The sequence below is a fragment of the Abramis brama genome (assembly GCF_963993115.1).
Source record: "Abramis brama genome assembly, chromosome: 1".
Lineage (NCBI taxonomy): Eukaryota > Metazoa > Chordata > Actinopteri > Cypriniformes > Leuciscidae > Abramis > Abramis brama.
In genome coordinates this window covers 23,889,750-24,178,107 of record NC_139963.1, presented here as the reverse complement: position 1 = coordinate 24,178,107, position 288,358 = coordinate 23,889,750, and the positions used below count along the sequence as shown (strand labels likewise).

At 38.5% G+C, this 288,358-nt stretch overlaps 12 protein-coding genes, 1 long non-coding RNA gene and 1 pseudogene across 21 annotated transcripts; 5 read left to right on the top strand and 9 right to left on the bottom strand.

Moving 5' to 3' along the window:
* Nucleotides 1–36,122: 36,122 nt before the first annotated feature.
* Nucleotides 36,123–40,146, bottom strand: ndufa4a (NDUFA4 mitochondrial complex associated a). The gene is made up of 4 exons (XM_084131944.1): nt 39,745–40,146; nt 38,268–38,356; nt 37,696–37,756; nt 36,123–36,422 (listed from the first exon to the last, which is right to left on the bottom strand). Exons 1-4 carry the CDS (start codon nt 39,784–39,786, stop codon nt 36,366–36,368), a joined length of 249 nt encoding a protein of 82 aa, XP_083988070.1. The 5' UTR covers nt 39,787–40,146; the 3' UTR covers nt 36,123–36,365.
* Nucleotides 40,147–41,912: 1,766 nt separating this feature from the next.
* Nucleotides 41,913–51,759, bottom strand: slc35b1 (solute carrier family 35 member B1). Its single transcript, XM_084131935.1, has 9 exons — nt 50,717–51,759; nt 47,200–47,303; nt 46,936–47,066; nt 46,827–46,857; nt 46,379–46,539; nt 46,168–46,294; nt 44,696–44,802; nt 44,418–44,571; nt 41,913–42,790 (listed from the first exon to the last, which is right to left on the bottom strand). The coding sequence occupies exons 1-9, from the start codon at nt 50,836–50,838 to the stop codon at nt 42,738–42,740; spliced, it is 990 nt and encodes a 329-aa protein (XP_083988061.1). The 5' UTR covers nt 50,839–51,759; the 3' UTR covers nt 41,913–42,737.
* An 82-nt stretch (nt 51,760–51,841) lies between these two features.
* fam117aa (family with sequence similarity 117 member Aa) lies at nt 51,842–66,511 on the bottom strand. Its single transcript, XM_084131926.1, has 8 exons — nt 65,983–66,511; nt 62,187–62,335; nt 58,680–58,775; nt 58,053–58,172; nt 56,173–56,289; nt 55,967–56,093; nt 55,515–55,665; nt 51,842–53,828 (listed from the first exon to the last, which is right to left on the bottom strand). The coding sequence occupies exons 1-8, from the start codon at nt 66,104–66,106 to the stop codon at nt 53,561–53,563; spliced, it is 1,152 nt and encodes a 383-aa protein (XP_083988052.1). The 5' UTR covers nt 66,107–66,511; the 3' UTR covers nt 51,842–53,560.
* Nucleotides 66,512–68,301: 1,790 nt separating this feature from the next.
* On the bottom strand, nt 68,302–80,807 carry rundc3aa (RUN domain containing 3Aa). 2 transcript variants are annotated; one of them, XM_084123300.1, is made up of 12 exons: nt 80,700–80,807; nt 80,358–80,593; nt 72,193–72,308; nt 71,963–72,096; nt 71,004–71,089; nt 70,817–70,906; nt 70,626–70,706; nt 70,360–70,525; nt 69,963–70,120; nt 69,652–69,771; nt 69,474–69,574; nt 68,302–69,302 (listed from the first exon to the last, which is right to left on the bottom strand). In XM_084123300.1, exons 1-12 carry the CDS (start codon nt 80,778–80,780, stop codon nt 69,160–69,162), a joined length of 1,512 nt encoding a protein of 503 aa, XP_083979426.1. In that variant the 5' UTR covers nt 80,781–80,807; the 3' UTR covers nt 68,302–69,159. The 2 variants fall into 2 exon arrangements, with proteins under 2 accessions (XP_083979426.1, XP_083979425.1); XM_084123299.1 differs by having other exon boundaries at nt 71,963–72,308.
* Nucleotides 80,808–104,691: 23,884 nt separating this feature from the next.
* On the top strand, nt 104,692–115,091 carry LOC311083881 (trypsin-like). Its single transcript, XM_084115637.1, has 7 exons — nt 104,692–104,799; nt 107,067–107,257; nt 108,730–108,750; nt 108,856–109,024; nt 109,116–109,384; nt 109,460–109,596; nt 113,803–115,091. Exons 2-7 carry the CDS (start codon nt 107,209–107,211, stop codon nt 114,097–114,099), a joined length of 942 nt encoding a protein of 313 aa, XP_083971763.1. The 5' UTR covers nt 104,692–104,799; nt 107,067–107,208; the 3' UTR covers nt 114,100–115,091.
* An 8,133-nt stretch (nt 115,092–123,224) lies between these two features.
* On the top strand, nt 123,225–149,285 carry LOC311083890 (trypsin-like). The gene is made up of 6 exons (XM_084115649.1): nt 123,225–123,318; nt 143,530–143,550; nt 143,656–143,824; nt 143,915–144,174; nt 144,250–144,386; nt 147,200–149,285. The coding sequence occupies exons 1-6, from the start codon at nt 123,270–123,272 to the stop codon at nt 147,494–147,496; spliced, it is 933 nt and encodes a 310-aa protein (XP_083971775.1). The 5' UTR covers nt 123,225–123,269; the 3' UTR covers nt 147,497–149,285.
* A 2,994-nt stretch (nt 149,286–152,279) lies between these two features.
* tlcd3ba (TLC domain containing 3Ba) lies at nt 152,280–176,603 on the bottom strand. Of its 4 annotated transcripts, XM_084115684.1 has the most exons (9): nt 176,494–176,594; nt 175,614–175,783; nt 174,347–174,504; nt 172,882–173,041; nt 170,688–170,771; nt 159,678–159,900; nt 158,577–158,672; nt 157,067–157,176; nt 152,280–154,537 (listed from the first exon to the last, which is right to left on the bottom strand). In XM_084115684.1, exons 4-9 carry the CDS (start codon nt 173,004–173,006, stop codon nt 154,297–154,299), a joined length of 879 nt encoding a protein of 292 aa, XP_083971810.1. In that variant the 5' UTR covers nt 173,007–173,041; nt 174,347–174,504; nt 175,614–175,783; nt 176,494–176,594; the 3' UTR covers nt 152,280–154,296. The 4 variants fall into 4 exon arrangements, with proteins under 4 accessions (XP_083971810.1, XP_083971809.1, XP_083971812.1 ...); XM_084115683.1 differs by lacking the exon at nt 174,347–174,504 and having other exon boundaries at nt 176,494–176,603; XM_084115686.1 differs by lacking the exon at nt 174,347–174,504 and having other exon boundaries at nt 175,614–175,780; nt 176,494–176,583.
* Nucleotides 161,888–163,106, top strand: LOC311083953. The gene is made up of 4 exons (XR_014606399.1): nt 161,888–162,057; nt 162,166–162,257; nt 162,346–162,461; nt 162,563–163,106. It is a non-coding gene; the product is annotated as an uncharacterized lncRNA (long non-coding RNA).
* A 5,489-nt stretch (nt 176,604–182,092) lies between the features above and the next one.
* nlk1 (nemo-like kinase, type 1) lies at nt 182,093–197,611 on the bottom strand. The gene is made up of 12 exons (XM_084115613.1): nt 197,380–197,611; nt 194,302–194,610; nt 194,000–194,129; nt 193,818–193,873; nt 191,886–191,992; nt 189,069–189,154; nt 188,776–188,985; nt 188,026–188,127; nt 187,824–187,910; nt 186,062–186,260; nt 185,862–185,955; nt 182,093–184,410 (listed from the first exon to the last, which is right to left on the bottom strand). Exons 2-12 carry the CDS (start codon nt 194,607–194,609, stop codon nt 184,362–184,364), a joined length of 1,428 nt encoding a protein of 475 aa, XP_083971739.1. The 5' UTR covers nt 194,610; nt 197,380–197,611; the 3' UTR covers nt 182,093–184,361.
* A 1,195-nt stretch (nt 197,612–198,806) lies between these two features.
* Nucleotides 198,807–210,747, bottom strand: maza (MYC-associated zinc finger protein a (purine-binding transcription factor)). 3 transcript variants are annotated; one of them, XM_084115584.1, is made up of 8 exons: nt 209,716–210,747; nt 209,403–209,556; nt 207,089–207,462; nt 205,987–206,342; nt 204,532–204,595; nt 203,243–203,414; nt 201,014–201,443; nt 198,807–199,704 (listed from the first exon to the last, which is right to left on the bottom strand). In XM_084115584.1, exons 1-7 carry the CDS (start codon nt 209,749–209,751, stop codon nt 201,118–201,120), a joined length of 1,482 nt encoding a protein of 493 aa, XP_083971710.1. In that variant the 5' UTR covers nt 209,752–210,747; the 3' UTR covers nt 198,807–199,704; nt 201,014–201,117. The 3 variants fall into 3 exon arrangements, with proteins under 3 accessions (XP_083971710.1, XP_083971711.1, XP_083971709.1); XM_084115585.1 differs by having other exon boundaries at nt 198,807–199,699; nt 203,217–203,414; nt 209,716–210,739; XM_084115583.1 differs by having other exon boundaries at nt 198,807–199,699; nt 209,716–210,739.
* A 465-nt stretch (nt 210,748–211,212) lies between these two features.
* On the bottom strand, nt 211,213–215,891 carry cdipt (CDP-diacylglycerol--inositol 3-phosphatidyltransferase (phosphatidylinositol synthase)). Its single transcript, XM_084115714.1, has 6 exons — nt 215,730–215,891; nt 214,864–214,998; nt 214,625–214,778; nt 212,590–212,671; nt 212,368–212,449; nt 211,213–212,186 (listed from the first exon to the last, which is right to left on the bottom strand). The coding sequence occupies exons 1-6, from the start codon at nt 215,770–215,772 to the stop codon at nt 212,041–212,043; spliced, it is 642 nt and encodes a 213-aa protein (XP_083971840.1). The 5' UTR covers nt 215,773–215,891; the 3' UTR covers nt 211,213–212,040.
* Nucleotides 215,892–217,237: 1,346 nt separating this feature from the next.
* taok2a (TAO kinase 2a) lies at nt 217,238–246,046 on the bottom strand. 2 transcript variants are annotated; one of them, XM_084115569.1, is made up of 20 exons: nt 245,595–246,046; nt 235,218–235,358; nt 235,058–235,129; nt 234,850–234,951; nt 234,729–234,774; nt 234,401–234,497; nt 234,117–234,230; nt 232,698–232,789; nt 232,208–232,301; nt 231,235–231,316; nt 229,127–229,294; nt 228,774–228,980; nt 228,569–228,697; nt 228,235–228,471; nt 227,408–227,536; nt 225,656–225,859; nt 225,283–225,522; nt 222,708–222,929; nt 222,020–222,202; nt 217,238–221,348 (listed from the first exon to the last, which is right to left on the bottom strand). In XM_084115569.1, exons 2-20 carry the CDS (start codon nt 235,347–235,349, stop codon nt 220,443–220,445), a joined length of 3,456 nt encoding a protein of 1,151 aa, XP_083971695.1. In that variant the 5' UTR covers nt 235,350–235,358; nt 245,595–246,046; the 3' UTR covers nt 217,238–220,442. The 2 variants fall into 2 exon arrangements, with proteins under 2 accessions (XP_083971695.1, XP_083971696.1); XM_084115570.1 differs by having other exon boundaries at nt 222,717–222,929.
* Nucleotides 246,047–252,170: 6,124 nt separating this feature from the next.
* Nucleotides 252,171–254,940, top strand: LOC311081089 (trypsin-2-like; annotated as a pseudogene). Its single transcript has 6 exons — nt 252,171–252,204; nt 252,301–252,321; nt 252,425–252,593; nt 253,294–253,562; nt 253,659–253,804; nt 254,655–254,940. The product of its transcript is annotated as a trypsin-2-like (transcript).
* Nucleotides 254,941–257,432: 2,492 nt separating this feature from the next.
* LOC311083872 (trypsin-3-like) lies at nt 257,433–262,035 on the top strand. Its single transcript, XM_084115626.1, has 6 exons — nt 257,433–257,540; nt 259,827–259,847; nt 259,967–260,135; nt 260,209–260,477; nt 260,558–260,691; nt 260,774–262,035. Exons 1-6 carry the CDS (start codon nt 257,438–257,440, stop codon nt 261,050–261,052), a joined length of 975 nt encoding a protein of 324 aa, XP_083971752.1. The 5' UTR covers nt 257,433–257,437; the 3' UTR covers nt 261,053–262,035.
* Nucleotides 262,036–288,358: the final 26,323 nt, after the last annotated feature.

The window sequence follows — 288,358 nt, the reverse complement described above, 5'->3', positions numbered from 1 at the left end:
GAGAAGAAGAAGAAGAAGAAGAAGAAGAAGAAGAAGAAGAAGAATAAATGGAGCAAAAACAATAGGGTCCTCTCACCATCGGTGCTCGGGCACTAATAATGAGAAGCAAACTAAAAGTCCATGATAATGAAACTAAACGAGCAAATGACTGAATATCCTTGACAGTAGCCACGTATGTATCTGGAGTATTTTTATTTTATTTTGAATATAATTAATTATTATCAGTAGTTATTTCAAACATAACACGAATAAGAAGTTCCCCACAAAGCATAAATAAAAAATACTTCAATTAATATTCATTTTAGCATTAATGTTAATTTTATTCATTTTGGAATTAATATTAATTTAAGTATTTTATATTTATCCTTTTGGGGAGAAATTCTTGTGTTTACATTATAAGAAGAAATCTATAAATTAAAATAGAAAACGTATCTGAAATGTTTACAATTAAGATCCAATCCTTTTTTTTCAACCGTAAATGCCCTCCAAGATACATTGGACTAGTGAAAGTGTTTCTATTATGTTTACATTGAATGCTTTTATTTAAAAATTTGTATGATATGTCCCCTTTAAATGCAAATTAACTGCAGTTAATAAAACGTCTTCACCCTTTCAGGTCCTGGCATCAATCTCACCACCAGACTTGTGAATTAAAATCAAAGGTCAAGCATTCGGACTGACTTATCACAGTGTTTGATCTTCATGGACAGACAATAATCTCCAGTCACACGGCAGAAAGTAGCATTAGCTGGCAGGAGAAATGTAGGCTGATGAGCTTGGCCACTTGCGCATGTTGCTGTGGTAACTCTATTATAGGGAAGGTAATAGAGAGCGACATTTGTTTGTAAGCTTAGAATTTGTTTAATTACGGAACTGCGAGCAGAGCTGGCTCTCATTTGCATATGTAAATCCAAAGCAGGATTGGATGGAATTCTTTTGGCACAGATAGTATATCTCACAAAAATAAATATTTTATTTATTTATGGTAGGAATTTTTCAAAATATCTTCGTGGAACATGATCTGTATTAATATCCTAATGATTTTTGGCATAAAAGAAAAATTTATAATTTTGACCCAACAATGTATTGTTGGCTACTGCCACAAATATACCTGTGCGACTTGTAACTGGTTTTGTGATTCAGGGTCACATTATCACATATATATATATATATATATATATATATATATATATATATATATATATATATATACACATATATATATATATATATATATATATATATATATATATATATATATATATATATTTATTTATTTATTTATATATCTTTTTGATGTCACTAGTAGGCAGATGGATCAACACTTTCTTTCATGAGTTCACTTGCCCATTCAGTCTTAAAGGGTAACTCTCGCCAAAATGCAGCCTAGGGTCTTTTTGTTAATCTACCTGAGGCAAACTTTCGTTTAAAAGCATAATTAGAATGGAAACGCCACTTTTAAGTTTGACCGTATTTTCGTTTTCGGTCAAATTGCCTCTTGAATGGGAGTGCTAGGGGCACTACAGTGATAGCATCAAAAAACGCTATTTTTAAAACACTAAGAAGGCTCGACACAACATGAAACTTTGCTCGAAGTATCACCAGGGGCTTTTCACATGAACTCGAGCACTGAGAACATTGTTTGTGTACACAGAGTTTACTAAAAAGAAAGATTTTGAACAACTCACTGTAGCTGTGTCCGCCGGCATTTTGACAGTCAAAAATAGTCGATGCGAATGAACCATAGGAAAGAACTGACTCTGAATTTTAGTATTGCTTCTTATATGAGCATCCTTTTTCAAATACAAGGTCAATATTGATTTTCACTAACGACAAAACAACAAATTATCCGTGAATTTATATGGAACTAAAGCTTTAGGAGCTTTCCATCTTTACTCTCCTCCCTGTTACGTTGCATTCGGAGATCGACTATGTTTGACTGTCAAAATGCCGGCGGACACAGCTACAGTGAGTTGTTCAAAATCTTTCTTTTTAGTAAACTCTGTGTACACAAACAATGTTCTCAATTCTCGAATTCATGTGTAGAGCCTCTGGTGATACTTCGAGCAAAGTTTCATGTTGTGTCGAGCCTTCTTAGTGTTTTAAAATAGCGATTTTTGATGCTATCATAGAAGTGCCCCTAGCACTCCCATTCAAAAGGCAATTTGACCGAAAACGAAAGTACGGTCAAACTTTAAAGTGCCGTTTCCATTCTAATTATGCTTTAAAACAAAAGTTTGCAAAAGTTTTTACAAAAAGACCCTAGGTTGCATTTTGGCGAGAGTTACCCTTTAATAGTTAATGGTAAACAAACTTGGCTTTCTGTCCTCGAAGGAGGCTCGAACCCGAGCTAAACCCCCTGTAACAGTACTGTGCAGAGGAATAATAAGGGAAATAAAGAAGGACATGGGGAGGAGGAGGGATTCCGGAAGAATTGTTGCTGGGATGGTGCAGTGTCTGCTGCTTATATACGCTCGTAATGATGATTGAAAGGACTGAATGTTTAGGCTCCTCCCGAACCTACTTTTGAATCTTAATTTAAGTTGGCATGAAACCGAAGTTGCGATCGTCACTTCTTCCTTATAGTGACGTATATCCGAGTGAAACAGCATCTCGAACAAGAAAAAATGTAGTGCCAATAAACACGTCATCAGAGAGGAGTATGTTGGTGTAGAGATGTTGGTGAATGTGGGAGGGGAAGTTATTTGGATTAAAGAATATGAGGGCACATGAATTTAAAAAAGAAAATGAAGGGCACCGATAAATCATTTAAAGACTGCAATAGTCCATAAAAAATAGGAATCGCCAATTTTGATTTCAAAATGACTTTGAATGCACCTCAAAAAATGTTTTCATGATTTACAAACAACATATCCACAATCCCGCTGACAGTGGAGAAAACCCCAACCCTTTAATTGCATCTTGCACTTTGACTTCTTCACTCTTTCTCCATCTGTCTCTCTCTGTATGTGGTTTATATGGAGGATTCATCAACAGTAATTAGCCATCTTGAGAGGTTGACACTCAGCACTGTTCCTCAGGGAGGTTTTTCCGCACTAGGTTGAAGGGCCTAAATGTGTCAGCACGCAGGTGTGCACAGGCTTTACCCACGTGTGTTTTTGTGTGTGTATGTGTGTGTTTCTGATTAGTCACATTAGCAGCGCTGCATGTTACTAATTCACAAGGACAGACGAGATGCGACAGCAGTAGCTCCCTGAGGGCAGTGAGCAGGGTTCAGAACTCAGGTTGTGTTTGCGACATTTTAGGTTGTGAGGCAAAGCTCCACTCCTACTTCAGCGTTAACCACACCACTGACAGACGTGATCCATCTCTGCCAATATGCCCAGCGGCAGAACTAAACAAACAAGCACAGAAGCACAAGCATGAAAATGGTTAAGAATCTATTCTGAAAATAATGTTTACACAGTCTATAGATATTGAAATATTTCTGTATACCTGTTCTGGGGTGGAAATCAATGCAATACAAAACACTTGAAAGTGTAACAAACTGCAAAATAGGATTCTTACAAATAGGCCTTTAAATAACATGAGAATCAAGTCACTGACAAAACATGTCCCATAACTTTACCTGCCATTAGTTTTAAAAGACATATCCACTTTGAAATTCATCAGAGATAATGATCCCATAGAACTTGACTTGCACTTTTATTTTATCATATAGATCAAATTATATATTAAATATGTAAGACTGTCTGGACCAAGAGCTCCATAGAAACATAGAAACACTTTCACTAGTCCAATGTGTCTTCTTTTTATATGTAAACACAAGAATCTATCCCCAAAAGGATAAATATAAAACACTTAAATTAATATTAATTCCAAAATGAATAAAATTAACATTAATGCTGAAATTAATATTAATTGAGGTATTTTTTATTTATACTTTGCGGGGAACTTCTTATTTGTGTTATGTCTGTAATAACTATACTGATAATGGCTACTCTCTTTCTCTCTCTCTCTCTCAAAAAAAGAAAGAAATTAACATTTGAACTCTCTCTTGCAAAATTAGCATCCCCATCCGAGACGCAATCACCTCAGTTGATCACAGCTCAGTATCATCTTAATCTACATTTCTTTCACTTCACCCCCTCTTCCCCCATCACTTCTCACCAAATGCAGAGATCACCTGAAATTAACCCAAAAATCTGGTTTATTGTGAACAATTATCATACAACGCTATACTTGTTTGGTATCATTTGAAATGTCTCAGTGCGACTAATACAATGGTCCCATCCCCACAGAAGTAAACCAAAAGGTAACAAAGGTTTTAAGAGTTTGTAGATTGGCTTACTGTGGTTGGTGTGCCCTGTTCTAAGAATCTTTCATGCAAATTACCTTCTGTCCTCAGACAGTAAGGTGTAAACTACCCAAGTCTGGGACCTTGATTAATACAAATTCTCACTTTGGGGGATGTTTTTTCTTGGTCTGAGTATTGAAAGAAATGTTTCAAGAAACTCGGGTGCGATTCTGTAAGCAGATCAGCCCGTAATGCTGAGTGCACCTCCAGACACTCAGCATTATGTAGCCTATTTTTTCTAATGTCAGGTATGCATCTTTTACTCATTATTTCTGAGCATTTGATGTTATTGTATTGATTTTCTTTGAATTGATTATGTAATTGGCATGATACATTTACCTGACTGATAATAAATTGGGTAACGCTTTAGATTACAGCCCGCAAAGTACTGCGTAAATTTACAGCGTAACTTTCGGTAATTATAGTGTACCATGTAACGTGGAAATATAAGGGAACAATATGTAAAGTTTTGGGAATAGAGGGGTAACAACCAGGAAAATTAACAAATTATTTATGCTGTAAGTATTTTAGAACTAAAGGGTACTTATTCTGCTATTATGATAGGCAGCAATCTTACGTTTGGGAGCAATTTAGCAACAATTTAGCAATTTTTGCTTTTTATACAGCATTTATACAGTTTTTTTTTTTTTTTAACAAAAGTGCACTGATTAAGTTTGTTCTTCTGTGTTTAAAGGCAAGTAAAACTAAAACTATAGCAACTTTTGTTTAAATACTGGGGAACTATATACTCTTGTTTCATGTAGTTACAGGGTAAGTATGACATTGTGGGCTGTAAATTAAAGTGGTGCTTGTTACCCTTGTTCCATGTAGTTACAGGGTAGTGTGACATCTGTGGGCTGTAAATAGTTCTGTATTTTCTTTTAATACACAACACAGAATAGCAAGAGACAAGGATTCCTTCTTAAAGGTCTTAAAGGTTTTGCCTATTATGCAAAATTAACTTTTGCATGCTGTTTGGACATAAATGTGTGTTGGCAGTGTGTGTACACAATCAGCCAATAGTGATAAAAATCCACTCACTCCTTTTTTATTAATCCCCATAAATCATCAGCAGTGTCTCCCAACGTTTTCAGAATGCTGTTTTAATGACGTCACTACAGCACAGGCCCCGCCCACGAGTGTTGACAGACACTGCCGTTTCGACATAGACCCGCCCTGATCGAGTTCACAGCTGCTGCACTGACGAGAATGTCTCCCAAGAGTTGTAGGTGTTGTGTGGCTGGATGTTTTAATCCACATAGCACTCTCTATTTACTCCCGAAATCTGAGGCAGCCGCTGAAGATGAGATGGAATTATTTTTTTTAAAGAAAATGCTCCCTCAACTCCCTCAAATTCGTTTATGTACTTGCGCACTTCTTATAACTTACTGTGTTTACTCAGCTCTTACGGTGATTTTCTGAAGTAAAACTGACGCTTCATCTTTTGTGTGATGTACAATAAACTTTATTAAACTCATCAGTATATGTTTGATCATCATTCGGACCTGGTCCGAAACAGCAGACTTGTATATGGCAAGCCGTTTTAGCTTAAATTGTACCCAGCGTTACTCGTCGTAATTGCATTTTTACTAGTAAGAATTAAATTTGAGAGCTCTACAATTCAATTCTTACTAGTAGCAATTCCAATTAGAGAGCTCTACAAATGAATTTTTACTAGTCATATGTCTCCATTGACTTCCATTCATTTTTAATTACGGAGCTCTACAATTGAATTGTTACTAGTATAGTAAGTAAAAAAAATGAATTAAAGATATGTATAATTGCAGAGCTCTGTAATTGAATTAAAGAGCTCTGCAATTGCATTGTTACTAGTAACAACTGAATTAGAGAGCTCTCTAATTGGAATTCTTACTAGTAATAATTGTAAATTGTAGAGCTCCGTAATTAAAAATGAATGGAAGTCAATGGGGACATATGACTAGTAAAAATTCATTTGTAGAGCTCTCTAATTGTAATTGCTACTAGTAAGAATTGAATTGTAGAGCTCTCTAAGTGAATTCTTACTAGTAAAAATGCAATTACGACGAGTAACGCTGGGTACAATTTAAGCTAAAACGGCTTGCCATACTTGTAGGCTATTAATAATGGATACATACAAGCAGATGACAAATACGTTATAAGTTATAACCGTAATTAAACTACTAAACTATACCTGTTCCATCTCTATACAGCACTCTGACTCTGTAGGCATTATTGTCCGACTCGAAATGAACACCGTTACTGAGAGTTTCTGATATTATCATCATTCCGTGAGATGAAATTGTCCTGAGAGACTGAGCGCGAGCTCATGAAGCTCCGCCCCCTGTGCCGTGCAGCAGCAGCTTATTTGCATTTAAAGGGCACACACTAAAACAGCGCGTTTTTCTGAGCCCCAAAAAAATTATCATGCTGTAAAAAATTATCTGTTGGGTATTTTGAGCTAAAACTTCACATACACACTCTGGGGACATCAGAGACTTATTTTACATCTTGTGAAAAGGGGCATAATACGGGACCTTTAAAGATTCATCAGTGGAAAGAATGAAAAGGGAGAAGAGGAACAAGAGGAGGAAGAAGCCAAGCAAGAAAAACAAAAACGGGACAAAATGTACTACTTTCTGTCAAGTATTTGAAATAAAAAATTTACTTAAATTTTTTTTTTAGATGAATAAGAAGTGTAAATCTGTTTTGAAATAAGCTGTTTTTCAAATAAATTTTTCAGTGTCAGTGATATCATATTTTGTGTATGTATTGTTATTGTACTTACCCTGTAACTACATGAAACAAGAGGCTAACAAGCATAACGAGTATATTTCCCCAGTATTAAAAAAACAAAAAAGCAAAATTGCAATAGTTTTAGTTTTACTTGCCTTGAAACATGTAACCCAGAACTAAAACAGCTGCACTTTTGCTCTAAAAAATAAAATAAAAACCTGTATGAAAGGACAGATACAGTAAGTAAAAAAAAAGTCTAGGCCTATGTATTGGTACACTATTATTACAAAAAGGTAATACCCTTTTACGTATGTTCTCGCTATTTGGGTAACACTTTATTTTACAGTGTCCTTGATACATGTTACATGTAGTTACTGTAGTAATAACTATAAATGATGCATAATTACACGCAACTAACCCTGAAACAAGCCCTAATCCTAACCCTATTGTAAGTAGGCTACATGTAGTTAATTATTAATACCCAGTACTTAAATGCATAATTACATAATTTTTTTTGTGTACGGGGGTAGTTGGTAACAAGCCTATTTTTTTTTTTTAGTATGGAAGTGAATGTTGAGGCTTTTCTTGGTAATCCAACTGCTAAACAGCTAGATAAATTTAGAAAGAAAGATCTTTTACAGTTGGCAGATGTTTTAAAAATCAAAGTTGTGCCGAATGTAAAAAACAAGTAATTAAATCTGATCTTCTGTCTGAAATGATAGCTCTTGGCATTTTGCCAGAGGAACCCCCGGTCGCGATTGAAGTTGCGGAGGAGATGGAAGAACCGAGTGAAAGGTTAAAGTCTGTCTCCCCTGAACGGGAAAGTGACCCGATGGTTGCGTTAAAATTGAAAGAGTTAGAACTCCAAATTAAGCAGCAAGAGCATAAAAATCGTTTATTGCATTTAAGAGAGATGGAGTTGCACCGTGTTACGAAGCAGGAAGAGCGCGATGAGGGTGCTCATAATGTTCAACCTGTTGGTGCTGTTAACTCTGATCAATTTGATCCAAGTCGATATATTCGATTAGTTCCACCGTTTAGGGAAACGGAGGTCGACGCTTATTTCACAGCTTTTGAGCGTGTAGTTGGGAAATTAAGATGGCCGAGGGATATGTGGGCACTTATGTTGCAGAGTAATCTAGTCGGTAAAGCTCAAGAAGTCTGTGCAGCGATGCCTATCGAGGATTCTCTGAATTATGACCTAGTAAAAACTGTGGTACTCAGGGCTTATGAACTTGTGCCTGAGGCCTATAGGCAGAAATTTCGAGGTTATAGTAAATCTGACAAACACACTTTTCTCGAATTTGCCAGAGACAAGAGAAACATGTTAGAAAAATGGTGCGCTGCGTCAAAAGTGAATACTTTCGAGGGTCTGCAGGAATGAATTCTGCTGGAAGATTTTAAGAACTGTCTTCCCGAGAGTTTAGTAGTGCATCTGAACGAACAAAAGGTTACATCTTTGGCGGACGCAGCCGTTATGGCTGATGAGTATGTGCTAACTCATAAAAACATTTTTGTGACACGTTCGTATTCAAATGTAAAAGCGGTGCCAAATAAAACTCTAGTGTTCTCAAATATGCAAAAATCGGAGACGCAGACAAAAAGTGTTCCAAAAAGTCCAGAGAAAGGTATGGATAGAACGCGTTCTTGTTTCTATTGTCTTGAATCTGACCATCTTATAGCTGACTGTAAGTCGTAGAAACAAAAGAATGCGTCAAGAGTAAAAAAAGTAGCGCATGTGGTAGTTCTTCCGAGAGAAGAGAAGTTAGAAACTAAGTTGGAGTTGCCCGGATTTAACCCGTTTCTGACACGAGGAACGATATCTCTCTCGGAAAATGGAAGTAACTAGCACGTTTCCGTTCTTCGGGATACTGGCTTGGGGCAATCCCTTATTAGGAAGGGAGTTTTGCCACTCTCGGCTGATACGTACACTGGAATGGACGTTCTTGTTCGTGGTATAGAGTTAGGTTGTGTTAAACTTCCAATTCATTCTGTTTATTTGAAAACAGACTTGGTTACGGGTATGGTGAATGTGGGAGTTTGTGAAAAACTTGCGGTGGATGATGTTGATGTCATCCTCGGTAATGATCTAGCGGGAGGTAAAGTTTTTCCTTCCCCAATTGTGACTACAATTTCGGTGTGTGATTCGAAAATATCTTTGCAGTATCCGGACGTGTTTCCCGTCTGTGCTGTGACACGTTCTCAGACGCGTGGATATGAAGATCAGGTAGATTTGTCTGACTCATTTCTTGTACGTTCGAGTCCTACCGAATTTGCGTTATCCGTGGACAGTGCGGTTAAGCTGGATAAGGATGCTGATGCTGAAGTTCCGATAGTTCGGTTAGGTCGAGCAGAACTTGCGGCTGCTCAGAAAACTGACTCATCCTTAGCAATCTGGGTAGATGTAGCAGTATCTGACAAAAGTAAGTTAGATGGAGTCAGGACCGGTTATTATTGGGACGACGACGTTTTAATGCGCAAGTGGAATTCGGTGGCAAATGAAAAAGCTAATTTGGCCCCTATCAGATTGTATTACCTTCCGTAGTTCGAACGGCGGTTCTAAAGTTAGCTCATGATCATATAATGGGTGGTCATTTAGGAGTTAATAAAACTTTCCAACGTGTGTCTCAGTATTTTTACTGGCCTGGATTGCGAACAAGTGTTGCGAATTATTGTCGGTCGTGCCGTGAATGTCAGCTGGTAGGCAAACCTAACCAGGTCGTTCGACCGGTTCCCTTGTGCCCTATACCAGTAATGGGGGAACCGTTCGAAAGGTTAATTTTGGATTGTGTGGGTCCGTTGCCCAAATCACGGGAGGGGTATCAATATATTCTTTCCTTCATGTGTTCAGCGACGCGTTTTCCCGAGGCTGTGCCCTTACGCAATCTGAAGGCCAAAACAGTGCTCAAAGAACTTATAAAGTTCTGTTCTTATTTTGGATTGCCACGAGTGATACAAACAGATCGTGGAACTAATTTCACGTCAAAATTGTTCAACCAGGTAATGGACGATCTTGTAGTTAAACGTCACTTCGAGCGCTTTCCATCCTCAATCGCAAGGAGCGTTGGAGAGGTTTCATCAAACGCTCAAAACAATGTTAAAAACACATTGCTTGGATTCTGGACGAGACTGGGCAGAAAGCCTTCCTTTGCTTATGTTCGCTATTAGAGAGTCCGTGCAAGATTCTCTTGGGTTTAGTCCCGCGGAGCTGGTTTTTGGACATACCGTCCGTGGACCTTTAAAGCTCTTAAGTGAGCAACTGCTGGCTACTAAACCTATGGCAAGGTCTGTTTCCGAGTATGTCGATACTTTTCGCAAGCGCTTGAAACATGTACGTAATTTAGCCAGAGCAAATTTGACTTCGGCTCAGGCAGTAATGAAAGCTCAGTATGATCAACGAGCTGTTCAACGCTCTTTTAAGCCTGGAGAGTTGGTGTTGGCTTTGCTACCTGTCCCTGGTTCAGCACTGCAAAATAGATTCACCGGACCGTATGTTGTAGAGAGAAAGTTGAATGATACCACTTATGTGATTCGTACACCTGAGCGCAGAAGAGATCTGCGTACATGCCATATTAATATGTTAAAACAGTATCATGAAAGAGAGAAAGGAAATAAATCGGCTGTTGAAACTGAAACCGTGCCAGTTCCCGTAGCTGTAGTTTCAGCACTAAAGGAAAGTGAGGAGGATAGTGTGGAAACTGTCTCCGTTCCAACGGGAAGTCTGCAAAATTCTAATATTTTGCAGAATTTGGGTTCATATTTAAAATACATGTCCGAGCTACAACGTGCCGATGTTATAGCTTTGATTGAGAAATTTCCTACTATTTTCTCTGATGTTCCATCGCAAACCAATGTTTTATTTCATGATATTGATGTGGGGAACACAAGTCCGATTATGCAACATCCTTATCGAGTAAATCCTGTAAAAAGAGAGATCATGAAATCTGAAATCAAGTATATGTTACAGAATGGGTTGGCTACGTCGAGCCAGAGTGCTTGGAGTTCGCCTTGTGTGCTGGTACCAAAATCTGACGGGTCATTCCGTTTTTGTACAGATTATAGAAAGATCAATGCTGTTACAAAACCTGACTCGTTTCCACTCCCAAGGATTGACGATTGCATCGATAAGGTCGGGCCAGCGAAGTTTGTAACAAAACTCGATCTTCTAAAAGGATATTGGCAAGTGCCATTAACGCCGCGAGCTGCTGAAATATCTGCCTTTGTAACGCCTGACTTTTTTGGTCAATATTCTGTAATGGCGTTCGGCATGCGAAATGCCCCCTCAACTTTTCAACGCCTAATGCGTTTAGTGTTGCAGGATGTACCGGACTGTGAAGCATATTTAGATGACATTGTTATCTATTCCCCTACATGGGAGGAACGTATGAAGTCATTAGAGACCGTGTTTGCTCGTTTGGCCAATACAGTGTTGACTGTGAATTTGGCAAAATGCGAATTTGCTAAAGCCACTATTACATATCTTGGAAAACAAGTAGGTCAAGGGAAAGTGAAACCAGTTAACGCAAAGATAATTGCCATCACAGAGTTGCCCCGACCCTCTAATCGCCGAGAGTTACGCCGCTTCTTAGGAATGACGGGCTATTATCGTGGATTCTGTCGTAATTTTGACCATTGACAGATCTTTTAAAGTCGTGTCGAAAGTTTGTCTGGTCACCAGAATGTGAAAATGCTTTTAATGGGGCAAAAGATCTTCTGTGCAAAGCTCCGGTTTTGGCCGCGCCAGACTTTTCTAAAGCCTTTATGCTTGAGGTGGATGCAAGTGGGGTTGCTGCGGGAGCTGTATTATTACAGACATCAGAAACTAATCTGGAGTTACCAGTCTGTTACTTTTCAAAAAAATTCAGTGACAGTCAACGTCGATATAGTACAGTGGAAAAAGAGGCTCTAGCTTTGTTACACTTTGATGTTTATTTAAGTGCTAACCCTTTCCCTGTAAAAGTATATACAGACCATAACCCGTTGGTATTCCTGTCCCGTATGCAAAATTTAAATCAACGATTAATGCGCTGGTCCCTGGTCATTCAAGAATATAATCTTGAAATCGTTCACAAACGTGGCTCGGAGATGGTACTCTCTGATGCGCTGTCCAGAGCAGTTGGTCCTGAAAATGCCATTTGTAAATAGACGAGACAAAATAAATTTGTCTCTTTCTTTGGTGGGGAGAAATGTTACGTTGTTTAATTTAATGATTTTGATGAATGATGTTATTTTTCCGTTGTGTTTGTGCATGTGGTTGTGTTGTTGTTGTGGTTCTCTCTCTCTCTTTCTCTCCTAGCGGCGCTTGTTAGAGCGCGTACAGGTGCACGGCATTACGATGACGTCAGAAGTGGCATGGCGGCTTTGATTTAAGCATGTTTGGATGTTTCCTCCACGAGCTCTCCTCTCTCCCGGCTTCGTGGTTATTTTAAGTTTTCTTCTAAAGCCTTGTTGTACCATCGACGCTATTCGAAACCTTGCTTGTATTTATAATGTGAAAATTTGTTGAATCACCTGTGTAACAAAAGGAGACGAATGTAGGGAGGTGGGTGCCTTTTTTGTTTTTCCTCCGTTTTCTCCTGTTTTGAGGTTAGCAGGGAGGTAAGACTATGTTGTTTATTTTCTTCTTTATTTTTGAGAAGGAAAGAGGTGTAAGGCGGTAGATAGTTTGAGTTTTGTTTATTATTTTGGCTTTTCCCCCTCCTGAAGTTTTCAGCTTATCTTTTTTTTTGTCTCCTAAGTTTATGTAATTAATAAATACTTTTCTTATCATACTTCTTGGTTCCGATGGCTTATTATATCATTTAATTAATGAAGCGGGAGATGAGACTCCGGGCACCTTATTATGGCGGGGTTAAGGTGCTCTATGATTAAAATAAATCCCTGTGTGTTCAGTTAAATTGTGCGGGTCGAAAATTGGCTGTAGTGGTGCAGCTTGTGTCGGACCTCGTAACACTGTAACACAGACACCTAAAAATAAAGTGTGACCATAATTTATTAATTTTCCTGGTTGTTACCCCTTTTTTCCCAGACATATTGTTCCCTTATACAGTACTTAAATACATACTTTATAGGTAGACTATAATTGTACCCCCGCAATGCTTTGTATCCTGACTTCTAGCGTTTTTCATATGAATGTGAATCACACACGAATACACTCTAACCAAAATGGACGCAACAGACTGACCGCTTGTTTGATGTGAGCAGTAAAATCTCACTTGGTCAAGACCACACAAATACACTTACACACACAATCCATTACCAAGCATCCATTTGTGGCCCCAGGTCTTTTCCTCGTGCTTGTGTTCCTATCGTTCCTATCTCCCTAACAGATGTACTGATTCGCAGCATCACCAGAAGTACCCCCCACCTCTCCCATGTCTTTCCCTCCACACTGAACACTAGCACTGGGCTGAGACTACAGCTACACATCATCAATTAATCTCCACAGAGGACGTGTCCAAGACCAGATGGTCCTGTCTTGCTTATGTGAGAGTGTGTGCGGGTGTACGTGTACATGTTTTATTGCATTATTAACAGCTTTCCTATGACCTTGCTGCACTTTGCTATTTTTTCCCCCACCCCGTCTTCTCTATCTGATAGACTCGTGTATGTCTGTAAATCCTCTTGTGGGTGAGCTGCGTGTTCGCTTCTTGATGCTTGTGTTGAGTGACCTCAAATCACCAGGGTCAAAAAGCATCCTCCTTCGATTTCTCTCTATTTCTTGCTCTTGCTCATTCGCTCTCTTGATTTCTAAACCACGCAATGTTTGGAACGGAATAATGTAGAGCTAAAGTTTAAAAAATAGGAGGATGTAAATCACTTCGATTTGGGCACTGTGCTACAGTAAGAAAAAAAGAAGAAGAATATATCTAGGAATAAATCATTCAAAAAGAACATTTCTTTTCATCATTTATTCACCCTCATGTTGTTCCAAACTTGTTCCAGACTTTCTTTCGCTTTCTGTGTAATACAAAATAAGATATTTTGTAAAGTGTCTCCGTGTTTTTTGTCCATACAGTGAAAGTCAATGGGGTCCAATGTTGTGTGGACCTCATTGACTTTCATTAAATGGACAAAAACAGATGAAACATAGTTCAAAATATCTTATTTTGTGTTCTGCATAAGAACAAAGTTACATGGGTTTGGAACGACATGGGGGTGAGTAAATTATGAAAGAATTTTTCATTTTTGGGTGAACTAATCCTTTAAGCTATAAAGACTTGGTGTAAAGGATGACAGGTTACAGGAGAAGGTGATTTCAGAAAGCCCACTTTTTCTCTCTCCCCGTTTCCTTTTCTGACACATGGCACGGAGTGACACAATTCCTAAAATCAATGACCCAATATGTTCAGGCACAGATAACAGATGATCAGAAGATAGGCATAATGGTCCCCACGCAATCGGTGAATGTCCATCACCAGCGTGAATATTAGATGTGAATCAGATGGGGAAGGTGAGCAGGCTGAGAAGGAATCTCATGGGAATGTCAGATGCCGTTAAAGTAACGACAATGTGGAAGACAAATGAAGGCAATATCTGGAAATGGAATTAAACTTGTATAAAACGTGGATATGGGAGAATTTGAACATTTGTCACGACTATTGCGCCAGATGCGCCAAAGTTCTTATTGGAGAACACGAGGATAAAACTCCTAAAAATGGCACGCCTTGGATTCATTTAAGGGATAACTTCCTGATAGCAGGGGGAAACCCATTCAACAGCTTTTTTATTATAAGGTGCAATATTCCTTGAAATCTATGAGGCTACAAAATACTTAAATAATAATAAAACATGAATTAATATATAGTACACAAGCTAGAGCAAAAAAGAAGAGAAAGACACATACCCAGAAACACACACACACACACACATATACACATAAAAAAATTCTGCATTTCACCCCTGTTATAGGTTGTGTACTATTCATATGCTTTAAACCTGGCTATGTTTACTATGAATATTTTTGGCTCATATGGCAAATTACCTGTGATGTACATAATTTTTAGGCTGCTTTTGATAAAATTGTCTGCTAAATGTAAATGTAAACTTGCAGGTTAACCATCACTGTTGAAACAAATCAGCACTAACCAGCATGGGAAAAACAGAAAATTCACAATGGACAGCGCTGGTCTGTTCCATCAGTCATCAAAGAGCTCAGGGAACTGTATGATTTTAAAATAAGATCCTAAATCTTGTTTTCCGCTGATGTTTAAATGAAATCTCGCCTTGTTCGCCCCTGCGCTTGAGATGAATGATGAGGGATTCCTTCTAGCCACTAGAAAAGCTTGAAATAGCTTAGAACGGCTATTGATATTCAGACCACAACGTTTCACTACAAACCCTGAGTGGAAAATCAGAGGTTCTGTGGTAATCGCCTCGGTTACTGGGCCAGGGCCATTTCCAGGCTCTGATTGTGAGTTTAGTTCTTGTTCTCACAGGTATCTCCTATCCCATTACAAGCTGTCGAGGTGGAAAATGAACATTTTTCCCTCAACAATACCTTTTCCCACCTGCAACACTTTCTTAACGTATCTTTCAGCACAAAAACCCTTTACCTCAAATAATACAACAGCCTAAACCATTTACGTCTTCATTCCATTTCTGTGTTTTACGCATTCAGGAAGAAATCCATCTACCTGACCACATTTTCAAATGGCTACGAAACATGACTGGCATCATTAAACAATGAGGTCAGCGTAATGTTCACTTCTATTGAAAGTTTGATCTTATATCTAATCTTTTTAAAGATTAAGACCACATTAATGTGTCTGGTCCGTCACCATTTTTCTAATTGATTTGTAGCAAGGGATCTCTCATTCAACCATCATTAACATTACTTTATCGCTTTAACATAAGTAACACATGCTTTTTTTGCATTGCGGAGACAAGCAAGCAAAAGGCAAACGCTCAAACTCTGTATTCTCCTGGCGCCCACCCAGCATGCACCTCGACTCAGATGTCTTGGAAAATGTTGTGTATAAACACAGCGAGCCTGTAATTCCAATACGAAAGCGTGGGTAATTGCCAAGACTATCTAATATTTATCTTAACACGGATCCTCACCTCGGTGACAGAAAAACAGGAAAGAGAGAATTGCTAAGTTTTAATATGACACGATCGGGGGAGCTTTTAAAATGCTTGTTATTACTGCCTCAAAACTTGGGCTTAATGACTTGTCTGCTCCAATGCTAAGGTTTCACGTAATTGTCTCTTATACACAAATATGAACAGTGTCGTCTCATTATATCCGGCTGGTGTTCTTAAGTTTCAGGCCTGAATGAATTATTCCTCGCCTCTCATGACTGTCTTTCTGCACACCCCACACTGATAAGAAATTAGTACAAGCAATATTTCTTGTTTTTGTTTTTTTTAATGGAACAATATTTCTATTTGTTAAACCCACTGAAGACCAGAGATAGTAAGTAAAAAATGCACAATGAAAATGTACAACAATAAATGATATAGTTACTAAATTAAAATAGACAATTTCAGAATAGCTTTACAAATAGAATATTACCCTCTTAAATTAGCTATACACTATGCACCCAGTTTGTTGTCATAAAATATGCCTTTATATAAAAACAATGTACTTAAAGGCACAATATGTAACTTTTTTGCTTTAAAAATAGCAAAAATCACTATATCTATGTTATATATTTTTTTTAGTTGTTTACTTACATTATCCCGACTGTTTCCAACAACTTTCAAACCAGGAGAAATTTGAATTTAATTCGAAGACACGGCACGTTTCTTTATTTCCGTTTTGTCGCAGTCAATGGCGTCATATCCGCGTTGTCCCTGGTTTCCGCTTGTACTGCCATGGTAACCAGAGCTATGAACTAGAGCCCTCTGATAGTAACCAAGACGACAGACGTGGACCACTGTAGTTCGCAATGTCTATCTGCACGCTGTTGTTGTTTCGTTCAAACATTATGGACCATGGCAAGCAGACTTTGGATAAAAAAGGAGAACTAAAACGAGAATCAATATCAGCGCGGTGTTTTCGAGATGCCGAGAGCTCCCATATATAAACGAGAGCTCCACGTCCGAGACTTCGACCGCTCCTACATGTACTTTATTAAACAGGTGAGCACATTTACATAAAACTTATCAATGTTATATAGTTCAACAATGATAAAATGTTAGAATATGATCTGTATGTTATTCTCATGTTGATCTAGTTTACTGCTAGTCTCAGACAAACTAACACATACATTTCAACACATTCAAATGCAGTTTAGTGTGATAGTGTAATGTTAGACCAAGTGAAACAGCGCTGCGTTACCTCACAAGTTTAATTTGTCTAATAAACTGACCTGTGAGTAGTAATTCTGCACTCGCGTGTAGTTCGGTAGAATGAAATGTCCATATTCCTTTTATATCCGCGGGACTCGCGTCGCGTGTGGAGCTGATAGCTGTCTCTTAGCAATCCCAAACTGCTTCATATCACAGTCATGATAAAAACATTGATGTATTCAGTCATCCATAAACATTATTAGATCGGTCGGCTTGACGTTGACGACAAGATCCATAATTCTTAGCAAATGTTGCGTCATCAAACTACGCCTTTGTTATTGTAAATAGGTTAGCGACCCCTAGTGGCGAAAAAATTCTATACTGTACGTTTAAATACGTACAGTATATAATAAAAGTTGCTGCCTTAAATTTTAGTACAATCAACTTGGATGTTTAAGTCATTTAAACTTAAATTATAAATAAACTGACAAAAATGTATTTAATCTTGTATAACATAAAAAAATCGAAATTTGCGTAACTTATTTTGATGAGTTAAAGTAATGTAAAAACATATGTTGTCATAACTTATTAATCATAATTTTTTTTTACAGTGCACAATGTGCTGCTATAATTTTCTGGTAATATACTGTGTCTTTTGTTTGAACTACAGTCTGCATTGTCAAGTTCTTAAAATCATCCTTTCAATGCACAGTAAACCCTGTTTAAAATGAGGAGGGACAACTGAAGATTATCTCCAATACCCTTATCTAGAAACATGGTGCCTTGACCGCCATACAGACCATATTTCTACATGGGAATGAAGCAGTCAAGCCTCTGATGACTGTTTGCAACACAGAAGCAAGATTGTAATGGATAATTGGCAACACAAAGACTAATCAAGCATGGGTGATTGCCTGTTTTTTTAAATTCTCGTCCAGTCCTTGTATCAATTTACAACTAAATGGAAAAGGCCTGTTCATTGGAATCAGTAATGTGGGCTTTCTCTCCTTCTGCCTCTCTCTATCCCTCTCTCTCTCTCTCTTTCTGTCTTTCTCTATGGGTCAGTGGCAATCTCAGGTCCAGGGCTGGTTCCAGCGTGGAGACTGAGGGGGGTGGTAGTGTATAAAAATATAAAAGGCCTTTTGCTTTGATTCCTGCGAGGACCAGTCAAGAATAACAATGCATTACACCCCACAACCTTGCAAAAGACGCTGGAAGTAGCCTCAGTGTCCCATTGGAGGCCTTGAAGACTCCCTGCTCAGTGTAATAGCGCCCTCTATGGGTTTTAATATTAAATGCAATCAAATCCCAAACAATCCCATGAACTCTGACACCAGAAAAACAGTGGAACAGGTGATGATGGCGATATCCACACTCATTAAACAGACCTGAAGGACTGATGGAGTTGCAGAAAGAGATAAAGAAAGTTTGTCCACAGCATCAGCACAGGTGTTTGGTGTCACGGCAGCTGGTGGGGTGGGTCCACCTGTCTTCCACCCATCCCGTAAACCCCCACCCTCTCTGCTGTCTCCATGGTGACAGATGGAGTCCCGAGGTTCTGATGTATTCTCACCGCTCCTCCCCACGGTCTGTCCCTGCGGGCCATTCTGGCCTGCTCATTTGGACCCTTCACAGTAGCACAGGTTAACTGCTTACAGAGAGGGTCAAGACCGAATGAATGACAACAGAGATCCTCCCGTGAGCAATTAAGAAGCGTAAAATTGATTTGTAGTCACAAATAGCACAAGGAAGTGAAATCCTAAAAATTTAACGGCCTTAAAATGGAAAAGACGAACCCCAGAGGCAGCCAATAAAAATCATGGATAAACAGATTATTTAAAGGAATAGTTCACACAAAAATGAAAGCTAAACATTCGTCCAAACATGACTTTCTTTCTGGTGTGGAACCAAAAGGAGATGAGAAAGTAAATGATGTCTGAGGCTTTCATCTCCTTTTGTGTTACATGGAAGAATAGTACGTTGTTCAGGTTTGAAAAACATGAGGGTGAGTTAATGATGGCAAAAGTTTTAACTATCCCTTTAATATTTAAATGGCTTTTTAAACATTAAATGGAGAGTAAATGCTTCTCTTGAGGAAAATATACATTTGTCTCTTTGACTGTTTAATGTCTTAAACTGGGCTCAGATTTCCCAAGATACCAAAGTCAATCATAAGTCAGATTTTAATATAAACTCAAATATTTCTCATCAAATTTTTGATTTTTTTCATTGGTTTTTTATACATTCAAAAGTTTGTTAAGCAATATTTTTTACATGTTTTTGAAAGCCTCTAACGCTCATCAAGGCTGTATTTATTTGAATGATAATATAATAAAAACAGTAATATTGTGAAAAAGTATCACAATTTAAAATAACTGTTTTCTATTTGAATGTATTTTCAAATGTAATTTATTCCTATGATGTCAAAGCTGTATTTTCAGCATCTTTACTCCAGTCTTCAGTGTCACATGATCCTTCAGAAATCATTCTAATATGATGATTCGATGCTCAAGAAACATTTCTTATTATCAATGTTGAAAACAGTTGTGCTGCTTAAAATATTTGTGGAAACCATGATACATTTTTTTCAGGATTTTTTGATGAATAGAAAGTTCAAAATAACATTTATTTAAAACAAGAGATCATTTGTAACATTTCAAATGTCTTTACTGACACTTTTGATCAATTTAATGCATCCTTTCTGATAAAAAGTATTAATGACCCCAAACTTTATATAAAAGATTTTACATTAACATTCATTACCTTTGTTCACAACTATTGTACAACTACAACTAACTGTATTGTCAATATCCTGGAATGTGAAACTCTAGCTGGGTTTCCATCTAAACGTGAAGCAAATCATTTTCGCAAAAAAAAAAAGGAAAATGGGAGCTTTTCTATCAAGTTGTTCAAGCGGATTACGGTGGTATTGATAACCTTGAAACCAACAGTAAATAAAACACCATCAGCGGAAACAGCCGATTAGTCTCACAGGTTTAATGTTCGCTATACGTCAGAATTTATTCAATAAATGCGTTTCCATCTCCCATTATTCGCATTGGGCTAACTCTTTTTCGTCAAAAAGTCAAAAATCACCTCAAGTGAGTGTAAATGTTTTTTTTTTTTTCAAATTAAGGGATTTTATTTTTTATTTGGCCCTTTTCCATCACTTGTTTCGGATGCGATACTTCAAAATGCGCATAAAAACAGGGTGATGGAAACATAGCTAACGAGCAATTAAAAAATAGCAACCAATGAGCAATATTCCAACTGGACAAGAAAGAAAACAAATGTAATTTTCTCTGTGTTAGTATATATTTAAAAAAAAGCAGCCCAGACAGCAACATAGTGTCGGACCAGATCCGGCCCACATCTGGTACGCGTGGAACACTGTTCCTGTCTGGGAGCCATCATGTAATGCTCAATGTATCTAAGCTCGGTGCTCTGTGTGTGTTTTGCACTGCAGTAATTTCTACAACAACCACTACACTACACTACACAAGTTGATTAGATAGTGCCTGTATTGCTCATCATGTGGGTGACTGGTCCAATTCCAGTAAATGACTCTAATCCATAAGAATGGATCTGTCCTAGAGGACCTAATGATGTTAATTTGTTGAACTTACTGCAAACCAAACCGCATGTTGATTTTTACCGGTCGTGTTCATGTCGACTAATACCGCACATGTGAGGAAAGGCGTTCAACAGCAGCCAAATGAACATCAATGACTGCTGCCTCTATGGGGACAAAACAAGCACCCACACAGGAGGCAATATAAAGCCCTTAATAAACACGAAAAGAAATAAATAAATAACTAGGCAGCTCTAAAGGGTCCGTGAGACCTACATCTGTCTCATTTCCTGTCAGGGAGTATCTCAGTTCAGAACTGTTCCAGTTTTATTTTATCACACGTGTTCGTAAACACGCGCTCGTTACCAGTATGTCTGAGTTATTTCCGACTAAAGGTCGATCTTCTGCAACAGCCACAAAACTGCATCGTTTCGCCTCGCGTCCGTCAACATGGCTCCCACCGGATCCACAATGGCACATTAAGCAATCCTCACCCGTCCCATAAAATAGACAGACTGCAGTTCTAGCTGCAACAGTAGACACTTTCTTCATAAGCGCAGTGGGTTTGCAGCCAAGAGCAGAATACCCTCAACCCCTTTATGACGATAAAACCAGATAGTCAGCCATTTTGGATAAAATGGACTCACGATTCTCGAGCATGGACTGATTCAGCCAGCTCGAAGTCTCCCGCTGTGTGGAATGACAGACTGCGAGACTCAGATTGACCACTGGCTTCGGCAGTAGGGCCATATCACCATGACAACAGTCAAAGGAATTGCAAGGCATGATGGGAGGTCAGCACCAGACTTCTTCCCAGGGGTCCAGAGAAACAATTGGAGACCAGGCTTTCACGTACCACAGTGCAAAATTAATCCTGTAAAATCTAGATTTAAAAATGTATTTTCAGGGGGTTCTTTTGTTTTAAATTCACTACATATTGATTTGAAAACTGCAATGAACACTTACACCATAAGGCAAAAAGTAGACACATGAACATCCATTTGTGCTCGCTGAACATTTAATATGTCAAAATCTTTATTTTATTGTATTATTATTATTATGTTATTGTTATTATAATGAATAATTGAATGCATATTTTAGTTTTGTTTTTTTTGGCGTTAAGGATTAATGTGGAGGAGAAATGTATTAGGCGTTTTGTCATGCTTTGGAAAATAGGTTTTCATTTATTTTTTCAAATCAAAATCATGACGTTTCTCACCAACCCTTAAATACCATTCTCCTCATTTACCTTCAAATGTCAAACAGATCAGTCATCCTATTGACAAACCGTTCTCACAAACAATATCACACCAACCTATCTGATATAGAAAGAGAAAATGATGCCATAATTACAAAGCCTGCAAAGACATCTCTCTTTTTTCCTTCTTTCCTCTCTGTGGAATGAGTCGGGGGACTCTCCGTCATCAGTGAGTGTGTAATGAATCCATAGAGACACGTTTGGGCAAATAATTGAACCGTTATCATTCACAACTTAATTACACGCTCAGGGAGTAACTATGAAGTCGGCGTGAACGCCAGCCAGCACGGAGAGAGTAGAGGGACGCAGAAAGAACAGGAAAAGCAATATAGCGTCTTCAAGTTAAGGGATAAGTTCAGCCAATAAATTAAAATTCAGTCATCATTTACTCACACGCACATCATTCTAAACCTGTAAGACTTGATTTTTTTCTGTGGAACACAAAAAGTGCATTTTTGGAGAATATTCGCTGTTTTCAAAGTGAATGAGGGGTGAATGCGCTCCAAAAGAGCACCATAGGAGGCCATTCATGTTTCATAGAAAAAAACTGGAAAAGCAACGAAAAAAGAAATGGAAAAACGATGTGAACCACCCTTAACTGTATCATAAAGTGCCTTGTATGCTATATTCCAGGACTAGTAACTTTGTGTCATTTTATGCTCAGTTTAGCTTTAGTTTCATTTTCATTGACTTTTAGTTTGTTTGTCTTCAGTTACCTGTTTCTTTTGTTCTAGTTTCACGCCACTAATCAGTTGTCATGGACATTCATTTAACGAGCACACCTGTCTATATTTAGTTCATTATCTCTGTGTATTTAAGATCCTCTTTAGTTCATATTCATAGGCTGCATCCGAAAACTAAAAAATGCTGCCTTCGGACTCGGAGGACACATTCCAAGGTAGGAAGGCATCAAAGTACGTCCAAATCCAATGTTAGCTTCACTTCCTGTCTCCTGAGATACCTTCATCTGATCGAATTTTGAAGGCAGCATAGATGTATCCTTCGCTGCCTTGGATATCCTACAGTTCTTTGCGTTCCATTCGGTGACAGTTAAGCTAGAAAAAGAAAGTTGCGGTTTCTGGTCAGTTTGTGTGTAAATGTACATTCTGAACCAACATTTTCCACTTCTGATGTCACTTCTAGCGAGAAATTACTACTGTAGTAATTAAATATTTGTTTCTCACCAAAGCTCGTTCTATTTTGCTGTAGATCATTAAACTGTTACACAGAAGTCTGTCTGAAATCAGTTTTTTTGAGATTCCTTCATGCGCAAACGCTGCCTGCAGAGTCACTGCCTATAAGGCAGAGAGGCAACAAGTCAGCTGCCTATAGTTTCCGGATGCAGCCATTGTCCGGTATTGTTCGTGTGTTTGTGCTTGCACTAAGTGAAAATACAATTACAGATATCAAGAATGATAGTTTTTACTAGTTGAAATTCAATTGTTGATATCAAGAATTAGCATTTTAACTAGTGAAAATAGTATTACAGATATCTAGAAATGTAATTTTTACAGGTAAGAATAGCTATGGTAATGAGTTTATGAATATTAATGAGAACTGGATTTCCCATACTCCTCTTTTAGCGCCAGTATAGGCCAAAAATGGAGGAAGAACATCCAGTCAGAGAAACGCACCCTTGTTTATTTATTTATTAGTTTGTTTGTTTTTGTTTTGTCAGTTTCCACAAATCCCTTCACTCGATCGGGATGTTCTCTTTTATTTTGGACAGCAAGGGCAGTGACTGTAACATCAAGCGTATTTTGCAGTATTAAACACGTATCAAAAAGAATAGAAAGAATGGCCTTCTCAGCTGCCATAGTTGCAACTCTTGCGTCATCAGAACAGGGTGTTCAACGCACCACCGCTTCCGTTTAAAATACGTTTTGAAACTTTTTGTCAGGGCTGAACGCAGCTCAGGTCAGATAATTTGTGTTCTCGTTTTTGTCTTCAAAACGAAAATTTTTGTTTTCTTCACACTTTGTTCTAATGCATCAAATGAAAACGAAAAATAAAACATTTTTGTAAACATTATCTACCATTTGTACAGTTTTAAAAAAGGCTTTTAACATCCTTCTGTGTACCCCCTTTCTGCAGTCACACCTTTTTCAGTAAGGGGCAATATTTGCCCCCTTAAATCGATTTTTCCAGTGCATTTTTTTACCTTTACAAATTCCTTTCTAATATAAAAAATGCTTTAAAAAAAAAAAAGAAGTTCAATAGAGAAATATGCAATGATGGTAAAAAACGATCACTTTTAAATATTAAATTAAAACCGCCATTAGGTGGTGGCAAGTCACTGTCTTTATGAGTGAGTCATCGAGTCATTCATTCATTCAGGAACAAAGCAAGAGGCTGTAATTATGAATGAATCATTGAAGCATTGACTCTCACGATTTGTTCAAAGCCGCAGATTCATTCACAAACACTGCTGCTGTTCTGCTGTGGCTTTCGTGGAGCTATTATTTTACGCACACCAACGTCTCCGGCACGGACACCAACGTCTCCGTCACGGACACCACCCACCATCTCCAGCACGGACACCAACGTCTCCGGCATGGACACCACCGTCTCCGGCACGAACACCAAAGTCTCCGGAACGGACACCAACGTCTCCGGCACGGACAGCACCCACCATCTCCAGCACGGACACCAACGTCTCCGGCACGGACACCACCCACCGTCTCCGGAATGGACACCACCCACCGTCTCCAGAACGGACACCAATGTCTCCGTCAGGGACACCAACCACCATCTCCAGCACGGACACCAACGTCTCCGGAATGGACACCACCATCTCCGGCACGGACACCAGCATCTCCGGCACGGACACCACCCACCGTCTCCGGCACGGACACCACTGTCTCCGGCACAAACACCAAAGTCTCCGGAACGGACACCAACGTCTCCGGCACGGACACCACCCACCATCTCCAGCATGGACACCAACGTCTCCGGCACGGACACCACCCACCATCTCCAGCACGGACACCAACGTCTCCGGCATGGATACCAGCATCTCCAGCACGGACACCACCCACCGTCTCCGGAATGAACACCACCCACCGTCTCCAGAACGGACACCAATGTCTCCAGAATGGACACCAACGTCTCCGGCATGAACACCACCGTCTCCGGCAAGGACACCAACCTCTCCAGCACGGACACCACCGTCTCTGGCAAGGACACCAACGTCTCTGGGACGGACACCAACGACTCCGGCATGGATGTATTATTTAAAATTACTTTTAACATTTAAAAACAGACGTTTTCAAATTCCAAAGCTTGTAGAAGGTTCCTATTGGCAATGCTGACTTAGGCAACAGCTTTCCTGGTAGCCTTGAGTAAATTAACTTATCTAAGAAAATGATTCATGAAGCATATAAATATCAGTTGAGCCTATGTTTACTTTCTTCACTGACACAGATGAAAATAAAAAGACTTTCAGTCAAAGTTCAGCTTTAGGATGGGAAGAAATAGGGCAGGATAAGGAGACTGAGAGAAAAAGAAAGATGAAGATGAGGAGAGAACAGGTATTGACAAATAATCTAATGCCCACTGACATGGTTTTAAAGCCATTTCTTATCCTTTTTTTGGCCTTCAACAGTCTTAAATTGCACATATTTAGGTCAGAGAAATCCAAATTTTCCATTAATCTTCTTCATCTTTGGACTGTAAACGTGACACTTTGAACAAAGACGAGCAGAAAATTAAGTATTTATGTAGTAGTACATCTTGATATCTGTACGGAAAGACAGAGACGAATGATTCGTTCAAGAATCAAATTGATTCATTTCCCAAGTCAATGACTCAATGATAGTAAGCTAGAGTGAAACAGACTATCATGGTCAATAAATATAGCGTATGACACATGTTCAGGCCACCTTAACATCACAGATACGCTGCAATATCTATCTGAGATGAGCTGTGAGTTTGTTAGCATGCACCGTGTTCAGGTGAGCGCTAATCAGCTGCTGGCAGCACTGGCCAAACGGGTGGTCTGGGTCTGGCACGGCGGTACCACTGCTCGGTTTGAAGTTTAATGATGCCAGCTGCCGGCTCTGCCAGCCTGGAGGCACTAACGATCTGGCGCTGCCAGCACAGAGGCACCTGGACGCTCGGCACGCCGCAGCACGGACAGGGAGGTGGGGCTGCCACGAGCCCATGGTGGGGCCGTGTGCCGCGGAGGGGCTCGAGCTCTCTTTGAAGAGTAACCCCCCCATTTCCATATTTCATTACACACAGCTGAGCGACAGAGCCCCAGCCAGATGTTCTATTTTGAGCTATTTAAATTTTGACCTGCTTTTTCCTGCTTCTGTCTGTGAAGAAGAAGAAAAAGATGGAGGGGTTTCAATCAACAAAAACAGCACAGACGCCAACTTAGTTGGAAGGATGCTGGTGTGGATTATTGTACCTTTTGTCCACACAGTCAGTTGATTTTAATCTGGGAACAGACTGACAAAATGCAGAGAAATTTAACCCTGTTTAACTTGTCAGTCTGTCCAGATGTCTGTGGAGAGGTGTTTCCACACGCATACAAGCATCTTATTCCACAGAGCTATTCACAGAAATTGTTTGATAAATGTGTTTGTTCACTTATGCCCTATTATTTTAATTAGTTTATTGCGTTTTGTTTATTCATATTCAATTTTTAAACCTGTTTAGTTTGTTGCTTGCCCACACCTTCATGGATCATTGAACAGCATATTTCTTCAGTAATTAACATTATTTGCCCAGTAGTATTGCTCAGAGTTTGCTCTTTCATAGCTCCAGAGACTTAATGGAGCTCTAAATTAGGCATCAATTGTGTCTCAGATGTTTCTATTTAAATCCCGTAGGAGAAATAAGAATAAACAAGTTGTTGACAAAAAAAAAAACAAGAAAAAAGTAAGAGGTAGGAGTTATAAAATGAATGAGGATAGGGTAGCTCAGATAATTTGGAGAGTTTGATGAAAAAAGTTTGAGTTCATATTGAAATTAACATTTGCAGAGTCTTGACGAATCTGAGCAAAGTGTGAGACATCTTTTCTGAATCTCTAGACATAGACACATGAGAGATCACTGGGCTCTGATGCCACATTCTGTCAAGGAAAAACAATTGTAATATAATAAATCTAATTTGTGACCTTCAGTGGGACACAAGGATTAATTCTCCAATTAACATAAATATCAGTGTTAAATATTAAAAGATATTACTGTTCATTGGTTTGACCAACATTTTTGTCATGCATCTGCACTGAATTCTGCACCATTCAGAGTTGACTGAGAATGCTTTGAATCGAGGTCGCAAACAGGAAATAGAATTGAATTTTTAATATAAGGAAGTAAAATAAAAATAAAAATAACCCCAATAAATGTCATTTTTAACAATTAAAAAATGCATGCCAAGACTTGTTGACTTGTTTGAACTGCAAATAAATAATTCCTCTTCCTGTCATTCCAATTTACATTCCAACTCAACTTCCTGTGGAGTGTAATCAATTCATAAATCAAGTTCATGTTTCAGCCAATTAGTCAATTCTGAATTTTGCACAATGACATGATTTCTAATTTATGGAGCCCCTAAGAGAAAATTAAATTTCAACGCTTTTTCACTCGTTCACAAAATAATAATTTATTAACAATGTTTGGGAGGAACACGTTCATGTTCCCTGACAGTTTTAACCGATAAACTGCACGCCTCCACAGAACCATCTCCTCACTCTCAACAGGTTCCCAGCCAGGGATACGGGGGAAAACGCGGTGCGGGCCACTTCCCCTCGGATAGTATGCCAAATATACGCATACTCTTTTACTCTATCAGATTATTTGTAAGTGTAAACTCATGAAACTTTTGTGTTTGCAGAGAAACTTTGCATTCATCCCATCGACTGGTGATGGGAAAAATATGAGGTTGGAGAGAAAACTATATTTCATTGCTTTTGGGGCTGAAAGCAAAGTTTCTTGGGGAAATGCAATACTTTTGTGTGATGGCACAAAAGTATTGTGATTAAATGCAAAGTTTCTCGAAAAAATATACAAGTTTGGGAGCGAAGGCAAAATCATCTAAAATATAATTTTTCCTTCCATTTCCCTTCGTTTTCGGGAAACAGTCGTGACTAGCTAGTTAGTTTCTCCACTGATGCATCGGTGGTTAAGCAGCGAGTTATGGGAAATGTACCCCAGGTTTATATAACACGCCACCATTATCATTAAACCACTGTGAGTTCAACAGGAAACAATTGTGTTCACTAGTTCATTGATTAGGGGTTCAAACGTGCAGCGTTGAAACCCTATTGTTATTGTTGAAATTTCCAAGGCTCAGCATTGTCCCCTAAAAGTGATTGGTCAGACCAAACCGTAATTCGTAGAGACTTGAAACTTTGAGGCTGGTATACTCACACCATCTACAACGTCACCAAGGCTCGCCCCGGTCGGCCTGACGGGGGTGCTACAGAGGTGAACAGTATGAAATCGCCCATAACTCCTAAACCATTAGGCGTAGGCTCAAGTGTCTTATATCTTTGGAATCCGTGAAAAAAAAATGAACATGGCTTTTACCAATCAACTGTTAGTCCCACTAACAGCCTTGAAAACTGATTGAAGTTTGAGCACCTATTAGACAGGGTTAATGGAGGCCGATTGGAACAGTGGTCTGTAAGACGTTGTAAAGAAATCAGCCACTAAGTGTTGTTAATGAGTTTTACGCCTCTGTAATCACGTGGTGTTCCACATATCCACACAATATTAATATAATTTGATATATCTCCTCATACTGAACAACTTTGCCTCAAGAACCACTGCTGTCAATCAAATCGTTCATTAAATATTTGCGGTTATCTAAAAACCTACACTGTAAAAAAAATCTGTAAAAATTACAGTATTACTTGCAGCTGCTTGCCAGTAACTTAATGTAGATTTAAATTGATGTTATTTACTGGCAACAGTTTGTTAAAAGTTAAATGAACATTAAACATTAACAAGTCTTTATCTTTACAGAATAAAAAAAAACAGCCTCATGCAAAGCATTCTGGGAACCAAAATCTGAATGAAAAAAAAACAGAAAAAGGTTGATGAAGATTTCTGGTTCCCAGAATGCTTTGCATGAGGCTGTGTTTTTTTTATTCTGTAAAGATAAAGACTTGTTAATGTTTAATGTTCATTTAACTTTTAACAAACTGTTGCCAGTAAATAACATCAATTTAAATCTACAGTAAGTTACTGGCAAATAGCTGCATAACTACAGCAAATTTTTTACAGTGTACTTTTGCGAGCTAGTCCTAGGTTTTTTCGCTCAACCTCGATAAAACCACTGTTGAACAAAAGTTGAACTTTACCCTTTGGGTAGCTATAACAAGGTCATTTAGAAAATGGTCGTTGCCAAATGCATACAAAAGCCTGTAACTCCTAAACGAAAACTTGGAACTTCACGAAAATAGGTGAGCACATGCGACATATGATTCTAAACAAGCATGCAAACTTTTATGGAGATCGGACCATAGGTGGCACTATAACTTTCCTTAAGTTGCCAGTATTGGCTATAAATAGTATTTTTCATCTATAATCTAAGTGGTTACATGCTTGCTCAATAACACATAATACCTTTTTATGCACTGGCTTAAAGGCCTTAAAGCTCCTGAACCCTGATAATTGCTGCTCGCGGCTATATTTTAATATGTTGTTTCCCTATTTTTCATAACATTTAGTAATGCTTAGGTGAGATGTTACAGAAATGCTTGACATATGGCCCTATATAAACAATAATGATTATTATTAAAATATTCAAAATGATTTTCATTATAGTTTAATCATCATTTAGTTATCATTGAGTCAGTAAAAAAAATGGTCCTGCAAATCACTTATTAGACTCTTAAAACATTAAATCTGATAACAAAAACAATATTGTTCAATCTCTAGTTACAAAAACTCAGAATCTCTGTTTTGCGGTGTCCTGTTTTTACTCGCTCACAGTGCCTTCACACACACACTGAACTTTGATATCATTCTCAGGCTAATGTCTGCAGGCTAATGTACTGCACCACCTCACAGCTATTAATATGGATTTGATCCTGAGATCACGCAGCACCCAATACAGCTCTAAACTGCAGGGACACAGATGACCTTTGTAGGAGTGTATGTGAAAGATGGAGGGAGGGGGACAAAGAGAATCTCATTTCCATGAAATACTGTTGTCCACGTTCAGCAAAGAAGTACTGTCCCTCAAAATATCACATCAGACATGCCATCTTCTCATTTTCTAATATGTCTGACATCTGACGTTCTTTTCTACATGTGATCTAGACATGCACATAGGCAGAATACTTTGTGCCTGAAACAGAGATAGGTGCTGTCAACATTTTGAGGCCATCCATCACTGTAACCCAATCAACTTTAAGTGCTTGCTTTAATCCAATCTGTCACAAGCACACTCGGCTCATAATCCAATCAGAACAGGGCCATTCCCAGATGACAATCTACTCCACCTGTCAGCACCACTGAGCATGTGTCAGGCAGGCAAGGTATCTGATTGGCCTTAGTAGTATAAGGCTATTGGACAGCAGGTTTGGTCCTGAAAGGTCATGTCAAAAGCAATGACATAAAATTAAATTCAGACTCACAGTGACAAACTACAACAAGGGGAAAAGCATACATATCTTTTAACCAGCATGTGGCTAACTGTTATGTAAAAATACTGGCAATATTCTTTGGTATCTATACAAATCCTGTATTTGAATGTATGTCGGAAATAGATCTTTAAAGAAATATTTCAGGATTCCCACACCTATTTGACCAACGAATTTCCATGACTTGTCATTTGTGATTACTGAAAATATATATATTTTTAATATCGCACTCAGAAACAGGAAGTTCTAACTTAGTAATATTTTTAATATTTTAAATTTAAATTACTTTTTTTTTTTTCAAAACTATTCTGACTTTTATTGATTTCTATAAAGGCCTTGAAATCTAATTATTTTACATCCCCTGATATTTCCAAGTCTTCCATGATGAAAGGCTGATATTTTGCAAATGGTTCATGCAATAGTTTTTCTCTTGAAACACTGATGTGATGAGTCGAGTGTATAAATAAATCAATTTGTTCTTGTTAATTATAAATATGCTGCCAATCATCAGAACGTTGGAGAGGAACTTGCCCCAAGACTCTTTCGTGTTAAAATGACAAAACCCAATAAAATGTCTCTTTCAGGAACAGATGTTTTAACATCCTTTAACTAAAGGGAAATTGTGTTGATTATATAACTGTATATATTATTGTGGATTATCCAGCACAAGTATGCCTTAATTAAATGCACATCGAGAATGGATAAAAGATAATATCATCATTTCACAACTAATTATGGGTAGTAAACATAGTTGATGCTGATGTTTGTTTAATGAACTGTGCCTCACAAGCTTGAGGGCATTTGGTGGATACAAAGACTATTAAACCTGTCATTTGATCAATCAGATTTTAAAAATATATTAATAGCAACTTTAGCTACACTTATAGCTGATATTTGTTCTAAGATAACGTTCCAGGCAATATAATAAAAGTTCTTTTGTGAGTTGAGAAAGCGAAAGCAATTACACCACATTCTCTGAGATACAATATTTACCCATCAATCCTCCCTTCTCTCATCAAGACAATCAGAATCAACTCACCCTAAGCTCAATAAATATACAAGTACAGACTAAAATAAAAAGTTAAGGAAGACAATGGCATAAAACTTCCAGGTAAAATGGTAAGCAAACAGAGACATGAGACTGATGTGTTCCTTCTAAAAATGACAGTGTGCAGCTGATCACTGAATGTAATAGCTGTAGGCTTATTCTGAGAGTACAATTCGAAATGACTCAATATGAAAGGCACCAATTTCTTAAATACATGCTAATGTTGACATTTCTAGATTATTAAAATATGATTTAAAGTCTCAAGGTAAAGTCTTCAATTTTCACATAGGTAAATAATCATACCATATTCATTACTGGCTAACATTTTATAATATCACTGGTTATAACTGTCTGTCTAAGCAGTAAATAATAATTAGATTTTTACACTCTATGAAGAATATGTGAAGAATGCTTACCTGTGCAAAATGTGACTCATTAATACTACAGGGTGGTTGCCAGTGTGATGGTATGCCGTTGCTAGGGTATTCTGAAAGGGTGCTAGGTAGCCAGGTCAAAAGAGCTACATTATATGTGACATGTAATATTCTGGATTGTAGATATGGCTTAGGTTCCTTCCTCAGAGCAAGTCTATGATATTTTTTTCCCCATCTGATTCATCATCTGCAAAGCAAAAATGATAAGCCTGATTGCTTAGGCTACAAAAATACAAATGAAAAATACATATTGAATCATATACCAGACTTCACAAAGTATTTCTCAACAGTAAAAAATAAAATAAAATCTATATAGCCTATATATATATAATTAACTTCTTTTTTTTTCCGCTAACTAAATGGCTTGTCTCCCATTTAAGTTAAAGTATGGAAGTATACCGTATGAACACACCTTGGTTCCTCTAAATGCCTTCCATTTCTTCCATTTTCAGATATTGCAAATTGCAGACAGCACTTCTGTTGATAGAGGCTAGTGTGTGTGGCACCATGAAAGTCATTTAAGAGAAGTTTTGACAGAGAGCTAATATTTCTCTCTCATTGTGTGTGACTGTTTCTGTTGCAGACCACGCTGATCCCTCGTCTGACCTGCAGTGGATCTTCTTCAGCACTCGGACACTTTCTCCCCTCACACACTCATTATATTCTACCTGCAGTTTGATCTGACACAAAGGCCCACATCCACGGGGAGGTCAGAGGTCAGGAAGATGGATGACTGACTTGTGAGACTGACCCCTGGGGTGACGGACAGCCTGATCCACCAAACATCAGTCTGTTTTATAGTCATCGCTCCTGAATACAGCTCTGCTGTCACTCAAACATGACCAATCATGTCTCTGCAGGAAATAGGCACAGGAATAGCATGGAGAGAAGCTTCAATGATTTAAAATACTTTTGCAGACTGACTTCTTTTTCTCAAAATACAGTTTAAATCACTGTTAATTCTGTTACATTCAGGAGGGGTCACAATAAAATAAAATAAAAATTGACAAAGTTAGGCTACGTCTGAGTTTGAAGAAACTTTTAATGTTGCATCTCAACTAATCATCTCAAAAATTCACAATACAGCACAAAATGTGTCAAACCTTTTGCGCGATTGGGTCCGGTGGAAGATAGAAAAACAGCTGGACTAGCTTGGTGAATGTCATTTTACCAAGTATCACCAAGACCAACATCTTTGTTGCTCTTGGAACAACATTCCAATCAGATCTGAGGTACAAGTTTACAGTTTAAGTCAAGTTTAGGCTTACAACAAGGATTAGGTGCTTCTACATCAATGTTATTAACCAATTAACATTCCTTCTGATTTTAGGGATAAGTTATGGGTAGGGTTAGGTTTAGAGATAGGGTTAAGACTACATTTTCAGACAAGTAAGCCTATGTTGTTCCAGGATCAACAAAATATGTTGATCCAGGAACATGTCTTGGCAAAATCAAGGTGACCGAAATGGCTTAGGCCTACAGCTTTTTTAACTTTTCTGATTTTCAGCTCGTCTTTGAAATCAGTAGGTGGGAACACTCTCATATCTCAACAGCCATCGTAACAATTCTTTCATTATCAGCGAAAATGTGAAATAACCTTTGCAAAGGCGGGTGAAGTTTTAAAGCCGCTGGCACGCGAAGGTCTCCTTGACATTTTGCCGCTCATCTTCTTCAACGCTTCCTCCTGTCTGAGGGAAGAGATGTGCGCGCGCCACAGTGACATTTACCAAAGTCATCAAGCACCGAAAAAATCATATTAGCGAGAAAGAAACAGCTAAAAGCAGCTTGTTCCGTTCCGTTCAGGGTACCGGATTTATAAGAACAAACTGTATACAACTGAACAGCAAAGCTTGCATTTGAAACTAAAGATAGGCTACACCGGATGAGGTAGCCTAGGTGTGATGGAAATAATAGCTACTCTCGCTCTCTAGATAGGCTATATAGTCTAGGCTATATAGTGTGAAATTAAAATATATCCAAAAAGGACATAACTCACTATCTCAAAACTATAAACAAATACAGTAGCCTAAACATATGTTAAATTAACAATGTTGAAAGAAATAATTTAAAATGTAGGCTATCTATTGTTAAACATGTTTCCCAAATATTCAGCAATGCAAGAGGGGAAATCAGATCATTTAGGGCTAGCCTATACAGAATTTTAAATTAAGTTACATTTGTTCTGAATTTGCATCTTTCGCTTGTCGGGTCAGTCCATAAACATTAGATATAAGTAGGTTAAAGGTAGTGGCCCTGTATGCAGCTGTATACTATTGCACAATCACTTCAATAACTTCCTCCTCGCATGAAGGAAAACATGGCAAAATCATAGATCTCATCAGAGACTTTCTTTTACATGTACTCCACCTCTGACTGGAACATCCTTTTCAATCCAAAGCCATTCCAAAAATACTACCGGTAGTTAGCAGTTGTTGTCTTCCTTTCATCTGCTAGAGGGCACTACCGTGCAGATGCAATGTTTTGCCATCAGCCAGGAAAACAGAGGAGTGTTGATTACTCACCATCGCTCAAGCGTAGTGAAAAGAGGAGCAAGTCTTGATTTTCACTTGAAATCACACTTTTATCTATATGTGGAAGTGTCTCAGAATCACTGATACAAACAAACACCAACATAATCATGACACAAAGCAGCAACCAAGTTCATTCATGCAGGAAAGCAGTAGTGAGACTAGTTCTTTTTAAAGACATCATGAAATCAAAATAGACTATTCTTATTGTTGTATGGAATATTGCATTGCAATGTTTATTAGGCTATAAATTATTTATTATAAACCCTCATAATCTTTAATCGAAATAATTTTCATTTCATGCCAACTTTAAAAAAATGACTTTCCAGTCTTGCTTTAAGGGGGCTTAAACAACTGTCACCAATATGCACCATATAGTATACAACTGAAATTATTAGGTGAAGCACAATGTAATGAATTGTATTTTTGCCTGTTTGAACACTGTTATATCTGACTCAAAAAAAAAAAAAAATATCTGGCTCAAAGCAGTTTCATCATCTTAGTGCTGATGTATGCGCCTCATGAGGTTAGTAACACAACCTGATAACATGATGGACAAGGACAAAGGCAACATTTCTTCATGTTAACATCTCACTACTCTCAGCTGTGGAAGAAAACATCTTGTGCGCTACTAGAGCAAACACATACTAGTGGCTCCCTTGAAAGGTTGCCGAGGTGCCTTAGTGGGCCCCGGACCCCTGGATGAGAAACACTGTGCTAGATGGTTGCTCCAAGAAGTATTGATTTTATTTAAAGAATTATTGTTATATTGAAATAATCCAACCCGAGTAACATGCTTTAAAAAATGCTTTCTTCCTTTTTCCCCTCAATAACTATGAAGAGCACAGTACTCAAACCTTCTGGAATCACAAAATCAACCATGGTTAAAGTTGGCATGAAATGAAAATTCACCTAATTTCTTGCATTCATCTGCCACCAATTTTAAGTGCAACGGCCCATTTTAAAATCCAATCACCATCTGATGTATAGAACCAAATCCCCGCCCTACATTTATTCTTTTTCAGTAATCCGTTACACTCAGATGTACGTCACAAGGAGGAAGAAAAGCTGTTGCTATTCTAATCACTGATATAGTGGATATTGACTACAATGACTGAACAAACAGACTGGATTTAATCTCTTGCAAAATAGAAATATGGACAGCAAATCAAAGATCAGATGTGAAAGTTAAATCAGTTTTGGGTGCAGTGTGAACATAACCTTCTGGTGCGGTCACATTAGTGAAATTTCATGTGCAAAAAAAATGTCCATTACCCATTATCAACAGCGTAGAAATGTATGGAGCACAGCTCGGACAGAAGTCGGCTTCAAACCATGCAGCTTTCTGTAGGTCAGCACGGAAAAGCTTGTTCTAAATTTCATACAAGCACCAACATAATCATGACTCATCAACTGTTTTTTCAATGTATGTGGGAGAAAACCCTTTATTAATCGTTTCTGACTACAAAGAATGGGAAGAAAATACAAGAGACATCATAGACGTTAAAAAGGGATCCAGATAAGCAAAAACAACATTTGTGCCATTTAGTCTCTTTGCATAAATTAATATAGGAACAAGGGCCGTGGAGGAAAAGTGTGCGGACTTCTTCTTGTTCTTTAATTTGATTTTAAGCCTTTGGTTCAGCACTGGACATGTTTAGTAGTCAGGACGGTCCTTCTTCAGCTTGCTGTAGTCCATGTTCACTGCGTAGAACTTGAAATGGGAAAACAGAAAAGTGATGATACAAAATAAGCAGGTTAACATTATGCACTCAGCAAAATCCATTAACTCAGCTGCCTGTGTATGTATTGAACTTGAACTTGAACTCTACTCCACATCAAATACACATTAAGACACAAGCTTGATTAGATTTGTACTAACTAACAGCACACATAAAATGAGCTTATGAAGCGCTTAATGAATTAAACTCATTAAGATCTTAGATTAGGTTCTGATACGGTCCTTCAGTCACATCTTTTAATAGGATCCCCCTTAGGCGCTCCAACAACAATGGCGTGTTTAAGCGTTTTACTAACACCACATATGCTGGTCAGTTAGATTTCAAACTCAAAATTACTGTCGCTTACTGGATGCTAAACATCTCGAAAAGTGCTTTATCACCACATCAAAACAATTTTATCAATTACCACAGATTACAACTTAGACTTGTCCCATCAGCTCATTAAAACTAAGCTAAAATCGTGTTCAAGGTAATGCGGTTACAATGCAAGTCTATTCCAGAAGCTCTAAATGTAGAAATGCACAGTTCAATGTAATTATAATAATTCTTCAGAACAAAAATGTGCTGTTTGAGCTGTAAAGCTCCAAAACATATTTAGCAGGTTCACCCTTGTAAAAAGTTATCGTGATGCCAGTGTCATGTTAACATGGTTGAGTTCTAATGTTTATCCTAATGTAATGCAGGGCTCTACAGTGCGACCAAATGACGGTGTACGACTGTGAAAATATTTGGATGCAACGATGTGACCTAATCAAAGCTCATGAATGGTTGTATACTGGTTCCAAAATTAATACTCTGTAAGAACCAAATCCAAGTAAAAAGAGCAAAGGCTGTAATTTGATGTAATGTACTATATAATGTATATTTAATTTTTATATTATTATAGCATAGTAATATTGAATGGATTTTCATAAAAACAACAGTCATGGCTCACACTGTTACTGAATTGTCTTTATTAATAAGCTCAGTTTTCTCATGCCTACTTGTGAATGTTATATTGTGGCGCATAAACTAAATAAAATTATAAGTTGAGCCCTGCAGTGGCTCATTTCATTCAAAGTGCTTTACTGTGAATACAACCGTTTCAAACTGAAGTACAAATCCAAATTATTTTCTGTGGTATTCAAGAGAATTCCACACATGCTGTCGATAGAGCTTCGGTTGAACCCAGGACATTCCTTTAAAGTCATGGGGGGGGTGCATCCTGACAATTGAGTTTAAATGATCAATGCTCATGTATCATACCTTGTACTGATCAGTGGGCTCCATTTTATTCCAGGGCTCTGGGTTGTTCTTTCTGTCCCAGCTGTGGATATGAAGCAAATGAGTGCACAAATAAACAAGGCATGCATGATAAAACTAAACAAAAGAGTTGACATGAACATCTGATCAGCACTGTTGTTCTCTCACAATTGATTGTGTCAAGGTATGAAGAATCACACGTTTTTGTGGCATTGCACAGCATCAGCTTAAGGCTGTCTACACTCGACAAAGCAACTGTTGCAAATCCTTTTGTTCTTTGAGTCAGGAGTAGCGTGAGTGCTTGAAGTACGTCAGAAATAGATGGGGGCATCTGTTTATTGTCGAGAATCTGTCGTGACGCATCGAGTGTACAGACAGAATCACTTATTATAATGGGTTCTATTTGCTTTTGTTGTGTTGCGCCACTCACGTCTGGTGTAGACACGGTGTTTGATCTTAGCAGCAATTGCTCTTCAATTAAAAAAAAGGAATGAGGCCTTTCAGTTATGTTTTTGTATCCATTGTGAGAGACAGGTGATTAATGGACTTGTATCTTCTGTAGAACAGACGCTTACCAGACATCTGGGTTACGCAAGGCCAGGCGAGCCAGATATGTCAGAGACATGGTGCATCCACCGCCAATGAAAATGAAAAGTGGGATCAACTATGGTGGGAGATGAACAAAAACAAAACAAAAGATACATAAAGCAACTGTGACTTGAAGCCAAATGACTTGAAGGTGATGCATTAAACTTTGAAATTATGGATGATGATGGTGTCTCAACTGGGTTTGGCTTCAGGATGCCAATTTTACATTGTATAACAGTTAACAACCCTATAATTCACTTATTGTACAAAAGTAAAATGTACAGAACCATATTATAGACCTCCAGGTGAGAACCACAGATCTAGATAAGGCTATACAGTAATGACTGACATTACTGTTACATAAAATTGTTCACAAATGTAACAGTAATGACTGACATTACTGTTACATAAAATTGTTCACAAATGTTGCTTCATGGCAACACAAAGGCCTTAAATAACACAAATAATACATTAGAGTTTCTCTGCTTCAAACCTTTACAAGCAAATGCCTTCTCAGTCTTCAGAAACTGTAAGTGGTTAGGAGATCATTCCCAGCCAAGATTTAACAGCAGTCATTAAACTATAATATAGGGTTGACTAACAAAAAAATAATAATACAAACAATACGAAGTAAATGGCTCTAATAGTTTAAAAGTAAAAGTGTTTTTAGGCCACACTTGTCAGTCTGTCCTCAGTTTAACACGCTCGTCCTTGAGCGGTCATGTGACACGCAGGCCTCCTGTGACACATAAAACTAAACTCGCTTCAATGGCATTTAATTTCAAGCTAATTTAAGGTTCATCTAATTACTCGCATAAAGACTCGCAATAAACATGCGGCTAGTCCATTACAATAGGAAAGTGTGTTGTTTACTTGTGACGGTCGTGACTGTTTGACACGTTTGTGTAGTTGTTGCAACTCAACATGAACATTTTGTGAGCTTTACAATATATTTCTTTTATGTATATTTTATACCCGATTGAAAACTTATTCTGAACTTAATGTTATTAATTGAAAAATGCTCAATATCTGCAATTGTACGAAACTGCATGCACAATATTAATTCAATGAAAAAAAATAAAAACAAAAAAACTCATTGACCTTTTTGATCTCCATAGTTACTGACAGTCGTTTTTATGTATTTATCTTATTGAGATTGCACCAAAAAACGAAACATTTATATTCGATCAAATGTTTTAGACTGACATTTCCATGAACTTTTATTGTTTTAATCATTTCTATTACTTTTCCAGACCTGGGAACCACACTTTTTAAAATTCCTGATATTTCCAGGATTTATTTAAAACATATATAAGGATTAATTTGTGTGTATTCAGCGGTGTAAATATCTAAACTGGTGGCACGTCTAGCATTCCGCAGCAGGGACGCTAACAGGCTAGCGACAACGTTTGCACAACTCGCTCTTTAACAGAATAACTCGTCCTGAAATCATAATTCACTTACGGCAGGGTGGCTTCTGAGTTGCCGGCTGACCGTGCTCAGCATTATGACTGATGAGATGATTTAAATTCTCCCAAAAATGTACAGAAAAAAAGGAAGTGAACGTGGCCCGTTCGAGAGCTCTATCAGGACAGCTTCAACACTGAGAGAATAGGACACGGTCCGTGGGGGTCTTATTGAGTTTGCCTGATTTGTTATTTTATAGTTAGACAAACGTTGTCATCTCGTTTCAGTTAATAAATACGTATAACAGTGTAATAATTAAAATGTTAACCAAATAATGATAATAAAAATGATAAATAAATGATAATATGATTATATGCGGAGGTATTTTGTAAAGGCGATGCTGTGGATACCCATTCGAAGGCGCGGTACTGGGTTCTTACTGGTCGCTGAATCTGATCTGATCTAGGGTCAGTTTGAGAGTTCGCACGAACACTGTTGATTTTAGATATCTGATCCCACATCAGAAAGAACATTTAAGGACTTTAGACTAGAAGGTCGTTCTAGGTCGTAATTGTGTTTTACATTGTTACTAATGAGAAATATAATTTTAAATGGGCAAATATAAATCACGCATACATTTTTCTCTTTGTCATACAATAGATAGGATATTATCTGTAGTTTATAGCTTTATTATCTATAGTTTTTGACCTGGTTCTCTGAGCACTTTTAAATGATCTTTCACCCGAGTTGCTCTTTTAAGACAATAAATGAGTTGTGTCATATTTCACCTCAAAGATTAAAGATAATAATAATTAAAAAAAATAAAGTTATTGATGAAACGAGTTTAAATCAAATTTAAAATAAAGCTTATAGCCTATTTTGCGTTGTGGCATTATTATTTTCATGACAATTAAGCACATTCGTCCCTATTTTGCCTATTAATACTACTATTTTGCCTGTAAATATAATACACAGACAACATACTCTACTGACTGCAAATTATAGGCACTTACTAAATTGATTTTAACAAATATAGATTTGTAAACATAAATCCTCTATCTATCTATCTATCTATCTATCTATCTATCTATCTATCTATCTATCTATCTATCTATCTATCTATATATATATATACATATATAATGTTATGCTAATATGTTAAGTTTTTTTTATTTTAATGTAAAGTTTATTTATTGCATAAACCGAAATAGGTTTGTGTATTGCATTAACAAATATAATTATCTTACATTGCACAAAGCTATTTTAATTGCAATTCTAAACAAGTCAACGATAGATGCTGACCTTCCAAAATACTCTGTTAGTTTACATGATGGATACGTTTATGATAGCACACATCCATGGACTGGTAATAGACACTTTTCCTGAAAAGGCAGCACTGTGTCAGATTTCTGTAGCTTCCTCTGAACTAGCACAACTCTCAGAAGCATATCATCCTGCTTTCGCTTCTTTATATTCACGGCAAGCGTTAACAAAACCACCTTTAAAATCCCCATTTACATAGCCTTAAAGTGCTCATCTAAAAAACGAGCATGAGAGTAAAATAACAGAGGGAAAGAGAAAAAGGAGAAAAGCTCTTCATCATCGTTTTAGCCAGGACAGCCTCAGGGCAGCTTGTTCAAACGGTGAGTGTGGAAATGTAGTGTTGCTGCGCTGCCAGTTCTCCTCTGCGGGCTCTTTTAATCAGATTGCCTTCTTGACATCCGGCCGTGTTTGTTTCCCTCCAATTTCATTTTCTGCTTTGAATTGCACATTAACCTTTCCTCAGAGTTCCTGCTAAGCAAACGGCGACTGTTCTCCATTGCGATCACGATTATGAGAGGTGGATGGCTGACTCTCGTCAGGTACATTTCATCCAGTTTAACTGCATCTTCAGCTCCAGTCCATTCAAGTCAAAGCGTTCTCGACGCCACTGATGTGTTTTGCACCAACTATCAACCGCAACAAGACGTGCACTTTAAAAGGTGCGATTGAAAACACAACCCCGTTCACGTCCAGGGTGTGTGTTTAATGTCATTTGGATGTTTTTCTCTCCCCAAACAGAGCGAGAACATGATGCTGGCAGACACGAGCAGCATTTTTGGCAGACGTTCCCCTATGACAGCTGGTCAACAGCATCTTCTTTGCAACCTGATTGAGTTTCCCTTTTATTTAAACACCGTTATGATTACAAACAGATCCCTTCGTACCAGAGATGCAGAGTAGAATGAATCTATAAAATTCCATTTTTATTCTGACACGAGGATGCATTATAATGCAGATGATTGTTTTGTAAAAAATGTCAACTTTCTAAACATTTGCTTTGCTGACTTCAAAACAAGACATGAGACACATGAATATAAATATGACATCTGGTATGAAAAAGCCATGTTTTGACAAATAATTCATCTTTACAGGTGTTTGTTCGTTACATACACAAAGTAAAACACCACACACACACACACACACACACACACACACACACTTCCTGGGGAATGCAATGACAATAATCAGACGTTTAACAGAATTCACCACCTAAATTAAGGCAGAACCCACCTGTCTGAATCCACATTTCTCAAATGACTTGGAGATGTATATATAAATGTGTCAAAAGTACGAATCGGGGTAGCTAAAAAATTCTGTGGTTGCCCCGCTGGAGGAAGTCTTCCAGGAAGTACAATCAGCATGTGCATTTTTTTTAGACTACAGTTTTAAATGCCTTTAACCTTTCTCTTTTTGATTTCGCCCTATGAGCATGACAGATTATGATTAGGCACAGACAAATATTTGCACTGTACCTCTGTTACCATGGATTCCATTTTGAGAGATGATGGGTTAAATATATCCCATTATTAAATGTTCAGAACATCAACATTATTTTGAGTGCTAAAAACATCATCTCTGAAGTACACCAATCATGGAATTAGTATTGTAAAGTGTTTAGAGAATAAATGTCTATGTCTCAAGGGTTCAGATGCAGGCATACATGTGCGTGCGCGCACACTCACTCACTCACTCACACACACACACATACACGCACAAGGTTCCAGTCTTCAGTGTGTCGTCTTCTTAGGAGACTTTCCAAATTTGGCATCCAGTCCAAGGCCTGAAAGACAGAGCAGAGTCATGGTTGAGCTTATTATATATCTGCTCATTATGGCCATCCAGCTCTGGACTGATTATTAGCACTGTTAGCACAGAACTCAACTTTAACAAGCTTAGATGTACCCGACCAGTCAAAAAGTCTAGGCAACTGTGTTTGATCAAAAACGTTATGCTTAAATTCTTCAAATTAATTTTGTAAACAAATATAAAAATGTACCTATGTTTGAACTTAATTTTTATATATATTTTGTTTTTAATGAACTAAAATACATATTTTATATTTTTTAATTATATACACTACCGTTCAAAAGTTTGGGGTCAGTAAGATTAAAAAGAAATGAATACTTTTATTCAGCAAGGACGCATTAAACTGATCAAAAGTGACAGACTTTTGATCAAAGACTGTTACGTTGTTACAAAAGATTTCTATTTAAAACAAACGCTGTTCTTTTCAATTTTATATTCATCAAAAAATCCTGAAAAAATGTATGTTTCCACAAAAATTAAGCAGCCCAACTGTTTCCAACATTGATAAGAAATGTTTCTTGAGCATCAAATCATCATATTAAAATGATTTCTGAAGGATCATGTGACACTGAAGACTGGAGTAATGAAGCTGGAGTAAAAATGCAGCTTTACCATCACATGAATAAATTGCATTTTAAAATATAAAAATGTTCACAATATGACTGTTTTTACTTTATTTTTAAATAGTGCTGGGCAACGATTAATCGCATCCAAGATAAAAGTTTGTGTTTACATAATATATGTGTGTGTACTGTGCATAATTATTTTGTATATATATATATATATACAGTATTTACATGCAAATAATTATACACAGTACACACACAAATATTATGTAAACACAAACTTTTATTTTGAATGCGATTAATCGTTGCCCAGCACTATTTTTAATCAAATAAATGCAGTTAGATCCGCACAATTCTGGATAAATTAAGAATCACCATTTTTTTGTTTTCAAATAGAGATTGTGATTCTGAACAGATAACAAAATAACATGTAGGATCATTTACTAGAGTTTGACAAAATGTTAATTGCTGCAGTCTATTTAAAAATGTTTAATTAATTTGAACTCTGAGTTTTTAAACTCTGTTTAAATGAATGATTCAATGACTCAATCAAATAATTCACTTGTTTGATTACTGGATGAATCAAGGTTTTTGAAAGAATCTTGAATGATTGATTCAATGACAAATAAATGTAACAGTCACTTGTCGCCACATGGTGGCGCAACGATGTAATCAATACAATCGTTATTTGACATGCCAAATTCCTTTAAAAAGGTGATTTACTCTTTTGATCACTACCATAGACATCAGTGTTTATATCCGAACTATAAACTCTCATCCCAGTACAGAAATAATGATACTGTGTGGTTGAAAAGACTGTTTTTGAAGCGGTTTCATACCTATTCCTGACAACTGCTCTCTCTGTCATTAAGGAATAAGATTGCGTGGGTGTTTGAATCGTGCAGATTTAAAATGCAGCCAGTGAGCATTAGAGACTTCTTTCAAAAACAAACTTTTAAACGGTACTTGATTATTAATAATTTAATATAGTTTTATGTAAATAATCAATATAAGACAAATAAGAGTTTCACTCGCCAAGGAATACAAGGATGGTGCCAAACCACTGCAGAGTGCTGATGACGTTCCCAAAGAGCAGCACTGATCCCAGGATGGTGAAGAACTTCCGTGTCGTAGTGATGATGGAACATGTGAGCGGTCCAAAATACACCACAGTCATGAAGATGAATGTCTAGATGAAGAAAGAGGAGAATAAATGTTTAAACCCTGGATTATCAACTATTTACCATTACTAGTTTTGTGTGTGAATGAATGAATAAATGATGGTGCTGTTCTTTTGTATGTAAACCCCGCACCTGTCCAAGAGCGCTAGTGATACCGAACAGGAGGATATTATAGATGATGGCAGGATGGCGGTCAGTAAATGTCAAAAACTCCCACACTTCCCCGCTCCACAGCACAGCTATGCAGAAAGAAAGAGTGAGCAAGAGATGTTGTTTATTTAGTAGATTTTATGTATACATGTATGAGTGTGTGTGTGTGTATAGCCATAATGAGGTTGGCAAATAACTTTACTCTCCAAAAGCCCATTTTTACTTGCATTTGGGCTTGATGAGTGTTAATTCTGGACTCTGTATCATTTTGCATTTGCCTAGTTAAAAGAGAAACTTGACAATAACTTCAGAGAGCACCACAGGACAGCTCTGGATTCATAATGAGTGGTTTGGAAGGAAGGAAGTTTGCTGCATGTGTGATGAGATTAAAGATTAAAAGTGAGGAACAGATGCCTTTCAGAGCTGAGGCAGACCGACTGAACAGCTGCTGGAGATCAGCAGGGTTGCTTCTGTCAACCCTGAAATAATAACACCACACAGACTAATAGAGCCAGAGCTCCCCCTGCTGGAGGAAGATGTACTGACAATGAGCTCTGGTCTGATGGAAATACTAGTATACGATTTATAAACCATGAAGACATCCATACGGTCAAAAAAACATACCGAATACCATAATGATATTTAAATATAAATATATTTAATATGGGGGGGGGGGGTCAGTTAGTTTTTTTGTCTTTTATGCTCACCAAAGCTGCATTTGTTTGATCAGAAATGCAGTAAAAGAGTAATATTGTTATTACAATATTTTCGATTAATATATATTAAAATGTCATTTATTCCTGTGATGTCAAATCATTACTCCAGTCTTCAGTGTCACAGTGTCCTCCAGAATCATTAGCATGCTTAATATTTTTCCCAAGATTATCTGATAACAAACAGTTCAAAAGAACATCATTTATTAGAAATCTTTTGTAACATTACAAATGCCTTTACTGTCATTTTGATCAATTGAATACAATTAATACAAATATTAGTTTCATAAGAAATTCTTACTGACCCCAAACTTCCATAAACAATTTTGAGTGATGACACAAATTAATAGATAAATCCATTTTTTAAATTGATTCACTGAATCATGAATCAAATTTAGATGTTTAAACCTCATTAGCAAAAATGGATTATGGTCTTAAACTGATACAAACAAATTATGTGACATGGATAAATTCCTCTGACACAGTAAACCTAATGGCCAAAAATGACATGCATTAAAATCAGCGTAATATTCGTATTTTATTGCCAGCAAAACAATCACAATATATTGTGAACATTCAAATATATCCCCCAGACCGAGGGGTCAGTATTATTAACATGTTCCTATAAATCCAAGTGACAAATATTTATTCTATTGTCTTTTATCTTTAATAAGTAGTACCTTCACTAACAAAGTACCGATGTTCCTATAATTTATCAGGACCCTCTTTTTAACAACTCACCTACTCCCAGGATCAGTGTGGACCACATGTTAACATTCAGCATCATGTGATTGGCTCCCGTCTGGAAGCGCGCCCTCATGTGGTCCTGAGATACACCTGTCAGCCCATCCAGAGTCAGAGAGAGCAGCTACGACCAAAGAAACACGCATCAGATCATCTTCACACAGAGCACTAGAAATGCTATACAGAACAGATTAAAACAGAGCCCAACCAGCAGCATCTCTCCAAAGCCAAATGTGTGATCATCTGATGCGCTGGAGCCTTTGTTGGGTTTGTAGAGGAAGAGGGCGACCCCGGCGACGATTAGAAACACACACAGATACTTCGCCATGGGATATTTCTTCCTCAGGATTGTGACACCCAGAATCATCACTGTGGAACCAGAGGGACACAAGCACAATGAGTAGATGTGACCAATGCCATCAATCTGCAGAGGTTTCTATTGTGTGGTTAAGAAAAATGTGCATGAAACAAAGAGAATCGTTTGCCATATGGCCAACAAACATAAGCCAAAAAAATATGGCCATATGGGAATATATGCTTTCTTTGAACATGTGAGGCAAGCATAAATTGTGCACTCTAAACAAAAATACAACAAGATGAGATGAAAAACGACAGCTACCTTAGCCCAAAAAGTATTGGACACTGAAGTCTCTTACCTGGAATTGGTTTACAGGATTTTCCCAACACCTAGAAGGAAGAAAGACTCATGAGCATGATGTTGTGAGGGAGAGAGAGAGAGCGATACGAGAGTAAAGAGCTGCTGACCTGTGTGGGGTAGTTGACATACTGCAGGGCAGAGTTACTGGACACCATGGCGCTCAGGTAAGACAGAGAACACACGCCATAGAGCCAGCTTCTCGTGTGGTCCTGCTTTGAGCCCTCAAAAACCTGAATTACTACAACCATAACATAAAGAGAATCCAGAATTACTTGCAAGTGGAATTCAAACACAACCCATTTATTCCATAAAGCACTTCACACATGATCTCCAAAAACACTATCAGAAGAACATGCAAGGGTTTGACTCACAGAATCTGGCGAAAGCAGCGTTGATGATGCACTGGATGAAGACTAGGGTGGTGGCGTAACGAAACTTCTCCTTCTTCCCCGCGTGAGTGTAGTCCCCTCGCGTGCTGGACGAAAAAGAAGACAGAGGTATTGTGGGATTGAAGGGAACAGCTGTTTGGAACAAGGATACTTAATGATCACTGGCGGTATAAATAACCAACAGTGGCTGGGGAAGAAACTGTTGTTTATCGCATGCGACTAATTTAAGCACTTGATAAAAAAAAAGTTCTTAACCCTGGTTTCACAGACAAGGTTTAAGTCTAGTCCCAGACTAAAATGCATGTTTGAGATGTTTTAACTGAAAGTAACTTGCACTGACAGATCTTAATATGTCAGTGTCATTGCTGTGTCTCAAGATTCACAACAGTAATGTTTTTATTTCTAAGGCATGTTTATAAAAACCACTTGCCTCATCCTTCCCTTGGGTCATTTTGACCCGAAACTCATTTCTTTTAAAAATGTAAAAATTGAGTGTTCATGAGAGGGGTCCAAGACCCTAGGACGTTTGTCGCACTTGAACCACGAATACACCAAAAAAATAATTGAATGGATTCGAGGAGTTTTGTGGTTGAAATTTTAAAAAAGTAACAAATCCTTCCCTCGAGGGTCAGTTTTTATAAACCTGCTGCTGTGTTTTAATGTTAATCAAACAAAGGACAAATAAATTACTCACTGCTCTTGACTAAATAGGCTACCCTTTTCAACTTTACAAAAATATCCATCTATATTTAATTTATACGTTAATGAATATGCAGTGTTTTTTTCACATTTGATTACTTTATTCAGATTTCTGTATCTGTTAGATCTACCCGAAAAACTCTAAAAAAACTGTTTATTTCATTTGTAGCCTTTCTTTGTTCTATTGTATTTATTTGTGCTATTTGTAATTCTATTATTTGTTCCTATTTTATTACTGACTGCTTACTTGTCTTTAATAATGTTTTAAATTCACATTAATTAGGCTGGTAGTTTTTGTTGTAGTATGTAGATATATAAATATAATACATCTATGTTATTATATATTCCTATCAAAATTGGATTAAATAATTGATAATTCACTGGTGTCTAAACATTTGTACCACTGACCCAATCCTCAGCACTGAGCCCTGCTGGAGCTGCTCTAGTCTAAATATGTGCTGTACTGTTGAATGAAAGATAAAATATGATAGAGCAATAGAATGAACAGTGAAAGTAACAGAAGCTCATGCAATGCATTTTAGCAGGCTTAATTAAGCATGAAAATAACTGAAGGAAATATATATTTGATGAACAAATTAAGCCAACTAATATGATTTATATTCTTTTGGTTTCTCTACCAATACATTTAAAAATGACAAAAGCAGTGAAAATATAGGTATTGGCGAGTACCAAAAATGAAAGTATTGGTATCAGACTCGTTCTGAAAAAAGTGGTATCGGTGCATCCCTTCTTAAATTACTATTTATTTATTATTATTGATCAAATCTAGTAATTTAAAGGTATAAAATAAACATCTCCAAAAAATTGCAGTAAAAAATATTATTAAAATGAAATAAAATAAGCTTTCTGGACCTAAAAGAAAAGAAAAGAAAAAAAGCATAATTTTAGGGCTTCGGGTCTTTTTTTATATGTGTTAACTTATATGTAAATATGTGTTACAAAGTGCGAAGGAAGAATGAAGGTTAAATGTCCTAATTGAACGAAGGCCTAATCCTGGCTTAATCTAAGTCATGTCTGTGAAACCGGGTCTTAGGGTTGGGTTGTGTTACTTAGAGACACACAGGGGAAAACCTTCTGACCTGAAACTTAAAGGTAATGCAAGTGATTTTTTTATATATAAAACAAAAAGTATCCCTAGTACTACCTGACAGATATCACAGAATTTGCTATCTGTTGTTATATAGGTTCATAAGGACAGTTGTCGTCAGAAACACTCAATTATTTTGCTGACAATGGAACATCAATACTAAATAGACCAAGAATTTAAAATAAACCACTATTAAAAATTTACAAAACTAAGATCTAATTTCTCAAATCACATATCATTAGACTCTTAAATGAAAGAGGACTTTAGAATTTGTAGTTTTGTTATATATATCAGATCTTAATTATCTATATCTCGCAGTTTGACATCTTAAGATGGTCAATTTATAGAAAGGAGGCGGCCTGCACCCGTTTAGCCAATCAGAAACCCTATCGATCTGTCAATCAATTTGCACATTTGAGTTTGCTAACATTTTTTGGGCTGCGATATCGGTGGTTCAAACTAGTATATTCCAATTTTCTCTGATACGCATTTCAGTTTTACTAACCATTATGTACTAGTACCCTTAGTTACTTGTAACTTTTCAAATAGTTACATAAGCATCTAGTTTAGTTTTTCTACTACAAACTGAATAGACACCGGTGCAATACTTCTTACACACTACTCATTTTAGATCTTTATGGAAACTATTTTTTAGCTTATCTTATCTATGGCGGTTACACTTTATTTTAAGGTGTCAATGTTACAGTGTAATTATATATGTAAGTACTGAGTAATATTAATGAATATGTACTTCCTATAGAGTTAGGGTAGAATTAGAGTTTGGTTGAGGGTTAGTTGCATGTAATTATGCATAATTTACTGTTATTACTATGGTAAGTAAGAACATGAAACAATACATAATGTGTAAATGTTAGCGATTTGCCTAGTGAGTGTAACTACCGGTATATTAGTAGTTAAACTGGAATTAATTTGAGTATGAACTAGCAGCTAATGAATAATTACTAGCAACAACAGGAAAAACACACTAGTCAAAAGTTCCCGATAAAATTCAACCAGTGTCTTAGATTACATACTAGTAATTACTTTATTATATTATACTAATAGGCCTAGATACTAGTGAGTTTAAAGCAGTGGTTCTCAAGCTGAGACCAACTCTGGGGCCTCAGCAAACCCCAAGGTGGGACAAAATAAGGCCTGAAAGTAAATGAGTTACTTATAAATTAAAATGCTAAAAAGATGTAGGCTACAACATTAAACTGACATCATACTTTTGAGTTTATATGCTTTTATCCCAACAGATGCACCAGAAGCACATCAGCTTAGATTAGAAGAGCCTTCAAATATTGTCTCGGACAAAGGTGAGCCTTGGAGTCAAAAAGTTGAGAGCCAGTGGTTTAAAAAAAAAATCCATGTTGAAAGAGCTTGCCACAATAGAACAACTGTCTGCGATAAATCAGAGCTCCTTCTCTGAAAGAGGCTGACAAGAGAGCTGCCATCAGGCTTTACCATAGTATACTAATCTTTCATATACTGTAAGAATGCAGAGAGTTAAATAACATATGTTACAAGCAAGGTGAAATAGCTAAAGGGTCATTTCCACTCTCTACTTGCTCTTGCAACCACATGGACAGAGACTACTTGCAGTGCAATAACAGCAACTGATAACTGAAACGGTGTTATATCCTATATGTGATAGTAGGCTCTTCAAATGCAATGCTGTTTCATACTCACATTGTCTCCTGCAGTATTCCATAGTAAAAGTAGCACACGAACACCCCGCAGAAGCAGACGATGAACCGGAGCCGTTCGTTCTGAAAGAGAGACGGTTTGCTCGTCGCCTTCCCGGCGGCCATGCTATCGTCCAGCACTCTCGGTATGGACACGGACACCGCTCCGCTCCCCGTACCCCGTGCTCCTGCGTCCCGATCCACTCTACCGGCGATCGGTAGCCCGACTCTAGATCCCCCTCTTCTCTTCTCTGTACTGATGATGCGGCTCTCCTTCCTCTGATATTACATCTAACGTTACAGTCTTAAAGCCTCTTACAATAACAACGATATTACACTACCAGTCGTGCTGCTCAGTTTATTTAGGTTTCAGTTTATTTACAGATCAGTAATGTAACTGTCGCGCGCTAGCTGTGTCCAAACAACCGCATCCTGAAAATGACGAGTGAGTGAATGCGGTTAAAAATGCGGCTTTTGTTTCTAGATATTGCCGCAAAAGCTGAACTAATGTTGTACTCGAGGTGTTGAGTTAATGGTCTGTTTTTGACAAGAAGTGATAATTACAGCTAGGGCAGTCTCTAATAAATGTTTTCATTTGACGCGTCAAATGACTCTGCAGGAGAAGGACCCGAGGAAATTCGTGGAATCTGCTGATATGCCTGTAATTACAAATAATTAAAATAGCGTTTTAAGTCAAGTGCATGTCATTATTTGCTCAACCGCGGTGACTTCCCTCCCATCATGGGGCTTTCCGCTCAATCTCTCTTTTTGTTCATGATTGTACAAAACGTTGCCTGCTACTTTAATTTAGGCATTATAGACAACTCCCTATAAAAAATCTGTGGGGCCTTTCTTGAAAATAAACGGTTAGGATTTTACGTAGTGGTATGTGTATTACTTCAATTGGTCCAAATAAGCAAAAGCTGACGACATGCAGCGAATCACAGTGCTGGAATCTTTAAGAGGGCGGGGCATAGAGATAGTCTACAAGCATTTCGTGTACGTCTCATTCATGCAAATATTATATTATTAACTACAATTTTTATTCTAGGTTCATCTGGTATTACATTTTAATGCAAACATATAAATGTATATTAAAATGTAATAGTTGTAAAAAATTATGCTCAAGAATGCATAAAGTTTTTTATACAAAACAGTAAATACACTTATTTCTTTGAGTTTGTTTCTCATTTATGGCAGCCAAAACTGAGTAACATAAATGTACAATATATGCAACAAAAATATTTGTTGTACTGTACTCAACAAAATAACAATAACAGTAACAATCTGAGAACAATATTATTAAAACAGCACCCTTAAAGAACAAGGTAACGAGCGAGAACTTAAAAAACTGAATGGATGATGCCAAGACTGAGACACAATCCATGTAAAAAAAAGAAAAGAAAAAAAAAAGGGATAATAACAGTGCAGTGTCAGCAAACACTAATTTGCTGGAAGTTTCGTTCCTTATGATGTGCACAATCACATATTGAACCTGAATGCGGCAAATTTGCTTGTGTCTTGTGTAAAGTGTTTGTATAACCATCTTGGTGCTCAATGAACTGAACAATGTGACCACTGTGGTAAGAATAGTAGTCAAGTCTGAAGTGAAATTCAGTAAAACATACAGCACACTAATCAAGTGTGTAGCAAAATAAACCCTTAATTGGGTCCTGTCAGTATTCTTGTCTGAATTTAAGTGTGAACGGCCCACTATTCATGAAGACCTCTGAATAAACAACAGAATAATGGCCTCTGCCTTCTTTCCCTTATTAAATTACAACTGTAAACACAGTTACACAGGTTCTGTGAATCTCAAAGAATCCATAAAGAGAATATCCCCATCATATTTCAATCCAAACAAAATAGAAAAATAATTAAGTATATATTTTAGGACCTATTTTATATGTATATATATGCATTTTTTATTTTATTTTTTACTTTAATACAGTAACAAAAATTAAATTTTCCTTAAAAAATATGACACAATGCAAAAAAAAGAAAAAATAATACAAATAATTTCTTTTGATTGGAGGTAGTAACATATGACTGGGACATTTTCTTGAGAAGCTTTGTAAGATTCACCCTTTTACTCTCTCTGAACATTTGTTGACATTCATTGAACGCCTACAGTTCAGAGCTCATCTTAATGATGTCTAAATGCATACATTCTTAACTACTAAATAGACATGCTAAAGCATATTTAAAACAAACCCAGCCTTCAAAAACACCTGAAACATCAGTTGTCAAGATAAAATGCCACTACAATGAACAGCTGATGAGAGACTCTCTTAGTGTCTCTTTCGTGTTATCTGTAAATGCTGAATTAAGAAACTCATCCACAGCTCTGTAAAATCATCATGGAGTGGGTCAGGCTTGAAACACATGTTTGATAGTCTGTCTGATAGACAAAATATTATAATGAATGTTCAAAATGACAATTTTTTTGTTCTGACAGAGCTGAAAATATATTCTTATACATATGATGAATAGTCATCAATATAGTTTTATAGAAATTAGAGGAAACATACCAATAGGTAATTGCTATAACGTGAAACAAAATGATCACAAGTGCCAAGTGGAGTGTCCTCAGGTCAAAAGGTCGCCGGCAAATCACACTGGAGAGAGTCCACTGTAGTGGACAAAAAGTTGTCCATTTCATTCTTCCATCATGATTTTTTTAATCTCTGTGCCGATCAAAACAAATCATTTACCGGGTGGATGGCATGAGCTGTTTCTAGAAAAGCTACTTCTCTCTGAGACGCTTTAATGTCCAAGTCTCTGATGATAGGAACAAAGGCACAGCATTCTTTTGTTTTTCTTTCTTTTTGCCATGTATGTCCCCCATTCACAGAGAGGTGGCGGTAGGGTCTGGAAGGGCGCCGCTCAAATAACCACCCACACCATGTCCCGGTGTCTGGCAGGGGGCAGCACTTTGAGCCGAACAGCCAGTGACGGGTGAAACAGACAGGCCACGGAATAACAGGTCCATTGAAGGGAGGAGGGGCTTGAGGAGACTGACAGGGCAGAAGGCGGAGCCACCGTGAGGCGTGAAATTCACCTTGTTGGGGTCAGGGCAGGAAGGCTGAAGAGGGGCATTTCCATGACAGGCAAGGCTGAAAAGAATTGATGTTTTGAAAATGGTTAATATTAGGATCAATTGATCAAATGATTGGTTTAATGAAATTAACTGCATGATATGGAGATTGATTAACAGTGTATCTTCAGGGTTTTTAAAATCCAATTTAAGGCTTTTTAAGACCTTTTTTTAAAAACTATGCACAAACTTAATACCGTATGAACTGGGTAGAGCTAGATCTATAGTAACAACATGATTTAAACAACTACAGTTACAGGTAATAATACAGGCTTTGATGAAAGAAAAAAGTTTTATAAAATGATAGACCTCACATTTCAGCCTTTAAACTATTTTTTCAAATTATAAGTCAAATCATAAATCATTATATTTTAAATTAATATGCATTAAAATATAACTCTTATCGTAATTGTTTTGATTTTTGGAATCAGCACATTAGCTTCTTTTCGATCCACAGGCTGAATGACATTGCAAATTCACTCTCTGACAGTAGGTGGAGCTTATGGAACAGCAGAAATATAGCGGTAACCCCTGTATATGCAGCTGCTTCATAAATGTGACGAATTTGCATGTATGATATAAAACCAGAAGGTAAACAATGTTAATTCATCAACAGTAGATCAATAAGCAATCGCTTGTCATAAATGCGTGATATTCACTGATTGTGAACTGCTCTGAAAGCACAAGCCAGTAGAACGCACGACAGTGCCGCATTTTAAAAGATTAACACATTCGATTCATGTTTCTGTCACCAAATTTAAGACCTTAAAAGTAAATGATTACTTTTCTTTTACAGTTTAAAGTGTATTTATGACTTCTTATGGCATTAAATTTGATACAACTGAGTTTAAGAATTTAAGCACCCGCGATAAATGCATACTCAGAGAGCCCTCCACAAGATATGTTTGATTATACCATCTGGATGCTCAAAATTGATCACGTGAATTACACAGCTTATTGATTATTATTAATCGCTGTTCTAAACTGCTCTATTATGCACACACAGTCATTAGCGCGCATATCACGTGAAGATCGCACGCACACAGAATCATTCAGTGGTGCAGTGTATTATAAACTCTGTTCTTTGATTTATCAATAAAATAGCTTAGAAACTGAAAGGTTCTAGCATATATTTCTTAGTAACTAAAACCCACAGCTTCACTATTAGTAGAGAGACGCTGCCAGGTGCAATTCACACGCAATCGCTCCGTCTCACACTAATGCATTTAAATAAATGTAATGTTACTGTGTTACTTTATCTATACCTGATTTAGAATGAGCAGAAATCTGTGAGAAATATAATGACCCAAAGACAAAAGAACTGACAAAAATAAGCTGTTATGTAGGAGCGCTGTGTCATATGCCATAGCTGTGCACAAGGCAACCCGCGTTCGAGTCTCAGCTCGTGGTTCAGGTTTATTTGTTCATCAATGACGTGATCACCAACTATTCGACGTCGACTCGACTTTCATCACAAAAAATGTTGACTTTAAAAAAATCTGAAGTCGTTCAACCCCTAACCCAGATTATACACTTTTGCTGAGAAGAGCCCCTAAATCAAGATAATGTCATTTAAATTATTGTGGCAGACAGGAATATTGATTATCACTAACCCTATTAATAACACTATATTAATGTGTTCAATTGACATGCCTAGTTCATGTTTTTGAACACATACAGTAGTTTGTGTTTGCGCTGAACTTACATGGCCTCTTCAGACACACGTACTCTCTCGCAGCCCTCTGGAGGTTCTCTCTGGAACACGTACGTCTTGTTGGGACGAGGAGATGAGGATGGCGGCTCAGACATGCATGGAGGAGAGGAAGGCGGACAGAGCGGCCCGCACACAACCATATCTAAATACAACACACATAGACAGAGAAACAGAATCATCAGTCAAACACATATTACACAATTAACAATTTTACACAGACTTACTGTCATGTGTTGATAAAATATGAATGGCATCACTAAGAGCAAGTTTAGTTTGTGCTTTTTTTTTATTGTTAGTCTATGAACGCATACATCCTTGCCGTCTTTTCAATTTCAAATGGAACATTAAAATGGCAAAAATAGACCTATTTATATTGGATATAACATGTACTAAATTACTACTGGACACGTCGCTTGTTGAATCAACCATTAAGAGTGACTAACCCGCATCTGTGATGGTGCAGGGAGAGTGTGATGGGGACAGCTGGGCAGGAGAAGGGTCACTCTGTGAAGCGCTGCTGTACCTCTGAGCTGGGACGGGGGCTCTGTGACCATCTGGTACGTCGAGGATCTAAAAACACAGTGGTTACAGATGATTTTGAGATAAAATTGTAGGTCAGAAATACAAGTACATACAAACACACACTGACTTTGTGCTGTTCCTTTGCTGTTTCAGACACAAAGACTCCCTCCAGCTCCAGGTTCAGTCCTTCCACACTGCGTCTCAGTCTGGGGGCCAATCGGCTCAGTGGAATGAGAGGCATCGTCTGCACACACACACACACGACAATCAGAGAGACCTATAAACCAAAATGTCTACAAGTGACAAAGTTTACAGAAACTCTACAAATTTTAATGTGTTGGGGTTCTGATGTGAAAGAAAAATGTCTGGTCTTATTTCAACCCAAAATTAATTGTGCGATTCATTTTTTCATTTTTTTTTTTTATCTCTTTTGGTTTTATGGTTAAAGGGGTGGTTCAGGATTTTGGACATTGAACCTCATTTCCAAGTTAGCCTGGGTGTTATTTATCAGTGGAGACAGTTTTCAACATTTTTCATCCAGTCCATCCAGTTGCATAGTTCGCCGGTGCTAGGCTAGCGCGAGTCAACGGTATCTGCTAGCCTGCCATTAAAAACAGTTTTACCCACTCCACAGTAGACCAAAAGCAAATAAATTATAACACCAGACTATCGATGTAAATGTCTGTTGAGAGAATAATGTTAGAAATCAAACTACTCTTGCATCTCAATGATCGCATTACATTTACAGGAACTAGTTTCTCAGCAGCAGCGGAATTTTACTTTGCTCCGGTTAGTAGTACTGCGCCGAAAAGTAAACACAGAACAGAAGCGCACTACAGTCGGGACGTCTAGCTAGCTAGTAGTAACCTTGAGCAACGATATTGAAACATTCGATTGTAAACTAAGGAATTGGCAACATGGTGATTCGGTGTGCATTTCGAAATTGTAAAAATAAACCAAATAGATGGTCACCAAAAAGTTTCCACAAATTTCCATTGAGAGATCGAGAAAGGAACCAACTGTGGCTTCTTGCTGCTGGCTTGGACAACGAGACACCGGCAGAGACTCTACTAAAGTTGCAAATTTGTAGTCATCATTTTAGACCAGACGACTTTGAAAAACCCCGTAATCGAAACGATCACAAGTCACAATATACTCTGCTTCTGTAGTGATGAGTGTCAGCGGCAGGTAAATACACTTTATGGAATGGATTGTCATGTGGACCGACTCTCTCGGTTGCCTTGGTAACTTAATATCACTCCGCCGCTGCTGTAGACTGTGCTAATAAATACAGGGAACAAAGTATAACTATTGCAATGCGATGAAAGGGTAGTTTGATTTCTAACATTATTCTCTCAACAGACATTTACATCGATAGTCTGGCGTTATAATTTATTTGCTTTTGGTCTACTGTGGAGTGGGTAAAACTGTTTTTAATGGCAGGCTAGCAGATACCGTTGACTCGCGCTAGCCTAGCACCGGCGAACTATGCAACTGGAAGGACTGGATGAAAAATGTTGAAAACTGTCTCCACTGATAAATAACACCCAGGTAACTTGGAAATGAGGTCCGATGTCCAAAATCCTGAACCACCCCTTTTAGCGTAACCTGAACACATGAGATTAACCTGCATGTACGAGTAATGCAAACAGATTCATGCATATTCTCACCTCTATTTAAATATTCTACTGTACAAAGAGAGCCACTGCTACATAACATAACCAGCTGTGTGTGTTGTGTGTGTGTGTGTGTGTGTGTGTGTGTGTGTTTTCGCCATATCAATGGCTGTAGCTCACTGACACCATCTAAGTAAAGCTGCTCTGTTTTTAAATCTCTGTTGCTAGTGAGATGTGGGCCCATTTGAGAGGCTTAGCTCATAATCACAGCCCATAAACAAGCACAACATTTATAAATGCCCTTAACTCTTCCATTGATGTCACTACTGTGAACGAGCTGTACTAGATACATTCTGAAATTGTTCAGGTTTGTGTGTACATTCATGTTTACCTGTGTACTTCCAGGTGTGTGTGTTTGGCTGTTGTGTATGTGTTGGTGAGTGTGGTCACAGTCCATGGCAGGAGGTGCATGTCTGGAGCGTTTTTGTAAGGACTGTCGAAGTTTAGCAACCTGAGAGGAGAGAAACATGATGTATCAGATGTAAACGTATAACGTGCAGAAGAGAGGTGAAAGCTAACTGCTATGACTACTGCTAAAAATAAATAAATGCAGCCTTGGTGAGCATAAGAGACTTCTTTCAAAAACATATTACAAAAATCTTGCTTACCAAGTGTGTATTTCACTTTTTCACTAGTTCATTTTAAACTGTTTGTATATTATTTAATCATGTCATAATGACAATATTTGGATACATGGTACTTCATCTCTTTTAATTATTTTCCTTTTTTTTTTACTGTATAAGGATTTATTCAAATAATTTTATAGAGACTGGAATGGCAAATTTAACAATATATCCCAGCTAACAATCCTTGGAATTACTGGATTTCATATTCAATTATACTGGCTCCAATAAGAAAAAATAAAACAATGAAATTTGAATGCAGGCCAATGGACAGTTCTTCTTTATTTTTGTCTCAAATACCAAAGAACATTTTCCACCCATCATCAAGTACTTACCTCTCGAAGGTGTTCAGCGCTACCCCATGATGCAGAGCGCTTGTGACCACCGCCCCCTCTCCGCCCCCGTGTCTCCTCTATCCAGGAACTGGGAGTCTAAGAAAAGAGAGAAAGCAAGCGCTCATTTGACTTTCAAAGTGTTTTAATTTTAAAGTTACTGATTTTCAAATAATCACGCCCACAATGGTTTCTCAGCGAGACATCAAAAAAAGCTTCAGCTCATTCAGGATAATCAAAACTGAACCTCCCTTCACTGAATACCCACTATCCTAAACACCCTGAGACTTTGCATAAAGTATTCCAGACCTTTCCACTGAACACAAGACAGCTTATAACACATCCCCTTTTAACAGAGACAAACACAATGCAAAGCGATTCTGTTCTTTCATGCACCAGTTCGAGCGAAAGCACCATGAGAGTGGTGCGCACCATTCGCCAAGTGTTGACATGTTTTTCACAAATGGAACTGAAAGCTGCTTCCGCGCCTCACTAAGTGTATTTGAATACGGGACAGAATGTGTGACACACCTGGAACACACACATACGCCCAACACACAGCTGTGCGGAGACGTGCATGACAGAAACCACTGACTCTGCTGCACCACATTTCATAGATGTGGAAGAAAAAAACAAACGTGTTTGTACTCAAGTGCACTCATACAGACAGACACGTGCATACCGTCATGATATCCTGCTGAAGTAAGAGCCCACCTAGTGCACACTATATCGCCGAACACTGAACGATTTTTCTCCAAGTGACCCAATCACTTAGCTCCATCTCAGAGCCTAACGTACTGTAACCCAAAAAAGTGTCCTCCTCCTATGTCAGGTCCCTCTCTTCCTGTGTCTGTTAGAGGTCACGAATATATTGTGCGGTTGGGATGCGAATGTAACAACACGCAGTTGGAGTAACCCATACATATTAAAACATGTCATCACCTCCAGCCCCCAGGGTCCGAGATCAGAACTAAGCACGTCCGCTCAGTGGCTGGAGGTTTCACATGGCTGAGCGGGGGCAGGGATACGAGTCGATTTAAATTTAAATTCAGCCCTGATTCCTTTCTGCCTGGACACCCGCTTGTCTGCCCGCCCACACCAAGCTGCCGTGGGATTACGCCTATAAACGGACATTAAGTTCAAGGGTCTGTATGCACAGCACGCTAGATGCTGGCTAAAGTTTCAGAAGTCCCCGTCTGCACTCAAGTGGGCGTTCAGATCGGGGGTTGGGCAGAGTTGAGTGTCTTAAGACTGTACAATTGTTAACTGTTGCAAGTCCACTAAAAAGTGAGCTGCATTTGTTCGTCAGTGAAACATAAAGTGAATATATAAAAGTAGGGTGTGCATGGGGTGTGCATCTGCTTGTGCATTGTGTGTGTGTGGCAGGGGTTGAGGGGGACGGTCACTATGAAGGTCATGTTAAACAAAACCTTTTTTTGGGTGACCGGTTATCAGAGCAAGCATAGCAGATCACCTGCTGAGAGACACAGCCAGACTGGATGCAGCATCTATGAAGGAAGCAACGACCATCCAAACAGACACTGTTCTCAGAAATCAGCAAAGCAATGAGGTGGTCTGATGCAGTGTTAGAAATATCTCTAGTCTTAGAAAAACAAGTACATTTCTAAATCTTTGTAGGATGGTTGCCAGGGTGTTGCTATGCAGTTTGAAAAACAAATGACTCCTATGAGACAGTTTTTTTATTTGAAATAGTCCAAAAAGATGAGTTATCTGTCCTAATGAGTCTTCACTGTAGGGCTGCATGATAAATCGTATTTTAATCGTGATCGCGATTAAGGCTTCTCACGATCAATTCATCATAATCGTCAAGATATTTGCACACTGGTTGTTCATCCTGAAAGTGTTTTTATCTTGCATTGGTAACAAGCCTCCACAAGCTTTCATCCTTGGGTTTGCCAGGTGTCAAGAGTTTAAATAACCCAATCTGAGCCCAATTTTCTCTTAAATAGATTAATTTTCTGCCCAGTGTTTTACTTAATCTTCCCAAACTGGCAACCATGAGTACGTGCTCTCTCTCCATTCAGAAAACACGCTGATGATCTGAAAACACCACCAAACATATACTGTATGTTGGTGTTTGATCTCTGTTGCAATATTCTGCTCGAACGAAAGTGTCAAACAGCCAGTTTGTGTTTGTTCACAAGGACGCTTGTGCTGTTTGCTGCGACTAAATCTGCGATCAAACATTCTCAGTGAGAACTGTATTGGAAGTTATATACATTTTTTTAGAAGCTTCTTGTTTTACAAGTTTTTATAATGTAGAGATTGTGTGAATTTATATGATTTATAGAATTTGACTAAATATAATAAATCAGGAAATTAGAAGAGGTCAAATAAACCATGCATATGAATCTCTTGATTTATGCTTACATGAAAGAGCAATAATTCTGATGAAATGTAAAAACAAATAACAATCATGCATATAAACTGAGAAAAATAATCCGTATGATCAGTTTAACCATTATCATGCAGCCCTATTTCACTGTATAACTTATAAATGTATAATTTCTTTCATATGTAAGCAAAATGGATATTATAACTAAAATACACTAACATTAAAAGAGGTATTATATGCTCACCAAGGCTGCATTTATTTGAACAAAAACAGTAACCTGTAAAAACAGTAATATTGTGAAATATTATTTCAATTTAAAATAACTGTTTTCTATATGAATATGTAATCTATTCCTGTGATGGAATTTCAGCATCATTACTGTCACACAATGTCTCACATTCTAATATCCTGATTTGATGCTCAAGAAACATTTTTTATTAAGTTGTGCTGCTTTCAAGATTCAATGATGAATAGGAAGTTAAAATAAACAGCTCTTAAAGTAACATAATAAAAGTTGTTACTGTCACTTTTGATGTCAGTGCTGAATAAAGTTATTCATTTCTTTTTAAAAATGCTACTGACCCCAAACTTTTGATCATTAGAGTATGTCCATATGAATCAAAATCTAAACAACTGAAATTGAATCGAATTAGAAATCAAACCATAACCAAATAAAATCAAAATGAACAGCCCCAGCAGAGAGACTTTCAGCTTTTGTGTCTGACTGAATATGGCCGACCCCAGCAAGGCATGTTGGAGCAGTGCTCCAGGAACCCATATGGAAACCATTTGGGAAAAAAACAATATGGCTGCCGTTCCCAGTTGGGTTTTCCTAAACTCCTTCCATTACCAGCCAAACTCTTTCTCCCCAAAGCCAAGATCTTTCACTAGCAACCGCGTGACTTCAACTTTCTTATACAAACATGCCATGCCACGGCCATTTAAGAAATATAATTTGCAAACAACAAAAGTGTTACACATACAGAATTATGTAGTTGTTTTATCACATAGCGCAGATCTAACCAACGGTTTGTTTTACTCCCCACTGAGTAGTAAAGACTTCACTGCACATGGTCAGACAGGACCTCCTTTGTTTGCTATTAATATCACTGACTGGGTTAAAGGAATAGTCCTCCCAAACCAGAGGTTCTCACCTGTGTGGCCTTGTCATTGACACAGGTAACGGGCAGACACTCTGGTTCCCTAGGCCAACTGCCCTGCAGGTACGGTCCCACCAAAGTGTCCAGAGACAATGTGCGTCGCAAGGTTGGCTTCGGCGGGCGTCCCTTGGTCTTGCACTCGGCTACACAGACAGGACAGGGGACACAGAATGAGAGAATGAAAACAGTGAGATGCGTTTCTTTTTTTAAATAAATAGAATTCAACAATTAAAAAAAAGAAAAGAAAAGCACATTGCATGGAATATTGTCTCCCACAATGCAGCTTGCTGAGACGGACCCTCCATTTGTAGTGTGAACAATAAGCTAGAAGTAAACTCCTTTTTGGTTAATTTAATTGCACTGGCAAAAGGTAAAGCATTTCAACAAAACAGAATAATTTTATTTTAAATGTATAAAAACTCCAAACATCTTATTTGCATTTCAGAACTATTTTTGCAATAAGGTAATGAAAATCAGGTCAGAAATGCGCTTACTTTGCATGAAAGCAAAAAAGTCTGAAAATGTCACAAAAACAGTATGAATGAGATGGTCTACTCATTTTAAAATCAGTTGATTGGACTGACAAAAGGTATAACATTTTAACGGAAAAACTGAATCACTAAAGCCTGAATTTCCATAGATAGCCAGAAAGGAGGAGAATGAGATCAGCTAGCAGCTGTGCCACAGCTCTGACATTAAAGTGTTTCTGATGATGTTTGTTTGCGTTTAATAATAATCCTTTCACATTTTCCCTCGAGTTGGCATTTCAGCCACTTGTAAATCACACTGAGACACATTCCCAGCATGAAAGACTCATTATAAATAGACGCTGTTGTCGTAACGGATGCTGAACATCCTGGTGCTTGCTTCATCAACACACTGTAGACAAGGTTGTTATTAGGCTCCTGCCCAAAATACTCCAGAGGATCATTTTCACATGTACACGGGATCGTTTTCTTCTGTGCATTGATCATGTCATTGAAACTAATAATGGTACATCTGATCTCCGACCTTGTCAGGTCCTTCCTTAATCTATTCACCTCTCCCAGCCCCTGGGGTCTTTGCAGTGGCTTCGGGAGACTTTTGATGGTGGAAGTTTACTCATGGGTGTTAAACAAGGCATAGGCTACTTGTCTTGTACTGAGTGTATTTTGTCAGTTTGAGGGTGTGGAATAAAGCAGGTTGGGTGACTATGTGCAGATGATTGTGACATTGTAAGGTTTGAGGTATATGTATGGTTAGTCTGATATTGTGCATGAATATATGTATAAGTGAATATCACGAGAATATACATTTGCATAAATAAACCGAAACCTCTTTTTTGGCAAATTAAGCACATTTCCACTTGATTCTCATTACCGTAATGCAATAAATAGTAATGTGATACCTATATATACATGTTTGATACATAGGCTATACACACGTGTGTGTGTGTGTGTGTGTGTGTGTGTGTGTGTGTGCAGGTAACACTTGACAATAAGGTCTCATTTGTGAACATTCTAGCTAATATATTAACTAACATGAACTAACAATGAGCAATACATTTGTTACAGTACTTTCTAATCTTTGTTAATGTTAGTTAATAAAAATCCAGTTGTTCATTGTTTGTTCATGTAAGTTCACAGTGCATTTGATTTTAATAATGTTTTAGTAAATGTTGAAATTAACATTAATTAACAATACCTAAGATTAATAAATGTTGTAAAGTATTGTTCATTCTCAGTTCACTAATGTTAAGTCATGAAACCTTATTGTAAAGTGTCACACACACACACACACACACACATACATACATACATATAAATATATATATATATATACATATATACATACACACACACATACACATATATATTCTTAACAGTTCTTAACAGGCAGTCCAGAAAAATTATACCGTAATGTATAAATATTTGGGGGGGATTTGGGTTTAAACATGACTTGGACATGTTCTTGTCTTGTTTCTTGCGTTTGTGGCTTCTCAATGAGGCTGCACACGGATGAACACGGCCAATGAGCTGCATAGTTTAAAATCATACCCTTCAAGCACAGTGGGCAGGATACAAAAATACACATACTGGCATATGGACTAAATTTACGCTGAACATCCTAACACTATGAACACAACCTCTGGCATGCCATGATATTGTGCTAAATTCAGTGATGGTTAAAGAAGCTTTAGAACATATTTACTTTAATAAACAGATTACACATGAACAGACCAAGAAGAAAACAAACGACTTTATACCCCCTGCATATTCAGCACTGATTTTTAAGGGAAAACACCTGAATTTTGCACAAAGGAACTCAAGATGAGAAAATTATACTCATATCGGTAGCTAAAAAAAAAGCTAAACTTTTAATGAACCCGCAAGCTATGAGGAAGGGAGTGTGTAAAACTTCTTGAATGACTGGTGTTCCAGTTCTGTGGAAATCAGTGGAGCTTTTTGCCTCGTACTGTGTGGGCTAGCGCACGACTCAATAAACAAGAGCACAAATGCTAAGGGACCAGGGGGATTTGTTGTTTACCGCCTTGGTAACAATAAAACAAAAGTTATTTTGGTCATTCTATCTCTGTCTGTAGATTGTTTTGTGGAAGACCTACTGCTCTCCACAAGGCTTGTGCATTGTGAAGATCTGGTTGCACTCAGAATCAAAGACCCTTTGTGATTCACACATTGTCCTAAAACTAAAGACAAGACTTTCAAAGTATTCTCACCTAGTTGATAAAATGTTGATGTAAAATACCTGAGACAGCCTGACACCTACGGAAAATGTCGCACTAAGACCAAAGGTTACTAAAAACATAGACCTTTTGTTCAATATAGCAGTTATGTCAATCATAGAAGACCCAGATCTTCAACACTGGTCTAACAATTGTTGCTAAACTACTTAACTAAAACTAATTTTGGTGAGAAAAAAACAAACAAGTTAACTTCAACCAATCCTAAGGTTAAAAGGCTATTTATCACATTAAAATCTAAACTCTATTTTAAATTGTAAAAAAAAAGTACAAGTATACACCTCTGTAAATTAAAGGATTTTTAAAGTAACCATCATAAACTATGCAAATGCATTAATACTGTAAAACACGCATGTTATTATAGGCCAGGTTTAACATGCAACACTCAATTTTACACAAAAGTCCTTGCTCCGTCTCTCTATCCACCAAGAGGGCCTGAAAAAGTTTGAAGACACTGATATATGATACTAAAGCTACAGTTAAACTGCATTTAGTCAAATGCTTGAGCAACACAAAACAATGCAAGAATCTTTTCCAAATTTGACATCCAGGTGTGTACAGCAGATCACAGGAATGTGACAGTTGTAATTTGTTTTTCCTGATGCTGACTGCAGATATTTAAGGTGAAGAAAAACAGACCTCCTGAGAACTGGTCTGGACACACACTGTTTATGCGCTGAACATGCCCAGTGATCAGCGTTTATAAAATATTGCAGGCAAACAATAACATCCAAGATAGACACGACAGACCTGCTTTGTTTATTCAAGCCCTTGCCATGCTTTGTGACCATCTTGGCCACAAAACATGTAGGGAATAAGGTGGGGGGTCGTTCAGTGCACTGAGAAACTTCTTTAACACTGTTGCACTGAAGCCAAGAAAGAGCAGCTAAACCACAAGACCTCTGCAGATTATCCATTCACATTATTATTGTTATCGTTATTTTTATTATTATAGGCTACCTACCAAAGGAGAAGAGTTAGAGTGGATAGGACATTTGGGAGTATTACTAAATAAACAGTTTATAAAGCAACTTTGAGTGTGTTTTTTACCTGTTTTGGTGTCTTTGCAGCAGCGGTTCGGTGCTGTCCGGTTCTGCAGCTGAAACGGGACCGTGGCTCGGAGGGGCTGCAGTCCTTGATTACCCACCCGGGCCACTCCACTCCGACACGACATTCCCACAGGCGCTTTAGTGCTTTAAAAAGTCTTTCAAAAGTTCACGAATCTCGCAAACCCCAGCGTTTACCTAAAGCTGATACTCCAGCAAAGGTTTTCGTCCAACTTAGCCGTCAAAAAGTTGAGTTTTTATGGAAATATTTTAATTTAGCCCACTCGCTAGCTAGTCAGCTAACGTTACTTTCTTTTGTGATGATAGTGAAGTTTTTCTAAACTAATTAACGTTACTTCAATAAAAGCCGTTATTTTTCTGTGTGAAAAAACACATAAACTTTTATGAACCGTCCTAAACGGTTTATTCCACTTGGCCTAGTAAACTTATAGTTGAGGAGCAGAACTACATTGTATGGGCTGCTGCCAATTCTTCTTCAGTGCAAAATCTGACAACAGCCAACCTACACGCTCGTGTCGGGTTCAGAGCACTACACAGCGTCTAAACACATGTTTCCACTCTGATTGGCTGCTGAAAAATACTACTCACACCTTATTGGTCGTTGGTAGCATCGATCTATTAGGGGTGGGTCTCAAAGTCGATTCTCCCCGCCCACTTCATTAAGATTCATATTTTTCAGAGTTCTACCTCCAGCTGTGAGAGGAGAGGCTGCTCACCACTGCAGAGCCAATGGGTGGAGCTTGACGTCAAGTTCCCCTCGCTGGGCGTAGTGGGTGGAGCTGGACGGTTAAACCACACCCCAATCCTACCACAATCCTATCGCTAAACATAACTCCACCCATTAGGTCCACGGAGGTGGAGCTGGGCTAGGTCTAGCTCCACCCTTTAAGTCCAGAGAGGGGGATCTAGACGTAATTTGGGCTCTGCACAATGAGAGGCAATTCAGAAATTCAGTGTGTAAATAAATTACTTATATTGTTGGTAAAATAAATAAACAAACAAAAACAACGTGTAGTAGGTTAACACATCTCCTTGCTAAACTGAAAGAAAATGGGGTTATTGAAGCAAAAAGGATTTTTGATGAGACATAAGCCCCCGGTTTCACAGTCTAGTCCCAGACTAAAATGCATGTTTGAGCTATTTTAACTGAAAGCAACTTGCACTGACAGATCTTAAAATATGTCAGTGCCATTGTTTTGTCTCAAGATGCACACCAGTAATGTTTTTTTATTTCTAAGGCATGTTTAGAAAAGCTACTTAACTGTCCTAAATGAACTAAAGCCTAATCCTGGCTTAATCTAAGCCCTGTCTGTGAAACCAACTGGGGCCCGTTGCATAAACTGCTTAGACTAGTCTTAAAGGTTAGGCACAATTTTTTTTTTCTTTAAGACTGTTCATAACTGTTTTAGTCAATTACATAACAATGAAGACTGGTGTAACTTGATACTAAAAAGTAAGACTGCCCCTGGCCTTGACTAACTGCTAGTTTGCCATACTGGTAAGACACAGTCTTAACATAATGGCTATGTTTATATGCAACTGGCCCCTGGCCTTGGGGTGTCGAAGTGTTGTTAATGGGAATGTAAATATAGTTTAAGAGTGGTCGACTAATATAGTTTTTTTTTAAATGCTAGATAGATTATAGATGCTTCTGACTGATTTAGAGGTAAAAGCTGCCCATAACTGCTGGTCTAGGATAATTTATTTCCATAATAATATCGTATGGCTTTTTACAACTTGTTTAGCAGCGTTGAGCAATGTAGCCAATCACAGACATATCTGATGATTTCTTGAAGGCAATGGCCAATCAGAGGTGTTCAAGTTAGCACTGGACAATAGTGGATCAATAAACTAAGATGAGTGACAACTTTTTAGCAATTATGAAGGGAGCGCTCTTTGCATGCTTTCTGCCATGCCAAATCCCGCATACAGAATGCTTGTTTGTCTTTTAACATTAACAGTGGCTTGTGAAAGTATAATTTTAATTAACTTTAATTTAAACTATAAACTTTAATTGCAAATCATTTATTTGGAGCATTTATGCTTGGATGTGTAGGTTGTGCGGTGACACGTAACCTGAAATCAATTTAAATGTTTTTTAATGGGTAAATTGCATCTACTCAATGAGTAGATGTACCATGTGTTTGTCTCCTGCTTTGCAAAGGCAATACAAGCAATATCCACTAAATGTCGAGTTCTCCCGGGAAGTGCTGATATTGTTGTGCTATTTGCCCTGAAGCATTCTGGGATAAGAATTTGAGATTTATGTGCTTTTTGCAATATTCAGAGAAACAAGTCTGAGTTAAGATAACATAAGAATCATTTATTACAATTCAAAACTGCAGAGCACTGCCACCACCACATAACAAAGTAAATAGGCAATTATATATACAGAAACTAAAAAAAACAAAAAAAACACCAATAAGATAAATATGACAAAATATTTGAATTTAGCTGACAACACTTGAAATGCTTGCTGTCACATTGTATAACTGTCAAAGGCACAAATACAATGAGTAAGCCAAGGCATTTACAGCCTCAATAAAGCGCATTTCACATGCAGATGCAGGAAGCAGATTCTGCCTTCTCCCTCCCTTGGTCTCTCCCTTTTATTTCCTCATATCTTTTGTTTTTAGTTGATAAGCATAGGAAGGATGTAATATGTCTAAATAAGAGATTGACTGTGGTTAACATATGACCAGATGTGTTCATGTTCATTTTAAATGCATTTATGTATAATGAATAAGTCTTGAGTTTTGTGTATCACTTTGATTTGTTTATGCCTTTGGTGCTGGGACGCTGCTGTGCCCTTGGGCTCCTAATATCTGGCTCAGGGAATGTTACAGACATTCGAACATTCTGATGAAGACTTTACTGAAGGGTGGAAGATAAGAGTGAATAATAAATTGGAAAGTAAAGGTTGGAAAGTAAGAGGGTGCAGGAGGGTTTGTCATTCATGGATTTTTAAGATTGGATCTTACACTTCACAAATACCAAATTCAGATTAAACACCTTCTTCACCCATAAAACACAATCAATTCACTCTGTTTTGTTTCAGATCCTTGGGAACGTTGGAGGATGTTGGTTGCACAATTGTGATGTCTCTTAGGGAAAGTAAATTGAGACAGAGAGTGTCTTGTTGGTTGGACTTTGGCGCCCCCTAGCTGGGAGACAGGGCAGGACTTGGCTCTCTGCTGATGTTGACCAAATACTCACTGGATTTGAGACTTGCCAGAGACTTGCAGCTGGGTAGAGAAGCCAAAGAACCACAAAGACCGAGCATAGAGGGAGTGTTGTCTTTAGCTGAAGAGAAGAGAAGAGAAGAGAAGAGAAGAGAAGAGAAGAGAAGAGAAGAGAAGAGAAGAGAAGAGAAGAGAAGAGAAGAGAAGAGAAGAGAAGAGAAGAGAAACAAGATTAATTATTAATCAGTACTCAGACAGGCTTGTAATATATGTTAATCTGTGTGGTTTTTACCTGCTGACCAGGCGTTGTCTCCATTCTGATTGCCGTCTTCCTTCTGAGAGTCAGAGTTCAAACTCACATCAGCTGAGAGGTCCAAACTGTGAAAACTTCTCCTAAACCCAAACACATGAATGCATGACTAGATTGACTAGACTGAGTGGTGCTCTCCTGTGCAAAACTCAGTGCTTACCGACGGAACAGCTTTACGTTTCCTTGATTGTTGGCGGCTTGTGCAGTTGTCCATTGGTTAATGAGTGGTATAGATAAGCCTTTTACTAAATGAGAGGACTCACAAGGAATGATGCCAGTGCTGCAAAACATACCAGAATAAAGCTAAAAAGACTTCTTGTTGGCACAAATGCAGAATGTGTAATTGTGTGTGTGTGTGTGTGTGTGTGTGTGTGTGTGTGTGTGTGTGTGTGTGTGTGTGTGTGTGTGTGTGTGTGTGTGTGTGTGTGTGTGTGTGTGTGTGTGTGTGTGTGTGTGTGTGTGTGTGCATACAGTTGTGCTTGTAGTTCCAGGATAATGGCCTCCAGTTCTTTCTTCTCTTGTTGACTCTGGACCTGTAGATCCTCTAATTTAGCATCTAGCCTCTTGTTCTCCGTTTCAACATTTTTCAGCTGGGACTCCCTCAAGCGCACCAATTCCTCTAAATAACCCTAAAATTACACATATTCATGGATTAGGATATGAATGCACTATTTCTATTTGAATGCACTATTTCTGTTAACACAAATGAAACCTTATTGTAAAGAGTTAGCATTTTATTTTAATCCACTGTTGATTTGGAACATGGCAGCTGTTTGTTTTTTTTATTATTAATTTCTACAGCTAAAAACTTAATTTGAACAAGGTCAACCAAATCACCCAGTGGCTGGAACTAAAAAAATTCCAGTACCTTTTGGGCATAGACAATCTTGAATCTTTGCTCCATCTTTCTGCACTTGTTGCTCCAGGTCTCTTCGTCCGTGACCAGAGGAATGTAAGGATGCTCAGCTACACTCTCATCGCTGGCACTGCTGTCCACACTGCGGCGGTCTTCTTCATCACTCAAATAGTCATAGCTGCAGGGCCACAACAATAGCAGTAATGACATATTAAGGGGTACTATAAGGTTTAGGCTTTGTGTTTGGTCACCAAATAAAATGTATTAAAACCTCCTACCTCTGGGTGAACTTAAGGTAAGGTGTGTAGTCGATCACTGCAGGTGTCTTTCCATCCAAAACCTCTCCTTTCAGGCAGAAACTAATGGTAGCAAAAAAAGAAAGACAGTATTATCATATCACTCGTTGGTGCCGCTGGTGGCAAAGAAATTTCACATTTAAGTAAATGTCATTTATGCAAGTTGTTTTTACCTAAAGTCAATGGCACTGAGTCCAATTAGCATACCCGTCAGAACAGTAGCCTCTTCCCTTAGCATAATGGCGCCATCATCATAAAATCTCCTGCAGTGCAAATATACATTTACAAATGCTATAAATTACTTCGAAATGATGAAGACAGCTGTAAAACACATTGTATAGACAGGTGCAGAGTTGTGACCTGGTAGTCCGAGTGTCTCTTAATGCAGTGGCTACATATTCAGACAAACGCTTCTCCATCAAAGCTACACGTATCCAAGCTCGCCCCTGTATGACAACAAGAAAATTAACAGTTAATGAAAAAGCTTTTCAACCTAGCTAGCCTATGTTCACACTGTCAGTTTTTGGGATTGACAATTGCATTTACTTATAGGTGTGAGTCTCGAAATGTCCCGTTCAAACAGCAACTTACAGTAGCATCTATTGAGCGTGCAATGGGAGTCAAGCCCATATTCTCTTATCAGTAACCACAGCAACAGTCCATCCATTTTCCTAGCATTATTCCCGCTCATTTGCAGGGTCCGCTTCACACACACATTTGATTTGGCACAGGTTTTACGCCGGATGCCCTTCCTGACACAACTGAGAGTGCTGGGACACATTCACACTCACAATTTGGAATGTCCAATCCACTATCCACTGAGCCACCGTGCCACCCTGCCACCCTAACCACTGCGACAGTGATATCATAGAAATATCATAGATGGCAAAGTCCAATCGAGCCACGAAAGAATGCATCAAACCTTCATTAACCAACAGCAGCTTTTATATCTGGGTGGAGAGAGGAGTATTTGAGTCACGTGTTGAACACAAAACTGTCTCCAGTGGAGAACAGTGACTGGATCTAAAACCTTCAGATGACACGCTGCACATTTCTCCATCACTGTAAGTTACCAAAAGCAAAACAACATAGGAAAACCCGCAACACACGGTAGATATGCATTTGTGCTACTCTGCTCTCTCGCACTGTATGATGTGACAGTTAGATTAGTTGTCCAGTCCGATTCCATTCACACAGTGTGGTTTTCCGAGAATGCGGTTGTGAGTCCTGAAAATTTACAGTTGTGAGTTCGGTTATAGAATATTGTTGTGTACAGGACTCACAGAGTGCGTGAAGCTGAAAGGTTGAAAGTGTCTTGCCTTTGCTCGTGACGTGCTAATGTTCTCAATGCTCTCAATGCTACTGATGCAGTTGTTGTGGACTTTACTGCAGGCCAGACGGATATAGTCCCAAAAACTCCTCTGGCCATCTGAACTGAACCAACCACCTGGACCTGATAAAAAAACAAAAAAACAAAAAAACAAAAAACAAAGATTATTCATGAGTACTGACACACATTGGGCAATGTTTACATTGTGTAAATGTATACCTTTGAAACGGTGACTGAGGATGTGCTCCAAAATTGCTGCAAAGTTGATGAACTCCTCCGATGAGTCATCAATAGGCTCAGCAGTGTACTTTTCCAACAACGTCTTCACAGAAAACCTGAGAGAGAAAGAAAGAGTAACAGAGAGAAATGCAGTAAAATTGAGTTACGCTAGATATGCTACGTAACAGATCCGATTTGGAAACTCCAAATTCATCAAAAACACAAAGCCACACAGTGATGAAACACCACACTTCGCTAACAGTATGATCAGCATCTCACAGATACAAAAACTAGCATTGGTGCAGGCCCCACTCAATGCAGCCATTCTGACTGATGTAAAGACGGGCGGTTTCGGGAGCGGTGCCATAGCGGACAGCTGAGGTCAATCCCAATTGTCCTGTGTGCTAGACAATGCCCTTTTGATGCCATGTTCACGTTATCACTCCTGCCATCACAATTGGAGTCCTTGTGCCCTGGCCAACAGCGTTATGCTACTTGTCGGCGTGGCGACTTTTGTCCTTTCGCCTGGGTTCCATGCAAACCTCTGCGGCTTTTGTTTTTTTTAAAAGAACACTATAGTGAGCGAATCTCCCTCGTATACTAACACACTTATTTTCTCCACCCACCCACTTGCTGAAATGGTGGTGTGATCTATTTAGGGCTGTCCCGATACTGTGTACAGTTTTCTTCTAGCACAGTCAAACCTGCAAGGCGCTGGTATGCTAAGACTCTAGCCCACTCAAAGGGAAGTGGAAACAGAGAGAGAACTGAGAGTTCGAAAACCTGATGACCTACATGCCTTCATGGGGAACACCAGTATTACAGAAGGGAAGACTGCCCTGTCTGTAGGCGGCTCTTCAATAGCCCGGGGCAAGACTTCCATCACCATGGGCAAGTCCAACATCACCCGTGGGGTCACCACTACCTCTATGGGAGACTCTACCATAACCAGAGGCAAGACCACCATATCCCTGGGCACAGCCAGCTTCAGCCGAGGCAAAACTACAACCTCCTTCCGCAAGGCCCTCATGCCCAAGCGCCGGACCAAGTAGATGGAAAGGAGATCTGCAAACGCTGAAACAAAGACCAAGACTTCAACAGCAAGAAAGAGCACTGAGAAGGACAAAACAACAGATATACAGGAAGAGGACGACTCAAAAGCCTCAAAAGGAAAGGCTTTTCTTTTATTGAGAAAGACCTGCTTTACAAAAGGGAAAATCAAACTGATGAAAAGCAAGAAGGCCATGTCATGGGGGAAGACAGTTCTTTCGAGGAGCAAGACCAAACTGAGGAAGGGAGAGACTGCGTTTGTGGTGGGTACAACTACAATCACTCATGGAGAGACTACTAGTTCTTTGAGCAAGGCCACTTTAAGTCAAGGGGAGAAGTCTGTCACTGTAGTTAAGACTTCCCTCAAAAGAGGCAAGGAAACGCAATGGAATCTCTACTGGGATTTTCATCTGTGACATAAAGACACAAATATAACTGCAAACAGATTATGTACAGTATATGTGTATGTTACCACAAAGACTGACTTTGAAGTAGAGCGTTCAAGCAGGTTGGATGTCTTGTGAGATGCAAGTGTTTGCCAGCTTGCTCTAGAATTGCACAAATGCATTCTAGAGGCAAAATGAAGTGCAAGTGTACCTTAAATTAGCTTGGAACTGAGCATGATGTCTTTGTCCCTGAAAGAGAATAGAGATGATTTTAAGATAAAGATTTGTTTGAGAGAACATGTTCAGAGATCAGGCGCAAATCTGGTTTCCATGAAGAGAACATGCATGCATGCATGTGTGAGGGTGTGCACTTCCACAACTGGAATGGCTTTTATTGTTGTTCACATGCAGAAGGGTCTAAGTTGGATAATGATCAGGAATCCATATCTGACATTGTTTTGCAAGTGGAATTGTATCAATTAATTAATACTAACCAAGTCATAGTAAAAAGTTTTAACTTCAATCATAGCCTTACAAATAAAATGTGCATTGTTAGTTCTTCGACTTCTTAATCTTACATTAATGTAGCATAAATCAACATTATTATAATGGATTAAATCAGAATTGTCAATAAATAGACCTTTAAAATGGTTAAAACATTGTTTTAATGTGTCTGTCTTTAAAATATTTCAGAGGGTTTATTTTAATTTACCTTAAGTTAGGCACACACTGTTGCTTGTCAGACTATACAATGTGATGATCACAATCATATCTTAGGTAAAATCCACCTTTCTTTTGTCAGACTGTACAGTTGTATTCAAGACTTTTGTCCCACTCGTCCCATTGACAGCTAGTAGTAAATGTTTTACAGTGCCATAACTTTGTTAGTGGCTTAGATTTATTTTAAAAAAGAGGCCAAAAATACAATGTGAACCTGGCTTTACCTTTTAGCAAGCATCTCAAAAACTGTATATATGAAAATATGCTTCGTTAATAACTCAATTGAATGCACATTTAGGGGTCTGATATAACAAAATCATTAAAGTAGACCACACCGTTAAGTCTCAAAGTCTTGGGCTCAGTCAACACGACACCTTTTTCAGAAATTATGTACAGTATATGTCAAGACATTTCTAGCAGTTCTAGGGAGGCACAATGCCACGGAACTGAGTGATGTCACCCCCGATTGTGTCGCCCAACAATGTGTTCTTCAGTGCCTCGCTTTAGCGACGATACAATGTGGTCTACTGTCCGCTCTGCCCCCATATAGAACTAAGGCCTCCTACGGCAGCCTCTGTCCATTCACGGCACACAGGGGAGGTATGTGGCCTTGCGAAGCCCACGTTATGCTGCTCAACAAGTGCTTTATGCTGTTGCATGGGGGTTGCTCTCACCACGCTTAGCATTCTTGTCCCATCCCGACACTAGCTGTTTGGACTGTCACACCCAGCCAGGCACTGTCTGTGTGCGTTGGGATGCGTTGCTGCCAGGACACGCGATGAGCCATCGTAACCTCATCCTGTAGAACCAGGAGAGCACAAGATTCCCAAGGGAAAGTAGAGAAAATTTAACCGTGAACGTGCTCCAGGTAAGATCGTCTAGGCTGGCTGCTGGAGGAGACTTCCTGGAGCTTCTCCACCACCACCTTTGGTTCCACCATGGGTAATACCAGTATCACAGAGGGCAAGACGGCCCTCAACCTGGGGAGCACATCAATCAAGAGAGACAAGACCAAGATCTTGATGGGAAACTCTTCTATCTCCCGCGGGAAGAGCACAACATCCCTGGGCTCCTCCACCATCACCAGTGGCAAGACAAAGATCTCCATGGGTGGCGCCTCTTTCAGCAGAGGCACCAAGTCTACGTCCTTCCGAAAAGCTTTAATGCCCAAGAGGAAAACTCTTTAATGGCGAGTAAGTCAAAATCTATGGGGAGGGTGCAGGGTGCTGGTAGTGGTATGGGGGGACAGTTTCACCAAGCTGGAAACAAAGAAAACATAAGAAAATATCACCAACAGCTGAGGAAACATCATCATCACAGCGTACCTTCTGTGGAGATAATTTATTGCATCTTGCAAAAAAATTTGTCATTCAAAAAAAAAAATCCCTTTTGGACCAAGTCTCTTTTTTGTTTTCATTTCTCTGGAATACATCCCAGATACAGGTTAGTAACTAATGATCCAGCTCCAAAGGATGATGGTTATGCCATGGACTATTATTTGCAGGAATAATAGATTTACTTATTCAACACAGTAATTTCTTAAATGATGATAATTAATACCTCACATTATGTAATATTGATATTTCAAGGTTCTACAAGGATCACTGATCTTGCCAGCATGGATTTCAGTTTAGTCACCTGTAGTTGTTTGATCGACGCTGTTTCATTGCTTCATTATTTGACCTGAGCAAAATTTGTCCCTCTGTAATGACAGCTCAGTTATATTTGAATGCCCTAAACATCATAAACATTCTTGAGTCTAGATTTTCTCCTTGGCTCTATGGCTCACCCAAGAGGTGTTCCACAGAGGTGGTCCACAAGGGCAGGTAAATCCCACACTCCGAGAACAATGCTAATCATTGCAGTAGGACAACTCCCAACACCAGCCAACCAAATAATTGGATTGCACACTATGCCTGGTCACATATGAAGATGTGCATGTCTCTGAAGGTTCTCAGGGTGAGGGCTGAAGGGTGAGGGATGAAATGCTAATAGAGAAATGTGGCAGCAAGACTGTCTTGGTACGATTTGACACTGAAAAACAAACGTGCAGCCACTTAACAAATGGCTTTTGTGTTCTTGGTCTCACCCACTTTGGTAACAGGCCAAAAACCAGACCCTTCTAAGAAATATTACTTCATAGCACTCACTCTTAAGATTGTTGTTAGTTTTTTCAAGGTACATTTGACTACACGCGGAATTACCTCTGAATTACCTCTAATTCTCTCAGGGTTCTGGATTGTTCTCAGTTTTTAAAGCTTACAGGCCACTGATTATAAGTCTAGATTTTATTTGTACCTCCTACTTTCTTGTTATGCTTTGGTCCCTCTCTCCCATACCCTTTCTATCAATCATCCCTATTTCCATATTCTGGCCCTCCTCTCCCAAGCTTGACCAGTCATTCTTTTGCTACGTCTCCCTCCCACTCTCAGTTTTGAACTTTTTAATATACTTCTTCACCCCCCTTCCCTCACCCTTATTGTAGGCAGTACCAGCACTGTCTGCTAATTCTCGATATGCAACCCCCCCCCCCACCCCCACCCCCCTCCCCCCCGTTCCTCGACAAAAATACAAACTTGATGCTTGAGAATACAAACTTTCATCACATTCTAACGAAATTTAAATGTGCCACATCTTACAGATAACAAAAAAATTGTTTCTTAGAACTGGAGGATAGGATAGTTAAATGGTTTAGGTATGTGTAGACTGAGAAGCTAAGTAAGTGAAACCGATTAATTGTGTAATTGTGCATTCAGCCTGATTGCTGATTGCTATAGTTAGAAGTTTAAGTTTATCATGAAAGAACCAGTCAGAGGTCGCTGAGCTGGTGCCAAGACATGTTTGTTAACAAATGTGATTTTGACATGTTCCTAAGAAATCAGATGGTCAGGGAACTGCATTTCAAGGATGAAGATTGAACTGAAAATATGCCAATTGATAACCAATTCCCTCCCTTTTAAAAACATATCTGCATAATATTGATCTCCAAAACCTTTAAGGGAAATTTTAAAGACTGACACTGAATTCAAATGCTCATCCTTGCAGAGTTCTTGAATCATCGGAGTCCACAGCTTTACATTACTAGCTTCAACTGTCTGGAAAACTTTTTCAAGGAGAAAAGCAAAACGGGCCATTCCCTTTTATTGGAAAGTCAAGACATGGGGACATCAACAAGAGCCATTCTTTGACCGCTGGAACTCTTACCTTTCGACTTTGACCTGGGAGGCAGTCATCATGCCTTATTTTACACTTCATAAACTTCATAAAATCCTCACAATGGTGATGTTACTGCCATACACTGTTACAAATCTTATGGTCTGAAGTACTGAGCAATTGCCATGTATATGACAACAATGTTTGGAAGGAACTTTTATCCAAAACAACTTACAGTGCATTCAATGTATTTCAATAGTAAAAACCAACCAACAAACATGTAAACGTATCATGAGTGCCCTTATAATGAAACCTTTATTTAGCCCCTCTGAAACTGACATTTGTTTAGTGTGAGTGTAAAAACTGAAAAAGTAGAAAACTGAAACTGTGTTAATGTCTATAGTTATGTCAGTGATCCAGACTGTATATGTGTAACCACTGTAAAATAGGCAGCAAAAATGCAACATCACTAATGCTTTTGATCTTAGCACAGAAGGAGCTCAGCTTTGAGATAAGTGGGTGGGTTATGGGGAGTGAAACTAATAATGTGTCTGTTGGTCAAAACTCTTCTCCACAATGTCAACAGCTCTCAGTTTCAGCAAAGATGCTTTAGATTAATATATTGGTTAGATTTGCCCCTGATTTCCAGCTTAGATCATTTACCATGAAGACTAGTGATTTAGGAGCCAAAAGCAAACATTTCCCTGACCGTTGAGAATTTCAACCTGGTATAAAGTTAGCTAAAGACTAAGCAACAAATTTCATAAATGGGCATTGCATTGTTGGACTGAGAGACACGACACTGGGGGTAAGTGTTTGATGATTGAGAGTGAAGGAAATGAAATGTCTCCTGATCTCAATGTACCAGAGAAATACAACACTCATGATAGAGACACGGTAGGTTTTAGCTACTCTGAGCTACGTGTCTCTAAGAGCATCAAGTAATCTGAGCTAATCACGATTCAATTTAATTAAGCACTGTTTGAGATTTTTTTGCTAGCAGCCATTAATTAAGATTCAAAAATCTTTTTTTTTCTTGTCAAGTTCTTCGTCCTGTGTGTCTTGTTGTTCAATGTTACAAAACAACTCTGGAGTGGCCATACGAGGGATGTGGGTAGCAGAGAAAGGCCTCTGCCCTTTTCAACAAAAGCGTCTTTGTGTTTATAATAATCTGTGAGGTCTGAAGTCCATTTTTGTAATTCTTTCTTGTTCGTTTTTTCACCATGCATTAGCATAGCATGTGTTTCATGTGTTTAACAGTTCCTACATTATGCCATCCAGATGGTAGAACCTTGGGAAGTTTGGTTCTAATCACAGTGCTGTATGCTTAATAAATATGAGCTGACATTAATGAAGATTGTTTTTTTTGTAGTTCTATTTTAGGTTTAGGACTAGAACCTATATTCCTATTTCCTAGAACCTATTTTCCTATTTCCTGCAGCCAAACAGATGGGGATGATGATGTCACAACAGCTTGCCACATCACAATCATCTCTTTGACTGCATTTACATTATGACAACACAATGGTGCTGCTGTCCCAACAGGAGTGACAGTGTTCTGTGTCTATTCAGCAACTGTACATGGCCTATGCCTGGGGCGCCCCCAAACATGAATTATTCAACATCCACTTAATGTGCTGTACCAAGCGACCGGTGAAGGGCAGCTCTGGTGCAGTCCCACACAGCCCTGCAGAACAGAATGCAGTGGTGGAATTCTATGTGCCTCATAAGTTTCGGTCATGACTCACCAATGCATGTTGCACAGTGTGCTGGGACAAAATGTGCACATACAGGGCTGAGACTCTCCAATCTGGATGCAATGACTTATGTGCCATTAAGTCAAGACCTTTGTGATGTGAATCTACCAATCTCCCGATCTCCCGGTTAAAACAGAATAACTTTTAATACCTGATTTGATAAAACATCTGTAAATGACTACTAATAACTGAGGTTCAAACAGCAATATTAATTTAGTAAACTGACTTATTCACTGGCATGATGAAGGAATGATGCAATCAAAACAAAGTTGACATTGCATTAATTCTAGTGAGATTTGGTGATCAATCAGATAATAGAGAAAAATATATGTATATAGGCTACTATTTGAAAAGTGTAACTCAATGTGAGATGCATTTGACATATTCATAAACAGTAAATGTAAGGGGATCAATTTAATATCTATTTGGCTAACAGTAACACCGTCATGGCATAAGTTACATCAGCAGAAAGTTGTTTCAGTTAAAGAGATAAAATTATTCGATTATGATTAAAGACTATGAATAACATTCTATGCAATTGTTCACAAAAACACCAGGAACATGCATTAAGAAATTAAATGAGATCAATTTTGATTCATGTTGACTCTGATAGAAATATAAATAGTATAATGTACTGCTAATTTTAATTTAGGATTTAATTTATTTTTGTAGCCCTTATTTAAGAAACCTTATCAACAATACGACCAAATTCATCTCTTTTACCAAACTCATTCTTGAAAAAATATCACAGAATCATCTGAAACATCTTTGTGAAAGGCTCTGTGAGGGTGAAGTTCATAGTGTAGTTTAAGCATGTCGCGTCCACGGCATGAAAATCGTCGGATGGATGTAATGACGTCATGGATGCTGGAATGAAATAAGGGACCAACGTCCTTAAGGGCCTCGTCTTCAATATTAAGCGTTTACGCAAGAATGTAGGCTAAATCAGAAAAGAAGCAATGTTATATGACGTAGGCTATGTCCTAGTTAATAAAATATATAATAATAATAAAGACTAATAGGTAACGAGAGATTATCTAAATGAAAACACGATTGGTGTCGTTGAACAGTTCGATGTGTCATGCAATAAACTCGCTACCTGCAGACGGTGATGAGATTCTTGCGCTCCACGCCGACGTTTCTAGAAGACGATTTTTTCGACGTTAGACCCATAGCCATTGCGGTCTGGAGACAGCCTGACTTCATGAATCGGCGGAGGCTGCGTGCACCGAGCCTCAGTTTCCCGGCTGCGCGGCTCAAACCCCTCCCTAGCTTCTTCCGCCTAGCTGCTGCTGGATGGAGGTATGCCCACTCCAGGGCTGGGAGACGACAGGGCTACAAAAATACAACTACAATATCTTGCACTTATAAACTTTCAGTTTTTCCTAAAAATGAGGGAAACAGAATAGAAATATTGAAAATATGATGTGACTCATCTCACCTGGAATCTTCCCACTTTGAAAGGGTGGGATGGTTGAAAGTTGAGGATCAAGTGTCTCAGATGCAGCTGGGTATGGTACATAAAATTGTTTATGGAGATGTTCCCAAATATTTTAGAAATTATTTTAATAGAGTAAACGAAGTTCACAGGTACTCCACTAGGGGTAGCTCAATATATTTTGTACCCCCCAGATTTACACTAATCTAGGCAAACAGTATTTTCTTTATGCTGGAACTACTTTGGAATCGGTTACCTGGTACACAGGTAGGCCTACCAGGTAAGAAGTAGACAGTACAGTCAAGACAGTAAGAAGCATAGACAGTTTTAAACAGGGTTTGAAAGTATGGCTTAGGTGCCAATTGTAGTCATTATTATATTATAGTCTATTTAATCTTCCCACTTTGAAAGGGTGGGATGGTTGAAAGTTGAGGATCAAGTGTCTCAGATGCAGCTGGGTATGGTACATAAAATTGTTTATGGAGATGTTCCCAAATATTTTAGAATTTTTTTTAATAGAGTAAACGAAGTTCACAGGTACTCCACTAGGGGTAGCTCAACATATTTTGTACCCCCCAGATTTAACACTAATCTAGGCAAACAGTCTTTTCTTTATGCTGGAACTACTTTGGAATCGGTTACCTGGTACACAGGTACCAGGTAAGAAGTAGACAGTACAGTCAAGACAGTAAGAAGCATAGACAGTTTTAAACAGGGTTTGAAAGTATGGCTTAGATGCCAGTCATAGTCATTATTATATTATAGTCTATTTTTATTGTTAATTTTTCTGTATAATATGGATGAATTTGTTTAAAGGGCCCCTATTATGGATTTTTGAAAATTTCATGTAGTGTGTAACATAGCTCTAATTGGATGAAAACATCCTGCAAAGTTTTAAATCTGAAAGTGTACCGTATAAAGTTATAGTCTGTCAAAAGTAAGAGTTGACTCTGAGTCAATTAAATGAATCGTTTTTCAAACGAGTCATAAGCCGTTTCGTTGTGACATCAAGAAGAAACATTAGTATATTGCCCGCCCACTCATTGCACACAGACACTAGAGAAAACTTGAACCTCAAACCTGCAGCTGATTCCTGTGGATACTGGATAGCATCATGTCGAGAAGACGGCGTTGTGCTCTACAATGTGAAGGTAAAGCCAGTTTTTCTTTTTTTTTCTTTCACTGCCCAAGGATGAGTGAAGAATCAGTGATTAAAATTAATCTTTACCACGATATCGCAGCAGTATAATCCTAAACTTTTGCTGTGTTCCCTTTATTTTACTGACGGCTGCTTCTCAAATCTTGGAGTTCAATGCAGGATTCACAAACCGCTTGCTCTTGAAAGATGGTGTTCAAAATACTTAGTTTTGAGTTTTATATTGTGTAGGTCTCCTGCTAAGTGGCTAACTCATGTTATTACTGTCTTATTGAAATACTTCTGCTAATCAGTTGTGGGCCAGTATTACCTGTGTCTATTAATGCAGATTGTCTGTCATTCTCACTACTTTGAGGAAATATTTGTTTTGCCAACGTTTATGTTGCATCAGATCATCACTCTAGAGCTCAGCTAATGCACTGTTATTGATACAGTTTCCACGTATTCACCGCATTACTCTAATAAATTAGTACATAGTAAAAGTAAAGTAAAAGTAAAATAATTGGTTTGTTGATGGACATGCACTTGTTAATGCTGATGGTGAGGAATTACAGTTGCAACATCTCATAACGTACTGAGTAGTGTATCACTGAGAAACACTGAGTCCTGCTCGAGTCGTCTTTGCGATGGAGGTTCGGGTTTAATGAATAGTTCTTCCAATGCTTCATCATCGGATTCTTACTTGCAATGATATGGTCAAATCTACGTCATTGTTCGTTACTGTGTTTAGTTTAGAGTGTAGAGATATGGCAAGCCATTTTAACATTTAACAGCTAGACTGGATATGTGTTGTAGAGTCCTGCACGGGTTGACGGGTGACCCGCAAATTTTGCTCAAACGGGTGAAAACTATCCAACTGTGTCGGGTGCGGTTCGGGTCGGACACGGGGGTAACATGGGTCTAAACACGGGTTTAAAACAATCACATGCAAACGTAAAAATATATGCATATTTTTAGGAACACATCTACAAACATATTCCTGTATTTCAAGTTGATAAAATAATTTAAAATCCACATCAGTTTATTTGTGCCCACGTGCCACGCCCTCCCAGGATCTATAACGTTACCTAGGCTACTTTCACTTTTAAAAATTCCTCATAACCGCCCGCGCGATCTGCTTGCAGTTGTCGAAATGGATGCTGAGAAGTTGAAGAAAAGAATAGCTGGTGGAGATTGAAAAGTTGTCGACAATACGTCATCAAAAGTCAAGTCCAGTGTGTTATCTGAAGAAAACAATATTGTGAAAGGCTTTGCTGCATGAAAAATGATCGTAATTTAACGGTAAAAGACTGTAAAAATGCTACAGTGAAAAACTGTTAATTGGTTAACAGAAAGTTTCCGTACTATATACGGTAAATAACTGTGATAGATCTAATGGTACATTTAATGTAATTTTACTGTAAAATATCGTTAAATTTACCTCTGTATAATTTACAGTGAAAAAACGTAAATTGACATTCCCACAATTCCCTGTGTGACACTTCACATTCGATGTATTTTTGTTGAGATAACTATGTTTCTTCATAGTTTTCTTCTTTTTTTCTAATCAGTTATGTACATTAGGGTTTTATGTTAAATTTAATGTTGTTAAATTAATGTTTATTGCATTTTTAAAATTTCATGTGTGTTACCATGATGGTGTTTAATGTTTGTGTGAATGACACTGTGCACCTTCTATATATTAGTATTAATTTTCTTGTGGAAGAGCTGCTTTGATTGATCATGTGACTCTCATCACTGCTGTGATTGGTGGTTATCAGTGTATTTCAATGGTTCAAAACAGATATTAATACTTCAATAGGACGGTATATTCACATTATATCAGATAATAAAATACGGTTTATTACTGTAAATTTTAAGTTAAGTCTGTAAAACCAATAATGTTGCTACCGTATTTTTGACGGTAAAGTTCTGGCAACCACAGCTGCCGGCTTTTACCGTAAAAATCACGGTTACATTTTTTACAGTGTGCATTTCCGTGTTGGATAGCCGCAAATGTGTAACTTCATCGCCGAGGAAGCACGCAGATAACTGTGGTAACAAAGCAAGCAGTTCTATCGAACAGTATTTTTCGAATTTAACACTGTTGTTCAGTATGTGTGGTGTGTAGGGCGTGCTTGAACCCAAAATTGTCAGATGTAGGCTAGACGAAATAGCGTGGCAGATATAGTGTTGTAACCGCGTCTGTTAGGCTACTCAGTTTTGTGGTAACGTTAGCCATGTTCTTCATGTAAGTTACCGGCCTTTTGACAGCTTCGGCTGAAGTTGTCCTTGTGTTAATTCTTGTCGTTATAACTTCTGTTATGACCTGGCAATAAACATTTTTGTAGTTGTGTCTATAATGTGATTGGCTAAACTGATTTTATTTCGGGTGCGGGTCGTCGGGTGCGGATTTTAATTAGTGCTGTTGACGGATAACGGGTCGGATGCGGTTTGAAGCTCTGCGGGCACGGGCGGGTGCGGATTTACAAAATCAGACCCGTGCAGGACTCTGATGTGTTCAAATCAAATCAAATCAAATCAAGTATATTTGTATAGCGCTTTTCACAATACAGATTGTATCAAAGCAGCTTCACAGTATTAAATTAAAATAAAATAATACAACAAGGTTGTTTCTAGTGGAATTTATTGATTGATAGAATACAATTAAATATCCCCAAAATATCCCCAACTGAGCAAGCCAAAGGCAACAGTGGCAAGGAACCGAAAAAACTCCATCAAGTGACCTAATGGTGTCCTAAAACTCCATCAGGTGACCTAATGGAGAAAAAAAAAACCTTGGGAGAACCCAGGCTCAGTCAGGGGCCAGTTCTCCTCTGGCATTTATGAACTAGAGGCCGGATTGTAGTTTGAACTGTAAGATTAACAATATTATATGAATGCCTGGCCGAAAAGATGCGTCTTTAATCTAGTTTTAAACTGGGAGAGCGAGTCCGAGCAACGAACAGTATCAGGAGAGTTTCGGAGCCAAATGTGAAAATGCTCTCCCTCCTTTGGTTGATCTGGATATCCTAGGTATGACCAAAAGCCTCGAATTTATTGATCTTAAAGAGCGCGATGGATTATAGGGCGATAGAAGATCCGTTAAATAGACTGGAGCTAAGCCGTTTAGGGCTTTATAAGTCAGTAGCAATACCTTGTAATTAATACGGAACTTTATAGATAACCAATGCAGTGATGATAAAATCGGTGTTATATGATCATATTTTCTTGATCTAGTAAGAACTCTAGCGGCTGCATTTTGGACTAACTGTAGCTTGTTTATTGAGGATGCAGGACAACCAGCTAATAAAGCATTACAGTAATCTAGTCTCGAGGTCATGAATGCATGAACTAACTTTTCTGCATCAGAAACTGATAGCATATTACGTAGCTTAGCAATGTTTCTAAGGTGGAAAAAGGCTGTTTTTGTAACATACGAAATATGATTTTCAAAAGACAGGTTACAATCGAGTATAACACCCAGGTCTTTTACTGTAGAGGATAAAGTAACAGGACATCCTACGATGTCAAAGTTGTATTGTGAGAGGTTCTGTGGGCGGTTTTTTGAACCGATAAGTATTACCTCTGTCTTGTCTGGATTTAATAAAAGAAAATTATGCGTCATCCAATCTTTTATATCTTTAACACACTCTGTCAATTTGGATAATTTAGCGTTTTCATCCGGCCGTGATGAAATATATATTTGAGTGTCATCAGCATAACAATGGAAACTAATTCAATGTTTCCTTATAATATTTCCAAGTGGCATCATATATATTGAGAATAATAGAGGGCCTAACACAGATCCCTGCGGCACTCCATAGTTTACTGGAGTTATGATCGATTTTTCTCCATTCAAATAGACAAAATGGTAGCGGTCAGATAAGTATGATCTAAACCAGCTTAATGCTTGTCCTTGAACACCAGTATAATTTTGTAGTCGATCTAAGAGTATTGTGTGATCTATAGTATCGAACGCAGCACTTAGATCAAGTAAAACTAGTATTGAGATACAGCCTTGGTCAGAAGCTAAAAGTAAATCATTTGTGATTTTAACGAGCGCAGTTTCAGTGCTATGATGCGGCCTGAATCCTGACTGAAACTTTTCATAGATATCATTTTCTTGCAAGAAAGAGCCCAGTTGAGCGGACACAACTTTTTCTAGTATTTTAGACATAAAAGGTAGATTTGAAATGGGTCTATAATTTGCTAGATTATTATGATCTAATTGTGTTTCTTAATGAGAGGTTTTATAACTGCCAGTTTAAATGTTCTAGGAACATGACCTAAAGATAAAGATGAGTTAATAATATTGAGGAGAGGCTCTTCCACTGCAGGTAACACTTCTTTCAGTAGTTTAGTTGGTATAGGATCTAATAAACATGTTGTTGTTTTAGATGAAGTGATAAGTTTAACTCTTTTTGTTCTATAGTTGTAAAGCACTGTAATTGTTCTTGCGGGGGGATAATTGAGGCTGAATTATAAGGCGCGATTGAGGATTGAACGTTTACAATTGTGGTTCTGATGTTTTCTATTTTCTCAGTGAAGAAGTTCATGAAATCATTACTACTAAACTGTAACGGGATATTTTGTTCGGGTGACGTCTGTTTATTTGTTAGTCTAGCCACGGTGTTAAATAAAAACCTTGGATTGTTTTGGTTATTTTCTATTAGTTTGCGGAGGTGCTCAGCCCTGGCCGCTTTTAGGGCCTTTTTATAACATGACATACTGTCTTTCCACGCGATTCTAAAGACCTCTAAATTAGTTTGTTTCCATTTACGCTCTAAATTACGGGTTTCTCTCTTTAGAACATGCGTAGTATTATTGTACCATGGTGCTTTAATTTTCTCTCTGACCTTTTTTAATTTAATGGGTGCAACAACATCCAATGTTCTAGAGAGAATGGTGCTCATAGTGCTAGTTAGTTCTTCTAGTTCATCTGTTTGTTTGGGTTCAGGCAGCAGCTGAGACAGATTAGATAAGCAATTTGAGAAATTATCTATGGTGGATGGAAGGATTGTTCTGCCTGGTCGATAACGCGGCGCAGCATGACATATTACAGCAGTACGTAATATGCAAGTTACCAAGTAATGGTCAGTGACATCATCACTTTGTGGAATGATATCTATATCGGTTGGATCGATTCCATATGATATAATTAAATCGAGTGTGTGATTAAGACGATGAGTTGGTCCGGTGACGTTTTGCTTGACCCCAAAGGAATTTAACCCTCTGGTGTCCTTCGGACCAAATGGTCCCGAAACGTTTAAATAAAAAAATGTAAAAAATCATAGCTTCATCGGAATGGTCCGAAATTTGGTGACTTTGTTGGTACTTGGTATATGAACACCCCAAAAAAATGGCGACAGGATTTGAATAGTCTAAGTGGTTGTAAAAAAAATAGTCACACTCAAGACCTTCGGGACCAAATGGTCCGCCATAGGAAATGAATGGGAAATTGGCAAAAATGTGAAAATACAGAGTTTTTTTGTGCGTACAATCTACAAATCAGCCACGATCCAGAAAAAAAGCACACAACAGTGAAGGGGTGAATCTATAAAACATCAAGAGTGCAAAACAGACACATCCACACACACACACACAAACACACTTTTATACACATACACACTAATAAATTCAGATTACATAAATCTATTTTGAATTTTTAAAAATCACAGCTTCTTCGGAATGTTACGAAACTAGGTGACTTTTATGGTATTAGGTATGTGAACACACAAAAAATATTGAGGTCATGATCCAAGCATGCTAAGTGGTCGTCACACTTCTGCTCTTTGGTCAAAAATGACCACCATAGGAAATGAATGGGAAATTGTCAAAAATATGAAAACACAAGAGTTTTTTTGTGCATACAATCTACAAATCAGCCAGGATGCAGAAAAAAAGGACTTAACAGTGAAGAGGTGAATCTCTAAAACATCAAGAGTGCAAAACAGACACACACACACACAAATGAAAGCTAATTTTGGGAAATGTGTGAAATAAAAGCAATTATTCATCAATGTAAGACATAAAGTGCACAGCAATGAAAGCATGAGACTCAGACTGTAAGCATCAAGGTTGTAAAATAGACACACTCACACAGACACACACACACACACACACACACACAAACACACATAGGAAAATGTGAAACTGTAACAGAGAAATGTGAAAATATGTGAAATAAAATCAATGAATCAAATAAAGGAGAGACACTGGAGTAATTTCTAAGGATTGAGTTCATTGAATTCAAAATGTTTATTGTGTAAGATTAATAAAAATATGTTATGACTGAAAGAATTGCATTTTTATTAAGTTAGAATTAAACATTAAACATTGGGTAACAAAATGCTTTCCATTTGTTCTCTTTCTAATGCAATGTTCAGGTTTGACTGTATTATAAAGTAAAACTGGCACTTCAAATTACCATTTAAACCAACCAAACAAACAAACAAAAAAGACAAAAATAGTCTTTGAGAATCTGTTATTATATTTTAAAATCAACAACCTGAAAAAAAAATTGGCAAATATGTGCAAAAATCACTAGAATTCGCAAGCCTTTCTACAGAAAGCTGTAAATCCATCTAGTGGTAAAAATGTGCTATTGCGTGATAAAAATGCTCAGTGTATCCACCAGATGGCACCCATCTCATTTAAAAAATTACTTTCATGAGGCCTAGGCTTGACTCTAAAATGAAATACAGCTTTAATAAAAAAAAAAAAAAAATTACATATATATAAAAAAATTCTATTATATTCAATGGGAAAAAATGGGTCATAATTATTGCATAAATATTAATTATAAATCATAAAATTATCTCAAAACACCAAAAAAGAAAAGAAAAAATATTATAAAAAAACAAGTAAAAAAAAAAACAAATGATGATTTTTTTTAATAAATATTATTCCCACCCTCCCGGACCATTTGGTCCCGAAGGTCCTGAGTGTGACTCTGAAATGAAGGACACCAGAGGGTTAATACATCTATAAACGCAGCCCCTAACGCATCATTTGAATTATCTACGTGTATGTTAAAATCTCCAACAATTAATGCTTTATCTACATTGACCAATAGATCTGAGAGAAAATCTGCAAACTCTTTTAGGAAATCAGCGTAAGGCCCAGGCGGTCTATATACAGTAGCCAAGGCTAGAGATAATATGGATTTTTTTCTAACATCTAAGAGCGTAACATTTAGTACAAGTATTTCAAACGAAATAAACTTATAACCCGTTTTCTGAGTAACATTGAGAATATCTCTATAGATTGTTGCAACACCGCCGCCACGACCAATCAGACGGGGTTCATGCTTATAGGAGTATCCAGATGGAGTAGACTCATTTAGACCGAAATAATCATTTGGTTTAAGCCAGGTTTAAGCCAGTTTTCAGTAAGGCAAAGTACATCGAAGCTATTATCTGTGACTATTTCATTTACAATAACTGCCTTAGGTGTGAGTGATCTAATGTTTAGAAGACCTAGCTTTAAAAATTGTTTTTGTTTACTAATAGCAACATTTTCTGTTTTAATAACAATTCGATTTTTCCTAGATCCTGCAGTAGAATTATTATTTGATCTCACTAAACGAGGAATAGACACAGTTTCTATGCAATGTTCTACACTAGTATTTATATCATTTAAATTGGTGCAGGAGAGACTATGATTTGGACTTTTGGTTACTAGTCATTTAATAGTATTTAACATTTTGGAGATGTTATCTGACAGAAGATCCACTCCGAATCTGCTTGGGTGTAAGCCGTGTTGCAGATATCTGTAATTCAGTTTTGCCTAGTCAAAAAGAACATTTCAGATATCCGCAATTACATTCTTCCTATCCATAATTGTAATTTCAGATATCCACATTCTTCCTAGGACAAATGACGTCACTTTTGCCATTCATTTGTATGGCAAGCCATTTTAACATTTAATAATTTAAACCGACTAGTCTCTATTTTCATGCTACTAGTACTTATTTTTTAGATACTAGTATCTATTCCATTAAGTACTAGTACTTATTCATTAGCTACTAGTGCTTATTCTTTAGGTACTAGTGCCTATTCTTTAGATACTAGTGCTTATTCTTTAGGTACTAGTACCTGTTTAAAGATACTAGTACTTATTCATTAGATACTAGTTCTTATTTATTAGATACTAGTACCTATTAAAAAGACACTAGTACGTATTTATTAGATACTAGTGCCTATTAAATTGGTACTAGTACTTATTCATTAGATACTAGTACTTATTCATTAGTTACTAGTATTTATTATTAGATACTAGTACTTATTAATTAGATACTAGTACCTATTAAATAGATACTAGTACTCATTCATTAGATACTAGTACTTATTTCGAGAGTGACTAGTAACTATTATTTTGTTACTAGTAAGAAATTTTAAATTTTTGCCATTGACTTCTATGGGGATCTGTCATTCAGATATCAACTATTCAGTTCTGACTAGTATGTATTCCAATTGTGACTAGTACATATATATTAGATACTAGTAGTATCTATTTAATAGGTACTAGTATCTAATAAATATGTACTAGTATCTATTGAATAAGTGCTAGTAGCTAATTAATAAGTACTAGTATCTAATTAATAGGTACTATTATCTAATAAATAAGAACTAGTATCTAATGAATAAGTACTAGTATCTAATGAATAAGTACTAGTAGCTAATTAATAAATACTAGTATCTAATTAATAGGCACTAGTATTTAATAAATAAGCACTAGTACTTAATGGAATAGTTACTAGTATCTAAAAAATAAGTACTAGTAGCATGAAAATAGATACTAGTCGGTTGAAATGATTAAATGTTAAAACGGCTTGCCATATTATGCCTAGTCAAAACTGAATTACAGATATCTGCAATTGTCATTTAAGATGTGTGACAAGTTGAATGTCATTTTCAATGACGTCATTGCAGATATCTGTAATTCAGTTTTGCCTAGTCAAAACTGAATTACAGATATCTCTATCTGTCGTTTCGACTAGTCACAAGTACGTTACAGATATCTTGAATGACAATTCCACCTATCCAAAATGTAATTACGACTAGTCAGAAAGACATTGTTGATATCTACAATGTTAATTCCGGATAGTCAAAATTAGCTTTTAAATGTTAAAAGGGCTTGCCATAGTAGGGAAGCCTCGGGACAGCTGACGTTATGGCAATGGGCGTTTTTGTTTTCGATGCGCTGTACACAGTAGGCCAATCACAACAGACTGAGCTGTCTGGCCAATCAGAGCAGAGTAGCTTGCGGAAAGGAGGGATTTAGAGAGATTGATTCATCTCACGAGTCGTTTGAGAATCATTGAAAATGTGATGATGTGCAATGTATATTATGGGGAAATTAAACAGTTTTTTTTACCTTTGATGCATGTAAACATGTTGTAGGAGACTCCACAACAACATTAGGAAACTTTAAAATAGCATAATAGGGGCCCTTTAATGTATGACGAATGATTGATGTGTGATTTGCTGCCACTTGTCCTCTCCCCCTGCCCTTATAGGGACCACAATGGAAATACACTCACCTAAAGGATTATTAGGAACACCTGTTCAATTTCTCATTAATGCAATTATCTAATCAACCAATCACATGGCAGTTGCTTCAATGCATTTAGGGGTGTGGTCCTGGTCAAGACAATCTCCTGAACTCCAAACTGAATGTCAGAATGGGAAAGAAAGGTGATTTAAGCAATTTTGAGCGTGGCATGGTTGTTGGTGCCAGACGGGCCGGTCTGAGTATTTCACAATCTGCTCAGTTACTGGGATTTTCACACACAACCATTTCTAGGGTTTACAAAGAATGGTGTGAAAAGGGAAAAACATCCAGTATGCGGCAGTCCTGTGGGCGAAAATGCCTTGTTGATGCTAGAGGTCAGAGGAGAATGGGCCGACTGATTCAAGCTGATAGAAGAGCAACTTTGACTGAAATAACCACTCGTTACAACCGAGGTATGCAGCAAAGCATTTGTGAAGCCACAACACGTACAACCTTGAGGCGGATGGGCTACAACAGCAGAAGACCCCACCGGGTACCACTCATCTCCACTACAAATAGGAAAAAGAGGCTACAATTTGCACAAGCTCACCAAAATTGGACAGTTGAAGACTGGAAAAATGTTGCCTGGTCTGATGAGTCTCGATTTCTGTTGAGACATTCAGATGGTAGAGTCAGAATTTGGCGTAAACAGAATGAGAACATGGATCCATCATGCCTTGTTACCACTGTGCAGGCTGGTGGTGGTGGTGTAATGGTGTGGGGGATGTTTTCTTGGCACACTTTAGGCCCCTTAGTGCCAATTGGGCATCGTTTAAATGCCACGGCCTACCTGAGCATTGTTTCTGACCATGTCCATCCCTTTATGACCACCATGTATCCATCCTCTGATGGCTACTTCCAGCAGGATGATGCACCATGTCACAAAGCTCGAATCATTTCAAATTGGTTTCTTGAACATGACAATGAGTTCACTGTACTAAAATGGCCCCCACAGTCACCAGATCTCAACCCAATAGAGCATCTTTGGGATGTGGTGGAACGGGAGCTTCGTGCCCTGGATGTGCATCCCACAAATCTCCATCAACTGCAAGATGCTATCCTATCAATATGGGCCAACATTTCTAAAGAATGCTTTCAGCACCTTGTTGAATCAATGCCACGTAGAATTAAGGCAGTTCTGAAGGTGAAAGGGGGTCAAACACAGTATTAGTATGGTGTTCCTAATAATCCTTTAGGCGAGTGTAAGTCTTTGGGCGTTATTGTGTTATCCCTGACTATTTATGTATTTTTAATGTATGACACAGAGTACTGTTTCATATTTTTATATTTCAAATAAAATCAATCAATCAATCAATATATAAATGTTAGCTAATAGAGATTGTGTAAATATTTATAAGATATGGAAGCCTGTGGTTAATTATTGTGCCTGGCTCACATCATGAATGAAAGAGGGTCAGTGGGTCAATTAGGAATTCATAATAGCTGAAAGTATTATATAATTTTCAATGGCTGCATGATAATTTGCTTAAAAAATAACTTCGGTCCCCAACGGTCATGAATGTGGAGAACAAAATACATCAGACAACTTCCTACAATAGAATATTGTGCAACTGTTCAAATTAATCATATAAACAAATCATACCTATTAATAATACAAAGTACAACCCCATTTCCAGGAAAGTTGGGACATTTTGTAAAATGTTATAAAATCATGAATTTCTGTTTAACCTTTATTTGTACTGACCAAATTAGGCTAATTGTATTTTAATTGTAAATACAAACTATTTTGATGGCTGCAGCACACTCCAAAAAGTTGGGACAGTGGCACGTTTACCACTGTGTCACATCACTTTTCCTTTTAATTATGCTTTTTAATAATTGGGGAATTACTAATTGTAATTACTAGCCTAATTGGGGATACTAATTATTATTAATATTATTATTATTTTATATTTTTATTTGTGAAAAAGTTTTGCGAGTGGATTTTTCGCCCAATCTCGCCTGATAGAAGACAGATGCTCAACAGTCCATGTCGTCGTCATTGGATTCTCCTTGATGGGCCATACATTTTCAAAGAGACAGATCTGGGGTCTCATTTATAAAACTTTACAGGATCCTTACTAAAAGTGTACGTGCACCTGAAAGCCAAAAATGGTGTAGGCCCACGCCAAAAAATATTCAGACTTATAAAACCGTACGTATGACAGAACCTGTGCAAAACTCCCTTTATAAATCCCAGTCAGCGGAAGATTGTGCGCACATGCGCCTCCACCCCGAAATAACCATATATGGAGCTTACAGCCCTAGTTTTACTATGCATATCCTCATCTGCATATCATTTGCATATGCATATTCATCCACGTGATACCATATTTAACGGTACAAGACATTAGGAAAATCGTTTAGTAGCCTATCCTTGCCTTGTTTTTGAATAAATAAATCAAATAGTATAAAATACATTTCAGAGAACGTTTTTCTAAATCTTTTCCACTGGCCAAATAGTAATTTTAATTGATTTATATTTTGTAATGGAAACAGATAGGCCTTATTGTGCATTATTTGCACGAAAATATTTTCTCAGACAATCTGCTATTATCATGCGCTAAGCAATCCCCTTAATTACTTACCCTCATGTCGTTCCAAACACATAAGATCTTTGTTCATCTTTGGAACACAAATGAAGATTTTTTTTAATGAAATCTGAGAGATTTCTGTCAATCTATTGACAGCAATGTCATTGCAACTTTCAAGGCCCAGAAAGGTAGTAAAAACATTGTTAAAATAGTCCATGTAGCTACAGTGGTTCAACCTTAATATTATAAAGCGACGAGAATACTTTTGTGTGCAAAACCCCCCAAAATAATGACATTATTCAACAATCTCTTCTCTTCCACGTCATTCTCCTACACTGTTGACGTAGTGTAAACAGTGCAGCGCTTCTGGGTTCTACGTTAGAACATAGGCTCACTATTGGCCGACGCTGGTCATGTGTGTGATGCATGTGATTCTGACCAGCGTCGGCCAATAATGAGACTACTTTCTGACATAGAACCCAGAAGCGATGCTACTAACTTTCTGGGCCTTGAAAGTTGGAATGACGTTTCATCAAATATATCTTAATTTGTGTGCCGAAGATGAACGAAGGTCTTACGGGTTTGGAACGACGTGAGGGTGAGTAATTAATGACATAATTTTCTTTTTTTGGGTTCTTTCTAATGTAAAAAAAAAAAAAAAAGATTTGTTGCTCTTTAACTTGCATCAAAACATGTTATTTATACCATCCAAGCAGTAATATTAATAAAACAGCTCGTCTTCGTTAGTGATACACGCTCAGAAACATTTAGAATCTGTTGATGTTTTTCATATAGACTATATTGACTTGGTGCCATTATGGATATTTAAATGTTGTTGTTGTTTTTTTTTTTTTAACAATATAGATGATTACTTTGTGGTAATGCAATATTTGTGAACACAACTGTGTATGTCATGCCATAAATCTCCAAAAACTATGCATAGGTGCTGGCTTTGGTGTTGCCACCCCTCATAGAACTCATGCCCCCCCTTTGCCACCCTATAAATAATTTTCTAGATCCGCCCCTGGAAGTGACATACTTTGTAAAAAAATCACTTGCACAATCACTTGTTGTTTGTACATTCCATAACCTCTCATGACATCATCTTGGAATCTTTTCCAAGAAACGTTCATGTTTGTCCTAAAACTGGTAAAACTAGATAACCAACAAATGAGCAAGCAGTCACCATCCATTTATTTGAGTTAATTATATGAAAATGTAACTTGGATAGAAACAGAAATAGTAATAATAACAATAAAAGTACTCATTTTACACAACATTGATGGAGTAAGTCATACACTATATACTATATAAATATATATATATATATATATATATATATATATATATATTTATATATATATAATTCACATTCGGCTGCAAACCGTCCCAGCGCATGCTGAAGGTCCTGGTCTGATGGGGTCAGCACGACAACATCATCCACAAAAAGCAGAGACAAAATCGTGTGGTCCCCAAACCTGACACCCTCCGGCCCCTGGCTGCGGCTAGAAATTCTGTCCATAAAAATTATGAACAGAACCGGTGACAAAGGGCAGCCCTGCCGGAGTCCAACATGCACCGGGAACAAGTCTGACTTACTGCTGGCAATGCGAACCAAGCTCCTGTTCCGGTCGTACAGGGACCGGACAGCCCTTAGCAAAGGGCCCCTGACCCCATACTCCCAGAGCACCCTCCACAGGACGACGCAAGGGACACAGTCCTTCTCCAAATCCACAAAGCACATGTGGATTGGTTGGGTAAACTCCCATGAACCCTCCAGCACCCTGGAGGTGGTATAGAGCTGGTCCAGTGTTTCACGACCAGGACGAAAACCGCACTGTTCCTCCTGAATCTGGGGTTCTACTATCGGCCGTATTCTCCTCTCCAGTACCCTGGCATAGACTTTCCTGGGGAGGCTGAGAAGTGTGATCCCCCTGTAGTTGGAACACACCCTCTGGTCCCACTTCTTATAAAGAGGGACCAACACCCCGGTCTGCCAGCCCAAAGGTACTGTCCCCGACCTCCATGCGATGCTGCAAAGGCTTGTCAGCCAAGACAGCCCCACAACATCCAGAGACTTGAGGTACTCAGGGCCGATCTCATCTACCCCCAGTGCCTTGCCACTGACGAGTCCACCTCCGAGCCCTCAGCCTCTGCTTCCTCAATGAAAGGCGTGTATACTCAAAGTATTCCTTCCACCGTCCAACGACATACCCTAGTTGAGGGTTAACAGCTGCCCACCTCCACTGTAAACAGTGTTGGTAGGACACTGCTTCCCCCTCTTGAGGCGCTGGACGGTTAGCCAGAATCTCTTCGAGGCCAACCGGTAGTCTTTCTCCATGGCCTCACTGAACTCCTCCCAGGCCCGATTTTTTTGCCTCCACAACCACCTGGGCTGCAGTCCGCTTGGCCTGCTGGCAGGGCCGGATTAACATAAGGGCTAGGTGGGGCTGAAGCCCCAGGGCCCGCGGGATTAGGGGGCCCGTGATTGGCTGGAGGAAATGAGATTGTCAAGTCACAGGTGGTTGATTTGTGTATAATAAAATAACAAGAAGTTATTGGAAAATGTGCCTGACTGATATAATTCACCGCCCAATCAAATTAACTCTACAATTTGCGCCATGACGTTGGGAAACGCCTCTTTTCGTTACGCTTTCGTGTAGGTTAGAACATGGGTAAGTTAAGCCTGGCTATAAATCGCTCGCTGGAGTTCAAAAATGATGAAGAAAAGTGATAGTTCCTAAACTAACAAGCTACTTTGGTTCACTTTCATCCGTGCCCGTGGAAGACCACGAGTGCAGCGGCAGCAGCCCACAGTTAGCTTCACCCTCCTGCGTCGTCGTCACCGATCCGCGTGTTTTATACGTCGAAGAAGGTAAGCAAGCAGCTGATAAGTTAATGAGTTAAGCACTATTTGGGTGGTAATTGTTTCTCGTGGAGTCGTAAGGTATTTTCAATATTTATAGGGGCTATATAGTCGGTGATTTTATTGCAGTCTGAATCCAGAATGTCAGTGTTTTTTCTCCCACCAACCCGCCCGCCCGCGTAAAAATCCCTGACCGAATTACTGTTTTTTGACGAACATCAAGGTCCAATATACAAAGTAGGCTACATGGGCATTTTTGCCACGATGAGTTTTTGTCTTTGTGGCGACGAGGCCGAGGGCCGTGGGAGAGCGGCACGAGGCCGGTGGCGTGATTACTCTGATGAGCGAGACCTGCGCGACGCACCCGTCTCGCTCATCAGAGTAATCACGCCACCGGCCTCGTGCCGCTCTCCCACGGCCCTCGGCCTCGTCGCCACAGTCTTATTTTAATATTACATAATATAAAATAAATATATCACACAAGTAAAAGCGATGTTTTCCACAAATATCAGCACAATTGCTAATGTGATATATATGTTATGCAACAATAAATGAGTTGACCATTGACCAATAAGTTAACATTGAGAGTTACGTTTTGGTTTATCGTCATTTCACAGATGAAAATTCCAAAAAGAAACCACAGCAGAAACAATCTCTGAAACTGATAACTTAGTGGTGATTCGTTACTGAATGATCCGCGTTTTGAACGAATGGGTTCATTTAATGATTCATTGACTGATCGTTTGCTTCGTCATTGAATCAAACAGTCCTTTGAACAAATCGGTTGAATGAATGACTCGCTTATTAAAACAGTGACTTGCCGCCACCTACTGTTAGTTTAATTTCTTAATTAAAGTACTTAATTAAAAATGAAAAATAAATAATTTTATATTTAAATATTATTTAAAATAATCATAGCATTTATGTAATTGTAAATGCAGTGTAAATGTATTAATATTTTTTTACAGATATCCACATGAGAAACAATTACCACCTGAATAGGGCTTTAGAAAGCAAATGTTTTATTAATGCTTACTTTGTCCCTTTAGATAAAAATGAGAGAAATAGCCTGGTGCACGATGAAATATTGGGGCCATCATCATCATCACCACCACCAGACATCATATCGGATCAGAATGCAGGGGAAAATGACATCTACAGTACTGATCCGGGATGTTGGCCTGCTGACATTAACATACAAGGCCAAAATTATTGGATCGAAAAAGGACCAGTGCCATGTCAGAATCGCAGCTGTGATTTTTCTGCTTCCGAAAAACAATACAAACACCAAAAACGGGCGTTTTCAAAGACACTTCTGAGCCGAAAACTTGCGAATGGTGAGTCTGTTCCACGTGACTGGCTTCTGTACTCTCCAATCAAAGGATCTGTGTTTTGTTTTGTTTGCAAATTGTTTGGAGGCATTTCATCATTTTCCGGAACATCTGGATACAGTGACTGGAAACACGCACACAGTCGCATTCCTGATCATGAGAACTCTGACCATCACAGAGAGTGCATGGTAACATGGGTGACAAGGACATCTGAAAAGGGGCAGATAGATGCGGGCCTTAGGGATCAGTTCAAATTGGAGCGTCAGTACTGGGAGGATGTGCTGAAAAGGGTTGTAGCTACAGTAAAATTTTTGTCTGAGTGTGGTCTATCGTTCAGGGGCGATACTGAGACTTTCAATTCCACCAATAACGGTAATTATATGGGAATACTTGAACTCATTGCTCAATTCGATCCATTTCTGCGGGAACACATAGCTCGTTTTGGAAATGCTGGGAGAGGAAAGCCGTCCTATCTGTCAAGTACAATATGTGAAGAAATTGTCAAATTGATGGGAGAAAAAGTTTTATCGGAGATCGTCAACAAAATAAAATTAGCCAAGTACTTTTCTATAAGCGTGGATTCCACACCAGACATTTCCCATATCGATCAACTCACTTTCATAGCGCGATACCTTTCTCCAGAGGGAAATATAGAGGAGCGCTTTCTTGAATTTCTTCCTATTACAAGCCACACAGGGGAATCACTTTTTAACTCTGTGATGACTGTACTGAATGAGCTGGGAATAGACATAAACAATTGTCGAGGACAGTGTTACGACAATGCAAGCAATATGTCGGGGGCTTATAAGGGTGTACAGTCACGCATTCGGGAGGTAAATCCACTGGCAGAATGGGTGCCTTGCGCAGCACATACACTTAATTTAGTGGGAATAAACACAGTGAATTGCTGCTTTGAAAGAGTTTGAATGAGTTTTTTACATTTGTGCAGACACTGTTTAATTTCTGCTCCCGATCATCCTCGCGATGGCAGGTGATTGCCAGTGGTCTCGAAGCAAATGAGAACAAGCGAATTGAGAGTTTAAAGTCCTTGTCAGACACCCGGTGGTCTGCGCATGCCTCAGCAACTAAAGTACTGTGCTACAACTATTCAAATATTCAGCGGTCTCTCATTGACTTGTCTGAGGACGACAATCAGAATTGATCCACGCGTAACGAAGCTAGAGTGCTCTCAAAGCAAATGGACAAATTGGAAACCGCTCTTCTTTGCAAATACTGGAACTGCGTACTTCAACGTTTTGATGCAACTAGTACAGTCCTACAAAACATTGACCTTGATCTCTCCAAAGCTGTGGATTTAGTTGCATCTTTAAGGGACTTTGTTGCAGAATTGAGAGGCCAGTTTGATCGTTTTGAAACCGCTGCGAAAGGAATGTCACCTACTATTTCACAGGCCTACAAAAGTGACTCTCAAAGGAAGCGAACACGTAAAAAACATGCAGATGAACCAGACAAACCTCATCAGGACTTGCAGATGTCTGGTAGACAGAAGTTTATTGCAGATGTTTTTTATGTGATAAATGACCGTCTTATAGCCGAGCTTGACCGAAGAAGTGAATCATACAAAGAGATCACTAACTTTTTCACTTTCCTGAATAATATTCATACTCTCTCTGATCAAGAACTTCGTTCTTCTTGTGTTAAATTACAACAGAAGTACAATACAGACTTACAAGAAGATTTTGCTGATGAGTTTGTACATTTTAAAGCATTTTGCAAAAAAGAAAAGACAGTTTCAGCCAGAGAATTGCTGCAAGAAATAAGAGCAAGGGACCTTCAAAATGTTTTTCCAAATGTGGACATAGCCTTGAGAATATATCTCACCTTACCAGTCACGAATGCGTCAGGAGAGCGCTCCTTCTCAAAATTATCTTTCATTAAATCTCGATTGCGGTCAACAATGGCACAAGAAAGACTAAGCCATCTAACACGGATGTCCCTGGAATGTGACATTGTTAGAACCATGGATTTTAATGATATCATTAAGGATTTCTGCTCTGCTAAAGCTAGAAAAAAGACTATTTAACTGTAAGACCCTATGTAAAAGGTTGTAAACCTTTAAAAAGTATTAAAATGTAAAATGTAAAAAGTTCACCCAAAAATGAAAATTCTGTCATTTACTCACCCTCATGTTGTTCAAAACCTGTATGAATTTATTTCTTCTCACACAAAAGAAGATATTTTATATAGTGTTAGTAACCATACAGTTTATGGTAGTCATTGACTTAATATATGTTTTTCCTACTATGGAAGTCAATGGATGCCGTCAACTGTCTGGTTACTAACACTATATAAAATATCTTCTTTTGTGTTCAGCAAAAGAAATAAATTCATACAGGTTTTGAACAACATGAGGGTGATGTGCTATTGAACTATGTGATTGAACTATCCCTTTAAATTATTAATGGTTAAGAACTTATTGAGGTAGTATGTCTGAAGTATGAGTAATGTTGTTGCTGATTTTGGCAACCTTTATGCTTTTGAGTTCATATCTGAACTATCCCTTTAAATTATTCATGGTTAAGTACTTATTGAGGAAGTATGACTGAAGTATGAGTTATGTTTTTTCTGATTTTGGCAACCTTTATGCTTTTGAGTTCATATCTGAACTATCCCTTTAAATTATTCATGGTTAAGTACTTATTGAGGAAGTATGACTGAAGTATGAGTAATGTTTTTGCTGATTTTGGCAACCTTCATGCTTTTAAATTCATATCTGAACTATCCCTTTAAATTATTCATGGTTAAGTACTTATTGAGGAAGTATGACTGAAGTATAAGTAATCTTTTTGCTGATTTTGGCAACCTTTATGCTTTTAAATTCATATCTGAACTATCCCTTTAAATTATTCATGGTTAAGTACTTATTGAGGAAGTATGACTGAAGTATGAGTAATGTTTTCGCTGATTTTGGCAACCTTTATGCTTTTAAATTCATATCTGAACTATCCCTTTAAATTATTCATGGTCAAGTACTTATTGAGGAAGTATGACTGAAATATGAGTAATGTTTTTGCTGATTTTGGCAACCTTTATGCTTTTGAGTTCATATCTGGAGTAAATGCACTACATGGGGTGCAAATGTTTTATCAATAAAATGTTTCCAAAATGAACCAAGAAATTATGTGGAGTAATTTTTATCAATGATGTTCCATCAAAATCTGTGCAGTAGAGGGTTAATGTGTTAAATAGCCTGGACTTTTTAGTGTGCAAAAATAATAATAAGTAATGATAAAGAAAAACATTAAATACATTGATTAATAACAATAAAAAAATATTTATTGCGGTAGAAGACTGGCGTGGCAATCAGATGAAAGGGGGCCCTTGGTGTTGCTATAGCCCCAGGGCCCAAAGTCCTCTTAATCCGGGCCTGCCTGCTGGTACCCGTCAGCTGCCTCAGGAGTCCCACAAGCCAACCAGGCCCGATAGGACTCCTTCTTCAGCTTGACGGCATCCTTTACTTCTGGTGTCCACCACCGGGTTCGGGGATTGTCGCCTCGACAGGCACCGGAGACCTTACGGCCACAGCTCCAAGCAGCCGCGTCGACAATGGAGGTGAAGAACATGGTCCACTCAGACTCAATATCTCCAGACTCACTCGGGATCCGATCGAAGCTCCACCGGAGGTGGGAGTTGAAGATTTCTCTGACAGGAGACTCGGCCAAACGTTCCCAGCAGAATCTAGTAACAGAACACCGTTCGGGTTCAGATCAGGGGGGCCGTTCCTCCCAATCAAGCCCCTCCAGGTGTCACTGTCGCTGCCCACGTGGGCATTGAAGTCCCCCAGTAGAACGACGGAGTCCCCAGTTGGAGCAGTTTCCAGCACCCCTCCAAGAAACTCCAAGAGGGCCGGGTATTCAGCATTGCTGTTCGGCCCGTAGGCGCACACGACAGTGAGAGACCTATCCCTGACCCGGAGGCGCAGGGAAACGACCCTCTCGTTCACCGGGGTGAACTCCAACACATGGCGGCTGAGCTGGGGGGCTATAAGCAAACCCACACCAGCCCGCCGCCTCTCACCATGGGCAACTCCAGAGTGGTAAAGAGTCCATCCTCTCTCAAGGAGTGTGGTTCCAGAGCCCAAACCGTGCGTGGAGGTGATCCCGACTATCTCTAGTTGGTACCTCTGTAAGACTGAAATAACTGTAAGACTTGAGAAATTAGATAAATGCCAGGCAGTCTACTTGAGGCCCTGAGAGGACAAAGGACCTCTCTGGAAATTAACATTTGAACTCACCCTTGTGCACTATCGAGACGAAAGTCTCACTTCCGAATCATCCTAATCTACATTCCTTCTCCTCATCCCCCACTCCTTCTCTCTCATGCTAAGATCACCTAAATTCACCCACAAATCCATAGGTTTAATGTGAATAATTATCATTGAGTATTATACATGTTTGGTATCATTTGAAATGTCTCAGTGCGACTGGTACAAATGTCTCATTTCCAAATAAGTAAAATAAAAGGTCATAAGGTTTTTAAGAGTTTAGAGATAACTGGCACACAAAGGAAGGTGGTCTCTAGACAAATGGTCTCATACCCCCAAAAGGTGTCAACTCTGAATGTAAATTCCCATTGTTAGCAGATGTTTCCATGTGAAAGAGGTTCTGTCTATATAATGAAATGCAGCAAAGGGCTCTGGTTCTTTTTGTAACTTAAGTTGGCCCATTATTGCCCATAAGTGACCAAAACTCTTAGCATCATGTATTTTAATGTCGAGTTTGCATCTCTTCTCTTTATTCCAGAGCATTGGATGTTATTGTATTGATTATCCTTGAACTGATTATGATATTGGCATGATACATTTACCTGACATAATAAATTGTTACATTTGATTATTCTAACTGACTTTGACATTATTTTCATTAAAGAGTTAAAAAGAATAGTCAAACATTTGCTCACATTTAATGATGCACAGATATCATTAAAACCTTTTCATTTATGGAGTCAGATGAAATAAAAAAGAAAATACATATGAGAAAATGTATTGCATTTAATCAAAAATACTTCGCCACGAGAAAAGACAGTAACACGTAAAGACCTTCCGCGCTGGTCGGATGCCGGACTTTGGGCCGATTGAGTGCGAGTTTACACCTCTCGACCTCACGCACAATCTCATGCTCCTTCCCCGCTAGCGAGGTGACGTTCCACGTCCCTAGAGCTAGTTTCCATGTCCAGGGATCGGGTTGTCGAGGAACCCGCCTTCGACTGGGTTCGACCGCTTACGGTCCATACTTTTACAGTAATGCCATGACATCATCATCATCTCCCATGGCTCAAGGGCATGCTTTCCAAGAAACGTTCATGTTTGTCCTAAAACCGGTAAAACTAGATAATCGACAAAGATAACTAACAATAAAAGTACTACTTTTACACAACATTGATGGAGTAAGTCAGTAGGCTATATATATGATTTAAAAAAAAAAAATTATTTACATGTTTTTGTACTGTTTGTGACTCTTCTTTCATGCATCCTCTTTTCCCCTAATAAACTCACTAGAAAAACCTTCATCTTAAACACAATATAAGTATGTTCTTTATGGTTAAATATACACTACTGTTAAAAGGTGAATTAATAAAATTGTTAAAATACTAAATTGATCAGAGTTGAAAGTAAAGACATTTATATGTGCTGAAAATTCAGCTTTGCCATCACAGAAATAAATTAAATTTTAAAAGATATTAAACAGTTTTTTTAAATAGTAATAATATTTCACAATATTACTGTATATTTTTGATAAAATAAATTCTGACTTGGTGAAGAAACCTTTTGAATGATAGTGTAAATAAATATGTATGTCTTTATGTTTGATACCAGCACGGAGTTTGGAAAAAAAAATTACATGCATGCAGTTGATTGTACATTTCATGACCTCTCACATTCATACTTTTAATGCCATGACATCATCATCATCTCCCATGGCTTAAGGTCATGCTTTCCAAGAAACGTTCATGTTTGTCCTAAAAACGGTAAAACTAGATAATCGACAAAGATAACTAACAATAAAAGTACTCATTTTACACAACTTTGATGGAGTAAGTCAGTAGGCTATATATATATGATTAAAAAAAAAAATTTCTTTACATGTTTTTGTACTGTTTGTGACTCTTCTTTCATGCATCCTCTTTTCCCCTAATAAACTCACTAGAAAAACCTTCATCTTTGAAACAATATAAGTATGTTCTTTATGGTTAAATATACACTACTGTTAAAATGTGAATTAATAAAATTGTTAAAATACTAAATTGATCAGAGGTGAAAGTAAAGACATTTATAATGCTGAAAATTCAGCTTTGCCATCACAGAATCAAATTACATTTTAAAAAATATGAAATATTTATTTTAAATAATAATTGACAATATTACTGAATATTTTTGATCAAATAAATTCTGCCTGGGTGAAAACTTTTTGAATGGTACTGTAAATAAATATGTATGTCTTTATGATTGATACCAGCACAAATTAATTTTAAAATGATGAATAAAATAATAAAAGGGGAGGAAATGAAGATTCTGAGCTGATAACTAAATAAACATGACAGCACATGATTTGCATCTCATTAGAGAGCTGAGTTGAGCAGACAGCAGTCAGAACACGCAACAGAGCAAGTATGAAGTTTAACACCGCTGTTGTTGGAACCATACTTCTCAACATAGCAGGTAAAATCTTACTAAAGTCCATAAGTGTAAGCTTAATAATGTTTAAATGATTTAATAATGACAAGATTGAATTCCTCTTGCTAAGGATCTTTGTAACTCTCCCACCATGATACCTGAAATGGCTGCACTACAAACACACTTTTGTAACATTATACGCTACCGTTCAAAAGTTTGTGGTCAGTAATAAATTTTGTTTTTGGAAAGAAATGAAAGAAATGAACACTTATATTCAGCAAGGATGCATTTAATTAATGTGACAGTAAAGACATTTACGTAACAAAAGCTTTCTATGCGGTTCTTTTCAACATTCTATTCATTAAAGAATCCTGAAAAATAGCCACAACTGTTTTCAACATTGATAATAATGATATTTATTTGGGCAACAAATCATCATGAGACTGATGTCTGAAAGATCATGTGACACTGAAAACTGGGGTATTGATGATGAAAATTCAGCTTAGACTGAAAAACCCAATGTTTTAGATTGGTACGATTTTTTATGTTTTTAAAAGAAGTCTCTTCTGCTCACCAAGGCTGCATTCATTTGATCCAAAATACAGCAAAAACATAATATTGTGAAATATTTTTACAATTTAAAAAAACTGTTTTCTATTTGAATATATTCCAGCAATTTATGCCAGTGTAGAATGAAATATAATATTCAGAAGTAAACAGCATAGCTGACATATAGATTCAGTTTACATCCACAAATGAATAAGCGCATTGATTCAGGGAGCTGATCGCCGTCAAAAAAGTTCAGGAGATATTTCTTAGCAATGGCTGATTTCAACAGTTTCAATATGATAAAAAATAACTTTTATATTGATTCAATGGATTATTTGCATTTTGAAAAAAAAAAGTCTCATGAATTTATTGCATTTTTGGGAAAAAATAATCAGTTTTTATAATAAATCTTTGAAAATCAAAATCTGGATTTGAATTTTTTATGTTATTATAACCTAAAGATGCTATGTGAAAGTTTGAAACAGAAATTTATCACGATTTGGAACCAAACTATAATATTCAGAAGTAAACAGTGTAGCTGACAGTCTTTATGTCAGAATGTTTATTTTTAAACCACAACCTTCTTGGGGCTTCTTTGACCGATATATTTAATTATATCTTTTGTATTTCTCATCCAAACAACGTCAAACTTGGCACTCCACTTACTTGTGCCCGTAGCAAGACACCTGTCGAGTTTGAAATCCATCGGAATAACGGTTCGAGAGATATGCGAATAACAGACAGACAGACACACAGAAAGACACACAGACATACAGACAGACAGACGTTCCTGTGATAGATAGATAGATAGATAGATAGATAGATAGATAGATAGATAGATAGATAGATAGATAGATAGATAGATAGATTTGCTCTGTCTAGTCTGTCGGTCTCCGTGTCCTCTTTGCTTCACGATTTTTCTGTGCGTGAGAAAATGCATGTGTGGCGTCAGAGTGTGTGAAAAGTGTAAATTGCGTGTGTCTCACGGTGAATGCGTGAGGGTTGGCAGCTCTGCTGATTGTACATTTCATTACCTACTTTTAATGCCATGTCATCATCATCATCATCATCTCCTATGGCTCAAGGTCATGCTTTCCGAGAAAGTTCATGTTTGTCCTAAAACCGGTAAAACTAGATCATCAACAACGAACAATAAAAGTACTCATTTTACACAACATTGATGGAGTAAGTCAGTAGCCTAGGCTATATGAAATATTTTTTTAAAATAATTTTCTTAACGTTTTCTTTTCCCCTAATTAAATCACTACACTAACTTTCATCTTTAAAACACAATATAATTATGTTCTTTATGGTTAAATATACTCTAGCCTACTGTTAAAATGTGAATTAATAAAATTGTTAAAATACTAAATTAAAACAGCTTTGTCATTACATTTTAAAAGATATTAAACATTTATTTTAGATAATAATATTTTACAATATTGCTGATATTTTTGATTAAATTAATTCTGCCTGGGTGAAAACCTTTTGAACGGTACTGTAAATAAATATGTATATCTTTATGATTGATACCAGCACAAATTAATTTTAAAATGATGAATAAAATAATAAAAGGGGAGGAAATGAAGATTCTTAGACTCTCTGGTTAAGTTTATTGTTTATTTCACGTGTCAGGCAGAGGCAGAGGCAGACAGAGAGGTTTAATAGAGAAAAAAAGATCAACTAGATCAACAAGACTTTTGTGAATTTAAGACATTGTAGATCTACTCCATCTGGTATGCTGTTATTTGTTCCTAAATTAGAAGCGACTTCAAGGAAATCAAAGTAGAGACACCTGAAACCGGTTGGCTGAGAACTAAAACATGTTCTAAACAGCACCTGATTTGCATCTCATTAGAGAGCTGAGTTGAGCAGACAGCAGTCAGAACACGCAACAGAGCAAGTATGAAGTTTAACACCGCTGTTGTTGGAACCATACTTCTCAACATAGCAGGTAAGATCTTACTAAAGTCCATAAGTGTAAGCTTAATAATGTATAAATGATTTAATAATGACAAGCCAATTGATTTCCTCTTGCTGAGGACCTTTGTAATGATACCTGATACCTGAAATGGCTGCACTACAAACACACTTTTGTAACATTATACCGTTCAAAAGTTTGTGGTCAGTAATAAATTTTGTTTTGGGAAAGAAATTAAAGAAATTATCACTTATATTCAGCAAGGATGCATTTACAGTTTTTTCCAACTGCTTACACGCAAAATCTTTTCATGTCACACGATTTTTGAAACCTCTCACTCAAAGTGCAAAACTACATACCAAATCTCCAAAACCATAAGCTATTTCTCAGCCTTTGACTCAGTTTTCAATTGCATTAAACACTTTTTTCGAAACACTACACACAATTCTCTACCTAAAACACAAAAATCTAACAGGAAGTGACTTGCTTTCCTTTTCCAAACACAACCAATCAAAATACTACACTTATTCACCGGGTCACACACACACACTCCTCATATGTGCAAACACGAATTGCTTAACTGATCACTAACCAATCACTGCTTTACTGTAGTATAGGCCTAAATAGGTCAAAGGTCAGATGATCTGTTTTGAACAATGGATTCCTTCTGACTTGTGTTTATGGCATTTTGAAGGAGATGTGAGGCATTTTGTGTGTGCAGTTTGGGGAATTGTGTGTAGAGTTTTGAAAAAAGGAGACATAGTTTTGAAAACGTGTGTAAGCAGTTGGAAAAAACTGTAATTGAAGTGACAGTAAAGACATTTACGTAGCAAAAGCTTTCTTTTTCAGATAAATGCGGTTCTTTTGAACTTTCTATTCATTAAAGAATCCTGAAAAATTCCCACAACTGTTTTAAACATTGATAATAATGATATTTATTTGGGCAGCAAATCAACATATTACACTTTAGAGTTGGTGTACTAGAACTCGGACTCAAGTCCAATTTTGAATGAATTCGGACTTGTCATACACTCGGGTGAATTTGTACTCGGACTTGACATGGACTCTGACATTTTAGACTCGGAAAATTTGTAGAGTACAGTCGAGTCCGGGCACTGACTGTCCCTTACTCACGATTTCTCTCAACATGGGGACAAGATGTGTCAGTCAACAAATGGGAAAACAAAGTAAACTGTGTTACTTAGGCTATTTGAAAAAGTAACTCAGATATCTTGTTGTAAATTTTAAAATAATGTGTTACTTTACTAGTTAGTTGAAAAAAAGTAATATATAGCTGTCTGATCTGATTACCTGTAATGCTTTATACCCAACACTGATTTTAACAACATGGCTATAATTCATGTGAAAGTATTATCTTGATTTATGCCAATGGTATGTGCCAACACATTTATGTAAAAGGTGAAACAGTGGTTGTGGGTAACACAAACCAGTTCATCAGCTTTGTAAGTGTATATCTAAATATCTGGTATCTGTCTCCCTCATAGGTTCTCTCTGCCAGTTAAATGGTAAGTTGTCATAGTATTAATGACCATAACAATCTTGTTCCACATGTTTTGTATGCTTTTGGGCATTTTAGTTGAGAATTCTCTCACTTCCTTTCCTATAATCAGTATGTGGTCAAGCTCCCTTCAACACCAAGATTGTTGGAGGACAGGCTGCAACGGCAGGGTCTTGGCCGTGGCAAGTCAGCCTTCAAAGTGACAGCTTTGGTGGCCATTTCTGTGGCGGGAGTCTAATCAATAAAGACTGGGTTTTGTCTGCAGCTCACTGCTTCCAAAGGTATGAACTTGAAGCTTAAATACAATACAACTCAAGGCACAATTGTACATTTTATCACAGTGGAATTAAAACTGAGTTTGCCCATTCACAGCTCCTCCATGGGTATCATTAGTGTCTACCTAGGACGTCGGAGCCAATCAGGCTCAAACCCTTATGAGCAATCCAGGACAGCGAGTCAAGTCATTACCCATTATAACTATAACAATCCAAGCAATGACAACGATATAGCACTGCTCAAGCTCTCCTCTTCTGTGACGTTCTCTGATTATATCAGGCCAGTCTGTCTGGCTGCTGCTGGTAGTGTATTTGCTGCAGGTACAGAGAGCTGGGTCACTGGATGGGGCGTGTTACAAGAAGGGAGTGAGTACATATTTACTTGCAAATACTGTAAAGCTCAGCAACTAGCCATTAAAATGGTCTTCTGATCTGTCACAGGCAACCAGATTCCTGACCTACTGCAGGAGGTGATGATACCAATTGTGAGCAACAGTGACTGTAATAAAAAGTATGGTAGCATCACAAGCAATATGATTTGTGCTGGATTAACTCAGGGAGGGAAAGATTCATGTCAGGTAAGACATCAGTCATTCATTTGAACCTTTTTTAATTTACATTACCAACCTATCAAGCTTGCCAGATCTGAGTAACAAAATTAGCCCAATGATTCAGTCCAAACATCAAAACTCAAAATATGCAACTCTCACATCTGTCTCTCATCTCTCAGTCACTGATATGCATTACACACAATTTAACCACTGAATATGCAAGTAGTATCCTTTGATTTCATAAAGGAGCTCACATACTTTGCATACCCTTTGTCAGCTTAAAGTTGGAATGAAACAGAAGTAGTGATCATCTTTTCTTCCCTATTGACATATATCCAAGTGAAATGGCTTCTCAAATAGAAAAAATCTAGAGCGGAACTTGATTTTGTCCACCGGTAATTGATTGGATTGCTGTGTCTATTGCTGTGATTTCATATGAGTGACGGGTTGTCCTGCCCATCAGAGAAGAGTTGTAGTTGCAAAGAGAAAGGGAAGTTATTTTGATCTTGTGTGTGAGTTACAAATTCTTCCCTCACGGATCAAAATGACCCGAGGAATTAAAATTACACTTCTTCATTTTTTTTTCTTTTATCATTTATTTCTGACATTCTGCATATTTTTTGGTATCTATTATTTTATTTTCCTCTATTTTACTGGATTTTAACAATAATATAAATAAGCACATTCTTCACATTCTCTTGCTTAAATACAGTACAAAATTACTGCAGTGCATGCAAAGACCAATTAAAACATTATAATAGAATCCATTGGGTGTCTCTGCTGACCTCTTGTGGAAAAATATTAATATAACATGACATTTCATGACTATTGCCACTAGATAGCCTTAAAGGGATAGTTCAACAAAAATGAAAATTAGTCCATGATTTACTCCTCTAAAGTACTACCCTCAAGCCATCCTAGCTGTAAATGACTTTCTTCTTTCAGACGAATACAATCAGAGTTATAGGCTAATAAAAATGTCCTTGCTCTTCCAAGCTTTATAATGGCAGTGAATGGGTGTTTATATTTTATCTGAAGTGAAGCGATGTGTTTATGTGAGAAAAATATCCAGATTTAAAACTTTATCAACTAAAATAACTAGATTCCAACAAATGGCAGTAAGCATCGAATTATGACGAAAGAGTAACCCATACCCTCAGGGCCTTTCCTATTGCTCTAACACTAGTGGCTTGGAGAACGAAAAAAAAACAACTAGAAGTAGAGCTGGACAGAACAACTGGAGTGGAATAAATCATAGATATCATATATAAACGCTAGATGTCTTATGGCGCAGTCACTTCCGGCATCACCGTTCGGCCATCTTGTCACAGGCAGGCTTAATGTAAGGTGAATGATCAGCATGCACACAAATCCTCTTATCTCGCTGAAATCTTGACGGATTTACAAACGGTTTGGTTTCTTACAAACATTATTAACGTGGCTAAATTCCGAATGCTTGAACATGTATGTTATAATTATTCATATGTATGCAGTGTCATAACTACATCTCTGACTTTTATAACAAACCAAACCGTTTGAAAATCGGTAGAAAATTGAGCAAGTTATGGTTATTTAAATGTACATGCACCATTAAACGAGTGAGCGAGCTGCCTGTGGCAAGATGGCCGCCACGTGCGGACGTCGACCTCCATTGGCCAGCAGCGCGCACAAGACATCTAGCGTTTATATATGATATCTATGGAATAAATAAGTGATAATTGTACTTGGTATACTTGGCATATCTTCTATTGCCTTCTCCAGGAACTGGAGGTTAAGTAAGGTTATGCTCCTTGTCATTGTCCCGGTTTGATATACAGCCATCTGTAAGCGTTCTGTAAAACTTCGATCAGCATTGAGTTCCCTTCTAAAGGAAATGTCTACGTTATGTATGTAACCCTGTATTCCCTGAGAAGGGAACGAGATGATGTGTCGCCATACTTCGAGGATGCCTGAGCGTCTTCCTTTAGACAATAGGAATCTGATCACGTGTAGGCCTACAGCTTGTGACATCATCTCACTGTGTCTGTCAATAGCTTAGTTTCACACGTGCTTCAGACACTAGGTTCAGCGGAGACGCGTTCCCATAGCATCATCAGAGAATGTCTAATAAGGCGAGAAGTTTCACTCTCAGTACACTTCCGGCTTCTGAACTGGTTGCAGTTCCACTCTGATTCCATATGAGGCGCTCACAGGACGAGTGCAGAATGAATGGAGGTGTATGGCGCTATACACATCAAAATCCACTTTTCTCAGGTTATAATTTTTTGTCTAGTAATTTGAATATTGTATTCGAAAGGAGATGCAAAGAAATTACACATTGCTGGGTGTTAGATTTTTTAGAGTCACTTATTTGCTTTAAATGCTAGCGTGTTATGGGCAACAACAACTTAACCTGTAAGAAATCAAAAGGACTTAAGTACTCGTTCATTCAACTTTCGACCTATAACCCATGTTGCACTTGCAAAACCTACAATCAAATCTGAGATTTCTCAACGGCAATCGGGTGAAAGAGACAAATTTAGCCGTCTAGCCCCATAGACTCCCATTCATTCTGCACTCATGGACGATCGCCCCCAGTGGAACTCTGGTGGAACTACAACCAAAAATCAGTACAATGGGACTTAAAGGAGACATATCATGCTTTTAAATGGTTCCTTTTTACATATAAATGATACATTTGTAGTCTATATAAAGCGGAACTGCAATGTTTGGGTCTAAATTCCTCATTATTATAGCTCCACAGGCCCCTTTTCTGATGTGCGTCTGAGAGCAACTCGTTTTGGTGCGGTCTCTTTAAATACAATTGAGACACTTCATACCCCGCCCCCTCTCCAGGTTGCAGAGGTTCAACTCCACCCCGTTCGGCCATTTTTGTAGTCTGATAGCAGAGATACGATTATCTAGCGGCACAGAAACTTTTTATTCACACGTTATTAACAAAATGTCAACAACGGAAGACTTGTCCAGCCAGCCTTACATGTTCGAGCCAGAGTCGGAGCAGGAGCGAGATGAAAATGAAGACGACGAACCTGTAGAACAACGTCTTCATATGGATGTATCGCAATGGTATGTTACTGTATTTACACATGAAACTTTGGTCTTCCGACCTTTTACCACCGTGTCAATTTATTTTGATTAATATGTGCGAGGGAGAGAGAGCAAGACAGCGTCTAGTTTGGAGACGGTGAAGTCTTTTTTACACTTTCGCCTGGCTCCGAGAGAGAGTGCGCGCGACCGGGTCTCTCTCTCTGCTCGTTCTTTCAGTTAAACATGCGCCACAAGCACGGCAGTTCATCTACATTAAACGGTGTAATGAAGCGTGTGGGTTACTACATCCAACAACCGAACATTTTAACTTACCCTCTCGTAACTTCTGCATCCTTTAGCTTGGACTACAAAATTGCAGCGAGAAATAAAAATGGCGAATTGCTCGAAGTGTTGGGCCGGAAGTCAATGTCCTTATTTGGCAGTTCCGCTGCAAATACTGTGACGTAATAGTTCAAAAAACGTCATAGATAACAGAAAAATCGGAACAGGTTGAAAAATATGACCAAAACAGAATATAAAGATATCAACGAAGCACCTGAAGAGAATAATTTCATATTTTCTGTACTTCTAAACACTCCAAATATACAACAAAATGCATTTAAGGGCTAAAAAAGTGCATTTAGCATGATATGTCCCCTTTAATAGGGAGTGGGCAGGCTCTCCGTAGACGGGCTCTGGCATCATCAATGCAGTGTCTCGTTCCCATCTCAGCGAACCGGGTCACATACGTAACAGACATTTTGTATTTATGTTGTGTCAGATTTGGCAGACGTTCTACACTTTAAATGCATTGCAAATCTAACCACTTCATATCTGTGTGTGGACTGCAATGTAACTGTTTGATATTTATTTGAAATATATATATATATATATATATATATATATATATATATACATACACATACCTTATCAAAAAAAATAATAATTACATATCAATTTCAAGTGTGACAAAGCTCATAAGGTCTTGTGATCTCTCTGATGAACACTTCATTTTTTTTATTCAACCCCAGAAGAGAACGAGGGCACATTCATTAAAAAAATAATGAAGTGCACCAATAAATAATTTATAATAAATACTGCATTATTATATTATATATATAAAAAGAAGTGTACATTTAGATTTCATAGTGACTATATAACTGTATATTTTCAGATGTGTATAATATTAAGTGTTTATCAATGCAGGGAGACTCTGGAGGTCCATTGGTCAGTAAAAACGGCTCCCAGTGGATTCAGTGTGGCATTGTGAGTTTTGGTCAAGGATGTGCACAACCCAACTTTCCCGGTGTGTACGCCAGAGTGTCTCAATACCAGGATTGGATCAGCTCTTACATGGACGGCAACCAGACTGGATTTATTAAATTAAATTCCAGTGGATTCAGAAGCTCACCTGACCTGTTTTTATTTTCCATTTCTCTCACATTCTCCATTATTCCTTTCATATGCTCCCTATATCTCTCTTCAGAGAAATTATTTGAATGATTATTCTCAGGGTTTTTTTGATTAAGAGGACAATTGTGCTGTACAAGTTCTCGGAAACTCTCAGAAAGAGATATTGTCATTTATTCTTTACCTTTAAAAAAATGTATTATTGTTGGAAAGCTACACTTATTGTGTTGTTACAAAAATTGTGCACTAAAGAAGTTCGGCAAACATGTGCCCTCAGAGTGTTTGAATAATGAGGGTGCGGTTTATGGCATTTGGCCATATGAATGAAACATACATAATACAAACTTCATATAATGCATATCTAATTATTTTCCTCACTTTGGGTCAGAACTGATATTTATAAGGGGCAATATGTAAGAACTGTCATGTATTAACTGTTTTTTTTATTTATTGTGTGAACAGCTTGTAACGAAACAAAACAAAAAATTAAAAAAAAACTTCCCAAACTTCATAAATTGTCTATGAAAGCCTAGACTGATTTTTATGTGACGGACTCGAGCCGGATTCGCCAGGAAAATCCAAAGTGATGCCTATAAGTGTGAATTATATTCCATTAAGTGTCAAATGAATACAATATTCAGGATAATTCTGAAAGAGCCGTTTTGTACTGTATTGTCAATGTCTCATGATGCAAAGGGATTGATTCAAACTATAGTCTCACATAGCCAGATCTATAATCTTAAATATACTTTATAATCAAACTATCATAAGTGTAATAATTTGAATTACCTCGTCTGTCGACATGATGCTGCTGAATTGCAGAGCTTGTGCAAACATATCGACATTTCTATGATCAGAAGCTTTAACACTTTTTTTTTTCACCGCTGTCATTTTTTTTGTGTTTATTTTGTTGTTGAGAGCAGGGCCAAATTTACCTAATATTGTGTGACATAGGAAAAATACATTTATGGGACCCCCAAACCCTGTTCCGCTGCCTGCTGTCGGTCAGTAACTTTATATGACCAAAACTGCTACTTTTTTTAAAATATATATATAATTAAACACTGTGTCGGCAAAGTTTACATACTTGGATCATGTGTCATACTCATTATATGATTCAAATTTTACCAAAATGAAGCTCAATGGTTACCAGGTTTTGACCAGCAAATTTCAGGGAATAACGGACATACGTGTTATGTCCGTCATTAGAACGGCTGCATCTGAGGCAGTAAATGGATCACACAGTTATGTCCGTTTTTACCATAAACAAGCTGAAACATGGACTCATCTGACCACAGCACATATTTACACTAGGTTTTGTGTTAAGTTACAACGGTTTTCCAAAGTTCTCCCGAGCCCATGATGGTTTCTCATGCAATGCCATCTGAGGGCTTGAAGGTGACACATTCAACAGAGGTGTCCTGCAGAGCCTAGATTCTGAGATTTCACTGGATTCCCTGAAATATTTTACAATATTATGTATGGTAGATTCTGAAAGACCTAAAATTTTGTGAAATGTGAATTATGTGATTTTGAATTGTTTGACAATTCTCTCATGAAATTTGCCACAGGGTTGTAGGCCATGAGTCATGCTTGCAAAAATAGAGCCTTTGGCTGATGCTCCATTTATACCCAAACATGATTCCCTTACCTATTACCAGTTCACCTGCTTACTGTACGTTCACACCGCCGCCGACTTGAGCTGCAAAGAAGCTCTGGCCGCCCAGTCAAAGACGCTTGTCAAAAAGTACGGGGAAGCTTGTTGACGCTTTGGCCGCTCTGACGTAGCAGCATTCTGTGTTCGATCATGGGAGAAGAGAAGTGTCACACCATGAAATGTAAACAGAAAAAACAATGCATTCGGCAATTTAGGATATCGCGCAAGATTTTTCAACACAGAAAACATTTCATCCCTGGAGAGTTTTTTTTCGACACCATCGTATCAATTGATTTTGATTAATATGCGCGAGGGAGAGAGAGAGCAAGAGTCTTGCATTCAAGACAGCGCTCGGGTAAGTGTGCGCGCGCGGCCGGGGTTCTCTCTCTCTCTGCTCGTTCTTATGCCCTGTCAAGCTGACAGGACTTTAAAACACATGCAAATGATACACTTTCACTCTATGATGGTTAGACTCTGCAATTAATATTTTTTTCTCGGAACTAATGTTTTGGTAGGAAGTAGGAACGAAAGTTTACATCGTATGTTTCTCCGGAATCAGCCAGCGCGAAGGACGTCTATATTCCGATTGGTTGCTGGCGTTTTGCCGCTGCTTGCCGCTGAACCGCGTCATAGCTCATTACCATAAAGTTGAGCTTCTCTCAACTTTCAGATTGACGCTCAAAACGCCCAAAACGCGACGCCGAGGAATTTGACGCTCCTTGCAGCTGAGAGAAGCCAGCTTCCATTGAAAATGAATGACTTCCGGTAACTTTGGAAGCTCAAGTCGGCGGCGGTGTGAACGCACAGTTAGACTTGGACTATTCAATTTGGATGTTCTGTAAACTTAGCACTTTTTTTTGTTTTGGTTGTATTGTGTTTTCATTTGATGCATTAGAACAAAGTGTGAAGAAAACGAAAATTTTTGTTTTGAAGACAAAAACGAGAACTCAAATTATCTGACCTGAGCTGCGTTCAGCCCCGACAAAAAGTTTCAAAACGTATTTTAAACGGAAACTGTGGTGCGTTGAACACCCTGTTCTGATGACGAAAGAGTTGCAACTATGGCAGCTGAGAAGGCCATTCTTTGTGTTCTTTTTGAAGAATTTTCGGAGCCTGATGAAATCGAGATAAATACGTGTTTTATACTGCAAAATATGCTCGATGCTAATTACATTCAAGTGTTTAACTTGAGTAACCACTGAAAAGTTATTGAAAGTTATTGAAACTTTAAGGTGCAGGTAGGATCATGGACCTTCAGTACCACATAAATGGACAGCGCCATGTCACACGAACATAGTCAAGTTTTCCTAAAAAGTAAAGTTGCCAAGCAGGGTAAAGTTAGTTTTAGGTTTGATATTTGCTGCATATTCACCTAGGTTGCTTTAGGAACCTTAGACGGTTCGTCTGTAAGTACACCAAAATGTTTTATGTAAAACTTACAGTTATTCACCAAAGGAATTTTTTTCATGTTCCGACGGTTGTAGTATGTTCATAGTGACCAGACTGAATTATTACAAGTGAAATTTTGCCAATACCTCGCTTACTGTAAGTACAGTACCCAAATATTTTTATGAAAAAATTGCTGTAGTTCACCCTTAAGTGTTTTTTTCATGTTCCAAAGGTTGTAGTACTTTCCTAGTGACCTTACTGACTTACTACACGTGAAATTGACAGTACCTAATAATACTGTATTACATAATAATATCATACTGTAATTCACTAAAATGGGTTTTGTTTGTCAGCAAATCTGACAGGTATTGAACAGCAAGATCATGGAGGCATTCAAGATAATGTGCAGTGCAGAATTTTATGACCAACATGTAATATTTGCTTCTTGTACAGCAGGAATGATGGGTCTGATTGCAGAAGCCAATTGTCACGAAACTGCTCCGAGACTCGAAGGTGAGATCCAATTGCATCTTTATTAAGGGGCAATCCAGACACGTAATCCAATAAACAGGCAATGGGTCAAAACACAGGTAGACAGTCCAAACTAACAAAACAAATAAACAAACAAACAATCAAAACAGGCAGGGGTCAGAGGCAGAAGAGTAATCCAGGGAACAAGGCAAGAAATCCAAAAACCAAGAGACACGAAACCAGGGAAAACGCTCGGAAATGCATTGCAACAACATACAAAACTTTGCAGTGAGTGAATGAGTGAACATGGTATAAATAGGCTGAGACTAACAGGGTGATGAGACACAGGCAGGGCCTGAAATTAACACCCGACCACATGCCAAATGCGGGTGAATTCTGCAATTGGCGGGTAACACTGTCAATCTACCTGCCACATTGGCAGGTAGCCACTGTGAATCGACCCTTCGCGGGGAGTTTGATTGACAGGCGATCTGGCCAATCATAATCCGCCTTTTTTTGTCTGACAAAGCAGTAAGGAGAGTTCAACGTTGGAGGATTTGAACTTGAAAAAACAGAGTGTACTGAGTAAGCCTACTGACATCTTTCCGCAGTTAAAACTAACTACATTCCTACTTATGTTCATTCATGTTTATTTGATGCTATAAATTAACTAGAAGGAAGAGATGATCGGTTCACGAGCAGCTTTAACTGAGGCACCACAGTGATCTGTCAAGACACATTACAGAGCCACAAAACGGTATTGTCTAAATTTCTTTAAAAAGTACCAAATTTTAACGTTTAAACGAGACTTTTTTTAATATCAAAAGTAACCTGGACTGTCTTGTCTGTCAGCGTGTTGTCAGTGTCCTCTCGATGTGTTTTTCATTGCGTGAGATCATGGTTTGGCGTGAGCGCGGTGTAGCTTGTCGGACATAGCAACAGTAACTAAAGGGGCCGGGTCTTTGCGAAGATTTTTTTTTTTGCAACTGTTGTTCTTTGACATTTAAACGAAGTCAGCCATTTTGTTGGATTTTAGCTAAAAAATGGGGCGGCACATTACTGGAGTAAAGAAAGCATCCGTGAAAGCAGCGCAGTTTGAGTGTTTCGGAACGTATATGTGATCGGAGAGAAAGATGAGGCCCTTCTCTGACTACGTTTGAATGTGTGAGTTAAGTATTAAACTGTTGGTAAGATGAGATGAGATAATGCAACGCTGACATAGGCTACAGTACAATGACAGTTGCACAGATGTTGGGAGTTGGGAACCGGTAAGAAAATGTCCGGTAGCCTAACGTTACCCGGTAACTTTACCAGTAATAACAATATTAATTTAGTTCTGCTTAACGGTTCCTGAACGCTGTAACTAACAGCTGCCCAGCCATTAACACAGCCGCGTGTGATTTGTTTACATACGAGCTGCACTAGGTCTATATCTGTATTCGAAGAGTTATTATTACTTGTATGAATCTCGTTAATAACTTGACAGCACTTACATGTGTATTCTTACAAGTTAAAGAACAAATGTTTGTGCAATTCCTTTTTTTCACCTTTAATGAGGCCCCCCCAAAAAAACTGGCTGGTAAAAAGTCCTTGTCCGGAAGGCGGCCATCTTGTCCGGAGACACTGGCTCGGCGGCGGCCATCTTGTCCGGAGACACTGGCTCGGCGGCGGCCATCTTGTCTGGAGACACTGGTTCGGAGGCGGCCATCTTGTCCGGAGACACTGGCTCGGCGGTGGCCATCTTGTCCAGAGACACTAGCTCGGCAGATGTGACGTGAACAGTCTCTTGATCGGCATTCACCTGTGTCCAGGGCCTGAAGTTAACTTTTTTGACCACCAGCCACTAGACACAGGTGAATGCAATCAGTGATGATGAGTCCGGGAAGTGAGTTATGGGAAATGTAGTTTGTGAGGGAGTGAAAGTCTGGTGTGGAGTGCCCTCTGGTGGCTCTCAAGGGCACTCCAGCTGGTGACCGTTACATAGCCCCCCCTCAAAGGAGCGGCTTCCAGACGCTCTGAAATTTTCCAGGAGGGAGGTGGAGCGGAGGCGGACCCGGGGGCGGGATGGAGTGCCAGGCCCGTGGAGTGGAAGACAACCTGGAGACTGCGGCAAGACGGGAGGCCAGGGCGGATCAGGCTGTGCAGGCGACCATGGCGGATCAGGCTGTGCAGGCGACCAGGGCGGATCAGGCTGTGCAGGCGACCAGGGCGGATCAGGCTGTGCAGGCGACCATGGCGGATCAGGCTGTGCAGGCGACCAGGGCGGATCAGGCTGTGCAGGCGACCAGGGCGGATCAGGCTGTGCAGGCGACCAGGGCGGATCAGGCTGTGCAGGCGACCATGGCGGATCAGGCTGTGCAGGCGACCAGGGCGGATCAGGCTGTGCAGGCGACCAGGGCGGATCAGGATGTGCAGGCGACCAGGGAGGAGCAGGCAGTGCAGGCGGCCAAGGAGGAGACGACCCTTCAGGCGGCCAAGGAGGAGACGACCCTTCAGGAGGCCAGGGAGGAGATGACCCTGCAGGCGACCATGGCACAGGAACAGACACCGGCTCAGGAACAGGAACAGACACCGGCTCAGGAACAGGAACAGACACCGGCTCAGGAACAGGAACAGACACCGGCTCAGGAACAGGAACAGACACCGGCTCAGGAACAGGAACAGACACCGGCTCAGGAACAGCAACAGACACCGGCTCAGGAACAGGAACAGACACCGGCTCAGGAACAGGAACAGACACCGGCTCAGGAACAGGAACAGACACCGGCTCAGGAACAGGAACAGACACCGTGGCAGTGGCTATCTCTGCTGAGGGCTCAGGTTCAGGCGTGTCGGCGGCCATCTCTGCTGAGGGCTCAGGTTCAGACGTGTCGGCGGCCATCTCTGCTGAGGGCTCAGGCGACGTGGCGGCGGCCATCTCGTCTGGAGAAACTGGCTTGCGGCGGCCATCTTGTCCGAAGACACTGGCTTGGCGGAGACCATCTTGTCCTGAGTCACTGGCTCGGCGGCGACCATCTTGTGCTGAGACACTGGCTCGGCGGAGAACATCTTGTCCTGAGACACTGGCTCGGCGGCGGCCATCTTGTCCGGAGACACTGGTTCGGCAGAGACCATCTTGTCCTGAGACACTGGTTCGACGGCGGCCATCTTGTACGGAGACACTGGCTCGGCGGCGGCCATCTAGTACGGAGACACTGGCTCGGCGGCGGCCATCTTGTACGGAGACACTGGCTCGGCAGCGGCCATCTTGTACGGAGACACTGGCTCGTCGGTGGCCATCTTCATCAAATCCTAAAGTCCATTGGGGATTGTGCAGTGGCATAGCTGACCCGAGTGGCTCTGATAGTCCCCCTCTAAAAAAAATCATGAGGCACAGAGAGTCCATACAAGTGACATTTGCCAGATTGTTAAAGTCTCTTACGTACTCCTCGATAGGTCGATCTCCTTGACGGAGACACATTATCTGTGCTGCTGGATTCATGGTTGGTCTCACTGCTGGATCTTGATGCGGCGAAGTTTTCTGTCACGAAACTGCTCCGAGACTCGAAGGTGAGATCCAATTGCAGCTTTATTAAGGGGCAATCCAGAAACGTAATCCAATAAACAGGCAATGGGTCAAAACACAGGTAGACAGTCCAAACAAACAAAACAAATAAACAAACAATCAAAACAGGCAGGGGTCAGAGGCAGAAGAGTAATCCAGGGAACAGGCAAGAAATCCAAAAACCAAGAGACACGAAACCAGGGAAAACGCTCGGAAATGCAGTGCAACAACATACAAAACTTTGCAGTGAGTGAATGAGTGAACATGGTATAAATAGGCTGAGACTAACAGGGTGATGAGACACAGGTGAATGCAATCAGTGATGATGAGTCCAGGAAGTGAGTTATGGGAAATGTAGTTTGTGAGGGAGTGAAAGTCTGGTGTGGAGTGCCCTCTGGTGGCTCTCAAGGGCATTCCAGCTGGTGACCGTTACACCAATACACATGTCCGGTATTACATGCAAGGTTATTCAAAATAATAGTTTCTTGAGAGGATGCTGCAAGTTGGCTGTTGGTATCATCTTTTCTGACACTGACTCTCCTGTCAATCTGTATGTAGTGTAGTTGTCCTTCATTCATGGTCAATATTTTCACATATTTTAAGAGTCACATGTGCAAATATAGCCACCTGACATGGCAACACAGTGTGTATCCACCACTTTCAAACTTTGTCCTTACATGACATTCACTTTTATGGTCTTTCTCCCCCCTCCAAATTCAACATCGAATTCAACCAAAAGTAATGTAGAAAGTCATTGTTGATGTGAAAACTGTTTTATTTGTATTATCTTTCTGATGGTTCATGGAATACCACTGCGATTATACATAAAAGTTGTAATTAATTCCTTGTGGATAGAGTAATATTTCAATATCATCTTTTCATTATTTTGTTGTTGTTGTTGTAAAACGCGAAAGACTTCGGACTTGGGAGAAAAAAAAGAGACTGCAACCGGGCCCATGCGAAAACAAGGACAGATATCGAAAGGGCATTAAATATAGTCACGCAATGCCGATGTTGTTAACATTAACAATTTGAGAATAAAATATAATTTGCACGGTTTGACGTGATATGATAACTGCAATGCTTTTTTCCCCGTAGTTGGTCAGAACAAAAGTGAATGTTACTTAAGGCGGGCGTACACGGTGCGAATTTTACTGTTTTTATGAGCTCGCAGATGTTTTTTTCACTTGGGAGAAATCCGAGTGGAATCGGTGATGCTCGCATGGTTGCGGCTCACAGCGTGTGAGAGGAATTACGAGCCGAGCCGAGCCGAGCACGTTACGAGCACCTCCCCGACCTCCCGATAATTTTTAAACATGTTTAAAAAACTTTAGGATTTTATATTTAGTCGGGAGTTCTTGTCATTTTTACCGATGTAAATAGTGCAAAAGATGGTACATGCACGCTGCATTGGACTATCACCAGAGTGACCAGACAAGCTACCTGGAAAAGATTCCCAATGGTTGTGCTCACTGTAATTGGAGCCAAACAGTTGATGGGCCCAACCACAGTATTTTTTTTTCCAACTATGGAAGTCAATGGGGCCCATCAACTGTTTGAATGATAGTGTAAATAAATATGTCTTAATGATTGATACAAGCACGGAGTTTGAAAAAAAAAAATCACATGCATGCAGTTGATTGTAGATTTCATTACCTCTCACATTCATACTTTTAATGCCATGACATCATCATCATCATCTCCTATGGCTCAAGGGCATGCTTTCCAAGAAACGTTCATGTTTGTCCAAAAACCGGTAAAACTAGATAATCAACAAAGAAGTAAGGGATAATGTATAGCGAGGCGGTTGTTATAGCGAATACAACGCCGACTGAAGGGGTTGTATTCGTTATAACAACTGCCTCACTCTACATTATCCTGCTTATTACATGGCTACCTACCAAATAAATCAATAATTTGACACAAAATATTGATTTAAAAAGGAGTTTATTGATTTAAAAACGATTGTATTGTTTCCGCTAAAGAAAATAGTCCGTTCCGTCTCTACGGTTAGAAGCCTGAGTCCATAGCAATGTTCTGTTTTTCATGGCAACGGTGTGTTAGCAGCGGTCTGTTATCAAGAAATAAGAGGAGGGGGGGGGGGTGGCTGAGAACTAAATAAATATGACAGCACCTGATTTGCATCTCATTAGAGAGCTGAGAGTTGAGCAGACAGCAGTCAGAACACGCAACAGAGCAAGTATGAAGTTTAACACCGCTGTTGTTGGAACCATACTTCTCAACATAGCAGGTAAAATCTTACTAAAGTTCATAAGTGTAAGCTTAATCATGTTTAAATTATTTAATAATGACAAGCCAATTGAATTCCTCTTGCTACGGACCTTTGTAACTCTCCCACCATGATACCTGAAATGGCTGTACTACAAACACACTTTTGTAACATTATACGCTACCATTCAAAAGTTTGTGGTCAGTAATACATTTTGTTTTTGGAAAGAAATGAAAGAAATTATCACTTATATTCAGCAAGGATGTGTTTAATTGAAGTGACTGTAAAGACAAGTATGTAGCAAAAGCTTTCTATTTCAGATAAATGTGGTTCTTTTGAACTTTCTATTCATTACAGAATCCTGAAAAAAGGCCACAACTGTTTTCAACATTGATAATAATGATATTTATTTGGGCAGCAAATCAACATATTAGTCAAGTCAAGTATATATTTGTATAGCGCTTTTCACAATACAGATTGTATCAAAGCAGCTTCACAGTATTAAATCAAAATAACACAACAAGGTTTGTTTCTAGTGGAAAAAACGTCCACGTTTGGTAAGGCTGATCAATAGTATTATTGATTGATTAAATTAAATTAAATATCCCCAACTGAGCAAGCCAAAGGCAACAGTGGCAAGGAACCAAAAAACTGCATCAAGTGACCTAATGGAGAAAAAAAAAACTTGGGAGAACCCAGGCTCAGTCGGGGGCCAGTTCTCCTCTGGCGTTTATGAACTAGAGGCCGGATTTAACTGTAAGATTAAAAATATTATATGAATGCCTGGCTGAAGAGATGCGTCTTTAATCTAGTTTTAAACTGGGAGAGCGAGTCTGAGCAACGAACAGTATCAGGAAGGCTATTCCAGAGTTTTGGAGCTAAATGTGAAAATGCTCTCCCTCCTTTGGTTGATCTGGATATCCTAGGTATGACCAAAAGCCTTGAATTTAGTGATCTTAAAGAGCGCGATGGATTATAGGGCGATAGAAGATCCATTAAATAGACTGGAGCTAAGCCATTTAGGGCTTTATAAGTCAGTAGCATTACCTTGTAATTAATACGGAACTTTATAGTCCTTTATAGTCCCATTCCTGAATGTAGTGATGATAAAATCGGTAGGCCTGTCACGATAACAAAATTTGCTGGACGATAAATTGTCCAAGAAATTATTGCGATAAACGATAATATTGTCGTTCTGAGACCATTTTCATCTAATATAATTATAATGCCATAATAATGCAGGTACACCTTTTCAAAGATCTATAAACTTTTATTTCTAAAGAATATTAAACATTGAAAACATTTTAAATATACACAAAATTAACAAAATAACCAAAAACAATAAAAGCAATGGACTCTCAGTGTCTGTTAACAAAAAAATTCACTTGAATAAATACCAAAAACAATAAATAAAATGGATGGGAAGGGGGAAGGGTACTCTGGGTTCGGGCCCAATATCCGAGCTCGGAGCCCTCTCCCCGGACAGCACGCCAAATATGCATACCATTTATTCTATCTAACTTATTTGTAAGTGTGAACTCAAATCTCCTCATAAACAACAAAGTCTAGACGCGATGTAAATAAGAGATTCACTGTGCAGTGCGGACAACTTCAGTGTTTATGACGAGAGTTTCAGTGAGAGTGCAGAAAAGGATAAGTAAGTCATAGCGTAACGCCGCCTTCAAACTGGAAATCAGCTCCGTAATACGCAATACGCCCCCAGCAGACGTTGTACTACACCGTTGAAAAGCGTCGGAAGCTTCGGAAGCGAGTAGAACAAAAATGGCGGAGAGATTAAAACGGTTGATTTTGTCAGAGTCAGAATGTACAATTCTGTTTGATCTCTCTGATGAGGGTTATAGAGACATTAATCGGAAGGCTACTGCATGGAGGAAAGTTCCCCAGGACGTTGACATGTCAGGTCGGCTAAATGTGATATAGTGGTATATAAGGCTTTTAATTGTATTATCTGCCCTAATAACGTTAGAAAATCAGGAAAATAAAAAAATGACATGACTTAACTTTTAATAAAATAAATAATGATTTTATAACGATAAGAATTCAGGTTTGTTTATCAGTACCATAGCAACGCTAACTTCCGCTGGAATTGTCCGTCGATAGCCTTTCGCAAGAGCCTTTCGCAAGAGTTTCGCATCCGGATGACCAACTGACACGATTTTTTTTCGCACCGCACTCGTTCGGACCCGTTCGGACCCGTTCGGACCCATTCGCATGCGGTCTGCGAATCTCCATAGGAAATGAATGACTTCCGGTCGTTTCGAAGCCGTATCGGAGCTGATTTCAAATGCCAGTGTGAAGGCGGCGTTAAAGGGAGCTCTATACGACAATTCACCATGACGTCACAACAGTAATAGATGTTCTTCCGGGTGGCAAAAGCCGAAGCGTTCCTATGGCAAAGCTAGTAAATTGCTTGGAAGGGAGGCCCACCGTCGACAGTAAAAATGTAATAAAAATAAAACAATGAATTAAATATAATGCATTTTTTTAATCATAATAACAACTGTGTTTAATGATATAAGTAAAACATATAATAAATATGTAATATAGTTAGCCTGACGTCGTCATACTCAGATTCTAGTCAGAATGTGAGTCTGATACTGGTCCATTGAGCTTTAATTATGGGGCGTGTTTCAACCGAACCAGGAAAGAAAATGCCTCTGCACTCAATTGGATAGACCTACAACCAATCAGAGAAACGGAGTAAGTTTTCATTCATGTTTCCGATCGACAAATGCCTTGATCGCGGTTCTCTTTTCCTCTTTTAAAAATAATGCGCTTACCCAGGGGGCAAAACACCTGTTTTTTAGGAAATCAGACATGGGCTGCTGTAAAAGGTTGTCATATAAAAATGAAATCTATGATGTCTTTGGATCACAACCTGGGTGGACAACCCGGTCAGCAAGCTGCTGGAAACTTGTAATTAGGGTCAAAACAATGCTACCTCAAATTCTGCTTTAACTCCCCAGAATCACCCAAACATGCTAAAAAGGTTTAATTATATTCATGGATCGTGAGCCATATCTCCCTGATACTTTATGCTAGAAACAAACTGAGCACATCTTTCAAAAGAGTGGAAGATAAGCTTTCATCTGATGCATCTTGATGCCTGATTGTACATGTAATTAGAATGTAACAGTTAACAATGCCTCTTAATTCATAGGTAGGCAAAAAAAAAAAAAAAAGAAACAAATATTGAACATTCCATTTGTAATCGGTAGCATTCTTTTACCTTTGTTGTTGTTAAAATAAACAAATTACCATGTGAAGTTAACTTTTACTAGATGAAATCATATTTTGATCATTTTCACTAACCAGACAGTTCTCATGGCCCATAACACATTTAGAGGGAATTCAATTTCAAGCCTATAATAGCCTGTCAATTCAAACAAGATCCAAGAAAGAAGTTTACCATTAGCTGGTGTTAACTGGTAAAATGCTGTTGTCTTTTGCTATTTGAGCAAGTTGGAACACAAAATTTTTTATTTAGTCTTTCATTCACTGCTATAGAAGTTAACCCAACTATGATGCCTTCCACTTCTGAGAAACCCAGAAATGTCATAAAAGTGCATCTATCCATCATAAAAGTGCATCTATCCATGATAAAAGTGCATCTGTCCATCATAAAAGTGCATCTGTCCATGATAAAAGTGCATCTATCCATGATAAAAGTGCATCTGTCCATCATAAAAGTGCATCTGTCCATCATAAAAGTGCATCTGTCCATCATAAAAGTGCATCTGTCCATCATAAAAGTGCATCTGTCCATCATAAAAGTGCATCTATCCATGATAAAAGTGCATCTGTCCATGATAAAAGTGCATCTGTCCATGATAAAAGTGCATCTATCCATGATAAAAGAGCATCTATCTATCATCAGGGTTCCCACTCTAAACCAAATGTCAAATTCCCTGACTTTTCCCTGACTTTCACTGACTAAAAAGATGAACTTCCATGACCTATAATGAACGGCAAAACAGGCCGCTGTTTTGCGGACCACCGAGCAGACAAAAAACAGCCACCTGTCCTAACCTGATGTGACAAAGCTACAAGACGACAAAATCAATCATAAATCACAGCCAATCATAACTGCGCGTGTTGGCTCTGTTCGCAAAAATCGCTGCAAAGATGCTTTCCAACAGGTGTTTTACCATTCGTTGTAAAACTGTGGACCTATTTTTCCAAACGCCTCACACCCGTACATTCTTCCGTTGAGAGCTTGAATAATAGACACTCCAGCCCAGTTTCCGGCGGCGGAGTAATACCGTACCTCACAGCACATCCAATACAAGTCAATGGAGTTGACTAAGATAAAACCTGTTGGAAAGCATCTTTTGCAGCGATTTTTATGTGAGCATATCAGTGAACACCCCTGACCACTCGGTGAGTTTCACGTCTTTGTAAACGAAAGTTTAATGCGTTTTAGGAAGGATTGTTCCAGTGCCCATAGGCAGCCATTCTGTAGGTCGGGGGGAAAGCGAAAGAAACCTAAAGTCCTCGGGACAGCAGCATGTGTCCAAATTTTTACCTTAACCGTTCTATTTCATCAGAAACGATCTGTAAACAGGGCTTTAAGTGTAAAATACCGAACTTGTCCTTTAAGCTGAGACATGCTCCACTGTGTCTCACACTGCCGTCACTGCTGGGGGTGGGAGCGGCTTCATTAGCTGATTGCGGTTCTCTTGGAGCTATATGGGGAGGCTGCAGTAGAGCACTGATGGGCACTTGGGCCAAAGATGATGCTCCTGTCGGCTTCATACGAGTAGCATGCTTCTTGCTGTTTGCGTGGCCTCACCCATATTTGATAGCTCAATAGTAGTTTTACAAACTTTACATTTAGCTTTTCTGTCGTCTACTTTTAACACCCAGTTAAAAGAAATTGTTCCTTTTGTAGCCAAAGCGCTTGAAATTTACATTTTCCTGGCATGTTTGCCTTAGTCGAATGCAGTCACCTGTACCTGTTAACTAAGTGATTTCCAATTGAGCAGGAAGGGAATAAATATGGCGCTCAAAATAGCCTAAGCACAACAATACAGAAAGATGTGTGAAACAGCGCGATAAAAAAAATCGGTATAGAAAAATTACATTTTGATAAATGTAAACTAAAATTTAAAGCAACAAACTAAATTCCCTGATATTCCATGACTTGGACAAAAAATATATAAAATTCTGACTTTCAATGTCTGGAATAGACATTTTAAAATTCCATGACCCGTGGGAACCCTGTATCATAAAAGTGCATCTATCCATGATAAAAGTGCATCTATCCATGATAAGTGCATCTGTCCATCATAAAAGTGCATCTGTCCATCATAAAAGTGCATCTATCCATGATAAAAGTGCATCTATCCATGATAAAAGTGCATCTGTCCATGATAAAAGTGCATCTGTCCATCATAAAAGTGCATCTGTCCATGATAAAAGTGCATCTGTCCATCATAAAAGTGCGTCTATCCATCATAAGTGCATCTATCCATCATTAAAGTGCATCTATCCATCATTAAAGTGCATCTGTCCATCATAAAAGTGCATCTGTCCATCATAAAAGTGCATCTATCATGATAAAAGTGCATCTATCCATGATAAAAGTGCATCTGTCCATCATAAAAGTGCATCTGTCCATCATAAAAGTGCATCTGTCCATGATAAAAGTGCATCTGTCCATGATAAAAGTGCATCTATCCATCATAATCCATAATCTATCCATCATGGATAGATGCACTTTTATGATGGACAGATGCACTTTTATGATGGACAGATGCACTTTTATCATGGATAGATGCACTTTTATGATGGACAGATGCACTTTTATGATGTACAGATGCACTTTTATGATGGACAGTGGACAGATGCACTTTTATGATGGATAGATGCACTTTTATGATGGACAGATGCACTTTTATGATGGACAGATGCACTTTTATGATGGATAGGTGCAATTTTATGACATTTCTGGGTTTCTCAGAAGTGGAAGGCATCATAGTTGGGTTAACTTCTATAGCAGTGAATGAAAGACTACATTAAATAAAAAAATTTGTGTTCCAACTTGCTCAAATAGCAAAAGACAACAGCGTTTTACCAGTTAACACCAGCTAATGGTAAACTTCTTTCTTGGATCTTGTTTGAATTGACAGGCTATTATAGGCTTGAAATTGAATTCCCTCTAAATGTGTTATGGGCCATGAGAACTGTCTGGTTAGTGAAAATGATCAAAATATGATTTCATCTAGTAAAAGTTAACTTCACATGGTAATTTGTTTATTTTAACAACAACAAAGGTAAAAGAATGCTACCGATTACAAATGGAATGTTCAATATTTGTTTCTTTTTTTTTTTTTTGCCTACCTATGAATTAAGAGGCATTGTTAACTGTTACATTCTAATTACATGTACAATCAGGCATCAAGATGCATCAGATGAAAGCTTATCTTCCACTCTTTTGAAAGATGTGCTCAGTTTGTTTCTAGCATAAAGTATCAGGGAGATATGGCTCAAGATTCATGAATATAATTAAACCTTTTTAGCATGTTTGGGTGATTCTGGGGAGTTAAAGCAGAATTTGAGGTAGCATTGTTTTGACCCTAATTACAAATTTCCAGCAGCTTGCTGACCGGGTTGTCCACCCAGGTTGTGATCCTCAGATCCACGTCATAGATTTCATTTTTATATGACAACCTTTTACAGCAGCCCATGTCTGCTAAACCCCCTTTGCCCCCTGGGTAGCTGTCGATATCTTCTATAACAGACGCGATGGCGGAATTTACACATGTTTCATAAACAAAAGTTCGGCAGGAGCACGTTCACATAATCAATCCAATCAACTTGTCATCAAACACAATGTCTACACTATCAGCATGTGAGGAAGCATATTATTCACTCTGTCAACTCACCTAACATTCCTTTACAGTTTTCAGCATCCCTCCGCTCACTCTCGGCTTGTCCTTCCACAGCCTGGAATACGGGGGGAGTACTTTGGGTTCGGGCCGAATACCGAGCCCGATCCTCAGACAGTACGCCAAATATGCATTTATTCTATCTGACTTATTTGTAAGCGTGAACTCGTGAAATCTCAATTTTCCAGCGGCAGTCATTTGAATTCAACCCAAGCGCTCGTTGATGACGTGGATGATTACGTTACCGTTGCTCATCTGTCCATCATCGTATAAAGCCCGCCCCTGACAATTTGAATGGTCCGAACAATTTTTGTTCGGGCATAATAGCTCCTCAACGGATCGAGTCCAGGGGCCTATACCATGAAGCCGGTTTAGGTGGCTAGCCAGCTATGTTTCAGTTTAGTTTCCGCCAACCCTGGGTTTTAGGTACTATGAAAGTAGCTCGGCTTTAATCGGTGTTCGTTGCCATGGTATCTTACGCTGCACGGCTAACCTGCTCCGGCGCAGGTTATGTTCTGGGCTGCGTTCAGCCCCGACAAAACGTTGCACAACGTTTTTTAAACAGAAACGGTGACGCGTTGAACACACTGTTCTGATGACGCAAGAGTTGCAACTATGGCAGCTGAGAAGGCCATTCTTTGTGTTCTTTGTGAAGAATTTTCGGAGCCTGATGAAGTCGGTATAAATATGTGTTTAATAGTACAAAATATGCCCGATGTTACAGTTACTGCACTTGCCGCCCAGAACAAAAGAGAACGTATCTCAAACCCCGTTGCACACCGGTGCACGCCGTTTCCAGGAAACATGACGTTCAACCCGGAAACCGTAGCAAAACGTTGCGCACCGTTTTGAACTTGAACGTGCCCCTGGATTCGAGATCTCAGACTGAAGTTTGACCAATCAGCTGAGAGCAAAGAAACATATAGGTGGCGTAACTTATTCACCTTTTCTTCCAAATCCTGTGACATCTCAGCGCAAATTGTTAGACGAGCACTTCGTAAAGAAAGAATTTTTAGCATGACAAAATCCCCTTGCCTTTCCTGATAGTTATTTGTATGAAAGATACAGATTTTCCGCGGAAGCAATGTCTTATCTTTACGAACTTCTTGAGCCGCACATAAATAATTTAACACGTCGAATTCATGCACTTACTGTACCGCAAATATTGCGTTGCGTTTTTTTTTTGCAAGTGGTACATTCTTGCACGGTGGGTGACGCACAGAAGCTAGGGGAAAACATATGTTTGTCGAACCATTCGCAAGGTGGTCCTCGCTCTGCAGGAGTACATTAATAGTTTCATTAATAGTGTTCCCCGGACATTTATCGACCATGTCCATAAAAGAGGACTTTTATAAAATTGCCGGTAAGATATATTGATAGGGTGACATCACATGAACACTTTTTTTTTTTTTTTTTTTTTTTTTTTCAAAAAGCAAATTTCACAAATGTAGGCTACTATACAATACATGTTAAGAATTATTTTAAATATTTTTTATTATTATTCTGTTAATCTTATGATAGGATTCCCTAGAGTCATTGCAACATGCAGTCAATTGCTCCAATCTCCACTCCACTGCTCTAGGGGAACATGAGGCAGATTATGTTAATAGGAAGTCCTATCACAGCCTTAATGTTCAGGTAGAGATGATGTGAATATGTGAGATGATTATTTTCTGAGAGATGAATCTTTAAATTAATAGTAACATTAACATATATAACAATGATCTACTAAACATTTCATCTGCAGACGACTTGTGGTCATGAACGTATGATCACAAGTTTGGATGCCAAATGGCCTGGCTCCAGTGCTTGACTCACAAATTTTCCGTGAGTCTTTGTTGTGTCAGCGCTTTGAGGAAAGCAAGTTAAATTTGGTACAGTACAAAACACTGTTAATTTGAACGGAGATAGAAAAACCTACACAATAACCCCCTATCATGACCCTCAGACAGGGCCACAGCACCGCTTCAATGTGGCCCTCAGTAAAACCAGAGTGGTGGTAAAACCCACCCAGTAAAACCCACCCAGCTGGTGCAGATGTAGATGCAATCACCATACAATATTACACTTAATAAAAGCACATTGAAACTGCAGATAGGTCTCAAACTGTTTTCTTGGTTTTGTGGGATGGGAGGGAGAAAGAGCAAGAGAAAGTTGCATTAATAAATATTCATACTAAAGTGTTACTTGGTTAAATAAGTTCACATACTGAGATCAGTTTTATCCAGCTGTTTGATCTCCAATTTTTTTTTTTTGGAGCCTTCTCAGCTCACAGTCCAGCTCCTTTAGTGTGCAGTCTAGTTCAAGTCTCCTTTAGTGTGCAGTCTAGTTCAAGACTCCTTTAGTGTGCAGTCTAGTTCAAGACTCCTTTAGTGTGCAGTCTAGTTCAAGACTCCTTTAGTGTGCAGTCTAGTTCAAGACTCCTTTAGTGTGCAGTCTAGTTCAAGACTCCTTTAGTGTGCAGTCTAGTTCAAGACTCCTTTAGTGTGCAGTCTAGTTCAAGACTCCTTTAGTGTGCAGTCTAGTTCAAGACTCCTTTAGTGTGCAGTCTAGTTCAAGTCTCCTTTAGTGTGCAGTCTAGTTCAAGTCTCCTTTAGTGAGCAGTCTAGTTCAAGTCTCCTTTAGTGAGCAGTCTAGTTCGTCTCCTTTAGTGAGCAGTCTAGTTCGTCTCCTTTAGTGTGCAGTCTAGTTCGTCTCCTTTAGTGAGCAGTCTAGTTCAAGTCTCCTTTAGTGTGCAGTCTAGTTCAAGTCTCCTTTAGTGAGAAGTCTAGTTCAAGTCTCCTTTAGTGAGCAGTCTAGTTCAAGTCTCCTTTAGTGTGCAGTCTAGTTCAAGTCTCCTTTAGTGAGAAGTCTAGTTCAAGTCTCCTTTAGTGAGCAGTCTAGTTCGTCTCCTTTAGTGAGCAGTCTAGTTCAAGACTCCTTTAGTGTGCAGTCTAGTTCGTCTCCTTTAGTGTGCAGTCTAGTTCAAGACTCCTTTAGTGTGCAGTCTAGTTCAAGACTCCTTTAGTGTGCAGTCTAGTTCAAGTCTCCTTTAGTGTGCAGTCTAGTTCAAGTCTCCTTTAGTGAGCAGTCTAGTTCAAGTCTCCTTTAGTGAGCAGTCTAGTTCGTCTCCTTTAGTGAGCAGTCTAGTTCGTCTCCTTTAGTGTGCAGTCTAGTTCGTCTCCTTTAGTGAGCAGTCTAGTTCAAGTCTCCTTTAGTGTGCAGTCTAGTTCAAGTCTCCTTTAGTGAGCAGTCTAGTTCAAGTCTCCTTTAGTGAGCAGTCTAGTTCAAGTCTCCTTTAGTGAGAAGTCTAGTTCAAGTCTCCTTTAGTGAGCAGTCTAGTTCGTCTCCTTTAGTGAGCAGTCTAGTTCAAGACTCCTTTAGTGTGCAGTCTAGTTCGTCTCCTTTAGTGTGCAGTCTAGTTCAAGACTCCTTTAGTGTGCAGTCTAGTTCAAGACTCCTTTAGTGTGCAGTCTAGTTCAAGTCTCCTTTAGTGTGCAGTCTAGTTCAAGTCTCCTTTAGTGAGCAGTCTAGTTCAAGTCTCCTTTAGTGAGCAGTCTAGTTCGTCTCCTTTAGTGAGCAGTCTAGTTCGTCTCCTTTAGTGTGCAGTCTAGTTCGTCTCCTTTAGTGAGCAGTCTAGTTCAAGTCTCCTTTAGTGAGAAGTCTAGTTCAAGTCTCCTTTAGTGAGCAGTCTAGTTCAAGTCTCCTTTAGTGTGCAGTCTAGTTCAAGTCTCCTTTAGTGAGAAGTCTAGTTCAAGTCTCCTTTAGTGAGAAGTCTAGTTCGTCTCCTTTAGTGAGAAGTCTAGTTCAAGTCTCCTTTAGTGAGAAGTCTAGTTCGTCTCCTTTAGTGAGCAGTCTAGTTCGTCTCCTTTAGTGAGCAGTCTAGTTCAAGACTCCTTTAGTGTGCAGTCTAGTTCAAGACTCCTTTTGTACAGGGCCCTGACTGAGTCTGTTTCCACCTAAAACATAATTCCACCACAAACATGATCATTACAAGTTTCAAAAATGATCAAAAAAGTTCCTTGACTTCCTACAAACACAGGACTGACTGTAATTTATGTCAAGGGTTTTAAATCCTTACACATTTCTTCTGAAGCCCATTGAGGTAGAGGCCTCCGTTTCTGGGGCAGGTTCTGAAAAATCCTACAATAATAGAGATGTGTAAGGGCCAGTCCCTTTTTTATGCCACACATTTAAATGTTTGCCATAATAAAAAGCCCAGTGCATTCACATCAGCAACTGTCTGAGAACACACAGACAGAGTGTCTTCATTTCCTCCACCCTAATAAATAAAAATAGGCCAATGTAAAGCATAACTGTTGTAAAGCAGGTTATGTTTGGTGTTCTGTCTGCTGCATACTGACCTCTGTGTGCGAGACTGTGTATGTGTGCTGGCTTCAACAGGGACACTGTATTTCCCTCTACTGCAGAACATAGTCAGCCATATTTAAAACTTAAAAAAGTAGTAATGTATTGCACACGTACCCAGTGTTACTTGCTTAGAGGAGCCAGCACCAGGGTCAGACTGTACAGCACCTGTAATCACATCCATAATCGGCCGTCCCTTATTGCCTACTCAGAGCCAACTCCTCCGCCAGTGTATTCTGGTTTTCTGAATTTAAAGTCCGCGTGAACCGGAAGTTGCAAACGACTTTTCTCCAGTGTTGTGACGTGTTTCCCAGTGAAACGGAATATTGAACAGAGGGCAGGGTTTTACTCTAGCGCTCCTCCTCTCCATCTCTGCTCATAGCAGACTAACGGTCTGAGGGGAGTGGTTAAGCGTTTCCCAACCCAAGTCCTCAAACCTACGTCATCAGGGAAGGTCCTCCAACGCAGAGGGGAGGGGCATTTTCAGATTTTGATTAAAGATTACGAAGCCAAAAAATTTTTTTGTGTGGATTGACTTGCATGGATGAATTGTTCACCACAAAACGATCAATTTAGGCAAACAAAGTAAGTATGGTCAATTTTGATTTCATGTGGACTTTAACTCTTTATTTCTGTTTGCTGCAAACAAGTGTTTATGATAAAATGTTCACAAAAGTAATAAAAGGTTGTGGTAAATACTCACCACTTTGAATTATATTTTTATATTTTGTCTTTATCTGCTGCCAAGAACATTTGGAGTTGGGGTTGCATCTAAAAATCAATGAATATTAATCTTTCTTAGTACATACATGCACATTTTTATATATTATAAAAATAGGCTATAGGCTATATTACACATATAGGCTACACATACATAATTGTACATAAATATAGAACGTATTTGTTTAACTTACACATTAACATGAATCAGCAATCTTTCTCCAACAGTCTTCTCTTGCTTTGGCAGCAGAGAACGTATTGTTTCGAGCTTGAAATACATATTTAAATTCATCGTAATTCTGAATGATTATCTCTTGTTCCTCCGCGGAAAAATATATCGCTCTCGCTCTACCCGCGATTGGTTGTTCATTGCCGACGTCACTCTTTTATGTGCACGCGCGCGTGGAGTAATCATAGCTTGAGGATCAAAGCCTGAGTTGACAGAGAAAGTTGATGAGCTGCATCATGGTACCAATAAAGCCTGATCGCATCGGTTTGGTTTTGTCAACTCAAAACTAATCCTGTAACCCCGAGTTTGTTCAGCTACCTTCATGGTACAGGCCCCAGACCGAACTTCCCGACCTAAAAATTTTGTGGGCGGGGCTAAGTTCGGCTGGCATCCAGGCTATAATATAGTAGGCCTACACATAATTAGCAAAATACTCTCTATAGCTCTTTTTTCTAGCCAAAATAACGTGCTATATAGCCAATCATAGTCATTAAATGGCTTCCTGAGGTAAATGTTATGAGACATAATTGTTCTCCAGCTGTTAGGCTATATTGACCTTTGCGCGGTTGAAAAACACTGATTGGCCGATATTATGTATTAGGAATATACATTTCGGTAAGTTGCATGAGAAAATGGATGTGTGGCGCATGAGAGCGTGTGAAAAGTGATATTGCGTGAGTCTCACGGTCAGTGCGTGAAAGTGGGCAGCCCTCTTTTATTTCAGGCAGGCAGTGACTGGCAATGAGTCTTCAACTTTGATCAACAACAATGTTTTTAACTAAGTAACTGTTGCAAGCGCCGGCTGGATCTCTTCAGTTAGTCAGTGGAAGCCGCTCGCGTTCTGCCACCCGGAAGTTACTCGGTGCCTATTGTTTACAAACATTCTGAAAAGGCCTATTGACAATCTAAATAATAGTTTTGTTTTTTCCATGCTTCTAGAGGACCAGTGGTTACGTGCACACTGTAAAAAATTGATAACTGCATTTAAATGTGGGAGTGAATCCGCTAAATTATTGTCCTGTGAGTCATGAAATTGCGATAACCATATCAACATGATAACGTGACAATGATAACCATAGCAACATTTTGGCGTCTTAGCCTAATGTTATGATTTTTGTTACATTTACACTTTAGTCATTTACATACACCTTGCAGAACCTCCAAAATGTTTTATGAAATTTTTATTTATTGTTTAATAATAAGGATCATAAAAACGTTAGCCTAGTCCACAAGACAAAATACAAACACAAAATTCAAGACAAATTTTAATACTGTGTGTCATTCCCTGAATGATCCACAACTTTTTTTTTTTTGTAATGGTATGTTGTTCATTAGTCCCTTGTTTGTCCCGAACAGTTAAACTGCTCAAAGGTCTTTAGAAAAATCCTCCAGCTCCTGCACATTCTTTGCTTTTCCAGCATCTTCTGCATATTTGACTCTTTACTAGCAGTGATTGTATGATTTTGAGATCCATCTTTTCACACAACTGAAAGACTCATACACAACTATTACAAACACTGCAAACATTCAGTGATGCTCAAGAGGGAAACATCCATTTAGAGCCAGGGCGTGTAAATTGGTGTAAATTGTTCTTATTTTGTTTAAAAATTCATTCATTAATTTAATACTGCCCTTCAGAGGCTAAATAAGATATTAACATGTAAAAAAAAAAAAAAAAAAAAATGTACACATCACCATCTTCTTGCTTAAACGTTTACCCCTGGCTCTTAAAGGGGACCTATTATGCAAAATTCACTTTTGTATGATGTTTGGACATAAATGTGTGTTGGCAGTGTGTGTACACAACCACCCTACAGTGATAAAAATCCACTCACTCCTTTTTTCAGAATGTGGCTTTAGTGACATCACTGAAGCCACAGGCCTCGCCCACGAGTGTTGACTGACACTGCCGTTATAACTTAGACCCGCCCTGATCGAGTTCACTGCGAGTTTACACATCAGCCATTGCTGCAGCAATGCACTCACGAGAAGAGTCGAAGCATCTCCCAAGCGTTGTTGAAGGTGTTGTAGCTGGATGTATTCATTCACATAGCTCTCTCTATTTACTCTTGAAATCTGCCAGCCACTGAAGACGAGGTGGATTCATTTTGTTTTCAAAGAAAATGCTCCCTCAACTCTACAGTAAGTTAATTTATGTAAGTTACTTATGCACTTCTTATACTGTTTACTCAGCTCTAACAGTGATTTTCTCAAGAAAAACTGATGCTTCATATCTTTTGTGTGACATACAGTAAACTTTATTAAACTCATCAGTATATTTTGTCATCATTCAGACAATTCAGATCGTCAGACGGAGTCCTACAGCAGGCTTGCATTAATAGTGTATACAAGCAATGCCAAATAGGTTATAATCGTAATTAAACTCAACTATACCTGTTCCAACTCCATACAGCATATATTCTCTGACTCTGTAGGCATTTTTATGGTCGAAATGAACACCATTACTGTGACGTGTCTGTTTTATTATTATCATCTTCCCTGTTCTGGCTCTGATCGCGGCTGCTTAGGCTCCGCCCCCTGTGCCGTGAACCAGCAGCTCATTAGCATTAAAGGAGAAGCACTAAAACAGTGCGTTTTTCACAGACCCAAAAAATTATGATTTAAACGTGCTGTAAATAAAATTCTGTTGGGTATTTTGAGCTAAAACTTCACATACACACTCTGGGGACATCAGAGACTTATTTTACATCTTGTGAAAAGGGGCATAATAGGTCCCCTTTAATGCATCGTGTTGCATTCTTGAGCATTACCTTGCAGATTCTGAAAGCTGTGACCAATCATAATGCAGATATCCTCCATTTTTGTCTGACAAACAAACCAAACCAAAAGGTGTGTATTGACATCTTTTTGCAGTTCTAATGTTCATTCATGTTTAATTCGTGCTATAACTAAAATAGATGATCAGTTCACATGTTGCTTGAACTAAGGCGCTACACATTAAAGCGGCACAAAATGGTATTTATTGTTTGAATTTCACAAAAATGACACAATTTTAAAGCTGAGACTTTATTTTATACCAAAAGGAATAAGGAATTTTTTTTTTTTAATTGTAAAAATATTTCACAATATTATTTTTGCTGTATTTTGGATCAAATAAATGCAGCCTTGGTGAGCAGAAAATACTTCTTTTAAAAATATAAAATATCTTACTAATCTGAAACATTGTTTTTTCAGGGGCATATCCATTATTTCAGAAGTGAGGGAAACAGAAATGTCAAATGTAATGCCTACCAGTTTTTTCTGACCTTTGTCTTTGATAGGTTTTATTTTTTCTTCTCTGGCTAAGAATTGAACTGTAACTCTTAATGACTTTTTTTTGGTTATCACAGAATCAGAATTTTTTTTTTTTATAGTTTCCTACTGTAATAATGTCACGGTCACCATGTTACTCACATAGACAGTAAAAGAAATGGACATAGCGACCACATAGACTTCAAAGGAGAAAAGTGAAGTCAATTAGCGTACTGCGCACTGCGCAGCCTCAAACTGAGTTTGACGATGAAGATGTGATGTGAGCAGCCTGTCTGACAGTTGTAAGTCTTCTAGTAGCTGTGCCAAGAGAAATCTGAATCTGAAGTAGGAGCTGTCCATGAGCTAGGAGCAACTTTTGTTAAGTATTCTGATTAATTATTTTGTCATTTTGCCTTCACGTCCCCCCAATTGCCTGCAAGCTTCTCCTCCTGTCTATATGATAATGTCTCTACTGTGCGACAGAGAGTCGCTAGGTTATGACGCAATTGTTAGCCTATTTTTACAAAAATAGCTTCTATGGGGCCATAACGTAAGATACAAGGTAATGGAGCATTTTATACATTGTCGTGTTTCTTTAGAAATAAATAATGGACAAATGGAGTCTTTAAACGCCTCAGACGCCATCCAGAGTCTCGTCACACCGAGGCCGCCCGTCCAGAGTCTCGTCCCGCCGAGGCCGCCCGTCCAGAGTCTCGTCCCGCCGAGGCCGCCCGTCCAGAGTCTCGTCCCGCCGAGGCCGCCTGTCCAGTCTCTCGTCCCACCGAGACCGCCCGTCCAGAGTCTCGTCCCGCCGAGACCGCCCGTCCAGAGCCTGCCTTACCACCCGAGCACTCGGTGAAGATGGCCGCCGCCTCACCACTTGAGCCCTCAGCTAAGATGGTTGCCGCCATGCCTGCCGAGCCAGAGACTGTTCACGTCAGTCCTACTGAGCATGAGTCTTCTGTCCGTGAGCCTGAGTCTGTCCCCGAGCCAGAATCGGTGTCTCCCGCCGGATCCTCAGCGTTTAAAACAAAATCCCGTCCACACATGCTCGGTTTAAAAGAAATCTCCGCCTACATGAGAATGCAAAAACACGCTATCACGCGCTGTCAAGAGCATGCCACACCAGCAGGTGATGATATAACTCTAATTGTAAAGCCACGTTGGCCAATCAGAAGCCTGAATCAGAAGCAAAAACCCCGGTTTTACTGTCTATACGACAACATTGCAACCGGCGTTTCTGAAAATCCACACCCTAGCAGGGGTTTTAAAAAATGTTCGGTTTTGCAAGTTCAACATTGGTTATAGGTCGAAAGTTGAATGAAGGAGTACTTATGTCCTTTTGATTTCTTACAGGTTGAGTTGTTGTTGCCCATAACACGCTAGCATTCTGCTAATGAACGCTGATTTGTCAGTGAAGGACTGATTACGACCAGAGATACAGCTTGATGGCATTGTGGCATCCGAAGCGGGACCAGAAACAAACAAAACAAAAACTCTTCTAGCACGTGTGTCAGCTGTGTTGTCGATGCCTCGAGAGAAAAGAAAGTGCAGAGCGCGAAAGCACCAGAGTGGCTGAAGGATTGCCGTAAAGCAGTATCTCTGGTTGTACGATGTGTATGACGTCATTGACACTTTAAAAGACTTTTTAAAGCAAATAAGTGACTCTAAAAAATCTAACACCCAGCAATGTGTAATTTCTTTGCATCTCCTTTCCAATACAACATTCAAATTACTAGACAAAAAATATATCCTGAGAAAAGTGGATTTTGAGGGGTATAGCGCCATAGACCTCCATTCATTCTGCACTCGTCCTGTGATCGCCCTCATATGGAATCAGAGTGGAACTGCAACCAGTTCAGAAGCCGGAAGTGTACTGAGAGTGAAACTTCTCTGAAACAGTCACAGCATTTTGTATGCTGTTGTGAAATATACGCCCCCCCACAGCTGTAGGTGGAGCTCGTGGGGAAAACATGTGACAACAAAAGGGAAAATCAGCGAAGAAGTGACTAGAGTTCGCTAGAGTTGCCGAGTTCTCCTTTCATTAAAAATTCTCATTAGTATTGTAAGAAAACACTCATTTTACCTGGTCAAAAACAGCTCTGTTTTCAGCACACCATTTAAGTGCATGTGTCTTTAAAGGGATACTCCACCGTTTTTTCATATGTTATTCCAGGGGCGTAGTTTGTGGGGGGGGGTTAGGGGGGAGATAACCCCCCCAATATTTAAATCTATGCATTACAACCCCCCCAATATTTATACCATGATCACATGAAAAATATGCAGAATAATTTTTCAACCCCCCCAATGTTCAAACCAAATCTACGCCCTTGTGTTATTCCCTTAACTAAGACGAGTTGATACATACCCCTCCGTGCACTTAATCGCTCTAGCGCGCGGTGACACTTTGAAAGCACTTAGCTTACCCCAGTATATTCAATGGTATCTAACAGCAATGAATTTAGAAGTGACCAAACACATCAACGTTTTCCTTATTTAAAAACAGTTAAACGAGTAGTTAGACAACCAAGTATGGTGACACAAAATAAAACGTATCACTTTTCTAAGCGGGTTAAAAAGGATAACTATAATGTATGGCGGAATAGCACTTTTGGAAGTACTTCGACTTGGCGCAGTAAAAAGTCACGCCTGATCCTCTTTCCACTATTGACTTTCATTGTGTCACCGCGCGCTAGAGCGATTAAGTGCACGCACTGAGATGAGAGAGGTATGTATCAACTCGTCTTAGTTAAGGGAATAACATAGTTTAAAAAACGGTGGAGTATCCCTTTAAATGATAATGAGCTTTGCTCACCCCGCCCCTCTGTTCTGTGCATACACAGTTTGTAACACAATAACACAATAACCATAACGCGTTGTTCATTATAAACGTGGGATTATGAATTATATTGAGAACGTTGTACATAGAAAACATGCCGTAATGTACCTGAGTGTAAACCTTAGCCGCATTCATCGTGAAGCGTGCAGCAAGTAATTTGCAAAGATTAATATAAAGGTTAATAAAATGTTACACTCACTTCTTCTGGAGGTGCAGCAGGAACACGAATAGTTGGTACCGATCCTTTTTTCAGGAGTAGCTTCTTAGCAAAACCAGCTTTATACTGACCCTCGTTTATAAAGCAGTCTGGTGAGAAATGATTTGCGCAAACATGAAAGCATTGACGTTGATCGTGGGGAATATTCCCTTCGAAAACAAAACTCAGCCACTGCGTCTTCAGAGGTTCGGATTTAGGAACATCAAAGTGACTGCTGTGTTCCTTATTACACCCAAGAACAGAACACCACAATCGCTTAGATGCCATTCTGCTCCAGCGTATTAACAATGTCCGCGCGGACTATAATGACAGCTGCTGTCACGCTGAAACGCTGCTGTCAATTAACAATCGTGGGAGGGGTGTCCGACCGTGTGACGTCACACTGTCAGACGGCTCGATTTGAGACGGGAAAACATAAGGAGATTAAAAAAAAAACACTGGATGGATTTTTATCATTTTATGATGGTTGTGTACAGGCACTGCCAACACACATTTCAGTACAATCAACTTGTAAAAGTGCATTTACCATTATATGACCCCTTTAAGGCTCAGAGAAGAAGGAGGTGGGACCCGGTGAACGTTCAAGAAACTTTAGTCATAAAATAAACAAACAACAACACAAAAGTAAAGCGGCAGCCCCTCACGGATATAAACATTATAAAACACAACATAAATAGTCCAGGCCTGGTCCTCTCTCATCTTGCACTGTAGTCACTTTTATCCTTCCGGAGCTCCTCTGTGAGACTTGTGACCGGTGTGGCGTGCAGGTGACGGCCTCGCTGCGTTCCCATGGCTCTTGGCCCTGCACTGCTTGCCACAAAGGTATTTTGAAGAATGGCAAACTGTTGATGGGCCCCATTTACTTCCATAGTATTTTTTTCTTCCATACTATGGAAGTCGATGGGCCCCATCAACTGTTTGGTTGTTTTAATTTTTGGTTGAACTATTTCTTAAACCGGATACAGTATTCACACTATTCATACTTCATACTTATGTGTTACTTTTTATAACCTGTGCTGGGCGTGTTTTTCAATAACAAAAAAAAGGTTTTATTTTTGGCAAATGTAAAGGCCCTTTCACACCAAAAGTGAAATGAATAACCCACAGGCTGAAGGAAATGCAAATTCATGCCGGTTCAGTACAGGAAGTTCAAAACAAAAAAATAAACACAAATGTGATGTTTATCTAAATTCGTTTTTGATTATTAGTGTGGTTGAATTCGATCATCGAAGGTCATCAGCAATGACATTGGTTAATAATGTGAGATTAAATACATATATTTGTGTTATTATTTTATTGCAGAAAGAGCTACAATAACCATCATGTTTACACAGCACACACAACACCTCTGTCCCTTACTCACGATTTCTCTCAACATGGGGACAGGAGATGTGTCAGTCAACAAATGGGAAAACAAAGTAAACTGTGTTACTTATTTGAAAAAGTAACCCAGATATTTTGTTGTAAATTTTAAAATAATGTGTTACTTTACTAGTTAGTTGAAAAAAAAGTAATCTGATTACCTGTAATGCTTTATACCCAACACTGATTTTAACAACATGGCTATAATTCATGTGAAAGTATTATCTTGATTAATGCCAATGGTATGTGCCAACACATTTATGTAAAAGGTGAAACAGTGGTTGTGGGTAACACAAACCAGTTCATCAGCTTTGTAAGTGTTTATCTAAATATCTGGTCTCTGTCTCCCTCATAGGTTCTCTCTGCCAGTTAGATGGTAAGTTGTCATAATTTTAATGACCATAACAATCTTGTTCCACATGTTTTGTATGCTTTTGGGCATTTTAGTTGAGAATTCCCTCACTTTCTTTCCTATAATCAGTATGTGGTCAAGCTCCCTTCAACACCAAGATTGTTGGAGGACAGGCTGCAACGGCAGGGTCTTGGCCGTGGCAAGTCAGCCTTCAAAGTGCCAGCTTTGGTGGCCATTTCTGTGGCGGGAGTCTAATCAATAAAGACTGGGTTTTGTCTGCAGCTCACTGCTTCCAAAAGTATGAAATTGAATCTTAAATACAATACAACTCAAGGCACAATTATACATTTATCACAGTGGAATTAAAACTGAGTTTGCCCATTCACAGCTCCTCCATGGGTACCATTAGTGTCTACCTAGGACGTCGGAGCCAATCGGACTCAAACCCTTATGAGCAATCCAGGACAGCGAGTCAAGTCATTACCCATCCTAACTATAGCAATGACAACGATATAGCACTGCTCCAGCTCTCCTCTTCTGTGACTTTCTCTGATTATATCAGGCCAGTCTGTCTGGCTGCTGCTGGTAGTGTATTTGCTGCAGGTACAGAGAGCTGGGTCACTGGATGGGGCGTGTTACAAGAAGGGAGTGAGTAAATATTTACTTGCAAATACTGTAAAGCTCAGCAACTAGCCATTAAAATGGTCGTCTGATCTGTCACAGGCAACCAGATTCCTGACCTACTGCAGGAGGTGATGATACCAATTGTGAGCAACAGTGACTGTAATAATGATTATGGTGGCATCACAAGCAATATGATTTGTGCTGGATTAACTCAGGGAGGGAAAGATTCATGTCAGGTAAGACTTTTTTAATTTACAAAAATATGAGCATTTAACTTTTTGGGGGTCCCCTGCACTGAACTGTACATTACCTATCAGGGTTACCAGATCTGAGTAACAAAATTAGCCCAATGATTCAGTCCAAACATCAAAACTCAAAATATGCAACTCTCACATCTGTCTCTCATCTCTCAGTCACTGATATGCATTACACACAATTTAACCACTGAATATTCTAGTAGTATCCTTTGATTTCATAAAGGAGCTCACATACTTTGCATACCCTTTGTCAGCTTAAAGTTGGAATGAAACAGAAGTAGTGATCATCTTTTCTTCCCTATTGTGACATATATCTGAGTGAAACGGCTTCTCAAATAGAAAAAATCAAGTTTTTTTATTAATATTATTTATATTATTTATCTCTATTATTTTATTTACCTCTATATTGCTGGATTTTAACAATAATATAAATAAGCACATTCTTCACATTCTCTTGCTTAAATACAAAATTACTGCAGTGCATGCAAAGACCAATTAAAACATTATAATAGAATCCATTGCTCCTCTGCTGACCTCTTGTGGAAAAATAATAATATAACATGACATTTCATGACTATTACCACTAGATAGCCGTAAAGGGATAGTTCAACAAAAAATTTAAATTAGTCCATGATTTACTCCTCTAAAATACTAGGCCTACCCTCAAGCCATCCTAGGTGTAAATGACTTTCTTCTTTCAGACGAATACAATCAGAGTTATAGAATATTAAAAATGTTTTATAGGCTATTTATCTGAAGTGAAGCGAAGTGATGCGTTTATGTTAGAAAAATATCAATATTTAAAACTTTATAAACTAAAATAACCAGCTTCCGACAAATGGCCGTAAGCATCGAATTATGACGAAAGAGTAACCCATACCCTCAGGGCCTTTCCTATTGCATAACACTAGTGGCTGGGAGAACGGAAAAAACAACAACAACTAGAAGTAGAGCTGGACTAATTGGAGTGGAATAAATAAGTGGTCATTATACTTGGTATACTTGGCATATCTTCTATTGCCTTCTCCAGGAACTGGAGGTTTAAGGGATACTCCACTTTAAAATGAAAATTCTGTCATCATATACTCACCCTCATGTTGTTTCAAACCTGTATGAATTTCTTTCTTCTGCTGAACAGAAAGGACGATATTTAGAAAAATATCAGTAACTAGACAGTTTCTAGTCTCATTGACTTCTATAGTATATTTTTTTCCTACTATGGAAGTCAATGAGACCAGAAACTGTCTGGTTACTGACATTCTTCTAAATATCTTCCTTTGTGTTCAGCAGAAGAAAGAAATTCATACAGGTTTGAAACAACATGAGTTTTGAAACAACAATATATGATGACAAAATTTTCATTTTAAAGTGGAGTACCCCTTTAAGTAAGGTTATGCTCCTTGTCATTGCCCCGGCTTGATACACAGCCATCTGTAAGCGTTCTGTAAAACTTCGATCAGCGTTGAGTTCCCTTCTAAAGGAAATGTCTACGTTATGTACACTACTGGTCAAAAGTTTTAGATCGGTAAGATTTTGTATGTTTTTAAAAGAAGTCTCTTCTGCTCACCAAGGCTGCATTTATTTAAAAAAAAAAAAAAAAAAGTATTATTGTGAAATATTATGACAATTTAAAATGACATTTTCTATTTGAATATATTTTAAAATGTAATTTATTCCTCAGATCAAAGCTGAATTTTCAACATCATTACTCCAGTCGTCAGTGTCACATGATCCTTCAGAAATCATTCTAATATGCAGATTTTATGCTCAAAAAACATTATTATTTTCAATGTTGAAAACAGTTGTGTACAATTTTTTTCCCAAAATTCTTTGATGAATAAAAAGTTCAAAAGAACAGCATTTATTTAAAATAGAATATTTTCTAACATTATAAATGTCTTTACTGTAACTTTTGATCAGTTTAACCCATCCTTGATGAATAAAAGTATTGATTTATTTTATTTATTTCCCCCAAAAATAAAATTAAAATTCTTACTGACCCCAAACTTTTGAAGGGTAGTGTTTAATGTTACAAAAGCTTTCCATTTCAGATAAATGCTGTTCTTTTGAACTTTCTATTCATCATAGCATCATGAAATAAATATGTAAATAACTGTTTTCAACATTGATAATAATTATGAATGTTTCTTGAGCATCAGATCATCATATTAGAATGATTTCTGAAGGATCATGTGACACTGAAGACTGGAGTAATGATGCTGAAAATTCAGCTTTGATCACAGGAATAAATTACACTTAACTATATATTCACATAGAAAACAGCTGTTTTAAATTGTAATAATATTTCACAATATGACTGTTTTTGTTTGTATTTTTAATCAAATAAATGCAGCCTTGGTGAACAGAAGATACTTCTTTTAAAAACATTAAAAATCTTACCGATCTAAAACTTTTGACCGGTAGTGTATGTAACCCTGTATTCCCTGAGAAGGGAATGAGATGATGTGTCGCCATACTTCGAGGATGCCTGAGCGTCTTCCTTTAGACAATAGGAATCTGATCACGTGTACAGCTTGTGACATCATCTCACTGTGTCTGTCAATAGCTTAGTTTCACACGTGCTTCAGACACCGGGTTCAGCGGAGACGCGTTCCCAAAGCATCATCAATGCAGCGTCTCGTTCCCATCTCAGCGAAATGGGTCACATACGTAACAGACATTTATATAATAAAAATGAATATGAAATTTTTCATATATGAATTTTTTATTTCATAGTGACTATATAACTGTATATTTTCAGATGTATAAATGTTAAGTGTTTATCAATTCAGGGAGACTCTGGAGGTCCAATGGTCAGTAAGAACGGCTCCCAGTGGTTTCAGTGTGGCATTGTGAGTTTTGGTAAAGGATGTGCACAACCCAACTTTCCCGGAGTGTACACCAGAGTGTCTCAATACCAGGACTGGATCAACTCTTACATGGACAGCAACCAGACTGGATTTGTCGAATTCTATTCCAGTGGATTCAGAAGCTCACCTGACCTGCTTTTATTTTCCATTTCTCTCACATTCTCCATTATTCCTTTCATATGCTCCCTATATCTCTCTTCAGAGAAATTATTTGAATGATTATTCTCAGGGGTTTTTTGATTAAGAGGACAATTGTGCTGTACAAGTTCTCGGAAACTCTCAGAAAGAGATATTGTCATTTATTCTTTACCTTTAAAAAATGTATTATTGTTGGAAAGCTACACTTATTGTGTTGTTACAAAAGATTGTGCACTAAAGAAGTTCGGCAAACATGTGCCCTCAGAGTGTTTTATGACATTTGGCCATATGAATGAAACATAATGACTGCAATTATAATGCATATCTAATAATTATTTCCTCACTTTGGGTCAGAACTGATATTTATAAGGGGCAATATGTAAGAACTGTCATGTATTAATCGTTTTTTCATTGTGTAAACAGCTTGTAACGAAACTTAAAACAAATAACTTCCCAAACTTCATAAATTGTCTATGAAAGCCTAGACTGATTTTTATGTGACGGACTCGAGCCGGATTCGCCAGGAAAATCCAAAGTGATGCCTATAAGTGTGAATTATATTCCATTAAGTGTCAAATGAATACAATATTCAGGATAATTCTGAAAGCTGTTTTGTACTGTATTGTCAATGTCTCGTGATGCAAGGGGTTGATTCAAACTATAGTCTCACATAGCCAGATCTATAATCTTAAATATACTTTATAATCAAACTATCATAAGTTTATCATAAGTAATTTTAATTACCTCGTCTGTCGACATGATGCTGCTGAACTGCAGAGCTTGTGCAAACATATCGACCTCTCTATGATCAGAAGCTTTAACACTTTTTTTTCCACCGCTGTCATTTTTGTTGTGTTTATTTTGTTGTTGAGAGCAGGGCCGAATTTACCTAATATTGTGTGACATAGGAAAAATACATTTATGGGACCCCCAAAGGTCAGAAACCTTATATGACCAAAACTGCTACTTTTTTTGAGGAAACGGAAAAAAAAAGTTTTTTTTTAAATTTAAAAACACTGTGTCAGCAAAGTTTACATACTTGGATCATGTGTCAGACTCATTATATTATTAAAATTTTATCAAAATGAAGCTCAATGGTTACCTGGTTTTTGACCAGCAAATTTCAGGGAATAACGGACATACGTGTTATGTCCGTCATTAGAACGGCTGCATCTGAGGCAGTAAATGGATCACACAGTTATGTCCGTTTTTACCATAAACAAGCTGAAACATGGACTCATCTGACCACAGCACATATTTACACTAAGTTTTGGATCATCTGAGATGAGCTCTGGCCCCAGAGACCGCCAGCATCTCTGCATTGAACAGATGTATAGCTTTCTCTTACAGAGATTCCAGTTGCATTTCTTGATGCAGCATCAGACTGTGTTAAGTGACAACGGTTTTCCAAAGTTCATCCAGTTTCTCATGCAATGCCATCTGAGGGCTTGAAGGTGACACACATTCAACAGAGGTGTCCTGCAGTGCCTATATACTGAGATTTCACTGGATTCCCTGAAATATTTCACAATATTATGTATGGTAGATTCTGAAAGACCTAAAATTTTGTGAAATGTGAATTATGTGATTTTGAATTGTTTGACAATTCTCTCATGAAATTTGGCACAGGGTTGTAGGCCATGAGTCATGCTTGCAAAAATAGAGCCTTTGGCTGATGCTCCATTTATACCCAAACATGATTCCCTTACCTATTACCAGTTCACCTGCGACTGTTTCAAACCTGTTCAACTTGGATGTTCTGTTAACTTATCACTTTTATTTTACAAAATGTCCGAACTTCAATGGAAATGTAGTATATAATGTATACATGTGTGTGATAATTGGATGTTATAAAAAAGTTTATTTTGTCTTTGTTGCTCTATTCTTAAAACTAAAGCTTATAAACATTGTACCAACTAGTTAGTTCCACAAGAGATAGATTTTTTACTTATTTTTTAATCGGGCAACCAAGCCTGGTCTCCTATATAACAGATACAAACCTATGAATAATCTATAAAGCAAATATTGAATTAATAATTACTGATGAGATAAGCAGTGTTGTATACATTTTACATGAACATGATTCAGCTACTAAAATCAATCAGCTGCTTTCATTACACTAGACTACTAGATTTTAAAATGGCCACCAGGGGGCGCCATTTACTGTACTTCTCAGACCTCCACAGACGCTCCTGTACCAATCTCTCCTTCACAACACGAGAAGAGGAACGCCTGCTGAACTAGAGTGATTTAAAATCAAACACAAATATAGATTCCGGTTTAGCAGTAGTCGCCTACAATACAAGTCCATTAAAGGCACACTATGTAGTTTCCGTTTTTCTCAAACACCCTAGAGTCGCTGTGGAGTAGCCTACTTGTATTTAACTGTCATAACTCACGCAGAGCCGTCTCCCGTCTCTGCACTCTTACTTTTGGAAGTATGACTAACATAATTATTTTCACCGGAAAATGTCATCTGCAAGTAACATCCACTTTTGTTCTGACCAACTAAGGGAAAAAAGCATTGCAGTAAATCGAGCTGATTAAATCTAACGATCACATATCATTATACTTTGTTCTCCAACTGTTAATGTTAACATCAGCACTGCGTGACTACATTTAATGCTTTTCCGATATTTATCCTTGTTTTCGCATGGCCCGGTTGCAGTCTCTTTTTTTCCTGTAGCCACTCCAAAGTCCAAAGTGGTCTTTTGCATTTTACAACGGGTGAATCTCCACTTGTCACTGATTGTCGTTTGAACCTTTCTGGATCCGCCGTGAAATTGATAAGTTTAATTACATCAAGTGCTGTGAGAAAAGGCTATAAATCTCCACCTCCAACATCCTCACACGTAATATAGCCTACTAGCCGAGACACCTTCTTTATGTGGACAGATGTGACGTAATGACGCAAAGACACCACTGGAATTAAAAACATTATTACAAGTTTACCGTTTAGAATCAAGCGAGCTAAGGCAAGCAGATAGTTTTGAACACTGGCTGATTAAGTACGTGCTCAAAAAAATATTTTGGATAATTTTTAACCCCAAAAAAGTTACGGACTGGAGCTTTATATCAAAAAACAACTGAACGAATGATACACGGATTAAAAAAGGCCAAGTTTTTATTTCCGTTTTTTTTTTTCAGTCAGTCAGTCAGTTGACAAATACAGTGAGTAACACAGTATATAATGCATACTGTATACTTGAATGTTGTATTGTGTAACCGCTAACTGCAGTAGTTTACAAAAGGTAACGGTAAACATTTTTTCATCACTTATTAAGCTTGGCTAATGTTAATTTCAACATTTACTGATGTATTACACAATAATAGCACTATTTAAAAAAAATATATATATATTGTGCATTAACCAGATTAAGTTAAATAATTGTGTTTCTACTTTTGTCTTCAATAGGAAAGACATCATATGTAATTTAAGATGCTTAAGATGGCTACACATTTTTACCAATTCCAAACCACATTAATCTTAATAACTATTATTAATTTTGTATTTAATCATATATAAGTGATGTATAATTGTTCATGAAGGCTGGAAAAACACCTTTTATTCAGGTGTGCATAATTAGGCAAGTTTTCTTTTACAGATAAATAAAGCCAAAAAAGAGATTTAACTCAGACTGAAAAGTCAAAAATTATTAAATGCCCATGAGAAGGATGCAATACTAGGAACTGCAGTTAAGGCATGTCCCCATTGGACAATGAAATGCTCAATGGGTCAGCAGGGTCAGACAAAAACAGGTGGTCAAAAAGAAGACACGTTAACTGCAAAAAAATTAAGAATTAAGGTGAAGAATTAAGCGCGAAACCATCAGGAACCTTTTAGTCTCCAGCACCACCATTTTCCAGAACTGCAACCTACCTGGAGTCTCCAGAAGTGCAAGGTGTCAGGATCTCAGAGACTTATAGGTAAAAAAAAAAAAAAAAAAAATTACCCCCACTTAATAAGAATCACAAGATGAAGTGTAGTAAAATACATGAAGAAATTTTTTTTTTTTATAGGCTTTATAGACAGATTGGGACCACATCCTCTTGTACCACTGTTTGAAGAATTCATCATCCAGATTCTGGCAGTAAATGAACTCTAAACTTACTGCCAGATTCTGGAAGATGAATTCATGTATTTTACAACACTTGAGCTTGTGACTCTTATCATTTTTTAGGATTCTTTACCTCTCTTTTTTGGCTTATTTTATCTGTAAAAGAAAACGTGCCTAATAATTATGCACAAAAAAGCCCAGAAAATGTACAATTTGCACGGCCTACAAACTGTACTGTATTCAATATGTAACTTTTATTAAGTTATGTAATGCCGTTCTTTCCTTTTCTTATTTTTAGTTAGTGTCTGTTTCTGCTTTGAGCTATGGTATTGGTTGTTCATATTTTCTTTATTATCTCTATTGGTGTTATTCTAATAATTGTTATGTTCTAATTTTGTTGTACCATAGTGTAAACTGAATGTTCAAATATAGCATAAAAAAGATAGTTCTCCGATTGGCTACAGAGGAGCGGCTGCTCCCCCAACTTTTTTGCGCTGCTGTTTACATCATATACAGTTGCTGAGACAGATATGATATCTCAAAGACACACTTTTCAGCAAAATGTGTGCTTTGGTGGGATTTTTTTTTACAGCACATTTAACATGCATAACTAAAGAGAATTTTGGAATAAGTAAACCAAGAGTCACTGGCCTGGTACTTGAAGACTAAGACATATTTAGGCAATTTTCATTGAACCATTGTGTGCAATGATCTCTTTCTTTCACACACAATTACACATGCCAAACAGGTGACACAGAGCCTTTGTTTCAGTATAAAAGGAGGTCAAACAAAGCATCAACACAGCAGGAGAGAGCAAGAGTATATTTCAGCTGAGAGAACCAGAAATACAGAACAGTCTTCAGGCAACTAGATAAACAGAAGCCCACTCAAAAGAACATTTAGATGTGTATTCATATGTACATTCAAACTTGGCCAAATAAATACATAAATAAGAATAAATTAACAATAAGTATAATTACATAAAAACAAAGTCAGAAAATACAGTCATTCCTAGCTCAAAACATTTTAACCAGTTCCCAAACCAGTATACTTTGCTATAGTTGAAAATACTGGCCCTATTCATGCCCAGCACTTCACAGTCCCTTTGAGTTAGTGATGTGTGATGCAATCAAGTGTAAAACAATCCTGCAGTATTTTGTGTAAAGAGCATGTTAAAAGCATAAATTCTACGGCTACATTGATGCCTTTGAGCACACACACTAACTGTAAAGCAGAAAAATAAAACCCATTCTAATGAGTAACAGAACATGACTAACCTATACGCTTTCATTTAGTGGTTCAGAACAAAATCCAAAACTTTGATTTAAGAAGAGCCATCATATATGCAGAGCTTTTAAAAGTGTTAAAGTATCTCACAGACTTGGATGTTTCTTTAGCACCCCTCCTTGTGATAATTAAGTGAAAGTTTCACTCCTTGAATCCAACTTGAGTTCCATCCTCTCACTTCCACCCCTAATAATACTGTTTAGCATCAAACTGGCAGTTCTGTTTGTGAGTATCGCAAAAAAAAAGCAGGCCTAAGGGAGGCGTGTGACTACATTGTTACACCGATGACACTTTTACCATAAAAGTAGGGACTAATTGGTGAGAGACGCCATCAGTGGACCACCTAAATTTCCGGATAGAAACAAAGGCTGACAGCTTGAGAATTGGATAAACATCTTGTCAGAGTGGAGAAAGAACAGCTGTTACACATTTAATGTGCAGATTACAATCAATGGTAGTATAGACTTCATATTGCGGCGTGGATCTACTAAGAGGTTGGCGGAGGCCATTTTGCTGGCAGTCTAAACCCCTCATAAAACTATACGAAAAGTACAAATCAATTGGCTCAGGTTCGTCCGAGTGCCTTGCCAACTTCAGCCTGGTTTTCAAGTGCAGCCTTTTAATGGCCAGTTCGGTCCCTTCCCCCTCCGTCCGTCATCTGGATCTTAAAAGGATTGGAGTACTGCAGCAGAGATATGCTAATGCATTAGCTCAGCCTCATCCAAATCCTTTAAATTACCCCCGTTCTTCTTTATAACTGCTGATTCACTAACTAAATGGATGCAGCCGCTGCCATCTTGTTTTTAGCTGTATGAGAACCAGGAAAGGGGAAAACAGAGAGATGGATAACTGGCAATGGGCTATGCATCCGTTTACTGTTTTCAGTCTTTTAGTAGTGAGCGGCTTTGCTTTAAACTCATCCGCCCTTAATGAGGAATAGAACTAAATAAATAACGAACCGATTCAACAAAAATCTAAAATAAATTCAAAATCTATTTGGAATTCAACGTATATGATAAAATTGTATGTACAAATTGACAGAGAAATCTCAGTTTCCTTTTTTGTATCCTCTATGCAAATATAACAAACAAAGAGACAGAGATACTCAAGAGAGGAGAACGGGAGGTCTCTTTCAATCCTTCCAACCATCCATCACTCATTTTAAATACTGTTGTTGCTTCGTCCACATCAGTCCCTTTTTCTGAAGCTTATGACCATGGTACATTACAAATGATGCACTAACCATCATTTGTCCCTGCAAAGCAGACATTTCCCCAACCTAATGCTCTTGACACAGAGGGTGTGCATGTTATAGAAAAAACTTATCAGTTTGGTTTGGTCTGAAGTCTTATTTTTCTTCTCAAAGAGAGGATTGTGGTGAATATAGAGGTTACACAGCTTCAGTTTCTTTGCCTGCTGACCGACACTGCAGGGTCAAAAAAGATCCACCCATTGAACTCAGTCAATCTGCCTTCTGTTTCCTATTTGGCCTAAACCTAACAACCCTGCAACTACATCTCTATTTCTACCCCTCTCTCAGTGCGAGTCAGCCTCTCTTGGGCTGTATCCATTGGCAGAGGGCAGGAGTGAGGTTTTCGGCTCAGAGTCAGTGCTGCTAACAGCCGCTTTGTGCCGTGAGGCTCTGGTGAAGAGGCGAAAGGCACCCCTGCAGATGAGGGAAAACCAGTAAACCTGCGGGGCCATGAGCAAAGCTGCACCTGCGTTATACTGCCAGGGCACGGACAGCGGCACCATGTAGAAGGGGATGGATGCGTACCTGTGATATGAGCACAAACAAACATATGCATCAGCTTACAGTGAATAACACAGACAAATTTGGCCTACACTGGACGCAACAAATCGACCGTTGCAAATCCATTTGTTCTTTGTGTCAGAAGTAGCGTGAGTGCTTGAAATACGTTAGAAATAGAGCAAGGCATCCGTTTAATGTCGGGAACTTGTGTTGCGCCACATACAGTGTAGACAGCATCACTGATTATGATGGGTTCTATTTGCTTTTGTCGCGCAGCACCGCTCACGTCTGGTGTAGACACAATATAAGGAATTCTATGTATATTCAGTAAAAAAAAAATGTTTTGTGATGGTTGCTCGAGTCCCTTGTTTGTCCTGAACAGTTAAACTGCCCAATGTTCTTCAGATAAATCCTCCAGGTCCCAAAAATTCATCAGTTTTCCAGAAAACTTTTGAACAGGATGATGTCATCCAAATTTTTCTTATTTTGTTTAAATATAAAATAAATTAATTTAGTACTGCCCTTCGGAAGTTTCCACCCCCTGGCTCTTAATGCATTGGGATTCCTTCTGGAGCATTAGTGAATGTTTGAACCTTTTTTAATAGTTGTGTTCGAGTCCCTCAATTGTCCTCAGTGTAAAAAGGTGGATCTCAAAATCATACAGTCACTTCTGGAAAGGATTTTTCTGAAGAACATTGGGCAGTTTAACTGCTCAGGACAGACAAGGCACTCAAGAACCATCATCACAAAACAAAAAAACAGTCGTGGATCAAAAAGGTAATGACACAGTATTAAGAATCAAGGGTACATAAACTTTTGAACGGGGTCATTTTTATAAATTCAGACCATATGTAAACATCTTTTATGTAAAATATCTTATTCAGGACAGTACTAAATAAAAAAAAAAATAACATTCATTTTGTATTATCCCTCTTACTGAGTTAAAATTATTCACATTTTCACAGATTCTGCAAGGGGATCACAAACTTTCAAGTACCACTGTATTTCAGGCATGCAAGACCAACTCTACTTGAATGGGGAAATACCGAAATCTGAAAAAGTAGTGCATATTTCAGGTTGGTCCAGCCATTCCGCATGTGCAGTCCCAAGCATGCATCTCAGGACACTGACTGTTCCAGTGGGAACCAGAGTTTCTAACGGCAGCTGCAGTGATGCGATGACTACCAACTGGCAAATGGCTCTATTATTCCAGAGGCGGGACTTATTGCGGGACTTATTGCGCATTGTACTTTGTCTCATTTGTAGTAATATGAGTGAATCAGCCTGGTATACATTATATACACTGTGTTAGGATATTGCAAGTAACTAACATCAAACTATATAGAATCTGAACTTGATGTTTCATATGTTTTGATCAAAGAAAATGGATGACTTTTCAGACTTGGAAATCTCAAAAAATACTTTTTTGACTTGTCGTTTGATATGCGAAAAAGCACTCTCAAAAAACAATTTCTTACCGAGATATTTTCCATGCTTTGTTCAGTTTTGGAAATTACTAGGGATGCACCGATATGAACATTTTGGCCTATGCCGATAACCGATAATTCTTTATGTTTAAAAGCCGATAACCGATATATTGGCAGATAAATCTAAATCCAAATTGTTTATATATATATTTTTTTTTTTTTTTTTGAGAGAGCTTGATTACAAAAACAAAAGTCTCACCATTAAATACATCTGCCAAACACACAATTATAATGTTAACATTATAATTTTATGTAGCCTACATGAAAGACTTGCCCTGCGCACGTTGCACTTAACTGTATTTTCCTATTTTGAAGTAATCCCAATCATATTTCAAGCAATTCAAAACCATCATGGCAAACAGTAAGCATCTGAGGTGTCTCAGCTGAAGGAAATAATCCAATATTTATCGGCCTTAATATTTGGGCCAATTTTCTTATCAGGCCGATAACGATAACATAAAAAATGAACAAATATATATCGGTCAATACGGATATGGTGGCCCATATATTGTGCATCCCTAGAAATTACATTAAAAAATTCTTATATTTCTAGGTTTTCCATGGAAGCCCTGCTGCAAGCAAATTCAACTTCTTAGCCGTTTGTTTGCCAGTAAAGACTGCACTCAGAAATGTAACTATTTCTAATATGCTCAAGTTTCCAGTCTAATGAATAATACATCAGTGCTGCAATTTTAAAACTAGAACATGTCATCCAGATTGATGATGATTGTCCTGGTATTACGATCAATTCAAAACAACACATGATCTTTGGTGGTTATTACAATCGTTTAGGAGGAATGTGTAAATGTCTCATGTTCGAAACAAATCCTGGGTTGAGACATATGATATTATGATATTATGATATATATGACCAACATATTATGATGCATATTTATTTCTGACCAAAAAAGAAAACTTCCAGATTTAAGATTTTTGATGTTAATATTAGAGGCACTGTCACTCAGTGGAGAAAGAGAGGATAAAAGAAAGAAGGAATAGATGAGCAATAGAAATATAAGACCTAGTAAAAGACTGAATGATTGAGAGTGTTCAAAAGTGATCATACCTGCCGTAGGCGTAGTAGAGGTAGGGGAAGAGAAGAACTCTGCAGATGAAGAAAGTGACCAGCATAAGAGCTCCATTGACTTTATGTAGGAGAGTGTGCTGTTGCTTGTACTGAGGCAAAGAAACAAAGAAGAGCAGGAAGTAGAGAAAGAGAGTGTTTAACAGATAGAAAAATATTAATAGGCAGAGCAATGAACCCTGACAACCATGATTCAATATTCCCCAGTAGACATTTAAAACTCAAGGAGTGAAGGAGACATGTACAAGAGAGTTGTAAACAAGTCTGTGAAAGATCACTGCCATTCAATCAGATGTTATAAAATTAGTATGTCTGGTAGAAATTACCCATACACTACAATAGGGATGGGAATTGATAAGAATTTAACGATTCCGATTCCATTATCGATATTGCTTATCGATCCGATTCCTTAGCGATTCTCTTATCGATTCTTATTGGGTGAGGGAATAAGTACAAATTTGTTTGTATTAACTTTAATATCTGATCTGTAGCAACCTCAGAACAAACCTAAAAGTAGGTGAGCTACTTCTCAAAGTAAAGTCCAGGGACCTATAGCCTAGGGCAGTGTTTCTCAACCAGTATGCCACGGCACGCTAGTGTGTGCCTTGAAAGATTATCAAGAAGAGTGCCTTAGTATTAGGAAATTGATAATTTTCACATTCATTGGTCCGGACAAAAAAATAAATAAAACTGCCATTTATGTGCCATAAAAACTAAGAACACAGACTGAAAACAGTTTAGGAAGAGCTTGTGCCTTTTGGAATATTAACAGTGCTCATTTGGATTAGGCTATTGAGTTACTAAAACAATCTTTGTCAAATAATACACGGGTTTTCTTCACATTTTGAACGTTTTTGTTTCCATTTGTTTAATTTCAAGATCTGATGGGACTTATCCATTGTTGTTTTTACAGCTACAAAGCTGGGAGCACTAAATGATATTCAGTCACATTATACACGCTTTTAACATTAAATAAAGCACAAAAATAGTACCTGATATTATCATTGCCACACTTTGAGATTGTTGTTCCAGCGCGACGTCGCAGTAAAATAGGATCCGTTTCAAATAGAATCGTCGCGTGTCGCGGCTGGTTAAACTTTGATTAACATGGAAAATTATACTTTTTATCGCGTGTCGCGCCGTCGCGTCGCATGTAGTTAGGACGCGGTCAGAGCGCTTCTGTCTCGATGCCATGTTTGCTCATAGTGTTTGCTACGTTCTGAACCAAAACAACGCAGCACGTGTGTGATGTCGTGTCACATTTGAACGAGCGGAACCGATAAGCGGAATCGTTAAGGAGGCATGCTAACGGTTCCAAGGAATCGATTCACTGGGCACCGGTTCTGAAGAAGAACCGGTTCTCGGTTCCCATCCCTACACTACAAAGAAAAGAAAGAGAAATCTGAAAATCTGCTTGTCTAGGTCTTTAAAAAGAAAGACATAAGAAAAGAAAGTCAGAAAGAGATGGTGAATGAGTGATTATGTTTAGTACCTGGATGAGTATTTTTCCCAGACAGACAGATGGGGTGCTGAGTTCTGCCAGGAACATCACACCCTGGAAATAATCCCCTTTGCCCTGTCTCCAGAACTAGAAAGAGAGGAAAAGAAAAGAAAATAGGGAAAGGAAACAAAGGAAAAGGAAAGGGAAGGATGAGAAAATGAAGGGGAAGGGGAAAAGAACAGGAGGAAAGGGTAGGGTGGGAATGAAAAGTGAAAGGGAAGGGAGAGGAAAAGAAAAGAAGGAAATTAGGGAAGAAAAGAAAAAAGAATGGAAGGGAACGGGAAATGGAAATGGAAGGGGAGGAAGAAAGGGAAATGAGATGAGAGGAAAGGAAGGAATGGAGATTATTACAGAAAAGGAAATAAAATTCAAAGGAAGGGAAAGGGGAGGAAAACAGGAAAGCAAAGAAAAGAAAGTGGGAAGGGGGAAGGGAAACAAAAAGGAGAGGAAAAGAAAATAAGGAAAGGGAAAAGGAAGAGAAAGTTAAAGGGAAGGGAAAATAATGGAAAAGGGAATGGGACGAGGATACAGAAATGGAAGGTAAAGGGAAAGGAGATAAAGGGAATGAAGAAGAGAAGGAAGAAAATATAAAGGAAAAGAAGGGAAGTGGACAGAGAAGGGGATAAAAAAACAAAGAAAAGGAAGAGATAGTCAAACTTGTGTTGTGTCAGATGTAGAAAAGCTTAGTGTGGTTTTATCAGAGGGAAGTGCTGCAGAGGTTTTCCTGTCTTATCAGTCCATAACACTTATTGCCATTTAAGTGCAGCCAATGCCAGGGTGCGGGCTGCTACACTGCTGCCGACAGCAATAGTCTCCATGGATACAGATGGAGAGTGATGGAGAGCATAATCACAGGGTGAAAGTACACATGCCCATTCAGGACAAGTTAGACTCAGCCACACTTCAAGCCACCCACATAGCATGACCCCATCAAATCACTCTTCAAACAGTCATGAAGCCAAAGCTGTGTTACTACACTCCAAACATATGGCTCTGATGGGCATCCATAATCATACTCCAAAAAACATGTACTTTAAATGTGTGTTTATGAAAAAACGTATGTTAATGTCACACAACCCTCATTCCACTCACCACAGAGACAGGGAAACAGACAGTAACCATGACGACATGGTGCAAGACCATAAGGAACTCTCTGCGCAGATAGCCGCTGATGGCTGACCTCATCGGTTTGGCCTCGCTATCCTCCTCGTGATCTTTGACCTGAAGTTTGTACCAGTGGCACATGAACATGGCATAGATGTCATAGATGAAGTAGGGGACCGCAAAAAGGATATAGCTGCTGGTAAGCCAATGCCTAGACAGAGGGAGCAGAGAGAAAGAGATATGGAATGAAGGAACCCCCATATGTACTTTAGGGTTACTTTGTGGAAACCATCAGTTATATATTGACAATATATCAGCTATTTTGACAATAATGGCTTTATGTTGAGTTATTTTCAGAGGACAGTAAATATATATTGCTATACAAGCAGAACATTGACTACTCTAAAATATATCCAAGTTTCATTTCTATAGTATTGTCCCTTGAGTAGATATACTAAAATGTTTGCTGAAATGTGAGGGGTGAGATACTGTATATACAAGGGGTGTAATGGTACACAGAAGTACCATTACAAAAAAAGGTACCTAAAAAAAAAAGGTATTTGGTCACAATCAGCTACAAAACTGAAAAGCATCTCTTGTGTTATAAAAGTACAAAATAAATGGAATAATGAAAAATAAATCTATTGAAAAATAAATTTGTGCAGAGATTAGATTTCTTTGCGCGTGAGAGTTTATTAACATGCAGTGATAATGGCAGATACTAGTTATGTTAGCCATGACACCAACGCTCCGAGGCACGTGTAAAAAATAAAAAATAAAAATATAGCTGCAAGCAGCCATTACCGGGGCCAAGCAGAATAAGACGACAAGACATGCCCAACATGTCTGAAAGTGTCAGACCAACTCACTGCATGAAAAGACTCAAATCCGGCAAAATACGGGCATGGTAAACTCCTGTGTAATTTGATGTTTTCCGGATGTATGTGGGAAAAAGCGGATCAGAGTAACATGGAACAGTATATTTCCAGATAAACCCGGAAACCTCACATATGCGGACATGTACAGGAATCCGTGAAATAACAGGGCCATAAACACTGCTGGGTGTGAGGGGACTGACGACTGTTAGGTGTGAAGACCTTTCATATGTTAATGACTGACACTAACACAGTGCTGGCTGTTCTCAGAGGGAGGGGTGGCCAGGGAGGACTTCAGGATTGAGAATTATCTCTGGATTACTATAGGCTACAGCAAACAAGCTTTTTGTACAGAAAAATAAATAAATTCTCAAGGCCCTGAAACGCAAAACCGACGTCAAAGAACTAGCAATGACTAAAGCCGACTCTAGGGTTGGCTCACGTCGCCTGTGTCAGGGCCTTAAAACCACTGCATGAAAAAAAGTCTCTTAATCAAATATTTTTTTTATAAAAACAGGACAAAATAAACACCCAGTCTGAACATATACATTCACAAAAACATCTGAATATTTAATGAAATAAACAAATGAATTTAATGGAACAAATAAAGAAAAATGAACCAAACATTTCAGAATATCTAAAATTTTATTGTGAATTTTTACAAATTGCTATTATATGAGATCTGAACTGAGCTGGACGATGATATCACGGTTTTCTCCAAAGTGGCTATATTTACACATAAATTTATTTATTTATTTATTTATTTATACAACAAATTAATCACCATCATTAATTTGTAAAGAGGTTGATTGCATAATTTGACTGGTTTCATATTGATTGTTTTATCTGTGCAGGTGAAGGACTTCTTGGGGAAATGGCCGGCTCTTCGGATTGAATCACAGGTAAAACAGACTCACTTCTCTTTTCTGCCACTCTTCACACATATTTCTATGCCAAATTTTTAATATGTATTACATTCAAATGGAACAGCAAATGCCACTATTCACTGTGTGTAAGAACTATCACTTTGCATGTGACCATGTTGCTCAACAATGTATTTTAACTGAACATGTTGCATCACAAATGTGTTTTCTGTTGCAAATCGAGTATTAGTCTTTTTATATAATTATTTTTGTTTGTTTTTGTAGCTTTGTGCTGAGTTCCAATGCATCACAAACGTCAACATACGGAACCAGTTCTATGCTGTGCTTGACCAACATACACCTACACTGGTGGCCTTGTATAGGCAGAGGGCGGCACGAACCAGAAAGATATCAGAGGCGCTGCGTGACATCTTAAAGATTTATGAACGAAAATGTTTTGTCTCTTATGTTTACTGTGATGGCCAACTTATTCAAACTGAAAATTCAGTTTTGTGGTTCTTGCAGATTGTGAATCCACTTAAACGCTTTTTAATTTCAAACTTTACAGGAATCTGTAAGGCGCCTCCATAATTCAGAGAACAACCCACACAAATACGATCCACAAACCGGGTAAGACTGCGTATTGTATACTGTAAATGTTAGTTTAATCTACTACTATATGGATTTGAAATACCAAAACTGAATTTCATTAATGATGCCTGCAACTTTTTCCCCCAGAATAAATTCATCACATAACCTGGCTGTGACCACTTACCTCTTCGAAGAATTAAGGACAACTTTTACAGACGTTGACCCTGAATGTGTAAAAGGTAATCTTAAAGATGTTGTAATCATTGTAATGTCCTCTGTTTTACTTAGTTTCATTGGCATTACATTTATTTATGATTTATTCAACAGGTTGCAAGACGTATTTTGAGACTTTGCGGAGGAAGTATTCTTTGGCTCAGCCTGAAAAGGCCCAGAAAAGAAACACTATGAAGAACATTGCAAAGAACCGTCAAAGAAAGAGACGGGTAAGTTAAGAAACTGGTTAAGCAGTTTTTTTTTTTTTTTCTTCAGAATGTAACTATCCTCCTCTCTGTTTTAGTGGTTAAATTACTGTCATGTTTTGCAGTTGCTGGAGACCAGGTCCAGTGTTGTACAAACCAACACAGAAAGGGAACTGTGGAAGACTGCAACAATAGAACTGATGTCTGATGAAGATGCTATTGTTGATGGAAGGCCAGTGTGGATGGTGAGGTCTCCACCAAACAGAACCACAGAGTTATCTGCTCTCTGCCAGGTGCTACAAACTAGACTAGAGGCTGACCCACGCTACATGTCACACCACCAGTGCATCATGGCAGTTTGAAAAAATGAATATTTACATATATTTTATATACACTTTAATTTCTATATTTCTTATTTATTGATCTCGTTTTATATTGTATACTTTGTATATTTGTTCCTTTTTGATGTGCATGTTGCTTATCTCTACGTTTTGTATTTTATTCCTTTATACCTTTGTTCACATTTCTTTTTCCCCCATTCATTTTAATGTATGTTTATAATGTTCTTTGGAATGTTAATGTTATATTTGTTTTTGTTCCTTTACATTTTCATCCCCTCAAATATTTTTGTTCCCCCATTCCTTTTTAATGCTTGTTTATAATGCTCTTTGGAATGTTTTATGTACCTTAATAAAAATGTCAGACTTTCTCATTGTTCTTTGTGTGTGTTTTTAAAATTATATTTGAATGTATTAAAATTGGGGGAAGGGGGGGTTTAGTGTATACTGAGCAATATCTGTATAGCTGGCCTATAACCAATCAAATCACTGTGCGATAAGGCCTAGGGTGGGCTATGTTCTAAAAGTAACCAATCAAATCACTTTCATGGGTTTTCAATGTGTCCTGTCCTCCAATAGTGGTCTGGGTAATGGGAGTGGTTTTAAAAGAAAAGGACCAATAGGGGGGGAGGCCAAAAGGTGCACAAAGGTGTGAAAATGTTCCCTTGAAAAAACCTTTGATGGGATTACTTGCCATGGCAACAAATGGCTGTAGCATGGAAGTATACCTCCACAACATACATCCGATTTGGTATCATTTCGGATGTATACGGATATATACAGACCCATGGAATTTGAGCTATCCGGCTAGTATACTCCTGGATTCTTCCGAATTTCAGCAGTGTATACAGGAGTATACTGGTCCGGATACACCTCTTTTCATGCAGTGCAATAATGAGCAATTAAAGACATTTAAAGAGGATTTTAGTCGAAATGGCTGAAAAATCAGATTTACAGTAATACAAAATATGATTTAATGGATTATCACTTTCGACCAATAGGTGGCGCAGTTACAAAACTGTTCCCCTAAAATTTGACTAGCAAAATAAGCATCAGTCAGATTGTAGAGGCAGTAAAAATATATTTTCTGTCTTCCTAAGATAAATGGGGACACGAGAGTATTGTCCTGAGTAAAATTTGATGCAGAATTGTGAGGATAAATGTACTGTATGTCTTATTCTGTTGTTCTTTTGAACTTTCTATTCATCAAAGAATCCACAAAAATACAGTAGTCAACAGTTGAAGTGGATCAAAACCTTTCAAAGTTATCCATTCATTTTGAACAACACCCATTCTTGTCTTAGGACAACTTTGATGATCCACTTCAAATGTTGACTACTGTATGAAGCAGCACAACTGTTATTAACATTAATAAGAAATGTTTCTTGAGCACCAAATCTGCATATTAGAATGATTTCAGAAGGATCATGCGACACTTAAGACTGGAGAAATGATGCTGAATGATGCACTCAATGGGTCTCAATCATTTATAATTGCGTGGATTATTTTGTATGCACAGGAGAACTTCTCAAGAAAAGTCTCCTAATTCAAAACACATTCGTACACATAAATTTGTTCTTGAATTTGAGCGCCCATGTGCACAAGGTTAGTCATTTGCATAAAACATGCCCAAACCATCTCCATATAAGGGCTTTTCACACATTCATTACAGCCTTTCAACACACTCGCCAAACTTGACAATGTTTGCAGACGCGCTCTCGCCCAAACCTAGAGCAACGCCAAGTGTCACTCACACCATTTCTCATTAGCCAGCTGTACATACAAGTATATCTGTGTTATTCAGAGAAACCTCGCAGCTGAAGCTATAAAGCAGCTTTTCTTACTCTTTAACTGTATATGATGGAATGTGTTTAATATTAAATTTAAATTGAATTATTTAATAATTTTATTATATAATTTTATATATGGATTATACAATAATATGGATAATACAATTAATGCAATATACTTCAATATAATTATAGTTGTGTTAGGATGAAATCCTCCCCAATGTGTTGCTACCTTGCCGTGGAGGGGAGGCTTGCGTGCCTCCGTGACCCTGAGGGCTATACCGGCGGGGGCAAGGCCCCTGGCAGGTTTAACCAAGCCGGGCAGGACTCATGGTAGAGGACAGACGAAGAGCAACACCTGGTCCTCCAGGATGGAGGTTGGGCGTGGGGCCAACAACCCCACCCCGGAAAAAGAATAACGTTACAGATTCGCGAACAAGAAATTCAAAAGTAAATAAGGCCCTGGGAGAGGATGGACCCACAGCTGGAGAAAGTATGACGCCTAGTAGGGAAAGCCCCTTGGAAGCTACTAGGCCGACAACCATCATCTCCACCAGGACCACCACTAATATCGGAACATGGAATGTCAGAACCATGTTTGAAACCTGCAAAACAGCTCAAGTGGCAGCCGAGATGAGACGCTACAATCTAGATCTTCTGGGAATCAGTGAGTCTAGGTGGATAGGCGCTGGTCAGAAGAAGCTAGCCACAGGGGAGCTGCTGCTGTTCTCAGGCCACGAGGAAGTAAACGCATCCCACAGCCAGGGAGTGGCCCTGATGTTGACAAAGATGGCGCAGAGAGCTCTCATTGGATGGGAGGCACATGGCCCACGGATCCTCACTGCCTGCTTCCGCACAACGAACAGGAGGATCAACATGGATATCATCCAATGCTATGCCCCAACCAATGACAGCGAAGACGACGTCAAAGAGGATTTCTATAACAGGCTGCTGACCATCATCCAGGCATGCCCAAGACGAAACATCATCGTCACCATGGGTGACTTCAATGCCAAGATCGGCAGTAACAACCAGGGGTATGAGGAAATAATGGGAAAACAAGGCTTGGGGGAGATGAATGAGAATGGGGAGAGATTTGCCAACCTATGTGCCACTACCAACCTAGTCATAGGCGGGAGCTTCTTCCAACACAAACGAATACATAAGGCTACCTGGGTGTCACCAGACCTGATGACGGAAAACCAGATCGACCATGTATGCATCGGAAAAAAGTTCAGAAGATCCCTTGAAGATGTACGGGTCAGAAGGGGAGCGGATGTTGCATCCGACCACCATCTCCTGGGCGCCCGCATGAAGCTCAAGCTGAGGCGGAACTGGACAGGGCAATCCAGTCAACGCCAGAGGTACAACATCAGTGCTTTGAAAGAAACAGCCAGGCTAGAAGTGTTTCGAAGCACACTCTCTAAAAAGGCCCAGATCCTACAGCAGCAGATCGACAGAAAGACCATGGATGAAAAATGGCAGAGCATTAAAGAGGCAATAACATCAACATGTAAGGAAGTGCTAGGTAACAAGAAGCAGGGGCAAAAAGAATGGATCTCAGTGGGAACCTTAGAAAAGATCCAGGAGAGGAAAAGGAAGAAGGCAGAAATAAACAGCAGCCGCACACGTGCTAGAAAAGCCAAGGCCCAAGAGCAGTATACAGAAGCAAACAGAATAGTAAAGCGGAGTATAAGGGCAGACAAGAGAAATTACATGGAGGCACTGGCAGCAGAGGCAGAAGATGCGGCTCAAAATGGTAACACGAGAGAGCTGTATACAAACATCAAAAAGCTCTCAGGTAAATTCAGCCAACCAGAGAGGCCAGTTAGAGACAGAGAAGGAAAAGCTATTCCAGGGATAGAACAGCAAAAGCATAGATGGGCAGAGCATTTAGAGGATCTCTTGAACAGACCTTCTCCATTAAACCCAGTAAATATCCAGCCAGCCAGCTGTGACCTTCCTATCGTTTGTGGCGTTCCATCGAAGGAAGAAATGTATAAGGCCATCAAGCAATTGAGAAATGGGAAGTCAGCCGGGCCAGACACCATTCCTGCAGAAGTTTTAAAAGTGGACAAAGTGACCACTGTGGAAATGCTCTATCCTCTATTCCAAAACATCTGGGAGGAGGAAGACATTCCAACAGAGTGGAAGGAGGGCTATCTCATCAAGCTCCCCAAGAAGGGTGATCTTAGTTCCTGCTCCAACTACAGGGGGATAACACTGCTGTCAACCCCAGGCAAGATAGAGGCGGATGTGAAGGTGCGGACTGGAAAGGCAAGGGCAGCTTTCCACCAGCTGAAGAAAGTCTGGGGATCCTCTGAGCTGCCTAGGAACACCAAGATCAGGATATTTAACTCCATGATAAAGCCTGTTCAGGACAGCAGCCTATTGAGGAAGAGATCCTCCAAAGACGCTGGAGATGGGTTGGCCATACCTTTCGCAAGCCTGCATCAAGCACAGCAAGACACGCCCTCTTTTGGAACCCACAAGGGAAAAGGAAGAGAGGCAGGCCAAAGAACAGCTGGCGCCACGATCTGGATGCAGATGTGAAGAGGTCTGGCCACACATGGGGACAGTTAGAGAAGTTGGCCCAGGACCGGGACGACTGGAGAGCCCTTGTCCGTGGCCTATGCCCAAAGTTGGGCGGTTAAAATTACTGTTAAAATTACAACAAAAGAAAAAGTGTGATTATTCCTTAAATTATTTTTTTTATAATTTATTATTATTAGTGTTAGTATTATTATGAAATTGAGATATCTAAATTCTACTGTACAACAGAAATATATTTCAAGTTAAACCAAACTTTTATTTTGACGGGTTGCGGTGAAAACATTTGAGTTTCGATTTGAGTTATGATATAACGATAGTTTTTCTTAAATAAAACTGTAATATGCTAATGACTCTCAAGAGAGGCTCATATTCTCATATAGTGAGACTGCAGAGGCTGAAAAACGCCGCAAGGGTCACGCGTGCTTGTGTGTAAACTTGTGTGTATACATGCTTAGTGAAGGAGACCCAATGACTGGCTGTCTAACTGGTGTCCGCAGAATAATATAGCAGGTTTCATAGACAATTTGGACAATCCATACACTTCCGGAGCTCCTCCATAAAACTCGACACCGGTGTGGCGCACAGGTGATGCTCATTAGCACTCGCGCCACCAGCCTCGCTTCGTGCCCATGGCTCTCGGCCCCGTCATGTTTGCCACACGTCCGCACGTGACAACCTACAATACTGTCTAACACTTGATGGCTGGACTGTCAGGTCTTTGGTATCAAAGAGCACACCCAGGTTCCTAACTGATGACAATCTTTCATTTGAAAGTCACATTTCTAGCATCTTTAAAACCACATTTGTCCATTTAAAAAAATATATCTAAATAAAGACATATGTTCTCAATGACAAATGCAGAAAAGTTAGTTCATAACTTCAAGGCTAGATTATTGTAATGCTCTACTAGGTGGTTGACCTGCACGCTTAACTAACAAACTCCAGCTGGTCCAAAACGCAGTTCTTACTAGAACCAGGAAGTATGACCATATTAGCCCGGTTCTGTCAACACTGCACTGCACTGGCTCCATATTAAATATCGCATGATTTTAAAATCTTGCTTATTACTTACAAAGCACTAAACAGTTTAGCTCCTCAGTACTTGAGCGAGCTCTTAACGCATTATAGTCCATGTCGCCTATTACGATCTCAAAATTCTGTCTAGTTGATAACGCCTAGAATATCAAAATCACCTGCAGGCGGTAGATCCTTTTCCCATTTAGCATCCGAACAGTTTTAACCTGGCATACACAACACATTATCACATTTCTATAATTCACATCCATTAAAGGATTGTTAGGCTGCATAAATTGGGTGTTATTGGAATTGTTCCCAGTTCCGGTTGACCTAATGTACTGGTTACACCATAAGAAGAATGGCATCTACGCTAATATTAGTCTCTCTGTTTATCCCGAGGCTACCATAGTCAGCCATATCCGGTCCGTATCCAGATCAGATGGTGGACCTGCACCAAGACATGACCACAACGCAGCCCTGAATGTCAGCAGAGTTCCTGTCAACTAGACAATCCCCTGTGAAGGCCTCTTCGACATGATAGCCATCAGCACAGATTTATCAAAGACCACAAGAACCAGACAAGTCCTCTGCACAGACCCATGACCAGCTTTGTCTCCATACTGGAGTGATGAATGCAATCTTCAGGCAAAAGTAACTGAATTAAATATTTGAATGTTACCGATCAACAATTTGATTTCTGACTGAATCACACCGTATTCGTTCATTGGCCAGAAGAGAACTGGCCCCCTGACTGAGCCTGGTTTCTCCCAAGGTTTTTTTTCTCCATTCTGCCACCTGATGGAGTTTGGGTTCCTTGACACTGTTGCCTTGGCTTTTGGCTTGCTTAGTTGGGGACACTTAATATTCAACAATATTATTGATTTGACAGCACTGACACTATAGGATGAGAAGTGAACTGAGCTGGAAGTCGACATCACTGTTTTTCTGCAGAAGTGCTTTTTAGATGAAATTAACTAGTTTAATAATTGATGATCTTTTCAACGGAACTGAATCAACACTGAACTGACTTCAGCTGAATGAACAATGACACTATTTTCTTTTAGAGCTGCTGTTCAGCCGAAATGAACTGTTTGCATCATTGAATAATTTTTCTGTTATCACTGTAAAGCTGCTTTGAAACAAACTGTGTTGTATAAAGCGCTATATAAATAACAGTGACTTGACTTGATTAAAAATGCAGCTGCCAATCACTGGAATAAATTACATCTTAAAATATATCAAAATAGAAAACAGTTCTTTTAAACTTGGTTGTTATATTTCATCTGCAACAACGTGAACTTTTATAAAGATCCATTTGGCCATTAACTTTTAAAGCCATCATTATGCAAAAATATGAGGAGAGTTCTACCCATGAAAAACCCACGTCTGGAAGATCAACGTGATACAGTAGGAAATGAAACGAAATGTGGAGGATATTAACTGTGACAAGATGATTGACAGCATAACTATACAACAAAGCGTCCGTTAAAGATGCAATTTTTTGACATGATAGTATTTGACATGATAGTCTCAAAGCTGGTCTACTCTTCTGCTACACACTCAAAAGTATGTACCATCGCGATGGCTGACAGACATCATGATGTTGAGCCGGCATCACGATCCCACCCAACTAGTCGAAAATGACTTTTTCAGTTATTTAAGTTTCTAGTTAGTTTCCACTTCCCGATGTCATCGTCCATCGCGATGTTTCACTATAGACATCGTCTGATGCCAAATTGGTAGACATCGCCCAACCCTATTTAGGACGTAGTATAAGTAATTGGGACACAGCATTAGTCTAATTCCCAGGCTTCCTGTTCCCTTGATGTTGCATTTACAACACATACGCTGAGTAATTGAGTTTACCTGGCTTAAATCATTTATGAAGCATGATTGCTCTGACCCATTTGAGCTGCCATTCTTAATTAACTTGTGGGCCTTCGGGTTAAGGCACAAAATAAACAGATAAACAGTTCAAAATAAGTTAAATTCGATTAGGTGAGGTAAATCAAATTAGAGCAAGCCGTTTTCGACAATCCATCAGCGTGAACACATCGAATGGGTTTCAAAGAGTGTTAAGATGCAGCTTTAAACCATCAACTGAAACCGCTGACTAAAGCCGTCAAAAAGAGTATTTCGCCCATCTACTCTCTCTTGCTCCCTTTCCCCTGGCTTGGTGTGCCACAATGGATTTACAGATAGAAACTAATTAGGTTAAGAGCCTAATTAGATTATTCTGACATAAGGTGTGCATTGGAGGAATAGCACATTCTTAGAAACACTCAGAGTGAAGGGAATACTTTTGCACTCCTACACGTCTGGGAACAATTCCATAGAAATTAGAGAATTCTCAGCTGTATACACAAATAAAACACAAATGAAATAAGACGAGAGAGACACATGCACATGGGAACACACACAAACACCAAAGTAAAGCAGTGTTGTGTGTAGTAAAACAGTCCTCCTGCTTATAAAATCAAACCGGAATTACCAAAAAAATATTTTCTCTTTTATATATCTAGCTACAATGCACATCTTCAGCTGATACTCACTGGTCCTCGATGATGTCTTTACAAGAACAGGCGATGATGTATCCGGCAGAGGACGCCATAATGGCTTGAACGGAGGACACCAGCCTGAGAAAGAGCGAAGAAAAAATAAATAAATAAATAAAATAAATCACATGCATGAAAGAAAGCCAAAGCAGAGAGCAAAACAGACTGCAAAACATCCTTAGATAAGAGATATTGGAAAGCAGATTCTGATGACACCAGTTAAGGGAAGGGTAATTTAAGCAAGATATTACACAGTAACTTTCCTAGCTAAGCAGAAAAGCTCATCAATGCATCAGACAGTGCACTGCAACCAAACATAACCTTACATGCAACGTCTTTACTCTGCAGATCTTAATCTGACACATTTCTTGCAAAAAGGCTTTCAAAACAGGATAATAATCTCTGCCATAAACTTACAGCAACACATTTTGTGATAGACCAGCAAAACATACCAATATTTGGCTCATATACAATTATCTACCCCTCAGTTTCAGCCAACCATTTTCGAAAAAAATTTGTGACTTTTACAAATATTTCAGTTTATCTCAGCAAGTGTACATTTTATTTATGCGGTTTTATACACATACTCACCAGCCCCTTTATTAGGTATACCTTGCAAGCACCGGGACGGACTGCCTTTTGCCTTCATAACTGAATTACTTCTTTGTGGCATGAATTCAACAAGGTGTTGGAAACATCCCTTAGAGATTTTGATCAATTTAAACATGATAGCATCATGCAGTTGCTGCTGATTCGTCGGCTGCACATCCATGATGTGAATCTCTCGTTCCACTACATCCCAAAGGTTCTCTATTGGATTGAGATCTGGTGACTGTGGAGGCCATTTACATAAAACAAACCCACACACAATGTGCGTAGATCTCAGAGTGACATAGCATGCTGCTTGGCTAAAGATATAGACTTCATGGATCCGATCGCATTGTGATAATAACACAGTGTTTTCCAATGACAAATGTATCTGAAACAGTCCCCTATACCCTTAAATAGGGCACTATTCAAAGGGACAGCCGTAGTCATGTCTGAAACCATACTGGACATTATCAAGTCTACTCATTTAATCCCATAATACACAGCAATAATAAGTGTAAAACTGATGGACACTCACTCCGTTTTCATTCACTCCTTCAAGGGAACTATATTAGTGGACAAATGTAGGGAATAATCAATGAGGGTACAGGGGGCGATTTCGAGCACAGCTTAAATCGGACACCGTTTTAAAGATGGAGTGTGTTTAGATTGGTTTGATCGTCTTGATTTACCATGCACTCATCAACCAGGATCTTATTTCTTGTTTATTCTATGTACTGTTGCAGCAGAAATTGAGACTCATCAGACAAGGCAACATTTTTCCAATCTTCTGTTGTTAATTTTTGGTGAGCCTGTGTGAATTGTAGCTTCAGTTTCCTGTTCTTAGCTGACAGGAGTGGCACCGGTGTGATCTTCTGCTGCTGTAGCCCTTTTGCTTCAAGGTTTGATGGTTGTGCAATCAGAGATGCTCTTCTGTAGACCTCGGTTGTAACAAGTGGTTATTTGAGTTATTGTAGCCTTTCTATCAGCTCGAACCAGTCAGGCAATTCTTCCGTGTCATCAACAAGGCATTTTCACCCAAAGAACTGCCGCTCACTGGAAATGTTCTTTATTTCAGACCGTTCTCTGTAAATCCTAGAGATGGTTGTGTCTCAAAATCCCAGTAGATCAGCAGTTTCTGAAATACTTAGACCATCCCGAACCAACAACCATACCACGTTCAAAATCACTTAAATCCCCATTCTTCCCCATTCTGATGCTCAATTTGTCTTCTTGACCATGTCTACATGGCTAAATGCATTGAGTTGCTGCCATGTGATCGGCAGATTTGATATTTCCATTAACAAGAAGTTGAACAGGTGTACCTCATAAAGTGGCCGGTAAGTGTGTATAAATCTCATTCACTAGTCACATTCACTGATGCAGATATTAATCCTTTATCAATTTATATTTTTTTTAATGAATCTTAATAAATCACACAAAAAAATACAATTATGAAGCCAATGCCATGACTTTCATGTTTATAAACAAAAAGAGGATATAATATGTTCTTTACTGGCATACATATTCTGAGAAGAACCACAAGTAAATAAAAGCAGGTAGTTTGAGCCTCATCACATCTCATCTCTTCCCCTTTTCTTACCTGGACGAGACAATGACAGCATCCTTCTCGCTCCATTTGAGCCCAGGACCATGTTTCAGGATTCGCTTAGACAGCAGGAAAAGGCCGGGGAAGAATATGGAGCCAGCTGCAAGGATGCTCAGCATAATCTCGGGAAATGTTGCTCAACGTCACTGTCTGTCTATAGGGGATAAAAATCACATAATTTAGGGTTTTGTTTTAATGAGCATCTTAAAATATCCATATTTATTTATATAATAGGAATGTATATAAGAACAACCTTGAAACTCGTGAAAAATCAAACATGAATTTTTTTTATGTCTGTTTAGTTAGTGACAGACATTTTGCTTCACCATTTCAAAGATTAGCATATGAGTTCAAACTCAGCATTATAACTTGATTCTCACCAAAAATCTGTTCACTGAAAGAAAGGAATGAGAAGGGCAAGGCAAAGAGAGAAGAATGAAACAAATGGGGAGAGTAAAAAAGGAAAATTAGACCACAAAAATCCACGTCAGAAGTCAAAACAACAAAACACAAATACCTTTGTAAATGCAACGTACATAAAATGTACTGTGCCAATTACACAAACATTAACTTTAACTACCACTAAACTCAACAGTCAAGTCCAGACTACAAAATGTACACATTGCAATGGCACGACACGGATAGATTCCCCAGATATCTTCAGGAGAATTCCAATGCAACTGCATCCCTTCACTAGTCTCATTATTGCATTGTAAAGAGTCCTTAAATTATTCCGGACGACTGCCATATATATATATATATATATATATATATATATATATATATATATATATATATATATATATATATATATATATATATATATATATATATTGAAGCAGAAGAAGCTGGGGTGGTGGGGGTGTCCGTACTAAAATAGGCGTGGAAAGGATTAGCAGGCCAGAGATTTAGAAAGATTACTGCAGGGAGAGGGAGGGGAGCGAGACGAGGGGAGGCCAAGAAGAAAGAAAAAGGGTATGTGGGAGGGTGGAGGTCGTAATTATGTGGTACAGTGAGGGAAACCTTGTGGGAGGAGGTGAAAGGGAGTGTATTATTCCTGTTATTGCTACATTGGGACAAAAATCACAAAAAGCAAATCACAAAAGCTAAAAAGACGTCACAGAAATCAAAATCTATAGCAGCCGAATCAAGAAGTGCGTTACAGACATGACAGCGAATGTGCGTTAGTTCATTATTCTAAAGCTTGTACTAACCAATCTGTTCATGCAACACGCAAATAATTCAAGAGAGTGAACCGTACGCACAAATCCAATTATGAAAACACATAATCCCGCAGCACATGATGCTTTTGCATTTCAAAAAAACTCTAAATCTCCCGCAAACTATATTATAAAACCCTCCGCCGTTCCCTACATCATCTTGGGTCACGCTCTGATTTTCTCCATTCATGTAAGCAACAGCAAAGAAGCGCGAGCAGCTCGCATATTCACAACGCTACCTTCAGAGCTAGCAGGCTAGCGGTATCCATCCTATTGTGTCATCGCCAGCAGGACACGAGTCAGGGGGAGTCTCGTCAAGACCTCTAGCTAACAGGTTGTAGGCGACCGGCCCACTGGCTGTGTGTGTGCTTACAGCAGCCAGTAATGAATCACTTTCCTCCCCACATGGTTGATGAAAAAAAAAAAAAAAAGATTGCTAAAACGGGGATGCACCCCCAGAGCCCCAGGTACTATAAGATTATTGTACAACAGTGTTCAATCAGTGCCATGCAACTCTTTTGCTGTAACCCATTCAGACCCAGACATTTAAAAAAACACCAGCATATCTTATTTATACACTAAATGAGCCATACATTATAATCAATTACAAGATTGTTTATGACTTAAAAAAAATATTTCTGACATCCATCTTTTTTATATATATATATATATATATATATATATATATATATATATATATATATATATATATATATAATTATTTTTTATTTTTTTATAATATTATATGCCACTGAAAATCCATTGTAGATTAAAGATTTTTATATATATATATATATATATATATATATATATATATATATATATATATATATATACACACACACACACACAACACATTTATAAATAACTTTTAGTGTTTTGTTAAATGTTATATGTAATAACTATCGTAATAACTAAATAATAATACATAATAAAAATGTATTAATTAATTTTGAATTCATTGTTGGAAGAATACTATTTCAAAATATAACAACACATAACAGCTTAAACAAAGAAACAAGTCATATAATGTTATTGGTGGAACAAGTATGTCCCCTATGAATGGCCATATTCCTCTGCGGGGCTCAAACCTACAACCTTTCAATGACCAGCTCAGGTATTTTCTTATATTAGCCTACTATGCCACATCAACCAAAGCTTTATCAAATCACCTTAGAGACACCAAGTTGACATGTCATTACATGAGCATTGGTCAGATATATATTGCTGTTGCAGGCATATGATCAGAGCAAATGATTCATTCTACAACTTTGGTTAGGCATGGTCTTTTTGGTGAAGATGGCACAAAATTTGTAGGAATTATTACTGAAACCATATCAAGCAGTATTATGCATAAAACCAACAGAAAAGTGATACAAGTTAGAATGTACATGGAGTCTGAATGAGTTAAAACATTCATACATGATGCTGTAGAAAAGCAGCAGGACAGGATCATATTAGGACAAGAGCAAGAGAAGCAAGCCAAAAAAAAGGGCAGAAGATTACTTTAAGGTTGAGCAGCGTCGGTTATGGGGCAGGACAATCCTGTCACAGACTTGCAGAAACCGGATCACAAGGTCCATGAGGCATCTGTGAGACGGTCGACATGATGTTGTCGAATGTATCCTAAGCTCTTGATCGCAGAAAGTTTCACAGTTTTGGTTTAACAGCACCTGCTGGGAAAATACACGTGTTAACATATAACAACAATGAGAAAGACACAATAATAGTGTTTAAGGACGAATTAATGCAAAGTTTGTCTGAGCTGTCTGCCCTCATCCACCTGTCCAGGAGGCGAGTGCATCCCTAAGTTACATATATAAAGAGAGCTGATCCGCGTCCATCTCACCTTCACAAAGCTCTTAACTCAAGCGGAGTCAGCAGATCAAAAGCTGCAGGGGTCAGACATGACCACACTCAAACATTAGCCTTGCAAATGATTAATTTAAATGAAAATGTAGGCTATCCGTGGAAGAGAGCGGATACCTGCGCCAGATGGACGAGAGAGAAGCAGGTCTCCAGGCAACCACTTTGGTCCCCGGTTCTGACCACCTCACCTCACTTGGATTAGACAAAACAAGTGGGCACCGGGGAAGGAGGGACGGTGGAATGGCTCATATTTGACTACAAAAAATGTGCAAATCCTGAACCAAATGCCGAAGGTTATCTAAACAATGGCGTTATTCTAATTCCCCTATATGCAAAGTAGAGAAAGAGTCACGCTAGCTTCCATGCTAGCGCTGGGCTAACATGACTCAGACTAGCCTCGCTGAGTGGATAATTACAGCCCTGGTCTCCGTTGTCTTTTTACACAACCTTTAACTAAAATCACCGGAGAAGTCAGTAAATATTACACGGACACGGAAAAAAAGTCGGTTTAACTTACTGTGCATCGCTCTCGGTTCAGAAATCACGTCTTTTCGACTAACCCCAGTCCTAAATGTGTTGACAAGAGATTAATTTTACTTTTAAATCTGCACCGCGACTCTTAGCAACTTACCGCTGATTGGCTAAACGAGACGAACGCGACATATTTTCCCTTCATTTATTGGTTTAAGGTTTGATTGACAGTAAATCTGACCAATGGCCAGTAAAAACAAAGTGACCTGATAGTGCACGACCGCATTAACTATTTATGGTCAGATTTTCATTGTTTCAGCAGTCCGAAATACAGAAAATACTAGAAATACAGAATTGTCAATATTTTGCTCACATAAAAAAAAAAAAAAAAAAATATTTGCCCAATACACGCGGACAGAGTGTAAGTTTGTTTATAGATTTTTATAAAACGGGGGTGGATGTATAGCTGCCTAGAGTTTATATGGATAGTTCACACAAAAATGTAAATTTTGTCATTATTTACCCTCAAATTGATCCAAACCTGTATGAGTTTCTTTCTTCTGTTGAACACAAAAGAAGATATTTTGAAGAATGTTGGTAACCAGATAGTTGACGGCACCCATTGACTTCCATAGTTGGACAAAAAAAACAAAAAACAAAAAAACATTTGGTTAAAAACATTCTTCAAAATAACTTCTTTTGTTTATATATACATATAATATACATAGGCCTGTATATGATAAAACATCAAACATCTCTGCTTTTAGGCCTAATTTAAGATCTTACATTGATAGACGCATTGGGGAATTAGGATTGAATCCTATTCCTACCATTCCAAGATATCCACAGATTTGGCCTTGGAGATATACTACAGAAATATACTCAGTAAATTTAAATTGATAAGATCGCTGTTTTTCTTGCAACAAAGTACTTGCCTTTTCCTTGTTTGCATATTGCTGCTCTCTAAGAAAATATTAATAGATCTGCCATTTTTTCCTGCAAAAAAGAACTATCTTAACTAAAAATGGGGAACTGCTGTGGTAAAAAAAAAAAGAAAAAAGAAAAAAGAGAAAACTGAGATCCAGGAGCCGCTTAAAGAATTGATTAGAAAATGGAATTTGCAAGAGGAGCAAATTGCTCAGATTCAACTGTGGTCAAAATTCACAAAAAGACAGTTTGCTGATTGTGGGACTTTAAGTGTGTAAATTTTAGGGGAGACGAGACATCTACTCAAAAATTTGCCCTCAAAGAAACGGAGACGGATTGACTGGACTCTCTTCAAAAGATGGGAACAGGAGGCTGAGACACGTTACGAGAAGCAGAGAGAAGGTGAGAAGGCTGCAGATGCTTTCATTGGTTTGCTGACAAAAAAAGAGGAGGCAGGAATTGAAGGATATGCAGGCAACCATCAGAAAGCTTCGCCCCTACAGCATGGATGCTGCTGCAGCTGTGAAAGGGGAAACTGAGCATGTGCCAGTAGCTGGAAGCTCTGCAGGGCCACTCCATTAGAAAGAGGAAGTGGAAACAGAGGGTGAGAGCTCAGACGAGAATGAGAGTGACTCAGGCGGAGTCTACAGAGAGGTGAGAAAGCTGTTAGATGAAGAAACCACTTTATCAGCACTCACGAAAGAGACCGCATCCAAAATGAATAAATTGCCACTTTCTAATCAGACTTGTACAACTTATGGTATATCGGGGTTAGTCCTCTGAATTTATTAGGTAGAGATTTTAATGTCTAAATTAGAAATGACAATTTCTGTATCATTGTCAGGAATAGAATTGATACCAAAGGGTGGAAAAATGCTACCAAATTGGCATTATAACTTCATTTGTAGGCCTACTTACATTGTACTTCATGGTTTGTGGGCCATGAAAGAAACAGTGAGTATGAAGAGAAGTGGTTCAATGAATATTAAATCTTGAATATCAATTAATATCACAGCATTTCTCTGCATATACTGTAAAGCTATAACACACTCTCAATCTGCTTTCTTCCAAACAATGCAAGTACACTTAAAAAAATAACTCTTTGAATGAACATAAAAAAATCATGGAAATGATTTCCACATGATTAACTTGCTTTATTTCAGCATTATGCAATTCTGTTATTCCAATTTAATGTACTTACGTTGGGTCAACTTAATTTATTAAGGTTGATTTAACTTATTTACTATGGTTGGACACAGCTTAATTTAATAGTGTCAGCCCAACTAATTTACTTAATTTGCATTCAACTTATGTGTTTGTTATTTTCATTCACCCATTCATATTTTATTTATTTTAGTGACACATAATTAAATGAATAGACTATAGCTAGCTATTTGCTAGCAATACATATTAGCATCTTAAATGCTAAGATTTACATGCTCCTTCAACCAAAGCAGTTGAAAGTAACCAAATCAGTCCACAGCCAAACAAAATGCTCCACACTTCTCCACAATGGTAACCTACTGTATTTTAAATGGTTCTAATAATTCCAACGTAATTGAACATTAAACACAATTACACACTATCAAGTCTTCCCCTTTTCTCATTTTCTCAAAAAAACATAAAATAACACTTAATTTTAACATTTATTCTCTCTTAATTCAACCATATGCAAAGCATGCTGGGAACTAACAAGCACTGCCCAGTTTCAGTTAATGCAACACAAATCATTCATGTAATCCAACACAAACGGATAAAGTAAACTTAAATTTTACATATTAAGCAGATTGAACACAATCAAATTAAGTTAGGGCAAAATGGCAGTTGGCGTCGCACTATACTGCCACCCGCTGGATGTAAGAATTTTTTTACTTAACATAAATGGTTTGTGTTTAGACAACACGTTAGGATTTTGTACTGTTAAGTTGAGACATAATTACGTGGACCTTAATAGAAAAAAACATTTCAAGTCAACAAACACAATTATTAAGTAAACTAAATATAAATATATTATGTAAAGTGTACAACCTTCCTAGTTCATTTTTTTGAGTGTACAGCCTCATGTCTCTGGGGAAGAGAGGAGGCTCCTGGGAGGAAGTAGGAGTGTGGCCCACGGAGCAGGTGGAGTCAGGGGGATGGATTTGCCATGATGATGGGTATTATGCAAATGATGCAGGGGTAGCATACCCAATAATGCAGACAGTGACAGTTCACAGGTTGTGCACTGAGGAGAGAAAATTGTTCCTGATACTTCAATTAAAAACAATTTTCATTTATTATCAGGAATTCCAGAAACCCTTTGGGCTAAAGATAAATTTGATATTGGACAAATTAAGAATCCGGTGCCTCTCGTTATCACACCTATGACTCAACATACTCAGCAAAATCTCCAGAGTTCAATTAACTGCCCAGAGAACATTTGGTCCCACTCTGAAGAGTGATAAAGTAACTCTGAATCAGAGTTAAAGTTAATGAGATAATTAAAGGAACATGCCGACTTTTTGGGACTTATTTTTTTTAGCTTATTCACCGTATCCCCCAGAGTTAGATAAGTCCATACATACCCTTTTCATCTCCGTGCATGCCGTAACTATGCCTGACGCACCCACCGCTAGCCTAGCTTAGCACAAAGACTGGAGGTAAACGGCTCCAGCTAGCATACTGCTCCCAATAAGTGACAAAATAACACCAACATTTTCCTATTTACATGTTGTGATTTGTATAGTCACAACATGTACAAATAACAAGGTCACATGAGACACAGCCATCTTCTAACCATATACATACTGGGAACTATATTCTGCTCCTCACCACGGGGCTTCTCCATAGACAGTATATAAACTGGACACAGCGACCCCATAGGTTTCAACGGAGAGAAGTGAAGCACATTAGAAGCCCTCATTTCCTGATTGCCGAGCGTACTGCGCAGACTCAAACTGAGCTTGACGACGTGGATGTGACGTGAGCAGCCTGCCTGACAGTTGTAAGTTTTCTAGTAGCTGTACCAAACGAAATCTGAACCATTCCCTTCCGAATCTTGCAGAGACGGAAAGCGTGAGTAGGATCTGTCCATGAGCTAGGAGCAGGAGCAACGTCATTACTCTCTATGGCCTTCTCCCTTGACTTTATCGGACTTTATGCCTCCACGTCCCCCCGATTGACTGCGAGCTTCTCTTCCTGTCTCTACGGTAATTTCCAGAGAGTCGCGTGGTTATGACGCAATCGTTAGCCTACTTTTACAAAAACTGCTTCTACGGGGCCACAACGTAAGATACAAGGTAATGGAGCCTTTTATACATTGTCGTGTTTCTTTAGAAATAAACCATGGACAAATGGAGTCTTTAAACGCCTCAGATGTAAAGTTATTCGCTGTCAAAGTGACGCCAAAATGAATGGGAGTCAATGGGATGCTAACAGCAGGTGAAGGCTTGTTAGCCAATGGCGGCTCCCGGGGGTACCTTCAAAATAATATGAAACGCTGCCCCCCTGGGCTTCTCAGGTGCTGCGAGCAAATCACTCCGCAGAAGTAGCAGTGCTTCGCCTTCTGAGAATATAGTTCCCAGTATGTATACGGTATGTTCTCACCAGTTATGTGTGCATATGCCAAGTGGATTATTATTATTATATATTTTTTTATAAATAGAGTGCTAATGGAAAATGTCCTTTTATTTCCACCAACATAATGCTTTTAGAAAATGTAGCTTTTAGCGCTTTTTATATTTGTAAAAGTCCCTTAAGTGATCCAAAGAATTTTGCGAGGAAGACTGTGCACAAAATGGGCAGCACCTTTCTTTTTTTTCAAAATTGCTACACATTTGGTCTATATTCACAATACATTATCTGAAAACTTAGTATCTAATCCAATTTTTCATCTCAGTTAGTTTTTTTTTCTTCTATTCTTAACAATAGTTTACTGGGTGGAAAACATGGGTGATTTTAGCAGTGTAATCTCTCTCATATCTGTGTTGGAGACTCCTGCAATGTGTCGGCTATACTTTTTTTTTTTTTTTGTCTGAAAGGCAATATGTATATGGAAATTATATGGAGATATAGTCACAACAAGGTATAAGCTCCATTTATGGTTACCTCATGGACTTCAGAACATGTGAAATAAAGCTTGCGCATGTCCTTACAATCAAGTTAACCAGGTGCAGATTAGGTTTTACAAATCTAAAAACTTGTATGTATACATTTAGGATGAAACATACACAAAACCTTTTCTACACGAGGCCCTTGGTCAAAGATTTTATTTATTGTAAGAGTCTGGTAACTTGTGACCAGTTTCTGATATTTAAGTTTGTCATGTGAATCTATTTTAGAAGGTCTTCCTTGAACAAACATTGACAAATAACAGTTAATGTGTCATGATCAAGATTTCAACTCAAGATTGAAAGATTTTTTAGAAGAACTTTTAAATCACTTAATTTTAAAGTCACAATGAAACAGACAGATCTTTTCATCCGTATTGTGATGGGATTTAAAAAAAAAAAACATTACTAGGTCAAAACATTAAAAAAAAACATGCATAAATTAATCGTTCACAATAAGTCCTATAATATGCATTTAGAAAATACATATGGAAAATTTTCATTTCATGCCAAAATAGTTCCAAAACCACATGAACATCAAAACCTCTTTGTAATTGAAATATCATAATTCTGTCCTTGAACTGGAATGTAATTGTAATAATGACAAGCCAATAAGATGCAGAGGCAAGGTTTCCAGTGTCTGTCTCTTTAATGTCTATTTTATCCTAATCCACGTATCCTTTTTTTTCTTAAAAACTTCAAGTATTTGTTGGGAACACAAAAAGTCCAAAAACATATTTTCTTCTAAAATGCAAAGACAAAAAAAAGAAAAGAAAACCTAATAAAACAGATAACAAGAAATAATAACCATCTTAAAACAACTGTTCAATCATATTATCAAAGCCATAATAATCATTAACACGAATACCAAGTTTTCAGTTTCATCTTAAAAATGTCTAACATCTATTATCTTACGACTAAAGGAAATTCACCATTTACTTAAAAAGTTCACTTTCTGCTTGGCAGTCAGTAAGACGACTAAACCAACCCACTGATCTTCATTCCGGTCACTATTTTGCTAGTTTTTCTACCAACACAATAGCAAAAGTGGTCATAAAAACATCAACTTAAAAAAAAGAAGAAAAAAAGATTAAAACCAAAAACCTAAAAGAATTGGTCACAATACATGAAAACAAAACCTAAAAAGAACATGTTCCTATAATAAAATTAAATAGCAACAGCACATTTAAAAAGTTTCTAAAATAAAACAACTAATGCACTGCAATTTGCAAATCCAAGTGAAGTCCATACACACATGCATTGAGAGACATTATTGATGAGGAACAGCCTTGATGCATCCAATCGTGCCCTGCACTTTTGTTGCCACCTGCTGGTAGGTGGCAAACATTTACAGTACTGGGCATTTGAGAATTCGGCCTTCTGCAATAAACCCAGAGAGCACCAACAACTGCTTGTATTCAGTAACTCTGCCTGGATCCACATCTACAGTGTCTACAGTCTAGTCCATATTGTATAATATGAAACCTGAGCTCTAGACGTGTTACTTTTACAAAGGAGTCAGGGAGGTATTACACAAACAGCAGCATTTCTCCAACAAGCATATAAGACTCACCCATCAGCCACCATCCCACCAATCCCTCACTCTGAAGGAAAGAGAAAAGCAGATCGATTCAGAAACAATTCAGGAAGAGATTGCTGCCCAGTGGAGGAGCTCCACACACACTTGACGTCGTTCGGCTGCATTACAGTACATTTTTGATAAACGATTGGGTTCAGTCTATACACACAAGCCCAGTGGAACTGAGGGCTGGTTGAGGTAATGAAATATTCAAAAAAGTACAACACTGCACATTCCCTAAACTCCCCGAAACCGCGTTTTTTCAAAAACACGCACGGACCACATGACTTGCTCATGCTGCCATGAAACCCACGCACCTGGTCCGCCTAACACAACACAGAAAAAGTTAGACAAGACAATAAATAAAAAATAAATAACATTCGATCTATCTTCTTTGCCTACAGAGCCTCGCCCAATCAGAAAGCAGGATACTGATATCAAACTTGTTTGGTCCTAGGAGGAGGGGCCGAGGAGGGGGGGCTTTGGGAAGATGCTTCAGGCAGGAACAGCACAGTACCTACGTTCCTCAGATAAACACAAGACGCCATCACCCCTATACAGCATTCTAATACAACTCTAAAACGAATGCATTTGCTCAAGGATCGTTTGCACAGGATGCTTCATTAGAAATGTAGAGAGATTAGAAAGAAATCTGCACAATAAACTCCCCCAAAAAACTAAATAAAATGAAAATAATAACAGAAAGAAAAAAAAATTATTTTAGAGAAAGTCTGAGAGGTATTGAACAGAAAGCATTCAGTTCAATGAGGAAACCGTAACTAAGAAAGAAGACTTTTGGAACTTTTGGTTACCAGAATTTTAAGAATAAAACCTAAGAACCCAGAAAAGGAACACAGTGATAAAAGTCTATAGACAGAATTTGGAGATACACCACAGTTAAAGATGGCCGCGGGGGTGATGCTATGGACTTGTGGGCACTGTCATCTCATCTGTTAGTGAAATCATGGTCAGTGCAGTCTCATCATTTGCATTATTCCAGATATCTGTATTGCACAACATTGACGTTGGCTCATTTAGTCAAAATTCAACAATCCATGAGATTTTCTTTTCTTTTTTTTGTGGAAAACTCTATTTGCCATAATCTTTAAGCACATAGTCAGTATAAAACTGTTCTCAGCAGCATCAGAAGCATTATTCATCAGTGTTGTGAAAGTGGAACTGGAAAAATGTTTTTCTGAGAAATCCCCATGTTGACTTGGAAAGAGTGCTGAGAATGCGTTCAAAAGCATGTGATCCTTCAGTCATCTCCAATGCAAGCTTGCTCCTATGATCCACATTTCCCAGTATACACCTCATTCCTCATCTCTCTTCTTTCCTTGATACTTTTGACGAATGCCAGGCTGTGGATCTGATACAGAAAGTAAGAAAAACAATGACTTAAGTTGACTTTAATGACTTAATTTTTTCTTTATTTACTCACCCTCATGTTGTTCCAAACCTGTAAGACTTTTATCCATTTTCGAAACACAAATGAAGATATTTTAAATGAAATCTGAGAACCACTGAGGTTCATTCTCATGTTACGCAGCACGTTTGAGCTTCCGCAAGAACCAATGAGGTTCATTCTCATGTTACACAGCACGCTTGAGCTTCCGCAAGAACCAATGAGGTTCATTCTCGTGTTACACAGCACACTTGAGCTTCCGCAAGAACCAATGAGGTTCATTCTCGTGTTACACAGCACACTTGAGCTTCCGCAAGAACCAATGAGGTTCATTTGTCGTGTTACACAGCACGCTTGAGCTTCCGCAAGAACCAATGAGGTTCATTCTCGTGTTACACAGCACGCTTGAGCTTCCGCAAGAACCAATGAGGTTCATTCTCGTGTTACACAGCACACTTGAGCTTCCGCAAGAACCAATGAGGTTCATTCTCGTGTTACACAGCACACTTGAGCTTCCGCAAGAACCAATGAGGTTCATTCTCATGTTACACAGCACGCTTGAGCTTCCGCAAGAACCAGTGAGGTTCATTTGTCGTGTTACGCAGCACACTTGAGCTTCCACATGAGCCAATGAGGTTCATTTTAATGTTACACAGCATGTTTGAGCTTCCGCAAGAACCAATGAATTAAACCATTCAATTCATATGGATTAGTTTTGTGATTTAGCTCTTTATGAACTTTTTGAAGCGTCAAAGTGGTAGTTGCGTAGCTGCCAATGGAGGGACAGAAAGCTCTTAGATTCCTTTTAAAATATCTTTATTTTTATTTTGAAGATGAATGAATGTCTTACGGTTTTGGAATGATATGACGGTGAGTAAATGACAGAATTAAAATATTTGGGTGAACTAACCCTTTAAAATGGAAGTTTGGTGGACACAAAAGGCCACATGTATTATATTTTGTTTTATATTTATACTGGTTTATACTACTACTACTACTACCTATTTTCATCATTATATAGATTTATACAAATATTTATTTGCATTTATATTTATTTTACTGCTTTATTTATATTTAATGATATCAACAACAGGCAACAACAATACATTATTAATATTATTATATTATTATTATTATTGTTATTATTATATACATTTATAAAATATACATTTTAATAACTATATAAAATACATTTATTTAAAATAATATTTTTTATAGAGACCACCCTGCTCTAGATATCAGTATTAACACCAGGCATTTAAAAATTCAACAATAACAACAATAAATCTGATAGCTAAGCAACTATCAAATGAACTACAAGAATGAGTAAATATTACATCTCCATATCATTGTTCATTTTGAGTGCATGCATTTGAAAAAGGTTTGTCACAAAAAACGCTTGTTCTTGCACTGACCTAATGAAGGTTTTGAAGGCTGCACTCTGGGGATTGATGCACAAAGGCACTCGTTTGCCTTGCTGGTGCTCTGTTATAAAACGATGGATGAGCTCTGAGATGAAGAGAGAAAACGGGTCATCAAAATAGGTCCTTCATGTCAAAAGAAGATGAAGTTTAATATTTCTAACAAAGGGCCAGAGTGATAAAAAGAGAGTCACCTTTGCCCTGCCAGACAGAGTGCATGCTCTGCTCATAGTTGTGGCTGAAAGGTCGATCTGCAGGCGGCTCAAAGTCTCGGGTGTACACCCTCCCGCTGGGCACTGAGTAACAGCACTTACACATGCATGTGTGGTACCTCAGACGACCCTCATCCAAATACGGATGAGACAGAGCATCACTGCCCGTGATGCGCTTGACCTATGGATGGAGACACACAGAATAAGAATTATAACAACAACAACATACTACAAAATAATATATAAAAAGAACTATAATTTTATATAAAAGAACATGAAGTTTACACTACCATTCAAAAGTTTGAGGTCAGTAAAATTAAAACTTATTCAGCAAGGACACATTAAATGGATCAAAAGTGACAATAAAGACATTTATAATGTTACACAAGATTTCAGTTTCAAATAAATGCTGTTCTTTTGAACTTTCTATTCATCAAAAAATTCTGAAAAATATGCATCACCATCTCCTCAAAAATAGTAAGTAGCACGACTGTTTTCATCTATAAGAAATGTTTCTTTACAACCAAATCAGCATATTAGAATTCAGCTTTGCTATCAGAGAAATAAACCTCATTTTAAAATATATTGAAATGTACAGTATATATTTGTTAACATGTATTAATTGTAATAATATTTCACAATATTACTGTTTTTACTGTATTTTTAATCAAATAAATGCAGCAAATGTGAACCTCATTTCATGTGAATCTTTCAACAACAACAAAAAAAATCTTACCGACCCTAAATATTTGGATCTTCGTATTTACTTGTAGCCTAAATATTAATATAGCCTACAGCCCTAATTACATTTTTGATTCATACCAAGATGAAATGAGAAAGCCTGCTCATTTAAGAACGTGCATTTTTTGCATGGACGGAGCAAGAACAATGTAAGTGTTTAAAATGCTTACGTAGCCTGTAGCCTAGTTCAGTTGAAACCTTGACCTCTTTGGCTTGCTGTTACACTGAAGGAACGAGGCAAACTGTCTGCTTAAATAACAGGACTGAAATAAGCATGCGCGGTTTATCTTTTAATCATTTAGGGGCCATTCACATAGGACGCGTTTTGCAGGTCTAGTAACACCTAACGAAAAAAAAAGTGTTTTTAACTTGAGAGTGCCACGTTTTAGAAAGCCGTGTCATGCACGATACTCTGCAAAAGTATGGAAGCGAGATGAGAGTGCAACAGTCAACAATGTCTAGGGTGAAGTTTACATTAAAAATGATGGAAAAGTTGCGCAATGGAATGAAAAAACACATTCTCTGTGTTATTGAATTGCCCCTTTCCACACAATCAAAATTGCATTTATTGCTATACTGACTAACATTAGGCTTCCATCGCGTTTTCTTTCCAAATTATCACTGGACAGTAGAAAAGTGAAAATGTTAGCATTAAACTTAAAGTGAAAATAAGATAAAAATGGTCATGTAAGGGAGAGGTGTGTTATAAAATGTTAATATATTAATAAATATAGATTAAATTATTATATTTTTTATAACATTTATAATTATAGTTATTAAGAATATCTATGGCCTATCTATCTATCATACATCCCCATCCCCAAAAACATCTAAACATTGGTCAGTGTGCTTCCTGCAGTTTTGTGAGAGTTAACCATTTATGGAAGAATGTGGAAGAATGTTATGACGCATTTACTGACTAAAATTAACTATTATTTTAAGTGTAGGCTATCAAAAAATTACCACAAAAAGATTTTAGTCAAAACGTATACATTATACTCACTGGATCAAAAACTAGCATGCGGCACAAAAGATGAACAGCTTCATGTGTTGCCCCATCCGACAACATGTACAGAACAGACAATGACGGCTAAGGGAGAGAAAGCACAAATTAAAGAATATGGAATATTGTATTTGATTTGAGGATTTTTTTTAGTATTAAATATTTAAAGACTTATAAATCATTGTAAGACAGGGTACAGAACTGGTTTGTGGGGTCCTCTAAGAATGTGTGCTCGAGCTCCTTCACACGCAGATGCCATGGCAGAAAGAGGAGGAGTCCCGAGAAGATCAGTGATCAGATCCAGCTGAGAGAAAAAGAGAGGAGAAACTGAGTGAGTAAACGTGAGTAAAAGACACTTTCATTAATACCGTTTCAAAATCAAATTAATAAAACAATTTCATTTTTAGCAAGATTTTTAATTAATTTATTAAAGATGATTCTTTATTATACACTAACATTTAAAAGTATGTGGTGGGTAATATTTTTAAGTCTCTTATGCTCACCAAGGCTGCATTTATTTGATGAACAATTCAGTAAAACTGTAATATTGTTAAATAATTACAATTTAAAATAAAAGTCTACTATTTGAATGTATTTTCTAATGTTTATTCCTGTGATGGCAAAGCTGAATTATCAGCATCATTACTCCCATCTTCAGTGTCACATGATCCTTAAAAAACAACAACATTCTAATACAGTTTGCTGCTCAAGAAACATTTCTTATTATCATGTTGAAAACGGTTATGCTGTTTGATATTTTTGTGTATATGTGATACTTCTTTCTTTTTTAAAGGATTTTTTTGATGAGAAGGTTTAAAAGAACAGCATTTTGTAACAAGGTGGAAGTCACTTTTGATCAATTTAATGCATCCTTTCAGATTAAAAGTATTTATTTATTTTATTTTTTAATGTTACGGGCCCCAAACTTTTGAATGGTAGTGTATGCCATTACCTGTTGTATGGGGCTCTGAGCCTGGAAAAGAATACGCCGGCCCAGCAACTCAGCGAAGATGCACCCTACAGACCAGACATCTATAGCTGAAGTGTAATGCTGGCATCCCATCAGAACCTCTGGAGCACGGTAATACTGCGTCACCACCTCCTGGGTCATGTGACGAGAAGGATCTGGCTCCTCCACTCGTGCCAGGCCAAAGTCACAAATCTAAATGAGAAGGAAAAGTGACATTTCTCATTTTGCCATTATTATTTGACTGAGTACATCTGAGCAAATGTGCAGTGTGGTACCTTAAGCAGACAGTTGCTGTTGACCAGCAGGTTCCCTGGTTTGATGTCTCTGTGCAGAATGCCCGCAGAGTGCAGGTACTTCAGCCCTGAGAGAAAGAGAGAGGACACCTCATAAAGGACATGAACAGGAGGAACAATACTAACATATCACACAACATAAACACTACTACCGACTAGGAAAAATCAAGACTTCCTGCACTTGCCAATAAAAACACCCATGTTTTTAAAGGTGCTGTGTATCCACTAGTTTGGTTGTACAAAACAAAAAATGGTGTCATGGATAAATTTGGAAGGCAGGCATGGAAAACAAATCCCCCTAAAAGGAAAAAAAAATCATATGCAAAAGACCCCTAAAAGTTTTATTACTTCTTTATTACACAGAAGAAAGTACAGTTATGTATTTATTTTTGCCAGGCAAAATGCAAAAAACAACAATAGCAATAAAAACAACCTTTGCCATCACAGGAATAAATTACATTTTTAAATTACATTAAAGTAGAAAACAGATGTTTTAAATTGTAATAGTCTTCATAATATTACGGTTCCCTTTCAAAAGCTTCTCTCAATGCTGCGGTGAGTCAGCGCTTTGGGAACACCTTTGTGTGTGACCAGCTGTGAAGCATGTGTGCAAACACACCAAGGAACTTGGCAGCATCTGACGGTGAAGTTATTGGAATGAGTGCTCGTCAGAGGCTATAATTAGATGTGCTACAGGTACACCTTCAGGTTTTCTTTGTCTTCAGACCTTACAAAGCCATACGGTGTCTGTCACTCTTTGTTAGAAGTGCGCACTCGCCTTGCTCATTTCCAAGGGACAGCACCCACAATGCGATCGTGGTGCTCGGGTATCGATCGGGTATCGATCTCTCTCTAAACTACTGTAACATGCCCACCACCTCTGGTAGTGTTTCCAGCGAAATGTTGATTGTTCTGTCGCTTCCTGTTATTGCCCAGGACACATAACATTCAGCATCCCCTCAACAGGAAATATTGAAATTGGTACCCCTGTCGGAGACCTTGGCAAAATGGATGCTACTGCTGGGTATCTCTCCTTGGGTCCTAAAGAGAGTAGGAAAAGGTTACAGGATACAGTTTGCGATTGGTTCGTCATGATTGATCTCAAGGTTGCATATTTTCAAATAGAAATACTGCCACAACACAGGAAGTTCTTGAGGTCTGCTTTAGGGGGTGTAGCTTACTAATATCGGGTTCTTCCATTCGGCCTGGCCCTGTCACCCTGCACAAACACAAAATGCATGGATGCAGCGCTGGCTCCTCTCTAACTCCTCTGAAACTCCAGGGCATCCGCATTTTGAACTACACAGACGACTGGCTGATACTGGCCCAGTCTCAAGAGCTTGCACTTTGACATTGAGATGTCGTCCTAGCTCATCTTGTCTCTCTGGGGTTGAAGCGATCTCTCTCCCGCCCAGAGGACGACGTACTTAGGAGTTGTATGGGACTCGGTCACCATACGGGCACGACTGTCACCCGCACGCATCGGGACCATGCTGAACACCCTAAGCAACATCAGGCCAGGTCAGGACGTTACTGTTTGTCAGTATCAGAATATTAGGTCTCATGGTAGCTGCATCCACAGTGATGCCTACAGGCCTTTTGCACATGAGACCACTTCAGTTGTGGTTCAAAGCCAGGGAGTTTCATCCAAGGGCAAATAAGGGTTAGGTGCCGTGGGCTACGAACCCTCTCTATGTGGCTCAGACCCCAATTCCTTGCCTTGGGTCCTAGCACTAGGTGTGTCTTGCCGTCGCAAAATGCTAACGACAGACGCCTCCCAGTCAGGCTGGGGAGCGGTCTTAGATGGCCATCCAGCCCAAGAGACATGGAGGGGGTCATCATCTCGATTGGCACATCAACTGCCTCGAGTTGATGGCTGTATTTCTGGAAGTACTTCCTCCAGCAGCTCAGGGACTACCATGTCCTAGTGCGGGTGGACAACACTGCGGCAGTCACCAATACAAATCGCCAGGGAGGTCTGCGTTCGCGCAATCTGAACAGGCTAGCACAGCTCTGGGCTCAGGTCGAGTTCCTGTCCCACAGAGCGATTTATATCCTTGGATATCTGAATGTGGGAGCAGATTTATTGTACAGACAAACTGTGCCAAATGGGGAATAAAAACTCCACCCAGAGGTAGTGAAACAAATCTGGGAGAGAATCTAAGAAGCAGAGTTGGACCTCCTCACCTCTCAAGAGGCACAATGTCCCCTCTACTTCTCTCTGAGTCTCCCAAAGTATCACCTCTCTGGTATTCTCGTTCCCAAAGTGCTAACTCAGCGCATTGAGAGACGCTTTTGAAAGGGAACATCTTGGGTTAATTGGCTGTAACCCTGTTCCCTGAGAAAGCGGGAACGAGATGCTGCGCTTCATTCCCAAACTGAGGATATGGCCAGACTTCTCTTCAGACAAAGTGATGCCTGAAGATGCACCTGTGGCACATCTAATTATAGCCTCTGACGAGCACGCATTCCAATGACGTCGCCGTCAGATGCTGCCAAGTTCCTTGGCGTGTTCGCACACATGCTTCTCAGCTGGTCACACACAAAGGTCACACACACACGTTGCTTGACTCTCTCTCCAAACAAGATTAACAGTTCAGTAGGATTTTGTTAACAAATTTTATTTTCAGAACATAAGATTAAAGTTTTCCAGGCCGATTACAAGTTCAAACATAATCCCGTTCTGCAACGCAGGCACAAAACACACCAAGCTCTCATCCGTCCTGATTAAATACTCCTGATCCCCGAAATAAAAAAAATATTATTATCCCAAAGTAACATATGCCCATGTGAACTCACCCCTGAGTATCTGGTAGAGGAACACCTTGATGTGATCGGTGGTGAGAGGCTGAGGGGAAACGATGACTTTATGTAGGTCACTCTGCATGAGCTCAGTGATCACGTATCTATACCACAGACTCAGTTAAGAACACAACTGACCCGCAAAACATCTACAGCCACAATAACATAATCTACTATGAGAACACAAGAGGGAAACTAGCAATGGGTAACCAAAAAAAGAAAATAGCAGTACATTAAGAGTATTCTTAGATCATCATTGCCATGTGAATTGAAAAAAATATATATGTTAAATATGTTAAAGTTCCTAATACAGTTAGTTTTCCAACTGGCAAATAAAACTGTTTTATTTACTCGCCAAAGCTAATTTTCACTTGCATTTGGCACTTGCCATGGTGTTCATTTTGGAAGCAAACCAGGATATTCATAAATTAACAAGTGCAAAAACACCTTCACATAATGCTACATTAGAGTTTAACATACTAGACAGTACAATTTGTATTAGAAGGCCAAGGCCTGACGCTTACTTTTTTACCAAGGAGTGCATGTGTTCGTAAGCTGAAAAATTTAGAAGCCCATTAAAAAAAACTTTAAGGGAACAATGCAAATTTTTCAAATAATGCATTTTAGCTTAATAAGGGTATATGAGGAGACATTATAAGAAGAATACAAAAAGTACAGAAGGTTTCTAAATATTTTCGTAATATATTGAAGCTTTTATCATGGTAAGGTATTATCACGTATTGAATTAGGTTATAATAAAGTGCTGCCCTCCCAACAGGTTTAATAATTTTTTTCTCACAATAAAAATAAATTTTGCCTATTAGCCTAAGTCTTTAAATATTTAAGTATTTGTTGTGATAAACACCATAGTAAAAAAATCTGAATGGCTGTTTAAAAAATTTAAATTCTGGTCAGAAACAAAAAGTAGCTGCTTTGTTTACAGGGGTAACGGTAAATATATTTTAGAGTTAACACACACACATCTATTTTCAGTCGCAAATGCTCGAAATGGTCGAGCCCTGTTATAAATGAATTTCCAACTCACAGGTATACAAGTTACACTCTATATTAATACAGCAAGTAACTCTTTACACTGTATGTTCTGGTCTGCTATTACTCCATGTCTACGTTGCTTTGTTACCAATGTGAAAGTCTCCGTTTCCATCCACCTATTTTTATGCGCATTTTGGGATATCGCATGAAAAAAAGCTGGATGGAAATGCCAAGATGTGCATAAATTCTAAAAATAAATCATTCTAAAAAAAATAAACGTATGCACTCAATTAAGGCGCATACCTTTTTTTTTAATCTGGTAAGCCATGTGCTTAAACTACAATGGAAACACATTTACCCAATAAATCCTTCAATGCACAACATCAATGTACTCACATGGCTTTGCCTCAACAGTGGATGTGATTGGCTAACTGGACTAACCAGTGGACCAATTTCATTGCACTCCCAATGGTTTTGCATTCCCAAACACCAGGCATCCAAACATAAGATAACATGAGAGCGTTTATTGCGTTTTGTCTGTGCGCACTGAGGCGGAAGTAATTTATGATGTAGGAAAAAATAGCCACGGTGGCTTCCCCGATTGCAGCAACTTCCATTTTAATTACAGATATTTTGCGCCAATTTCCAAGGAAGTGACGGTTATGTTCTCTTGAACACGTTTTATGTGATATTCCAATTTTTGATATTCCAAGTTAAATTTGCAACTTTGGATGGAAACATAGCTAGTGATAGAATGCAAACACATATACTGTAGTATAAGATTATACAAGTTGGAACATAGTGTCACCCACTACTAACAGAAACAAATCAATTACTTAATCCCCTTATTACATAGGCATTTATAATAAATAATACAGAGAAAATAAAAGTTTCAGATGGGAACAGATTTAGGTAAAATGTGGGTATGAAGGATACATCTCCTCAAAGCAGTCGATTTGTGGAGGTTGGAGAATGTCAAGGGCAGACAGCACCTGCCAAAGCAAATTCCCATCATTACAAAAAACATGCAATCAAATTCTAAAACTCTGCAAAAACACACACCCACTCAGCAATCAATCAATGCATGCATGATTCCCTTTTCAGCCCGCAAAACTTACGTTGTCATGTTTAAAGAAACACAGCATCCGGAGTTCCCTGAACACACGTTTGCAGGAGACCAGGTTCTGGAAGACATTCGGCATTTTCTTCAGAGCCACCTTACGCCCATCCCGAGGGTCCGTCACAGACCTACCAGTGTGTAATATATAAAACCACTGTTCAAAAGTTTGGGGTCAATAAGATTTTAAATTACATTTTAAAATGTATTAAAATATAATAGAAACTTCTTTCAAAAACGGTAGAGAGCCTACATGGACAGAGTAATGAGAAATTTGTGTGTTGGGATGACAGCAGGACTTACCAGACCACCCCAAATGCACCATAACCGATAGGTCGATCAGGCTCCATTTCAGCAGGACTTGGAACCTCACTTGCTGGGTTACTGTGAGGTTGCGGGATGGCCGCCCCTCCGCCTGCGCTGCCCCCGAGAGACGCTGGGTGTCTAGGAGTCCCAGCTGGAGCGTTGGGTCCAGTGGGATTTGGTGTTGCACAGAGGCCCGTTGAGGTAGTGCCGGTCGTGGCGTTGACACAAAAATACTTGTGGCCTAAGTCTGATCCAGGGAACAAGTTACCACACACTGTCGGCCGAGTGGATCCATGGAACGCCATCCTACATTAGAACAAACATGGGTGAGAAAGTCATTAAAGCAGGGGTGGGCAAACTACGGCCCGCGGGCCACATACGGCCCGTTAGGCTATTTAATCCGGCCCGTCGAGTATTTAAAAAAATTGTCTTAAGATCGCATTCATTTAGCCTTTTTCTTGCAATACTTTGCGTAATATATATTGAGTTGCATATATTTGACAATCGGAATATCAGATATTGCATGCCATAGCTAACAAATGTAAAAAAGGAAAAATGACATAAAAGCAGATTATCATTCATTCAGCGCTGTTGTGGCTGCAGTGTGTCGTGTAACAAGCGATGACGTGTCACCATGGAAACCAAACAGACAGCGACTTAAGCGCATAGACTTGTTGCACGTTAATGTTTTTTCCTTTTTTGGAATCTCACAGAGAAAAAAAAAGTTTGGTAACCGCTTGCACACCTGTTTAGTTTTTCCTTTGATTTGTCTGCTATTTAGTTTCTTTGCTCCTCTGGATTTGTGGATGTATCCTTACTGAGTGATTCCGTTTACCGACCGGTTTTCGACTACGTTCCCCTGTCTGCCATCTGCCGTTTTTTTTGTTCATTAAATGTTCTGATCTGCCTTTGCTTTTTATGTTTTATTTTATTATTCTTAAAATAAATTTGTAAATTCGTTTATTTCGGGGGTTTTTTTCCACAAATGTATGACTTTTTGAAGTGCAAATTGATTGCCATATATGCAGTTTTAATAAAGTTGAATTAACGTAACCTTCTGTCATTTTTACTCTTCTAAGTGTGTACACTTTCTAATTTACTGTTAGGCCCATTAAATAATAATAAGGATAAACAATATTTAAAAAGTATAGGCTATAATTATCTAACATATGACTAATTAAAAATTAACCTCAAACAGTTTTGGCGTATAAATGGCATGAGAAATAAAATTTGTCGTATAGATGCACTTTTTCATGAGATCGTGTTTCATAATCTGCTACTGGGCCGGCCCTCTGTCAAATTTTAAAACCCAGTGTGGCCCTTGAGCCAAAAAGTTTGCCCACCCCTGCATTAAAGTGATGGCTCACCAAAACATTAAAATTCTGTCATCATTTACTCACCCTCGCATTGTTCCAAAACAGTATGCATTTCCTTCTTCTGTTGAACACAAATGATGATATTTTGAAGAATGTTAAGCAGTTTTGGTTCCCAGTGACTTTGTATTTTTTGTCCATACAACAGTCAACGGAAACAGAAACTGTTTGGGTTACCAATGTTCTTCAAAATGTTTTATTTTGTTCTCCAGAGGAAAGTCAGTCATACGGTTTTACATAAACATGAGAGTGAGACTGAGTAAATGACAGAATTTTCATTTTTGTGTGAACTATCGCTTTAAACTGTACACTCCCGACAGTGGGTTAATAAAATCAAAAATGTCTAAATTATTCTGAATTTCTAAGTGACATATTACTGACAACAACAAAAAAAACTAAAATTTGTTAATGGAACAAAATAGCCATTATTCACTGAAAATCTTCACATCCACTGGAGCTTACGAATCTTATTCATGTCAAATATGTTGCCATTCAACACATTGCTACATCAGTTCTCATGTTTCTCATAATATGTGGGGTTGAACATGACATTCAAAATGCAGGGGGAGTTTCTCCCCAGTGAATTATGCTTTGTAATTTTGCTTGTTCTTTACACACAAGTTAGCAGGTGCCTTCAGAAGACTTGGAATATAGCGAATGAGTTGTATGGACACACTTTTATGGTGTGTTTTTGTTTTGTTTTGTTTTTGGGCTTGACATTCATAGTCGCATACAACTTCATAATGACATGATGAGTGTAAATAATGATTGAATATTTTTGGAAATATTAAGCTTAAGTGTATGTATTACAAATGTAACGTTTTTTTTTCCAACATCATTGTTTGAACAGTCTTGATGGCAATACGGTAACTTAGTATGTAAGTACATTAAGGTAAAGGCTTCCTCAACAATTAACCAGCCCAAAATGAATTAGGTTACAATTAACTATAAATAAAACATTAAATATAAACAAATTGTCAAATATTAGGCAATACACACAAGTTGTCTCTTAGAGCCAGCGTTCAGTTACAGTGCAGCCGCATTGCAACAGCGCAGGTCACTCGGAAACATTACTAGACCAAATGCATGCCAAAGGTTGATGTACTTTAATCATGTGCTCGGTCGGTGGCCTGACAGCACCTTTATCGGCTATATCAATTTAAATAGCCAGCAAAAAAAAATAAGAAATCGTACTTGCAACATGTCTGGAAAGTTAACATCAGTTTGGTTCCTCATCTTTGTTCGCACGGTGCTCTTTTTCCTCTAACGTTATATATCCAAGCTAACAAGCTACACTGCAATCACACAACTCGTTACAAGGTTAATATTTAAGCTGCTATAAGCCATTCCACACACCACAGAAGTCTGCCAACACATATCTCAATCTTCCATTTGTTTGGTTTAGTTTAATGTCATTTTCAAGCTAGTTAACTCTAATAATAATGTAGCTAACACGACCTCACCAGCTGTTACGTTAACGTTACCTCTGGCTAGCTGGCTAATTAATCTGCTCCGTGACCTATATCTGATGTTTATATGCACACATTATGCATTCGGAGCGAAAATAATAACATAAAGTGAATACAACCCCTCCTAGTGCATAAAGAAAGGGAAACGCGAACTGTAACTCGTGATGAAGGCTGGTAATGTAGGTTTATTGGCTACAGTTGTTTGTAAAGTTAGCTTTAGCACAGCGGCTAACCTCTCGGAGCTGATGGCAGCGGCAGCGGAGCTCAAATCTTCATGACGGATGTTGCGGATCGCAGCGCTCGCCCTGCATTTCTACTCGCTTTAAATCTTCTGCTGCTGATCTCAAACCTCAACTGTCTCGCCGTGTTCCTCTCTCCCTGGTCTGGAAATCAGCTGTTGGAAATAGCGGTAGTGAGGGAGAAGGAGGAGTTGAGAGAGGGGGATGGAGTGAAAGAAAAGAGGGATGAGTGTATGGGGGAAGGGAGGACCACCGGTGTAAACAATGCGAGAGACGCAGTTTAACCGTTCACTCTTGTCTTGTGTTAATAATACACTCACTTACACGATTAGGGTACAAATTATAGAGTTGGAAACTAAAAAAAAAAAAAAAAATTAAGCTTTTCCTTTTAAGATTGGTGATAGGAGGTGCTTAACCTTCAGAACATATTGTCAGAGGTTTACCTGAATTTGAGTCTGTCTAAATAATACAGTTTAATACCCCTATTTGTGTGATGCATGTTTTTTTTGTTGTTTTTTTGCAATAATTTGGGTAACAGGCTCGAAAGATGAACACAGTTACTACAATTTGTATAAAAACTGGGAAATATTATTTGCATGTTTTCTTGCCATGCTATAATGCCCCAATATTTAATAATTAAAGTAATAAAACATATTTATAATTTTCTATATTTGTTACATGCAATTTATTAATTTCCTATTATGTTAATAATTGTTCTTAAAATATTAATCCCCTGGTTTCACAGTCAAGCTTTAAGACTAAACTGCATGTTTGGGCTGTTGTAACTGAAAGCAACCTGCACTAACAGTCCAGATCTTAAAATGCACACCAGTAATGTTTTTTTTTTATTTTTTATAAGGCACTAGAAAAGCTACTTAAATGTCCTAATTGAACTAAGGCCTAATCCTGGCTTAATCTAAGCCCTGTCTGTGAAACCGGGCCTATATTTAGTGATAACTGTCAATTAGACAGTTTTTTCTTAAATTATGTTGATTGTCATTTTGCACCTTTTATATTGTATTTTACATAGCAATGCTGTAAAGGCTTTGACAATATGAATATTTGCCATGCCAATAAAGCACCTTAAAACTAAAAACTGAAGCTAAATATATAAAATATTATGACCTATGATATTAATTGTTGTATAGTTTGAAAGTTTGAGACCTCTGAGGTGAGACAGGCATTTGATGTTTTCAAAATTAGCTATGTTTTGTGCTATATTTATTTTATATTAGATAGTTTTTTTGAATAACATATCTAATAGTTCACGTTACAAAAAAATGGTATTATGTTGTGTACCGTATTAGGAAAAAAATCCTCCTTTTCTTTCAAAAGAATCATTTTTATCACTATAGCAACCGTGATTCAAATAGATAAATGCACATACACATGATATCTCAATAAAGCAAGCGAGACAGCAATAGTTAAATTCAGTATAATTAGGTGCATGTTCATTATACATAGATTAATTAGGATAGGAGCACATCGACACCAACACATATTGGCGTTAAACAAGCATTAACACAAACATAATTGGAAACATAGGTTACAGATCTTATTCAATATAATCAACATTGTTACATTTGTTTAACGTCTTGAGTCCAAAAAAATAATAATAATATATCGATATCAATGAGAAAAATATCAAAGGAGGCAATGAACAATAGACACATTTTTAGTATTCACGTATACTATGTACATTGCAAATATAAATATTTTGTCCTTGTGACCACGTTTACATGAGAGGAAATGGCACTATATTTGATCCCCTTAAATGTTGTCATTCATGTCAAGATCATTTATGATGGAATAATCTCCTAAATTCATTTATAAAATGCATCTCTTCCTGAACTTCAAGATCATGTAGATATGAGCCATTATAATATAAGGAAATGGTTGGGATGCATAATGTGTCGATTCCTCTCAGTGCTCTACATTCCTCAACAGTGGATTTTTTTTTTTTTTAAATAATGAACTGGGACAGCACTTAATAACAGCCTACATTTAAAACCAGTGATCTCTCCAATGGGACTTTGCAGGAAAATGTAGCGACACCCAAACCAGGTGTCTATCAGATCTTCGCAGGCTCTTCTTCAAAACACTGTATCCATATTTAGACTGTATCCATCAGACCAGATCAAAGAATACGCAATCCAGTGAGACTTGCTGCTCGGTCTGCACATAAAAGTGAATCTGAAGCAGGTTCATGTTTCTTGAGTTCATTCAAAAGTCACACTTGTTTTGAGGAGAGTCATTCATGTCCAGCACAGTGGCAGCAAGATTTGAGGTGGATGGGAGGGGCAGGTTTCCATGGCTATCCTTGTGGAATGAGAAAACAGGTGAGGTTTGATTGGTAATGCTGATTTGCATACAATCACATTTCTCTATTAATAAACAAATTACATCAAAAATGTGGACAATATAAATTACAAAAACAGATTTTTTTTTTTATTATCACTTAACATTAGTGCTGAGTGATATAGCTAATTTCTTTTGCTATTTTTTATGTAATTTGTTTATTAATAGAGAAATATGATTGTATGCAAATATCTAAATATTTATTCATTTTCTCTACAGTGGCTAGAAATGTGGGGGGTTTTATCTTTTTCTTTTTTTTAGATGTTTTTTGGACCATCATTTTGGACCAGTAAAGGCATTTATAATGTTATTACGAATTCTATTTCCTCGATTTCCACAAAATTATTAAGCAGCACAACTGTTTTCAACATTGATGAAGACGATAAATGTTTCTTGATCATCAAATCATCATATTAGAATGATTTCTGAAGGATCATGTGACAGACTGGAGTAATGATGCTGAAAATTCAGCTTTACCAACACAGGAATAAATTACATTTATAACAGATTCAAATAGAAAACAGTTATTTTAAATTCTAATAATATTTCACAATATTAATATTTTTACTGAATTATTTATCAAATTAATGCAGACTTTGACCAAATTACCAAATTGTTGATTCATTTAAATTAGGGATGCACGAAATATCGGCCACCATATCGGTATCGGTCGATATAGGTTCATTTTTAATGTTATCGTTATCGGCCCGATAAGAAAATTTTGCCGATATATTACAGCTGATAAATAATGAATTATTTCCATTTTTTACAGATTTTCAGATGCATCAGTTTGCCCTGATGGCTTTGAATTGCTTGAAATATGACAGTTAAATGCAACATGTCTGTCATATAGAACATTACTATTGTGTGCTTGGGACATGGATTTTAATGGTGAAACTTTTGTTTTTGTAATCAGGCTCTCAGAAATTACATCAAAATTTGGATTTAGATTTATCTGCCAATATATCGGTTATCCGGTTTCAAATAAAAAGAATTATCGGTTATCGGTATCGGCCAAAATTTTCATATCGGTGCATCTCTAATTTAAATGGCAACTTGAACTGATTCACAGAAATGAAACAAACTTAATACGAATAATAAAACATCCACTAATCAGAAGACAAGCAGAGATCGTGGAATCAGTCTTTAGGAAAATGAATGGGCAAATTAAAATTGCATTAAAATCTCTGCAACTTTCAATTATGTGGCAGCAAAATCATTGCAAATATATTGTGAATATCTGATTCATCAATCTAGTTCCTTTGCTCACCTGTCCATCTTAGGCCCATCGTCTTGCACATTTTTCTCCCATCCCACCCATTAATCCCGCTTCATCCACCCCGCCCTCCCTCCCTCATCGTGGTGTGCTGTGGGCTAGCTGTGGCTCTGAGGAGCAATGCTGGAGCAGTCAGTCACCAGCAGCCCAACTGTGACTGGAGTGCTGGAAACAGGAGTGGCTGTGCCCACTGTCTGCACTGAACTGCTGCTGCTGCTGATGGGGCAAGGAACGTTGGGGTCCGTTTGGTTGGCGTGCGTGGCCATGTGACCCTGCAGCTGCGTCGGCGTCTTACAGTGTACCCCACACAGCTGGCATAACAGCACCCCGCCTGGGCCTGAGCCACGGCCGACCCCACTCTCCTTCCACTCTTGCCCATGGTGCTTCTGAGCGTGGACGCGCAGGTACGTCAGCGTGGTGAAACCTAGGGGGAAACAAGGATGATTTTTATGAAAAATGTAATTGTTGTCTCTTGTCACCTTCTCAGTGCTGTAAATTATACAGGGAACCTCCTAACTTGGTACATTATAAAATAATTCATTTTAAAAATGAACAACAGTGCCCAAACTATGCAGTTTAATTTCTATTTATTTAAACTCCCATGATAGAGTATAGAACACTTGTGAGTCTTCTTAAATAATTAATTAAAAGGATCAGCTCATAAGAGTCTTTTGAGCCAAAGAGTAAGTAGCCCGAATGATTCAGTCTACAGAGCCATAGTAAAATATTATGTATTAAATTGTTAATTAACAAAAGTTAAAGTCTGAATTAAATTTGATGAGATAAAAAGTCAGAAACAATACAAAGACAATAAATAGTCAGCATGTCTTTCTTTTAAGATGTCACTAGCCGCGTTTCCATTACCCTTCAAATTGCGCAAATTGAAATTGCGAATTGAAAATACGCCCAATGGAAACACGTCAATTTCGCAAAAACTCCCATTTATCGCAAAACAGTTTTTACGCTCGCATGAGGAGGTTTTTCAGGCAATTCGAAAAAGGAATATTTCGCAAAACTGCAATGGAAACAGTTTTTGCGCATTTACAGTCACCTGACGTAGATGACGCGGTGTGTTTGGACAGAATACGAGACAGAGTTCTTTATTAAATTCATAAAAGACAAAAGAATGACAGAAATACTGAATTCTAAACCTCAAAGAAATGCCACAATCAAGACCTCGAAGCAGATATGAGTGAGAAAAACCCAGAAACACCTCATATGTGCCGCTCACAGTATAAGGGTCTTTCCTTGCCATCAATGCTTGAATAACACGCCTACGTTTCCTTCCATTAATAATAATAATGGCTAGAGCGGTGGCTGTGATATATAAACCTACCAACGTCCGTTGTCATGATTTTTGGAATGACTTATCGCGAGATGAAAAAATGACGTTTTAGTCGCATAACATCGGTTAATGGAAACGCAATAGTTTTGTATCGATATTTAGAAGAAAAAAAAATCGCAAAAGTTTTGCACATATCTGTAATGGAAACGCCGTGCCTACTGGCTGCCTTCAAAAACATACAGCCAGCATAGTCCAATTCACAAGCAAATGGCTGAGTTGTTTTTTTGTTTTTATTTGGTGAAACCAGTTACTGAATTTATATCTGACAGGTCATGTTTCTGATGTTTCCGTGTAAAAGTTTAAAAGTTTGAGGTCAGTAAGATTTTAGAAGAAGAAAAAAAATTAAATCAAAAGTAAAGAATTTTATAATATTTAAAAAATACGAAAGATTTCTATTTCAAATATATGCTGTTTTTTTAACCTTCTATTCATCAAAGAATATCAGTTTCCACATAAATATTAAGCAGCGCAACTGTTTTCAACATTGATAATAATAATTAAAGTTTCTTAAGCAGCAAATCATCATATTAGAATGATTTCTGAAGGATCATGTGACACTGAAGACTGGAGTAATTAAAAATTCAGCTTTGCATCACAGGAATAAATTACATTTTAAAATATATTAAAATAGAAATATACTGTTTTATATCCTGTAAAATATTACTAAATTTATGATCAAATAAATGCAGCCTTAGAGAGAATAAGAGACTTTTTTCAAAAACATTAAAAAAAAAAAATTACTGACCACAAACGTTTGAACAGCAGTGTGTATTACATCATATTTAAAGATACACATTCACAGAAGTTTTAAATAAACAAATAATAATATAGTAATAAAAGGTAACCACTAACCACAAATGAAATAATCAATGACTCACTGCGGTTGCAGAGGTGGCAGATGTGATGCTGTGATTGGTTGTGGACCCTCATGTGATCTGTGATGTAAGCAGGAGAGAGAAGTTTGCCACAGATGTGGCAGGGAACCTTGTCCTCGTGTCTGATCATATGAGCTCGTAACCGGTCTTTAGTAGCGAACGCGGATTCGCAGGTCTGCACAAACAAACAACTCGGTTCATCAAACACAATCTCCATCATGGTATTCCAGCTCTATCCCTATTCGCCTTCATCACGCACATCATGACTCATCCTCGACACACGCACTGCCAGACACATATGGCTGCAGCCCACATACACGTCTTCACACATATGAGCAGAGAAGCACATGCAAGAGCTCTGCAATACTGTAATAAAATGGCCTGAAGTTTGATAAAGAGCCAAAACAAACAAGGCAGGATGATTTAAAAGAATATTCTGGTCCAAGGCTTTCCGAAGATACATTTATTTGATCAAAAATACAAAACAGTGATATTTTGAAATATGTTTACAATTAAAAATAAATACATTCTATTTGAATATATTTTAAAATGTAATTTATTCCTGTGCTGCATTATGATCATTACTCCAGTCTTCAGTGTCACATGATCCTTCAAAAATCATTGTAAGATTTGGTGCTAAAGAACCATTTTTTTTATAATCAATGTTGAAAACACTTGATATTTGAACAAATTGATTTTCTTTTTCAGGATTCTTTCATAAATTCTTTCAAAAATATTTTGTAAAAAAGCCTTTTCTGTTACTTCTGATCAATTTAATGCTGAATAAAAGTATTAATTTCTTTCCTAAAATTGCAGCATTATTTAATATTGTTTACAATAATACTGTTTTTACTGTATAACTGGTCAAATAAATGTAGCCTTGGTGAAAATAAGGTGACTTCTTTTAAAAACATTAAAAAAATGTAACTGACCTCAAACTTTTGAACAGTAGTTTTATATTACAGCATAATTAAAGATACACATTCACAAAAGTGTTTTGTTTAATAAATATATGATAATAATAAAAGATAAGAGATCAAAGTAATACATACTTTTTTCACGATTATATAAAAAGTAAAGAGTTTATATAGAAAGTAATTATATAGAAAGTAAAAGAAATGAACACTTTTTTTGTTTTAAAGTCTGAGGAAGAATAGAGGTAATCAAAGGCACGTAATCAAAACACATAGAGCATGCAAGAGGAAGTTAAAGACAGTGATAAAGAGTAAGAGAAATAAAAATACAGAGAGGAAGACAGAGAGACTAGAAGAGTAGAGCTATATCTGTATTACCGGACATTTGAAGGGTCTTTCTGTAGAGTGCACCTGTCGCACATGACTGTTGAGATGGTCAGGCCTGGAGGAGACAGAGAGAGGGCTCAACCAAAGAATACAATACACACAAAACCACAGTAACCAGCAGAGACCCTTGTGCATGTGAGTGCATGCTGCACTTCATCTCTATATGAACTACAGTCAGCAGAGATCTGTCTGTAGCATCAGGGCTCCTTTAAAACAGCAGGATGTCATGGGTTGTACAGTTGTTTTCGTTAATTATATACATATTTTCATGTAGCAGATGCTTTTACCCAAACCATCCTGCATTCAAAAGTAAATCTTTTTTTGATCAGCATTTGCACACCATGAGAATCAAACCTGATTTTATCAGATGAGCTGCTGGAACTATAGTTATACATAAAAATAATATAATATAATGAATTTTATATATAATATAATGTAGTTTATACTATATATATGTATATTTTAAGTTTGGAGTTGGTAAGATTTTTTGTTTTTGAAAGAAGTCTTTCATGCTCACCAATGCTGCATTTATTTGAAAAATATATATTTTTTAAAATACTCTTTTCTATTTTAATATATTATAAAATGTAATTTATTACTGTGATGGTAAAGCTGAATTTTCAGCATCATTGCTCCAGTTTTCAGTATCACATGATCCTTCAGAATTCATTTTTAATTTTTTTCCAGGACTCTAGAAATCCATTTCTAGAACTTGTAACATTCTATCAGAAATCATTCTAATATACTGATTTGATACTCAGTTATTGTCAATGTTGAAAACAGTTGTGCTGCTTAATATATATTTTTTATACATTTTTATATACATTTTCAGGATTTATTGATGAATAAAAAGTTAAAAAGAACAACATTTATTTAAAATATAAATATTTATATTATCATAATATTAGAATGATTTCTGAAGGATCAAGACTGGAGTAATGCTGAAAATTCAGCTTTGCATCAGGAATAATTACATTTTACAATATTACTTTTTTTTCTGTATTTTTGATCAGAAAAATGCAGGCTTGATGAGAGACTTCTTTCAAAAACATTAAAAATAGTAATGTTACTTTATAGGCCTACGGTCAAGTGAAAATGAGACCAGGCTAAAACATTTTTTTTTTGCTATTGGCTCGACTTATTGTAGTGCTCTGCATATGGATGTATGTTGAAATATATGAGACAGATTGATAAATACAGACAGGTGATTTTTTCCTCATCACTAACCTATTTTCAGTCTCAAATTAGTAATTAGGTCATTTCTCCATAGCTTTCAGTTAAACACTCAGAGTCCTCGACCACTGTCAGAACTGCAGTATAATGCTCACCGCTGAAACCTGCTGTGCACTGGCCTGATAAACAGTTTGTCCTCATAATCTCAGCTCACTGATGGATGAAGTATGTTTATGCAACTAGTGTGCAGTTGAGCAAAGCTTTTTCTCTTACCGTGAGAAGCCCTTGGCGCAGTGCGGACACACGTAGGGTTTTTCCACTCCTCCCTGGTGTGACCGAACATGATAACTCATTCGATCCTTTCTCTTAAACCGCTGTTGGCAGATTGGACAGGAATACGGCTTCTCATCCGAATGGGACAACCGATGCCGGTTAAGATGGTACACGTCCCTGAACGCCTTCCCACATGCCTCACAGGCATGGTTCTTCCTGACTGGATTGGGGTTAGGGTTGGGGTTGGGATTAGGATTGGGAGTTGGATTGATGGGTAACGGGTTTGTTATTGGGATAGATATTTGAATCGGGGTGGGATTACTTAGGTTATCGTTGATGTTGCAATTCGGTGCAGCCTGAAAAACAGTAACACAGAATTTCAGATTTTATGAAACAAGTTTTTGTGTTTAGAGCCACAGCAAATCTTTCAGTGTCTTCTGGGTACAGCAAGCACAATGTTTGCTGACCTACTAACCAACTGACTGTAAGTGTTCAACAAATGAGGTGAGAGCAGGAATGAGACCATGTTACACAACTGCTGACGCCATAGCCTGATTTTTGCAGTCTTGGGAATTGGGAGGTAGAATGTTTGAAACCGACTATTTTAGTTCATTACGGGAGAGAAAAAATGATGAAATAATGTTAAATGGCACTTTCCATGAATAGTATACAAATTAGTGTCCCATTTACTATTTGAGAGTCATAAATGTCATGTTTCTGTGTCATGAGACATGATAGGTAAAACTATTAATCTGTCTAAAATTAGCCATTCAACCCTAAAGGCTGGAATAACTGAAACTGGTTGCAATAATGTCAAACCTCACATAAAATGAATTGAAAAATAAAACAGCTCATAGAAAATTCAGCTTGACCTACTGTGTTTGACGATCAACCTTTTCTAATTGTTAAGCACCTTGTTTCGCTAACCATTGGTTTAGATTTTTTATTCATTTAAGACCCTATTTTTTAATTTATAAAAAGTGCCTAATAGCTTTAGTTAAAAATGAGAGACAATGGCATGAGGGGAAATGTCAAAGCAAGAACAAGGGAAGTGCAGCAAAGGTATGCAAAGTATTAACCAAAAGACACAAATCAACCCAACCTGCACCATTGTCCCAGTAACCACCACTGCAGTAGGGAGGGGCTGGTTCACTGTCATGGCAACCGTTGCCGGGGCGATAGATACAGCGACTGTTTCTACCTGCTGATTGCAGATTGGGGAAGGATGGACCATGGGGTCGACTGCTGTAGGGATGGAGGCAGGTATAGACAGCTGGAGGAGAGAAAGAGGGATGGTCTGCCTCTCCAATCGTGCTCCGGCCTTCCCTCCGTCTACTTTCTCTCTAGCGGCTCTGTCCTTCATCTTCACTCCAGTGTGGACAGACTGGTGACGCCGCAGATTGTAGCTGTTCTTAAACTGCTTATTACATATGGAGCAGATGTGTGCGGGCCGGGCTGGTCGCGTGACTGGCTTCACTGGGAAAGAGAAGGTTAAAAGACACTTTCAGTATGCTATGCATACACAGGTGTAGAATATTTGTTGCAAACAAACACCTAGGCTAGGATTAGGAAAGAACTCTAAAACATACTACGCTCCTTTCAAAGTTCCTACTTAAGAGCTTGGACGCAGTAATTACAATAAGATGTGAAATCACATGGGCGATTTCATTCTCCAGTTTCTTTCTCTCCATTTGCTGACAAAAACTGGATGGATTTTTTTGTTGTTGCTGCACTAATGCATCAAACTTAAGTGCAAAAAATGCTTTATCTATGTATTTTATCATTCTCTTGCTTTTAGAGTATTTTCAACTAATGGATTAGAAAAAGATTCGCAGTACAGACTTCAAAGACTGAACCAAACCAACCAGCTCCAGTTCCCTGTTAAAATCGCGTTCTGTGGGTAAAAATATATATATATATATTTTTTTTTTGAAAACTATGATTTTACCCCCCAGAACGTGATTTTTAACCCCCGAGTTTTATTCATATTCATTTATCAGTTTTATTTTTATACATTTTTGTATGTCAGCTTTTGACAACATTTCTTTAACTTTAATTATTTAATCTAATACTTATATATATATTCTTTCGGCTTTATTTCAATTACCAATTTTTAATAGTTTTAGTTAACAATAAAGACATTGATTTGAACGTTTTTGGAGAAGATTTCTGTCCAGATCTTGAATTAGCTTTGCTTGGGTGTCTTGGCATTAACACATTCTCAGCAACTGTTTGTTATGGTGGTGGCGGCTAAAAGGGTGATCCTGATGGAGTGGAAGTCCACCTTACCACCCAGCTTTCATAAATGGCTGGCTGAAATGTTTGCTGCTCTAAACCTCTAAGGTCGAAGCTTCTAAAAAATTGTTGTTGTTGTTTTATGTATAGCATACTTTAAGTATACATTTTGTGAGATTTCGATCTGTTTTATGTTTGTATAATATAAATATATAAACAAATAAATTAAACAAAAATACATGTTCATTAACCTGGTTTCTGTTTTTTATAGTAACAGCAACTTCTCTGAATGGCAAATCTCTCTTCAGGTATAGAGTGTAACAGAGCCCGCTCCCATTTTCAACAGCGCTGGTTCCAGAATTATTCTTTCTATTCATTTTTTCCCATAGGGATTTCCCACCAGCTACGAGGTGAATCACAACAATACAAACTTTGATTCGAAGCATTTCTTTTGAAAAAATTTGAAAATCAGACTAAAATACAAAAGGTACAAGACTCTGTACTAAGCGGCTTTACTGAGGGAAAGAACTACAATCCCATGAAGCATTGCGAACAGCATAATCAAAATAAAAATGATGGAGAAATATAAAACTATTCATTTACAAATGTTGATTATATCTATAAAACAATATATTATAAGTTTATTGCAAATTATGCATGTATACAAACGTTTCAGTATTTTGAGAGTGTAGAGAAATCGACTCGATTACGTCGTTCGCAGTGCTTCATGGGAGTGGGTGGAGCTAAAGAGCTTTTTTGAAGCGTGTTACTTTTTTTCCACTCTCTGATTGGTGTAATTTTTTTCACCGGGAATTCCACTGTTACACACAATTATTTCAAAATAAAAATAAGCATAATGCGGGCTGACGGCTTCAGCAGAAGCAAATACCACGGATTCTGGATGGATTTTGATGGTCTTAAAAGGTTTATAAGTTATTGTTCAAAATCAATTTCCTTATGGAGGAAATTATTTATTGCCGGAACCCAAATGTAGCACAGAGAGAAAACGTGCAGGCATCCTTAATAATATTCCAACCGTATGCAAATAAATGGATCCATCAGCATTCTCACCCATTCAGGCTACATTATTCTCCAATCTCCAGCAGCCACTAAAGTCACAACTACAAACAGTCTAACCTCGTTTTCTCCCTTCCCACCGTCCTCTTTTGCCCCTCCCTCACCCGGTACAGGCTCCTCATTTAGCGCTGCTGTGTCCACCGTGGATGGGGGCGGGGCTATGTGCTCAGGGGGCGGGTCCTGAGCGGGATCCGTGAGCTCCGGGAGAAGATCTGATTGGAGGGTCGCGTCAGTTTGGGACTGTGAAGGCGGAGTTGTCTGTGAGAAGGGGCAAAATCACAGATTTTAAACATTCTTTTGCCTTAACTTGTGAATGAAAGTACATTATGGACAAATGCTAACTATTATGACATTAATTTTAATTAAATAACAAAATAGCTATTGACATGATTATATGACATATAATCTTTGTCTTACCTGAAAGAGGAAATTGCTCCAAGCTGCATCCATCATGACGTGTAGAACAGGACAGATGCCGTTTGAAATCAACTAGTCGATTTTTCCCCCACAACGAACGACTTCTTCCACTATTTTATCACATGTATATATGCTTTGTATTCAAAATGTAAAACTACCATATGTATAAAGATGTTATTGAAATTTAAAAAGTGAAAGACTGCAAATTGCTCTGACACTCATAAATTAATATCCATTTTACCCTATTCCAAAATACTAAAAACCATTAAGAAATGACAGCTGTCAATCACAGTCCCTGTTATTAACACCTCATTGCCACATAACAGTGGCCAATCATGCTTAAAATTTAATATAAAATTAATTTCTGCATTTTATGTTTTCTTGTTAATTAGACCGATGTGCAATAATTCATGCAAGGATAATACAATTACAATGGCAGTTTAATGTTTCATTTGCTCTCAGCGGTAGCATGGCGTTGATAAAAATATTTCCATCATTTTTTTTATTATAAGATTCTCCATCCAGGCCCCGAGCGGCATCTGCGCGAGCCTCGGCGTTGCGTTAAATCTCATTCGTGTCAGGCGAGCGGTTCACCGGTCGTCGTCCATGGCTCCGCCTCGGCATTTCAATCGAGAGGATGACATTTTTTCCTTTTTTTTCCTGCAATACTCTCACCCTCCCACCCTCGCTCTTTCTTCCTTTTCTTTTTTTATCCCGTCTTCTCTGCCCCGCTATCTCTCCCCCACCGCCGTGTCCCCCTTGTTTTAAAGGGATAGTATATTTTGAGTGAACACCCCCTCTTGTGTCTTCGTCCCCTCCTCCACGCGATGCTCTCGAGCGCGGTGTCGTCCTCTCGCGCCCCTTCGGCGTTTGCGTTCAGCCGACGCAAATTACACCATAAACATCGAGATCAGTTTAAAGACACCATCAGCGCATCCTTCTCTAAAACCTAAGTCTACAACACAAAGATTATCTGTGGTAGACAACTGGACGTTCGTATGGGGGAAAAAAATGTCGCAGGTCCTTAAAGGCAAAGACGCACGCAGACGCAGCTGCGGTAAATAATAAGCGGCTCTAGATCACTGCCGATAATAATTGTACGCGCCCAATGGGATTAAACACATATATCAGACTCACTCCCAACCAAAGTTTTTTTTTGGTTCCCAGTGCAATATATATTTTTTCTCTCAGAAAAGCGCTTTTTCAGACGCATTTCTGACTGGAAATTGAACGTTTATTTTAGGCTGTGCGCGTCATGGTACAGAGAACGTCCCTTCAACGTTCACTGAACATTACACCAGCAGCATAAAGGCTGTCTTGTTTTCATACATTGTTGTAGTCATGAAAACAAACCAAAAACATCACACATAATATGTTGGATTAAATGCTAAATGCTCTTGAAATTCAGCAAAAGGAAACCGTACACACTAACATAGATAACATATCATCAGTAACACTAACAGGGCTGTTGTAATTGAAAGAAATAACAGCTGCATCTTGGTGTCAGGATAACTTTATTGTCAAATCACCTGTTACAGTACAAAATACTTTTCTCCACAATTGTATAATTCTCATAATTCTGATCATTTATATAACAACAGCTCTAAAACAGTGCGTCTACTCCTCTACCACAACCCAATAATACATTCAGAAGGCTTTGGACAAAAATAATGGCAGAGCTACTTGTATAATATAATAATGGCTTCACACTCTTCAAACTAATATTCAAACAGATAAATGCAACAAAAACATAAAAGTCTAATAAAAAAAACAGGCTCATTTACAGACAGTTCAGTTTATAATTAAATACCACACAACTAATGATAAAACAAACACCAAATACAGTGACACTCAAGTGACTTTCAGCTGAAGTGTGGAATGTGCCTGTCTTTTATGTGAATGCGTGTTTGGAAATGTTGCTTTTAAACAGCTGAGCTATTCTAAATCCCATTAAAATTATGCATGATTATTCAATTAACAAATAAAACAACCAAACAAATAAATAAAAATACTATGATGACACCCCAAAGATGACATAAATATGGTCCACTCATAGTGCAACTAGTTCCATCAACAGAAATGGGAAACTATTACAACTACAGGAATATGGATGAAACTCGTAAGGTATTTCCCCTGGTATCATACCATTGATAATCTATATTCAAATAAATATAAATTCTCAGTGAGGCTTTGCAAGGTCCCGTGATTGATTTCCATGATCTCATCCTCATCTATACTTGCCGATGTTCTCATAACACTTTTTCTGCTCATCATCTTCGCTCTGCCTTCGTCTCTGTCTTCTTGGTTTGTGTATCGTCTCATCCATCACTGTGCTTTGCTCCGCTCTCTCTCACGGTCAGCCACGTCGATGGCAGCCATGTTGCGGGAGGCGGTGATGAGGTGGAGGAGACTTATGCCAGACTTCAGCAGAGAGACCACGGCACAAACTCCCAGCAGCCATTGCAGCCACACTGGACAGAACGAGAGAAGTAGTTCAAAAATATGATGCAACCAATATTTTAGTCAAATGTAATCTGTGTCCTTTAACTTTGTTGTAGTGTGTGCATATGAATTCAACACTACTTCAATGAATAAAACTGGCAAAAGGAAATAATAAAGCAAGACAGTCAGAAAGAGCCTGCCGATTCTCACCCTGGGGTTCCTCGATGTAGTACATTATGTAAAGCAGACAGAAGAACAGTTCGTTCCCCATACACATAAAAAACAGCACCGGCTGTGGAAAAAACACTGATGTCAGAACAGCCAGTACATGTGAACTTCTTCACTAGATATGCATACTTTAAGAACAACCCATTAAGGTTTTGATGGAAGTTTCTGACTGTGTGAATGAGCGAGCGTGAGTGAGGATGATACCCTGGATGTGTAGTAGAGTCGTAAGATGGGGTTTCCAGAGAGGTCAATGGTTTTGTGACTAGTTGCGCCCTTCATCATGGAACTGGAAGAAAAGAACCAGAAAAAAGACACCCATATATTATTAAAACGATTTATGTAAGTCACAGAGGTACTTCAATTAAATACAATATATTTAAATATTATATTATAAAATTGGATTCTAGAGGTCTGTGGAGATCAATGAAGGTTTTATTTGTATCTACATTCATTTTCTCATGTTCTGAAATGCATTACATCATCTATTAGTGTTGGTTATTGATTTTGATAACTAAAAGAATTAAGAAAAATCACAGCCAGTAAGATCATTAAAATGCATTTGCAAAATAGATAAGGTTTCCATTTCCATTTCATGCCAACTTTTAACGATGATTTATGCATAGGTACATTTACTATAAAATGCATAAATAAATTAAATAATAAAACTGAATTCTAGGGCTCAGCGGAGATCCATTTTGTACTCTAAGAGAAGATATATAAAATAATTTCTGATTATTTGAAATGAACATGAACCAATATTCTGATATGCATCTAAATTACTGATTTTAATAAGGATTAGTATAAATTGTTACAATGTAGGTCTAAATCTTTGCAATACCGGGGGTCTAGAGGTATAATTCTCCCAATAAATGGGAGAGATTGTGCTTTCAAATATAGCTCAAGACTTTTTGAACAATAAAACTGCAAATGTTTGTCAGTAGTATTATATCAGTAATGGAGGTGCATTTCATTTGGCAATTTCACTGGAATGAAAGCAGACAGCAAATTAGCAATTAGACAAGTGTAGCGTGCATCAGAGAGCTATGTGCGGGGGTTGCAGTGGGGTCCCATGTTGCACAAGTGAACAGTGCCAGTCTAGACAAAATGACTATGTAGCCTGTGCCTAAGTGTATCAGCTTGGAGTGAGATCATCTGTAAACATAAAGAGAGATTTCTAAGCCTCTAAGTACGGTCTTGAATCAACTGCTTTATGCATGCACATATCAGTTGGTGCTTATAGGCCACGTACACACTGTAAAGTTTCAGGAGTGAACAGCTTTAATACGGGAGTTAATCCCCTAAATTATTGTTTTGTGTGTGTATGGAACACAACTCACTCCCAAAATAGCAATGCTTGACACATCGGTAACCATAGCAACGTTCTGGCCTCTCACGCTTTTGGTATATACTACCGTATTTTTGACCAAGATAATATTACAGCTGTCAAAGACTTAATTTGAACCAAACCACCATTGACAGAGGCGTTGTGTTTTATGCTTGGAAGGCTGCTTCGCCATGTCCTCTTATCATAAGAGTTTTTGGGCTTGTTGTTGTTTAGGCCTGGCTCATAAAGCAAAACGGTTTATAATGGAATGAATAAAGGGGGCAACTGTAGACCGAATATCTTATTTGCAATAAAAAGCATTTGGATCTATTTATGTTTATTATGGGCTTGTTCTTCAATACAAATGAGTCAAAGCTTGTACCTCTTTCCCTGTGGTTTACTTTTTAAACGCCATTAAAAAAATAGTTGTTCAGTTTGGTTCAGTACACATTGTGTAGAATTCTGTAAATGCGGTTGTCACTCCCTTAAATGACTGAACTGTGTGTGTGCACAGAACAGAATTAAGCACTTAAAGGTGAATTGACAACCGAATTTAGCTGAGTGTGTACGTGGCCATAGAGTTATGCAGGAATGATGTAATTTTGTAGGTCAATCCGGAAGTTAGCATCACCCTTGTTCCCTCGGCAAAAACAGGATTTTTCCATTGATTTTTGGATAATGAATCACATGACAAAAAAAAAAAATCACATGTGGTCTATTACTTATGTATTTTATGTCGTATAAAGTGTCAAAATATCTTGAGCTTATGTCAACCACAAACCTTATTTCAAGCTTTTCACCAAAAAAAACAACAACAACACATTGACCTTGGGACAATGGAACCAGAAGTTCACAAATGCATCGTTTTTTAGGACTAATGCCTAATGCCTTTATTGGATAAAATATTGGACACACCTGTGCAGGTGCAGCCAGTGGCTGGCCACGTCCAAACACATGCTGAGCTGAAACAGGAACGTGTAGGACGGGTACAGCAGTGCCAGATTCACCAGCAAACACATGGTGGCACAGCGGTCAGTCAACATGTCCAGCATGGCACCAAACTTTGTACCTAAGGAAAAGGCAGGGATGAGTACAAAGAGTGAGCACAGCACAAAAAGAGGGATAACGTATGACACAGAGCTGCAGATCACTACCTTGATTAAGAGCACGGGCTGCATGTCCATCGAAGGCATCCAACAGGGCACTGAGTAGGTAACAAAACACAGCCGGACCCGGGCAGCAGGGCATCAAGTAGAAGGATACCAGAGCCAGTACAATACGGGCATATCCTATTGAAAGTGTGGAAAAAGATTCAAAGAAAGCATATAAAAAGGAAGAGTACATGCATACACAGGTACTACGAATTAATGTCGGCATGAAACGGAAGTAGCTATAGTCTTTTCTTCCATATCATGATGTATATCTGAGTGATACAGATCCTTGAAGAAAAAATGTAGGGTGGGAATTGATTGGATCGTTGTGGTTTGCCATTTTTGTGATATAATGTAAGTGACAGGTTGTCCCGCTCTCGTGTCAAAAAACAGAGAAGAGATGTCTGCAAGAGGGAAAGGAAGTAATATTGATTATCGTTTTTGAGGTGTGTGCATTGCACTCAAAAGTGGAGGCAGATAGAAGTGAATTCAGGTTGATAGGGACACTTTTTCCCATTTTGCGTCCCATTCTACCTGTATTTACCCTATATGCAGAATTTAAAGTGCCCCCAATTATGAATGTGACGTTGAGCTTCACTCAGTCTAATACATTACAGTGACAGCCTATAGCATCAGGTCAAACATCAGCAGGAAGTCAAAACAACCGCTGTAAAACACAACGATCATGCAGACTGGACGCTAGTACAGTCGTACAGACTCGATGCATATTTAAACAAACCATACGTGACCTTTATATACATATGTTTTTAACGAAATAACTATCAGTCAGGCTGGCAGCCGCGGTTAAACGTGCGCCGAACTGTCGCGCGCTGACGATCCGCGTTCGTTAACTCGTTCGATTGACTCACCGATCAAATTCGGGACGAACAGGAAGATATTTTCTTCGGTCATGGTAACGAGCGCTTTTATTTGGACGGATCCCTGAAAATTCTCTTCTAGGTTTCTTTTTCCCTGTAGTTGAGCGTGGCGCGTGACGTCATGATGTCCTGTATGCGCGCACGCCGTCAAAGGAATCCTCCCCTTTAATTGGCACGCGCTCTATCCTCGGTGACATCAAAAGCATCACGTGCCACGTCTGACCCCAAATCAGCTGTGTGTCACTGACAGCACTGTAGCAGTGGTATAACGGCAATGAAAACATATAATTAGTAAAGCATTAGGTTTTTCCAGCATTTTATACATTTGTACCAGCGTACTGTACTGTCTTACTTTCATAATTTTTATCTATCTATCTATCTATCTATCTATCTATCTATCTATCTATCTATCTATCTGTCTATCTATCTGTCTGTCTGTCTTTCTATCCATCAACACAGTGGTTGCCGAAATATAGGCTAGGACTGTTAAACTGACCGAAAAATAAAATACGGAAGCAACATTTTAGGTTTTAGATTATATAAAAAACTTAAATAAACAGCTTTTCACCGAAGCATAGTCTTTTACCGTTAAAATCAAGATCCTTTTTTTTTCTTTCTTTTTTTTTTTTACAGTGTAGGCATACAGTCAGTCGGTCATCATTACTAAATAAATCCGCATATGGGGCACTTATTTTGTAAAAAAAAAAAAGAAGAAAAAAAAAAAAAAAGGATTCGTTTTGCTAAAGACAGAGGCATTTTGCCAAGTGCATTATCCCACTTTTATAATAGGATTATGTGACAAATTACAAACAAGTCAAGTCTACATTTAATCCAATGCTCTATTATTACTAATGTAAATGTCAGCCATTGTTTAACTTTACAAAATGTAGTTTATGCTTAAACATTTAAACAAACAACTGTTTTCACAAAAGGCTCCCAGCAAAGTTCTGGGAAGGTTAGTTTCTAAACAAACCTAAACATAACAATTAGAGAACGTTATGTATAAGTTTTATATATTAAGTAAGGTTAATCACCAAAAAAATCTGCAACCCTGCAAAAAAAGGAGAAACAATAAAGACAACAAAAAAAACAAAACAAAAACGGAACATCTCCAAACTCGTAAGCCACACGCTGACTAATTCTCAGGTTGGAAATACTTAAAATACTTTTAACCGCAATGCAATTTAAACAAGAACACAGCAGAAAAATAGAATATTTAAAACAGTTTATTACCGCAAAATATCCTATAAATGGGAGTAGTTTGCCGACTAGGACTAAAAATAGCTCTACACCAGAGCAAACATGTGTCTCTTTTTTTGTAAGCAACCAGTAATTTCCACTTATGGCCTCTGTCTCTATGGAAACTGTCTTTCCTCTACCTTCAACATCACCAGGGTGTCTGTGCATGGCAGATGCACATTCTCATCATTCAGAAAACAGGCTAGAAGTGCTGAAAACAAATTGTGCGTTAGTCCAGACAGATCACACAGGAAAGGTAATTTTGTTTGTATCCTTTTTAATGACTTGTTAATCATTTTCTGTACAAGTTCTATAACCCATGTGTTAGAGTTCTCCTGTAATCATTTCACCTGAATGTAATTTGGCCTTTTTTCTGAGCTCCCTGAACAACCATGCTCTCCATCAGCCTTTCAAACATCACAATTTTGCAATACATTTCAGCGTATTTCTGCAACAGCAATTGTCTTTGCACCCTTATAGCTCCAGTCCTTTAAACACTGCAGGATGATGAAAGCAATTTCATATATTTACCTCAAGTTTCTACCACCAGATACTGAAACACCCCCTAAAAGAGGATACACTAATGAGAATCCAGCTGTGTTGCTGTAAACACATTATATGATAGCCCAGAGTTACAGATGGGCTGAGGATTTTTTTTTCTCCTCTTCTGTCCATAGATGTTAGTAACCAAGCATAAAGGACATAAGGGAATGTGGTGATGGGCGGGGAGGCGATGTGAAGTGAACACTGAAAACGGTTGGCCAGGCACAGGGAAGTGAGGTACTGCACGTCTCCTTGGTTCAGGAGGCCGAGGGAGAGTCCGAGTGAACGCTGGTGTCTAAAGAGAGCTGGCAGTGTGGGAGCACAAAAGATTAAAAATAATAACATTACTGGCAAAATCTAGCTTCATCTTTCACCATGTTCTTAAGGGTATGCTGGAGATTTTGGTTGTCAATGTAAACAGCTTGTGTTGCCTTGTGTCCATTTTATACATACAAATTGTGTAAGCAAAAACGAAAGTAATGCATTCCAGAAAATAAGATGTAGGGAGAAAAGCCTGCTGGACCAAAGGGGTAGGGGTAGGGGTGGGGGGTGTTTGAGACACTTTACAGTCGTCTAGAAATGTTCTATACAGCTAAAATCTCTTAAAATGTTCTGTACAAGTTTAATACTGGCTCTAAAATACTACTCTCCTGACAACGCACTGCACAAAAGACTCCTACCCTGAGATGTAACAAGGAATGCTGGGATAGGTAGTCCTTTGTTATTTTTTTTAATCTAAAACAAGACTCAAAATTCTCACTGTGAGACTGCCAACATTTCCCAGCTAGTGGTAAGCATTGATAAAATAAAATAAAAAAACTGTCTTTTTAAAAGAAGAGAAAAAGAAAAAAATTGTAAAAAGAAAAATTAGTGTACAACACAAATATTGCAGCGGCAGTAGTAGGTATAATAATAATGACAGTATCTATTTTTTATGTCCCACTTTCCAATTCACATAGCAAAATTATTATTACCCTAAATAAGAGTTAGTGCTTGTATATACACACGTTGTATAAGTACAATATAGATCAAAAGTGTTGAACAGAAAACAATCTGATGACTTTCCCCATCAACCCTTCCCACAGGAGATGTATTATACACATATTTATATACTCAAAGTCATATAAACGTCTGTTGCGTATGTTTGTATACAAATGGTCTCTGTACATCACTCTAATGCACAGAAACCTGTAACCCAACTCTCTTATGGACATGTACATCATATTTACAAGTGTGCATTTATAGTCAAGGAGATGGCTTACTCACCTAGCCAGGTTCAATCTCTTTTTAAAAGTAATCTTATCACACCTATGCTAAAAACAGACACTGAATGACAGCCCAGTTTAAACCTAAACCAAACAACTTAAATGGCAGCTTGCCCTTATAAGGACAGTGGGCGGAGTTGCTTTAGGTCAGTTGAGCCTCTAGAATGGCAGTATGACATGTGGCATTGTTTAAAAAAAATAAACAAAAGAATACAGAATACAAAAATCATTAAAAAAAAAAAAAAAAAAAAAACTGCCACCCGTCCTTGACTCAAATACAAATGTACAGTTTAAAACCCATCACTGATTGATGTTCTTTTAGTATTGTTTTAGTACTATCTACATAATTACACAAAAATCATTTCAATCACCCTTTTAGTTCCTCAATTTACACCTTCTCCCTTCCACAAGTTTCAGCACCTTCTATTGCATCCGACTCGCTCGCTAGCAGTAAAATTGAAAAGGACTCATCCTCTGGCTCAAACTCAAGAGATACTCAAGAGAAACTCAATGAATAATTCTGCCATTATTCACTCACCCTCATGTCGTTTTAAACCTATATTTTGTTATTTATCTGCAAAACACACAGATATTAGAAAGAGCTTAAAGATGAAAATTCTGTCATGTCAAACCTGACTTACTTTCTGCAGCAAAACAAGAATGTTTAAAGAACGTTCTCAATATATCTTCTATTATGTTCCACAGAAGAAAGGAAGTCATACGGGTTTGGGGCGACATGCAGGCGAGTAAATGACGACTTTTGACGAAATTAAGATTTTTAATTTTTGGGGTAAACTTTCCCTTTGAAGCAGCTCTTTTCCAAATAACGCAGGTTCATAGCTCTAAAAAAAAAAAGACAAAGCGAACTACATTTGGTTCTGACGCATGGAAATCCAAGTGGTTTTTGGATGCATGAATGTACTATTAATTTTCAGACCCAAATTTTGATCTGCTCAAACAAAGCATTCAAATGGCTTCAGAAAACTCTGACGTTCTGAGAACTCTTGTTGTATAGAAAAGTGCTGCTTAAAAGATGCTCCAAAAACTCTCCTTTTGTGTTCTATGAAAAAAATAACAGTATGTAGAGTTTGCAACAACATGAGAGAGAGAGTAAATAATGATAGATTTTTCATTTTTGGCAAACTATTCTTATAAAAATGAAACCCTTGAATTGCACTAAATGAATTCAGCTTAACATGAACCAGGATAAAGCATAAAATAATATCTGTAAAAAGTTCAAATCTTAAACCTTTAGACGTGCAAGAAAATACCTGGACATGAAAGAGCAGAATTCAATGGGTCTGTCTGACCGTTTAAAATAAAATAAAACTAAAATGGACCAGTTAAGGATGAGCCCAATCTACAGCATTGGCACCACTTGTGTTATTTTCATCCTTTCCCTCCCACACACTCAACAGTATAGCTTTCTGCTCCTGTAACAGTACATCTCGTCTTTTCTGTTCCCGATCTAAACCCTGAGCCCTCCCGAATCACTATCCCTCGGAAACCCTGAGATCTATCTTCTTGTAAGTAAAGGTCTGACCATCTAAATACGGTTTCTCCTCCTCGCCTCTGTTTAACTCCTAAACAAGCTACGTCAAGGGCTTTTCTCCCCTGCTAAAGCCCGTGAAATGTTCTGGACTTCCTGCCAGACTTTCTACGAGTAGGAGAGGTGGGATCCGTTGGAGATGTGCGACGTCACTGATGTACTCCGACTCAAACCTCCGTCCCCGCCCGACCCACCGGCACCACCGCCCGAGGCGGTTCTCCGGAGGGGACCTGGACTGTTTCTCAGAGCCATCAGGCTGGGGCCCCTCACAGCCAGGCTCTCGCCCCTTCCACCATAGCCACTCTGAGAGGAGGAAGAGGAGGAGGAGGACTGGGGAGAAGATGTGGAAAGTGAGATGGGTGGAGGAGGAGGAGGTGGAGGGAGGAGAGCAAGGGATTGGGAAGAGCCATGGGAAGAAATGTGATGCGAGTGGCCATGAGAGGAGGATGAAGAGGAGTGGTGACCACCCCCTCCTCCTCCTCCTCCTCCTCCACCACCACCTCCCCACTCCCTCTCTCGGTTGTCGCGGTACAGGTGTGGCGTACTCTGGTGGTGGTAATGCTGCGGTATGTAGCGGAGGTGATGATGCGAGGACGACGATGACGATGCAGACGAGGCAGAGGAGCGAGAACTCGGGAAGCCACGGGCACCCATTCCCTCTAAATCCCTCTCTCGATCTCTCTCCCGGCTGGAGATTTGCTCCGCTCGGCTGAACCCGGCTGTACTGTTCTGACTTCTCCAGGAGGGCGGTGCCGCTGAGTTTTGGACACCATGGCTCCACTGACTGCCTGAACGAGGCACAGGACGGGACGGCCAGCCCCCAGGGCCGGAGGAAGGAGGGTTGGGGTAGCCCTGATTGTAAGCCTCAGCAGGGATTCCACTCAAGGCCATGTTACTGAAGCCCAGACGCATGCTCTCCGAGTCAAAGGACTCGATTTCTCGAGCTTGGTGCTCGAGCAGAGCCCGGATTCGCTCAGAACGCTCGTTCTGCAAAGACAACATCTCCTCCTCGATCTGAAAAACAAAAACAAAAGGACGACAGAAAGAGAACAAATTAGAAGACACATTACATGTCTTTTGATGCTCATTATAGTATCAGTGTCAGCTTACTGAAATTGATTGTGAGTTGAGTTTCTGGTGTCTTTGTACTATTTGAATAATGAGTTGTTGCCTATGTAAAGCATTTCAAATCAGTCACTTAAAAGGTCACGTCAATATGATACAAATGTTTTTGCAATAAGTCTAATACTTACTCTATTTTAATGTTTTAAAATGTAATTTACTCCTGTGATGGCAAAGCTGCATTTTCAGCATAATTACTCCAGCCTTCAGTGTGACATGATCCTTCAGAAATCATTCTAATAGGCTGATTTAGTGCTCAAGATTCTTATCAATATTGAAAAGGGTTGTGCTGCTTAATATTTTTGTGGAAACCTTGATACTTTTTTTATAGAACAGCATAAAACAGAATTTATTTGAAATAGGATGACATCTTTACTGTCACTTTTGATCAATGTCATGCATCCTTTCTGAAAAGTATTAATTTCTTTAAAAAAAAAAGTGTTTATCTAACAGATCCCTAACTTTTGAAAGGTAGTGTAAATATTACAGCAGCTCATTAGGTTTTAGAACAGAGCCATCATAAAACATTCATCACTAATATTCACTCAATTTCTCTCTCTCACCCTCTGCTCAAGAAGAGCTCTCCGTATAGACACCCTCTGCTCCAGGTCTTTGGCCTCTCTCTCGTGTTGTGTGTCTGTGTGCATCTTTATTTTGCTCTGATAGGCATTAAGCAGCTCCAATTCCTGCTGCAGCTGCATGCGCAGTGCTCGGTACTCGTCCTCCTGCGTCTCATCCAATCGTAACTGGTGGGAAAACAAAAAGGTCCGATATCAGTAGAGAAGCAGCCAATAAAGAGATTTGATCTGACTTGGAGGTTTCAGGATCTGTTGATTAACCATAAGTAGGCAAACCTCCCAAAACCAGTCAAAAACATTCCCCATCATATTTCACCTTAAAATTAAAAGAAGAAATACTGAATTTATTTAAGGAACACTAGATTTTTCTTTTAATTTTTACATTACTGTAATTCATTTTTTGTTCTGTTTATTAATAGCATTTGTTAACTGCTTTTATTTTATGCAGATTAAAAAAAAACAAGAATATCCAACTGAGAATAAAAAATGATTCTTTTGAGTTTGGGGTGAAACGTGATTTGGACATGTTCTTGTCCAGTTTTGTTGAGATTGACCCCTGCATGTAAATATATGCATACATTATTCTGTAACTGCACATCAGTTTGAGAGTATACACCAGTAAAAAAAAACAAAAAAATAATAAAAAAAACATTAAAAGATGGTCTCTCCTTGCCTTACTCACAGCCTGTGTGGACAGCATGTCTCTGATGGAATGGTCGTACTGTTCGGCCAAGATGGCCAGTTTACGCGTTTGCTCCTCTTTGAGTCTCTTCAGTACAGTTTTATGCTCTGATTTGGGCGTGGTCTCCAGCAGGTGGTTCCGCAGGGCTTTGTATTGCCGTGTCTGAATCTTACAGGTGTCTTGGAACTGACGTTTGATCTGGAGCTCTTTCGTCTGAGAGAACAAAAAACAAGAAACATATTTGAGCACTCAAGTCACTGCAAGTCAACATTCAAAAAAACCTTCACCTTCGGATAATTTGTTTACTAGATTTTGTCTTACGAAGAAACCATTCATTGATCACATATTCGACCTTTCTCTTGAACATGAATAAACCAATCTTGTCATTCTTTCATATTTTTATGTTTTCATCACACTTTGTTCTAATTCACCAATTGGAAACAATAAAATCAAAATGGATAAACCGCTTGAATATTGGATCTCTACATGGAAGGCAATGAAACGCACCTTTCCACTAATTGGTCAACTAAACTTCAAACCGTGCCGTTATCAGTTGTTCATCAGTTCTACGCAACAGAATAACAGTCATCCGCTGCTACAGTTGTACGAATTCTTAACGCGTTTATTGCAACTGAATTTCATCTTTCTCATCAAACAAGCAGACTAATGAACGGCTTGACACAAACTGTACCGGGGCAGAGCCTAGACAAGGCTTTCTTCTGTGTAGACATAAATTCACCAATGCGTGGCGTGAAATGAGTTCATCCCATAAATATTAATTTACTTTGCATCTGCACCCACAGCCTACATACAGCCCTAGCCTACATATTTGGTACACTGCTTGTTTTATTTAGCTGAACTACTATAAAAGTATGTCTGGCAAAGCTGCGCGATGCACGGGACAGCGCAGAGCAAATGCTACATTGATGTGAAGCGCAGATCAGTATCGATTCAAGTGTACACTTTGAAATAACACTTTGAACTATAAAGTCAGAGATCAAGAGTATTTTTAGATTTATTGCCATCACTGTCAAAAATTCACTTTCCCTATAAGGGAAAGATTGATTTTCATGGGTATTTTTACCAATGATTTTTTTTCTAACCTTATTAAATATGCATGTAATCTTAAATGTTAAATTCTTAAATTGAGTCAATTAAATTAGAATCATATGACACTATAGACTGTCACCAATTAAATCTGTATCAACAAGTCATCTTTGCACTGAAGAAGTGGCAAAGTATCTGCATCTGAAGTTGCTTTTAGATGCATTTACGGTTTAATGCTGGGGCAGAAAATGCATTTACACACCAATTGCATAATGTAATGAGAATAATGTCAGAACGCAGATTTATTTAGGAATAAAAATCAAGCGGCTGTCTATATAAGTCATTGAATCACTCACTCAACAGATTCGTTCAAAGACTCAGACTCATTCAGGAATGAAACACCAGTCTGAGCGCCTATGCTCGCACAACAGTTCTGTGACTTTTCTTTGGAAGTTACATCAATTAATACTTAGTGCTAATTAAATAAACTCAGTGTACTGCCTAAAACAAAAGTTATGACTGCTGCATTGACAAAAAATATACTGGTCATGCTTCCCTACAATTTAAATGCTTTTGCTCTGCGCTATTCAGTGCATTGTGCAGCTTTGTCTCACAGATTTTAAGAGTTGGCCAGCTAAATAAAGCAGGCAGTGCGCTGAATAAGTAGACTAATGGGTAATGTGGGAGCAGGTGAGAGGTACATTTATATTTCCGAAATAAACGCCTATAATAGCACCTATAATTTCTCTGGCACGCAAAGTTAGCCATAGTGAACCTATGTCTACACAGAAGAAAGCCCTGTTCATTCCACTGGTTGTTTGATGAGAAAGAGTTGAAACGTAAACGCTTTAAGAATCCATACAACTTTAGCAGCGGATTACTATTATTCTGTTGTGAGGAACTGATAAACAACTGATGACGGCACAGGTTGATGTTTATTTGACCAATCAGTTGAAAGGGGCGTTTCATTTCCGCCCATGTAGAGATCCAATATTCAAGCTGTTTATCCATTTTGGATTTATTATGTTTCCATTTGTTAAATTAGAACGAAGTATAATGAAAACAAAAATCAAAATATGAAGGGAAAAAAATAAGATTACTTTATGTTCATGAGAAGGGTCAAATATGTGATAAATAAACGGTTTCTTTGTTTTTCCATTTTGAAGACAAAAACAAATTATGCGAAGTTACATGCCCCCTGGTGTGTTTTTACATCACTGGAATGTTTCATCAGGTGTAGGGCCATGGCCACTTAGACAGTTGGGTTTAACAGAAGCCCTTTGTGGAATCTAATCCTTGCAGCTGCCAAAATTAATATTTTCTAAACAGAAATCGATTGGTGTACAACAGAGTTATGTGGCATTAAGAACTGAATTCAGAATGCCCTTTAAATTAAAATTCAATTCAATTTGAATTTATGTAACAAATATGATGCACTATTATTCTCATCATTTGAAGAAAGTAAAATCAAAATGGGACAAAAACACCCCACCAAGCACGTAAAGAAAGCTATCCCCACCTTTAAGCTTTTAGGTTGCTGGCGGACCTCCACAGCGTGTTTCTGACGGAGTTCCTGCTCACGCCGCTTATTATACTCCATCTGATTGGCCAGTTCACTCTGATGCTGCGTTCGGATCAGGTCGGCCCGAGTACGCTGAACCAGTGCTAGCTGCCTGAACTCCAGCTCCTGAGTGGACTCATGATGTCTCAACAACATAGCGCACTCCAGATCCTTCTGGGTTTGGCGCTTATTCAGGTCCTACAGGGACAAATAAATAAAAAAAAGTATGGATTATGCACAGAAAGAGATTAATAGATAAAAGGGCAAAAAAAGTGATTTAGAAAGCAATAAAAGAAACGGAAAAGCACACAATAACTCATGTGCGTCTCACCTCTCTAAGCAGGTCCTGCTCCAGATTGTGTCTCGCGAGCAGCATTTTCCTTTTATACTGTCTGCACTGCAGCTCGTAATACTGCCTTTGTCGCCGTAATAAAGAAGCCTCTTCTTCAGCCTGGATCTGCTGCATACACTCCTTCTGCCTCACCAGCCATTCCTGCTTCTCTCGCTTCGGTGTGGACTGGTTCTCATTCAGCTCCTGTTGCCAAGGGAAAGGATTTTAGGGTGGCAAAAGAAAGTGTTACGTGTGTGGACGTATTTGTAATACGTGTTGCGTACTTGCTCTCTTTCTCTCTCCCTTTCGCAGGCTGCTTTTTGGGCTTCACTAGAATTGTGATCTTTTAGTGCAGTGATTCCCAAACTTTTTAGAGTGCCATATACCCTGAGGCATTTAACATGAGTGAGCCAGAGTCATTCATTCAATAACAATGCAAGCGGCTGTATTTATGAATGGGTAATTGAGTTGTTGACTCTCACGAACGATTGGTTAAAAGGTGCAGATTCGTTCACTAAACACTGCTGTGTGTTGCAGTTCTTCTGTGGATTTTGTTGGAACTTATTACGTTGCAAAATAGAGAAAACAATACTGTGTTTAAAATGTACATCACTTAATGTTACCCTTTTGTTTGTTGAAATGTCATGTTTGCAATCATGTGGGTGTTTGGAAAAAACATAAAAATGAAAAACTAGAACACAGGATGTTTTTGTAACGAAGAGTTTGAGTCTTAAATCAATCTCTATGCACAGTCTATTCGTTCATGCTAGTATACTCACTTTTACAAAGGAGGCCTACTTTGTCGAGAATGGCAGTATTGAAGATTAGATTGAAGATTACAGACAGCATCCTCTGCACACAATCATACGCATGCTGCTTGTGTGGATGCAGTCTGTTTTGACCGCAAAAGATGAGGTAATTTGATTAGATGCCAAGTATTTAATGCATTTTGCTTGTTAGAAATACATGCTTGGTTTTAATGTTATTTTAAGGTGGGGTAGAATTAAATGAAGGGCAAAACTCCAACTCGTACCCAAGTTTGGGAACCACTGTTTTAGTGAATTTTCTCATAAAAACACGTAAACACGTACAACCGAAGGCGGTCTTTTTCTTTCAACTTTGTGAATGAGTTGCGTAACTGTAAGAGAGCGTGCAAACGCTGAGCGTGTTCTTCTCTTATGTTAATTTTTACTCTTAATTTGTGTAAATATTTTGTTTGGATTTGGAATCCGTTGGAAATTTTGCTTTAATTATGTTAGACAGGGAGCAAAGCAAGGTAAGGGGCCGTTCACACAGAACGTGTTTTTCCATTCCAATGCGCTACTTTTCCATTATTTTTCTATGTAAACACAACTAGAGGGACAAGCATGACCGTTGCTTTCACGTCTTTTGCAGCATCTAGCTAAAAACAGATTTTAAAAAACGCAGCGCTCAAGTTAAATTCAGTTCAACTTTTAAAAAAAGCATATTTTTCTCGACTCATCTTTTTTCGTTCCACTGACCTGCGTCAATTTTGTTGCTTTTCTAGAAAAGGGGATTGAAGTGACCATCAGTTTTTTTTCCCCATTATATTTATCATTATAATTTCTTTTAATTTACAATAATTGTTACATCCTCTCCTACCCCAAGGCAAACAGGGAGGTTTGTACCAATATTGTGCTGTTAATGAATATTTGTGCAAATCGTTCAAAGTAATTACTCTGAATTCATAAACATGAAGCTCTGCAAAGAGTGGACTCTTTGAGGGTGTACCTCCTTTAACTGCTCCTTGCGTTGCCTGTACTGCCGTTTCTGGGAATCCAGCAGGCCGTTGAGCTCCTTCTTCTGCTGGTTCAAAATGTGCTGCTGAAATTTCTTCTCTTCCGTCTGCGCAGCTTTAATCTGAAAAAAAAAAAAACAAAAAAAAAACACACCAGATGAATATGTATAAGCAACACTAATAATACATATAAATACATAAACAAATGTTCAACGGTTTGGTGTCAGTATGATTTAAAAAAAAAAGAAATGAATACTTTTATTCAACAGGGTTGCATTAAAATGGTCAATAGGGACAGTAAAGACAATGTCACAAAAATTCAAAGAATCCTGAAAAAAAAAAAAAAAAAAAAATCAATCACTGTTTCCACAAAATATGACAAAATAAATGTTACTTGAACAAAAACAGCATATTAGAATAATTTCTGAAAGATCATCATATGACAATAAAAACTGAAGTAATGGAAAATTCAGCTTTACCATTACAGAAATAAAAAATATTTAAATAGAAAAGTTAGTAATAATAATACATTTTATTAACTGTCAACAATACTATCGTTTTACTGTATTTTTGATCAAATAAATGCAGCCTTGTTGAAAATAAGAGACTTTAATAAAAATAAAAAAAACTTTAGAACTGTTCCTTTCTTTTTTTTTACTTAAAAAAAAAGAAAAGTACTTTTACTTTTTACGTACTCTACTCCCTTTCTGATAGTGAAATTGAAATCAGAGATTATATTTAAACATCTTTTACCTAAAAGTCCCATTCTTGCACATCACAAGACTAATATCATCATTATCATTTTTCTTAAACCCCTCACCTCTTTTTCCAGGATGGCCTGATGTTTCTTACTCAGCTTGTCTGCTTCACTTCCAAAGTTGTTTCTCTGGGTCTCCAGCTCTTTGTCCAGCCTGAGCTGATGTTCATCCATCTCAGATTTGAGTTTGTTCTCCAGAGCCAGCAGCTGTTTCTGGTGCTGCCTCCTCATGCGCTTGTACCCGGACATCTGCTCCCTCAGAGCTGAGCCCTGCTCATGCTCCTGAATCTGACGGGTCACCTGGAAAGAAAGGGAGAGAGAAGGTTGTCTAACCCAAATTCAGATCTGAAAAAAAAAAAAACAAGGACTCTGAGCTGCAGGTCATCCAGATGCTCACCAGTGAGGCTGTGCGGATGGTGGCAAAATGGTCTCGGTTTCTGTGCACCCTCCTCCGAGCGGCCGACGACGGCTGCTGCTGCGACTCCATCTCCGGCTGATAAGGATCGTCGTAAATATTATCACGCGTCTGATGAACAAAAACAAATGAGTTGAGAAAAGGACGATTTTTGAAGATTGTGTGTTCTCCGGCTTTGATTACATACAGTGGGGCGGTGTATAATAGAGCTGTTAGAGGTGACAGTCTGTTCTCCCTCCTGCATCATGGCCATTTCAGCACTGTCGTCCGAGCCATCGGCCAGGCTGTTGACTGAGGAACTCTGGGAGCTGGCGCTGATGGACATGGAGGGCACAGATTGAGAGCTCTCCATACTGTTCACCGTGCCTGTCTGCAGGAGGTACTGCTCTGCTTCCTACACACACACAAAAGAAAACATGTCATAATCTTTTCCTATTTTCTGTAGTTTAGAACAATATAACAAAAGAGCAGAAAATGGGCTGAAGTAGATTGAAGGATCAAAGAAGAGAAAGACAAAGGTTGACAAGCCTTTGGATGTACCTCTTCTTCCTCTCCTCCTTCCTGTGTGGGGCCATTGAGGGTTTCCTGAAACAGGATCTTCTTCATCTTCCTGTACTGCAGGTTGTCCAGCTCTCGCACAGCGTCTTTGGTGCGCGTGATCAGATCCATCACTACAGAATGAGAGCGCTCTCGACATAGGAAATGGTGCTGCGAAGGGAAAACATCGTGTGAATCACAGAGCTGTATAGATGAGCTTCATGACCCAATGTCAGCGTGTGTAAACGTGGATGAGCTAGAGTTACGCAGAATAACCGGTTACATTTGTCATGCGAATAATTGCTATTAATGATTTAATTGCCCATTTTGTCACCTGCAGTAGAAGTACACATACTGTACTACAGCTTAAAATGTGATTAATTAGGAATCCAGTGTGAGCTATTAATAGCACTGGAAGTGTTTAAAGGGTAAGTTCACCCAAAAATGAAAATTACCCCATGATTTACTAAACTCATCCTAGGTGTATATGACATTCTTCTTTCAGATGAATACAATCTGAGTTATATTAAAAAAAGTGTCCTGGCTCTTCCAAGCTTTATAATGGCAGTGAATGGCTGTTTCTGTTTTGAAGTCCATCAAAGTGCATCTATTCAACATAAAAGTGCTCCACATGGCTCTGGGGGGTTAATAAAGGCCTTCTGAAGTGAAGTGATGCGTTCGTGTAAGGAAAATATCCATAATTAAAACTATCAACTAAAATAACTAGGGCTGAACGATTAATCGCAATTTCCATGTAATCGCACTTAAATCGATTTGGCTTACACCGAATAAGGCAGTCGTGTGTTTATAAGTCATGTTTAATCAAAGCGTTTCAATCTTCTGTTTATTCAGCTAGATCGATGGGGATTTCCTGGAATGATGTGCGTTATGGTACTTCTGCGGCGGGGCATATTTGGAGTGTCTGCGCGAGAGCGCCCTCTGGCGTTCAGATGGAGCAGCATTTACTACCGATCAGCCGCACTGCACAGACAAGCTGCACAGAAAATAATTGCAGCCTTTGCCAAATCGCGTGCGGTTTCATTGCAATTAATTGTGCAGCCCTAAAAATAACTTGCTTCTGACAGACGGCCGTACGCATTGATTTACGGCGAAAGAGTAACCCTTGACGCACAACGTAATGACGAATGCGGAAGCACAGAAGATAGAGCAAAACAAAACACCAGTCATGAATTAGAAGTTTAAAATGAGAATTTTCTTCAAAAGCTTACGCTACTCCTACATCCTACGCCATACATCGTCAAGTGTTATTCTTTTGGCGCAAGTCGACTTGCGTAGGCTGTCTGTCAGAAGCTAGTTATTTTAGTCTATAAAGTTTTAAATATGAATATTTTTCTTACACGAATGTATCGCTTCACTTCAGAAGGCCTTTATTAACCCCCCAGAGCACTTTTATCATGGATAGATGCACTTTAATGGACTTAAACAGCCATTCACTGCCATTATAAAGCTTGGAAGAGCCAGGACATTTTTTAATATAACTCTGATTGTATTCGTCTAAAAGAAGAATGTGATACACCTAGGATGGCTTGAGGGCGAGTAAATCATGGGGTAATTTTCATTTTTGGATGAACTATCCCTTTAAGTAATGTATACTTTTTTTGAACGCCACCAAATTATGGTTTTATTGGCTTAAGAAAATGCTGATCAGATATTACTGATGGATAAAACTGTTCACATAACACTATCATCACTGCTTTTTTAATACTTTTTACCCCAGCTGTAAAAATACACCAAACTTTGCATGTATGTTCTGGGATGAATGGTTGCTTGGCAGCTAGTGGTTGAATTTATTTAAAACAATAAAAAACATGCAACAAAAAATAAATAAATCCAAAACTGGCTAACCCATTTGAGATAAAGACTTGCAATATCTCATGGGTTTTGCCATGAAATCTTTTTCAATTTTTGACACTCCAACAGAAGCCATTTCTATATTCCAGTGGAACATAAAGTGCACAATAATAGAGGTTATTTCAAACTAATCACGAAAAGGCGATTATGTAATGACAGGCCTAGCAAGAACAAGGGACGAGAGAACATGTGAATGAAAGAGTGAATGAAGAGTCAGAGAGTGAGTGTTCAAGTCTCACATTGAGCAGCACATCTGAGGTAGGCCTGTCCTGAGGGATCTTTTGAAGACAAGAGTCCACAAAGTTACGGAAGTAGTCCGACCTGCATTTAAAATAGGGAGAGAGAAAAGTAAACTTAACCACACACACACATACACAGAAAACATAAAAAATGGACACTGGTCATTTCAAAAATCTTTGTGGAAGACTTCCAGTAAGCAACTTCCACTTAAATGAGTTCAACAAAAGTAATTGATTATGCTGCTTTATTATTAACCAAGTAATTTTCAGTAGAAATCAAAAACATCATATAGGTTTACTTTGACTGACGGCTGCTTTTGAATTTGATTAGAAATGAAACTTGAATTCATTTGATTTCGACTTGATTAGAAATGAAAGAGCACTGAAACTGACAGTGCCTAAAAAAAAAATCATATGTGATAAACACCAATACATGACTTCTCTTTCTGTACCATCTCCTTATGGCATCCACAAGCTTTGAATAAGCAGAGAGAGAGAAAGAGAGAGAGAGAGAGAGAGAGAGAGAGAGAGAGAGAGAGAGAGAGAGAGAGAGAGAGAGAGAGAGAGAGAGAGAGAGAGAGAGAGAGAGAGAGAGAGAGATTCATCTAGACATAACACATTATCTTCTCAGAATCAGAGAACATTCCTTCTTTCCTAACAGATACATAGTCCAATGGACAAGTTGATAATAAAATTATTATTTATTTTTTTCACTTTGATAAATTACTACACATCGATTCATATTATGCAGCTGTTGTTGTGTAACACTACTAAATTCTAGTATTATACTTTGAGTTATTTACCTAACAGCCAATAAAATGTCAGTTTACCCACCCACTGAAAAACAAATATATTGATTGCAAATGCAAGAGAACAATGCAAAACCAAACAGAGATGAAAAGCAAAACCAAACATTTAAGATGAGACAGTGAAAGAACAGGAGAAAAAAAAAAAAGTAGAACAAAGTTCTCACCAGTGGTTTGATGCCAGGACAGGGCTTTCGTTTTGCGCAATGTGGTATAAGGCACTCATAGCATTCATATTGAACAAGGGTGGCTTCCTTTCAGCTAGACAAAGAGACAAACAGAAATTTAAAACCAGTGCAAGCACACACACAAAAAAAAGATAATTACGTCGGAATAAAAGGATAAGACCAGAATTAGTGCTACAATGAAATAAACAAAGTAAGAGGTATAAGTGAATAAATGAAAAGGCTAGGAGTTTAAAGGAGACACACAGAGTGGGTGAGAACAAGAGAAAGAGGAGTAGAAGTTAGCTTACAACCCAAAGCAGCTTAGACACTAAAACCCAAATCCCTTTCCAAGCAAAAGACGGCGACAAAACACAGACTCGCAAGCACAGAAACACGCTGGCCTAAATGAACCCTCTTAATACTCGAGATGGCCTGAAGTTTCAGGTCAGTGGGAGGTGGAAAGTCATGGATGAGTCTCAACATCACAAACCTAGTTCGATGCAGGTGATGCCGAGAGACCAGACGTCCACTTTCCCGTCGTACTGCCCCTCGTCCATGGCTAGGATCACTTCTGGGGCCATCCTAAACACGAGAGGGGAGGGATCATGGTAAACACTACTTTCATTGCTCCCTTGAATGAAATAAAAGCACAATCTACTGCACAGACACACTTTAATATTCACAATGCAGGTTCCTCTCAGTTCACGTAGACCATTTATGGACCGATATTATGGCCGACATAGTGAATGTTGCAATCATTTTAATATCCTTTTTATATGGCAATTATGTTTCCTAAAGGTTGTGTTATTAGACCTGTTTAGCAATCCCTGTCATGACTTGAAAGTATGAGTGTTAAAACATTTTAATAGTATCTGAGATTTACATTTTAGCATAAAATGATTTATATAAAAAAATGGTGTTAGAAGTGGAAGGGTTAATTCATCTACGCAAACTAATGTAACCTAATTAGTTCAGTGGTTCAGTCCAAAACTCTGATTGTAAGATTTATTACTCTTGTCACTCAAAAAGTTAATGGAAGTCTCTGTGGTGTTCGTCTCTTATTAAAATGTCTTTGTAAACATATTAGGTAAAAATAATTGTTTATTACTATGTTAACTAATACAGTAATACAGCATTTTCTCCACCATACAATATATTTTAAAAAGAATTGCATGCCATTTAGCAATTTAGAGTCATTCAGCCTTTAAATGATATTCTAATATCGATCTATCTTCCTGCAATGTGCAACCAATTAAGAGTAATAACATAACTTTCAACACACTCAAATGTATTTTTAGCATAATTGTTTTGAGCAATTAAAACAGCGCTGCACTACCCCCCAGTTTTAATTCAGCAAATAAAGTGACTTGTATGAGTAGTAATTTCATTTCATTAGAATGAAATAAAGTAATGTGATTTCTAAGTGATCAAACGTAACTGAATGTCAAGTTCAGCGAAGGAGGAGGCGGACGTTAAACGTAACTTTAATCGTAAAATGAACACTCAAAAAAACAAAAGAAGCGGCAGTGGCCGACAGCATATAAGCACAATAAAATCTCCGGAGCTCCTCATATGGGACTCGAGACTGGTGTGTTGCGCAGGGATCTGTCTCTCATTAGCATTCACTCCACCGGCCTCGTTCCGCTCCCACGGCTCTCGGCCCCGCACAGCTCAGTAACATTAATAAAACTTTAATACATCAGCTCATCCATGAACATGATTTCTGCCTGAGTCCCATCAGACTGTTTTCCATCGGCTGTGGAGGTAAAGACGTCAACTCCCATGATTCCACACTCATTCACGGCGTCATCAAGCTACGCCATTGTTATTGTTTTGAACAAGAGACCTCTAGCAGCAAAATTTACATACTCTGCTTTTAACCAAATAATCAATTGTATTTACAACTCACCAGTAAGGTGTACCCACAAAAGAGTTGGCGGGAGAAACGATTGAGGCAGAGCCAAAATCTCCAAGCTTCACCTGACCGGGCTCAGTTAGCAGAATATTACCTGCCTTCACATCTCTGGAAAAAGAAAAGAAAAGAAATGAGGATTTGTGCATCTTTCAGCACTGAAAAATAAATATATATTGACAATGGAGTAAAAAAACTTAGATGGCACTACAAAAGAACAGCCGAATAAAAATCTCAAAGCGAGCAGGTCAAGCATTCAAGAAAAGGGTCAGTGGTCTCACCTGTGTATCATGTTATGAGAGTGAAGGTAGGCGAGGCCCTGAAGTGCACCGTGGGTAATAGCAGCTATTTCCACCTCCTGCAGAGGCTTTTTATGCACTGTTGGATAAAAATAAAATAATTCACTGTGGGAAAATATCACAATCCAGAAATATGACAATTACAATATTTACAACTGCATGTTTCCCTATGAACTGATGATGGTACAAATACAGCACAGTGAAAACAAATGGACACCTCTAATGTCAGACAGGGCAGCTGAGGGAGAGCACAACAGCTTTATTTGGTAAGAAGGGAGGATGTGAGGAAGGGTAAACATGAACTACTCACCCTCTAAAAGATCAGAGGCTGATCCTAGACAGTATTCCATCACCAGCTAACAGGAGAGACAGACAACATTAGCACACGTCAGACAAACACGTCGCTCACACGCACACACACACGCACTTACCCATGCTGTGTGCTCTCTGAGGTAGCACCCTTTGTATTCGATGGTATTGGGGTGTCTGAGCTTCTGCAAGAACTTCACCTCCTTTATGATGTCCTGCCATTTCTGTGGGCCAAGAGAGAGAACATGCCAAACAGTAGCAAAAATGTTGTTAGAGTTCGAACTGTCTGATTCAATACTGTTGAGATACAAGTTGTATTTTGATTCTGACCTCATTGGACTGCTTGCCACTGAACGACATCTTCTTGATGGCCACGACTTCATTGGAACGCACATCATGAGCCTGAGAGAAAAAATACGGTCATATAGAGAGCCTTATGACACACACGTACAAACACATCCATAGCTAAATATTGGCATGGGTTGCTCACAAAGTACACAGCTCCAAAGCTGCCATGACCGATTTCCCGCAGATCAGTGAAGAGCTTCTCAGGATCATCTCTGTAGAAGAGCTCAGACACCTCTGAGTCCTTCAGGGTCCCAGTACGCACACTGGCAGGCATGACTGGCTCCTGAGACAGAGAAGAAAAAAAAAAGAAAAAGAGAACTGGTAACTATGCATGAATGCTGAATAAGCAATCCTGTTGTATTTTGATAATCTGCAACATCACAAAAACAAGGCATTGAGTCAAGGAACTTCACAACAGGCGATCTATTCAATGAGACATCAGTCTGGACTTCTATTTTAATCAGGGCTTAAAAACGGAAAGAAAAAAAAACTAGGGATGCACCGATGCATCGGCTGAACATCGGTAACGGGCGATATTTGCCTCGTTAACTAAAAAAAACTTCTCTCCGAGTAGATTCAGTATTTTAACATTTCTGTCCTTACTTTCCTTATTATATATTACAGTTCTGAAAAAGGTTTAAATAGAAAAAATATAGACGGTAATAACATCATGTTAATTTAGAATATACTTTATACAATTTTATAGTCAGACTTGCTCAAATTTTCACTCACAATTGACAACACATGATAATTAAGCATTAATATTTAAAGGTCCCGTTCTTCGTGATCCCATGTTTCAAACTTTAGTAAGTGTGTAATGTTGCTGTTAGAGCATAAATAATATCTGTAAAATTATAAAGCTCAAAGTTCAATGCCAAGCGAGATATTTTATTTAACAGAAGTCGCCTACATCGAACGGCCCGTTTGGACTACATCCCTCTACTTCCTTCTTTAATGACGTCACTAGAACCGTTTTTTGACTAACCTCCGCCCACAGGAATGCTCCCTCAACTCTACCGAAATTCGTTTATGCACTTGCGCACTTCTTATAACTTACTGTGTTTACTCAGCTCTTACGGTGATTTTCTGAAGTAAAACTGACGCTTCATCTTTTGTGTGATGTAGCCTACATCACACAAAAGATGAAGCGTCAGTTTTACTTCAGAAAATCACTGTAAGAGCTGAGTAAACACAGTAAGTTATAAGAAGTGTGCAAGTACATAAACGAATAGCCTACAATAAACTTTATTAAACTCATCAGTATGTTTGATCATCATTCAGACAGCAGACTTGTAGGCTATTAATAAATAATGGATACATACAAGCAGATGACAAATACGTTATAATAACCGTAATTAAACTACTAAACTATACCCGTTTCATCTCTATACAGCACTCTGACTCTGTAGGCATTATTGTCCGACTCGAAATGAACACCGTTACTGAGAGTTTCTGATATTATCATCATTCCGTGAGATGAAATTGTCCTGAGAGACTGAGCACGAGCTCATGAAGCTCCGCCCCCTGGGCCGTCCAGCAGCAGCTTATTTGCATTTAAAGGGCACACACTAAAACAGCGCGTTTTTCTGAGCCCCAAAAAATGACAATTTAAACATGCTGTAAAAAATGATCTGTTGGGTATTTTGAGCTGAAACTTCACATACACACTCTGGGGACATCAGAGACTTATTTTACATCTTGTGAAAAGGGGCATAATACGGGACCTTTAATGCATCATCAATTTTGCAGACAGACTTATCAGACGACTTGACCGGAGAGATACTGACTGACAAGTTTTTCTTAGTGCTAATCTAAAAAAGTAATTGGGAATGGTGAGCTTATATAGGCCCAGGCGCTCTATTACTATTACGTTCTAAGAATTAGCTGGCTTACATAAACTACAGAAGTGTTTTACTTCATGTCACTAAACATGTTTCTAAACAGGTTTTAACTTTAGGCTAAACATTCATCTGTACCTCATTTTTTGGATGCTTCTTTGTGGTTATTTAAGACAAAGCCTAGAGTTTGTTGCGGTGGTGACAACTGAGTGTGGGCATTTCACTCATGCTGGATGCGTCAACGTCACAATTTCCATATGCTGCTTTACTATTTGTATTCATAGCCAAATTGAAATATTAAACAGAACGATAAAACAAAGTTATTGACTGGTTAATGCTCATTTCAAATAAGAGTTTCTGTTTAAAACGTTTCATTTTTGTTTGTTCCTGTAAAATTTTAGTTTTTTCCTTTCAATTCCCTGAAAGGTTCAGAGCCATGATTTGAATAAAAACTAATCTTAGAGCCAGTAAAAATGGCTTTAGGTGAGTAAATAATCACCTTGGCTTGTGGCTGACAAAGTTTGAACTGTCAGTTTGCATTTAATGAAACAAAGATTGCTGAAGTCAAAAGATTTTTACTAATGGACCAATCTCTGTGTAAAAATAAAAGAATGATTCAGCCATCTTTCTTAAGTCATTTATATACCCCTGTAAAATGGCTCCAAATCTCAGGTGAAAATTGACATTTTTAACACTCTCTACAAAAGAGTGGATTACTCTGTAAATATACATCTGTGACATTTAATATTTGGCCTGCATCACTATTTATGTTTGTCTTTCAACCAATTTTTTTTTTATAGCAAAATTAAGAATTTGAGCCGGGGACCTTGGCATTGGACATGGAATGACCCTTAAGCAACCACACTGTAATAGATAAACACAGCAAGACATATATCAAACCTAAATTTACCTAGCAAAAAAGTTAAATATGGACCCTGTGTACTGTGCACCTGATAACTCCAAGCACAGTTTAAATCCAACCAATCTACAGATAACCAAGAGGGGAAAAACATGAATGCATACAATACCATTCAAAAGTTTCAAAAGTTACTTTTATTCAGCAAGGACGCATTAAAATAATCAAAAGTTACATTAAAGACATTATAGTGTTACAAAAGATTTAAATTTCAAATAAATGCTGTTCTTTTGGACTTTATATTCAAAGTCTCCTGAAAAAAAATTAATAATAATAAAATATTTCCAGAAAATATTAAGCAGTACAACGGTTTTCAACATTGATAAGAAATGTTTGTTGAGATCCAAATGAGCATATCAGAATGATTTCTGAAGGATCATGTGATACTGGAGTAATGATTGCTGTAGGGCTGTCAACTTAAAATTGGAATTTTCGAATATTCGTCGAATTAAAAAAATCAAATCCACATTCAAATGTAAAAACGGTGCATTCGTAGTGAGTTGTAGCGTTTCAATGTTTTTGTTAGCATATCCAGTTGAACTCAATAGATGCGGCGCTGCTGCGTTGCTCAAAACATTGCAGAAATAGAAAAGCTCAATGCGGAGAATATTTTGGTTACGTCAAAACCACAACCAAGCTGCAGTCAATCCTGCATTAAACGCTCTTTCTGCGCTGCTTTTCCATTGTGCACTAGACGGACATCTTTGATTGTTGCATTTGCATCTCGCATAAGAGAGCCGCATTCTTAGAAAGCCATGTAAAGTTAAAAAAACATGTCTCGAGAGTCAAGACTTTGTGTGGGGTTTCTTCCCATTCCATTGCATCTCATGTTTTTAAATTAAAAATAAATGTTTTGTTCATAATTACGCAATTTACAAAATTATATTTGATTTATAAACATTAGTTTAAACGTCATGAACTTTTTTTTTACAGCCATGCTATTTTTTATGCATTAGCTAATATTTTAATCATTGCACCCTCAGGAGACAAGCCAATAGCTTTTTTCCTCTAAGTGAAATTAAACCTTTTAAATTCGAATATAATTCAAATATTAGTAATATTTAAGAATAAACTTCAAATTTAGTTTTTCCGCCATTTAGACAGCCCTAGACTGCTGGAAATTTAGCATTGTCATCACAGGAATATATTACATTTAAAAGTATATTAAATTATAAGACAACAGTAATAATTAATATAAAAATAGAAGACAATTGTAATAAATTAATAATATTCTTACAAAATTACTGTTTTGCTGTATTTTTGATAAACAAATTGGGAGCAAATGGCATTTAAAAAAAAGGTTTGTTTGGGGTGAAAGTGGTTTTCAAAAATTTAACCAAGTGCCAAAATGCCACTCTTAACTTGTAAACTCCTCTCATCTCTTCTCTGGCTTGGCTTAGCCTATATGCCAAAATCTGGCATCTGCAGCACACTATAAAAGACTAGTGAAGTCTGTGACCCAGTTAGAAGTTGTGACTCTGTGCAGCGCATTAATAAAGAAGATGCGCTAATCTGCCCTGGTTGGATGGAGTTTCAAAATCAGATGTTTCGTTCCTTCCTTTTTTCATCTTCTTCATGCTAATGATCCAATAATGTTTGTTCAAAGTTTCTGAATTGCCAACTATTGTGGAGAAAAAAACGACGATCATATTCACATCCATAATATACAAACTCTGATCAATATGTAAAGAACATGTCATTTGCATATGCATTTAAAATTCACAAATCACACACAGTGGAAATGTAAATATGTACTTAAGCTTCAGGCTGAGTGAGGTGGTTTAGTAGAAGGTTTGTGAGGGAGTGAAAAACTACACTGGGTTAAACTGTGCAGCAATTAACTATTTTGATTACGGATTCATCTGTTGGTTATAAGTTCTTTGATTCATTTAAACAAAAAGTCACAATTCAAAATCTTGAGAAATGTTCCGATAAACAATTTGCAAATTGAAGGCAAAAAAAATATAAAAATGTCAGGATAGTAGAAGAAACAAGTTGCTGTCAGTAAATGTAAGGAACATAAATGCTCTTAAATATTTCTATAAAATGCTTATATGTGCATACAGAAATTAATATCACTGAATGGCCTACTTGCACTGAGCTTTGTGATGCACTTCCGCCACCTAAAGTGAGTGTACGCAAGATTTAAAAAATCTTAGACAGGATAAGAGATATTCAGAATTTTTCTAATAATCTGAATTTTCCAAACTCAACGGAACATGAAGTTTTAATCCAACACAAGCCGATCTGAGAAAGCAGCAGCTGTTAAACATACACAATTATTTCACCACGGTGTCAGTGCTCGTCTAAACTAGTGACCGCAATGCTGAGGTGTGTTAGACCTGATGAATAAGATCAGTGATATTTATTAATTTGAATTCAATATTTAAAATCACTATTTTGTGACATTTTTCATTGTCAATCATTTTACTGTATGTAATGTACGTTTATGCCCAAAATTAATTAATATTCAAAGTAGTCCACTGTCATCCTCCTCTACGCTGTCTACTGTTTGAGATTAAATATTTAACAGTTACATTTATTTAAGGCACGTACTAACAAGCATTCATTCATTTAAATATTTTAAAAGACTGGAATAAGAGCACCAGTGCAAACAAGCAATCCTTTAAATCAGTCAAATTAATTTAAAAATGTAAAATCAACAGGTATGAAAATATGATCAGTAAGAGAAAACACTGTTAATGAGAGGACGAGACCTGGACTGCTGCAGGTCAGTGGGGAAATAGAAGTTATGTATTATTAGGAATGCACAGTTGGAAAGTTGGAATATATTTAACATTTCAGCAGGTATTAAGATAATTCATGTTAATGCAGAGAACAGGATTCATTGTTTTAATCAATTGACAGCCATAAAACATAATAATAATAATCTGCGTTCTCATGCATGTAGGTGCGCTGAATGCTGTAACCGGAAACTCCCAAGTTATAATAAGTAAAACACGGAAGTAGTCGTGCAAGTAGTCCAAAGAAAAACACCAGCAAAGTCAAAGCAGCTGACAGAAACCTGGCCAGATGAAACAATTAATTTGATCTCCTATGCTCTGGTGATGATAATCGAGCCTGAAATCTGATCTGAATCTTTACTGGCTAGTTGACGCAGCCCATTTAAACTATAATAAATAAAAAAAACACTGAGAAACAGACACAATGGAGACATTCTTATGTTAGTTTGAATCAGACAGGTGGAGACTTGCAATAATTTGAGATTCTTTATTGTTATCTTGATGTTCTCACTGGCTCCTGAGGCTCAAGCTTTTATAAGAACAAATAGCTACAAGTCAACCAATTATCTGCACTGTATCACCATCCCTGAATTCATGCAGAATTATAAAAATCACAAACACTAAACTGTTAACAAATATCTGCATTAAATCAGCTAAATTTCACGATTCAATTAGATTTCGATTCACAAGCTTGTGATTCGATTACGGTTAAATTCAATATAAATTATTTTGGATACACGCAAGGCAGTTAGTACTACATTACTATAATATTTAAGGATAAAATTAACTGATTTGTATACAAACGCACTCGAGGCAGTTTTTTATTATAATGAAGTTGTCATACTAACTTTACAATAATCATATTTCTACTAGGGTTGGGCAACGATTAATTGCGATTAATCGCATCCGAAATAAAAGTTTGTGTTTACATAATATATGTGTGTGTACTGCGTATAATTTGTTGTATATATAAATACACACATATGTATGTGTATATTTAAGAAAAATTTGCATGTAGATACTGTAGATATATTTATACATAATTTATATTATATATGAATATTTTATATATAAATACCACATTTTTCTTAAATATACACATACATACAGTATGTGTGTATTTATATAGACTAAATAACTATACACAGTACACACACATATATTATGTAAACAAACTTTTATTATGGATGCGATTAATCACGATTAATCGTTGGCCAACCCTAATTTCTACTCCAATTCGTGTTTTGAAATATAAACATGAAAATGCTGTAAAAACTTGATGGATTTATTCAAACATTCATTAAAAATTGAAGATTTTTTTTTTATGAGGAATGTGTAATGTGGTGCATATATTTATTAAAATGCTCCTCTCTGGACACTAAATATGAGGTAAATGTGACGTTATGTGAAATTGTTTACAAGCTGTTTTATTGACGTCTTTACGCGGTAGAAACACAGTGATTACATGTGACATGGATTTCGGTAAGTTGGACTGTATCTTTTAACATACCTTCAGATGTTCCTTCATGTTTATTTGTTGAACTAATTGGTTCTTGGGATTTAAGAATCGATATCGGTTGGTAAAAATGAGAATCATAATTTTTTTACCAAGCCCTACATACTAAACTGTGCTTTAACAACACAATAGGCTGTCAGTCTGAGGTCTAGACCTGAAGATTTAAGACCCCGATACTTCAAGCGAAATCGAAGAACGAACTGGTGTCATGTTATTTCGAATAAAATCAGGCAAAAACAAAGATTGTTTTGTGTTTGTTTCAGGGGTTTGTTTTTAGAAAAGCTCGCTCTGGCTGGTAAACACCGAACTACCATTGGTCCATGGCGATTATGAAATAGCCTAGGTGTGGCTTTTGAGGCTCTGCCTTCTTTGATGTGGAAATATTCTCCGCTTCATTTCTTCTTTTCAGTCCATCGAGGACAGACAACCATGAGTAAAAACATGAACACACTGGAGAGCCGATTTAATTCTCATTGCAAAAAGTTTTTGACACTGTTTTTCCATGTTTAATACTGTAAATCTATTGCAAGTGGTATACTATACATAAACGTAATGTGACTTTACTGGTGTGCCGAATTGCAGAGCTATGATCAGATGCTTTCTTTATGGTTTTCTCATGGCTGTCATTTGCGTTGTGTTTATTTTATTGAAAGGAAAGCGTGGAGCACATATTTACATATTCATCTAAACGTCACTCTCAGCACGGGCGCCGTCAGGATGTTCGCTAACAGTATACCACTGCTCACGTATTCCCTTATTATCACCCCAAAGTGAAGACTGAAAAAGAACTTCGCTGCGAGTATATTGGGGCCTTTACACTCAACACATTTCAAAGACATGTAAATGAACAGAAACATTCAATTTAAGACATGAGTGAGGTCCATAAAATCTAAATTAAATGCAGTTTGAAATGATTTTACTTCCGTAATTCGATGAATTTCTGAATAAAATACGATATTAAATGGGAAAAAATTGGTTTGGACTTGATTTGATCCATTGGGAAATGACAATGGATTCAGATCGTTGGAGGGGAGGGGTCAAAAATGTAGGAATTTTTGACATCAGCAGAAAAAGGAATGTTGTTTCCTTATACCAAATAATACCAAGACAACTTGGTTTGTAAAAGTAATAACATGCATTATTCGATTTTGCATTGTCTTAACAGTTGTGATGAAACACAGCAAATCTTTTCTTCAGTATTGTGATGTACCATTTGATTTGAGTGTAAAGGATTATCAAAACAAAAGAAAGAAAAGAAATGAAGGGCGGGTAGTTAGTTCCATGCATCAGTTGTTGATTGGAATTTAAGATGTGGGTGTTGCAAATAAAGGCAGATAAACAAGCTTGCAGGAGCGGAGTTCAAGAGAAGTCTGTCATTTTCGCTGGAAGGACCAGTTATGATATTTTGATACATTACAAGGTCAAAAGAAAAAAGAAAAAAAAGTGACGATTGTGAATTGTTCACACTATGATAAATTACAAGCATTAAGAAAACAGAAAGGGTAGATTTTCAGTTCATGCCAGCAACTTAAAACACAGTATTCTGACATGGACAAAACAATGATAGACATGGCCGTTCCCAGCAAACATGTGTTTGCTGGGAACATCAGAAAACAACTCTGAAAGAGATGCTCAGATTAAAATATAATGCTTCAACCAGACACCCCAGCACAATAAAACAGACGGTGACTCAATCACACCACGGGAGACAAGCAACTGTGCTTCACCCGAGTGTCAAAGCTTTTAGCAGCACAGAAATCTTTCTGGTTGCTGTAATGAAGGAAAAGCATATGTCATCTGAGCTCTGTGGATGACCACCAGTGCTTCCAGCAGCATGATTACAGGGTGGTGGGGGTCTATGGGATGGAGAAGTCTATTGCACATTTCCTGTTTAAAGAAAGGAGGTTCACACAAGCTCTAAGGGAAATCCACAGCTGCTAACCACCAACCAACTTTTTACAATGTAGGTCTCAATCCTGATCATTTTGGATGTCTCTTATATTTAAAGAGTTAGTTCACCCAAAAATGAAAATTCTGTCTAATTCCTCACCCTCATGTTGTTCCAAAACCATAAGACTTTCGTTTTCTCTGAATGACAAATTAAGATATTTTTAATGAAATCAGCCATTTCTGTCTCTCCGATGAAAATCCACGCAACCAAACCTTTGATGACTCAAGAAGTTCATAAAACCATTGATCAATTTGTATAGATGAATACATTCTACATAAGAATTGGATTAAACTGCTTGATTAACATGGATCTTTTTGAATCATCAAAGTTTCGGTTTAATGGACTTTCAAAGGAAGGACAAAAAGGTTTAATTAAAAATATTTGAATTTGTGTTTCAAAGACATAGGTTTGGAACGACATGAGGGCGAGTAAATGGTGGAATTATTTTCATTTTTTGGGTGTACTAACCCTTTAACCCCACTTGATTTGTATCTTCAACTTACAAGTAGATGCTCAAAAGACTTGATCTGGGTGTGTCATCCACAATGTGCAGCGACCAGGACTGAGAACTACAGTCTTGGCCTAATGGTTAGAGAGTCAGATTGGTAACCCGAAGGTTGCGGGTTCGATAATCTCAATGCAGCAAAAAATGACTGAGGTGCCCTTGAGCAAGTCACTGAACCCCCAGTTCGCTCCCAGGGCACCAAAGCAAAATGGATGCCCACTGCTCCAGGTGTGTGTTCACTACTCAGTCACTACTCCTAATATATGTCCACTAACTTGTATGGTTTAAATGCAGATCACAAATTCAGAATATGGGTTACCAATACCATACTTTAACTTCACATGTCACTTTCACTTTTTACAGCATTGATGAGGTCCTCCTCTTAACAGTCTACTAACATTGCATTATAAATATCAAGTATTGATTACACATGCCCTAATGTGCTATTACTGTACTTAAATGGTACCCAGTAATGTTCTTCCTTCCACTCACTGAGTGCATTTAAGTCTATAATGTATTTGTGCAGTTGAAACACACCTTTCACACCACTAAAACCTTTCCTGTTGACTTTGTGTAGTGTGGATCAGTTTTGTTGGCCTCGGGACTGAATGAATAGTCAAGTGTGTGGTTAAAATATATAAAGAGTTGCATACTATTGTATAAATGCTAATTAGGGATGGGGGTACAGTCAGTTTCCGGTGTTCTGCGGGAAAAGGGGGAAACTAAACAATAGAAACAACCCGGCTGTGTCTCAAATCCCCAGTGAAAATGCATTTTGGGGAAATAGAGGAAGAAAATGGTTCCTGATGCTTCTTGCATAGGCAGCTCACTAGGTTTTGAGACACATGCACCGACTAAAGTAATGATCGTAGTACAAACCCTTGCTTATATTGTTATGACTGAAGATGTCCGGCTAGTTCATGACAGGCTCAAGATGAGCGTCTGTCAACAACAGAAAGTCCGAGTTTACGCGTCTTATCCAGCTATACAAGTCTCACAATCACCATTGAGTTTCAAACGTAAAAGTGACTAAAAACAATATATCTTACCGTGGCGTGCTGCGATCCTCCTCTTTATTCCCTGTGAATAAACAGTTATCCGGCTTCCTCCGCAAAAAACCGTGGCGTTTGCTGTTTTTTGCCCGCTGCGACGTTTCAAATCAACACACGGTCCATTTCTTCTACCAACGTCCGCCTTCTAGCGTGCAGAAGAGTATACTTTTATATGCATGAATGTCCTAAAACTCTAGTCTATATGAAGTCTTTATCTCACTCTCTCGCTAACGGCTCGTTAGCCAGCTAGCCAACTGTTTCCACTTTGAATACGGGCCGCGGCTGGTGTACCTGCTCGCCCGCTCCCGTGCCTATCATATTGCACAGTTACATCCGCGCTTTTGATTCTCGATATGATTTTAAGACTAAATTTATTCTGTGTCTGATTGTCTTTCTATCTTACCCCCTTTTTTGTCCAGGAAACGCAAAATGGCTACGTGGGGCGGGAGCCAACCGGAAGGGAGGTCAAAATGCTGTGCCGTGTGTTTCCGGTGAAGAGTGGCTTTGGGAATTTGCCATCTTGATAAGGGCAACGTTTATTATGAAATGTTGTAAAAAAATAGCAGTTGATGGATACATTACACAACATTAAGGTTTGGCATAAATTGCAACAATGCTACATTAAAAAGAGTACTATTTTCAATAGAAGAGATGCATTCCTACATTTCATGGTACATGTCAGCTTGTTGACTGAGTCATATTTTTTTTTTTTTTCTAATAATAATCTAAAACATAATTTTGGCTGTCGTTTTTGCTTTATGCAAATGAAAATCCCAAGCAAAATACAACAATTTTATCATGTCATCACTATGGTAAAAGCCAGTGTTACTGTCTATTGCCTAATTATTATATGAAATGCACTATGTATTAAAATGGATAGAATACTTTAAAGTCACAAGAATTGAATATATGTATAAGAGATTCTGGATCAGGATTGCAGAAAGAAGTCAAGTCAAATTAATTCTCATTTATTTATATAGTGCTTTATACAGTACCGATCATATTAAAGTGGCTTCACATTATTAAACAGAAAAATAAATAACAGTGCTAATGTTGTAAAATTCATCAACTACGAAACAACTTTAATTTCAGCTGTGAAGCAACTCTACAGAGAACAGTGTCATTATCCAGCTTAATACAATCTTGTTTTAATTCACTTCAAATGCTGCAGTGGTCATACACCATGAAACAAACTAAATTCAGCTGTAAAGTAGCTCTACAGAGTCTCATTATTCCACTCAACTAAGTTAAATGTTGATTCAGTTCAGTTCAATAACAGTGTTAATGATAGTGTCATTAGCTTAATTCAGTTCAATTTTGTTCTCATCCAACAATGTCAGTGCAGTTAAAATGATAATAATACCGAATATGAAAGGACATAAGTGTGAGATATCCTCCCTAAATGTATTAAAGTCCCTCTGTGGTGAAAAGCAAGTTGTTAATGTTGTTTATGTGGTGTTTTTAATATGCTTTAAGACAAATGTGCAAATTCACAAGTCAACACCATTGCTTAGTATTTTCTAACTGCAGTGAACCAAAGGGGTTTGAAATCGCTGCTGTTTCTGAAGTCACAAACAGGGGGACTTTAACAAAGGCATTGCATGAGTAATATTCATACAACCTTTAAGAGCAAATGTATTTTGGTGGGGTGCAATCCGTTCATGGCAAATAAACTGAAGCCAGTGGAATGACTAATGCTGTTATAAGGCTACACTGATATGTTGAACTCTGTAATGGGGTGGAGGGTGTAATGGAGGGTGTCAACGTGAAGTTAATTTTTAACCATCTTAAATTGATTTGTTAATTTCCATCTTTATAACGTTTGAGTTATATATTTTATCAAAAATAAATATTGGGGACATAAAAATGCACTGCACTACAGTTTGTCCACTGTAGTAAAACCAGGAAAACTATCACTGAGCAAGCAGTCAACATCGATAACATTTTAGTAAAATATATGAAAATGACACTCAGACAGGCACAGAAATAGTAATAATAACAATAAAAGTACACTCTTAAAAAATGGTTCTTTAAAGGTTCTTTACACGCAGTAACAGTTCTATTTAGAACCATAATCGTCCTGAAGAACACTTTATATGCTGCAGCTGAAATGGTTATTTGTGTTAAAGTTTAGGGTTCTGCATTCCCGCATTTTTGTTTTTCAAATCTGTAACTGTCAAATCCTCATTACTGATTTTCTGGAGCTCAGCTATACAACTACACAGACTGTCAACACACTATCAACATGTAAATTATTTCTTTCCAATGTCTATAAATGTTAATTTTAAAAATTGTAACTGGTTTCCAATCAATCATGTCTTTTTTTTAGTTTAGCAGAACATGTAAGTGTGAGCAGCTCTGTTCAGTTACTCGTCTTCTCTTCTCCACTAAGTAACATTGAATTTATGATTCATATTGTTAGATTTTTTTAATTATTACTTTATGCCTAAACATACCCAGTCACAAAAAAAGAACACATTAAAGCTATCCCATGACTTTATGTCACTTTTTCTTTTGCACATGCAAAGGGCTCACATAGGCTATACTGTCCATTTTTGCTAATTTTGGTCTCCATAAACATAATGTTTTTTAGCCTACATAATCAAATGGAAGAGACACTGTAACTAAACTCAAATATGTATTTCAGATGCATTTTCTTTACATATTTTGTTCTACTGTTCTTTCTCTCCTTCTTTCATCCTCTTTGCCCTAATGAACTCACAAGAAACACTTTTATCTTTTATCTTTGAAACACAGCCCAAATATGTTCTTTGCATGAATATACATAATTTTTTTGTTTTCATGACGTTTTCAGGACGTTTTCATGTCTTGAAATTGCACGGTTATTTTGTTTTAAGAGGAAAAAGGAAACAATATAGTTTGATAGTGCAAAACTTTCAGCTATGAAAACTCTTTCTTTATCAAAGGACTCAACATCCAACTTAAACATTCACAGGTAGCCTACGACTAGCACAGACATCGTATAGCTAAAATTTAATGTTTGTCAATGATTTAAAATTCCATAGTTTATTTCTGATCGCAGTTGTAGCCTATGTAAGTATCTAGAGGAAAATGGAAAGAAAAACACCTAAAGAGGAACTCTCAACACTAATGCGCAGGGTCAGTCGGTGAAATTAAGAAAGATCACAGCCTTGATCAACATGTATTTTAAAGAAGGCTAAATTAATATGTAGATGGTGTAGACTTTTTTAATATTGTGAATAAACTATAAGTATTTATTTTTCCATGTAGGCTACATGTTAAACAAATAAAAAAATAAAACCATCTGTAATACTGTAGCCACTAGATGTCTGTATAGCCTTTTATATAAATATATGGTAACACTTTAGAATAATGGTCCGTAGTTAACAAGTAATTATGCAGGAAGTAATAGGTAGTACTGCATTAACACCGAACTTAATACTATTAACTACACTCAAAAAAATTTTTTTGTCTAAAAATAAGATTTATGTATTTGAATTGCATAACAAATTCCCATGCATTTGGATTACATAGTTTTAACATAAACCAATCAATACTCCTGAATGTGATTCATATTTTTAAGTCATAGCTAAATGAAACAGATAAGATTTATGTAATTGTATTAATAAACTGAATGTGATTTATATTTGTCAGTCGTATGTAAATGAAACAGGTAAGATTTATGTAATAGTACACAGAAAAACGCCCATGTTAAATCAACACTGCTCAGTGTTCATATGTGTGCACACTACAGAGGTAAAGCGGTCTTGAAGTTAATGAGATAATTAAGTGATGATTGAGCATTAATTATGAACACCTGCTGTTAACAAGCAGAATCACTGAAGGAAAGAGAAACACAAGAACTACAACTGACTTCAGCCACAGCTAAAGGAAGACATTAAATCTGTGAAGATCTCAGCAGAGGAGGATTAAACAACTCCACAAACAGCATTACCAGCTTCACTTATTACTAACCAGACTGACTTTATTTCATTTCCGTTTGAATGAAAACAATAGGTGTATTTTAAAGTCACCATGATGGTGGTTAGCGTTTGCTTTAGTTGGACTCTTGACCATTGACTCTTTAATATAAAAATTTCTCTGGCTGCTATAATTATGTGTTTATAAAACACGTTTGTTGCAGCAAAAAAGCCAAGAGAACATGAGATCAGGTGATGTTGGCTGTTTATTGAAGAAGGTGTAATCATCATATTGTGGCCTGAATCACTTATCTTTTTCAGTGTTTAATGCTTTGATTATTGGGGTTATGTGATTTTGTTTTAATTGTTATAGTAGCTGTGTGACCTGACAGCATTAGATCCAACAGTTAATCAAATAATATAAAGAATTTTAAAAACATTTAGTGCATTAAACTTTCTACATTATTACTTGGACATCAGGAATCAGTGTATGACTCTCAACAATGGTGACAATCAATGAAATGCTTCATGCTGCAGTGCATGCTGGGTACAACCAATCAAAACTCACCCATGTCTCCCAGCATGCATTGCGGCATTAATAAATTATGCATCAGGATTTTTGTAGCTTTTGTCACCATTGTTGAGATTCATATGCTGTTTCTTGATGTCTGTGTGAGTCTATGTACTGCCATAGATTAAAGGTTTTTGTGCACTAACTATAAAAAAAAAGTATATTGTTTGAAAGATTTCATGCTGTAAAATTAAATGGCTTCTGTTATGGATAAAACAATATAAAAAAACACAAGTCCTATATAATCAAAGCATTAGACACTGAACAAGATCAGCGAATCAGGCAATTACATGATGATGACTCAATAAACAGCCAACATCACCTGATCTCTTTTTCTTGGCTTTTTTGCTGCAACAAACATGTTTTATAAACACATAATTATAGCAGCCAGAGAAATTTTTATATTAAAGAGTCAAGAGTCAAGAGCCCAACTAAAGCAAACGCTAACCACCATCATGGTGACTTTAAAATACACCTATTGATTTAATTCAAACAGAAATGAAATAAAGTCAGTCTGGTTAGTAATAAGTGAAGCTGGTAATGCTGTTTGTGGAGTTGTTTAATCCTCCTCTGCTGAGATCTTCACAGATTTAATGTCTTCCTTTATCTTCAGTTGATGTCAATCTAAGGCTGTGGCTGAAGTCAGTTGTAGTTCTTGTGTTTCTCTTTCCTTCAGTGATTCTGCTTGTTAACAGCAGGTGTTCATAATTAATGCTCAATCATCAGTTAATTATCTCATTAACTTCAAGACCGCTTTACCTCTGTAGTGTGCACACATATGAACACTGAGCAGTGTTAATTTAACATGGGCGTTTTTCTGTGTACTATTACATAAATCTTACCTGTTTCATTTACATACGACTGACAAATATAAATCACATTCAGTTTATTAATACAATTACATAAATCTTATCTGTTTCATTTAGATATGACTTAAAAATATGAATCACATTCAGATTATTGAATAGTTTATGTTAAAACTATGTAATCCAAATGCATGGGAATTTGTTATGCAATTCAAATACATAAATCTTATTTTTAGACACAAATTTTTTTTTGAGTGTAATATGGAAGCAATATTAACTAAGCAGTAAGTAATATCTAATTTAGTACAAAGGTCCTTGGTAGGTATTTGATTATTACTAAAGAAATGTATCCTCACTGAGAACTACTTGTGAACTAAGAAAGAATAACCAATTAATTACTAATCACAAAAGTAACATGTCTAAAAAGTGAACAATTGTGGGTTTTTTTTTTTTACTCTTAACATTTCAGAAGCTTGTGCCTCAAATGGGTTCTTAGTTGAAACCAGTTTATGAATATTATATTCCCCCAAATACATTAGCTACAGGTTGAGATTGTGACTACTACTCTTGCCAAAGGATGGACGCATGTTCTCTGTTTATTTCAAACTTAAACATAGAATAATACTAATAATGATAATTTGTTTAAAATTTTAAACAATTAGGAAGTGATGCTGACACTCATGATTGGATTAGTTCACTATTATGAGCTCTATTAAGTGTCAGTTCAATATGTCTCAGACTCCAAAGACCTACCTTTATGTTACAGTAGCCGCCAGAGGAGGACTTCTCTTTAGGATATGAATATAAACATTGATGTTCTCTTGTCAAAAACAATTTGCATCCTTAATGAAGAAATTGGCTGCATTTATGTTGCGATAATCGCAAAACCACATCTTCCAGATTACAATGTTTGTTAGAATATTACTAGTGCCTGTACAGTATGTGTTAAATATAAAATTAAATAACTTGTATTACTTGTGAAAAACATGCTAACTCACTAATTACTCAAGCGTTACCTTGTTATCCCGCAGGAACTACTAGTGATGTGGCCCATTATTTTAAAGTGAAAAACATGCTAAAATACTTATTTGCAGCTGTATCATACAAATAAATAGTTAAAAAATCATATATTGTGATTTCTGGATTTTTTTTTTTTAGATTATGTCTCTCACAGTGGACATGCACCTACGATGACAATTTCAGACCCCTCCATGATTTCCAAGTGGGAGAACTTGCAAAATAGCAGGGTGTTCAAATACTTATTTTCCTCACTGTATTATCTTGATTCATGCCAATGGTATGTGCCTGCCAACACATTTATGTAAAAGGTATATTTGTGTAGAACAGTGAGGCCTCAGGCAGGTAACACAAACCAGTTCATCGGCTCTGTTTATCTAAATATCTGGTCTCTGTCTCCCTCATAGGTTCTCTCTGCCAGTTAGATGGTAAGTTGTCTTAGTCTTAATGACCATAACAATCTTGTTCCACATATGTATATTGATAGGGCATTTTAGTTGAGAATTCCCACACTTTCTTTCCTATAATCAGTGTGTGGTCAAGCTCCCCTCAACAACAAGATTGTTGGAGGACAGGCTGCAACTGCAGGGTCTTGGCCGTGGCAAGTCAGCCTTCAAAGTGCCAGATTTGGTGGCCATTTCTGTGGCGGGAGTCTAATCAATAAAGACTGGGTTTTGTCTGCAGCTCACTGCTTCCAAAGGTATGAAATTGAAGCTTAAAGGGTTAGTTCACCCAAAAATGAAAATTCTGACATCAATTACTCACTCTTGTGTTGACCCATAAGGCTTTTGTTCATCTTTTAAACACAAATGGAGATATGTTTAATGAATTTTTAGGGATATTTGTGTCAAGCAAGCATGCTTGAGCTTCCGTTTTAAAAATCTGAGTGCTTTATGTAAGTTTGCTGATTAATAAAAAATTATGTGATCAATAAGTTTGACAACATATGTTTCAATATTGCTTTAAGTCATCAAAATAAGTCAAATAAATAATTTTCAACTTTAAAAAAAATTAATAATAATACAAGATTCAACTATTTTTTTAAAGTCAGTTTAATGTAATTTAAGTTGAAATAAACATCCAAGTTAACTGTAGTTGAAAATTTAAGGCAGCAAATTTTGCGAAGACTTGAATTAAATTGCTCGATTCATATGGATTTGTTTTACAATCTCTTTATGAATGTTTTGAAGTTTCAGAGTTTTAGGTGAATAGCCTTTCAATGGAGGGACAGAAATCTCTCAGATTTCATTCAAAATATCTTCATTTGTGTTTCAAAGATGAATGAAAGTGTTGTAACAACATAATTTTCATTGTTGGGTGAACTAACCCTTTATATACAACTCAAGACACAATTATAAATTGATCACAGTGGAATTAAAACTGAGTTTGCCTATTCACAGCATCTCCGCAGGTACCATTGAGATCTACCTAGGACGTCGGAGCCAATCGGGCTCAAACCCCTATGAGCAATCCAGGACAGTGAAACGATTAATTAACCATCCTTACTATAGCGATCTTAGTAGTGATAACGATATAGCACTGCTCCAGCTCTCCTCTTCTGTGACGTTCTCTGATTATATCAGGCCAGTCTGTCTGGCTGCTGCTGGTAGTGTATTTGCTGCAGGTACAGAGAGCTGGGTCACTGGATGGGGCTCGTTACAAGCTGGAAGTAAGTGAATATTAGTTGCAAATACTGTAAAGCTCAACAATTTACTGTAAATGGCTATTAAATGACACTAAAATGGTCCTCTCATCTATGTCACAGGCAGCCAGATTTCTAACATACTGCGGGAGGTGATGATACCAATTGTGAGCAACAGTGACTGTGATAATGCTTATAGAGGAGGCATCATCACAAGCAATATGATTTGTGCTGGATTGCTAAATCAGGGAGGGAAAGATTCATGTCAGGTATGACATCAATCATTTGAACCTTTTTTAATTTACAAATTACAAAAAAATTACCCGCAAGCCCAAACACTGAAACTCAAAATATGTCACTCTCACATTTGAAATAGATATTTTACAGTCACTATGAATGCAATTAGGACATAGGCTACTGCATCCTACCAGTGACAGTTGCCTCGCTTCACTTATATTCAAAACACCTATCATGTGGCTTTATGTGATAGTAAACAGTCCGTCGAATGTGCACTCCAGAATCTCAACAGAAGTAGTAGATCATCCAGGTACTTTTCGCCTACTTTTGGTCGAATACTTTAAATTCAGACATACTCCTCTTTTGCGGCAGCATTTTTCACATTCTACATATGGAAGTATAGAATCGGACTCAGCTGTCTCATCTTAGTACAGTTTTATCATTGTTAGAATATAAAATGCGTAAAATATTTCAATACAAGCATTTCAGTCAAATGTGAAAAGAAGACTTTTAAATTACTGCAACCTAGTTATGGTTAAACTTTAATTTGATTTTGTCCATCGGGAAGTGATCAGATGGTTGTGGTTTCTGGTTTGCTATTGCTGTGATGTCATGCGAGTGAAACGCCACGCCAGTAAACACTTCATTAGAGAAGAGAAGAGAAGAGAAGATATGTTGCCGCAAGCAGAAGGAGAGGTTATTTTGAATAAAGATTATGAACATTTGAATAAAAATGCACAGAAAAAAATCATAGTGATTATAATAAACACTGCAATATTCCATAAAAATAAGAATTGTTCATGGTTAATTTTACTTTAATTTTATTTTAACAGTTAACTGTATATTTTCAGATGTATAAATGTTAAGTGTTTATCAATGCAGGGAGACTCTGGAGGTCCAATGGTCAGTAAGAACGACTCCCGGTGGATTCAGTCTGGCATTGTGAGTTTTGGTAGAGGATGTGCTGATCCCAGATATCCCGGTGTGTACGCCAGAGAGTCTCAATACCAGGACTGGATCAACTCTTACATGGACAGCAACCAGCCTGGATTTGTCTCATTCCAGTGGATTCAGAAGCTCACCTGACCTGCTTTTATTTTCCATTTCTCTCACATTCTCCATTATTCCTTTCATATGCTCCCTATATCTCTCTTCAGAGATTATTTGAATGAAAATTCTCAGGGTTCTTTGATTAAGAGGACAATTGTGATGTACAAGTTCTCAAAAGAGAGCAGGTATATTGTTATATTGTCATCTATTCTTTTTTTTATAGATATACTATTCTTGGAAATATTATTATATTATACTATTATTGAGTTGTTGTTTTTTTAACATTAATAGATTGTGTGAAGTTCAACAAACATGTGCCCTCAGAATGTTTGAATAATGAGGGTACAGTTTATGCCATTTGCAATTCCACTCTCTATTATGAAATTATGAAAAGGTCTTAATGTTTCAAAAAATAAATAAAAATAAAAATAATTATTAACATTCCATTTCATCTTGCGTACTATATTTCATTTGGAACTCGCATGTGGAAATGTCCAAAACATGACACAAATTCAGATGCAATTTTACTGCCTGGAAAATTGAGAAATGTTTAATTTAAGTATTTAAAAAAAAAACTTTTACATGGTTTCTTTCTTGGAATTCCAAATCAATGATTGTAGCACAACTGAAAATCAACAAGACTCTCTTTTTCAGTGTAGCCCACACTTTCCACATGTAACTCAATTTTGACCTGTTTAGTCAAAATAATTTTTGGAGCATTTGCTTGTCAGTGTAATGAGGCCAATTATAGGCAGTGGCTTCTTTCCTGACCTCTGGTTGTATGGATCACGCTTTCCAAACTGGAATATAATAATGTACCCAAATGCCTGACTTCAACATCAATCTATGACGTATTTTCTTCCTCTCTGCCATCACTATCACTGCTTCCTGGTCTGTCCAAGCACGAGACCCAGTGTGGTCACACCGGTTGCACCGCCTTAAGGACTGCCCTGACTGCTTCATTCCTCACTGATGTTCAACTTCTTCATTTCTTACTATGACCTTATTTCCTGATGCACTGCCATCACTATCATCATTACTTTCTGGAAAAGGTACAGCTTTTCCTCTCTGTCTTCTATAAAACATACTAACATCAACCTAAAACACAGGCAAAAAGGCTATTATACTGCCGGCCAGTACTGAACAATAGTGCCAGATACACAGAAAATATGTATCCCCTAAAATTACTTTATCACTTGCATAACACACAGATTATCGGTCTTTGAGTTATTGATTTTACAAAATGTGTATTAAAAATGACCAAAAACTTTTAGAAAACACATTTGAATTTTTCCCCTTTTATTTGGTTAATTTTTAGGTCTGACAGAAAGTAACAATAACATAAATATAGTAATATAGTATAAACAATATAGATACACACACACACACACACACACACACACACACACACACACACACACACACACACACACACACACACACACACACACACACACACACACACATATACATATACATATATCTCCTTAAAATATCCCAGAAAAGGGCTCCAGACTTTCAGAATAAGTTTTGGTTTTTGTTTCGTTGCGAACCAAATCTTTTCCATCTTGAGAGCAAATAAAAGGTCAAAACCCATTGGGGGTAAGGAGGGGGAGCTGCTTTCTTCCTAATCATAAGATTAAGTCGTCTAGTCAGTAGAGTTGCAAAGGCTACCAGCCTGCAATGTGTTTAAATTAGCAGATTCTGGCAAGATACCAAACAATACTGTAAGGGGTTGGGGTCTTGATTTTAAAAAAATGGAATTTATCTGCATTTCCTTGTCTAAAATGAGTTCCCAAAGGAGCCTTGACAGCATGTGACCAAACATGGGCTAATGTCTCATTCACTTCCTTGTCGCCAAAAATGTCAAGCACATGGCTAATAGATTTTCATTTTATTGGTTGAAGGGGATGTCATATGATACTAAACTGTAATTTCTTTTTTTGGTTCAATATTATTATTGTATTTCAAATGCAATTTTCTCAGCTACATAAATGACGATAGCTTCACCATAGAGGAGGGTCAAAATGACAAACGGGACATGAATTTTTGGACTTAACAGACACACACCATTTGGGGAAGGGGGTTGCAATGATTTCCTGCAAGAGACTAATGCCATAGTGGCAAACATAATATCCACACTATATACTCAGCCACTCGCATAGCATAGTTATGGAAGCTTGTTTCCGCCACGGAATTAAACAAATTAAAAAGGCCATTGGTGATAAAGGTATTTTTTTATCTCACAATTTAGAGAAAAAAAGTCAACAAGTTTCCTTAAACTTTCATTATACCTGGCCACCAATAGGCTATTATTGACTGGAGTAAAAAAGTGTGACAACTAGCTAACTATTTCACCAATATGTGTTAAGTAGGCTAATAACATGCAATTGCCATATGAGTTCATAAAATCAGTAAGTAGCTAATGGCATATTGGCATTTTGCAACTTAGGAGCAACTCCAGTTAAGCATTATGTATGCAGGTGAGCCTTGTTTTCAATTCTAGCCAGTGTGTATACACACCCCGTGTATACACACTGGCTAGAATTGAAAACAAGGTGCGTCAAAGGTAAATAAACGTAGGGTCCCATGGAATGTGGCAGCACTTGTTTAACATGCCATTAGACACTCTCTCAGTTAAAGAAACAGACAAGAACATGAGGATGACATTGTGTCAAGCTGTGTGTGTTTCAGTGGCCATACTTCTCAACATAGCAGGTAAGATCTAAAATCATAAATGACAGGCCAGATCTTAAAATAACCTTGTTTAACTGTAAATTTGTTTAAATTATTTAGGCCTATTACGCATCACAATATAGAACACATTTATTGTTTTCTTTGTAACACCTAAAATTAATAGCCTATACCAAACAAATGTTCTCTTTGTTAAAAACTAAGAATAGTATAGAGCAATAAAATGACAATATTAAAAGTAAATGGAATTATATATGAACAGTTAGAATTATTTTCTTAGGTTGACTGATGAATTGATTTTAATGTCTAAATGTATTCAATATCATAAAACAAGCATTATTATTTCTGATGACATACATTTTAAAAAGAAATTGGCTGTAGTTTTTAAGTACTGAATGCCAAACTAAAATGCTACAGTACTCAACTGTATCTCAACTGCTACGTTTAATAGAATGAAAGCAGGTGTTTGAGTCTATAATCACAAAACAATAACAGTTTTCATGGTAAAGATACTTTTTATGTTGTAAAAACTGAAGCTAAATATGTCACTCACTTAAAAAAAAATGTTGTTGGTTAACTTAAGTAACCCGGTTGCCCTAAAATTTTGAGTTCAGTGTTTTCTTTTGTAAAATTTCTTTACCAAACAAGAATGACACTCTCTACTGCTTATAATTCACTCCAGTTTATGTTACATCATCCATGTTTACATACAGTACAAAATTATTCATAAGTTTTCCCATTTAGAATGGATGGTAATGAAACTGATATTGTAATGAAATAGTATTAGAAATAGTAAATAGAATGGCATTACTGTAGAAATGTTGCAAATTTCTGTCTTAATTTTTGTGTTGTGCTAGGTTTTGAGCTTAAGTTTAACAGTTTTGAAAGGGGTATGGAAATGTGTAAATTGGTCTTAATGCTTTGGTGGTGTTTGTGTCTAAGTGAGAAAAGAATTCATGTAAATTAAAACATTTCGTGCCAAAGCAATGCTAAATAATCCACAGTTTAGCCTATAGACTGCTGTTGTGAGTTTTGAAAGGGTGACCCTATTGAGAAATGTGTCCTTGTGATTGTAAAAATTGTATAACAAAGAAAGAGATCAACAAACTTTGTTTGTTAATCAACAAACTCCAAATATTGTTATCTAAAGCGGCCATTCCCAAACTGTGGTCCGTGGAGAGGCAAAATAAAATAATATTTTTTTTTCCTTCATTTTACCAGGAAATTCCCATAAAAAAATTAAAAAGAATATGTAGGCCTATATTGATATAACATTTTAATTAAATTGTCAAGTTATTGTGTGATTACAAAAATAGGCTAGTGGCGCTCGGCCGTGACATTGAAGTTTAGTGCCGTTAGAACCACAACATGGATCGGTGGATAACAACAGGTTCTCTGAAGAGAAAAGGGCAGAGGCAAATATGTTCTCATGATCACATCACACGCATAGCCTTTATAGGCAGTTTATATGAAACGAAATGTTTATAAATAGGCCTGTTATTATTTTAATTTCCAGTTAGTTTCTTGATCTCGCGTTTCTGAAATGTTTTGCGGATGTGCTGTTAAGTGGACAAACTCAAGCTTACTTTTTGAGGACTTGTAAAACTCTGAAGATTTAGAATCCCCTAAAATCGCCAAAGGTTTTGAAATGTTGACTATATCCAAGTGTTCTTATTACTGTATAGATTTCATACTCCATTGCTATGGAAATAAGCCTGATTATGCCCTCGGGCGCTTGAGTAAATAAATAAATAAAATATGTGGCAGCCATTGTGTGCAGTAAACTTTCTTTTAACAAGCCTGTTGTACTGATGTGACGACCAGTTATAGTTTTAGTGCTAGTAAGCCTATTAAGAGGTGCGGATTAATTCAGGTAGGAGGACTGTGTGTAGACATATTTTATTATGTGTATTATGAGGTGGTCCACGAAAATTCTTTATTACAAATAGTGGTCCACACACACAAAAAGTTTGAAAACCCCTGATCTAAAGAACATCAATTATCTAAGTTTATTTGACAAAAGAAAAAAAATGACGTAACCTGTAAATGACTCAAAATATGTGTTCCACAGACAGAAGTCTGTCGGAATTCTTTGACAATGGTCAAAGAAAAGGAAACTACCGGTACTCAAACAACCAGTTTTTCAGTTTGGTCAGCATATCTACATAATCTCTATGCAAACCAGTTCTGACTGAAATACATGCACTGTCAAGAAAAGTAACACACAGAAAACCATTATTCATTTCAAAGTCTCAAAACTGTTTAGCAACTCTAAATATTTGTTATTTCTTTGTTTTTTTCTTATTTTAGGCTCACTTTGCCAGTTAGACGGTAAGATTCTACACTCTAATGACCAAAAAAAAAAAAAAAACCTCCATGTTTAATTAATTGGATCATAATTTGTTGATCTCAGGTGATTTAACTCCAACAATCTTCTTTTTTCTCTTTAGTGTGTGGTCAAGCCCCCCTCAACACCAAGATTGTTGGAGGACAAAATGCAGTTGCGGGGTCTTGGCCCTGGCAAGCAAGCCTCCGTCGAATTTCATCTGGAAGCCATTTCTGTGGAGGGAGTCTAATCAATAAAGACTGGGTTTTGTCTGCAGCTCACTGCTTCCAGAGGTATGATGTATTATATTACGCTTCATATGTAGATAGATAGAGGAATGAAAACCGATATGTTTTCTATTACCAGCATCACCGCATCTAATGTAAAAATCTACCTGGGAAGCCAGCTCCAATCGGGCTCAAACCCTTCTGAGGTCACCAGGACAGTGACTCAGGTCATCACTCATCCCAGCTATAGCTCATCTACCCAAAACAATGACATAGCACTGCTCCAGCTCTCCTCTTCTGTGACGTTCTCTGATTATATCAGGCCAGTTTGTCTGGCGGCTGCTGGTAGTGTATTTGCTGCAGGTACAGAGAGCTGGGTCACTGGATGGGGCACACTCAGTTCTGGAGGTGAGTTCAATCAAACACGTCAACGATTCAAAACTTTGAATAATGTGTCACAAGAAAATTTACACTGGTTTATGTTATAGCCACCTCTATTCCAAACACACTGCAAGAGGTGCAGATACCAATTGTGAGCAACAATGTTTGTAATACAGCCTATAAAGGCGGCATAACAAGCAACATGCTATGCGCTGCAATAAATGGCAAAGATTCATGTCAGGTACATCAGTTTCATGTTAGATATCACTCACTGTCTGTATATACAGTCAAGAGATATTAACATTAAGTGTTTAACAATGCAGGGAGACTCTGGAGGTCCAATGGTCAGTAAGAACGGCTCCCGGTGGATTCAGTCTGGCATTGTGAGTTTTGGTAAAGGATGTGCTGATCCCAGATATCCCGGTGTGTACGCCCGAGTGTCTCAATACCAGGATTGGATCAACTCTTACATGGGCAGCAACCAGCCTGGATTTGTCTCATTCAGTTCCTCCAGCTCGGGCTCAGCCAGTCTCCTCTTATTTTCCCTTTCTCTCACATCATCCATCATTCCTCTTATTTTCTCCTTCTATCTGTTTTCTTAAAGACAGAGGCATAATTCTCAGGTTTTTCTGATTACAAGATTTTGGTACGCTTAAAAGTATAAACTATATAAACACTACAGTACAAAAGTTTGGGGTTAGTAAAATTTCTTTCTATTCATCGATGAATCCTGAAAAAAAGTATCTTGATTTCCACAAAAATATTAAGCAGCACAGCTGTTTCACATTGATAATGTTGAAAATGTTTCTTGAGCAGCAAAACATCATTAGAATGATTTCTGAAGGATCATGTGACACTGAAAACTGGAGTATTGATGCTGAAAATTCAGCTTTACAATCACATGAATAAATTAAATTTGACAATTTATTAAAATAGAAAGGTTATTTTAAATGGTAATAATATATCACAATATTACCATTTTGACTGGGTTTTTGATCAAATAAATGCAGCCTTGATCAGAAACTAAATCTTACTGACCCCAAGCTTTTGTGCACATGCACTTTACTTGTGAGCGACTAGAGAATATTAATTATCATAAAGCAATACAAATGCACAAATGCCACTTCTGTATTTAAATAAAGTATTGTGTATTGAAGAACTATAACCTAATAGTCTATTTGTGTCTGTCCTTAATTTTGAAAGCTGAAAACAACCAAACTGCGTTTTGAAATGAACAGGGAAGGGTAGTAGGCTAACACACACACACACATGCACACACACACAAAAATGAACAGGGAAGGGTATAAGGCTAACACACACACCTAACACACACACACACACACGCCACACACACAAACACACGCACACAATATATTCACATATACTCACTGCAAAAGCGTGCTTTGTTTATTTGGTTTTTTTCCCCTTTTTTGGAGGAGAAACTGATGGTTTTGAACTGTTGATTTATTTAGTTTTTCTTAAACTCAGATTATGTTTGTCTGTCTAATCCAAATAAATCAAATCAAATCAAAAATGTCTTTTTTTCTGTTCTGATATTTGAATATTACAATTTGTTATTGATTCTATTGTGTGTGGGGTTTTTTTTGTGTGTGTGTGAACGAATTTCATTACTTAATCTAATATTGTGTAATAGTATTCTGGGTTAATTTATTACATTGAATTATTTTGGTGGATTTAATTCTACCTGGCGCCTGAATTTGCTTAAGTTATTTTAGGGAATTAATTTCCAAACAAAATTAAGGTTGCCACCGTTACACCAGGAAAGAAATACTCTGGCTGGGAGACAGTGCATTCTTGGAAGTGTTGATCCTGAGCCCCAGGCATTCTAGATGGCTGAGGAGCCAGGATCTGTGAGTTATCAACTGCGCCTCCGATTGAGCTATAATCAGCCAATCGTCGAGGTAGTTCAACACTCGCACTCCCCGGCCCGCTGTCTCAGGGGGGTGAGTGCTGCATCCATACACTTTGTAAATGTACGAAGTGCTAGTTATAGGCCGAACGGTAGTACTGTGTACTGAAAATAAGCATCTTTCAGATCCACTGAGAAAAAACAATCCCCCGGGCGTATTTGCGTGAGGATCCGCTTGGTTGTCAGCATCCTGAACAGACGTCATCAGCGCTTTGTTCAGGCGCCTGAGGTCTAGGATAGGTCTGAGACCGCCATCCTTCTACGCTCCCTTTTCTAACAGTTTTGACACTTCTGTACGAAGAACGTGGGCAACGTCCTTTTTCACTGTCGCCTCGACCACGGCTGAAAAGCGCGGAGGTCTGCGAGCAAACTGTAGTGAGTAGCCTCGTTTTATCATGTTCAACACCCACCCTGATATACCGGGGATAGCCTCTGCAGGCCTTGGCCCGCATAGCTAGGGGTTGAATGAAAACTGGAGACGGGCCGCTGTGAGACAGGGACAGGGTTTCCTCAGGAGAGAGTGAGGCACGCGGGGACTGGGCCGCCGTGCGTTCGCTCGTCTCCGTCCGCTCGGGCATCCTTTGCGAACGGCGCTTCTTTTTGCGCGGCTCGAGCAAAGAGAGAGAGAGAGAGAGCGGGAAGCGCGGATGGTGGAGAGATCCATTACATCGCATCCATTACATCGCGAGTGCAGCTTCCACATGGTTGCGGCCCAGACAGGAAGCGCAGAGGATGTATTTTAGAGAAAGGACCACAGGTGCTTAGGAGGCTATAGTTCTCACCCTGGAGCGTCGGTCAGAACGCAGGACAGGAGGCAGGAATCAGTTTGAACACTTTACTTAACTTACTTTAGTAAGCACAGCACAGACATACATTAGACAGCAGATTTGAATAGATTATGTAATTGTGTATGTGTATTGTGTAGCTGAAAACAAACAAAACAGTAATAAATGTTACTGTATAAAGTAGCATTATTGATGAAGTCTATCAGCTTAACATTATATCTAGCACAATACACCAGCTTAACCAGGTGACTAATAACTCATGAGTCACCATTCCCTAACATAATCTGTACAGAACAAATAATGATATATCTGTTTAAATAATACGAGTGCAACACTTAAATAAGTTACAAACAACATGCATAAGCATTCTACAATGACGTTCATTCTTTGCTAACTGTCATTTCTCTCGAGTGGATTTATGACCCAAATACTTGATTATTCCTAGATATTCACATATATAATCGATCTTAAACAAGTAAACACGAACACTGCACCGTGACTTCTGGAACAGTCTTGCAGTGGAGAGCGCAGCTGTTTATATCATGCGCATTTATCATGCACAATCACTTTCAGCACATCCGCCAATTGCCACTAGATGGCGCCTTTGCGCTACCTTTGTAACAGCCGCCCCCACATTTGCAATGTAAATGTGCTCCGACTGAATGTTAATCCTCATTGCGCAATTCAGGCAGCTGAATTAGCTTCACCACAGGTCTAGTGAAGCTCTTGTCATTGACTTTTACCTCAGCTGCTCTCACATGTCCATCAGCGCTTGGAAACACCTTTACCACTTTGCCTACTAACCACAGAGCCCTTGGTAATTGGGTGTCAACCATCATTACAACAGACCCCTCAGTAAGGTCCTCAGTAGTCCTTTGCCATTTTTGCCTTAGCTGAAGACCTGGTAAGTAGTAGCTTATGAACTTGGTCCAGAAATGATCAACCAGTATCTGACTTTGTCTCCACCGTCTGCGACTTAGGCGTTCAGAATCTTGTAGACAACTTACGGCAATGAACTACTGGGCCGCCCCATCAAAAGATGATTTGGTGTTATTCGGTCAACATCTGAGATGTTAGCTGACACGTAGCCCAACGGTTTGGAATTGTTCTAAAACTGTTCGGAGTACTTCCTCTGGGACGCTTTGTGCTCCAATTTTGGTGCTAAGTGCTGCTTTTACAGAGCGAATCTCTCGCTCCCACACTCCTCCAAAGTGTGCAGCTGCTGGAGGATTAAAATGGAAGTTGATTTGATGTTTGCAGCAACACTTGCAGGTCAGGTCATGACAGTGAAAGCCTCTCTCAACTCTTTCACTCCCCCTCTGAAATTTGTCCCCTGATCAGAGTAAAGTTCAGCAGGGATACCACGACGTGCGGTAAACCTCCGTACTGCCATCAAGAAGGCATCTGTGTCGATGGAGGCAAGTACATCAAGATGCACTGCTCGAGTGGTAAGACATTTGAATATGATGCCCCATCTCTTTTCTGTACGCCTGCCAATCTTCACCTGGAATGGCCCAAAGCAGTCCATCCTATTGGAATAGAACGCTGGCTTGAACAAACGTCGAGCAGGAGGCAAGTCAGCCATCTTTGGTGAAAGCATATTGATGCTTCGAACAGCCTCACGCCCTCTCAATATCCAGTATGACCGTCGGAGTTCAGCGAAGACTCGCTCTGGTCCAGGATGGCATAATCTCTGGTCAAAATCCTGGATTAATAGTTTGGTGATGCGGTGGCTCGGATCCAGCACAATAGGTTGTTTAAAGTTAGGGACAGACCTATCAGAACCTGAGATGTAATGGCAGAATAAGGAACGTCGTAGCTCTGTAGGATCCTCTTCACCTGACCCTGTTGGAGCTTCTGGCCACTCATCATGTGGTCGTAAGAGAAAAGATGGACCTATTTGGTTGTGCTAGTTCCACCAAGGATTTACCCCTGGTCAGATCATCTGCCGGGTTAAGTGTGGATCTCACGTACCTCCATGACCGCTGATCTGTGAGCTCTTGGATTTCAGCAATCCTGGTTCCCACAAAGACCTTGAATCGACACGAGTCTGACTGGAGCCATGTCAGGACAGTGGTCGAGTCGGACCACAAGATGGTATTCCTGATGGGTAAGGTGAGCTCACTGATTATCAGCTTTGCAAGCTAGGCTCCAGTGACTGCTGCACAAAGCTCCAGTCTTGGCACGGATTGTTGTCTTTTTGGCGCAACTTGAGATCTGGCCAGCAGGAATACTAAGTGAACACCACCTTCAGCATCTTCAGAGCGTAAGTAGGCCACTGATCTGTATGCTCTCTCAGATGCATCACAGAACACATGGACATCTCGTATCACGTCTGGCTGGTCCATAGTTGTGGGAACATAGCAGCGAGGTAAGGTGATGTGAGATAATTCAGGCAGTTCTGCTATCCATGTATTCCAGGCTTGGAGCAGCTCCTCAGGTTGTAATGGGTCATCCTATTCTCGTTGTTTATCCCAGAGTCGCTGTACAATCACCTTAGCCCGAGTTGTATATGGCAATATTAGCCCCAAAGGGTCATACTGTCTGGCCAATGTACAGTACACAGTGCGCATTGTGGTTGGGCCATAATCATCCAGTCGATGCTTATAGCCGATGGTATCTGTAGGGCAGTGCCATCTTAGACCTAAGGTAGACTCTTGAATATCAGTAGAATTTTGGGTGAGCCACAGTTCAGCGTTATCTGAGCGAGCTTCTTGAGGAAGATGGCTAAGGACGTCAGGGGTGTTGCTGGCCCACTGGCGGATCTCAAAGCCCCCTGATTCCAACAGGGCACATAATTTATCAAGTAATTCTTTGGCATCAGCTTTTGATGGTAGACTCTGTAAACAGTTGACTACATAGAAACACCTGTCTACTGAATTCCTGACATCTTCTCCCTCTGTGCTGTGATCGTTGTTGTGGCAAAAACAATCATTAAACAATCATCATCACTGCATAAGAGACACCAAGAATCAAATTGTATTTTAAAAGAAATGTATTCTCCTCCATGAGGCTTAGTCACAAAATCACAGCAGCTACCCCATGACGTGAGCAAGACCTGACACCCAGCCCAGGAAATTCCCTTCTTATACTCCTTCAAGGACTTTTCTCTGTAGTTTTCCACTCACCCAGCATAGCTACATCACATTTAGAATAGAATGACCCCTCTAACCCCCCTTGGCTAAATTATCTTCCATACCTAAAGAGTTAAAGGTTCACTGTAAAAAATTTTTTGCCAGTTCAACCAAAAAAATCTTAGTACCAATTTCCTTTGGCTTTTTCTTGTTTACTCAACTTTTGTAAATAACAGTTGTACTGACTGAAATTAAGTTGTAAGTCATACAAAAAATATTTAATTGGGTAAACTTAAGATAGTTAGTTTTCTGGAGAGGTGCAACTATTTTTTAACAAACCTTTTTAAGGTGTGCCAATTCAAAAAAATTTGTCTGTAGAACTCAATGTCCGAAGTTGAGTAAACAAAAAAATCCTATTGGAAATTGGTACCAAGTAATAATATGTTAAGACTGGAAACTACAATAATTTTGCTGAAGTCAGAAACTGAAAACTGAGTCAATGTTAACAAAACATTTATTCATAAGCATGTTGAAGACAAATACAAATGTCATTTAAATCAGCTGTCATCATGGCAATAATATTTTTTTCAAAGGAATATTTTACCCTAAAATCACATTTATTTACTTTTTTTTCAGTCTCAAACTTATAGGACTTAATTTCTTATGTGCAAGACACATGCAGCTTTAATTTGTTTTTTAAGAAGTAAAACAGTTTTGGGAGAAACAGTCAACAATAAACTACAAATTCTTTATAAATCTTGATATCTGATTGTATTTAGAAGATATGGATTAAATCATATGGGGAAAATTGATGTCACGGGGTGACTAAAAACGGAACCATATGTGTGGAAATTGTGTACGGGGAGTGCTTCCAGCGTAACACGAGGCCGGTTCCGGGAAAACACGGAAGCAGCGAATTAGGGGGGGGGAGAGGGGGGGGGGAGAGGGGGGGGGGGGAGAGAGGGGGAGAGGGGGAGAGAGAGAGAGAGAGATAAAAAGAGACAGAGAAAATTTCGGCTGGATTGCGAGTGTAAGCCTTGGTTGCACCGTGAGTCTGTTGAATTGCAGTTTTATTGTGGAAATGAGCACGAGTGAAACCTTACAGTGTGTGGTGGATATGCAAGTGTGGGAATTGTTTCTGCTGTTCACTCGCAGTCACAGCTGTCCATTAACCTCTTCTCTGCCTGAACCTGCTGCATTGGTGAAATACCATTAACCTCTTTTCTGCCTGAGCCCTGTGAAGGTACAGTTGCATTGGTGAAATACCATTGACCTCTCCTCTGCCTGAGCCCTGTGAGTGTACAGCTACGCTGGTGAAATACTATTAACCTCTTCTCTGCCTGAGCCCCGTGAGTGTACAGCTACGCTGGTGAGATGCGTAACCCCCTTCTCTGTCTGAAAGCGCTGAAGAGGAGAACACGGAAGCTGTGAATTATGTTCATTCCTCTCTCTGTCTGAAGGTGTTGAGATACACGAAGAGAATGCGGTAGCTGTGAATTATGTTCATTCCTCTCTCTGTCTGAAGGTGTTGAGATACGCGAAGAGAACGCTGAAGAAGAGAACGCGGAAGCTGTGAATTCTGTTCATTCCTCTCTCTGTCTGAAGGTGCTGAGATGCGCGAAGAGAACGCTGAAGAAGAGAATGCGGAAGCTGTGAATTATGTTCATTCCTCTCTCTGTCTGAAGGTGTTGAGATGCGCGAAGAGAACGCTGAAGAAGAGAATGCGGAAGCTGTGAATTATGTTCATTCCTCTCTCTGTCTGAAGGTGTTGAGATACACGAAGAGAACGCTGAAGAAGAGACTTTTTAAGATTGTTTTTATTTAATAAAGCGCATATTTATTTTGAATTCTGTGTCTGCCTTTCCCTTCGTGTCCACGGCCAGCTCCTCAGGGGCGGCACGCAAGCGAGGGGTGGGCGGCCCGCTGGCGCTCCACCCCGACCTGTGACATTGATATAAAACATGGTTTACATTTATATTATTATCTTTGTTCTAGAGAAGAATGGAAGTCACAAAAAGACTATGCACTAAATTAGAGTACAAACTAGAATAAATAAATGCTCAATCTTACAATTATGGATTGCAGCTACTTGAACAATATTTTTTTGATAGACGGGACTATTGCTGAGCACTTTAGGTCAAGACCAATAAACAATTATTAATTTAGTCAAAAGTGTATTTTAATAATTTAGGATAGTTCACATTGAGGGCATAAATCAAGCCAAATAGGAGAGTAACTTGTGGCAAAGTTCTTGCATATTATCCAGCCTAATCTGATCTTATAGTACTAGAGGCACCTTATATTTGGGTTTGAGTGGACAGTGACAACACCATCTTCAACAATAGTTAAGATCCTCTCTTCTCCCCTTGTGAATGTCTTCTGGCTCTGTGTCCTTGCAGTAGAAAATAAATCAGCATAAAATTAGGGTCAAATTATTATTAGACCACAGAGTGACCATAAACATGTGCTCATGTAACTTCACTTGAAAAGTATTTTTAAGCTTGTTCAAATTCAGCCATAGAACTAAAACTGATTAACGGAATCTTCCAATTTCCTGCACCTTTGCTGTTAGATGCCATGATATCAGTATTATGGGAAAGTTTACCCAAAGATGAAAATTAGCCCATAATGATTTACTCACCCTCAAGTCTGCCACTATATCACTGCCATTATAAAGTTTGGAAGAGTTTTTATATATATAATTTACTCACCCCAATGCCATCCAAGATATCCATGTATTTCGTTCCTCAGTGGAAGATAAATTAAGGTTTTTGAGGAAAACATTTCTGGATGTTTCTTCGAATAATGGACTTCATGGAAATCATGAATGGAAATCAATGCCGTTTCAAAGGTCTTTGAAGTTCTTCAACAGGCTGAGCATGATCACAGCTGAGGATTAGGGTATTATCTAGTGAAACGATCTGTCATTTAAAAAAATAATAATAATTTATATACTTTTTAACCACATTTGTTCGGATCGAGCTGTTCGGATTGAGCTGGGAACTACGTCATCACGTTGAAAGGAAACGCTCGACGGCGCAGGCGCTGGCAGAAGTACCGCCCCACTGTTTACAAACGGTACTTCCATCTATGGGTATTTCCCCCGGCGCCGTCGAGCGTTTCCTTTCAATGTGATGATGTAGTTCCCAGCTCAATACGATCAGCTCGATCCGAACAAATGTGGTTAAAAAGTATATACATTTTTTTTATGACCGATCGTTTCGCTAGATAAGACCCTAATCCTCAGCTGTGATCATGCTCAGCGCGTTGAAGCACTTCAAAGACCTTTGAAATGGCATTGATTTGGACTTCAAAATGTTGGTTACAATTGAAGTCCATTATTTGAAGAAAAATCCTGAAATGTTTTCATCATAAACAAAGGTAGAGCTCTGAGAGTTGTAGCCTTTTTTTGAGCAAGCCCATTGGAGTTTCTGTGTCTGAAAGACAGAAAACAAATATGGAACAAGTTATATGCATATTATATCCAAAGAGAAGCATTGGGAATTATCTTGAAAAAGAGATATTACCACATGTTAAATAATTACCTGATGATTAAGTTGGTCAAGGAGGATCTTTATCTCATCTCATACGCTTCACCACTTGCTTTGTACAATTAGATCCTGGAAAAAAAACATTGTTAAAACAGTAAGAATTAAGTGTAGGCCTAGGTTAGACATTACTTCAGTTCTACTAACTAAAAATTATAAACTCACCTGATCTTTCAAAAACAAAGGCCACTGTTTTAGCACATCAGAGGTTGTTTTCGCTTTACTAATGTTCTTTAGTCTAAACGGGACAAATACAACAGAACAAAGATACATATAAAAAAATCTACAGTACATTAATTTACATTTAGTAAAAGCAGTACAGAAATGGAAAAATCAAATGTGAAAGAGAATCAATTCATAGTTTTCACTGTTTTAATTATAGTTAAGTATAGTTAAGTTATTATAGAGCAGTGAACATATTTCACACACACACACACACTATTATTTAATATACAAAGCAAACATACATTTTTAACAACATTTGTGTTGCATATAGGCCTATATATATATTTCCTCTAAATTGTATTATATTGAATTATTTTGAACTACTGTTGAATGCCTGAGCCTCAACGTATGCATGTACACACTGTCACTGACATTTATATGACAAATAAACTTGAAATTGAATATAATTTAATAGACTACTGTCACTTTAAGAGCTATTGTACAGATCTAATACTGAAACGTGGATTTCACAACATTAACCGACTGCATTTACATGAATACTAACGTTAACGTTACACACGGTGGGGTTTTAGATATAATTGTGTGTGTATTTCACTATTAATTAGCAATAAGCCGTGAAAGATAACTGAATTCTCACATTTTGTCCGAGAGAAACAGCTTTTTAATCAGGGCAAGCACCACATTTGAGTCTTTTTTCACGACTTACTGAGCTTAACATTTTAAACATCGGGCACATCCCTGTCTTTTCTCATTCAAGCATGTTTCTTCGCTTTATTCTAACATTAGGTGTCAATAAGGTTAGCAATGTGCTACGCGGATAATCTCTAACAACAGACACTTATTGTCTCCACAGAAAATATATTTTAACATAATACTATATTTTACCAACATATATGTGCATTTAATGTAGCTTATTTTCGTTCATAAAGCAAAAGAAAACTTACCTCAACCAGAGATGATTTCCATTTCTCCGATAGCGTGGTTGATTGAGGAAACCCCGCGCAAGCAACTGACAGAGAGACTGACTGCACATGCGCCAAAACAGGAAGTTAAACATTCGAACGCAGAAATCAAAACATTAAGTTTTTTCAACTTAATTGTTTGTGTTCATTGGACAAAATAGTAGTAAACATGCAGTTAAATAGTTTTTATAAGTTAACTCAACTTTGCGCTCATACATTTGCCTACTCAACTTATAATCTTAAGCTGAGTAAACAATTTGCGAGTTGGATTTTTTACAGTGTTCTTTTGTCTTACTGTGTGTGTCTTGCTTATGTCAGGTGTACAAACATACATATATCCTATTCACATTCCACAATATAGACATGTGACACATTATGTTGCAATATATGTTGAAGATCAATGGAAATCAATTTTTTCCATTACAATTCACCCTTTTTATCATTCTCTGATAATCGATCAAGTAAAAACAATAGTAGTAATAATAAAAAGAATTCAACAAATTTAAGTCATTACATCACACTTATACCCTTCATTTCTGATTTTTTCGTATAACTGATCACTCTTCTTAAACTTGTGAAAGAAGATTAAAAGGAAAAAAGCTTAGGCTGTTTTGTAAGGATAGGCCCTTAATTATTTAGCAAGCAAGTAAAGCTTTATCTGAAGCCGGGCTAAATGAATAGGCACTGCTATTGCACTTCCGACATAAATCGGACCCTCAGTCTCCTCAGTATAAACAAGAAATAGTATAGATTATATTAGTATGAAAAACATATCAACTCATTACCCCTGGTTGATTCAACAAGCCATACAGAAATACAAAAAAATAAATAAAAAGTAGATAAAAATCCCTCATTTCAAACCCTGTCCTTGTACGCCACCTCGTAACACGGATGACTGCTGCTTTTAACCCTCTTTACATAACATCGTCCTCAGAAAATAAGAAAAATAAGAAAAGAAAACATACCCCAGTTTACTACATTTCATTGTAGCTTCCGCTACTTTCATCATCTTTACATTTGTGTTCACCATTATCATCATCGGGATAGACTGTCATTTTCCAAATGAACAGACATCCCTGCTCTCACCAGTCTCTGTACTGAGCTGGAAACACATTTCATAAAACATGGTAAGCATAACAATATCGCCAATCCTACTGCTAAAATTGGCAGTACGGTTTGAATCACCCAGTATGCCCACCCTCCGTCATTCGCATACTTCACATCATTGAATAGATTTTCTACTTTTCCTGAAAATATTTGCACCAATCAAATCATTAGATCTATATCAATACTAAGCCCTAGTTTGATTTAATAAAATAAAAGCATCAAAATCGTCTCAAAACAAATTATTCTGCTAAACTTAAACCATTAGTTGGTCCACATCTTGTCTTGCCGGTCGTCCCTTTTGGTCTGACCTGTGGAATCAACAACCTGAAACATATTATCACCAGATAATTTTGTGCTCACTTAATAGCACTCAGAGTCCTTTTTTCCCTCCTGAAAAACACTCAACCCACTTTGCTCATGTTGACAAAACAATATTTATAAATTTGGACAGAATCAGTTCTGTTTGACACAATCCATCCTGACATTCTGCAAATGGAAAGTTTTGAGTTATGCGCTGCGCAGGTGTGGCACCTTTCAGCCACAATAATAACCCAGGCCAGGATAGTTAGCCAAATTCATCCATAGCCATTATTTCACTGGGCACACTCTGCCCTGTATCAAAAGTCTGCATGCTCTGTAAAGAAAAACAAATGTTGAGGTTATTGTCAGATAGTAAAGTACGTAGTTTCATTTGTCTGCTGTGCTGCCGCGGCCTTCGCTGCCGAATCTGCCCTGGCGTTTCCTGTTGAAACAGTCCTTGTTATTAGCACACTTACAGACAGCAATTTTGTTATGGAGAAGAATGACTTCTTGCAGGGCTTTTTCCCAATTAAACCCTGTGTCCTCCCAACATTTATTGTCCCACCTGTTCGATTGCATTCAGCAAATGTGAACCCCTTGGTATGGCATTGTTACCATCCCCCTTTTGATGCATGTTCCAACTCATGCATCAATTTAACATAATGGTGTTTTGGTAAACACTAACCCAAACGTTGTCCTTCAGCCAAATTTCCCCCAGACATCTTTCTCTGCCTCTGAAACAAAACATTACATTCTTCACTTCAAGCCACAATCTCATCTTCTTATCGAAGTATTTGAAGGGCAGCGGCCCTCAGTTTCACCACGTATCCTGCTTTTCAGGCCTGTTGTTTGGTCTCGCAACTCAGTCATCTACAAACATTTTCCAATGTCAAAGTCATCAATTGTTTCTATCAGGTCAGGTCGTGGTGTACAGACTTGGTCAGTGTCAGTCAAACAACATTCTCCTTAAAGCTTGCCCCATGTTCTGTATCATCTTTTCATCAGATTTTCGGCTTCTTTAAAATTTGTAATTTGCCTTAACCCATCTGTAATGATAAAACTCATTCCAGAGGTTAATAACACAATATACACACTATGGAGACAGAATAGCTCTGTCACGGTTTATGAATTCACTGTCTCTCTCTCATCTAACGTGCTGTTGTGTGTGTGTGTGTGTGTGTGTGTGTGTGTGTCTGTGGGCGTGGTCACTAATCATCAGTGATCAGTAGCGCCAGCTGGATTCAATTGTTTGTCCCTTTATATGTTCAGTAACTGGTGTCTCATGTTGTCAGATCGTTGTGGTTTCCCGGTGTGTTTCCTGTGCCTGTTCCTGTGTCTTTCATTGTGGATTTGGATTCCCTGTGTCTTCGTCGTGTTCGTCTACGGATTCTCTGCACCCTGCACTGGATCACCGAGCACCGTCACGAGGGATTATTCACTGGATCTGAACACCGTCACGAGGGATCATCTTTGGACTAGAACACCAGCACCTGTGGTCCACCGAGGTCCCTGCGTCACCATTCCACCCAGCGTTTGTGTCCGTCCGCCTGTCATGCTGTGTTGGCAGCCAACTGTGTTATATGTTCTGACCAGTGTGCTGAGTACTAATAAAGAGCGTTATTGCATTTACATCCTGTTTCTGTCATCCATTACAAGCTCCCCTAAACTAACACATACCAAACATGAATCAACACTCATAAAACATACAATGCTATCACCATCCAACACACACACACACACGCATATTCTCATATTCATATCTTTTGGTGTTTACTCTAAACATATTTAAATTTTAAATAATATTTTACACTTCACATTTTCCTGTAGCTTTTATCTAACTTTACATGGTCTCTTAACCAGTTTCAAAGCACGTCTGTTCATTTTTTCTTAGAAAAGTCAGCTGGGTTGTTTTGGTTCATTATCATTATTTTGCTTCAGCTTGCTTTAGCAGGCCGATAACAGAAAGACAGACAGAGTACCATCCCTTCCTCCACTCAAGCAGTCTCTCTCACTATAAACAAATAATCTCCTAAGACTGTAACTTAGACAAAATGTAATATTGAATTCATTACAATAACCTTTGACCATTAACCTTTATCCAGACTTGTCTTGAATCTATAAAAGCTGTCTTCATCTTTAGCCACCACCATGTCTAATGACTAGGGGTGTGACGAGATCTCGTGTTACGAGATCTCGCGAGATTAAAACGCGACGAGATTTCTCGTCGAGGTGAAACTTTTGCTGAGTCCCAATTCGCATACTATCCGTCCTAAATAGTATGCGAAACTAGAATTAGTACGTCCCAAATCGTAGTATGTTGAAATGAGTGTTCCAAAGATACCCGGATGGTCTACTATTTCCGGTTAGAATTCGAAGTGCAGATCAATGCACACTCTAACGGCTAATATTGCCCACAACCCATTGCGTGCGGGAGGGAGGAGCTTTGCGGTGATGATGTAAACCTGGCAGTCGGATGCAGCAGCGGAGATGTGCCCTCAGTTTTGAAGTGTAAGAATTCAAATGTTTAACCCTAATAAAAGTTATATTTTATTGTCTCGTAATATTAATGGGTTTATGTTGTGCCAAAAAAGTACCGTGTTTATCTTGTAGGGTCCGATGAAGATACTGAGCGCCTCATTGCAGGCTACAAAACAATAAATAAAAAGGCTCTAGTAAAGTGTCATGCAAGTGTCTTTTTTATGTATTCATTTTGATGTTTCTGTCTGACTTATTTGTAGTAATACTGTGGCTGTACAAATGTTAACTTTATCAGTCCAACCAAAGAAACTACACTTTTACTATAGTAAAAGCATGGTTCATTTTCATCGGGGTATTTTTAAGTATTATACATAAGTATAAGGTTAAGTATAAAATACGTTAAACAATAGTTACATTTTAAACTTTAAATATTTTAACTCAGAAAATAAGTAGCTTTCGTTACACACATTTGCACATGAACGTCAGAACCAGCCGCCTCACAAACGACCTGCGTCTGGTTGATCTACGACGACGCCCTGCTTCACTCCTCAATTTGGTAGAACACATTGTAAATGTATTGTGGAAAAAAAGATGGGAATAGTAAATAAAATTATATTGGACATATAAGAATGAATGAAATGTAAAATGTTTTGTTAACAGTCGAGGTGTGCGTAACTAGGCAACCACGTTCAAGTTCACGTTGCATGACGTCATCGAAGTATGTCCCAGAACGTGCATACTCTTTTGCTACACACTCAAAAGTATGTACTTTTTCCTCACAAAAAAAGTACATACTTTTAGGTCGTAGTATAAGTAGGCGAATTGGGACTCAGCATTTGTCTCGTGAGTAAAAAAAACCAAAAAAAAAAAACCTTTGTCTCGTGAGTTGTTGTGATGTCAGCGTGATGGAGCGTGAGGGTGAAATTTGTATTGAATATTGGCGGGTTTGGGATCAGTTTGGCGGTTTTCAAAAAAATTATAGGCTAATTATTTAACACAACCCAAGTGTGCATGTACTCCATCCAATCAGTCATTGTAATGTAACTAAACACACCCACTGCATACTCGGCTGTGTTGGTGTTGGTGATGTTGACAGTTGACGGCTTGACGCCAACGTCACGAGTCACATCTCACGAGCCAATCGAGTGATAGCAGCAGTCAGGACTCAGCAGCACTCAGGCAGCGGCGGGAAATACAAATTAAAAAGATGTCGAAGTGGGCAAAATATAAAAAAACGTACCGAAAGGAGTGGGAGAGTGATTCGGACCTAAAGCCATGGATAACGCAGTCTAAATCGGATGATAGCAAAGCTCACTGCAAATTCTGCAACACCGACATAAGGGCTCACTTTAAGGATTTGAAGGACCACGCCGAAACCAAGAAGCACAAGATGCGGTGCCTGCCCACAATTAAGGCTTTCACAGTGAGTAAAGCTGGTTTAAGTAACTCGGCGTCCATTTGTGATGACCAGAAGCGCCGTGAACTGCGCATAGCAACATACGTTGCTTGTCACACATCAGTTAATGCTGTGGACGACTTATCGGACATACTGAAGGATGAGATCGGAGCATTCCAGATGCACAGGACCAAATGTACGGCTGTCATTAAGTCAGTTCTTGCACCATATTTTAGAGAACAACTTCGACAGGACATTGGTGACTCGCCTTACTCTCTTTACTTGGACGAAACAACCGACATTACTGTAAACAAGTTACTTTGCATATGTGTAAAATATCGTTCTAAGACACTCAATCGGTTTGTGAGCACTTACCTGGGACTTGTTGAACTTTTGGACGCTGATGCTAATGGGATTGTGGATGCTATCATCAGCTTTCTGCAAGCTAACGCGCTGGATGTAGCGAACATGGTTGGCATAGCAACAGATGGAGCAAGCGTAATGGTGGGGAGACATCATTCCGTGTATACGCTGCTCAAACAGAAACAGCCTAACTTACAACTAATCAAATGTGTATGCCATTCCCTGGACATCGTAGCTCACAAGGCAATGCAGCAGCTCCCTAGCAATATTGACTACATGATCAGGGAGACTTACAATTGGTTTGCACATTCATCTAAGCGTCAGAATGACTACCGAACTCTTTATGAGACGGTTAACAGTGGAGGATGTCCTTTGAAAATGCTTTCTCCAAGTTCCACCCGCTGGTTAGTGACAGCAGATTGCATTGACAGAATCCTTGATCAAGAAGATGCACTTACTTTACATTTTAGTGTAGCAGCAAGCTCTGAACACTGCTATGCAGCGCGGCTTCTGAGTGAAATGTACAAAGACAAGACCAACAGCATTTACCTGCATTTTCTCCGTCCTTTACTGCTGGAAATCAAAGCTGTCAACAAGTGTTTTCAGTTAGAGACCGCTGATAGCCTTTTAGTTTTCCGGGACCTCAACCGGCTGTACATGTCAACACTGAGACGTATAATCAAGCCGAGCGTTTTACGTATGAATAACGAACAACAACTCATGGACTTAGACCTAAAATCTTCCAGTATATACCTCTCACCTAAAGATGCTGACCTGGGGACCACATTCAGTCAGAAGTTGGAGGCGAGCACTCTGTCACCTGAGAAAAAGCAGGTGGTCTTAACACGCTGTGTAGACCTTTTAAAAGAACTCCTGGCCCAGTATCAAATGCGTTTGCCTGCATCCTTGGAGTTGCTGTGGAAGCTGGAACTCCTGAGTCCCGCTTCTGTTGTGTCAAACAAATCATCCTTCCGAGAGCTGCCTAAGGAATTTTTTTCAGGCTCACTAGATTTACTTGAGACTCAGTGGAGAAATGTTGCCTCAGCAGGGTTCTCACCTAATTTAACCATTGATGCGTTTTGGTTAGAGGTAGACTCTTTTCAAGATGCTGGAGGAAACCACTGCTTTCATGATTTAGCACTAGGTGCAATTAAAATCCTCACTCTCCCCATATCCAACGCTCCGGTTGAAAGAGCATTTTCGCAAGTCACGCTGCTCAAAGATGACACTAGAAATAGAATGGGATTGCCGCTCCTTTCTGGTTTAATGGATGTGCGCTCAGGGCTGGCACGGAATGGATGGACATCGGCTACATTCCGTCCTCCCCAACAGTTGTTGGGGAAGTTTGACGCATCCATGTACTAGACAGCTCAGCCAGACTGTAAATAGTTCTAAAACGTTGCATTCAGATGTTCAGCTGTGTTCTTCAGCATCCCGTCAAGTTACAACCGACAGCCTGTTACTGTTCTGCATTTAAAGGTAAGATATCTCGCTCTCTCTTTCACACACACACACACACACACACACACACATTCACCCGTTTATCAGGAGTAAAATGTAGTAGTACTACTAATAATAATTAAAATATATAATATAATTTAAATACATATATAATTTGTTAAATAACAAAATAAACTGGGTATTTAAATGATCGCAAAACATTTTAAATCTACACCGTGAAAGTGCATTGTGTGTGTGGTCGAAGAGCATAGATGTGAACTGGTTCCCTTTCAAGGGAACTTGCGTTGCGTCGAGAATGACGCTATGGGGAACGCTTTGCGTGATGACGTCTTGAAGCACATGTAAAATCAGTCCAATGGTGTGGCGGAACGTCAGAGGCGGGTGACGTCACGTACCAGGAAGCTATAAAAGCCGGCCTGAAACAGAAAACGAAAGCTTTCTGAGTCTTCAGTTGCGCTCTGTGTAAATCTGTCTTGTTATTTGGTGTTGTCTGTCAATATATATATTATCAGTATGGCGAGCAAGCAGCAGTTTAGAGTGTGTGTCCATCCCTGCCCGCGTTATTTAACGGGAGGTGACACACACACTCTTTGTGTTGTTTGTTTGGGAGAGGAGCATGCCCAGTCAGCACTCGAGGGTGGTGACTGTGTGCATTGCTGTGCGCTTCCGTTGCGTACGCTCCGATCCCGCTTGGCTCGGTTCAATCCCGACCACGCTCCCCAGGGCTCGGGTCCCGCCGCTGCCGAGGCACGGCGTCGATCTCAGACCTGGGGTTCACAGATGGATTTATCAGTGGATGTTGAGACGGGCTCTGCCTTATCTCAGCATCCGTCTGATAGATCCAGTGCCTCTTATCAGGGTGTGGAAGCACGCGCTGCGGTTTCTTCCCCCCCGATAGAGGTACCAGTACTGCAACTATCCAGCTCTGAGGAGTTGGATGTTGTGAGTATTGAAGCTGAGTCTGAGGATTCGCCACCTCAGTCTCATGCGTTTGAGGAACTGCTCGATGTCATTACTAGAGCTGTTGACAGACTGTCTATTGAGTGGCCAGAAGATAGGCAGGACGTTCGTTCGAAAAGTAAGCTCGACGAACGCTTCCTGCCATCTCGTGCGCAGCCCCAGCGCAGGAGCCTGCCGTTTTTCCCCGATCTCCACACCGAGGTGTCGAGATCGTGGGCGAAACCAGTGTCTCACAGAGTTTATACACCACAAACATCTCACTACTCCTCAATATCTAAATATAAAGAGTATGGTTATGGGGAGATGCCGAAGGTGGAAGAGACGCTTGCGGGCTATCTCTCTCCAGCAACGGCATCTTCTCTGAAAGCTCCTACACTTCCCTCTAAGCCAGTTAAAGTAACATCTTCCCTGGTTCATAAGTCGTATGCAGCCGCTGGTCAAGCTGCAGCGTGTCTGCATACGATGTCTATTTTACAAGCCTATCAGGCTGAATTATTGGGGGATTTGGAGGAGGGCGGGGGAATTGGTCCTGACACTGTGGCCGAGCTTCGCAGAGCCACAGATTTGTCTCTCAGGGCCACCAAGGAGACCGCTAAATCTATCGGGCGGTCTATGGCAGCCCTGGTGGCCACTGAGAGGCATCTGTGGCTCAATCTAAGTGATATCAAGGATAAAGAAAAGCATGTTCTCTTAGATGCTCCGGTCTCCACTGTTGGTCTGTTTGGTGATGCAGTTAGTGTTGCGGTAGCAAAATCACAAGAAGCCGCTAAGCAAGCTGCTGCTCTCCAGAAACTTCTCCCCCGCCGTTCTTTCTATGAGGCTGCTGAGCGGGAGCAGCCTCACTCCTCTAGAAAGAGCGCTGAGCACCGTGCCACTCAGAAACAGAGCGTGTCCTCCCGTGCTCCCCCACAAAAATCTCGGGGACACGGAGGGCGCGCTCAAACCCAGCAGTCCTCGAGGGGTAAAGCGGATCTGCGGACCGTTATTACCGCCAAGAAGGCTGCTGGGAAGAAATCCTGACGTCCGAGGGCTCAGGACTAATGAGGGTAGTCCCCCCCGAAGCAGAGCAGTTAACACCTCTTTTTACGGTGCCCGTCTCTCTTCGGTACCCTCAGGGGACCGTTCTGCTAACCCTGCCGCCTCCGGTGTTACAGGGCGCAGCGGTCTCCGGCGAGCACATATCTCAAGGACCACCCGGAAACGTAGTGGCCTCGGGATGCCCGCCCCCTCCGAGGAGGGTGTTAGAGCAGTCTGTTCGATCGTTCCCTGCCGGTGCGCCGTTACAGGGCGACGAATTGACTGCTCAACAACAACAAAATTCAGAAACCAGAAAGTCTCGAGAGGCTGGTACCTCTAGTAGAATCTTTGACAGCGTGGAAGCTACTGTCAAATGTTTCTCGTTGGGTCCTGCAGACCGTGGAAAAAGGGTATCAGATACAATTCAAAAAACGCCCACCTCGGTTTATGGGGGTCCTGCCCACAGTGGTGGGCCCCGAGCAGGTTCTGGTCATGGAACAGGAAGTGAACACTCTGTTAGAGAAAGGGGCCATAGAATATTTACCTCCCTCCGACAGGGAAACCGGGTTTTACAGCCGGTACTTCATTGTTCCGAAAAAGGACGGGGGATTGCGTCCCATTTTAGATCTTCGAGTTCTGAACGATTCAGTCATGCAGCTCAAGTTCAAAATGTTAACATTGAGACAGATCGTGCCACAGATCAGGTCCGAGGACTGGTTTGTCACGATAGATCTCAAGGACGCATATTTCCATATTTCCATCCGTCCGTGTCATTGGAAGTTCCTGAGGTTTGCTTTCGGGGGCAAAGCATACCAATATCGTGTTCTTCCATTCGGCCTAGCTTTATCACCCCGCACTTTCACCAAATGCATGGATGCAGCTCTGGCGCCGCTGCGCCTCCAGGGTATTCGCATCATGAACTACATCGACGATTGGTTGATTTTAGCTCAGTCGCATCAGTTGGCGGTTCAACATCGAGATGTTGTTCTCGCCCACATGAAAGAGCTGGGGTTACGGCTGAACGCCAAGAAGAGTGTGCTTTCTCCACTCCAGAGGACCACTTTTTTAGGCGTGGTTTGGGACTCAGTGTCGATGCAGGCGCGCCTGTCACCGCCACGTATAGAGTCCATCCTTGCAGCTGTGAAAAGTGTAAAGCTAGGCCAGCTACTCACTGTCAAACAGTTCCAGAGACTGTTGGGTCTCATGGCAGCAGCTTCCAACGTGATACCTTTTGGACTGCTGCACATGAGGCCCCTGCAGTGGTGGCTCAGGACCAGGGGGTTTTCCCCGAGGGGCAACCCTTTTCGCACAATCAAGGTCACGCGGCGATGCCTACGTGCCTTGGTTATGTGGAAGAAACCGTGGTTCCTGTCCCAGGGCCCAGTGTTGGGAGCTCCTTGTCGTCGCAAACTGCTAACGACGGATGCTTCCCTCACGGGTTGGGGAGCGATCCTGGAGGGTCGCTCATCTCAAGGTCTGTGGGAAGACCATCATCGTTCCTGGCATATCAATCGCCTAGAGATGTTAGCTGTCTTCCGGGCTCTGAGGAGCTTTATCACAGATCTCAGGGGACACCATGTGTTAGTGCATACGGACAACACGTCGGTAGTCGCCTATATCAACCACCAAGGGGGTTTGCGCTCGCGCCCATTATCCAATCTGGCACGCCATATCCTCTTGTGGTCCCAGGGGAAGTTGCTGTCGCTCAGGGCAGCCTACATCCCCGGGGTTCAGAATATAGGAGCAGACACTCTGTCGAGGCAGGGGCCGAGGCCCGGGGAATGGAGGCTCCACCCCGAGGTGGTGGAGCTAATATGGAGGGAGTTCGGCCAAGCTCAAGTGGATCTGTTTGCGTCTCGAGAGACGTCTCACTGTCCACTTTGGTTCTCCCTCACGCATCCAGCTCCTCTGGGACTGGATGCTATGGTGCAGACGTGGCCGAGGCTACGTCTGTACGCTTTTCCCCCAGTTGCTCTGCTCCCGGGAGTTCTGGAGAGAGTTCGCAGGGACCGGGTTTGCCTGCTTCTTATAGCCCCGCGCTGGCCGGGCAGAGTATGGTTTCCCGATCTTGTGTCCCTCCTCGACGGGCCTCCTCTGGAGCTACCCGTCAGGAGGGACCTTCTGTCCCAGGCGGAGGGCTCGATATTTCACCCTCGGCCAGAACTGTGGAACCTGTGGGCTTGGCCTCTGAGGGGGCCCAGCTCATAGAGTCAGGTCTCTCAACTGAGGTTGTGGAGACCATTCTACAGTCCAGAGCTCCCTCCACGAGGAAACTTTATGCCCTGAAGTAGAGAGTATTCACTTCTTGGTGTAGTGACCGTCGGTTGGACCCAGTTAACTGCCCAGTTGGTACAGTGCTGGAGTTCCTGCAAGAGCGGTTCACTGCAGGTCTGACCCCGTCCACCTTAAAGGTTTATGTGGCGGCCATAGGTGCTTACCACATTCCTTTGGGTGGAATGTCTGTGGGGAAAGACCCTCTGGTATCTCGTTTCCTTCGTGGCACTTGGAGGCTGAGGCCTGCAGTTCGCTCTAGGGTGCCACCTTGGGATTTGTCCATTGCGCTGCAAGGCCTTTCCCTGGCCCCCTTTGAGCCCATTGAGGAGGTTCCTGAGAAATTCCTGACTCTGAAAGCTCTGTTCCTTCTCGCCATTTCTTCTCTCAAGAGAATAGGGGATCTCCAAGCGCTGTCAGTTGCTCCGTCGTGCTTGGAGTTTGCTCCGGGTATGGTTAAAGCCTTTCTTCATCCTAGACCGGGTTACATCCCCAAGGTCCCCACTAATGTGGCCAGACCTATTGTTCTGCAGGCCTTTTGTCCTCCTCCCTTTCAGAATGCGGACCAGGAGGCTAATAATTTGCTTTGCCCAGTTCGGGCGTTAGACGCTTATGTCCACAGAGCTGCCCTGTGGCGTAAAAGTGATCAGTTATTTGTATGCTTTGGGTCCCCTAACAAGGGAGGTCCGGTGTCTAAGCAAAGAATGAGCAAGTGGGTGGTCGAGGCTATCTCACTTGCTTATGAGGCGGCTGGGCAGCCTTCTCCTTTGGCTGTCCGGTCACACTCTACGAGGAGTATGGCGGCCTCTAAGGCCCTTATTTCAGGAGTATCCTTACAGGACGTCTGTGATGCGGCAGGCTGGTCCTCACCGCACACCTTCGTCAGGTTCTACTCTTTGGATCTAGACTCTGCTCCAGGGTCTCATGTTTTGTCTTCCTAGTGCTGCTCTCCAGATTTCACACAGGACAGACACTTGTAGCTATGGAGGCGTTGGTATAGACGTTCCCCATAGCGTCATTCTCGACGCAACGCGAGTTCCCTTGAAAGGGAACGCCTCGGTTACGACTGTAACCTCGGTTCCCTGAAGAGGGAACGAGCGTTGCGTCGCCCTGCCATATCTCCTTCATGCCTGTCAGCCCGACTTCAGACTATACGAAGCTTTCGTTTTCTGTTTCAGGCCGGCTTTTATAGCTTCCTGGTACGTGACGTCACCCGCCTCTGACGTTCCGCCACACCATTGGACTGATTTTACATGTGCTTCAAGACGTCATCACGCAAAGCGTTCCCCATAGCGTCATTCTCGACGCAACGCTCGTTCCCTCTTCAGGGAACTGAGGTTACAGTCGTAACCGAGGCGTTTTGTCATTAGGTTGTGTTGTGTATCAAATAGCACGATGCTGAAATCACATGACTCGATCCGTGCAGCTGTTTAACTTGCGTCTGAACTTGAACTGAGCTCGTTCCAAACCATTATTATTGTCACCACAAGAGGGCAGGCTTTAACATAAAAACTATGATACCCACCCACATATATATTGCAGGTTGTGTTGTCATTTTGTTATTGTGGTCGACTGTTGCTGCTGGTGTTTGTCGTTTGTAGCTATGGTGTCAGTTAAAATAACTAAATATTGATCAAATATTTTGGGCGGTTTTGTGTGCGTTTGGGCGGGTTTTGGACAGGTTTTGGGCTGGAAACTATCAGCTCTATCTGGCAACACTGACTGTAACCGCACTCTCACTCACTCTCGCTCACACTCAACCCGTCGTGGAGGACCGTTAAAATTAAACATGCTAGTCTTTCTGTCGTGAAGCATCACAGACGCGTTGTCGCCCACTATGACACACTATACGAAATGAAACGATCGAATCTTGCGTCCCGACGCCCGTTGTACTTTACGAGTCTCCACGAAACGGATCGTGCCAAAATCGCGCTAAAATAGTGTAATCTGAACCAGGCAGGTAATAAACATTTGACCTATCACGCAAAGAACCTATTAAAGCACTAAGACATGGGAACAGTATAGCTAACATTCACATATCACAAGTCATATCGACATCGCAATATTAAACAATGTTATCGCACATCGCAGCTTTTCCTCATATCGTGCAGCCCTGCCCAAAGGTCTCAACTGCTGCCAGAAATCGTCGACATGCTTATATTCTTGAAAAAGAACATGACCATATCTTAGGCTTATCTTAGTTAATTTATCTCTTTTTCATGCTTGAAGAAAAAAAATGTTTCTGTTTGAACTTGTAGTTTTGAGAGAGCAGTACTTTGATTATGGATACACACTTACTGTTTGCATTTAAAGTGTTATTTCAGTTATTTATATTTATTTTATTTATACTGTTTTATTTTTTTATGTTCGATTTGTGGAAAGGAGTTAGATTTCTCATGTGAAATCGTACAGGGAGAAGTAGAGTTTATAGCAAATCATTTTGCAGTGTTTGCATGTCCTTTACTGCATAGAATTCATTAAAATAGAAGTAAAATAACATTCATTACAAGTTGATTTCAAAATGCACATAAATTGTTTTGCATTTTGTGATTTTCAGTTGAATAAAAGACTATTTTCCATTCATATATTTCATCATTGAGGATTTCTTAAAAATTGTGTAAAAATCTCGTCTTGTCTCGTTCTCGTGAACCCAATCTCGTGTTTCGTCTCGTCTCGTGGAGTAAGCATCTCGTCACACCCCTACTAATGACCTTCAGTAGTTAAAACTTCTTATCTTATAGACATATTATTTCAATATCAACACTTCTATCAATTTTTTTCCTTGTCCATAAGGCAACCAACATCATTGTCCTGATATAAATTAAGCAGTTGTCCTGTTACTGTCTCCACAACAAATAATTACATTCACCTCATGGTCTCAGCTGGCTCTTGAAAGCCCATTCCCATCAGCTCTTTATCTATAATCTCCAACAGGGTGTTGTCCCCTGGCATAGTTGCAGACACTTGTCACAATGAAAACAACACAGTCTCACTCCCTACTCGTCAAATGTCTGACGCATGGTCAAGGACCCCTGGCGTCAAGTTTCAACGAAAGAGGTGTACCCTTGACGTCGTTTTTCGACGCGGGGGTCCGTCAGATAGACATTCATGTTAACAAAGAGGTGTACCATTTGCGTTGTTTTTCGACGTGGGGGTCCGTCAGATAAACATTCCAACCTCACGGCAGTTCGTGATATGGTCACGTAATTTAATGTATTGATTTTTTTTTAAATTTATTTCGTTATTTTCGTGATTTCAGCACGTTTTTAAAACTAAATGGGAAGCATCTTTCATGATCACAGCACGATTCTATCTGCCTGTTGGGCTGCAGTAGAGAAGCTGTTTAATCAACATTTATTCACTTATCATGGTTTATATATTTCTTTTAATGTTATTATTTAGGTCTTATTGCCAGGGAAGCTGGATTGCTTTGCTATTTATTGATATTTTTTAAATTAAATTTTATCAGTAGGAAATCGCGCTGAAGAAGTCTCATTCCGAACACATCGCGATATTTGGCATCAGTTCACGTGTGCCAGATGTTGGTAAGTAACGTTAGTAAATACAGTAGTAAATAGTTGGTAAATACGCTGTCCTAATAATGTTTGATATAATGTCTTTTTCTGTTTGTAGATATTATTGAGATAAGCTCACATTCAGTCATATCTGTCATCTCCACGGAGGCTTTACGTTTTATTGCTTTCTAATTCAAAACAGGGTGATACTGTCTGTCACGTGACGTGCTATAGGCCTAGACCTTCAATCAGTTAATCATATTCATATCAGGTTTAAAGTAGTACTATTAGTTCCAAAGTTGTATTTGTAGTTGAAGCACAGTAAAAACAACACTTACCATGCATTTACTACAGTAACATTAGTTTTACTGTGATAAGTGTAGTAAAAAGACAGTAATCACAAAACTTACAATAATCTTGCAATAATCATTTGAACTCGTTTAAAAAAAAAAAACACGATTTACATGCAAACGGGACAGTTATCAGCAGTGTAACTGATCTGATTACGACAAAATAATCGAGTATCTGATGTCATGTGACATGATAATGTCAGATAAGCTTTTCCACTCTTGCAAACAGAGGTAGGATATGAGGTGTGGAGAGACATCATGTATCATTGGAACATGAACAGGGACCAATTTGTAATAATTTTAATGAATACAATGCCATTTATATAAACTTTCTGACAGTGTGTGGGACATCCGACTACTTTCCAAGAAGGGGAGCAACTGATTTACAAATATCGCGATAAATATGTACAGGAATTGAGGCAGTAGCCAATGACAGCACTAAGAGTAAAAGCTGCAGGATTATGTACGAGTATACAAATATGTACAAGTATCGTACGATTTTGACAACTTGTTAAATCTTGTGAATTATTAAGACTTTGAGACTATGTTCGTACTGATTGGGCTATGGGTTTTGTGAGAAAAGGAACAACAAATGCTTGATAAAATGTTTGATTTAGGGTTAAAACTAACACATACATACCATTGCAGCTGTCCGTCTCCTCCGGTTACTTGTCCTCAAACAATAATGGGCTGACTGAGTCCGAAAGGCCCTTTTGGTCTTTTCAGCTGAAAAAAGAGAAAAGAAAATATCATTATGTATAATATTTTTAATAATAGTAAAAGAAAAATTACTGATTTACCTTACAAATATTGGATGTTACATTATTAAGCATTAAAAGCATGTTAAGTGTTGTGGTTAATATGCATTTTGTCGTGGAAATTCTTTCTAGACTTTAATCAATAATTGGAAGACAGCTGGAGATTTCAAAAGTTATAAGAATCTTTATTTCTTGCAAGAAAGGCCGTTCACACATCAGTCAGAGTCTGATATGAGAAGCGCACTGACTTCTCCTTTTTGCCCAGCTTATATACACAAAACTCATCACACTTATTCTACATGGTTATACGCACACACTTACACACATATGTCATTAAAACAATTGAATATATATTTTCCAATGCAACACCTTTGCTCTTAGTGCAAGCAAGCTTATCCGTTTTAGAAAGAACAAACTGTTCGTTCTGCAAATGTCCTTTTGACCTCGTCTTCAGCTATAAAAAAAAAGATGATATGCAACTTGCAGTTTCTTTAACACCATATATGGTATAAGCTGGCTAGAGTAAATATTTCCACACCATTTATTGTATTATGCTAGCTGGAATAAAAAATTCTATTACAATTTACAACAAATATCACTTTAAAACTACCAATACTGAGGTAAAAGCATGGTAAGTTTTGTTATTACGGTCCTTTACTACACCCTTCATGGTAAAACTAATGTTACTGAGGTTTAAAGCATGGTAAGTTTTGTGGTGGTTACTGTCCTTTTACCACACCTATCACAGTAGGTACGTGTTGTGGTTACTGTGCATTTACAATAAGTTTTACATTAAAACTACCAATAGTCTGGTAAAAGCATGGTAAGTTTCATGATTACTGTCTTTTTACTACACTTATCACAGTAAAACTAATGTTACTGTAGTAAAAGCATGGTAAGTGTTGTTTTTACTGTGCTTCAACTACAAATACAACTTTGGAACTAATAGTACTACTTTAAACCTGATATGAATATGATTAACTGATTGAAGGTCTAGGCCTATAGCACGTCACGTGACAGACAGTATCACCCTGTTTTGAATTAGAAAGCAATAAAACGTAAAGCCTCCGTGGAGATGACAGATATGACTGAACGTGAGCTTATCTCAATAATATCTACAAACAGAAAAAGACATTATATCAAACATTATTAGGGCAGCGTATTTACCAACTATTTACTACTGTATTTACTAACGTTACTTACCAACATCTGGCACACATGAACTGATGCCAAATATCGCGATGTGTTCGGAATGAGACTTCTTCAGCGCGATTTCCTACTGATAAAATTTAATTTAAAAAATATCAATAAATAGCAAAGCAATCCAGCTTCCCTGGCAATAAGACCTAAATAATAACATTAAAATAAATATATAAACCATGATAAGTGAATAAATGTTGATTAAACAGCTTCTCTACTGCAGCCCAACAGGCAGAAAGAATCGTGC

Excerpts from the sequence above, each read along its gene's own strand:
- slc35b1 (XM_084131935.1), bottom strand. The coding sequence starts at position 50,838 with ATGGCCGCCGGGAAGGCGACGAGCAAACCGTCTCTCTTTCAGAACGAA. Across the intron at positions 47,067-47,199 it reads CGCTGCTTTCGCCAGATTCT|TAATTCAGGTTTTTGAGGGC; the intron begins GTGAGTCAAACC and ends TTATGGTTGTAG. Across the intron at positions 44,803-46,167 it reads CACACTGATCCTGGGAGTAG|CTGTGCTGTGGAGCGGGGAA; the intron begins GTGAGTTGTTAA and ends CTTTCTGCATAG.
- nlk1 (XM_084115613.1), bottom strand. The coding sequence starts at position 194,609 with ATGGCGTTCCATGGATCCACTCGGCCGACAGTGTGTGGTAACTTGTTC. Across the intron at positions 194,130-194,301 it reads GGTGCATTTGGGGTGGTCTG|GTCTGTGACGGACCCTCGGG; the intron begins GTAAGTCCTGCT and ends ACACACTGGTAG. Across the intron at positions 186,261-187,823 it reads GCATGCTAGTTTTTGATCCA|GTCAAGCGCATCACGGGCAG; the intron begins GTGAGTATAATG and ends CTCCATCCATAG.
- taok2a (XM_084115569.1), bottom strand. The coding sequence starts at position 235,349 with ATGCCTGCCAGTGTGCGTACTGGGACCCTGAAGGACTCAGAGGTGTCT. Across the intron at positions 228,472-228,568 it reads CCATCCGCACAGCCTCACTG|GTGACCCGTCAGATTCAGGA; the intron begins GTGAGCATCTGG and ends CTTTCTTTCCAG. Across the intron at positions 227,537-228,234 it reads AGGCCATCCTGGAAAAAGAG|ATTAAAGCTGCGCAGACGGA; the intron begins GTGAGGGGTTTA and ends TTTTTTTTTCAG.
- LOC311083890 (XM_084115649.1), top strand. The coding sequence starts at position 123,270 with ATGAAGTTTAACACCGCTGTTGTTGGAACCATACTTCTCAACATAGCA. Across the intron at positions 143,551-143,655 it reads TTCTCTCTGCCAGTTAGATG|TATGTGGTCAAGCTCCCTTC; the intron begins GTAAGTTGTCAT and ends TCCTATAATCAG. Across the intron at positions 143,825-143,914 it reads GCAGCTCACTGCTTCCAAAA|CTCCTCCATGGGTACCATTA; the intron begins GTATGAAATTGA and ends GCCCATTCACAG.
- tlcd3ba (XM_084115683.1), bottom strand. The coding sequence starts at position 173,006 with ATGCTGAGCATCCTTGCAGCTGGCTCCATATTCTTCCCCGGCCTTTTC. Across the intron at positions 158,673-159,677 it reads TCTGTTTCCCTGTCTCTGTG|TTCTGGAGACAGGGCAAAGG; the intron begins GTGAGTGGAATG and ends CTCTCTTTCTAG. Across the intron at positions 154,538-157,066 it reads CTCTACTACGCCTACGGCAG|GTACGCATCCATCCCCTTCT; the intron begins GTATGATCACTT and ends CTCATATCACAG.
- maza (XM_084115584.1), bottom strand. The coding sequence starts at position 209,751 with ATGATGGATGCAGCTTGGAGCAATTTCCTCTTTCAG. Across the intron at positions 207,463-209,402 it reads AAATGAGGAGCCTGTACCGG|TGAAGCCAGTCACGCGACCA; the intron begins GTGAGGGAGGGG and ends TCTCTTTCCCAG. Across the intron at positions 201,444-203,242 it reads CTGCCACCTCTGCAACCGCA|GTTTCACCACGCTGACGTAC; the intron begins GTGAGTCATTGA and ends GTTTCCCCCTAG.
- LOC311083881 (XM_084115637.1), top strand. The coding sequence starts at position 107,209 with ATGAAGTTTAACACCGCTGTTGTTGGAACCATACTTCTCAACATAGCA. Across the intron at positions 109,025-109,115 it reads GCAGCTCACTGCTTCCAAAG|CTCCTCCATGGGTATCATTA; the intron begins GTATGAACTTGA and ends GCCCATTCACAG. Across the intron at positions 109,385-109,459 it reads GGGCGTGTTACAAGAAGGGA|GCAACCAGATTCCTGACCTA; the intron begins GTGAGTACATAT and ends GATCTGTCACAG.
- rundc3aa (XM_084123299.1), bottom strand. The coding sequence starts at position 80,780 with ATGTACCATACCCAGCTGCATCTGAGACACTTGATCCTCAACTTTCAA. Across the intron at positions 70,707-70,816 it reads CTCAGTGCCATTGACTTTAG|TTTCTGCCTGAAAGGAGAGG; the intron begins GTAAAAACAACT and ends TGCTACCATTAG. Across the intron at positions 70,526-70,625 it reads TACCTTAAGTTCACCCAGAG|CTATGACTATTTGAGTGATG; the intron begins GTAGGAGGTTTT and ends GTGGCCCTGCAG.
- fam117aa (XM_084131926.1), bottom strand. The coding sequence starts at position 66,106 with ATGTCGTGTCGGAGTGGAGTGGCCCGGGTGGGTAATCAAGGACTGCAG. Across the intron at positions 58,776-62,186 it reads TCAATGACAAGGCCACACAG|ACTCCCAGTTCCTGGATAGA; the intron begins GTGAGAACCTCT and ends CTCTTTTCTTAG. Across the intron at positions 53,829-55,514 it reads CGTGTGTCTGAAGAGGCCAT|CCTTGCCTGTCATGGAAATG; the intron begins GTAAGTTCAGCG and ends AATTCTTTTCAG.
- cdipt (XM_084115714.1), bottom strand. The coding sequence starts at position 215,772 with ATGACCGAAGAAAATATCTTCCTGTTCGTCCCGAATTTGATCG. Across the intron at positions 212,672-214,624 it reads CACTGGCTGCACCTGCACAG|TTCCATGATGAAGGGCGCAA; the intron begins GTGTGTCCAATA and ends CTTTTCTTCCAG. Across the intron at positions 212,450-212,589 it reads GACTCTACTACACATCCAGG|CCGGTGCTGTTTTTTATGTG; the intron begins GTATCATCCTCA and ends TTTTTTCCACAG.
- LOC311083872 (XM_084115626.1), top strand. The coding sequence starts at position 257,438 with ATGCCATTAGACACTCTCTCAGTTAAAGAAACAGACAAGAACATGAGG. Across the intron at positions 257,541-259,826 it reads CATACTTCTCAACATAGCAG|GCTCACTTTGCCAGTTAGAC; the intron begins GTAAGATCTAAA and ends TTCTTATTTTAG. Across the intron at positions 260,478-260,557 it reads GGGCACACTCAGTTCTGGAG|CCACCTCTATTCCAAACACA; the intron begins GTGAGTTCAATC and ends TTTATGTTATAG.
- ndufa4a (XM_084131944.1), bottom strand. The coding sequence starts at position 39,786 with ATGCTGAGCACGGTCAGCCGGCAACTCAGAAGCCACCCTGCC. Across the intron at positions 37,757-38,267 it reads TTGCGTAACCCAGATGTCTG|CTGGGACAGAAAGAACAACC; the intron begins GTAAGCGTCTGT and ends TCATATCCACAG. Across the intron at positions 36,423-37,695 it reads AGCCCACTGATCAGTACAAG|TTCTACGCAGTGAACATGGA; the intron begins GTATGATACATG and ends TCCCATTTCAAG.